At 43.3% G+C, this 288358-nt stretch overlaps 4 protein-coding genes across 31 annotated transcripts; 1 reads left to right on the top strand and 3 right to left on the bottom strand.

Annotated features, from left to right (window-relative positions):
* Positions 1–7495: 7495 nt before the first annotated feature.
* Positions 7496–130564, top strand: CASTOR2 (cytosolic arginine sensor for mTORC1 subunit 2). 3 transcript variants are annotated; one of them, XM_032707846.1, is made up of 9 exons: positions 7496–7909; positions 75011–75081; positions 119067–119260; positions 120039–120171; positions 121469–121592; positions 122139–122249; positions 123629–123711; positions 126216–126310; positions 130337–130564. In XM_032707846.1, the coding sequence occupies exons 1-9, from the start codon at positions 7797–7799 to the stop codon at positions 130400–130402; spliced, it is 990 nt and encodes a 329-aa protein (XP_032563737.1). In that variant the 5' UTR covers positions 7496–7796; the 3' UTR covers positions 130403–130564. The 3 variants fall into 3 exon arrangements, with proteins under 3 accessions (XP_032563737.1, XP_032563735.1, XP_032563738.1); XM_032707844.1 differs by lacking the exon at positions 130337–130564 and adding an exon at positions 127132–127600 and having other exon boundaries at positions 7502–7909; XM_032707847.1 differs by lacking the exon at positions 130337–130564 and adding an exon at positions 127101–127600 and having other exon boundaries at positions 7502–7909.
* A 15891-nt stretch (positions 130565–146455) lies between these two features.
* On the bottom strand, positions 146456–162519 carry RCC1L (RCC1 like). 2 transcript variants are annotated; one of them, XM_032707842.1, is made up of 11 exons: positions 162156–162519; positions 160848–160977; positions 158254–158382; positions 157334–157400; positions 156175–156226; positions 154487–154571; positions 153292–153473; positions 151912–151996; positions 150723–150896; positions 149359–149444; positions 146456–147823 (listed from the first exon to the last, which is right to left on the bottom strand). In XM_032707842.1, the coding sequence occupies exons 1-11, from the start codon at positions 162447–162449 to the stop codon at positions 147746–147748; spliced, it is 1362 nt and encodes a 453-aa protein (XP_032563733.1). In that variant the 5' UTR covers positions 162450–162519; the 3' UTR covers positions 146456–147745. The 2 variants fall into 2 exon arrangements, with proteins under 2 accessions (XP_032563733.1, XP_032563734.1); XM_032707843.1 differs by lacking the exon at positions 150723–150896 and having other exon boundaries at positions 162156–162479.
* A 580-nt stretch (positions 162520–163099) lies between these two features.
* NCF1 (neutrophil cytosolic factor 1) lies at positions 163100–171538 on the bottom strand. 3 transcript variants are annotated; one of them, XM_032707841.1, is made up of 11 exons: positions 171150–171538; positions 170552–170686; positions 170188–170263; positions 168848–169013; positions 168653–168708; positions 168226–168348; positions 167724–167831; positions 166866–166983; positions 166157–166261; positions 164480–164622; positions 163100–163504 (listed from the first exon to the last, which is right to left on the bottom strand). In XM_032707841.1, the coding sequence occupies exons 1-11, from the start codon at positions 171426–171428 to the stop codon at positions 163488–163490; spliced, it is 1326 nt and encodes a 441-aa protein (XP_032563732.1). In that variant the 5' UTR covers positions 171429–171538; the 3' UTR covers positions 163100–163487. The 3 variants fall into 3 exon arrangements, with proteins under 3 accessions (XP_032563732.1, XP_032563730.1, XP_032563731.1); XM_032707839.1 differs by having other exon boundaries at positions 163100–163568; positions 171150–171536; XM_032707840.1 differs by having other exon boundaries at positions 163100–163568; positions 170606–170686; positions 171150–171535.
* Positions 171539–173553: 2015 nt separating this feature from the next.
* GTF2I (general transcription factor IIi) lies at positions 173554–285821 on the bottom strand. 23 transcript variants are annotated; one of them, XM_032707809.1, is made up of 45 exons: positions 285695–285821; positions 274999–275104; positions 273529–273667; positions 261267–261410; positions 260722–260905; positions 260494–260522; positions 259281–259329; positions 258547–258590; positions 257243–257320; positions 255194–255253; positions 253657–253719; positions 251867–251968; positions 247736–247801; positions 245526–245627; positions 236282–236347; positions 235166–235267; positions 233483–233545; positions 231667–231768; positions 222574–222639; positions 218895–218996; positions 214314–214376; positions 211641–211742; positions 208574–208639; positions 206798–206899; positions 202279–202344; positions 199177–199360; positions 197725–197777; positions 195227–195310; positions 194359–194542; positions 193983–194041; positions 191932–192003; positions 191241–191424; positions 190677–190735; positions 189952–190035; positions 189378–189473; positions 187495–187560; positions 186480–186663; positions 185582–185634; positions 183970–184053; positions 182991–183174; positions 182040–182068; positions 181139–181198; positions 179763–179801; positions 177549–177644; positions 173554–176015 (listed from the first exon to the last, which is right to left on the bottom strand). In XM_032707809.1, the coding sequence occupies exons 2-44, from the start codon at positions 275095–275097 to the stop codon at positions 177565–177567; spliced, it is 3897 nt and encodes a 1298-aa protein (XP_032563700.1). In that variant the 5' UTR covers positions 275098–275104; positions 285695–285821; the 3' UTR covers positions 173554–176015; positions 177549–177564. The 23 variants fall into 23 exon arrangements, with proteins under 23 accessions (XP_032563700.1, XP_032563699.1, XP_032563701.1 ...); XM_032707808.1 differs by lacking the exon at positions 285695–285821 and adding an exon at positions 275523–275566 and having other exon boundaries at positions 183970–184050; XM_032707810.1 differs by lacking the exons at positions 231667–231768; positions 285695–285821 and adding an exon at positions 275523–275566.
* Between the last annotated feature and the right edge of the window lie 2537 nt (positions 285822–288358).

The following is a 288358-nucleotide window of genomic DNA, read 5'->3' as shown; positions in this document are numbered from 1 at the left end:
GTCCTCAGATGGCAATGATAAAACCCTGTGGGTTCAACTTAGCTGCATCAGTTGTGAAAGAAGCAGTATGGTCAGAAGTGTACTGCCTTCTGTGCAGGTAAGGTTACTCTATAAATATATGGGCAAATAAGGCCTTCTCACCATTAAGATATGGGATGTAGTTTATTGAGAATGTGAGAGACAACACGCAGGGGATTTTTCCATATGGCATTTCATGTGGAATTAAATCTTGTGAATACCTGAATCCTATGGTCCAACAGAGCATAGAGGATTTTGTTCTGTACAATCAGAACTTTACAGTGTGCAGAAAGATTTTCTGGAGAAAAGATTGGGTTGGTCTTTAGGAGTCCCCAGGCTGCTGTGGAACCCTACCTGGTCACACAGTAGACTGTGAGATATGCACTAGGTTCCTCAGTGGGAGGTACAACAAATGACATTGAACAAGATATTGATCTATGCTTTCTCATGAAATCTTGTCCCCACCAGTGGATGCCTTCTTGCAGAAAATGCTCTGACCACTGCCTCCTGCACTCTGGCCTCTCTTACAGCACTAGGTTTCTATAGAGTAGTGACAGTGTTTGTTTGATTTGGTGCAAAATGGTGCAGTTAAGGGAGGAGCTGTGGATAAATTTCGGATCTTTAATTCGCGGATCATTAGCTCTGCATAGTAACCCTTGAGAAACAAGGTCACCTGCTTCATGGGCTGGGAAGGTGCTTTTGCAAATAAGGGTGTTTGTTCAACATTGCTGATCCCTGCTGATCCGTTATAAAAGCCATGTTAGTTATTGTATTCATGTTATGTACAGTCATGTGATGCTTGAGGCCTGACATACATTTAGCCAGTCAGAAGAGATAAGGCAGGCTACAATCTGGCTTTCTTCCCTGAGGTTTGCAGAATGTGTTTGCAGATGTGATCTTCAGGAGGCTGGGGGGTGGGAGGGAGGGAGTATTTTCTTCAACTGCTTATTTCAGTATTGGAAGTAAATGAGAAGCTGAGGTCATCTTTAGCACCTCCTATTAACTGTGAAGACATTCTTCCCACATCCTGAGCCTGCTGTCTCAGTTTTGTATCAACAATGCTTTTCAGCCTTCATAAAGTGGATATGACTTCAGTCATTTCATCTGGCAGTGTGTAAGAGCTAATGAGCTGGACTGGGCCTGTTTCAATAATGCTTATTGCAGCAAACAGGTTTAAGCAGCTCACCTGATCAGCAAAACAGTGTAATCAGCATCTTGGCTAGGAAACTTTCAGCTTCTGTCTCGTGATGTTTTGGTTCAGCAATGCGTGTATTACTTTTGCTCATTTTACCTCCCAGAGTTTGAATGTTCCCAGTAAAGTCATAGGTTCAGCTTCTTAATGCATCTAGGTGTTAAATGAGAATGAGGGATTCATAGGAGTAGCTGTAGCCATGGAATTTCCAAGGATGAGGAAAGCTTTGGCAGACATTAGCTAAGAAAATGAGGAATTGAATGAAGTTTAGCAAATGTTGCTTGCCTTAAATGGGGACAATACTAACCTGCCACTCTTTGGTATACTGAGTTTTGGCAAGGTTGGTGAGTACTGCAGTTGGAAGTTGCTGTGTCCAGTTACACACGCCAGGTACATGGAATTTCATTCCTTCTATCCAGAGGCTACATAACACTGATTATAAGTGCCAAAACTTCCTTTCCCCAACCCAGTACTGGGAGTTGCATTGTTTTCAGTTCTAGGACAGTAGTTGTTAGGTGTCACCGAAGCATAGAACACAGGTGGGGGAGATGTGAGTTTTTGTCCTCCCGGACCAAGGTGTTTAGTTGGATAATCTCCATTTGCAAGCTGGGCTGTGAATGTTTAATTGGAATTCTCTGCTGCTGTTCAGGTTAGGGGTAACGTAGCTTTGTGCACAGTGGGTGCTGCCTTCGCGCATCCCTTGGCTCCTGTGGCCTCCCCCAGCTCTCCTGCAGGACTTGGCCTCTCCGGAGCTGCTGCACAGCAGTCTCATCTGCACCTCTGCTGACCTGTGAGCATGAGGTGTCTGACCTGCCCAGCCCACTTCATACTTCAACAGCAAATTAAAGATCTTCATTAGTGTATTTGATAGTTGAATAAAATGCTTTGAAACACTGGCACATTAACTGCAATCAAGTTTTGAAAGGTCTCTGGTTGCTAGAAGGAAATTAGCCTGATAAATTGCTCTTTTCAATTAAACAAATGGGTAATTTTTCACAAGCAAGCTCAGAAGCTATCATTTGGGGAGCTTTTTTCCCCCCTTTTTTATTTTTATTTTAGTATATTACACGTGATTGTTCCTCAAGAACTGATTTTTTTTTTTTTCCAAAGAGGCTAATTGTCCCTGAAGTGTAAGCAGCTTGTAAACCCATCCTGTCTGTCTGCCTCCAACAACCCCATAGTAGTCTCGTGATCAAGCAGTGGCCTATGAATTGTACTTCCAAAATGACAGTGACTGATAGTGTGACCTTGGCTCATTGCCTGCCTTTCTGTGCCTTTGTTTACCTGTTTGTCTAAAGAAGCATTAACCTCCCTGGGTCAAAAAGGCCTGTTTAACTTAAGCAAGGAGTTCTAAGGTAATTATAGTTACTCAGTAACTTTCATCTCAGAGTGAACTGATTAAGGAGGTTAAGAAATGTGGTGGCTTCCCTTTTGGTCAAAATCAGTGACTGACCTGAAGGTACCTCTGTCCTCAAACCTTTAAACAGAATCTGCATTCAAAAGCACAGCTTAGGAGCTGAAACAAATTGCTGTATCCCTTAAGTACTGAGTCTAAAAGGGACCCCAGAAACACACACTGACCCTGGTTTCACACCAGAGCTACAGATGTGCTAAGAACTTCATATGCTCCATCTACTAAAGAAAAGCAAATGCTAGTACAAACAACTGCAACACTGGATTCATCTTGCCTTGGGCATATTTACCCAGGGTATTGCCATTACATCATTCACATTAGGTCTTTATTATCTGCTATTTTAGATCTTAGAAGCTGTTACAAGCCCTAGTCAGAGGTCAAGATGCTATTGAACTTCAGATCTTTCTGAAAGAAGAGCATAATTCTGCCAACAGCAGAGCAATGTTAGATTTACAGCAGTGTAATGCCATACAAATCATGAGAAAAAATGTAATCTAAATTATATTTATTTTTAAGAATGAGGTTTTGTTGCCAAAAATATAGACATTGCACGTTAAAATCTACATGGAAAAGACTACTGTACCTTCATCTTTGAGAACTAAATAAGGTATTTGGGGGCTTTTTTATGCTATCAGAAAAGACCACAAATTATTTAAAAACAAACTTCCACCGTCTAAATAAAATAATACCGAAATATCTTGCTGTAGTTTGGAGTAACTGCATAAAACATGACTCACATGTTTAGAAATTCTCCTTTATCTTTCCTCTGTGTGCAGCACTGATCTTCATGAACTGTTTGTCACAGTGCATGATTACATTCCTTTCACCTAAACTGTGTCTACATATTTTAAATTTCTATTTCCAGAAGCTGATTGTTGTTGAGTGTTTCAGTTTGGTTTGGAAGAAATCTGCATGCAGTCACTTGGGTGGTGGACTTCAGTGTGCTTTATGAGAAATTTTGCACTCAGACAAAATGCAGACTCAGAAGAGCAGAGTCTACCAGAAGACTCTTGCTGACCTGTATTTTGATTGTCACTGATAGAAATGTTTGAGGCAAAAATACAGACCATCTCCTTGAACTCAAGTTTTTCATAAAACACTGCATTCCTTCTGAGGACCTCAATTCCAGACAAACAGTGCTCCAGGGCAAGCAGGAGATGGCTCTTGCACTGCTCACCAGTGGGAAGGCCCTTGTGATTGTGAGCAGAAGCCAGGATATCTGACAAGTGCCTGTCAGTCCAAGTACAGTCTGTATTCTTCTGCTGGAGAACCCCCACCACCTCTGGCCTCAAGGCTTCAAAACCCAAATTCTGTTTAGTGTTATGGCTGCTATCTAACCTAGAGCACTTAGAAATCTCATCTACTTATGGCAGCTCATAAGCACTCCGCTTGCCCTCCAGGTAGAAAATGGGTTTTGGTTTAAATGAAAAGGTGCAGTTACATCATCTTGCACAACAGGTCCCTGCTCTGTGTCTGAGCTGGGCCAAGTGAGTCCTCTCGAGCTGGAAGAACATGGAAAACTTGGAATTGTAGTAATAAAAAAATATTATAGCATGTTATGTATAATAACAACACATTCTAGGTTGCTCCCTGCATGGAATCTCCCAGGTATACTTGACAACAAAGGATAGAGAGATCTGAATACTAATAACAGCTGGAGGAGAGGGCCCTTAATAGTATTTTGGCTAATTGCCAGGTTGCCTGCTCTTGAAAAATTTGCCTGTGCTGAGCTACACACATTTTTCATGTGTAGAAAATTAGGTTGTTGGTAGGACTTTATATTTTCCTAATGCTTCCTACAGTCAACTGTGTGAAGGTTCACGATAGCCATGAGATCTGTGTTTCTAGCTCAAAGGCCTTCAGACCTTCTTTGAAAGACTTGGAAAATCATAGCAGCTGAACAGGCACCGGAAAGAAATTGCAATTTTGAAGAGCTTCAGATGTAAACTTAGAAAATGAAGAAGTATTTTTGCATTTTGTGTGTTTGGATTTTGGTGTTTTTTGGGTTTTTTTGCTTGTTTGCTCGATTCTTCTTTTTTTAGTAAATACAGGTGACTAACTCAGGGCCTCTTTTCTCCTACCCTGAAGGAAGAACAAAGTCTCTGATGATTTGCTTGTTCAAATGGTCTGCACTGATTTTACCTTTAGGTCTGTTCTAACATTTCTCGTTGTTTCATTGTAAGCATTTTCTGTGGTAATTAGACTGTAATAACATAATCCCTGGTGGCCTTCCTGGAGTGTCTGGCCTCTCTGGGTTGAGAAAGCTCTGCTTAGTGACAACATATTTTCCTCTAAGTGGGAAGGGGAAGAGTTGATGTTGTGAATGGTGTCCTGATTACGATGGAAAATCTCTTAAAAGAGGGAAGTTTTGCAGCATTTCCTAAAAGTGATTCAGGCTACATTTGTCTGATTTCCTCTGGAAGCTCACAGCAACCAAGATGGTGCATGTTTATTTTGTCTCTGGCTGCTTCCTTCTGGACTCTATGGTCTGCATTGTCCCAGAGGAACACAGATATCTCTGTGATTTGTAGATGCAGATGCAGGCATTTTTTGTAGCTGGACACAGATACATTCAGAGCTTTGAAGTCCAACACCTTGAACTGGTGGTGAAAGTAGATTAAAAATCCTCTTTAGCTTCCTAAAATGTAATGCCTAGAGTCATCTGAGCTGTTGTGTGAGGCAAAGAAAGAAAACTAGCTTTGTAAAGGCTTCTAAAAAATGAAGTAGAGATTTGATATTTTATCGTGATTGCATTTCCTCTGAATGATTTTGACAAACTATTGATGTGAATGACTCTAATTTCAAGGTTTTTTTCTTGGGATATAACAAAATTAAGACAGCCTTTCAAAGTATGGCCACAGGTAGAGGAAGAACAGATGCGTCCAGGGGAGAAATACAGCCATCCCATGGGAATTAACAGAATAGAAAGGCCTTGGAAATCCTAGTTTTGGAAGCTTGTCCCCAGACAAGGGATTTCTGCAACAAGAACTCAGGCCCTAAAAACTTAACTTGCAACAGCAGAAGCTCTTCCTTCTCTATAAGGAAAAGGAATGGCTTGAAGTGGGGCTTGGCTAACTGAGCTTTCATCTTGTGCCCCTGGACACATCCCGTGCCTCAGTTTTCCTCTGTGCAGAATGGAAGGGTTGCTATTAATGATCTTTAGAAAGCTTATTTGAGATCTACTTGTGAAAAGGGCCATAGTGACTGGGGGGTGGTGGTGTGTTCCTGGCAGAATCAGTGTCATCTGAAGTCAGAGGGAGCCTTGCACAGAATCTGAATCAGGTTTACAGCCCAAGTCCTGCTTTACAAATACCCCAAGACTGAATTTAATTGCTGTGTTAGCATGGTGCCAGTGAAGTGCAGTGCTCACAAACAGCATGGCTGCAGTTGGTTGGTGTCATGACACTCCCAGTGCCAGAGGAGCCCCATTTCTGGGGTGCTGGTTTGGAGGGTCATCCCTTCCTACCTCTATTCAGCCTCCTTGTGTTGAGGAGTGAGGCAAGAACTGGGATGAACAAGTCATTCACCCTTCCAGTATTACAACTGTCACACACGCAAGGCTGGTTTTATATTCTTGACAGCTGTGATTTTACCTCTGTAACACTTCCATGCAAAGTGAGGGGTTTTGCCACTTTAGTTTTGCTTCCCAGGGAAATGGACGAGGACTCTCCATCTACCACATGAACGAATGAAAATGGTGACATTTGACTATTTCCCTGCGGTTAGCGAAAACTTCTGAAATTCTCCTTTCTGCTGGTTTTTGGGTTGTGAAAGATTTTTCCCGATAGGTGCAAAGAAAATTAAACAAACAAAACCAACACCCCAACCAGCTGGGCACTTACAAGCGTTGATTCTCGTGTTTGTTTTTCTTTCTTTCTTTCCTTTTTTTTTTTAAGTGACTGATCAAAACTGTCCCTTGAAGGCAGTTGTGGGGTCTGGGGCAGAGCAGGGCAGGGTAGACTGTCCCATCCAAGTTGGGGGGAGTGTCAATCTGCTGGAGGGTAGGAGGGCTCTGCAGAGGGATGTGGACAGGATGGATAGATGGACTGAACCCAATTATATGATGTTTAACAAGACCAAGTGCCGGGTCCTGCACTTTGGCCACAACACTCCACACAGTTCTACAGGCTGGGGACAGAGCGGCTGGAGAGCAGCCAGGCAGAAAGGGACCTGAGAGTTGGGATTGACAGGAAGCTGAACAGGAGCCAGAGTGTGCCCAGGTGGCCAAGAAGGCCAATGGCATCCTGGCCTGGATCAGGAACAGTGTGGCCAACAGGTCCAGGGAAGTGATTCTTGCCCTGGACTCAGCACTGGTGAGGCCACACCTTGAGTGCTGTGTCCAGTTCTGGGCTCCTCAGTTCAGGAAGAACATTGAGGTGCTGCAGCAAGTCCAAAGAAGAGCAACAAGGCTGGTGAAGGGACTGGAGCACAAGTCCTCTGAGGAGAGGCTGAGGGAGCTGGGGCTGTTCAGCCTGGAGAAGAGGAGGCTCAGGAGAGATCTGTCAGGAGGTTGTAGCCAGGTGGGGGTCGGTCTCTTTTCCCAGGCAACCAGCAGTAGGACAAGAGGGCACGGTCTTAAACTGCACCAGGGGAGGTTCAGATTAGACATTAGGAAGAAATTCTTTACACAGTGAGTGATCAGACATTGCAATGGGCTGAAGGTGTTTAAGAAGAGACTGGAGGTGGCAGTCAGTGTCATGGTCTAGTTGACAAGGTGGTGTTGGGTCATAGGTTGTATTTGACGATCTCAGAGGTCTTTTCCAGCCTGGTTGATCCCGTGCTCCCGTCCCGTCCCGCCGGGGCGGCGCGGACTCCAAGGCCCGGCATGCGGCGGGGCGCGGCGCAGGCGCAGGGCTGGGCTTGAGTGGCAAGTTGTTTGTTCCAGCGAGCACCAGCTGCTCGGCGCCCCGGGCTCCGCTGCTCCTGCCCGGCTCCGCTCCGCGCCCCGCCGGCCTCCCCGCGCCCAACTTCGGCACCCTCCGCTCCCTCATCTCCCAGCCCCCGGAGCCGGGAAGGGGCAGAAGGAATCGAGGGGAGGCGGGGGAGGAACAAAAAAAAAAAAAAAAAAGGCAAAAAAAAGGCACCGACAATAACAGCCCCCTCCCCCTCCCCATTCAAAACCACAAAATAAACCCCAGGAATAGATGAACTACAAATGAGAAAGAGGAAAAGATGGAACTGCACATCCTAGAGCACAGGCTCAGAGTGGCCAGCATAGCCAAGGAGAGCATCCAGTTGTTTACCTATGGATTAATCAAACTTGCTTTCCTGTCCTCCAAGACGAGGTAGGTGCTGGGGATGGGGCAGTGCGGGGGCAGGGGCACCCTCCTTGCGAGGGGACGGGGCTTTGGGGGCGTACGCTCCTTGTTGCAAGGGGGCTCGGGTCTGCAGGGTACCCTCCTTCCCGCACAGGGGCTGGGGTGGGGGTGTCTGCCTGGCAAGTGAGCACAGCAGCCTCCTTCTTGCAAAGGAGGTGGGTTGATGGGTGCTCTTAAAAAAAACCAGCAAAAACCAACCAAACAAAAAAGGCATCCCTTCCTGGGATGGAGGACACCCCTCCTTGCAAGGGGGCAGGGTGTTGGGGTAGGGGACACCCTCCTTCCTGCAAGTGGGCACGGTGCTGAAGGGGGGGGGACACCCTCCTTGTAACGGGGCAGGGTGCCGGGGTGGGGGAGGGCACCCTCCTTGAGGAATCAGGGCACTGGGTGAGGGGGGACGCCCCCTCGCCAGAGAGCAGGGGGTCTTGGGCGTGGGGGAACACCTGGGTCTTCCCTCCCTACTCACACCCACCGTCCCAGGACTGGGAGATGGTGATGCGGGTCAGCGCTCGAGTTCGGGGTGTCCCAACCCGGCTTTGGGGCACCCCCGCGGGCAGCCTGGCCGGGCCGGGCCGGGTGAATGGAACAGGTGGGGGCCGAGGGGCCCGGCCGGGCCGGCAACAAAGGCAACAACAGCGGCCCGAGGAGGAGGAGTGGTGGGGTTTTTTCTCGCGCTCTCTGTTTTCTGTGGTTTTTTTGTTTGGTTTGTTTCCCCCCCCCCCCCCCCCCCGGTTGTTGTTCCTTGCAGTACTTAAAACGAAGCCTCCACACGCGGGTTTCTTTAAAAGGTGCTTTTCCAGTACTGCCAAATTGGAGGGAGGACGAGGGGCAGTGCATGCCTTGCACTTGAAAATTATGATATTGAGTAATATGGATTGTTGTAGCTTTCAGGAAAAGGAAGAAAAAGAAAGAAAGAAAAATGTAGTAGAAGGCACTGTGAGAATTTTTTTTTTTTAAGAAGAGGAAACAAAATAGTGTGGACAGTTTATTGAATGTATGTAAGGTGCTAGGCCTGTCACACAAAACAACTTGAATTGTAATCAATCATATATTCTTCTGTCTTCACTTAGCTTGATGACTTTGGTCTATACAGAAAAAGAAATGGGAATGTAAATAACACGACTCAAATTCTTCTTGGTTTTCCGACCTGATAATTAGTATTTCAGTTTTCTCCCCACATTCATCTTGAATAGCATTCTTGTATGAAGGTGGGAAGTTTTCTTTGGCCGCAGGAAAATAATAAATAGATAATAAATTTACTTTTTATTTCTTAAATTGTTTTATTCCAATCTGTAATTCAATCCTCTCTCTGTTATAATGTTTATGGATGAATGGAGCTATTTGTGATGTAATTTGATCACAGTCCCTTATCTTATGCATTGAAATTTCACTCTGATTTGGGGCTCATCCCATTTGGCTCACCACTGACATTGTTTGCAGTATAAAGTGTATCAGCACCTTGTTTACTGCTGTCCCTGAATACTCCACAGGACATTAAAATAGAAATGTATGACTGAAGAGCCTTTAATGCGTTGTTTTATTGTAATTGAAAGTCACTGCTGATTTTTTTGAAGGACTTGTTGCTCCCCCTCCCATCCTTAAAATGTCACTGTTAACGTCAATAGTGAAGTCTCTAAATCTGTCACTCCTAATCCATAGACTGGAGTTTTGGGGGTTGTTTTTCTAGGGTATTATTATTTATATTTTATTTTTCTTTTTTAAACTTCAAGGATGGTCCTGTTGTCTTTTTGTTTCACACTAAATTTCACATCTTCAATGTTAGAGAGCTGTGAAAGGATCAAGGCAGTAAGATAACCCCTTTGGGGTGTGATACCTTGTCCCGCATTTGGGTGCAGCACTTGACAGTTTCATATTGTCTTTGATTGCTGTGGTGTCTGTCCCTTTCCATATACACTGTGAGTATCAATCTTTTCCTTAGCTTTCGTGGAATCTTACTGATCAGGAAGAGTAAATGTTTGTTAAAAGTTTGTTGGCACGGGAAGCCTCTATTTATTTCCCTTTTGTTTGTTTTATTATTTTTGCAGACAGTAGAGATGCAAGGGAGAGAAGGGAAAGTTTGTTTGTGTCATTCTTAAGACAACTGACAGCACTGAAACCTTGCTTTTTCCCTTGTGCTTTTGCCTGCCCTGATGCAAACAAGGCCCCTGCCCCACAGACCTCTCTGATGAACACCATGTGTATGAGGAAGGTGAGGGTCTCCGGGAGATGTAGCTCCATAAATTTATGATCCCACTGTTTCTTTTTCCTCCTCCTTTAAAAAGTGAATATGCCCAGGAGACAACAACTTTTTATGGGGGTGCAAGAGGGATCTCCCTTCCTGACCACCCTATCTGCAAAGGACCCATTAGGGGATGAAAGGGGAAGGTGGCCCACGTCCCTGCTAACCTTTTCTGATGAGATAGCAAACATGCCAGTTACTTACACCACCTGCATTTTTCCCAGTGAGACCTTAAATGGAGTTTTTACCGATGCTGCAAGGCTACCAGTAAGAAAGAATGATTTGAGATCCAAAGGGATGGCAGCGACATCAATATTCTTATGTTGGTTATGCGAGAAACTAGAGTTTTTACATAGCCTCCTGTGAGAAGTGATTTGGAGGGTCTCTTTTATGTTTTTCTTAATCCTCTTGGGAAGAAAAAGTAACAAATCTCCCTCTTCATTTGGCCTTTTGCTACTCTCAGTCTGCCCTTGTTCATGACATGAGTCTTTTAATTTAGCTTCTGTTACAATAACAGTATTTTTTGTAACAAAGAACAGCAGTTTTAAAACTGTTCCAATGGCTGGAAGCAAGACAGCAGTTAACAAGGTGAAGAGGTGAGACCAGTAGTGAATAAAACAGTGAGCTAAACTGAGCTGAAAGAAAAACACTATTAATCATAACTGTGTTAGGCATGACGTTTTTTATGCAAAGTTGCATTAAGAGAGGTGCTTCAGGAATAAATAATAGCGGAACTCCTGAGCAGTTACACTGAGCACTGTGCTCTTGGTGCTCTGCTTGTGTCAGTGCAGACCTGCTGATTCCAACAGGCTCTACCAGGTACCCCAGTGGAGGAACAGATCCATGTCATTTTTAGTTGCATGCTGAAGATTTGCACGTGTCTAATCTTTTTGCTGTTCCTGTCATTGTCATTCTGGTGTTTTACTTTGTGTTGGTTGAAGCGTGTTGCTAATAATGTCAGGGTCGTGGGTTCAATCGCCATACAGGCCATTCGCTTCACGGTTGGACTCTGTGATCCCTGTGGGTCCCTTTCAAGTCAGATTACTCTGGGACTCTGTGTCTGACTTGAGGATTTTTACCTATTCAGAAGGTGTGCAGTGTGTTTAGGTATGTAAATATAACAACTGTGTGTGGCTTCACCGTTGCATCCTTCTCCTTTTGCACATGCCTCTGTAAATGTTAGTTCTCTGGGGCGCAGAACTGTGCTCATCTGGGAACTCCCACCTTCAGCCTGTGTGCTGCAGAGCAAGCGGCTTCCCTCCCATCAAAACTGCCTTTGCTCCCTTGGTCAGAGTTAAACTGTCTTGGGACACGTGACACAAGTAACCTGCTTGAAGACTTGATAGACATACTAATGTGTTCCTATGTTCCTGTCTTGATTTTTTTTTTTTTCCTAATGGCAAAATATTATGTAACTGCATCTCATTTTAGTGCATAGGAATTAAATCTGAATGGAGGGGAAGGACAGCCTGGGATGATGTTTGCACTGAGCCACTAGTGCATGCAATAGGGAGAAGGAAGGTGAGCCTGACCTTGTCTTTTGAGTGTATATAAAAATATATGGAGAGTCCAGGAGGATAAAGTGGGGTCAGGGTTCTTCCAAGCACTGTATTTTATATGATGTAATTAGCCTGATTTCTGGGTAATGCTTTGATAGACCCCTGAACATCTGGAGTCAGTGAGTTAAAAAGTAGCCTTTCCTGTCTATTTCAGTACCTCATTTAAAGATTTGGTGGTAAACAGTGAAATAAAGTAGTTGAGGGAAAAAGGTATATTATTTAAATTGTAATGCTATTCAATTATAACCAGAATGAATTGGAGTGGTTAGTTTGTTCACAGGGCTGGGTGGTTAAAGTAATTGTAGGTCGTTTGTCTGGCATCACAAACTTTAAAAATCTCAGAGGGTTTTTTGTTACTCTTTGGTTTGAGATGATCATTAGGTCAACACACTGAAGAGAAGGAACAAGTTCTGTATGTGTAAAGGATGAGATTTTGGTCACAGAAGTTTCTAAGGCTGCCATTCCAAAAGCATCTGTCACTCTTGGTTCTTTTTCAAGATGCTCTGATCTTCTGAAGGTACAGTTTGTGTATATTGGTGACTTGAAGCAGAATTACAGGCACTTTGCAAGCTTGCAGGTTTGGCACTAAATACAGACAGCTGGCCATGTGAGTGAGATGCTTCCTGGAGAAGCTGGAGGAGCCAGACTGGGCTCTGCCCCAGCCTCAATTCTGCTTGTCACTCACCTCTACCATGGGATGCTCAGAGGCAGGAGGTATTCTTAGTGTGGAGAGGAGCTTAAAAATATTCATTCTACTCAAAATGTAGGAAGAAGTGAAAACTATGATAAACTGTACGGAATAAGTTGAATTTTTTTCTTTAGTTTGTGAACAAAAACATAATTTTGTGGTGGTATGTGTGGTAATCTGTCCGTTTTGCTTAGTAGTAATTGACACCTCTACTTATGAACAGTGTGCTGTTGCTATTAATATAAGTGTTTCTCATTCCCTGATCACTTGTTTACTGTCTAAGTGTCCTGAAATTGGAGATACTGTAATAAAAGGTCTGCTTGGGATTTCAGGAGATAATAGGACAAACAAGTGCTTAAAATGTATCCATGCATCATTTAAAGACACTCAAGAGATCAGCAGCCTGTTTCCTTTGGTATGAACTCAGAAAAACGTGTCTTCTATGCCCTTGCATGAGATACAGATCGGTCTGCAACACTGCATGATTATCTGGCAAAGACAACTCCTGTAGTTAAAACCTTTTTTTTTTTTTTTTCTTGTGGCTTCTGCCATCTTGTGCATCCAAGGAAGACTGAATAAAGACTTTGCCAGTTATAAGACAGTGTCTACTCATCTAAAACAGCTGTTTTCTTTTGGTGTGGCAGACTCTCAGATGTCTTGAATATTTTATTTTCTTTTCTGGGGGTGTATGTGTGTGTGTTATCTGAGGTTTGGGGACTTCTTTTTCAGTCCGATTTGGTGACCGTCTGTTACAGAAGGACTGAGTACTGATGTCCAGACACCACAGGAGGCTGGAGTATGGGAAGCCTCATGGCTTCAAGCCTGCCTGCCCTTCCCCAGAACACTTTGTTGCCTTACTTGTGTCACCATGTGCATGTATGGTGCTGAACTTGATGGTGGATGTTCAGAATGAGTAGAGGTAGTAAGAATCAGCTAACTGAGAAGGAGAGAGAATAGAAGTTACTTGTTTGGGCTAAGGAAAGACATAACTACTTTAATTGTGGATGTCATCAATTTATGTGCAAGGCTGCTGGGTGTTTCAGATGCTGCAGTGTTTTAGAGTGTTAAACCTTGGGAAGAACAGGTTTCCTTCCTGATGGTCTCTTTTCGTTTATCTACAAATGTTGTTATTATTTCCCTTTCTTTTCTGCTTCTGGCACACAAGTGACCAGTGGGGCACTGCCTGATTTTGTCTTTTTTGTCTGACAGTTCTGTTGTGTAGTACTCAACCTACCATGTGGTCCCATCAGGCGGAGGCTGATGCCATGTCAGAAGCTGACAGGAGTGCTTAGAAACTAAATGAAATTCAAAAGGTAGACCATAAGTAGTGGATCAAACCCACACTGTAATGCTGGGGAGCACTAAGTGGTGGAGAAATGTTGATTTAGATATTGTACTTTTAAAATAAATAACTGCCTGTAGTTTGTAGTGGGATGGATGATTGTCCTTATTTACAATGGTAAATGTTTCAGTCCATTGGCAGAGCTGTCACATGGATGAGATGCATGTTCTGTGGATAAGGTACAGCAGCAGTAATGTAAAAGAAACACCAATAGTGCCCATTCATCTTGAGTTGAGAAATAAAAAAGAGGAAAAAAATTATCGTGTAACTCATTAAAGATCCCTTCAGCTGAATATTTGTTTATTACTTTGAGATTAAAGTCAATATTTAAATGAAAAATATGACTTTTATTAGTTATTAGATGGCTCCTCCTGCAAGCTGGGTACTCATGCTTCAGCAGTATAGCCAATGCAGGTCTGCTAAGGGAAAGTATGAGTATTGTGCATTTGTCATTGAGAAGCAACAACTGAGTTGTTCATTAACACAATAGTTTGAATCCACAAGCTACTCCTCCACCGAGTTAAACTTAAATTAGGCACCATTTGATGGCTGAACTGTTTAACAATGCCTTGTTTGTGCTCTATAAATATGTAAATCTTTCCACTTAATTCTCTTTTTTTTTAATCTGTTGAGCACACTACCTCATTTATCCAACACACAACTTCTCAATCGTCCTGCATGTTTCAGAGTTTTAATATATTTGGACAGGGGCTGCAATTTCTTTTTTCAGAGGAAACAGTGCAGATTTGTTCTTTTGTTTACTGCCAGCTCCAAGGTAAACTCCAGCTCTGATCTGCTGGTAGCTGAAGGCTGGTAAAGGAACAATTATACAACAAGAATGTGAGGATATAAGTCCATTCTTTATAGTTCAGAATCAACAGCCTGTAAGCTGCAGCTATCTTTTCAAAGTAAAAAAGATCTCTTCTCCCCCTCGAGCACAGCTTGGTTTTGTGTAGCTAACTGTAAGATATATTTGTTAAGAGCAAAAAACAGACAAAAATGTTTATTATGAGACAAAAGAAATTAAGAGTGATTAAACCAGTTTTGTGGCTATACAACCCCGTGTTAGTTCCAGACATTCCACACAAAGTTTTACTGTGCTGACCATGGAAACAGAGTATCTGATCTGATTTTTGTGGGTTGATGTATAATAAATGTTTTGTACTGGTTGATGAAGTTTTATTTTCACATCCAGAGAATAGCAGCGAATGCCTAAACTTCCTCACCAACCAGAACAACCTTACTTTGGTTTGTTAAATGTGGTTTACTTCAGATTAAAATAAAAAGCCTACTTCTGACCTGCAGCCTGCTTTGGGAAGCTTCCAGCAGTAATGCTGAGGTACCAAAGCTGCTATTTAGCACAGTTGGCACATGGAATAGAGAAGTGGCAAGTTTGCTTGGTGGCAGAAAATCATTTGTTAATCCTTTGGGGGTGATTTTGTGGGGATGCCTGGGTAGGCAGAGTGATTTTTTCAGACTTTTATGGTCCATTTAAATTTTGTTAACGTGGTAGAATAAAAGTTTTTAAGGTATTGTGCTACTTATTGGTCAGTAGTTGTAGGGAGACGTAGGCTGTTATTGGTGGTAAGCTGTTCTTGATCCAAATTCTTTCAATACAAATTGTTTATAAAGTAGGAACCAAACCTTCTAGTAAGTGTGACTCTGTATTTGACCAAGATGTAACTGTAAAGGAAAAGTTCATTTTCTTTGACTGCAAAGTTTTAGTGCCCTTGTTATAGAGCATACTAGAGATGCTATAAGGTGTCGCGGTTTAAGAGTAAATGCAACCTTTAAGTCTTATGCAAAGTATTCAAATAGATGAATTTAAAAAGTTGATGCTGGGGGAATTTCTAAACCTGAGAGAGGAAAATTTACAAGTTTTGACATGGGTGGAACAGTTAAAACATAGGTGTGACTCTCCCTGTCTTTTTCTGTTCAGGCTTTTTAGAACTGTTATGTGCAGAGAATTTGGGTGATGATATGCACTAGTTTTAGTAATGCCTGAATATTTATCCTAGTTCTGTGGTTAAAAGATTGGCATTTGACCCTTTCTTATGCCACACGTGTATCCTGTTTTATAGGGTGAGTTGGTTGAAGTTGACAAGTCTGAGACCTCGATTGAAATGGCCCATGTTAATCTTGTTTAAATCTGTAGCTTTTATTTCTTTTCCTAAAGAAAGATTGACTCTTCTCACTTGATAACCTCTAAGACACTCAACTGCATGTAGATGTAGTCTTGGGAGGAAGAGAAAAAAGGTAGCTCGTAATAACGAGAAGGATATACTGTGTATTCATCTAAGCAACTGCATACATTTACATAGATTTACTTAGTCTTTATTTTTATGCTTTTTTGAAAGTGATGGATGACTTATCACATGATTAGTCTTTGAGTTGTGATGTTTTTCAAGCTGCTTTTGGGTGGAAGCTTGATTATAACATGGAAAACAAACATTTTCATTTGCTCTTTTTAAACTACTACACAATAATAAATGTGCTAAGTATTTAGGAAAAAAAAATCTCTGCCTGTTTTGTGTTTATAACTAAGCAGTGTAATGTGACCTGTACTAAACAAATGAAACTGGTGGTGCCTTGAGACTGTGCTTGGCAAGGCATTGGAGCTGGGACATCTCAGACTCCCACACCTACTTCTTGTTTGCAAACCGGAAGAAGAAAACCTAAGTTTACTTGCTTTTTCAGTTCCTAATTTGTTTCTCCACAGTGGAGCCTTAACCTTTTTGTGCAGTTTGTCCATGCCTGGTACATTGTCACAAAATTAGGAAATAGCAAATCTTCACAGAATGGATGAGGTCGAGAAGGATCTCTGAAGATCATGTAGCCCAACCTTCCAGCTCAAGGCAGAGTCTAGAGCAGGTTGCTCAAAATTTTGTGCAGTGGGATCTTGTGCTTAAAGCCATGCATGGAGCTTTGTTCTCTGCTGTATTAACATTTTGTTGACCTCGTTGACATTTTGATGCTTTGCTCCATTTGGCATTACTTTCCACATAGCATTATAATGTGTAATTTAATGTCTCATTTAAACACGACAACGTGTTTTTTGAACTTGAGTGAAACTGTACAACCTCTCAGTTATGGAGAGAACTGTTGGATGGATGAGAGACTGTTTACTGCAGTAGTTCATTGATCCTTTATGTTGCTCTGTGAGTGTTTTAGATGAAACTGTGTATTGGCTGTAAACTGTGAAAAACTAGCTGAAACAAACTAGAAGCCAAAAAATTCCATAGCTGGGTAAGAGCAAAACTTGCCTTGGGAAAGGGCATGTACTCACTTCTGGGCCAGTGCAGACAGCTTAATTCCAATTTGTGATGGTGTTAGATAGATGTACAAGACTAATGAAGCTACTTCTACCCAAGTCCTCTACACAGAAGCTTTATTCATGTCCTGGACACAAGTAAGGTAAAGTACTAGAATGGCATGAAGTCCAAATGTGACTTGGTTTGACTTTAATGTGCAGTGCTGTGTGGTGCATGCCCTTCAGTAAAAGCTGTGCTCTGGTTATTGTGCAGTTTCTGAAATCCCACTGTAATAGTGGTCATGTGATGAAACCATGCTGTAGGGAAGGGTTTTCTTTGTACTCTTCCTATTGGTATCAGGTTACTGCAAGCATTTCTAAGTGGTTCTTGTAATTCCTGTACGTACAGTCATGTTGTTGGCTTTGTCTTGTCGCATTACCCCTCACAGTGCTGTGTTCTGGGGACTGTTAAGGCTTGACCCCAGGACAGGTGCTCTGTGTCTGTATGTAGGGAGAACCTCGTGTCTGAGGAAGGGTAAGTTTAGAAGGGAAGGGTTTGCATGGAATCGCTGAGCTATGCCCCGGTAACTCTTATGCTGTGACAGGCCAGAAGTATTTCTTGTTTGCACAAGAGTGTTAAATCAGCCCAGAATGACTAATCTAAAACAGCTTTGTGTGTTCTGTACCCATATGAATGGCTTTGTTCATTCAGATGATGGTTGAATTGTAATCTTAGGCAATGATTTAAATATGAAGTAGTCGGGAAACAATATAGTTATCTAGTGGCTTTTAATGATCTTATGAAGCAATGTATTTTGAACGGATATCTCTAAAGGTAATAATGACCTAATTATTGGTGGGGGGAAAAAGGAGGAACAAAGTCAGAAGTAATAAATAGTATGTTCATGTATATGTTATATGCTTCCTATAAAATTTGTGTTCTTTTGAGGTGTATGTGAGCATATGCTTGAAATTAACTTTCTTCCATGTTTATAGTATATCACTGAGGCTTTCAACTGGTGCATCCTTGGCTGTTAGTCTGTGTTTGATAGCCTTCCATGGCAAGGTACTGCTGTTTATCTCTTTTTGAGTTTTTCTGCTGCCATAACCATGTGTTTTTCTTATAGATTTGTGGATGGCCACACTACTTATAACAGTTAATGGTTCTATCTTTAGGTGCAGTCTCCATTTGCTGAATTACTGAGGGGGGTCATAGCAAAGCAGTTGATGAAATTCCTGTCCCCGAGTCAATAGTTCCCATCTCCAGTGTTGTGGAAGTTGCTGTTAACTTGCTGAGTGTGTTTCAAGTTCATGAGAAAAATAAAAAAAAACAAACAAAAACCCTACACTTTGGAGCCAAATCATTTTGTTTATGTTTATGGCACAGGGATGGTTAATTTGGAGTTGGAGTGGAAATGATTGACTTATTAACCTTCCTTTACTGCCCAGGAGAATGAATGTTCAGATGATTAGATCTTTTTGTAGGGAGAGAAATAATTTACTTGTAAAGATATGAAGTGTATGAAGAGCAATGGTGTTAACCTTTATTCAAAACTATAGGGCTGGCTTTTCCTATATGTGTTACTAGTATCACCCTTTGAATATTACATTTTCTTATTGTGTATTTTTACAGTAATGGTTTTTCCCTTTTACTTGGGTTTGAAATAACTCAGTGGCAGGAATAGAACAATTTCTGGATTCAAAATAGAGTGGTAAGTTTTATTTGGCCTGTTTAAACATATTACTGATTATATATTCCTTGCAGGATCAGCACAGAGAGAAGGACAATGAAAGAATTTCATTGTGTTCCTTAAATGAGTCTTATATAAAACGAAGTTTAAAATTAATTAGGACCTACCTTTTAAGCACTTGTCAGATGTTCTCAGTGTCAGGTTTTCTTCACATTGAATGCTCACTTTATATCATGTCTAATGTGAGGTACATGATAATATTTTCAGAATCACCTAAGTCCCATTAAAAAAATCTGACTTAAGCACTTGGGTACCCCAAGGCTCATTGGAAGCCAGTGGGGCTTACACTCCAAAATGGCTGTTTGATGGAAAGACATTTAAGGATCTTAAAAATTTTACCTCCTGGTCAGACTAGTTGGCGATAGTCAGGACAGGAGCAAGGTAAAAATGAAATTGAGGGGAAGGCTTAGTATGGCTGCTCATGCAGGCAAGAGTGAAGATGTATTTCTGAGAATTAGTATAGGGAATCAGAAGGAGGGTCTCTTTGTTCTTCTCTCTCCACATAACCAGGTGGGTTATGGGCTGTCTTGGCTCCATGTCTCCAGCAGTCCCAGGTCCTGTGTGCTCTGGGATCACCTGGTACAGCCTTTGCTGGTTGTGCCTTTGAGAGCTGGACAGATGCTGCTGACTTGATTTGCAGAGGGAGACACTGAGGCATTTAGGAAGGCGAGTGAGTACCTTACCCATCTCACACAGCAGGTCTGCAGTAGGACCTGACTCCTGTTTTCCAGGTCCTGCATAGTGTTCACCACTAGAACTACTACTTTTTGGTAGTTCCACCAGATGAAAGTCATGATTTCAGTCCCTGTGTTTATTAGCCACTTTGAAGTCCTTGTCATTCAGCTGCTGCTTTCTTTTTTTTTACCTTTTTTCTTCCTAGGTTTGGATTCGTTAATGGAGGTGTGCTCTGTTGTCTCTCCTTGTACCTTGAGAGAGCAATGTGAGTTGGAAGATGTCCATTTGAAATTCCAGTAGTAACAGCAGTCTTCCTGAGAGTCATAAAGAAAACCACCAGGAATGTACTCATATGTATGTGTGGCTTTTTAATACACATAAACACACATATATATGTACATATGTGTCACTCCAAATTCAGAGCATTCTTGAAATGGAAATTGCCTCAGCTAGAAATGAGGTAACTCCTGCTACCACATGTTTTTAGAAGTTTTAATAGCTATGCTTCAGAACAGAGAATGTCTCTCTTCCCAGTATCCTTCAGACGACAGCTGCCACAATGAAGGCTGAATATGAAGAATACATTTTCCTGTGGCTGTATCCTGGGCACAAGGAAGACTCTACAGCTCACAACAATAGCGGAATACAGAGCTGCCAGCAGGCAGCCTGAGTGGACAAGTATAATCATGTACTGCTCTGCTTTCAAGGAAATTACAGTTAGTGCACTGACTTGTTCATAATAGCAATGCATTGTTTAGCTTAATAACTTACCAGCTCTCCAGGAACCAGCTAGTGATCACTGTCATCATACACTGCTAATCATTCTGTTCTCAAATTGTCCCAAGATGACCTGTCACATCACCTATTAAACAGGCAAACTGAGTACACTGTAATTTATTTTTTTTAAGCTCCAAGGAACAATATTGGCCACCTTTTTTGTTGTCTTGTTTTGTCATTATCTTTGTCATATGTGACTGTGCCTGTAGTTTTTTTTAAATGTTGAGTTGAAAGGACATTCAACTTGTCAAATTGTGTTGGGATTTTTTTAGATCGATAGAGTTTTTGTTAAATTGCCAGGTTTTCGTGATGACTAGTAGGTAACTGAATCTGAAACCTGCCTTTTAAGGAACATTTGTTTTTCATAAAGCGTTTGGGGCTGGGGGTGATTTTTTTTTGTGGTGCTTCTCTGTAGTACCTGAGCTCCTGTCCATCAGTAGTAAGTGTAGCCTGACAATGGCCCTCTGTAGTCATGAAGAATGATTATCCCTCTTATATAAATGTGGAATTTAGGCACAGAAAGATTGAGTGATTTACCCAGAGGCATGCAGGGACTTGTGGAAGAACAAGATAGAGGAGCAAGCTGAGTCCTGATCCTGGTAGGCTGTATATCCATGCTGAATGCGTTCTGGCTTCTTGTCAAAGGGTTATTTGTGAGCTCTGAGCTGCTGGCACTAAAGGAGCCTTGTAGCATTTTTTCTGATGGAAAGTGGCCACAGCTTCACTTGCAGACATTGAGATGAAAGATCCTAGAACAGTGCAAAGTACCAAACCTGTGAGGACACCTTTTTGTGGTAAGGGGCACACAGACATGCAAGTTATGGATGGAGGCAGATCTCCAACCTGTTCCATGCTTAGGACTGAAATGGTGAGTCAGTTGAAAGGGGAGGGAAAAGATAGATGTGCTCATCTGAAACAGGCCTCCTTGCTGTTCCGAATAGTGCAGGCAACTGAAGGATAGTATCTCCTGATCTCAGGAATTCTGCAAACTGCGGGGTGGGCTATTTTTATTAGACTCGATCAAGTTCACCAGGATTTAAATGAAACCTGGAGTGTTTTTCTGTCTTTTCAGTTGTTTGCTTTGGTTTCATCTCTCCTGTGTCTGTCTTGAGAAAGACAATTGTATCTCTTGATCAGTGACGACCAGAATTAAAATAGGAAGGAGCCTTCTGCTGCAAGATTTATTGCCTGGCACACCTACATTGTCTGATGAAGTGTCATCTTTTGTTATGTTTTGAGAAGATGCTGTCTGACTGTGGTATCTCTGAACCACATGAGAAGACGTTTGACCACACCTGTTCTTGTCGATTATAGCAATCTTGTTCTGGCTCAAATGATATAGATCTTTCTATATTGTATTGAAAAATTTAGGTGCAGCCTCTGCTAATAAACAGAAAAGATCAGGTTGTTATAAAATGGCAGTCTCTACAGAGGCTTGCCTTTGCATATGCTTTAAATGCTACTTCTGTCAGTGAGAAGTGAGAAAAATGCTAAGTATGACTTGTCCTCAGACAACTTCCTACCTGAACTTTACGGTGTGACTTTCTCTTTTCCATGGGAATATTTCCCACTTCTCCAGGAGTTTGCCATCTTTCTTTGAAAACAATTGTTCAGATAGTTCCCTGCTGCAAGTTGTCCTGTTTTATTGGCTCTATTTGTTGTAGGACCAACAAATGATATTCAGCCCAAACTCCAAAGTGTTACCAGTTCATTGTATTTTACATTCTACAAAGTTGAAGGGTATTGCCAGGTGAAAAGATAGAATAGAATTAGAAAGCCTAAAACCTCCTATGCCAATGTGCTCCTTAATACAGCATAACCACTGTGCAATGATTTGCCTTACTGTGTGTTTTGAAATGTGTCTGACTTGGTACTTATGCTTGATCAGAGCTTTTTCTTGCAAGAGGTATGTCTGACTTTACCATGTCTACGGATGCAAGAGGGGAAATGCCAGTATACAAGCCAATGGTTTTGTTGCAAATCTCCATGGGATGCCCTGATAACCCAGTTCTATGCCTGGCAAAGTTAACGAGTTAGTCTCTGTCTTGATGTTGGCGAGTTAAAGCCTGGGCTGAAAAGTTCACGTGAGAGGGAGTGTTTCTGCAAAACCCTGTTCACGCAAACTGGACATAAGTATGCTTGAGGTTTCTGTGAATAACACTATGTGTACAATGCATTAAGATCCTTGGATTAATTCATGTCATCATGTGATTATTTCTGGTGAATTGTGTGAATGCTGAAAGTCCTGTACAAAGGGGACAAAACATCTGGATCTAGATGAGCAGATTGGAAGCAACATGGCATTTTGTTGTTGCTTTCTCAGCTTGGGAAACTCAGCAGATGACAGGATTGCTGATGGTTCTTTCCCTAACATCACATTCTGGACTCATTGGTGTGGTTTCTGCTACTTAAACTTTTATTTTGCCAAGGCTCTCCTGTCCCTTTGTTCTAACTGATGTTTACAGTGTTCCCATCCTGTTGCAGGGCAATTCCACCATGGTTTGAAGCTATTGTATGTTGTGAAGTGTGAGTGTGAAGATGCTGGTACTCAGTGTGATGATTGCTTAAGCCTTGCTCTGTTACCTCTGACCCTTTTATTGCTGCCTCTGTGGCTGTGAGATTCTGTTCAATGCAGGTTTGTTGAAGAAAAAAATCCATGGTGGCTCTGTGCCATTATTTCAAAGAACAGCTATTCACCAGGCTCTTGATGGAGAGGTTTAAGAAGAAATTATTTTGCTCCTTGGGCATGAAAATGCTGGTTAAGAGTGTAACTGGCACAGGACTACCTTTGCCCTGGGAATCTGGCCAGAGAGAATTTTTTTCATTTGCATTTAAGCTGTGGGTCTGCACCCTCAGTAGGCTTTTTCATCGATGTTTTGTTTACAGCTGTCAGTGCCTCACAGGAGCAAGCTGTGATGTCTCGCGCTGAGAATAGCCTGTGATGCCTCAGAACAGCTCTCCAGCTGCTTGGCAGTAGTGGACTGCCATGCTGGGAGAGGGAGGATGCAGGGAAGAAAGGGTGTAAGGCTAAATCAAGGGTCTAGGAAAACTTGCATGTTAATTTTGGGTTTGCGTTGAGTCTTTTTTTTTTAATTGTGAAATTGAGGGAAACATCTTCTCTAGACTTCTTTTCTGTAAGCATAGGTGAAGAGATCGATCCCTTGCGTACAGGTAACAATAGTGCTGACCCCTTTACACTGCCTTTGTTTAGAGCAGGAACGTCTGAAGTTTGCTACTGCTGAAATAATTGTGGTAAAATCATCCAATCACTTTATCTTCAACAAATCTTTGCCTCATTTTGGAGGCAGGGATTTGGTGAAGATAAAGTTATTGGATCTTGGTTCATTTTGGAGCCTAGTTTTGTCCTTTTTTCAGGCACCTTGTATGGTTGTATTACAGCTGGCAGTGGTACAGGCTCATTGCAATCCAGACAATGAGGAACTCTCAGGCGAGGAAGAAGCTAACTGGAGCATGGCCCAGCACTGAATGGTTTTTGATAGACAATGAGCAAGTTAAGCCTGTGTAACAGGAGAAATCTTTATTCAATCACAAGCAGTGGCCATATTGACATTAATGTAATTGGAACGGACAGACATTTTCCCTATCTGTTGATAGACTTGAGTGTTACTTTCTTTTCCCAGTACACTTACATTTAGTTTTTAAAGTAGAAGGTGCACAGCTCCAGAATGAAGCCTCATGCACCAGCTGAAACTTTACAGCAGTTGCAGCCTTCCTTATTGCAGCCTCACATGAAACTGAAGCTTATTTTACAGAAATCCAGTAAACTATGCTTCAGCATTTTTTTGGACAGGTCAGCAGTGACTGGCTTGGAAACCTTAACATAATGTTGTATTTCTGTTATGCTGAAAGCTTGCCTATGATTTAATCTGAAAGATTCTCTTCCTGTCTTCCCATCATTTATTCATCTCAGCGCACAAAAAAAAAAATACCTTGACATTGTGTGAGCTGATTTCCACGAAGGTAGCGCTCTTCCCTGCAGAGAGTGTGTCCTGGCACTGGAACTTCCCAGGAAATTTGTCAAAACTGCTACACCTTGGCCTGCGTACCTTCATTACGTGTAACACTGCTATTAAACTAGTTGTGTACTTCTGTCCAGGCTGGCACACTGACAGATTTGAAGCAACAAGCTCTATAATGTCCTTTTTACTATTTTTACCCATGCATTTGTATGGCCACATGGAGCCTCCTCCCGAAACGTATGCAGCCTCCCCATTCTGCAGATGACAGACTGGGAGCAAGTTTCCTTCTTGATGCCATATAGAAAATCAGTGTTGTATAGTTACATGGCACCAAACTAGTGAATGTAGTGGCTGCATCCAGAATTGAGAAGTGTCTTTGTGGGAGACTGGCTTCAGTGGAATTATCCGATATTCTGGTTAACTGGTTCATTGCTGGCTTCCTCAAAACCCCATAATGTCCCTTAGTTGTTTTCTTTCATAATTAACCTGTTTTCCTTAGTCTGGATTGTTGGTCCTTAAATAAATTACATCCTTCATGAAAACAATTTCTTCTGCTTAGAAAAGATGCACAGACTCTTCTTCTCTGTGGGATCCTAGCAGTATTTCTTTCCTTGGTTTGTCCTTGTGTCCTAAAAAGAATCCAGAGTGCTTGGGCATTCGGAGACTGTGTTTACCCATTTTCAGAGCAGGATTTTGGTCCCTTTGCTGACAGTTTGTCTGTGGCTCAACACCTTTTGAAATAGTCTGCAGATTCTGTGCTGACAGTCCTCAATCTGTTGTCACTCATTTCTTGTCTTGTACTTTACTTGTTTCAACATTATCGGAACTGTTCTGCTCGCTCCCTCAAACCCTTTAGAGTCTTGTTATGTCAGGGTGTGGAGGAGAGGGTTGTATATATTTTTTTTATGGGGAATCTCATATTGAGTCCTTTATCTTTTATATCTCAGGTCTTGGAGGTATTTGGTTCTTCCCAAACTGTGCTGTTTTGAAGAAATGCCTCTTGTGCTCAACTGGCTAAAACCTTTGCTGCTGAAGCACATGGGGTTGTCTGATGCAACTGATTCCTTGGGGCAGATACTGTGCAAGAGACTGGAATTCAGGCTGGAAACTCTTGCAGTATAGGTGGTAGGACAGTGGGCAGGATCAATGCCATGAGAAAACTTGTAACTCTCTCTCAATCTCTCTCTCTTCTCCTGAGAGAAGTCTCTTAAGGGCCCTGTGTCCTCTTGCTACTCCAAGTCCAGTTGTGTGCCCAAGTGCCCTGTTTGGGAGAAGGCAGAGGTTGTGTAGCGACTACAGCACTAGGAACCAGGATTCCCAGCTTCTGTTCTTAGCTCAGCAGCCAATTCATTGGAAAGCCTCTGGCAAATCATTCAGGCCTAATCCTGCACATACAGCAGCCCCCAACAAGATCCTTTCTGTTTTTCACTGGGGACATAGGATCAGCTTCTTAACTGCTGCTTTTCTGTCTGTCCGTGGGACTGGTGGGTTGAGAAACATCTTCATGCAGAAAGTGTGATAATTTGTTCATGTTTGTGAAGCAATAACATGGGCATCACTGGGTGTGTGTGATCTGACATCCATAAAGGCGGGTTGATTGTTTGCTGTTATCAGCTGGATCTTTGGAGCATGGGATTTTTGGCCTCTCTCCTCAGAATACAATTTTACATGATTATAGAGGATAATGCTGGAGATGCCTCTGCGTTGGGCTTGCCACATGCCCAGATGGCAAGGTCAGTGTAGCGTGGACCTTGCTCAATTGCTTTTTGTGCCAGGGTAAGTGCTGCTGCTTCTTTTTCCCTTTATGCCGCTGGCACAGCTAGAAATTGAGGAATTATATGGCTGTCAATAAATTCTGCAAGATGGAAATTAATACCTACAGTGAACCCTGCTTTCATTGACCTTAAATTAATTTCCCACCTTTTTGCAAAGGTGAATGACAGTGCTCATTTTTCTATGGTACTTTTGCTTTAAGATAATCTGAGCTGCAATCTGAAAATTAAATGGTATTAAAAGCATTCTATGCTAGGAGTTAATTTCTGGAGTGCCTTGTAAGATAAAAGGGCATAACAAAAAGGTGCTTTAATCTGCAACCCCCTTACCTTTACATTTGTCTGTGCTGTGGTTTGTAGCATGTGCAGTTCTGGTATCTGCCAAGTGCAGTATCTTGGTCTGCTGATTTGTGTGAGGCTTTATTTGCCTGCCTCAGGCAGGGGCAGAGGTGGATTAATCTACAGAGCTGTTGGCAGAAATCCGTTAGCAGGCTGTTCAGGGGAGATCAGCTCAAAGAAAACACAACTTGATTTTTGTGTCAGTTGAGTTTCTGATAATATTAGAGAAAGTGTGGTCTCTTTGAAAACTTAGTTCTGAAAGCACAGAACCTGGTAGAGGATTTTTTTTGTTTGTTTTAGGAAATGTTTTAGTTAGTGGCACTTCATGCTCTTGCCTATGAAGGGACAGGTCCATTCCAGTGCTTACAGATACTTGATTAACAGGGCTTGAAATTGGGCAGGCCTTGCTGAGTTAATTATTTAGGTAAAATAAGAGACAGAAGAGCAGAATTATTACCTTCTGTGTCCCTCAGGCTGGGACAGCATCCTCTGTTCCGTTCTCTCCAGAGACTGAAAATATTGTCAACAACAGCCTCCTACAACAAGCCATTTCTGGGAGCTGGGGGGCAATGGTGCAAAGAACACAGGTAGCCCATAGTCAGAAGCTTGAAGTTTGTTGGGGGTTACATGCCTGTACCTTTTAAATATACATATCAATTTACTGGTGTCTCTCCAGCTTTACAGTGTATCTGTTGTCTCTGACTGCATATGAGGCAATGGATTGGAGCTGCCACAAGTGCTGAGAACTCCTGGTCCTCATGGAACTTCATCCAGGGATGTACCTGCTGGTGCCCATGTCACACTCCGGTGCTGGGGACACAGTCCAAATCCACAGAGAGTCTCTGAGATTGATGCACTAAATCTGGGTCTGTCCCCCCCAAATAGTAATAAGGATGATGATAAGAATGATATCTGTCATACAGTCGTCTCTCTGTCTGGCAGTCACCTCATGATGGGCTTTGGAGGCTTTGTGCAGCAAGCTCCTGTTCTTTAGAGATTCCTCTCATTTTGATCTAATGCTTGTCTAAATATATTTTTTTCTTCCTGAAAGTACAGGAATCTCTTGCTTTTCTGTCTGCTGTCTCCCTCTATCCCTTGCTAGAGTCCTCCTGCCCTGAAGGGGAAGGCTCTGGAAGGAGCCTGTTTGCTGCAGTTCTGCTTGAGGGCACCAGTACCCCTGTGGGTAAGGCGTGGGATGTTTTGGGGTAAGTTGGCTGGTTTGCTTGTCTCAGGAGGACTTGGAAGTAGTTGTGACCTTCCAGTTTTCTTCTCACCTCCTTGGTAGAGAAGGTGACAGCCCTGAGTACTTCTCACCGCAGAAGAGCAGGGAGGCTCATCCCCAACAAAATGGGCATCAGAAAAAGGCCCAGGAAAATAAACCTTTGCTCTACTTCTCCAACTACTGCACTGGACAAGCACTTTAAGATGCACTTAAATGTAGTCTAGTGTTGACTAAGTTGTGCACTGAATGAGTTCGGTATTTTTATTAAAGCCTGCCCAAAAACTCATGGAGGCTCTTGGACTCCTTTGTATACTGCTATTTTTTTTTCCATTATTTTTACTGGAGTTTCAGCCACAAAGCAGTTTTTTTGGCCATTTTGTGTTAATTTCCTTTTGTTGATACTAGAGCATCGTATGATTTAGGGCTTTGTTTTCAGGCATGATATGAAAGCTAATTACTTCCTTCTTGCATCCTCTGACTAAGAAATCATAGGACTTAATCTTTCAAAAAGAGAAAAGCAAGGAAAAATTTTTAAATGCCTAGAAGTCTTTGATAAGTCCCTAGATTTGAATTTATTTTTCATAGCGCAATGACAACAAAACATTAGAAGCTAAGCTCCAAACTCCATAGCTCTGTGGACAGTTTTCTCTTTGGTTGTTTGTCCTCACTGAGTCTAATTTTGCAATTACAATTCAGTTTGTTCCTGAGTACATTTCGTAATTAGGGGTACAATGTTGATATTTATTGTTAATATGAAAGTGTATATTTGTCTTGTTTCAGCCCTGTGACTTGCTTTGGTTATCCATAGTCTTCTAGCTAATTAACCTGTATGTTTTCTCCCTGTCTCTTTCTTCATATTCTCTCTTGCCTTAACTTGATAAGAGAAGGAGAAACTACATCAGGAAGCTTGGGAGCACTAATTGCAGTGGGAAAGCGTGTGACAGTGTTTTACAGAGATTCCAACCTAAAGGCAGGCTGCTGTCTGGGCAGTTTGGGAAGAAAAAGTTGCTTCCTCATAAAGTGTCACTTTAATACAACCAAGGGAACATCAGCTCTTTGGTTCACTCCTGCAACACTTGACTGACAAAGCTGAGAGGAATCATATTTCAATTCTGAGCAAAGTAGTTGTTGTTAAACTTTTATCTAAAATTCCTGCATGGTCTAGGCAGTAAGGATTGGAGGCATGCATTAGAAAATGCAGTATTCCACAGTGCAGTGTAAACCCCAGATAATTTGGGAATGTCTCTCTGTAAGCAATGATAGGAAGATATGCTTTTATAAAAGCTTGGTTTGCGTTAGATGGTTGGTTTTACTCCAGGGTCAACATGTATCGTTACCAATATCCCTGGTTCATCAGGCTGCCTTGGGCCATGACAAACTTCAAGCACGAGTCACTCCATTTAAATTTTATTAGCTAGGTATGTGATTAAGTAACTTGATAAATTGGGAGTGCAAGTTGTAAGTAGGGACGGGGGAAGTGTTCCCCAAGTCTCTCATCTGGCCATGACTCCTTCTGTGGTGGTGTACTTGCAAGACTTGTTTGTTTCCAAGACTTACTAATGAGGTTTTCTGAAGTTTGGCAGAAGAAAAGTCAGATGATTCTTTTGAAGATGTGCTTGTGGGATTCAGAGGTGATAAACCCAGAAAACTTATTTTATAAGGAACTAAGTTCTGTAGAGTATCATTAAGAATAGCTTGTTGTCCGTGGCTGTCTGAACCATTTTTAACATTTGATATAGAGGGATTACAATTCCTTAAATGTTTTACAGAGATCTTTATTTTTGTAAGTGCTTATGATATTCCTCAAGACTTTTCCAACGAGATCTATAAAGGATATATTAAAAACCAGTAAAATTGATAATGTTGTGTGCTCACAAGCTTTGTAGCAAGGCAGTATTTACAACCTGCACATGCCTATGTCTATTTTTCATGCATTAAAAAAATACAAGATAGATGGTTTTAAACATTTTCACTCAGATTAAATATACATACATTGTCAAAAGAATGCAATTAATTTTAAATTCTTGATATATATTTTTATGTTTAAATCTGAGCTTCTTCAGTTACAGAGGCATCATGTTTATTTTGCGTTTTCTGTTTAGGTGAGCTTCATATGATTTATTTTTATAAGCTTTAAGAAAAGCTCATGTCACAGGATCAGTGACTGTAAAACAGATCATCAATGCTGAATTTTATTCCAAGTGAAATCCCAAACAGTGTCATATATACCTTGACAGACAGAAGTTGGAAATGTAAAGAAAAGATACAGAAATTACTTTTTTTCAAACTTTGTGTGTGTCTAACTTTATCTTCAGCTGAAGAACAGGCTCAGATCTGAGTTAAAGGGATCAAGCCTGTATAGGGCTTCTCAGATGACTCGCAGCCAAGGTTTTGGGTTTGGGTTACACTTCTGATGGGCAAGTCTGTACCTTCATTCCCAGTGAAGGGCTGCTTTGTTCAGCATCTCCTCTGAGCACCCTTTGAACAGCTGCTACTGAGCTCACAAATGTAATTGTATAGTGTCGGTTGTGTTGGAGACAACATTGAAATGTAGGCTTGTGCCTAGGCATCCACATGGGAAACTCCTGGTTTAGCTTCATCCATCTTCAGCCATCAGGTGAACATTCAGGTTGTTAAAACCAGTTAGTACTTTTAAGCAGAAAGGTGGGATAAGTAGAAAAAACAGCACAGCAAAACGTGGACAAGTGCTGATGGCATCTGCTTGAACACTCTAGGAACTTGCCAGGGGCCTAATGGAAGAATATGGTGTAGGGGCTGGTTGGAGTTGCTTCTCCAAGTGTGCAAGGTCAGTGCTGCACAGCAGCCAGGCACAATCAGACAAAACACTGCTCGGAGACTGCTCTTAACTGGCCAGCTGTTTTAGGAGTGCTGTTACCACAAAATCTGAATAGAAATAGCTGTCAAAGGACCAGCAGCATTTTAGGAAGAGTAGTTAAGCTGCAGAACACCTGGATGAAGTTGGCTGGACATTCCATTTTCAGAACTGACATACCCAAATAGACAAAATCGCTATGAAGCTGGGCCCCAAGAAATAGGAAGACTGGTTTTAAAAGTTAAGTTTCTTTCTCTGATTAGTATCCAGGCTTTCAGTTTCTATTTGTCTGCAAACAAACCTAAACCTATTTACTTACTTTTTTTTTGTTTGGTCTTACATAATCAGGTTGTTCAGGGCAGGGATATGGAGAAAAGATACTTGCTTTGTTAACCATGCTGCAATGAATGATAGCTCAGGATTATGCAGGAGGCTAAATGAGGGGAGAGATTTGCTCCAAAGCTGCAGTACCTTAGAGTTCCTGATCTCTCTAGCTTTATGGAAATCATTAATCTGAATGTGACCCCATGCCTTTGCAGAAAGAACTTCTTCCTTTTCTCAAGCTGCATCCCATTCCCTTCCCCACTGCCCAGAAGACCTTGTGGTAAACTCAGGGTGTGAATACGTTTCTAAAGAAAACAGAGAAGCATTAATTAATTGACTTTGAGACAGGAATAATGAACATGTGGCTCTCATTTGATAGAGGTTTAAACTAAATATTCCTGGCTGTATAAATAGTGCTCGGGAGACTTATGTGACATCTGAACATGACAAGCTTTTATTTCTTGTCTCAAGCCAAGTTTTGACAAAGCCTGGAATTTCTTGCATGGGAGACTGGTGCGATGTGACTGCATGGTATGGGTTTACTATGGTGAGCAGTAATTGATTTAGAGATCAAGGGCATCAGCTAGAAACTCTTCATGAAAGAACAGTGCCAGATCCTGCTTGATGGGCAGAAGAAACTAAAACAGGAAGTAAACAATGGACAAAGAAGGTTCCCTTTCTGCCTTTGAAATAGCCATCATTGTGAGTTTTGAGCCTGTGCAGTTAAAGGATTGTAACTGCTCCTGTTTTGGCTGGTACTTGAATGGATAAATGGTTTCACACTATTGGATTACAAAAGTTTGACAGTGCCCTCAGCAAGTAACTTGCATGAAATCCCTGTTTGAAGAGCTCCCAAGCTGAGCCTTGCAGATAATCTTTAAGGATGGTGGGCAGGGCTGCCCAGTGCTCCCCTTCTGCAAGTGCCAGCTGCTGGGCTGGCTCCTCTGGTCTGTTGACAGCGCCAAGATCTTGGCCAACCAGTAGCCATGTATGCATGTGTGATGCATGTGCAGGTTTTATTCAGGGGCCCTTTGGAGCTGCTGGGGGAACCTTCTCCCTTCTGTAACACTTACTTTCTTCTGAGACAGCTTTGTGATGATGCCAGGGCTGAAAGTTCTCGTTTTTTGACATCAGATATTTAAAAAATAGGTACAGAGAGCAGCTTCCCTTTCTCAAAAATGAACAGTTGTGTACATGCACTCTCAGCACTCAGACTCTAGGCAATGAAGCAGGAGCCCTGTGGAAAAGAACTGGGCTGTTTATTGAATTATTACAGTGTTTAATCAACTTTCTATTTCGAGGAGTATCCCATTGGCTCGTAAGAGATCTGTCCAGATCACTTGCACTTGTGGGGTTTTTTGGGTTTGTTCGAGTTTTTTTGGGTTTTTGGTTTGGTGGCAGTTTTTGTATGTAGTTTTAGTTTTTCTTTGTTGTTGTTGTTCTGCCGCACTGAAATGTGATCAGGAACTTCAGACCTGCATTTGGGAGAGATGGTCCCAGCCCTAAGATGCTTACACAGATCACTGAGGGCTGTCTTAGCATGCAGTTTTCACAAGGAGATAAACGTAATTTGGAAAGGTAGTTTCCATGAAAGTTGTCTTTCCCAAAAAGTGTATTTGGAATATTTTTATGATGTAGTGTGCTGGTGTTGACTGAGATAATTTTCTTCACATTAGCTGGTATGGGACTGTGTCTTGGATTTCTGCTGGACACAGTGTTGATAACTCAGGGATGTTTTCATTATCTCTGAGCAGTGTTTGCACAGAGCCTTTTCTGCTCCTTGCCCCACCAGCAAGGAGGCTGGGGGTGCACAAGGAGTTGGGGCGATACATGTGGGCCAGCTGACCCCAACTGACCCGAGGGATATCCCAGACCGGGTGCTGTCATGCTCAGCATCCAGAGCAGGGGGCAGAAGGGAGGGGTGGACGTTCAGAGTGGTGTTTGTCTTCCCAAGTCACCATTCCATGTGCTGGAGCCCTGCTGTCCTGGGGATGGCCGAACACCTGCCTGCAATGGGAAGTGGGAATGAATTCCCTGTTTTGCTTTGCTTGTCTGTGCAGCTTTTCCTTTTCCTATTAAACTGTCTTTGTCTCAGCCTGTGAGTTTTCTCACTTTTGCCCTTCAAGTTCTCTCCCCCATCCCAGTATGGGGGGAGGAAGCAAGCAGGTCTTTGAGGCTGACTTACTGTCTGGGGTTAAGCCATGACACATGGGAAGATTTTGATGAAAAATTGTTATTCTAGAAGCTTGTTCTGAGTTTTCACTTGTTAGCTTATGCAAACAGGCCAGTTCAGACAGAGGAATAAAATCATCATTGTCATTTACCTTGCTGAACTGAGATACAAAACAAAGTTTAAAGAGCCTTTTTGTGTGCAATCATTTCCTCGTTGTTAATGTCTCACATAAGTTAAGCTCCCAGTTCCTGACACAAGGACTTTTGACTTCCTGGGTTTGTTGGAAAAGCTCTTTGGGCCCAGGCAGCACTGTGGGTGCAGGCAGGGACATGTGCCCAGTGAGTCAGGGCAGGGAAGCTGCCCTCTCCTCTTCCATGGCTTCCCAGGAGCTGTCTGCTCCAGCAGCACAGTTTGCAGTTGGAAAAAACTGCGGATAAACAGCCAGCAGTGGTTAAATCCAGCAAAACAGCAGGAAATACACTGGCAAGTGAGCTTCAGCAGAGTTTAACTTCAGTTTGCCTTGAAAGCTATACAGACAGTTTCCTATTGAAGTGCTTCCCAGGGCATGTTGCATACATAGATGTATCAAACAAATCTCCTGAACTTTCTGCATTGTCAATCATGGAACTCTGTTTTCAGTTTTCAGTGAATTTTCTTGGTAGCTGGGATGAGAAGTGAGGTTAACACATAATTCTTCAGGAAAAATATATTTTGGTATCAACTGTAACAGTAACAATGAAATTAATAAAAGCTGTCCAGAGCAGTGGACTTCACCTTCTTACACAGGCACACATTGGTGGGAAAAAAAGATTTGTTTTTATCTCCCTAGACTATTTCTATTATCTGAATGCCAAGAAATGAGTAATTTGTGGTTTTGTTTTTCTTTTTCGTTCTTATAAATAACTTTTGATGTGTTTTCCTAAGGAAGTTGGAACTAAAGCCTAGTTCTGGAAATGTTAAGCTGTACATTGCTTTCTCTTTGAAAGCCTCATGAAGGAGACCAAAAGAAAAAATCAATTAAGTTTAAAAAGTCATAGTGGTGGCTTTTTCTGCCACATTTAACTTTAAATGAAGAACGCTTCCTACAAATTTCCTTCCATATTTTTCTGCCATGCTTTCTTGTGTTGTGGTGGTTTTTTCTTTTCCTTTCAGCTTCTCTTAGCCACCAGTTGGTGTGCCAGACAGATCCTTCTGAATTACCTGTTGGAGAGCCACAGAGCTCACAACAATCTGTGGTCAGGCTTCAGTGGGAAACTGGAGGCTGTTGCTGCTGGCTGGAGGGAGAAAGTGACCTCCGTGACATGGGGAGCTTGCAAGTGAGAGTTCAGGCAAGCTCTGGGTTACATCAATAGTTCACCCACGTTTGGTAAAACACAGTGAATTTGTTCTGTCATGCTCATTCAAGGAGCCATGTATCTACTAAAGGTATTATTTGTAAAGCTGGAAAAGAGACTGGCCCTGGAGGATGGAAGAAATTCGAATTTTTCTGCTTTTTTCTTTTTCATTGAAATTCAAAATATTGGTGATGCATCTTACTAGTTTTTAACTGCGAAAAAAAGGCTTTCTGCACTGACCTTTATGTGTGTCCAGATGCTGTTTTGTTAGTTATTTGCAGGATAAATTGTATGATCAAAAAGCCAATTCAAATAACTTTTTACACTCTTAGTATGATTTAAAAATAAAGCATGCACAGACTGATCTCACAGGCTTCAACTCTGTTTTCAGGGTTTAACCAAAACATTGAATTACTTTTACCTTTGTGATACTGTGAGGATTATTTTTAACTAAGTGAAGTGTTTTAACATGCTTTGATTTGTTTTTCAGCAAATGTGTTTGACACTTGATAGAGAGGGGCTGGTTCTGGGAACCAGATGTGCTGTGTCTTGCCTCACCTGAGAGTTGGGTAAATACTCCTTGAGGATCAGGAAAGGAGAGGTTATTGATGAATTACCTCCTATTATAGACATGTACAGATCCCAGAATACTTGTGCATGAACTGCAGGGAGGAGATGATGTGTACAGGTTAAATGCTCTGATCCTGAGCTGTGCTGTAGGAGCAGATTATTCCCTCAGTAAACACTGCAGAAAGCAGAAGCTGAATCTGAGCAAGTGTAGTGGGTTGACCTTGGCTGGATGCCAGGTGCCCACCAAGCCACTCTATCACTCCCATCCCAGCTGGACAGGGCAAAGAAAATGAGATGGAAAAAGACTTGTAGGTTGAGATAAGGCAGTTCACTAAAGCAAAAGTGAAAGTTTGTGCACACACAAGCAAAGAGAAAAAACAATGATTTTATTCTCTACTTCCCATCAGCAAGCAATGTTCAGCCACTTCCCGGGAAGTGAGGCTTCTGCACATGTGGCAGTTGCTCAGGAAGACAAACATTGTAAATAATGAATGCCCCCCTTCCTCCTTAGCTCCTGTCATTAGCTTTTATGTCTGAACTGACATCCTATGGTATGGGATATCCCTTTGGTTAATTTGGGCCAGCTGGCCCCTCCCAGGATCTTGCCTATCCCCAGCCTATTGATGGGGGCAATGTTGAGAGACAGCGCTGATGCTGTGGGAGCACTGTAGCCAAAATGCTGGTGTGTTATGAACACCTTTCTAGCTACCACTGCAAAGCACAGCACTGGGACAGCTGCTATGGGAAGATGAACTCCATCTCAGACAGACCCAATGCAGCAAGTCATTAGCTCTACTCATTCTTAATCCCTGATGTACTCTCAGTCTACTTTTAAGGTTATACTGAAGCCTAAATATTTATTTTCCTGGAAAAAAAGTCATAAATAAACTATTTCTTCACCAAAACAACATTGCATAAGAAATTTTGTAATTTTTAAAACAAGACAACAGGTGAACTTAAGGGAGGATCAAACCTACTGCAGAACAACCTGTACATGGCTCTTCCTGCCAGGGCTGTGCAGTCTGGCATAGCACAGAAGGCTGGAGTGAGCTGTACAGTGATTGAGCTCCCTTTGTGGGGTATATTCCAGGGTAAGGGGGTTGGACCAGAGAACAGTGCTTGGCCTTTTCATCAGCAGAATGCATGAGACCCCAGAGTGTGGTGAAGAAACCTAAGTTTTCTTACCACAGTGCAGCTTTTTGGGGACTTGAAGGGAAGATCCATGGCTCTTCCCATGGGCTCGGCCTGAGTGTAGAAGATGGGATAAAACTATATTGTGGTTTAGGAATGGTACTCCCCAATTTAGTGCTCCCACTGAGACTCTCCAAACCATGCTGCTGCTCGCTTCCTCACCCCCTCCTTCTTCCCCTATGATGGAATGGAGAGGAGAATTGGAAGCACAAAAGATAAAGATCAGAGATAAGACAAATTTATTGGAACAGCAATGAAATAAGAAAATGAACAGTAACAGCAACAATACTAATGACAAAGAGTACAAGAAAGAGGTGAACGATTCTCATGGACACCCCTCCCCAGCAACAGACAATACCCAACCGCTCCCTCCCCACACTGTGCCGGCCCAGAACAGACTCCCTGTCCCCTGCCAGGGGCAGTGATGTGGTGTGGTGTAGAATAACCTCCGGGTCCTGGCCATGTGCCCTCCTGGCTACTGCAGAAACTGACCCTGTCCTGGTTGGAACCAGGACAAACTGTCTGTGGAGAGGTTTAATCCAAGGATATTTGAAGGTACTGGAGAAAAGACGCTACGCAGCAATGGACAGAAGTGTGACAAAATCTGGGAAACTGAGACATGTTCTCCTAATCTTGCAGTTGTAACGAGATTTCTTCCCTTTCAGAGTGATCATTAAGTTTTGCAGAGAGCCTGAAGGTCTGGGTCAGAGCTGAGTCATAGCAGGCACTTTGGTACTGAAACTTTACTCTTTCTTCATTTCTTCCAGAAGTCAGAGTTGACTTTAGGTTAATCTTACACTTCATCTCTTGCTTACTGCAGGGTTTTCCTTTCCCTCTGTCCTTGTTTTAATCTGTTTTCCAGTCTGATGGCAGTGTAGGGCTGAGGTGTGCCCACTGTTCCTGCATCCCAGGCATCTCGACAGACTGAGAGAGAACTGATGAAATGAAGAATGGGGTTTCTAAAATGGATGCCTTCAATTGTCTGGTTTATAAGCAACATTTCAGGGAAGGAAAAAAAAGGGATGTTTGTGAACAAGAATGTGCCATGTTAGTCGCTCCTATTTTGGTTGCAAGTAGGAACTTTACCCTTATTTGCCTAAGCTGCATTCAGGTGCTTCTGAATATGACTTCTCTCCCTCCATGTCAGCCAAAGGCATTTAAGCAGAGTATACAACTATGTGGTATCTTAATTTCATGCTTGGTAGCTTCCAAAAACTCAAAAGAGGCTAAAGAAAGTTTATGTTTGTAGTTTGTTTTGGAGGTCAGGGTGAAGGGTAGATGAGAGATGTTAGCCTTGTAATATTTAGAGAGGTAGAGTTAGCATTTGTGTTTATAGCTACCTAGTGCCAACTTGCACAATAAAAACCGTGTAAGGTTTCTAAGAGTATCAGGAAACTCAGGGTAGTGTTGGGAAAGGGAAAGGAAGACAGTTGCTCTTTTATAGATCAGATTGCAGGAAAACTTGGGTTACTGTGCTGTTGTATTATTACTGGGGGCAGTGGGGTGGTGTGAAATGTAAGCAGGCAGATGCATCACAGATGATGGCTGGAAGTCTCTTTTGTTATACGGACTAACTGACTGAGTGGCAGCTAGATCATTTTAAGAAGTGATTCCTTCCCTTTGCTATGGTGTTATGTTCTCTGTCTGCCAACCCGAGCAGTCTGTGGCAGTTATACTTAGTGCACGACCCTTCAAAGCAGCTGCACTGCAAGGCCTGAAGGCTCTGCAAGGGAAAGTGGTCTGTGTGCATCCAATCACAGAGTAGTTTATGGTGTCCCTATCAGGACTTTTGGAAGTGCCCCAATAAATACAAATACTGTATTTGAGCCATAATCACTGCACTGTAGCAACATTGCTTAAATGTGTAATAACACATCTGTGGGGGGGGAAGTGAGAATTACATGGTTCATTCAGTACACGGGTAGGAAAAATTGCTCTCCTTAGGTGTCTTCTCTGTGGCTCAGTTGGGATTTATTGTCATAACTAAATAATTTGGTACCAACAAGTAGCCATTTTGTCCCATTGTAACTTTAAATACTGATTGGAGGTGGAAAGGCAGCACTGAAATCCCTGTGGATTGTAGCTGTGTCATGCCCGTGATTTCTTCCAGCACAGCAGGCAGAGTCCCTGGCACAGTCTGGAGTGCAGCATCCCCTCTGCTCCCAGCAGCAGCCTGGGGAGTGGTGGGAATCCCCACCACTGCTCTCCAAGGTCCATCCACCAGCAAAAACTGAGACAGTTCTAGCATTTCCTGGGATGGGAACTTTAACTCCTGGTATCTCCCTGTTTTCTTAATTTTTACTTCCACAATAGTAGATGTCCTTAGTGGAATCAAACCTGTGAGGGGTTGGAGGTGTCTCTCTAACCTTCTCAGAGGCTAGAGCCACGTTGGCACAAGGAGCATGTCAGGACTGAATGGAGGAATGGAGTGGTGGCAGTAGCTGAGCTTTGTCTTTGGGCTACAAACAAGGACTCACAAGTGACTCTGTAGATTGTAAAGGGAGGGCTTGGGTTATTCTTTGAGCTGGGGCTTGATCTCTGCCATTCAGTTTCAGGACTGCTGCAGCTGATTCACAGGTTTCAAGAGCCACAGCCCTTTTTTTGGGCAGTGAAAACCTTTTTGAAGCCAAGTAGAGGTATTTTGGCCTTAATTTTTCTGTCTCCTTTCTCTATCTGCAAAGCAGGATAAATGTGCTTCTATTTTCACCCTTTTCTGCTGAGTCTGTCTAGATAAGGAGGTTGCTAATGGTACAGTCATGGGTTTGTATAAGGGACATGTGGGCCACTTCTCCCAGTTTGCCGGGTTGTGATCCTCCAGCCTTAGGGCACCAACAGCAAGCCAAGAAGGCAGCTGCCTTCAGGATGGGGTTCTTGCAGTGCTGCTGGTGTCGCCTGGTCCATTAGATTTGTGTGTTTTCCCCTTCTTTCTAATTATGCTGATATTTACTGCTCAGCAGCTGTAGTGTGGCAAGGAGAGTGGTGAACGCTGGCTCTGCAGCTGACAGCCGCCTGGTGCCTTGGCTGTGTGTCAGCAAAGGGCTGTTGCTGGCTGGGGTACAGCTGTGTGGGCTTTGCCTTCTGTTGACCGGAAGGTAGTTTGGAGTTATCCACTAGGTAAAAAAATAAAAAAAGTATTTCCCATGTTTCTGTGGTAGGAGCTACCTGGCAAATGACTGAGAATTTTTGAGGAGGGCTTCTCTGAGGAATGGGATCTGCTGTAGTGAAAAGCTCCCCCAAAATGAATGCTTGGACAGTTTTGCGTAGGTGATACTGTCCTGACGCCTGGTCCTAAATTGCCTGTTGTGTACCAGTCTGTGTTTCTTTGTTTTCCCGCATCTGTTTCTGAGGAATTCTGGATCTGCTGATTTCACAAGACCCTTCCTGCTCTGTCCCGAATCTGTGAGAGCATCAGAAAATGGTCCTGGGAACTTTTCTTGTCCAGAGTCCTGCATCCTCCATCCCCTGAGACCCAGCACCAGTGTGATACTGGCACTAAAAAAGAGACCTGGATTGAGTAACAAAATGGTCTTTTGGACCTTAAGCTATAAATTTTAAAGTTCATTTAACAATTTATCACTCTTCCAATTCTGCAGTAAAGCCTGCCTTATCTTTAAGTACAGATCCATGCTCTCATAACTGTTTCCAAGGGTCACTATCGTAATTCAGAACCTCTTGAATTTGCTTGATAGCTGATTCCAATTTCCATTTCCAGTGGTGGGAGTGCAGTGTCGTGATAGGAGCATTGCACTCTCTGTGGAGCAGGTATGAGAGGGAAGGAGTCGAGCTCAGTTGTGGCATCTAGGTTAATGTTAAACTTGACTCTGATCTGGGCTCTGGAAGTAGGTTTTATGCCTGCTTCCATGTGTGAAGATGAAAGTGATGAAGTTAAGGACAATTTACACCTGTTTGCTTCAGGGAGATGTGAAGATGTATTTGTAAAATCCATTTGCAGGCAGTGCATGTCCTGAATTGCTGAGTGCTGGGCAGTGATGGGAAACACACTGATGAAAGGACTGGTGCATGATACTGGATGCTGCGTTGTCCTTGGAGGGGGGGCAGTTTAGGGACGGCCTTCAGAGCCCCATTTTTCCCTGGGAGCATTAGACACCTGCCCTGCTGATTGCAGGCTACTTGCCAGCATAGAGCTTTGTACCAAAATCTTTGGCCTGGCATGCAGTAATTGGTTGGGGTGTAAATTCTTTCCTGTTTTAAACAGGACTTCAAATGCTGCAGCTTTGCCATGGGGTTATAAGTACATAAGCCATAGAAATGTACTTCAGTGACCAGTCAAATGACTTTGTTTTTTCCAGTAGTTTAAGCTTGCCATTTATTAAGTTGCTGAAGAAATATAATTGAAATTCATCAGAGAATTTAATTTTATCAAGCCCTCTATTGCTTATGCTTTTGCTTATGTCTGTGTGTATCTGGACTGCCTATAAATGGCTTGTTTGCTTTCATAAAGGAATTAGCACAACAGTGCAACTGTGTAAGGAGCCAACCCCCAATCCCTGCCCTTGCTGTCTGTATGGACAAGAATTGACATAAACATGTGCAGAAGTGGCCTCTAAGTATTTCAGTTGGTAGAAAAGTTCTGTATTTTTATTAATTTTGCTGCAGTCCTTTATTCTATTTTTGAGCATAAACAGACACCTGAGGTCTAATATATTCAAGAAGGTTTTAATGGCTCCTCTGCGGATGCTCCTGTCACTCTGGCTGGTGCTGGGAGACGGCTGCTGCCCTGCAGCACTGTTAGGCCTTATGGTCAGCAAGAAACTCATTTGCTTTGTCTCCCTTTAGGACTTTTCAGCTCTGTATTGCACAGTTCCCAGATGGAGGGGTTGCCTGTTGGCTGTGTAAGTGTTAGCTTGATTTGGGGTCTGCCCCCAGCTTGGTGTGGGGCACTCAATAAGAAAACAGTGCTTTGCATTGCAGAGTCCTCTGCAAGCAGTTCTTGGTCCTTTGCTACATCCCCTTTTCCTGCACCAACCTAGGTGCTTGTCTGTGTCTGCCGTAAGACCCTACACTTCCCCCCCGCTGTCAGTCCCTGTGTTTTGCCTTTTCTTCCCACATGTAAATTGTGAGGCCTGGCACTCCAAAACTGGGAGGGAGGAGTCATGGCACTTGTGCTTCTTTAGATGGTGGCAGGCTTCCTCCACTGGGATTTCTATAACCAGCAAATCCGGGGAGGAGTTAAAGCATTCCTTTCCGATCTGGAGACATGAACTGGCAGGAGCCTTCTCCACCACCTCCTGCTCTGTGAAAAATACTGCCTCATTACAACCTGAATGGAGATCTGCCATCTGTCATTGTGTGGCTGTCCCAGATTTTAGGTGTGGTGGCTTTGATGCTGTCCAGGACATTGGTGTGCTCCTTGGGCTATCTACTGCCACTCAGTATGTGCTCATCGCCATCCCCATGGAAACACAGCCACTCTTTTTTCAGTGCATGATAGTGTCTAGCCTGGATTTTGATGCTTTTGGCAGTGTTATTCCTTAAACCAGTGACTTTAGCTGTGAAAGGTGAGCATGTGGGCAAAAACCTGCTTACAGAGATCTGGGCTCTTGCTTTGAATTCTTTCATTAAGGGGGTTCAGGTACTCAGTTTTCACTCTGCCCATTGCAAGCAGGGAGGGCAGAATGATGAACACTGTGGATGGGTTCAGTTCTGCTCTACAGTCCAATTCACAGGTTTGGGAGAAGGGTTACTGTGTTACCACGTGACGTTTTTTGTGTAAGTTGGACTTTTAAGTGATTATAAAGATTATTCTCTCTTTGACTTAATTGGTCCTTGCTGTTCTCATTGTCTAGCATCCCCACAACTCCTCGCTTGAAAAAAAACAGGCAGATGGGGGCTGTTAGAATGGTTTGAGCCCAGCAGGACATATGTGCTTCTCTGCAGTGTGATCTCCCTGCTTTTTCTTTTAATTAAACTTCAGTATCTTCTAATTGTTTTCTAGTGATTGTGCTCCAGTTTGTTGAATCCATCCTTGACAAGGCTCAGCCTGCTCAGTTTGTACCAGAGCTTCTGTGCTTTTTGGCAAAGTATTGTAATGCTGGTCCTTCTCAGACTTTTATCTGAGGCAAATGTGAAAGGGGGCTCACAAAACAGAGACTGTCTTAAAATCACACAAGAAAACCTACAATGATAGTACAGGCAGCTTTGAATGCTCAAATTTGATCTGTAAAACATAGGGGGGAAAAAAATCTCTTCCTTCAGCCTTACAAGGGTAAGTGCATCAAGGGCAGTTCAGAGAGTAAGGTATTTCAGTTCTGATGACCATCTGAACACACCGTATTTCAGGCTTGGGGGTTGCTACAAACTGACTCCTCAGGTTATTGTCACCTGGAAAGATCCAACTGTTGTGTGTCAGCTGTAGCTGCAATTGTAGAGTAAGGTTGGGTTTTATGAATGTATTTTGTTTGAGGATGCTGCTCTAAGCACAGTAGCAAAACTGTCTTCTGAGTGCAGAGCAGAGAGGAAATTGGGTGGGGATTATGCTATATCTTGACATTTTCTTCTTGCTTAGTAACTATAGCTTGATTTCCACAACTGGAGATGTTGAAAAAACCTGAAAGAAATACTTGGAGATAGTTGCGGGGGGGAGGGGAGGACTTGCTAAGTAGTCTTTTCCTATCAGTTAGGGGGAGATCTGTTGCACCATTTAGAACAGTGCTACAACTAAATCATGCTTATGATGAGCCCTGGAAGGCCAGGGACATGAGCACTGTATTGCTCCTCTGTGCCCTTCTATGCACAAGGTTATTTGGGAACAATGATAACCGAAGGGATTCCTGGCCACCCATGGCTGGTTTGCAGTAGCCCTCTGCTGTATGCCTTTATCTACTGGAATGTTTAAAATCAGGAATAAAATTTTAATGTGGGAATGTTCAAATTACCACTGAGTTAACAATGAAACACTGAGTAGGTTGCTCTCTACAGAGATGTGGAGCCATTGCAGCTCCAGCTGCTGGCAATGGGAATTACTAGTAGCTCAGCACGTTGGAAGCTGCTGAAGGACTTGCAAGCAGATGTAGTGACTGCCTCTAGGCAGTGAAGTTGAAAACACTGGCCTGAATTTGCATGGCAGAGGAACATAAATAAATACCAAGAAATTAAGCAGGACAGAGAGAGGAAGAAGTTCATGATAACCGCAAATGTTATGGGAAATTAACTCTTTCTCTATAGCTGATTTTAGAGTAGCAAGTTAGCAGCTGTGAACTCCAGTGGCATTAAACCAGTCATGGTTATTTGATGCTCAGGAGTTGAGTGTGGCTGGCTGGTAGCTGAGTATTGCATTGACCTTCTTTGATGGGATTGTTCCAGCCTGGTGAATCACAGGCTTTTCCTTCTGATTTAATCCCATGTTCTGGTTCCATCCAGGACAGGTTTAATTTTTGCGATAGGAAATTTTTGCCCAGGAAGGGGCATGGCCAGGACCTGAGGTTATTCTGTACCACCTCACCTCACTGGCTGGAGGGCTGGGCCCGGAAAGTGGTGCATCCAGTTGGCAGCCGGTCACCAGTGGTGTCCTCCGGGGATCAGTGTTGGGCCCAGTTCTGTTTAATATCTTTATTAATGATTTAGATGAGGGGATTGAGTCCATCATCAGCAAATTTGCAGATGACACCAAGCTGGGGGGGAGTGTCGATCAGCTGGAAGGCAGGAGGGCTCTGCAGAGGGGCCTGGACAGGCTGGAGAGTTGGGCTGATTCCAACGGGATGAGGTTCAACAAGGCCAAGTGCCGGGTCCTGCACTTTGGCCACAACAACCCCCTCCAGCGCTACAGGCTGGGCACAGAGTGCCTGGAGAACAGCCAGGCAGGAAGGGACCTGAGAGTTGGGATTGACAGGAAGCTGAACAGGAGCCAGAGTGTGCCCAGGTGGCCAAGAAGGCCAATGGCATCCTGGCCTGGATCAGGAACAGTGTGGCCAACAGGTCCAGGGAAGTGATTCTTGCCCTGGACTCAGCACTGGTGAGGCCACCCCTGGAGTGCTGTGTCCAGTTCTGGGCCCCTCAGTTCAGGAAGGACATGGAGGGGCTGGAGCAGGTCCAGAGAAGAGCAACAAGGCTGGTGAAGGGACTGGAGCACAAGTCCTGTGAGGAGAGGCTGAGGGAGCTGAGGCTGTTTAGCCTGGAGGAGGCTCAGGGGAGACCTCATCACTCTCTACAACTCCCTGACAGGAGGTTGTAGCCAGGTGGGGCTTGGTCTCTTCTCCCAGGAACCAGCAGTAAGACAGTAAGCTGTGCCAGGGGAGGTTTAGGTTGGATATTAGGAAGAAATTCTTTACAGAGAGGGCAATCAGGCATTGGAATGGGTTGCCCAGGGAAGTGGTGGATTCTCCATCCCTGGAGGTTTTTAAGATGAGACTGGATGTGGCACTCAGTGCCATGGTCTGGGAACCACGGTGGTAGTGATTCAAGGGTTGGACTTGATGATCTCAGAGGTCTTTTCCAACTCAGCTGATTCTGTGATTCTGTGATCATGCGGGGGGCAGTGGGAGGGGACCTTTCAGCTTGATGTTCTGTGGTTGGGTGTTGCCAGGCTCTGTGTGGTGAGCAAATCACATATGAATTGTTCGCCTTCCTTTTACACCCAGTTATTCATATTGTTGTTGTTACTGTTCTTTTCCTTATTAGGTTGCTGTTTCTGGTAAGTTGTTCTTATCTCAAGCTGTGATCTTTACCTTTTGTGCCTCCAGTTCTCCTCTCCAGCCACCACAGGGGGAGAAAGAGGGGGGATTGTGTGAGCAGTACATGGTTTGGAGTGTTTCAATGGGAGCACTAAATTGGGGAATACCATTCCTAAACCATGACACCCATCTCTACAATGGCTTTATCCTCCTCTTTTTTGTAAGCTGGCAATGAAATTCTTGTTCTCCATGTGCACAATAAAGTTCCTACTTTCTTGCCTTTGTATTATCCTACCAGAACTGCCAGATGGAGTTTGTTTCAGCTTTTGGTCCCCTGTGGCAGACAGGACTATCCCTGTTGCATTTACTCAGAGCACAAATCTGCAGAAAACCTGTTGTTAACCAGAAGTGGGATAATTATGGTCTTGCAGGACAGTGAACCTTTCTCACTGTAAAAAGGAGCAAAGGTCCTCACCCTGAGACTGCCTTGATACTGCCCTTCTGGGACTGTCACAAGTGCCAGCACAGTGCCACATACGAGCAAGATGGGGCTAGCTGGAAAGCTGGAGTTTTAGAGAGCACTGCCTGCACTTAGCATATGTGTCTTATCTGAGAGAGAAAGTGTATAGGTGAGCACTTGCTAATATAATAGGCTTTGTTCTGAAGCAGCAGTATCCTCAGAAATGCCATAATATATGCCTTATTTTCCTCCTCCTTTGTAAGCTGAGGTGAACAATTGGATGTATTGGGAGCACAAGACAGTGATTGTCAGTGTGGAGGCTAAGTCTGGCACTACACTGAAATACAATAGAGGATTATTATTTTTATAAAAAATGCAGTAGTTAAATTTTAAAGCTGTGACAGAATATACTTTTAACCCCTTATTCCATCCACTGCCTCTTTCTCTTCTTCCCCTCCTGTTTGTTTTTTTTTTCCATTGCTCTGCTTTATGCACACAAGTGCTTAATTCTCTCTGCAGGCTTTTTTTCAGCACATGCAACTGTGTCTCATCCTGCACATCAGACTTCTCTTACCTAGGGAAATACTTCATCTCACATAGATCTGTTGCTTCCATCCAAGAGTCACCCTCTTCAAAGATCTTCAGGTCATTTAAAAGAAAGAGAGATCTTAAAGCACTTTTCCTAATCTTCACTGCTGAATGAATACTGCCTCAAGGAATTATGTGGTAAATGATGAAAGCGGTGCTGTGGACATGGAAGTGCTCATGGGTGGTCAGACACAGGAATGGGTTAATTGTTCTGTGGAGACATGTTAGGGTTTGCTCTCTTCCCTCCTTGCTCTTTGGTGTGAGACTAGAATTAGGGCTATTGAACTCAAGACTTGATTCTTGTTGAATATAGACAAAAAGCAATTTCTTCTATATTGATACAGAATTTGGCATCCTGTTTTTGGTTTGTGTGGTAATGCTTCAGGACCTTTTTCCACACCTGTGGAGTCTAGCTTAGCTGCTTCATTTTAAAATGGCTTTTTTTTTTTAAATGGCATGTGATTACACAAAAACTTCATCTGTTTTTAAATACAACAGCATCAAGGCAGTCATTTGACAATTAGAACACCACACAAATCTGGTGGCACAACAGCAAATTGCTGCAGCTTCGTAGAAGTGTTGTGGGGAGAGTTGCTTTCGCTGCTGCTCCCTCACTTCTGTGCCAGCAATTTCTGAGTTGATGGGACAGGATGGAAACTGTCTGAACACAAAAGGGACAATAAGGTGCCAGCAGTCTCTGTGATTAGCTGGATTTCTTTGTACTTGGTTCTCGTTTAATAATAATACACCAGGGCTATGCTTCTCTTGCCTCTGTTTTGGTTGAAATTGTCTGATGCTTAAAATATGACCCTTTATTGTGTAATCTTCCTTTTGGGTTTGTAACAGGAGTTAAGTTGGTGACAGTATTTGCTCCGAAGTGTGGGCTTCTGACCTATGTCTCACTTTTTTTTTTTTTTTTTCTAGCAGCCAAGGCAGCTGATAGTATTTAAGTTGGTAATAATATCTGAAGCATGCCTGGAAATATCTGATAAGTTGCTTCATTCTTTTGATAAGAGAGTGAGGCAGAGAAAAGCAGAGCTTAGTGTAAAGTTTATTAAATGGCAGAGCACATTTAATCTTCCCACCTCATACATTGAAGCCAGCATTTCTAATCAACAGTGGCCCTGCAGCATTACTAAAACCAGATTTGTCTTCATGACAGCAGGTTGGTTTTTTTCTTTCTCAGATGGACACAATGGGTTGTTTGTACTTTCTCTTTGGAAGCTGAATAATATGTGCACAAACCTACCTACCTCTGTGCTTCCAAATCACGGAAGTCAGCAAGTTGCACAGCTACCCATTTTGGCAGTATGGTAGCATGCTGTCAGTGCTAATATTCATTAATATGCATTGGCAACTGCTTATGTTTGAAATGAAGTATTCTATAATTCCCAATAAAATGACATGAACATAAAGGAGTTGCATCTTGAGGGACAGGTATGTGAACACAGAGCATGTACATGAGCTGTTACATGCCCACTGTTGAACACTTCTCTCCTTATCACTTCCCTATACCTTGGCACTTCAGTACACTTAATTTTATTGACCTTTAAAGATGATTGCAAACTTCATGAGAGCTGAATTAAAGTCCTGTACAGATAGGTTGTCATAAACCCCTTCTGAAGTTGTTGCATACATTTTATATTTTCTGGTCTTTTCTCCATGATTTTAGTGCTCTACCACTTCTATTGGGGATATCATAAGTTATCATCTGAAAAATGAAATAAATTGACTCATTTACTGATGCTTGGGTGAAAGACTTGCCTATGAACTGCAGTACTTCACCACAGCTGGTAAGCTCAGAGAATACCCAAGATGTTGATGTGCTTTTTTTGTCCTTGGATTTTTCACTGGAAGAAATAGGTGGAAGAGGATTTTCAGCAGCCAGCCCAAAATACTGCACTGAATGCATGTTGAAGCCATGACCTGCATCTAGAAGCCCCGAGTCCCAGTGCTGCCACTTCCATTAGATTTCTTCCATTGCTTGCAGGTAAAGATCCAGGCTCATCCTGGCAGTTTGAAGGACCACGTGCATGTATGTACGCATTTCTACTCCTGTGGCTGTTTCAGTTTTCACTCCAGCTTTCTTGGACATGTTCTTTTTATGTAGGCAGAAATTTAATGTAGTAATTTGCCTGCTCCTGTGCTTGAGACAAAAAAGCCTCTTCAGTCATAGACATAAAGCTGGGAAGGAATGCAGGAGCGAGCACTTTGTTCTTATTTTGTGGGGATGTTTTGTTAAGAGTGGGGGAGCTGGCCTTTTCTCAAGGGAAACAAGGCTGCCCTTTGCATTTACCTCTTGAGAACAAGAGCTCTCTCGCACACTAAAGCATCTTGAAATGGGAAAATGCCTTTTTTGACGTTCTTTTCTTCACTAAAGCCACAGGACTTTGTTTCAGAGAACTTAGCACTTGTATGTGCAGTTGTTTTCCTATCCTCAAGGTTCTACTTGATGTGTAAGTTTTGGACTTGATGTCAAAATCTGTGGGTGTATAGGACCTTTTGGCACTCAAAATCCATCTTTGGAGGACTAGCACTGGCAAAACTGCTGTGAGACTGTGTTTGTCTCTAAGTGAAACCGGAAATAAATCTGCTTTGTTGCATCAGGTAGTAAAAGAAGATGTTGGCCTGTGTTGACAAAGCAGATGAGTCTTGTAGCACCTGTGTGGTCCAAGGGACGAAGCATGTCTCTTGCTAAGCAAAAACATTTTCTCTTATTCCTTTGAGGTTCCTTGTCTCTGATCTCTCCTTTTATTGTGCTTTTTTTTCTATAAAAATACCTTAGAAAGTAGTCTTTGTATGACGTAAGCTCTGTCGTCCCCAAATCCAGCAGAGTAACAGAACAAACCAGCGAGACTGATTTGTGTGATTCCTCGTGATCAGTTGCACATGTAATTTCTAAAGGCTTCCATACTGTCCATGAGTGGTGCAGAGAGTGCACCTTCTTGGGAATGGGGTATTCTGGGTTTTACTAAATGGCTGATTGGATACAAAGATTGTTAGACTAGTAAAAACAGAGGAAGATTCTAAATCATTTCAATGTGTATGACTGATCTGTGTAGTGGTGCAGATGTGAATTTACACAGAAGGCTGTAAATGGTGTTTAGCTAAGACAGAAGTAAATTCTTTTCTTAGGAAGATGAGTGAAATTTCCCTTACCTTTCTTACCTGCTACGGAGTGGAATTGCTTATGATGAACACGGGTCCTGAGGGAAAACTAGCAATACTAGATTGAGTCATGTCTTTAAATAAAAGAAAAAATAAAGCTGTTAGTCAGCTTCATAATTTACATTTAGCATGTCCATTTAAAGATGTGCAGCTTGACTATATATCTGAAACCGATGCAGAGGAATGAATAAGAAACCACAGCACAAATTAGTGCAGGATGACATTGTTCCATGGAAGTGTTTGGCATCATGAACTCGTTTTAATCCCCTTGTTCTGTCTTCTGCCTCCTACTAGCTTGGAAAAGAGCTGTACCTTAGTGAGAATAACTCAACAGGCATGGTCCCTGGTTTACTGATAGTTTATTGAACGTATTTAACTTTCACGAAAGCAAGGATTGCTTAGATGAAGTTTCCCTTGCCTGATACCTCAGTGATTCACTGGGTCTAGAAATGATAACAGCTCCCAGTGAAGTCCCTTCTCATCTTACTGGGGAAGAAACCCCATGGTACAGTAGCACTCAGTAGTACAGAAGTTGCCCACACTTACATGTGCAAAGGAGTTCATTTTGGTTACTCATGGGTTTTCAGAGGTATTGAAGTGCCTGACTCTTTTTCCATTTCTGTTTAAGGGGTAGGTGCTGTGGAAACCTCACAGTGAGCAACCCTGCCTACCTCTGAAAGTCTGGCTGCTGGGTTTTAGTGTGGAAGTTGTCTGGCTGGCAAGTAACTATGGAAAACTCCTGCCATCACTGAGGCAGAAGCATCTCTAAGTTGTTTTCCCCGTTATATCAATGACTAAGATGTGCTGTCCCCCAGTCTGATTTCTGGGAGGTTCTCGTCCAGCCCTGTTTGCTCGGTGCCTTACAGCTAATACGCAGTGCTGAAACCTGCAATTAGCTTTGCCATGTCAGGGCAAACAGATGGACGTTTCCAAGGAGAAGATACTAAGTATTCTGTGCAGGTTTTGCAGTGTGGTGAAAATCCAGGTAATGGAAACAGCCAGAAGTGAGGGCTGAATTACATCGTATTTCTGTGTCGTTCAGCTATTGATGCAGAAGATCCTGCTGCCTATGCTTTTGTGGTGATGCTGCTAAGTAGCATTTCCAGCCCTCTGGGCAATGACATCAAAGGATAGCAAAGATAAAAACAGACCACTGTTGACTTTGAGAAAAAATGTTCTATTTTTACAGGCAGATGTTGAGATAACTGAAAACTTTAGAACTGCTCTAATGAAAGTTTGCCAGTCCTCAGCCTTCAAAAACTCGTACCCAAGCTTGCCTTCTTTCCTTCAAAATCACAGAGCTGGCTTTGAGTGTCCCTGCTTCTTAGCAGAGGAGAGCTTCTTCTAGAATGAATGAGGAGCTCCAGGAGGGAAGCAAGGCCTGCAGTGACCTGGCAGGATGGAAAAGGTGGCCAAGCCCTGTCCTTTGCCAGAGATGCCCCTCAGTCATGCCAGTCTCTTTTTCTCACATGAACATCCGGGTTCCTGATGTATGAGGTGCTGGATTTAGGTCAGGTCTGGTTCCAATCTGGGCTCATGCACAGCTCTCTCCCACCAGCACAGCACTCCGTGTGCTCTTCCGTTGGCTGGTGACACTCACTTCTGGGTTTTCCAGCCTCTTCAGGCAATTAATATAAAGAAACACCACAGCTTTATGTGGGATTTCTAAACCAGCAAAGATTCTGCCTTGCAAAGCCTGCCTGGGCTGCACTTCTCAGTTGAAAACAAGCAACCAAACTAGTAAAGCTGGTTTCCCCTCGCTTTCTCTTGCAGCAAGACTCTCTGCAGTCTAACATAGTGTGAGCTCTGAGGTTTCCTGTGATCAGGACATGCCTCTTATGGATTCTTTGCTGTCTAATAAGGTTTGTGCTTGCATTATGGCCTTTCCCCCAGCGCTGTAGCAGACAGGCTTTCCTCTTCTATCTAGCACCCCTTTTAGTGACCCTTGTTGGAATTTGGTACCTTTAAAATCTGCAGCTCTGATATTTAACAAATTAGGCAATAGGTCAAAAACTTACATGAAAGGAACAGTGGCATAGTGTGTTCACATTAAAGCTGTCTTTCACTTTAGAACTAGGCCCAAAATAGGGGATCTGTCAGCACTTCTTTCTTAAATCTTCCTTGCCCTGTCTTTTGGGAAGACAGTGTTCATCTCTTCCCTGCTTCACTTGTTGCTGAGCACTTGAACAGCAAAAAAACCCCAAGTACTCTTCTCATCTTAATAAGATCTTAGTTCCTTCAGTAGGTCACTGATCCTCTTCCATGCCGGGCAGCTCCAGTGACTCATGAATTGGTCCATCTACCTGCAAACAGCTCCCTGGCTCAGAGCCAGTTCACTGTTCTCGGCGGCTGCCATGTTACTGGAGGAGCACCTTGGGGTGTGACCCTGGATCATGCTTCAGCTAGCTGCTAGAGTGCACACACAATTTCTCCAAATGCCTCCTGAGCATCCAAACCTTCTATTGAGGTTAAACACTGGAATGTAGTTATAGGAAAGACAGCAATTAAAAATTCACATTCCCAAAACATTCACGTCGTTGTGCCAGATCGGCAGGAGACAGCAGTACCTAGACATTCCTACCAGTCTTCTCACTCCTCTGTCACAGACCAGACTCTTGACCCCACACTCACAGAGAACAGCATCTAAATCCATGGGTGAAATTGCAGTTTATGGTGCAAAATGTTTTTTGGGTAATTTGATGTGATACGATTTAACTGCTTGGAACGTCAGAGGATCATTCCGTAATTCATGGAACTGCTGCAGAGGAACAAAAAGGCAAAGAACTTACTGGCAAACAAATGGTGACTTCCCTCTCTTGGATTTATACAGTTCTTTGAGGTATAAATGTATTCTTGATGGCTAGAGAAATCAGTCATTCTGCATTAGAAAGCTTGATTGATTTCTTCAGCAGGCCTTTACGAAGGGTGGTTTTGGAAATAACCCACAGGGAAAAATACTATGTGGTCTGGTTCATTTAATACAGAAGTACTCAATTATGTTTTTGTGCTACTACTTAAGGAAATTTAAATTGTACAGATATGTGAAGATGAATTACTTCATCCCTCCAAAACATCCCTGTGTGACATTCATCACTGCCAAACTACTATGACTTGCACCACATCAGAATTTTAATCATTGTATTGTTACGTTCCAATTTGATATTTCTCTTACTGTGACAAGATCAGATGTGTTTAATTATGGAACAGGATCCTGCTGAGGTTTACAGATAGTGCTTGCCCCAAGGACATTGCATCTGAACTGTGTATCTGCTCACCTTCCTTAGCAGCCTCCATTGCCTGTGCAACTTCCCATCCCCACAGTGAAGGTGGTGGGGAAGGAAGGGCTCCTCAAAGAGCTTAAGCAGTGGAAGAAGGTGCATCAGGGTGGGCTCAGCAAAACAGAAGTTGTCTGTATTGAAAGAACAGATCTATCCTTCCCAGAGTGTCCAGCACTCTCTGTTCCCCTTGACAGTGAAGTCCTGGTTTCAGACAGTTTTCTTATAAATCATCCAGGTGCTCTCTGGGACAGGAGCACAGGCAGCAGATATTTGCAGAAGCTTCCTGGAACTGCTGGAGACTCTGGTTACTGGAGGTCAAATACTGCTGGAGACCTGTGCACCACATCAGACCAAATAAGGTGTAGATCCCTAGTTATGCTGAAAAAGTCTTATTCATATTTGTCCTCTGTACAGGATTGAATCTTATTTTTCAGGTCGTTACTTGCTTTGCCAGCTTTTATGCTATTCCTTGGATTGATCCGTGGATGAAAATGGCAAGGTGCTGGTGGTTTGGGTCAGATCCTGCTGTCCTGTGGGTCTGTGCTGTTTTCTCCTTTCCTCGCTGCTCTGTGACTGCTTAGAGTGTGCAGACAGCAATATCTGGGTGGTTTTGTTCCTGTTTGTTTCTGCTATGAAAAAAGCCGAGTGTTTGCTTGAAAGCAAAGTCTCATATATCGCTGAAGACTGTGCTTCCTTTATCCTCAGCATAGGTTAAAAATGTTCTTTAACTGTTACAAACTGTTTATTCTACCAGAGGACATAGTGGAAGAGCACTAAATGTTCAGGCCTGCCTGGGCTGTGTGAGGCCGGAGCAAATATCTACTTTTGTGCTTTGTCCTGTGAAGCTGAGATGCAGTAAAACCTGATATTGATACTGACTTTGTTTAGAAAGTGCTTTGAGGTCTTCTTGTGAAAAGCAGCGAACAGAAGCCGGGTGCCTTTCAAAGAGTCTTTTCTTCTGTTGTTCTCCCACAATAGTAATTTAGCAGGACCCTGTCAGGTCCACTCACAGCCTAGCAATAACTTGTGTTCTTTAGGTGCTGTTCCACCTGTGATTGTCTTAGTTCAACATTTTACTTAGTTTTGTATGTTTTTCTAGGGTATTCAAGTGTTTTCTGTGACCTAAATATATTTTTAAGAGAACTTTCTGATGGTGGGCCGGGGGGGGGGGAACTCACTGAGAGCAGCCTTGTAGAGAAGGACTTGGGGGGGATGAAAAGCTGGACATGAGCCAGCAGTGTGCAGATGCAGCCCAGAAAGCCAACCATATCCTGGGCTGCATCAGAAGAGGAGTGGCTAACAGGTTGAGGGAGGTGATTCTTCCCCAAATCTTTACAAGAGGAAGATTGTGTAGGTTTGTTGTGGTTTTTTTAATCTCAGCTAGTGATTTCACAACTTTAATTTTCTGTAAATCTTTGATAGCTGTTATTTTGTTGCTTTAAATTTTTTCAATCTATTTTAATACTTGCCCTCCACACCACTTGTGCACAAGTACATGATTATAGCCTGTTGGGCCATCACAAGGTCTGGCCGTTTTGCAGTCCTTGGCTTGTTTCCAGAGAACATGAGTAGGGACTGTTGGTTACTGAAGCATCTCCTTTTCCCCTTATCTCATCTTCCCCTTCTGTGTGAAGAAATAGGTAATGCAGTAAAACATAAAATGAAATGGGGATTAGAATTTCATGTAAAGTCGTATTTTAAATGGTGCTGCACTTGATACACTTACAGTTTAAAGCAAAGGCAAGGAAAAATCTGTTAGTTGAAGTATTAAAATCTGCCAGGGGCACAGCATTTCCTTTCACTTCCAAAATGCCTATCCAGTTGAAGACAACTGGAAATGTAAAGATGATGTCTGTGCCCTCAGGGTCTCACTTCAAACTACCTTAATTTCTTGCTACCTCTGCTGGTGGAAAGGTTTTCCCAGTATGTTAAATGCATTGGATTGGTTTCCATAGACTTTAAATACCTCTTTAAAACATGGACTGACCACTGCCATTTAGGTGCTTTTTAGTTTGGCTGAGATAACAGCCAACACTGTTCTCTGGTAGCTGGAACCTCTCATCATGGCTGGGCTTCGCGAACAAAGATTTGGGAAGGCACTATCCACATTTGCTACAGGCACGCTGGTGGCTTATGAGGCCAATACGTGACAGACATACCCATTTGCAAAAGGCACAGCAGAAAGACTCCTTAGATGGTGTATTCTGCAAGACACGGTTCTTTCTGCGTTGCCTTTTTCCTCGAGAGTGATCCTGCGTGTGTTCTCAAAGGAGACAGCTGCGTTATAGATTGTGTGTCTCCAGGCCTCCCGATTGGAGGCCAGAGTAGACCAGTTATGGTGATCAATATGGCCAAGGCTGAGATGTTGTTTCAGGGAGTCCTTGTATCTTTTCTTCGGGGCTCCTCTCATGCGGCAGCCAGTGGCAAGTTCACCATAGAGCAGGATCTTAGGAAGGCGGTGGTCCTTCATCCTGGAGACGTGCCCTGCCCATCGCAGCTGCGTTCTCAGTAACATGGCCTCAATACTTGTGACAGCTGCTTGCTCTAGTACAGATGTATTGGTCACATAATCTGACCAGCGGATGTTAAGGATTGTACGGAGGCAGCGTTGATGGAAGCGTTCGAGGAGACGCAGGTGGTGGCGGTAGATGACCCATGATTCGGAACCATATAATAGAGTAGACAACACTATGGCTTTGTAAACACTGATCTTGGTGCTTTTCTTCAAGTGTTTATTACACCATACTCTTTTGTGGAGTTTTCCAAAGGCACTATATGCCTTAGCTAACCTGTTGTCTATCTCTCCGTCGATCTTACCATCTGAGGAGATGAGGCTACCAAGGTAATTAAACTGTTGGACTGATTTGAGCTCTGATTGGCCAATGGTGATGTGGGGATGATGGGGGACTTCCTGAGGTGCAGGTTGGTGGAGGACCTCTGTCTTCTTTAAGCTGACTTCCAGCCCAAAGAGCTCAGCAGCATCTGCAAAGCAGGATGTTAAATGCTGCAGGGCTGCTTCTGTGTGGGCAACAAGGGCGGCGTCATCAGCATAAAGTAGCTCCCGGACAAGATGGTTTAAGGTCTTCAGTCGCCTTAGATTGAATAGACTTCCATCAGTACGGTATCGAATGTAGATACCGTCCTGATCATCGAGGTCTGCTGTGGCCCTTTGGAGCATCATGCTAAAGAAGACAGTGAATAGGGTAGGAGCGAGAATGCAACCTTGTTTCACACCATTCTTAATTAAAAAGGGCTCAGAAAGTGTGTTGCCGTATCTGACTTGGCCGTGCTGATCCTCATGGAGTGAGATGATCATTTTAAGGAACTTGGGGGGACAACCTAAACGTTCCAAAATCTGCCACAGACCTTTTCTGCTCACAGTATCAAAAGCCTTGGTGAGGTCGACAAAGGTTACATAGAGACCTTTGTTCTGTTCCCTACACTTCTCTTGCAGTTGTCTGAGGACAAATACCATGTCTGTGGTGCTCCTATTGGCTCTGAAAGCACACTGACTTTCAGGTAGAATTCCTTCTGCTATAGTGGGTATTAGTCTGTTCAAGAGTATTCTTGCCAGGATTTTGCCAGCAATGGAGAGCAGAGTAATACCACGGTAGTTTGAGCAATCTGATTTAATACCTTTCTTCTTATACAAAGTGATGATGACAGCATCACGAAGGTCTGATGGTAGTTCACCGAGCTCCCAACAGCGCACCACAAACTCGTGAAATTTGGTGTGGAGTGCAAGGCCCCCATGTTTCCAGACTTCAGGTGGAATTCCATCAACCCCAGCTGCCTTGCCAATTTTCACCTGCTGTATGGCCTTGAGGGTTTCTCCTAAAGTGGGGGCAGTATCCAATTCATACTTTACTGGTTGTTGTGTGATGGACTGAATTGCTGAATCTTGGACTACACGGTTGGTACTGAAAAGAGTCTGAAAGTGTTCAGACCATCGATTCAGAATGGAGGTTTTATCTGTTAGAAGGGTTTGACCATCAGCGCTGAGTAGAGGGCTTTGGACCTGGTATGTAGGCCCTTATGCTGTTTTCAAGGCCTCATAGAAACCTTTGTGATCACCTGTATCTGCGCATAATTGAGTTTTTTCAGCTAGATAGATCCACCACTTGTTCTGGATGTCACGGAGTTTCTGTTGGAGCTTGCTGCATGCAAGACGAAAGGCTGTTGCTAACACTGTTCTCTGGTAGCTGGAACCTCTAAACCATTACTAAAATGCTGACCTTTTTCCTGATACAATTCTGTTCTGTACCCCTTCCCCAGCACAATTCATCATGTTTGAAAAAACTTTAAAAATTTAGTAGCCATGAGAGCTATGCCAGAAGACGGTGTGTCTTGATAGCAGACTTTACCTGGCTTTTAGCTAACTCTCCTCTTTTACCCATTCTGATATACAGGCTCGGAAGTAGGAATTTGAGAATCAGGATTTGAAGCATGGAATTCTCTGTGGTTGTATCTGAGGCAGCAGGCTCTTAGCCAGACAAATGGCTTAGCTTAGTGCTGGTAATTTTCTCTTCCCCACCCTGGGAAAGGGCTGACAAATTTCTTCCAAGGTGGCAGCTCAGCACGAAGAGTCCATCTAGGATCCATGCCTAAAAGGACCAAGAGGAGGAACTGACATGGAAAGGGCTTTGCTCTGTGACTGAGTGTGTCTGGAGCTGATTGACCCTGAGGCCAGTTACCTGAAAGGTAGAAGATGTCAGAAGTTGCCAGATTGCACAAATACTCCCTAAAGACATCAAAGAAAAAGAAAGGGATTAAGACCACAGGTTTTTATTTCATGCTGTATCTTCCTGTCTTGTCCTTGCTTTGAGCCATGCTGTCCTTTGGAATAGGAGGTTGGTCTGTCCTCTGGAATACAAGGTTGGTCAAAGCCAAGAGCCATCCTGCCCAGCACTGTGTCGCCCATAGCACTGATTGGGCTGCTTAGGGAAGTGAAATGGGGCCAGTGTACATATCCTGGAGCATCCTCCCAGAGCCAGAAGTGCAGGAGGTGTCCTAAAGGGACATCGTGTACAGTGTTGGACTCGTCTTAGAATGGGTTTTGTTGGAAGGGACCTTGAACCCGTCTCTTCCCTCTGCATATTGGCTTTTGTGTTTTTATCTGGCCATCCCTCTCACACAGGTACGTAGTCATGCCAGTTTTTAAATGGAAAAGTTTATCCGATCAGATCAATGTATTGGATGCCCCTCTTTCTCACACTGTGAGACAGTGAATTATTCTTTAATTGCCTTGGCCATAATAACTTTCCCTGTAATCCCAAACTGAGCTATTGCTTCTTGCAGTTGGACGGTTCTCATCTGTTCAGTTTTCCACACCTTGGATCACCATTGGCACTTTCTCTGTGTTTCTTCCAACTGAATTCCAACCCATTTGGTAGCCTTAGGCTGGTTTGATCATGAAGTACTTGGCATCTGGGTATGTGCTGAATTTGTAATTTGTAGTAATGAGATGTGCCTTGCCCCCCTGCCCCCCACCCCTGCCTTCCCCGATTACCTCTGTTCTCTCAGCGTCTTTGGAAGCCTTGACCCTTTTGGGAAACAGCCATGAAGACTCCAGCATCTCCTTCTTGACTGGTAATAGCTCATTTAGAGTCTTGTCATTCTTCATGCAGAACTTAAATTGTTTTCCTCCTTTATGCATTAATTTCCATTTATTGACTTTGTATTTCACCTGCCATCTTATTGCTCAGTCACCAGGCATTATAAGATGTTTAGGTGGAAATTGAGTTCATGAATCCTTGGCTCTAAGCAGCTGTTTTCTCACCACTCGGCAAACTGAACAGCCTTATCAAGCAGTGTTTCTAATGCCTTCTGTGCCACATGCTTTCTAGAAATGTCTGTGCCTTTTTGTGCTGGGTGCTGCTTAGAGGGCACGAGAGTTCTTGTGCTGAAACTCCGAAAGGGTCAAAAGCCAAATAAGAAGGCCTTGCAGGTAAAGTGCAGCCAGTTAAATTAAACAGCAAACATATCCAAAGCCTCAGAACATTAATTTCTGGAGACTTTTGGAGCATTGATTTGAGACCCTGGTTAGAGCTGCTTTTGAGTTTGCTGAGAATCTCTCACATTGGTGGCCCTGCAGAGGTGTGAGGCAGACCCAGCGAGGCTCAGCCCCACACAGGGGCTGTTGGGTTCCTTCAGTGTGACTGAGCAACCAGAAACATTTGTGAAATGGTGCTGGCCATGACACTGTTTTTGACCCAGTGACCCTTACTCTGCAGTATCATTTATGACATACATACTTCTGCAGGAGCTCTAGCTTTTGGGTTGGGTCTTGATCTGGCAGGTGGATTTTAGGAACAATATTCCAAAACTGCAGAATTCATTCTGAGCTGTGTAATGCGGACTTGCTGAATGATCTCTCATGTTTTCCTTGGGTCTAGTAGGCCTGGGAAGAAGTTTGATGCTTCTACCTTTACCATGGGCTCTTCCTTTGCAGCCCAAAGAGACCAATTTAGAAAGAGCATTGTAAAAAATAATACTGTCTGGCATTTTCAAGGCTGAAACTTTATGGCCAGTCAATACTGACTTACTTTAAAAACCTTAAAATTCTCGAAATGCATTTTCTCCTTTGCTTGTGTATGTAGGGAACTTTATCCAAAAAGACAGCATTCGCATGAGAGCAGCTTCCTTTTGCTTCATTAGCAAAGGAAGAAAATGAAGCTTCCTTTCGGTCCTCTGAGTGTTGTAGATTTGGTTAACTACAGGTTTATGGAATGCTGTCTACAGGCACATCTCCAACACTATTTTGCATATAATGTGAGCTAGAATATGCAGAAATACTACTTTTATTGTTCATCACTTGGCTGGATAGTACCCATGTTGAGTAGGACCCAAAAGCAGAGCCTAGGAAAATGAGAGCAGTCAAAGGTCGCTTTTCCTGTAAAAGTGTCCTTTGTTGTACAAGAAGCTAAACCCTCACTTTGAGCTGAAGAGAAAGTTGATGAAACTATTTTTTATTTAGGCTCTTAAATTGTTAATATGCATTAAATTTGGAGTTGACATGCAACCTCACAGAGAGCATTCCCCCTCAAATGGAGTTGTAATGTGGGGGTTTGGACCTGCTTGCAAATGGAAGGTCTTTGAAATCTATGAGGGCTGAAATGTGCTTCTCCTGCCCCTCTGTTCTGATGGAGTATGGCTTGCTCATTCACCTCCCTCCTCCTTAATCCCCCTGCCACACATGTTCTCAATTACTGCCTGCATTGAAGCTGCAAACATTTCTTGTGCATCCAACTTTCTGTATTGAGCACTGGAAATATATTTTAGTAATTTGTGGGAGAACTATTATGTCCCATGCTGGGAAAATTGTGTTTATGGTTCCTGCAGGGAAAAAAGTTCAGCAATTCCAGTCCTCAGTGGATTGTCTGTTCCTTCCTCCTTCTCTTGTATCTTGGAGCAATACTGCAAGAACCTCTTGCCCCCAGAGCATTGAGCCTGGGTTGCTCCCATCTTTGAAATAAAAAGCATATGCTCTGCAGTCTGTGTTTTTCAGTCCATGAAATAATCACTGGTTTTTGGCTGAACACAACAGTAGCTACTATGAACCCCAAATATTTGGGTTTGGATGTACAGCAGCATTGCATTTACGAAAACTCAGTTGTATTTTATTGTTGGTAGGATAGTCAAAGTCAATATTCTGCAGCAGAGGGCATTAAAGGAGTGATATGATAGTGCCTGATCTGGAAGGGAAAAGGAAACAGGACTTTTTCTTTTTCTTAGCATTTACATTGTCCTCATAGGATAATCCTTCAGGATCCAGTTGGTAAAATGTATTCACAAGCTTTTGTTGTACATTAAATCATGCTTTGTTTTCAACTGTAAACCTTAGGTCCCACACCCACATCTGCAACGTGTTTCTCTGTTCAGATTTTGATTTATAGAACAGAATTTATGGTTAAGAAAAATTCTGTGTTGTACTTCGCCTTTGTGCTGAAAACGAGTTCAACTCTGATAGTGATCAGGGGATACTGTTACTGCTGTACTGAGAAAGTTTTTAAAGCACAGTTACCTTCTGCTTAAATAAATGTTGGGCTTTCTCAAATGTAAGGATCTCACATGTGACATAAATTGGCTCACAATAGATGGGCTTCCAAGAGTTCTGGTAGGCTGGGATAGCAAAGAGAGAAGAGGAAAATGTGTGTCTGGACCAGTTAGTTAATTGTTAGATAATAAATGAATCCTTTTTCAATGCACACAAACTAAACTTCCTTTTCAGTTACTGCTCCAACTTCTTCTTCAGAGATTTGATTATAGCATCCTCTCCCAAAGCAAAGAACTCTTGCCATTTTGATGTAAACACTCACTGACACTCTGTGGAGATTTGAAAATTTGCTTTCCTGTCATCAACAATGAAAAAACTGTAAGCAATATTGTTAAAGATGCTTGGGGGGGGGGGGCATCAAACCAAGAGGAACAAATTAAAGGACTTTAAGAAGTCTTCTACTGTTATGCTCTGAGATAGTAGTTTTGTGCAAATTATTTTATGGTTTTTGATGAAGTTTGGGAATTCAGAGTTTTTTGCTATTATTCTGTTGCTTTGTTTCTGATACGTTTCTTAAAAAAAAATAAAGCTGGAGGAACAACAGCAATAAAACATGAGCAAAGTGGTGCCTGAGATGCTCATTTAGTTCCCATTAGCACAATAAATGCAAATATAGTGAGGTTTGGTTTGGTTTTATATCCCCATACTTCTCAATAGGAAGTTTAGATGGTTTAGATCTGTATCACAAATGGAAGCTGAGTCATAGGCTGGCCCATAGGACTGGTATGGAGCAAGGCGTTGGATCTGAGTCTGGATTTAGTAATGTAACTGGCAGTTTTGCTGGGAGGTGGTTTTTGTTGGCAGTTGGTTGGTTTTTTTCAATGGATAAGAGTCTTGTCTCATTTTCCTATTTGTAAATCCAAAGGCAATCTAAATTAGCAGACTGAAATAATTCCTGATGTTATTTATGGGTTTACCTAAAAGGAAGAGAGCTGCAATGTAGGCTTGGGTCAGTAGCAATGGCCACAACCTCCCCTGCTCACCTCCTTGCACAGGGCAGTGTGCCTGCAGCCTTGGGGACTAGATCTGGTAACCCAGGAGATGTGTTACTGCCTGCACTGGGACAAAGCTGTTCCCGTCCCACCAGGCATGGAGGCTGGGAATGGAAGCAGTTGCAGGGTGCTTTCACTGCAGAACCAGGATCTGGCTTAGCCATGACAGCCTGTTCTGACTATTCTCAGGTAGCTGGCTGTAATGACTGGAGGACTGCGTTACCTAAGGTTACTTTATCTTTTGGGTGTTTCTGTTACTGGCTGCTCTCCTGTCTCTTGGGTCTGAGGGCTGTGACACCAATCACACTGTGAAGGTCTTAGTCCCCTCTCACATTTGTTCCTAATAAAAGTTTTTTGAGAGACAGAAGGGTGGAAAAGCTGTGTAAATACAGGTGTTAAGTTCACAGAGGAGAATGTGCAGAGAAGCCCTGTGGGCAGTTTCCTATTTTCCCTCAAGTGCTCTGGGCTGAGAGGAGGTGTCCTTGTCCTTCCTGCATGTTAATGGTTATTATGGTTCCTGCTAATAGTAGGGTTCATAGTAGGTCAATATAGCACAGGCAGGACCTGGGGTCAGAAGTAGGTCAGCATCCACCTCAGCACTGCTTAGGATGGCCATGGCTGGTCTGTGTTCAAGGCTCTTGGTATCACTGATGTTGGCAACACCACACTGCTTTGGCTCCTGGGGAGACCTGTGTGCTGCTGCAATGACATGTAGGTCTGGCATTTTCTCTTGTGCTGTGGCTCACCTTCTGCCCTGGCTTGACTTTCATTCACTTTATCTAGTGCCAAGCCTCCAAGTGTCTTCCTTTGACATGAAGTGCTTTTTTTGCCAGTCTCCTGGCTTTGTGGAGCTGTACAGCACCCTGGTAGTCCTCTGTGACTCTGCACTGCCCTGGCAGGAGCTTGCAGAAATGTGCCCATGGTGAAAAGCTGAACGCAGAGTGAGACAATCCCAACTGGAATATTGTGTGACATAGAGACTCACTACCGCTGTTCTTTCAGATAATAGTGCTAAAGGCAGATTTCTATAAAGAAAATATCATCTGGTTTTACTTTTTGCCTGTATTGCATTTAGTGAACCTAGTGTTGGGTTTAATGGAAGTCAGAAGAGTTGGAAAGAGAATTACATGGACAGAAAGTTTTTTTTTTACCAAACCAAAACACCAAACACAGGTTCCTGTGGCTGGTTTTGGTTATATTTCTGTGAACCTTGCACATTTGTTGTTTTGTTTTGTTTTACTCTCAAATTCAAAATTGAATTTTTCAAGTTGAGTTTCTTTAATATAATATGAATCAACCAGCAGTGGTGGCTAGAGGAAGAATTACTCATCCCTGTTTTCAGTGTTCAGAACAAAAATTTGCTTTCTCTACACACTTTGCCTTTTGGGGAATGTAGTCTTTAGTGACCCAAAATCAACCGTATGCAAGACCCGTTCCTACAGCTTGGTTTTGTTTATGTATCTGCAGATGTATAAAACCATGAACCAGAAAGCCATGATACTCATGAAGATGGAATGCACTAAACTTCTTGACTTAAATTCACTTACATTCCTCCTATATTGCAAGTTGAACTCCTTAAGTTGCAAGCAGGACTGTACTCAAGCTGAGGGAGGTTCCTTCTAGGGAAAGCTGAACATCAGCCCTGTCCCCCTGCTGGGGGAAAAAGTAGATCCTGGGAGCACTTGTGAGCTGGCAGGGTAGCCTGCTAGATCCAGGGATAGCACTGATGTGTTGTACTTGCCTCTGTTGCGAATGTGCTTCTGTGGTTCTCTGGCAGTGCAAACAGCATCACCCTGGCAGTGTTTGCTTAGGGCTGTGTAAGGCCACCTAAATTGGTAGGAATTTATGCACCATTTGGAAAAAGGGTCAGCACAGGATGAATGCTGACTTGGGAAGAGTTGAGTACCTGAGCTGATCCCACACCTTGTGACTCACAGTGCGTGCTCAGTGCGCACGGTGTTGCGCCCTACAAGGCTCCTCAGCTGGGAGGGCTCTCCAGCCGTGTCAACTCCACTGACTCTGGAAGGCCTGTTTCTTTAATGCAGACAGCAAGCCTTTTAAAGCAAGTTTATATGTCAAGGGATAGAGCTGTGCTGTTTGACTTCAACTCTGTAGAACCAGAGCTGCAAAAAGGCTTTTGTCATAATAACCAATGCTGAGCCCAGACAAGTGCCCAATGCTCATCATCCAGATGCTCCACAGTGCTGCATGTACACCTGGATGTTCCTGAGGTGAAGAGCAGGTGTCCCAACCCTCTAGAGTTACTGACTACAGTGGCAGCTGGGCACCCAGTGGCCACCACCTTGTGCCACGCACAGAGAAATCCTAAGGTGCAAGGGTAGCTGTGGCTTTCACTTAGCCTGCTACCTGCCCTTATCAGAGCAGCCTAGTTTTTGACTTCTGGTCAGTAGGCAAAATCAGCTAATAGTTTTTCTTGCAGAACTTGAAGTTGCCAAATTTGTGTTGTAGGAAAAATAGAAAATAATTTCCAGTGAGAAGGGGCACCTTTTACTGACTTCCTGGCTGTTACCCTACAAACAAGCATGCTGATATTTTCCATACAGTCAGCGGACAAAGATATATAGTCCACTCCATCCATGTTCACCCATATGCTGATGAATTCGGGTTCAGAATTACTGTGTGATGACTGGAAGGAAAACTAGTAATCACAGGCAGTATTAGGCAACCGTTTTCAAAGTTTGAGAGAATAACAGAAGATTAATGACTTGGTAATTCTCCTCTGTTTCCTTTCTCCAGCAGCTAGTGCTTTCAAGCACAAATGCAACTAGTTCCATCAGCAGTTTGACACCTGCACTTTTTGCCCATAATGAATCTAGAAAGTTCAAATACTCTTTGGGAAAGTCATACCTAACTGAATGTATTTATTTTCTCTCATTTCTCCCTTCCTCCAGCCTTCTCTGTTGCCTTACTGTGTTCCCTAGTGATGATTGAAATGAGTTTTCCAAGATGGGAACAGACCAGCGCTATACCATGCAACTCATATATAGCAGCAGAAGAGGAAGGTGGGATCTTGTCATGGCTCACCTAAATATCACCTAATGCTCCCACAGCAGTGTCTGTAGTGCATGTGACATGTGCAGGCCACCAAGCCAACCCTGTGCTTCAGCGAGCGTGTAAGCCACGTGTCCAGGGCAGTCACACATGCTGAGAAACACAGTGCAGTCTCAAAGGCCTGAGAAGAGAGTGTGGCGTGGAAGCATGAGCATATACCTGTCTTAAATGCTGATTTATTCTAATATTTTTTTACCTTTAAGATTAGTGGAGGACCTTGTTCCTGTCTGCACCTCTGAGTCATGACTACTGGATTCTTCCAGCTCCTTTGTCTTTTGCTGCACCAAGATAAACATTTCCGAAGCAGAAGGCATTAACCATTGAAAATTCTTTATGGAATTAAATTTTGAGGGGCTCAGTTATGTCAAAATGGAATAGTGCCTTCCACAAAATGTTTGTTGCTGGCATAAAATTTTATATTTCAATTAAAATGAAAAGGAAATGTTTCAGTTTGAAACTACAAGAAAAGATGAATGAGAAGTAGAAGTGAAGTAATTCTCTTGTACTTTTTTTTTTTCAGTTACTTCAGGAAAATTTGAATTTTGTTACTATAACTGATAGTTTTTTAGACCCAGAACTGCCTGTCTCTGAGCACCATATAGGCTTTCAGATGCCTTGTATCCGCCAAATCCTTATGAGCACTAGTATTCAGTACCACTAAATATCCAGTAAGAATGCTAAAACCTATGTCTGTGTGAAGTGCAGTGCAGCATGGGTGCAGGTCTGCTGCAGCCTCCCATCCTTGTGCTCTTTGAGCACCCTTTGAGGATGCTTCCCGGAGTCCCAAAGTGCAGGCGAGCCATTTGGAGGTAGTTGGGTGACTTTGCTCAGTGTGGATGGAAGGGCTCCTGCCAGGCTCCTGACGCTTGCATCAACTGGGCACCAGCCACGGTAGCGGAGTGCGGATCCAGGTTTTTGATTCAACCCCATTCACTAATATAGGTGATGAGTGGTGATGTTCCAAGTAAAAATTACACAGCACAGCTGACTAGAAATAATTTGTGACCCAAGAAGAAAAATCTGTGCTAAGAATAACTTTTAATTACATCAGGACAGTAAATTATTTTACAGATTCATGCCCAGGACAAGTCTTTGCTATAGAATAGATATTAACTTCAGTATATCCACACCTAGAGTCATTTATTTGTGTATTGTTCTCATGGGGTTCACAAAAAAAAGTCTCTGTATTTAGCTCCTTCAGTGGACAAATAACAGATGAGCACAGTAACACTTGCCTGGTTTTAAGCTTCATTTGTATCTCCTGCAGCACCTCTCTGCTGAGCATTCTTGGGTGGACTTGCACCTCTTCATCTCTCTTGTAGTTTCCTTGAGAAAGCTGAGCTTTCTGCTCCATTCCAGCATGTAACATGCCTTAGTTTCTTCATGTAGAGAATTTTCTTACCACTACTTCAGTGTAGTTTTAGCTTGTGTCTTCACATTTGGCAAGAATTTATTTCTACACATAAATAGAGATAAAACAGATTTTCTTAGAGAATCTTCCTAAGTATGATGGTGGAAGTCTGTTGAAGGGGAGAAAGTAAACCAGCCAAGTTGTGTGTTGCCTTCTAATTGGTTCCTGGGAAGTATTAAAAAAATGCTGTCATGACAAATGAAAGAAAGATATGTTTTATCATCTCAAGTAAATTTTAGAAAGCAGTACTACAAACGCTGTGCTTTGACTATTGAAAGCATCATGACTTGGGCTTTGCTAGTCATACAAAATAAACTCCAAGTGTCTCTTTATAGAACCAAAAAAAATACGTCCTGTGGTTATAGTGCAGGATAACTCTTGAATATTGTAGCTTTTTTGAATCTGTAGCCTGGGAAGTCTTGACTGACCAGGTCTGACTACAGAAAAAGAAAAAATTATAACTGAATTACTTATTGGTGTTGTTTCAAGCTACATTCATTTGCAGCAGTAATTTTATTTGCATGGGCTCTCATAGTGCAGACCTTGTGAACTGTCCTGAGGAAGAACTGAACCACAGTTTGATACTGGTTTAATAAAGCCAATACGGTAGATGCCCAGCTGACACTTTTTGAATAATCCTTGTTTATTTTTGCCATGTGTCCTGGCTTTATCAGTGAGCTGTATTTAGGATCTTCTCCAGCATAGCCAAATCTGCTTATTTCTTTGCTTGTCATCCTTTCTGTGTTTTGTCTTGATTTCTGTTCCTCCAGGGTGCCAATCATTTCTCTATTATTCTGCTCCTGGTTGTCTCAAAGTCTAAATAAAGTCTCAGATAACTTGCTCAGTTCCACAAAAGTAGCAAGGAGAGGGCTTGAATAAAGGTCTCCCCTTTTAACTTTACACACTGTAATCTGTAGTTTAAACCGTCATTATTAGTAGTAGTATGGATTAGACACGACCATCATGGGTATTTTGATGGAAGTTTTGGCATAGCACAGGCTGTGACACTTCTGAATTTATGTCTGTTCATGAATACTTGCTTTCCCTAGCCTCAGCTCTGTTAGTTTTGTTCTGTGTTGGTTTTGAGGATTATTAACTTTCTGTAATGAACTAAAGTAATATCACAGTGTCTTTTTAGGCGATCCCTAGTTGTGTTTGCTAACATCTCTGTCCCAGATCTGAGCACAGTTGATGACTGGAAGGAATATTGCCAGTGTCCTTTGGCCATTTCTAACTGCTGTGACATGTTTAATGTTTCCCTTGGTAGGGACAGTAGGATGGGAGAAGGGATTCCTTCTGGTTGAAAAAATATGGTGGCCAGAACAGTCCACTACTGTCTGTTGTTGGGGGCTTTTCTGTGTAAAACCTTTCTTTGTCTTATACCTTTTGTTATTAATATTGTTGCTGTTCCCGTTCATTTTCTTATTGTGAGCTGTTTCTGGTAAATTGTTCTTTTCTCACCCCATAATCTTTACCTTTTGTGCCTCCAACTGGAGGGGGAGAGGGAAGCAAGCGGCAGTGTAGTTTTAGTGGGAGCACTGAATTGGAGAGTACCATTCCTAAACTAGGACAGCCTTAATTGGTGCCCAGTGTAGACCACTAAGGGTTGAGGTAACAACACATCTCCCCAGAGGAGGCTGGAAACAAATTTGATCTAAGCATTTGCTGTGTTAAGTACAGAGCCACTGGTCGCAGTGTTACTTGGTCTGTCCGTATGGGTGTGGTTCCTAATCCTGTATATATTCCCCTGTGTGCTCCTCGTGGTGCTCTTTTTCAGAGGGGGGCGGAGGGGGGAATCAGGATTGTTTTGTTGCTGTACTCTGTGATATCAGTGTATGACATGATGACATCGAGGGCAATGAGGGTCATTTGGGATGTGTCTGTAGTGTTGCTCTCCTGCCCTGGCCTTTGATGCTACCTCAGGGAATTCTTTAATAATCAGACCCAGCCTGTGGGGGGAACAGAGGAGGATGATTTTCCCCAGCTTTTCACACGCTTTTCCTTCGTCGGGCCTGTTACAACAGCTTTTGAGAATTTTGAATTCTGTTTGGATGTTAAGGAAAGCATGTTTTTGTTGCTAAGCCTGCCAGTGCTGTCCACGCTGTGTTTAGAGAGGTCTAAGGAGGTTATTCAGAGATCTGTCCCCGAGGGTGGATAGTCATGAGTGGCGTGGAATGTGGGAGAAAATGAGACAAATTTTTTTGAAATTCTCTGCTCCAGTGGTTTGGAAGTTCACCCCTAAACAACTACAAGATCTTGATAAAGTAACAGAACATTTGCAAGGAGAATGCTGTGGCAGCTCCAGAGAGAAGCAACTTATTGCAGTGTGCTGGATCCTGGCTACTATTTATCAGACACTGTTTGTCACTAGACAGCACCCTCACAGCCTCAGGAGGAGGAAAGCAGACCTACAGGCACTGTGGCCACTCAAACTGCAGCTGAACCAGAGGAACAACCTGTGCCAGTAGCAGTTGCCCCTATACAGAAAAAGAAATCCAAGACAAAATCAGTTCACTTAGTAAGGGATGAAGAGGAAGCAGGGCCCTCAGAACAGGAGGAAGAGGCTGGGCCAGAGATAATCACCTGATCCCTATCCCTGGGTGAGATGCAAGATGCACAGGAGAGCCCCTGGTGACCTGGCTGCTCCAGTGCTGGGATATCACGGCCCAGGATATGGAACTAGATAGTAGTGAAGCCAAGCAACTGGGATCCCTGATCCCTGTCCCAGGATCCCAGGGCACTGACAAGGGGATTGGGAAGAGGACAAAACTCAGCCTCTGGAAGCAACTCCCTGTCAAGCGTGAAGGAAAGGTGTTCTCTCAAGGGTGACCTAATAGTGTGCCCAAGCAGGTGGAACACCATGGAGAAAGGTATACAGTACCTGAGAGAATTAGCTGTGCTGGAGGTAATCTATAGAGATCTACAGTCAAATGGAAAACCCACCCCTGCCCCAGCAGCACGGGTGCATGAGTTGAAAGGTAGGATAACCACCGCACAAAGTTCTTCAAGGATAAATGCTGCTCCAGTTTCCAGAGGGCAAGTCCTCAGACAGAATGGAATGGATGATGTTACGTTCCATCCTCTTGAAGGGACCTCCAGGTCATATTTACAAGAAGTGAGCAATGAGTACCATGACCAGGAGTAAAGGGGCCCTGCCTCCAGCCAGGTGGAGGAAAGGCACAGTCAGAGCTATTGGACTGTGTGGATCCGATGGCCTGGCACACCAGACCCACAAGAGCACAAGGCTTTAGTTGACACCAGTGTACAATGTACCCTGATGCCATCAAGATATGTAGGGACAGAATCCATCTCTATTTCTGGGCTGACAGGGGGATCCCAAGAGCTAATTGTACTGGAAGCTGAAGTGAGCCTGACTGGGAACGAATGGCAAAAACACCTCCTTGTGACTGGCTCAGAGGCCCGGTCTATCCTTGGCATAGATTACCTCAGGAGAGGGTATCTCAAGGACTCAGAATGACATTGTTGGGCTTTTGGGATAGCTACTGTGGAGACAGGAAATTAGGCAGCTGGGTAACTTGCCTGGTCTCTCAGAGGACCCCTCTGTTGTGGGATTGCTGAGGGTCAAAAGAAGAGTTACCGATTGCCACCACAGCAATGCAATGTCGGCAATATTGTGACCCCCATCCATGAGATGATTCATGAATTGGAGAGCCAGAGATTGGTTAGCAGGACTCGCTCACCCTTTAATGGCCCTGTATGGCCAGTGCATAAGTCCAGTGGAGAGTGGAGACTGACAGTGGACTATCGTGGCCTGAAAGAAGTCACAGCACCACTGATGCCGCTGTGCCAGACATGCTGGAACTTCAGTACGAGCTGGAGTCCAAGGCAGCCAAGTGGTGCCACTGTTGACATTGCTGATGGGTTCTTCTCCATTCCTTTGGCAGCAGAGTGCAGGCCACAGTTTGCTTTTACTTGGAGGGCTGTTCAGTACACCTGGAACAGACTGCTCCAGGGCTGGAAACACAACCTCAGCATTTGCCGTGGACTGATCCAGACTGCACTGGAAAAGGGTGAGGCTCCAGAACACCTGCAGTACATTGATGACATTATTGTGGGGGGGAACACAGCAGAGGCAGATTTTGAGAAAGGGAGAAGATAATCCAGATCCTCCTGAAGGCTGATTTTGCCATAAAACAAAGTAAGGTCAAGGGACCTGCCCTGGAAATTCAGGTTTTAAGAGTAAAGTGGAAACTCAGGTTTTAGGAGTAAAGTGGCAACATGGACATCGTCAGATCCCAATGGATGCAGTTAACAAAACAGCAGCTGTGTCCCCACCGACCAGCAATAAGGAAACACAGACTTTCCTGGATACTGTGGGTTTCTGGAGGATGCATATTCCAGATTACAGTCAGATTGTCAGCCCTTTCTATCATTTGACACAGAAGAAGAACAATTTTAAGTGGGGTGCTGAACAACAACAGGCTTTTGAACAAATTAAACAGGAGGTTGCCCATGCAGTAGTCCATGGGCCAGTCAGGACAGGACAGGATGTAAAAATCGTGCTCTACACTACAGCCAGGGAGAATGGTCCTTCCTGGAGTCTCTGGCAAAAAGTACCTGGGGAGACTCGAGGACAAGCCCTAGGGTTCTGGAGTCAGGGATACAAAGGGTCCAAGGCCTGTTACACCCCAACTGAAAAAGAGATCCTGGCAGCTTCTGAGGGGTTGGAACCACTTCAGAAGTGACTGCCACCGAAGCACAGCTCCTTCTGGCACCCTGACTGCCAGTGCTGGGCTGGATGTTCAAAGGGAAAGCCCCTTCCACATGATCCACGTAAAGTGGATCGCTCTGATCACGCAGCGAGCTCAGCTAAGAAACCCCAATTGCCCAGAAATCTTGGAGATCATCACAAACTGGCCCAAAGGTGAAAATTTCAGATTATTACCAGAGGAGGATCAGGTGACATGTGCTGTGAAGGCCCCACCATATAATCAGCTTCCAGAAAATGAAAGGTGACACACACTGTTCACCGTTGGTTCCTGCCGTATTGTAGGGACACACTGAAAATGGAAAGCTGCCGTATGGAGTCCTATGGCGGTGAGTCGCAGAAGCTCCTGATGGACAAGGTGGATCAAGTCAGGTTGCAGAGCTGAAGGCCGTCCAGTTGGCTTTAGATATCACTGAACAAGAGAAATGGCCAGTGCTCTACTTCTGCACTGACTTGTGGATGATGGCAAATGCTCTGTGAGGGTGACTGGACCGATGGGAAAAGGCCAATTGGCAGCACAGACGGAAACCCATCTGGGCTGCTGAACTGTGGCAAGACATCACTGCCCAGGTAGAGAAATTGGCTGTACATCACGTCAGGACAGTTGGAAAAGACCCTTGAGATCCAATCCAGCCATTCCCCCAGCAATGCCAAGGCCACACTAAACCACGTCTCTAAGTGCCACATCTACATGTCTTTTAAATACCTCCAGGGCCAGCGACTCCACCACCTCCCTGGGCAGCCTGTTCCAATGCCTGACAACCCTTTTGGTGAAAAAGTTTTCCCTAATACCCAGTGTAAATCTCCCCTGGTGCTATTTGAGGCTGTTTCCTCTTGTCCTATGGCATTTTACTTGGGATCACATTAACAGCACAAGTGTCCTTTACTGCTTTCCTAAATACATTTCCAAAGATGAGGTACTAGAATCCACCCCTTGTCATTATTTATAAACCGCAAAGATCACCAAGAATTAGATGATTAGCATGAGACTTTTTCTCTACTAAGAATATATATTGTCATAATAACATATCAAAGTGTACAGCCTGGTATAAACCCCAATAAATTACATTTTTCATATTCACACAGATGAACTTGCTGCTCCTTCTTCTTAATTCCCATTCAGTTCAACTGCTTCTTTGCAAACTTCTGTGTTACCTCCAGACATTTGACTGCCTTGAATGACATTTGGGCATGGTTTCCTATGTGTGAGGAGACCAGCCACCCATCTGCTTCTGGAACAGATGTTTTCCACAGTACAGACAGCTTTGCAACACTTTAGCCTCCTGAGACAAGAATTAACTAAGTAGTTTCCATATAAATAAGAAGGTAAGACTTGTGGTCTTCCTTAAAGACCATTGTCTGTGCTGAACTTTCAAATGATGCACAGCAGTATTCCCACAAACTTGTGGTCTGCATGTGACCCAGAACCAATGAAAATCACGTTCATCCCAGTATTGTCACTCTTGTGATCTCACCAAGTCTCGAAGACCGAACGGCTGGAGGAGACACTTCTGGTATGGACCTGCAAGCATGGCCAACAACTCTGCTTTCCTGCTCTCTTCTCCCACAGAGACTGGAGTACTGTTTGCAAACTGACACGATGCTGCTGCTGCATCCTACAGGCGCTTTCCTGCTCCGAGCAAGCATGGGTATTGCTTCCATACACAGTGTAGGCTTTGCAGTTTCAAAGATCTAATCTAATTATAGATTGGTCTACATTTGTGGCATTGCCAGAAAAAGGCATATGTTGTTAGGGAGTTGAAGTCAGCAACAGTGCTGAAGTGGAAATGTACTGAAACTTTAAGGAGGCAGAAATCCAAAATAATCCACCTGAGGTTTGGCTATTAGGAAACTAGAAATACGTCTTCCTGCATATATGCTTTCCACACATACTTAGAGAAATACTGTTTGCCTGATGTCTCAAAATGATTAAAGGGCAGTTCTTTTCCTTTCTTGGCTTTGTTGTGATAATAGAAGATGTTGTTGGCATTCAGCTTATCAAGGACTGGTTTAAGAGGAAAGAGAAATTATTGAAATAACTTGAATGGAAGAGGCATGTGTTATATAAGGAGAGAGATATGACACTGAGTTCCTTCTGTTTTGTCACACAAGATTTACAATTCCAGTTTTTCATGTTTAGATTTCCCTTGGGAAAAAAAACACATCATTGGCTTGAACAAAGTGAATATAAACCCCGAGAACCACTGGTCTTCTCTGTGCTGGTGAAAGACTGCTTTTAAATTCAGATGGCTCTGTGGTACTGACCTTTTACAGAACTGCACAGAGTTGGGGATTGGGCTTTAAGATGGTACATGAAGATAATGAGGTTTTGACATGCGTTCTGAGCCAGCAATTATGGGATTTCATCTGTACATATCCCTTAGATATGTGCTCAGAAACTAGCATCTGTCACAATCATACTTTTTCTGCAGGGGTCAGCGGTGCACACAGACATTTATTACTGTTCTAGTTCAATATTCTTCCGTAAATGCCATCACAGGTCAGGCAAGATTAGGTGTTTTTTATTAATGTTTTCTCCTTTAAGACCACAAGCTTTTCCCTGGTCAGCATGCATGTGGCTCAGGTGGGTAGTAGTAGCAAAGACTTTAATTTCATTGACTTTCCCAGGGAATTCATCCACTAAATAACAAATACTTCTACCTCCTGGGACTCACCTGGAACAGCATCCCAGAAATCCATTTTATCCAGCTGGGATCACCCCTTGCACAGGTAGCAGCCTTGTGCAGTTAAGAAGTGAGAGTAAAAATTTGGGCTGCTGCTATTTTCTGCTTTTCTTGGCACTGTTCCTAGAGAGACTTGAGTTGGTAAATGTGGCCGTCACAGCAGCTATTACCGATGACACAAAATAATTAAGTTGTGGTTTCTCTTGTGGTGGGACCATGTCTGTATTTTATAGTGATATGTCTGTGCTAGGAGGAAGAGTGTCATGCTTGATTGTTGTGATGGATGCTTCCAGGGAAACAGGATGAGTCTCTAAAGGCAGGTTGTCTGATACTTTCCATGTACATGGAATCGTGCTGGTTACATGGCAGATCGCTAATTGAACTGCGTGTTGCTTCTTCTTGGTTTTCTGATGAGATGATGGGGAGGGCAATATCCATCTCATTTTTCTCCCTGTTGCTTTTGGAGGGGATAGCTGCTATGTTTGTTCTTTTCAGCCAGTCAGAAGAATGTTGCAGCCAGGTGTTATTCTGATTCTTTAATCAAGTAAATGCTTTGATCTTTTGATGTCTTGAACCACCAGCATGGGGTTCCAGGCTTTCAAAAGTCCTGAACACTTTAAAACACAGATGCTCAGCAGTGCTGAGAAGCCCTGGTAGTCCCTGGTTGATGAATGCTGCTGAACTGTGCTTCATGCAGAAATTATACTATGAACATACTGTGAAATTTGGGGGTCTTGAGAACAATATTTCTTTTTCAAGTATTTAAAATATTTTCTGTAGGTTGCCTCAGATAAATTGGACAGTGTTATAGTGTAACTGTGAAATCCTGCTCTTTGGTTCTTAGAGACACAGGCTCTTCATGTTGCAGGCAATTTAGCTTCCTAGAGGGAAAAATTTCTCCTGTGGCTTGGGCAGCAAAAACAGTTCTTGTGCTCTGGCATGCTCCTGGGGGGGCTGGGAGCCCTGCGTGGGTTGCTGCCCAGCACAGTGCTGATGCTTTGCTGAAGGTGAACATGAGCTTGAAAAATGCTGTGCTAACCTTCCCACCATTACTGGGGACCAACTGGATAGAAGCTGATTTTTTTTTTTTCAGTAGATGTTGCTGTACATATGTTGGTGTGTCAGGGAAAAAAATCCTTTTTGACTATATGTGATGTTAAACCTTAAGGCTGAGCCTTCTTCTGTTTGTGTCTGCAGTGGAAGAATTCCATGTCATATTTGGTTTTTATCTCCTGTTAGAGGTGACATGGTGCTCAGTGCTGAACAAGCTGGGAATGCTATGCTGCACATGACCTGTAGTGTCAGAAGATGAGCATGGAGCAGAACAGAAGCAATAGGGGATCAAGGTGGGGGAAGCTCAGCCTTGTGTCCATGGACTTGATTGCTGCTGTCATGGCTCAATATGGAGCACCCCAGGGAAGGGACGAGGACCAGCATAGGAAGTTGGGGTGCTATCTGCTTGTGGAAACAGCCTCTGAAGCAATAAGAAGAGATACTGGGGCTTGGTTGAGAGATTGGATGTCAAATCTTGACAAGGCAAGAAATTTTAATGGACAGATAGGAAAAACAGTTGCATGCATGAACCATGGGAAGGCTTTTCGAGGGTGCTGGAGTGATCAATCAATGAGCAAAGCTTTTTGCTCTGTGTCAGTGCAACACAGCAGGTCCTGGCTGTGATGGGAAGCCTTAAGGGATATGGTAATTAGAGAAAAGTAACTAAGAACTAAGTAATAAAAAATAGTAAGAGTTCTACCAGCTCCATTCTGCATAGGCAGGCAGCAGGGAACGTGGGTCACACAGTGTGAGTTAGCCAGGAATAAAATCCAGGTGTGTTAATGCCTCAGGCCTCTCCATAAACACCAGAGCTTGACTCTTTCCTCCACCACAGCTTGGATGGGAAAGGACCTCCATTTTAGGTGAAAGACCAGGCTCTGCTCAGTCTAGCATCTAATCATGTTTGCCTACTGTTTGCCTTTACCAGGTGCAAGTTCTTCAGCCTCACGGAAACCCCCGAGGACTACACCATCATTGTGGATGAAGAGGGCTTCCTAGGTAAGTGTCAGCATGTGCCACTTTGGTATCCAACCTGGGACAGGAGGAGGAAAACATGTCACCTCGCTGAGATTATAAATCAAAGTGTTTGTAAAACAGGTCTGCTTGTCGGTGCTGGTAGTACAGCTCTGAAAGGTGCTTTGATCACTTAAGCACACTGTCTCAGCTGCTGTGCTGTACAAGGTGATTCACACCCGGAATATAAATATTACTGAATGCTGAGAGAGGAGCACACACAGGTCTTAAAGAACAGTTTAAGTGTGTTTGAAACAGCAAAACCATCCACATATCATTGTGTTTAGATTGGACTCGATGATCTCAGAGGTCTTTTCCAACCTGTGATTTTGTGATTTTGATTCTGTGTTAAAATGAGCTGGCCTGTGCCCTCAAGCCTCCACAAGCACACATCTTGCATCTCTAGCTTTTTCTACCAACCTCTCTTTCAAAGGAGCACTTGAAGATGAGTAGTTTGTATCATCCCCATAGCCAGCACAATGCTGTGGAGTTGTGAATCAGCTCCTTTGGCTCATCACCAAAAGCTGGGATTTATCCCCCTTTCTTACACCCAGCTCTCACTGTACTGAATGTGCCATCTTTCTTTGCTTGTGCTGGCTGAAAGGGTCAAAGGTGGAGTTGTCACAGAAGGTGACTGGCATGTGCTAGAGAGCTGCCAATTCTTGGTGCTGGGCAAATGCTGATGGACAGATTGTTTTGGCTTTGTAGATGGAAATAGTTTGTAATAACTTTTATTGTGTGGGGAGGTTTTGTTTGTAGCAGTGTTATTGAGGTGGTGGAATGAGAAAGTGTCGGGCAGCTATTATTACTATTTTTCAGTCACTCCTTTCTGTGGTTGGAATTAAAAGTTTATACAGTTTAGATGTTGGAGAAAATTCATCAAAATATGAAAAAATAGGATTTTATTCCTGAATAGGAATTAGCTGTTGAGAACCTTCTTGTGACTGTAATATTCAGTGGGTTCGTAATATCCAAAACACAAGGAGAAAACTTGAAACTGCATCGTCTTTATTTAGTGCAGAGTCAAAGTTCATGATCAGTAGCCTTGCTGAGTAAGTCCTGTTTCTGTTTCAGGAATACTCATAAACATGTAATAGTACAATAGTAGTACATTTTAGAACAGTACAAAGGTAGATAAATATTTTAATAAATTAATCCCTAGGTTGAGAATAGGTAAATAGATCTTTACAGCTATATCTGTTTCTAATTTGGCAGTTTTGGTGTTTGATGGAAAGTCTATGTCACGTAGTCTTGCTCTCAAAAGAGGAGGTGACATATGATTCTGCTACCAGTGTCACTTGTTGCATTTGTTTGAGGGGGATATGCACAAGAATTTTATGACTGTTGGTAGTATCAGGCTTTTTGTTATCAGTGGCAGCTGGGGAAAATCAATTCAAATTTGGTTTTGCCATAATAGTAGGATACAGAGCCTCCCACTAAGATCTCCATTTAAAGAGAAGGCTCAACAAAGTAGGAGAAAGTTTTTGTTTTTTTTTTCCAAGGGGCACAGCATGTGGCAGAGCAAGAAACCCAGAGATTCCCATTGTCAGGAGGGAGTCTGTGTCACTGAACCGTGCTGTCCCTGCAGATGGGATATGCTAGGGGCACGCTCACCTCCAGCATCGCATCTGTGTCTGACATCCATGGCACTCGTTTCTCTGCCCTGTTGGCACAACACAGATTTCTCAGTTCAATCACTGGTGGCAAGTTTAGATTGCAGCCACCCCTGTACAGTCTCCAGCAGCCACACTGCCATTTTTCTCTCTGGAAATTATTCCAGCTTGAAACAAAGGTGAGCTCAGGCAGTGGCCTTGCCCCTCCATGGTGGGGGATGTTGCACTGTGCACCACTGTCTGTGCTTGGAGCAAATCCCAGGTCAAGCATGACCAGTGTCCTCAAGGACCTGCATTTCCCACTGGTGTCCAAATTATCTCTGTGAACCAGGAAGTGCTGCTGCACTTCAAAGCAGCAGTCTCCTCTGCTTGGACCTTCTGTCACCTTGGCTCTCACTGGCACCTGAACTTACTGCTGATAGTCGTAGTGCCCATGTACATTCTGTTGGGCCATGGTTTTGGCAGCATATAATATCCCTGTTTTTAAAAGTACACCGTGTGTATTTGGTGTGTTAACGCAGGGCTTTGCAGGAGAAAAGGTCATCTTCCAGACAATGCAGGGGAAGGAGGGAACATGCTAAGGCCATCCTCTGCTACAGCATAGCATGGAAGGCAGGTGCAGAACTCAACCTGGGTAGTAGCGTCGCAGAGCTGGCAGCTTCATCCCCTTCTCTGTGCTTTTTCCTAGGAAGTGATGATGTGCTGGCAAGAGCTGTGTGCACTGCTAACTCTCCTGCCACAACCCTCATATCTTTTGGGTTTGTGTACAGCCTATGTTCTTTCTGAATTTTCACCACCACATCCAAAGCTTCATCTCAGGGTTAGCCCTGTCTGCAGTTGTTCTGTCCTTGTTCCTCAGTTCAGTATGGTTTAAGTTTTTCATGGTCTGGAGCAATCCAGGATCTAACATATAGGATGCCCTGTAACAGTGAAAGGGCTCTGCTTCACTCCCTGGTTCCCCTCAGAGTCTATAAACGTCTTGGGAGGAGGAAGCTCACTTTGCCATTGTATAGCCTGTAATCAGCCCATGGGCTTCAACAGAATCAAAATCTCCAAGAGTTCCAGCATCCCACCTTCTCGCAAAACAGCACCAATCATGTCTGCCTCGAGTGCATCAGCTGCTGCTTGTCCTGAGTAGCAAAGTGCCAAGTTCAAGAATTACAGGGTAAATCTTCAGCTTTGATAAGCAGTTCAGATAGCAAGTCCAGCAGTAAGTGACTTTCTTTACCTATCCAGATAACTGTTTTTCTTGCAGTGCCTAACAAACTTGATGTAAGTCTCTGAAGGACAGATTTTCCTGTGTGGAAAATTAGGACCTTTCTTTCTCAGGGACTTGTATGAATTTTTGCCACAGCAGCAGTGAGAAGGTTGTCCTGTTAGCTGACATCTCCCATGGTAGCCATGTTAGCCCTTCTGCACATCACAAACATCCCTGATGGGAAAACACTAGGCTGAAGAAATACTGGCACTTCAGCAATCCTTAACATTAATGCTTCAAACACACTGACATGCAGTAATCATTCTTAACTGTTTTGTTAACAGGTAATCTCTAGGCTTGTTTCCCTGAGAGCAAGTGAGTCGGGCTGCTAAAGAAGTCATTATTTCTTCTCCCCAGAAGATGTCTGCAGTGCAAAGCTGTAACCTGCTTAAGCATTCATTGTGCTGAAAGGGAACAGCTACAGCCTAATTCTGTGCTTTAATTCCCTGGTGGTGAGGTGGGGATTTATATCTGCACAGAACCTTGTTTGTTCCAGTGGCCGTTTCTTGGGCTTTGGCCTGTTAATGAGAAAGAATTTTATTCAGCAAATAACACAGGGGGATGGTGCAGAGAAAGCTCTTTCCTGGCTGATACTGGGATGAATTAGCAGAAGGAGTTTGGCCATGGGCCTCCTGCACGAAGACAAGTGTCTCAGCTGCTGGGGTGCTTGGACAGCCATGTACAATCCTGGCATTTATCCCCTGCTGTGGAGCCAGCACATGGCAGAAAAATGGAGTGCCTGCTGCTCCCTGAAATATAGGAATATTTGTTTGGCTGGTTTGGTTTTTTTCCCAAGGTTTGGCTGAAAGCAGGAGCTGTCTGTGCATGGTGCAGATATGCCATAGCCCCTGTGCTCTCTACATAGTCTCTCCCTTTTTCAAAGGGCAGCAAGGACATTCTCCCTGTCTTTGAGCAGCTGCATGAGCAGAGCTTCTAGCCTGTGGTCTTGCTGTTCCCAATAGTCTCTGCTCACCAAAGGTTTTAGCTGTCGCACACTGAAAGGAAAACATGCCAGCACACCTGGAGATACCCATGCTCTTGGAAAACATGTTTGTGTGTGCTGGGAAGCATTGCAGTCCTATGCTGGAGATGCCATCTGAATAAAATAATAAGGTTTGGGGGTAGCAATGTTCCTCCAGTGGCACTTCCAACAGCTGTTGTGTCGCAGCTCTCTGTATCCAGAGAGCCTTTTATTGTAGGTAAAATGGCAGTTTAAAGGGGGTTGGGCTTGGTTTGATTGTCCTTTTTCTGTTCCTGGTTTTTCCAGCTGGTTTGTCTGCAGTCCATTTTTCTCTTGGAAGTCCACTACTATGTTTAGTGATAGCCCTGCTTGGGTAGCTTTCCGACGAAATGCCATCCCTCCAGCCTCCGATTTTACAGGACTTCTCTAACTGCACAGTACAGTGAGAAATGTAGAACTTACACTCTCTGTCAACCACCATTATTCTCTACAAGCCTAATGAAGAGCCATCTATGGTCCATTTGTGTGGAGGTGAGAGATGGCCACAGTTTACCCTTGGGTATTGATTTGTTTCAGTATCTTTTGAATTCATTGAAATGAAGCTGAACTGTTTGATAATGACCTGCCCAGAGTCATCACCACTGGGGCCTGGCTACTTGCTATGCAAAAATAGGCTCCTCTGTACTATCATCCCTGTGGCAAGATAGTGTCTTTGGACCTAGAGGGCAACAAATTCTACTTTTTGAGTTTGTACCCTATTTATAGTGGAAAGACAAGTCTCCCTTTTGAGACCACTTAGAGGGCAGTGAATGGAGTTTGAAGGCTTCTTTCTCCATTGTGGGGGACAACCCATGCCTGTGGCTGCCCCAGCCTGGTCTCCTCTGTGACCTTGGCAGCTGTTGATTTGCTCCACGAACATCTGCATAAATGGGGTCTGGAACAGTCTGTCACCCAGGGGAAAATGTCCTGAAGATGGAAGATTGTAAAACAACATGTTGCTAACATTTTCAAGGTGAGGTCATTGTCTTCCCAGCCTTGGCACTTGCTTGATGTCCCTTGCGTGCAATCTTTCACATAGGCAGTGAAGTTCAAAGGTATCAGAGAAGGGGAAAAGAAATAAGATCCTGGGGTAAAGGGAGGAGTGAATCACTGTGACTTTCAAGTTGGTAAACATGCATATTCTAGTTTCAGGGAAATTTGTGCTAAGGGAAACACATCACCTTTATGTACTCTGATCTTTGTCCTAGAATTGGCAAGCCCATTTCATGTAGGTCACTGCGGTCAGCAGACCTTAGGTCCTGACTGGTCTCTTCTGGATTGGAACCAGTGAGGAAAGGCCATTTCATTTCAGTACTGAAGCAGCACTGGAAATGTCCTTCTCAGGTGTAGATCCCGCTGGTGAACATGTAGCAAGACTTACTGCCTCCCCACACTGAGGTTCATCTGCAAGATGGACGTGACAGTCCTTCCTTAAACCTTCTTTGGCTGCCTGATATGGCTGGGATCTTCTCTGAGGCCAAAAATCCATTCATTTACACGTTTTCCAGAAGGAGGAGGCTCCTAGTCTCAGTTCATGCTTCACAGTAAATTGCCCAGTACATTAACAATAATGAAACTATTTGAAAAATCTCAGCTAGGTAGAGTGGCAGAGAAATTTTCATTTTAATAAAAAAAGGATAAAAGGAAAAAAGCCATCTTGTTGGCGATGCTTTGTTTTGATAACCATCATCCTCAGACAACCTGTTCCCTGTCTGACCTTGGATTCGGGACCATCATATGCTTTAGTACCACACTGAGTTCCTGTTTCAATAACATCAAAATGGCAAATTGCTTTCAGTGTCCTCTCTCTCATCCTGTATATAAAACGGGCAAGAAATCAGCTTATAAATAACTCCAAGCACATAACCCATCTAGCTGGGAGCAATTTTTAACTTTATGTAAAGATACAGAGGGAAACACGCTAATAGTTGCATGTTGTTTTCTGAATATTGCTTCTATAACTATCTCTGCTTTAATTTTTTATTGCCCAGTGACTAGGCCGTTGTATCTCAGGCACAGTGGCATAATTTGCTTGCTGACATTTATAGTGCTAGTTTCCTCCCCCGGACAGCCAGGAGAGCCTGTGGTTGCTAGGCAGAACATGTTTTTCCCTACTAAACACGTGTACAATCTCTCTCTTTTGAACCTCTGCATTGGCTAGACTATGCTGTGTCTGGGGTTTTCGGGTTTTTTTAAGTAGTGTGGTATTAATGACCTAAATTCAAATTAAAACATGAGAATTTGACTACTGCCTAATTATGAATATGTGCTTGGTTGGGGAGGTTTTCCCTATAATGCATGTCTGTTCTTACAGATCAATAAACATTTTTGGAGTCTGTGATTACATGGGATTTCTGCCCTCTCCCAAGAGGCAGTAGGATTTGGTAGTTAAAGCTTTTGGGGGAAGGGAGGGAAGAATGAGAAACACACAATGTTCCAAGGTCTGGTTTGTGTCACCTGGGGAAAGGAACATTTCAGCTTCTTCTCAGAGCTTGTATGTGAGTGGGTTTGCAAATCTTGACAGGACGTAGTATTCCTTATGTTTGTAGCCTGCCACATAAAGTCGTCTGGTTCAGTTTCTCTGCTTGCTCCTATTTAAAGAAGTACTGCATAAATAATACATATTTTTCACTGTTTCCTCCAGCAGATGGGTGTGTATTGATACCTATTTTTGTTTCACAGCCTGTGGGTGAGAAAGCCCAGACTTCTCTTCCTGAACCACTCGAGTTGCCATGATTTCCTCCTTTAAATTTATTACATCTTGGCTGCTTCCTAGCACTTTCCAAAGTCCGAGATGGATGAGCAGGGCTCGTTCTTATCAACCCCTCTCATAAATGCAGGACCCACAAAGCTTTTCTGGCTGAAATGATGGAACAATTCACTGAAATTTTAGATTGCTCTCTAAGAGAAAGATGCAGCTCAACAGAGAAGTAGCAGCCCTGCTTATTTCATTAGAGAGCATTTGACCATCTGCTTGCTGGTGCATTTCTGGGTTTTTTTCTGAAGGGTGGGCTTAAGCAGAGAGGGTAGCTTGTCTTGTTTGTTCTGGAGCTGGCTGTATTCCACCATGGCTAAGTGCACCCCATGGCAAGGCTGAATGCACTCTGTAAGACCTTTTAAAGCATTTATATATTATAAGTGCTGGTAAGACTGTAATTTGTCATCTTTCCGTGCTTTTGACATGAATTTTATATGGAGCTTCCTGTGAGAGATGGGGAAGTGCAGTTGCCCACCCATGACAGGTTGAGAAGTGAAGCACAGGGAAAACTGTGATACAAGAAATCAGTGATACAAGCAGGAAATGAAACCCCTTTCCCATGGCTGAAAGCACTCAACCACCAAGCTTTGCTAATTGTGAACGTACTTTAAGTTTAAGCCATACTTTTCTCGAGTCCATGACCTGGATGAGGAAGTGGATTTTCTCCACCTTGGCATCTGATAAGTGCTGTGACCGTAGTCTAGAAATGGAGTCTCCAATAACCTTGGAAAAAACCCAATCTGGCATCATCTGCCAACAGAGAAAACATCTCTTTCATGGTAATCCATGGCAAAATGCCAGTGCATGGCACTCCCCAGGGTTGGTCTCTGAGCAGATTTGCCAGATGTTCTTTTATCAGAGCAGGAGATGCCTCAGGTTTCCCAAGGATCAGCAGTCATTCACTGAGGTGAGAACATTTCTGTTCCTGGCAGGCTTGGAGGATTCTCTTAATCAAGTGAGATTGAAAAGCCAAACTTAGATCTGTCTCTACTCAGACAGAGGCTGTCAGGCAGAGGTGGCACATTTTATGCCCAAAAACTTGACCAGCTTTTTCTCCTGGTGCCAGTGATCAGGTTTTCCCAGCTTTCTGCCTGCCTCGGTACAAAGTCTCCAGAGATAATGATGGATAAAAGGTAGTTCTCATAATCCCAGTGCAATGTGCCTGGTTGTTTGGTCAAGGGGGTGTTCTTTCCTTTCCATATAGTATTAAGCTGATGGTGAAACACTGGGCCACCATCATCTTAAGGCTTTTGGCCTGACAGTCATAGTCTGTCTTGAGTTTGTGGAAGGGCTACCCCATGGGCAGGTGAGCCATTCTCAAGTGAGCAGTTTTGCTACTGCAATCACAAGGAGAAGAGAGCCAGAGCACCATGGTGAAGTTCCCAAGACTTCTGCAGGCTTTTCTGCTTGACCTTGGTCAAGTCTCTCAGTGTCCCTCTCAGTTTCCTCATCTGAAAAATCGGGATAATCCTATTAAATCACCTCATAACAGGCCTTGTAAAGATTACTTAGTAAACATGTGGAAATGCTTTGATAATGTAACTGCCAAGGGTCATGATAAATAATAATAATTGAGGTAGATTCTATCCCCCAGGATTCCCTTTTACAGTGGGTGCACTTGCAACCTGCAGACCAAATCCTCTCTATAGTGGAACAGATTGAAGATTGTGGTGGGAAAAAATACCCTTTATGAGAAAAGTTACATAATCTTTTAAAAATCTTCTATTTTAGGATTTAATCTTGCACAGGATTAAGACTCACAACGTCAAGGTTACAATCTTACAGTTAGGAATTTAGTGGCTCCATCTTCAAGTCTTGTTTGAAATGTAATTATTGGCTCTTCTCTGTCAGTCCAGAGAAATGTTGTCTGAAATACTGTCTTCTTTAAAAAAAAAAAAGAAAAAGGATTCCTTGTGCTATTTTGTTTGAAAATACAGAAGGAAATTGAATTGTGAGTCCAACTGCATTGCTTCTTTTTTTGATGTTCTTTCATTTGCGTTTTTGGTTTTTCAGTGGAACACGCTGCCTGCGTCCCCTTGCCAGCAGCAACCAGAGCCGGCAGCTTTGCCTTCGACTGCCTGGGCTACGACCTCCCCACTCCCGCCTTGCAGAGCCTGTGAGCAAAGCCTTTGCCAAGAGTTTTTGAAACACAGGGAAAGTTTTATCAGGAAGTGGGAAATCTGCTGATTTCTGCAGTTCCTGTTACTGGACTGTCAGAGACAAAATACTCAGTTCTTTTGGGCTGTGGATCCCATTTGCTCACGAAGCAGCGAGTGGGTCAGGAGTGGCCATGGCAATGCTTTCTTCCCTGGGAGCAGAAAGCCATGGCTGACAGGTTGGGAATGACCCAACTCTTGATTGTGGCACAGAGAGGGCATCAAAATCTGTGAACTCAGGAGGCAATCCTGCACAGGACAGATGCACCAATACCCCTGCTCTGAACACATCTTGAGCCACACTTTTAATCTTCATTGCTTGCCACCTAAGAAAAAAGCCGATTTCTGCTCCCTTCTTCACCTAACCTGGATTTGTCTTCCTAATCCAGCTCCCCAGTGAGAGTGGACATAATGATTATTTTTGGAATCTACCTTACCATGTTCCACATTTTTAGCCAAACATAATAATGATGCTTTGTTTTTGGAGTGTATTCATACTTCCTGTCTTATGAGACCCCTGTGGAGTAAGAATTAATTTTTTTCTCCCACATATGAGGAAACTGATAAAAAGGAGACCAAATTACTTGGTTCAGGTCACATACATGCTTTGTGGGACAGATGAGGTTTTGCCTTACTTAGAAGCCCAAATTGAGAGCTACTTATATGCACTTCAAAATCAAGCTTTATTTGCGACTGTATTCCAAAGACCTGAATATCTGTTCTAAGACACTACTGTAAAACCAGTCTGTAGTGAGTCCTGCACCCCTCTGTGTCCGTGGCCAGGTGGGAATTGTGCTGTCTCATTACAACAGCCTCTGCATGTTGACTTGACTTTGTTGTGCAGTTCCTTTTATTGCTAGGTCAATGTCTGGCCTGGCAAGAACTTGTCTCTTGCTCTTACACTCAGACTTTGGTATTAGGCTGTGTTTTTTGTTTCCCGCAGCAGAAATCACAAGTAGAAAGCTAAGAAGGGAGGCCACCTGAACCAGATTTTCAAAATGGACATTTTTATGCATTTCACATGACTGCACCAATCTCATTGGAAATGCACTTCTCCTTTTTGTTCAGTTTTTAAAAGTTGGTGTAAAAGTATAACCAGCTTAGTTTTTAGATTGCTGACAAAGTTTCAAGTTACAAGGATTGCAAGAGGAGAAATAGTTGAAAATAAGACAAAAGCAAGGGTTTCTGTATAAGCATTTCCTTTTTTTCCTCTCTTAATGGACACTTGTACTGGAGCTCTTTCCTCAGGAGGTGCTGCTGATTTCAGTGAAGAGAAGGCTGTACTTGTGCATATGTATGGATTTGCAAGTTCTCTGTCTCTAAAGCACTACCGGCTTCAGCTCAAACTTCAAGAAGGACCAGTGTTTGTTATCCTATGGCCTGATTGAAAAGGATAGTTGCATGCCCTAGTTAGATGTTTAGTCCCTTGGAAAGTAGAGGAGATACTTGTCAGAGTCAGGATTTCAAAGCTGAGCTATGTGTTTGTACAGCTTCATTTCATTCCAAGATACCCTTGGGTTATTTAATTTCCTGACAGCTGCAAAAACAGTGTTCTCAGATAACAATGGTCTCTAATTAGGCAATGTGCCTAAAATGGTAGAATGTTTTATTTGACCATGACATTAATATTTTGCATGCAGCTTAGAGACGAGAAAGTTGAGCAAGTTGCATTTCCAGCTTCCTTTGGCAGAGCTGTCTCTCTCTCTTGTGATCTTCAGTGCATAATGCTGAAGGCATGCCCGCTCCTCTGCCCCTGTGCTTCACATGCCTCTCATTGTTTTGCACTGCATCATCAGTAAATCTGCCTTTCAGCTGGAGCCACCTTCCAGAAATATGTTTTATCAGCCCAGCAGCACTGAGAGGAGTTGCATATCTGAGGCTACAGAGCATTTCAGGGACATGCAGGCAAGAAGGAAGCAGATGAGATTTACCTGTGGCTAAGGCTTGTAGCTTCTTGGGGGTTGTATTACACTGCAGAGCTGCCCATATGTTCCTTTTATGGCTCATGCACTTAGTACACAATCAGGCAGTGATAGAAGTAAACATACAAGTCAACTATTCTTCCAAATCGTTTATTCAATTTGAAAAGGGTGTTAGCATCAGGTTATGTTAATTAGATCCTGCAAATGATTTGTGCTTGTGGCAGCTTTATGCATTGGGCTGTACGAATGGATGATCTCTGAATTCCTTCCTGTGACAGCAAAGAGTGGCTGTTGGAGAGACTGTCCCCTCCTTTAATTCTTAAATTTCCCTTGAAGTCTTGAATCTAAAAGAAAATAGGTAATTTTTTTATTCGTGGTTTGGATCCCTATTTTAATTCCTTTCCGGAGCTCAAAATTCTGACAGTTCCCATACCATTCCTCATCATTGCACAGCTGTAAGTTCTTTATTTTAGATCCTGTTCATATAACCATGATGCAAAATTGCACTTCTGATATATCATATGCCTACTTAAAAATTGTGCAACTTTAATTAGATGTTTGCTAACCTGCAGTCAGAGTTTATCACTGTCTTGCAGATGAGCTCTCTGCATCATGTCCTGTACCACTGACCAGGGGACTCTTTGGAAGGTTTCTCTGAGGATTCTGTATAGCCATTTGCTTTTAGGTGACTGATCCTGCTCAGACACCATAATACAATGAAAGAGAGATTACTGCATCAAATGCAGTGTAAATAACAATGAAAATTTATTGCCTGTATTAATCTGGCCTTACCCAGTTCTGTTGAGATGCTGTCTGTTTGAAGGAGCTGTGGATGTTGGCTCAGATTGGCTTGTGGCTATGTGAGCAGTGCCCATAGATCGGCCAGGATAGGAGATGAGCAGGAAGTTTTTATTCTTCCTTCCCCACCACAGTTCCCCATCAGTTGGTAACTGAGGGATTCCTAAATTACAGATTGAATCCACATTATCATATTTAATAGCTGTCAGTATACCAATCCACTGCAAAGTTGTCTAGACCTTCTTATGAAGCCTCTTCATTCTTTCGGTCTCCAAGACATCCTCCATGAGCACTCCTGGTAATTTCATTGGGTTTTGGGTGTTGTCTGTTTGCACTGTAGCATGGTTATGCCTGTGGTCTTGCTCAGTTCCCCTCCCAGCAGTTCTTAAAGGTCTTTGAACATCAACTTGTTGTTTCTGAAAGAACTGTCCACAGTATCTCCAAGACTCTGAGGAAAGAGGATGAACAGAACCTTAATAAAAATATAAAATAACATAGGTCGTGCCAGGTTATCCTGCAAATGTTCCTCCGTTGAGAACTGACTGCTTATTGGTGTTTTTCTTAAAAGTCCGCCATAGGATCTTTGCTTTTTAAGACAAATTCTGCCTTTTGATGAGCTGTTTCACAATATATCATCCCTTAAAATCCCATCTCTGACAACTATATTATAGCTATAGTACTCTTAACAGAAAAATCTGGTTGATTTTCTCATGATAGAGAAGAAAAAAATTCTAAAATAAGAACACTTCATCCCCAGAAGACAAATCAAAAGAGTCACAATATATTTGGGTTCATACCTCCCTGTCTCTTTCCCCCTCCCTCTCTCTCTGAATATGCATATCAGTTTTAGTCCCAAAATACAAAAATCCTAAATCCTGGCACTAGGGACTAAGTTGGGTGTAAGATTCAATGTGCAGTGGTTAACTTCCTTCAGAGCAGCATAAAGACTCAAGTTTATTTTCCACCATAATCCCTCTCTGAGCTTTCTGCAGACCATCTAGGCCCATGGTAAACATGTGCCCAATTTTGCTTGTCCATTTTTCTTCTGGGTTTGCTCTCTCTGAGATTTCCATCACCGTGTTCTACCAAAACAGTATTGTTATTATTTTACAAGATTTACCAACCCCTCTTCAGTTCCAACTTCCCTACTTCCACATTTATTGAATTTTTGCAGTCACAGTCTGCATTTATTGTGTGAGTTGGTTTTGGAGTACATGAAATTCAAGAGTTACATAAGATGTTAGAGGTGACTTCAAGGGCTGGAGGTGTCAGCAGCACTGGCTTTGTGGCTGACAAGCCCCTGGAGGGTCCCCAAAAACCTGATTTCTTTATCTTTGTGTCTTTCACATTGCTGACCAGATTGCAAGCACTAAATAATTTTTACTCTCTGGAGCCCTGCTGAAGTAACTATGTCTGCGAGGTATTTATTTCACAATTGTTCTTCCCTTCTGCTTCTCTGGGCTTGGTTAAGATGTTTATTTCCTGGAACACTTTGAGCTGAACTTGTGTAATTAAGAGTTGCCAATTTAAATGTATATAAGTATATATATATATATATAGCCTGTGTATGTATGTGTATATATCAGTATTTGTATATGTATATATTTATTCAGGGATGTCGAAGAAAACCTGTCTTTAAACTCTAGCTTAAAACTGAAAAGTATATTGGATTTTCAGTGTGTCTACCAAGAGCATCTGCTAGGACTCAGTGGTCCAGGACCAAAACAAGTTTTTTTGTAGTTGGTGAATTAAATAGGTAGCTCACACATGGACACCGACATCCATAACTGAGGGCAGCCCAGCAGAGCAGGGGATCCTCAGGAGCTGGATGGCAGGTCGTGTCCTGACCTCTTGAGTACAGTTGTCCTACAGCTGAAATCCTCAGGGATATGAGATTTCAGTTTTGGTGAATTAGGTGGTTTATTTTATTTCTTTTAAAAATTTAGAATTGAGCCTTTGGAGATGTGAGATGAGGATTTATGTGGGTCATCATGTGGATAAAGCCTCTGGTGTATGTCTGTTCGTGCATTTTAGCCAGTGAACAAAAATAAAATAGCCTCTTGAACAAGCTCTGTGCTGTTTGCAGCAGACAGGAGCGTCTGCTCTGATGGATGTTTACCATGGCTTTTCATGCTCTAAACAGAGCAGATATCATTTTTCCCCAAAACTCATTTTTAGAATTTGTATAAACAAATTCTTGACCTAGATGAGTACTCCCAACATGCCACAATGTGCCTGGTTTAAGTGGCTTGTATGTACCTCTACAAGGAAATGTATTTATGAGTCCAAGACTCGAGGACAATCCATGCCAGCTTCTCAGGTTGCCACCCAGTCGGATGAAAGGAAATCACGAACTGAAAAGAGTTTGTTTTTCAAAGTGCGACCTGTGCATCTCATAAACATGAAGTTCAAAGGAGCTGCACTTCACCAGCCCCAAAGAAAAATGTTCTTGAGAACAGGAGGTTTAGTAGCAATGCTCTTTGTGGAGCAATGGCTGCATCTTTAAGGCATATGCACCTGCTTAATTTTAAGCATATTAAGCTGGGTCTTAGTGAGCCACTCGTGTGCTGAACATGGCTTAAATATCCAAAAGATGAGAACCCCTTCCTGTCCTGCCCCAAAGCAGTGGGGGAAGGCAAGGCAGTTGGATGAGCCCAGCTCTTCACAGTGGGGAGGGAGGAGGAGGAGGGCATCAGCAGAGGTTTTCTTCACATAAAAGCCTTGTTTTGCGGCTGAGTCTGACTTGAGTTCTGTGACAAGGGGCACTGATGTCTGTTAGCAGTGCAGAAGGCTGGATTTTGAGCAGGGCTGTTTCATACAGCAGACAAGGTGTGTGCTGGAGTTCTCGCTGCAGGGTGCCACGGTGTTTCAGAATGTGTCAGTCCTTCCCCAGCTGCTTTAAACAGTCTCTCCAGTTGAAAGTTTCTGAAGGGAAATTTAGTAGGAAAAAAGAGCCTGTTCTATAGAGATTCCCGTGGTTTAGTTTGGTATAGTTTTGATGGGCTCTTCTAAGTGGGGACGCTTTTATTGTCAGTTTTAATTACCTGGGCTCCAGACATAGGGTGCAGCCTGCTTCCTTGTTTGAAAAGGGAAAGATGATGCTGTAAAAGCATTCAGTGGAAAATTGGGAAAAGGAAAAGAGTTAAATACTGCTTTTCATCTGCTGCTTTTCATGTTTTTCAATTTTTCATGTTGTTTTTTTTTTTTCCCCTCCAGTGAGCTCAAGGCAGCTGGTCTCTGGTCCATGACCAGGTCTCCCAGCCTCTGCCACAGTCATGTGGTCCAGGAAGCAAAAATCTGAAAGACTCTTCTGTGTTTACCAAGTACTTTTTTCCAAGCAGCCATTGCAGCTTGAAGGTTCTAGGTGGCAAGAAAGGTTTGAACTAAAATGCAGAAGGTCCTTATTGCCAAAGTGAGCAGAAGGTACCCAGTGTGACCAATTTCCCATATAGAAAAGGTCTCCGTTGCTGAATCATAACAACAATATAATTTCTGCAGTGCATAGATGTGCAGTAACGTATTGGTTTTTTCTCCCTGCTTCTTTCTTCAATTCTTTAACAATTTGGCTCCTCGTGGATTAGAGAGTAAGATTGATTTGGCCTTTTTCCATTGAGGCGAGTGAAACAAGGCAGCCCCTTGTCAATGTAAGTCTAATTTGACCTTATCTTCTCCATTTGGAGAAGAGCTGGAGTCGCTGATGTACTTTGAGTGGGTAATGTGACCACCAAAACACATCGAGCTTAGGAGTGTGGGGAGTACTCTATAAAGAGAAGAACCTTGTACTCAGAAATGCCAGAGAGAAATTGTGTAGAAAATTCTGTCAACTAATGGTTTGAAAAATACTCTGCAAAGGCTATTTTCTATCCTTAGTTCTAATTGCATCCTTAACATTAATAGCCTGAATAACTGGAGAATCACACACACTAATGTCACAGTTCACTTGGAGCAATTTGTTTTGTAGGATAGTGAACTGTGTCAGCAAAAATTTAACATTTGCTGTAGGTGGGGCTGACAGTACAGCCTTCTGGTAACTTTGCCAGCTTTTCCCAGTAAAATGCCCATGGTCTTTGCTTGATTCTCTGTGAGATTTGGTAACCTGAGGGGGAGGTTCTCTATGCCATGACTTTTTTCAGTTATTTTTTATTTTGTTTAGGGCATTCTCTGGAGCAGCTTGGATACTGCAAAATATTGACAACTACTTCTTTGAAGAGCTCTAGTCCTCTCACGTCTTGGCAGGGGAGGTATCTTTGCATGAGAAGGTACCTTCACCATTAAAGCCATTCAGCCCAGGTGTGGGTTTGTGCACCCTGGAGTTTTTCAGCTACAGTGTCAGAAGTGGTGGGGTTTTGCAGTCCATAGGGCAGCTCAAGCTTACAGAGGTGCTGTACCCCTTGGTTGTGGGTAAGGCCCTAGCGGTGCAGTGGGTAGCAGGGACCCCAGGGAGTGTGCAAGAGCAAGGCAGGTTTCTGGCCCTGCTGTTACAAATAAAATGCAGAGGAAGAAGAAGAAGAAAGGTATAAATAGTGAGTCTGAGATTGTAGGGAAGAGATCCTTGAGTGAGAGCAGCAGTGATGGAGATAAGGACAGGCTGGTTGGGTGGGGGAATAGACCTAGTGTCAGGGAAGATGGAGTACAGGACCAGTGGGGAGGACAAGAAGAGTTAAAAAAAAGTAAAGATGGACATAGGAACAAGGAGAATGGGAGAGAAGGATGGGGATTGAGTTGTAGAGGGTGACCAGGGTAGGGAGGTGGGAGAGGGGAAGAGAAGAAGGAGGAGCAGGCTGGTGGGTGTTGGGTTTGTGGAGGAGCAGAAATTGGCCACCCAGAGCACTCTCTCCTCCCACTTCCCAGGAGGACACTCATGGCAGCAAGTACCTGCCAAGCAACAAGGGTTGTCTTTCATTCCACACCAGCTCAGGGCAGTGGAAAAGGCCAGGTACAGTTGCAGTGCAAGGGGCAGCAGGATGGGCTGGCTCCAAAGCAGCAGCACGTGCAGCAGGAGATGAAGCTCTGATACAATTGCTGGTTTTCAGCAGCTTTCAGTGCCCAAGCTGGTAGTCGTACTGGTTTTGTTTCTGAGCATTTTGTTTATTGTTAAAAGTGCCTGGGGTTATTAAAGCCTGATATCAAAACTCAGTTTGCCTGTGATAATTTATCTCCTCTTGTGTGTGCCTCATGCATTCAGTTGCATCTTTACAGGCAGCTGCTTTGAGATCCGTTACCTGAGTGCCCAGAGCTCCCACGATGGGGTGGCAACTAGCTCTATGGTGGGTGTGGCTGAGGCTGCAGACAGCCCCGTCCTTCCTGCTGAGGGAAGCTGGAAACTAAACAAAGCAAATGGCAGGGATAGAAATATTGGTTTCATGGTAAATAGGATTGTCTCCCTGTCTGTGACAACCTCATTTGGCAGCCTCCCACCTCCAGAGCACATTCCTGGCTGTCATGGGATGTGCAGTAAATTGACCCTGTGGAGAAACTGCAGATAATGTCCAGCTATATTGAGAAGGATCACCTTTTTCATTAAGGGCACATGTATTAGGAAGTTATAAAAGCTTAGTAAATGACAAATAAATAGTTAATCAGTTATTAACTCTAGTGCAGATTGGTTTTACCTGTTTGAAGGGCTATCTCTGCCACCCATTGGAGAGATGAGACTGCACAACCCAGCGTTTAGTGTTTTCTTGCTCTCTTTCATCTTCAGGATCAGTTGGGAGTCCTGGGAGTGGAGAGTCATCTCTCACTGTGTCTGGTTCAGAAGTAGTCCAGATTTGTTTACCCTAAGGAAAAGGTCATGTGAGTCCAGCACAGACACAACAGCTTTGTTCAGTGGGATGCTTCTCTTCTATGCTTTCTTTCATACCATGCTGTCCCGTGGCATTTCACAACAACAGTGGGGCACAGCAGAGCTGAAGAAGTTAGCTATCCTTTTATTTTTAGGATCCAAGATTTGTAGGTCCAGTTCTAATTCTTACAAATTAGGAGTTTAGCTGTGTTAGGGCAGCACTTTGGGAACAGAGTTGGGGAGGACAGCCTGCAGGCGAGAGTCAAAGGTGAAGGCATGCTGAGCTGTGAGGTTCCTGGTGGGGCTCTGTGCCTGTCTCTCCACAGGCTGACCAGCTCGGAAGGAGACAGTGAAGCTGGGGAGTAGGATTCTAGTCTGCATCACTTTGTAAGCCTCCTTCTCTGGGACATCCATCATCTCTCTCAGTCAATTCTTTCAGAACTTGTGTTTATCTGAAGATGTCAGTTTTATTTCTTTTCTCAAGAGCTTGTGCTGAGTTTCTGCTAAGCCCTGTCATGGGACTTACTTTTGGTTTTGATTGCCCGTGATGTACAGCAAAGTTCCCCTTCGCACTTCTCAGATTGTGACTGCAGAAATGAATTTAAGCTATTCTTGTCTGTACTTACCTTCTTTGCTCTCCTAACATTTCTCATGCTGTGAAAGCAGCCAGAATGCATTTTTGCTTATGTCTGTTGTCTCTTTGTATTAGATGGAAATGTAAACTTGTGGGGCAAGAAACGTCTTTTGGAAGGAAGTGCAGGGCCCTTTGGAGTACTGCTGTCTGCTCCGTTTGGTGCAAGTGATCAGTAAAAACTTAAGTCATGCAAGCATTTAAAACCAAACTGCACATTAAATCAACTCACTCCGAGTTGGTGAGGCACACTGCAAATCCTGGTGGCTGCTTTTCTGCTTGCTCTCTTGTTCTTCTAATTAGCACCTCAGCTTCCTATGGGAAATGGAAACCTGCTGTGTCCTGCAGGGTGGGCAGGTGGAAGTAAAGCCACAGTGGTGCTACTGGCTCAGGAATCTGTCCTCCTAGCCACCCTCTGGGCTATATCTTGTTCTGCTTAAGGATCTCCATAAGTTGCAGAAGTGAATGCGGGGTTCATCCCCCACCGTCGCTTTCAGGGAGGGAAGTGGTGGCTCTGACCGAACAGAGGAGTGAGTTTGCTGCCTGTTCCCAGCCAAGCAGTTGTTGGTTCACTGGGTTCCAGCTGGATGCAGAGTCCATGGGACCAGCGCTGGGCAGAGCTTGCCCAGAGCCCCAGTGCTGGGGGTTTTTACACCCTTTAAGTGGTTATTGCCTTGGCAGAGTTTGGATGAGCACTGTTTACTCATTTTCTTTCATACAGACCAATCTGAAAAACCTTTTAACTGGCATTATTTTACGTACTCTTATAGAATGTTTTTGGGTTGGAAGGAACAGATCGCCTTGTTCCTTTTTTTCTCCCTATTTTTAAACATTTGCATTTCTGTTGATGAGGATTTGCAGAAATGCAAATATCTCTTGCTGCATCTCAGGAGAGAGTAAACACTGTGGGGGAAGTTCTTTTCTTAAAAATAATCCTTTATTCCCCCTAATTTGAATGGAAAGCAACACTTTACTAATCTTTTAAAACTATCAGCTTAATTCTGTGTTTGTTACCGGTGTAACCTCATGTCCCTGTAGCATTCTAGGCGATTTGCAAGCTGAGAGAAGTTAATACATATTGTGCTCAGCACAAGTAGGCAGGGGCCACTAGACTGATGAAATATCAGCTCTCCTTACCTAGCCCAGGCAGGTTTCAGTATACCTGGAGTTGCAGGTGACATTAGTGCAGTCTGAGAGATGGTTGTAGTAGCTTGTGTCATGGACTGTGCAATACCTGTAATCAATGCACTATTAAAGAGGCAGCAGGCTCTCTATCACTGGGTGATTTCAAATAATGCATTAAATAGAACAGGGAATGATCTACAGACTGGCTGTATTTTGTCTGAAGATCTTTCAACCCTGTTTTTTTATTGTCTTCTTGGTGTACATTACAGATGTACACAGCTCTTATCGCCAAACAAGAACAGTGGTGCATTGCATACTATGTAAGCGTAGGAAGAGATGGTTATGCCCCCAGATCCAGTTGTAAAAGCTAGACAGGAATTAGGAGCAGGGCATATTATTCCAGTCTTAGAGACTGAGAACTGAGATTCAGTGAGATGCTTTTGCAAGATAATCTGTGGTGAGGACTGGTCCCAGCCCCCAAAGCTGGTATTCTGTGCCCCTTGCTGGAGCTTGTTTAAGTATACATGTCAGTAAAACAGAGCTCACAAGCCTCTTTGGCTGAGTGCCCATAGCTAATCAGTAGCAATTTCACTGTGAAGTCCTTCAAAGTGTCTGTTTGATTAATAGTTCATATTTTGCAGATCTGAGGCTTTTTATTTTATTCTTAAATTTATTACATATTACTTATACGAGTTAAATATGTTTTAATTCCATCTTAAATACAGTGGGAAAATCTTTACAGTGAAGTCAGCTTTTTTTTTTCTGTGCAGCAGCAGCGTGTTTGCAGAGGCTCATGTTTGGACATGCAGCTGGTTAGTTAGAATTCTTCACAGTCCTGTTGCACTTCCCTGAATGTCTCTTAAAAGTGAGAAACCAAAGAGGTCTGAAACACCATGGAACTGAACCTTATGCCTCGAGGCTATGAGGGATAACCCTACTGCTCTCACAGGAGAGAGGTTTGGTATGCCAGGCTGTCACAAAGGTATGCTGCAGAGAGGCTTGGTGGGAATGGGAATGCATGTTTAGGTCCATTGAGTTGACCTTGTAGAGTCCAGCTGGTTTCCCTGGGCCAGACTTTGAGGATGTCAGAGTGAAACCTGATTTAAGTTCACACAGTCTGTATGCTGCTCTCTTCCTTTTAAATTAAACATCCTTTTCTTTTCCCCTGGCAGGAAGGCCCCCAGGCACGCTCCCATTGTGGCTGCACTGTTTGGGGACAGGCTGTTTGCTGTGACTCCAGCACAAGTGCTGCAACAGCAACTGCAGTTGGCTGTTGAATAAACAGTGCCCCTCCATCTGTTCAGCTGTGGATTCCTGAGGATGCCTTTTCCCCCCCTTTGCATACATGCATGAGCAAGCTACCACTATCTAAGGAAAGCCATGTCAAAGGGTTCATTAACAAGGGATTTAGCAGTTGTGCCATGTTTTGCCTGCAGAGCTTTGATCGTGAGAAGGGCACTCAGCAGCAGCAGCACTGCTGCCAATATCAAGTGCCTTTATCCTAAGCACCTGGGGCTGGAGGCTCAGCAGGGAGGAGCTTTGAAATGAATTAGGAGCCTTTCTCCTGAGAACCATGAACGCCTGTCTCAGTTAAGTGTGTGTTTGCTATTTTCCAGTGCTGCAAGTGATCAGTTATTGTAAAATCCCTTAGTGTCTTGTATAGTGGAGAAATCCATGACAAATGCAAGTAAACTTACTGCTTTTGACACTTGCTTTTCTTCATATTTTCAGTCCTGAATGACAAATGAGCTGTATTCTTTGTGGTTAGCATGGACCATTTGCAGAGCACTGAGAAGCAGAAGCCTCATGCATCCATGTCTTCAGAGCTCAAATACCTTCTCAAGCCAGCTTCTCCAGCAGATTGCTTCTTTCTGAAGCTCATTGTTGAAGATCATAATAGCTAGGTGGCAGAAGCCCACAGAAGAACAAGGCAGTATTCCACATGTAATGATGTAACTTAGTACATTCAGTAAGTTTTTGTATGCTATTCCATCTCGCCCAACTGCACTACTTTAGTCCAAACCTAGCACTGTTATACCAGCTAATTCGGTTTTATCCCTTCTTCTTCCTCTTTGTCCTGCTTTCCTGGGTTTTTTGCTCATGTTCACAGGAGCAGCCCTGCCAGACTGTCCTTCCACTCTGGGCTGCAGTCGCTGCTTTCAGAGCGTTGCTGCACGAGTAGGATCTTCTGTGTGCCACAACACCTTTTAAAGCCAAGAAGTCTCTCTCTGAGTTGATGTAGTGCTCTCCAAGGGGCTGCATTTGTGTTTTTTTCCTTCTCCATTCTCCCAGGATTGTTTTTGTTCCTGTTTGTGACACCAATGATGGGCTCAGTGCTCTGCCTTGCCATCTAGGCAGCCCAGGGTTTAGTTTATTTATAGACGTGCTGCAAGTCAAGGGAGCATCAGTGGCATTTCCAGGTTTGGGGAGGTGGGAGAGAAACAACAGAAGGAAGCAGCTTGCTAGCAAAGAAGAGATTATTTGTCAGGTTATGTTTTTTGCTCTTTCTGGAATCAGCTTATTTGTTTTAGAGGACCAGTGTGAGAAGGGCAAAAGTCCTGGGGGTGCTGTGTTTGTCAGGGAGGCTCTGTGTTAGGATTACAGAAGAACAGAGAGCCCTTGCCTGAGCCTGTAGGGTGACGTGATGTGGGAACTCGTGATGTGCCACTGCACTGATTTTTATTTCTGCATTCAGAGGCAGAGTGCCTGCTTCAGCTCTCTTTAGGTTCACAGATAGGAAATAAAGGAAAGGAAATATATCTTGCTTTTGGAAACTTTCTTCTTTTTTTCATGTAGTACATAGTTTGGAAGCAAAAGTCTTTGCTGCTCTGCCAGTATGGCTCTTAAGAAGAAAAGATAAAAAATATACCAAGGAGGATTTTAAAGGAGCACCAACGGGCAGTGATCTTGCCAGCATATAAAAAGAATCTTCAGTTTTTCCTCAGCGTCTCTTATGTAGTGTTTCCCCCCCCTCCACCCCCTTATTTTTGTCATCTGAGCTATCATCACTCCAAGACAGAGAAAAAAAAACAGTATTGAGAAATCTAGTGTCTGCACAGAATCTCAGCCTGTCCCTTTAAACTAGAGAAGCCTTAGTGGAATTTCTATTCTGGGAATAGTTAATTCTGTTTGAGGTTGGGCAAGAGAGAAGCATTCACAGGCTTAGTAACAATATTTTTACTCCATTTGGTTTTTCTTCTAAGGATTTGCCTCCCTCATTTGATGAAAAGTACAATTATTGATCAATCCCCCACTAAGGAGAAGCTTTTGAAGAAAAAAAGAGAGAGAGAAAGAAAGAAAAAACAAACAAAAAGCCCGAAACGGAGTATTTGTAGCTCAAGTGCTGTTATATAATAGCCATTATGTAATGCCTGTTGGTGCCAACTAAAAATATACTGGAAGATAACTTCCAATTCATTGAAGCATTTAACTAGATTCGTCCCATGGTTTCTGGTTCTGGATTCAACCTCTTCTGCAGATGTTGAGAAGAGCTTACAAGTCTTGTAAGCACCTGTTCTGTCTCTTACCCCTCTTCTTCTCCACTCTTGTTTTTTTCTTCCAACTGGAGTTTTAGAAATGGTAAATGCCTCTTCACGTCACCTCTCTGCACACTCTGCTGACCATGCCATCAGTCCACACAGCCTCTCTTTTAATGCTTTGTTCAGCTGAGCTTTAAATGTCCATGGCAGACACTGGATTTCAGGAGAAGCTGAGCATAAAGCGTAGCAGGGATTAGATTTTGTACTTGCTCATGCAGCAGCCATTGAAAACCTAACAGCTTCATAGGCAGTGTTTTCTAGGGAGACCTTCTCCTGTAGCTGAGCTGCAGCTAAAAGTGCATTGCCTTTTCCATCCTTAAGCCTCCCCTCGAACTGCCAGCAGAACCTGCCATCGTACCCAAATGCTTAGCCCAGCTACAATTGCAGAAATGGAGCAAACCTCCAAGGTGCCCATACCCAGCCTGGGAGGTGTGATGCAGACTGTGGTTTGACCTTCCTCTCTGTAGCAAAATGTTAGTGTGGCTGTGCAGAGCCTGGAGCACCATTCCCAGGGGGAGCGCGGGCAGCCCATGCTGAGCCGTGCTGCGCGATGGAAGTGTCTTGTCCCAGGCTCAGGGGCAGTGTCAGCCTCTCTGAGGAAGGGGAGGAGACATCAACTGTGGTCCCCTAGACAGGGTGGGTGTGACAGCTGTAGTCCTCTAGAGACGAGGGGACATGACAGGCTGGTGAAAGTGAGGAGCTGCAGGGAGGTGAGAGACAGTAGCAGTGAGCTGCAGTGCTGATAGGGACCCTGCAAAGTTTGTTATTTTGACAAGAGAAGCTCAAATAGTCCTGCTGAACAAACTGTGAGCAATAAACCTCTTTATATCCACATATCCAGAATTCCAGTCTGCATAGAGCCTTACAGCACTGTAAATATCATGGTGTGTTGCAAACTTGTGTAAGTGCTTTAATTAAAGCCTCGTGGTAGTACTGGAAGAGGATGAGTAGACCTGTTTACCAGCAGAGGTGAAGCTGAGCCGTGGCTGAAGCAACTTCACACAGAGGGGTTCAGAAAGCAGGGTTTGGATTCTCATCTTTTGCTGTAATTGATGTAAAGCATTGCCATTTCTGTACTTCATTATTGAGAAGTCGTGGCGCTGTTCTGTACCCAAGCACTAAGACTACGATGTCAATATCATTGGCATAAATCTGTATTCAGGTCTGTTACTATAGTAGATACATCCTGTTAATGAGCAGTGGTCAAGGAGACTAATGCCTTCATTGAAGGAGTTAACAGGTGCCTTTTTAGGTGAGGAGGGATTGACTGTCCCAGCCCTCCAGGATCACTGGTTCAATCCCCAGTGAGATCAGCAAGGGGTTTTGTTTTTCAAAAGAGCAAAGTTTGAGTCTGTCTTCAAGACTTACAGAGCATTTGTTTTGTATGAATTTACCCAAGAAGCATGTTATAATTGCATGCAAGCAGTTATGTACATCATGTGATGCATTTTGCTCTTGAAGGTGCAGAAGTCATTAGTACCCATAGTAGTTATTGTTGTTGCTATTGCTCTATTACAGCAGCAGAATGAAATGTGAATGCAAATAACTCCTGGTTAAATTCGATTGCCTATGCAGGAACAGAAATGTTGACAAACTGAGAAAGGGAACCAATGGTGCTTTGTGCATGCATTGGCTCCCTGTCAGCCATAATGACAACGGCAGTTATGTTGTGTACAGTTTTAATACAGGGGAAATCCTGATAAGTAAGTAGAACTAGGATTTTAGCTGACAAAATTTTTTGTCTGCTTTTAACTAAAGCTACCTGTTTTCTGCCACGAGTATGCTTCATGTCCCGGCTCCTGGTTGGATGAAAGAAGCCTTTCTGCTGGAAGATGCCTGTGTAGGAAGGGCAGTGGGTAGTGGGTTAAGGCAGGGGATCAGGACATGGAAATCATAGCACATATGATCAGATGTCTTAACCCGGTTGTATGTTGATGTTTGTCTCTGGTAGCTGACACTCTAGTCATGTGAATGCTTACTCAAAACCACAGCAAATTAGGTGGGTGATAATAGTTTAGCACTCTGGGATACAGATTTAGGATTCTAGAGCCTCAGGCCAATATGATTTGCTTTCTGTGGGGTAAAATGTTGTCTACTGTGGTTATTGCTTTATTTGTATGAAGAGAGAGAGAGAGAGCCTATGCAAAGGGTTTTTTACTGGTGTGTGTGTGAGCAGAAACCATTTTCCTTTTCCTTGTGCCTGTGTGTCAGATCCTAGGTAGCAGAGAGCTGGAGAGAAGAAATGCAAAAGCTGTGGGAAAAGGCACCAGTGGCTTTAGTGCTGCCTCACTGTCCAGCCGAGCACAGTTGGAACAATACACTGCCTTTGGTGCGCTTCCCTCGGTGATGCCATCAGCATATTAACTGAAGATGTGGCCATAAATATTTTAGTGCCAGGAAAGAGCTGGAAGTCTGAAACATTGAATAGGTAACAAGAGCCCCATGGGAGATGCACAGGAGTGGGCATCATGGGACAGATGCCGGCCCATCAGCTGTCCTTGGGAAGCTGGAAACTATTGCACTGAAGGTCCTCAGTCTGCACCCTCTGTGTGCCTTTAGTGGGGCCAGTCTGGGGAGTTGACTCTGCTGCATACTCATGGGCAACATGTGTTGAGAAAAGCATTCTGGATACGACAAATAAACCAGGCAATACTGTATCAGCGATATTGTTATGTGGGATTGTTATTTAAAACAGTGTTTCATCTGGAAGCTTTGACCAGCTCTTTGACTAGGAATCAGCTGGGTTTGTTACTGTGCTTATGTTTAAATTGTGCTTTCCTTTAAATGTTTTTAGTCTACATCTTGCATTAAAAATGCACTTCATTTTATAGCCAGAAGTTTCCCTGGCTGCTCCTCCTGTACAACTGCTTCACCACCAGATATGCCATAGCCATTAAATTGACCCTGCAGTCACCTGCATGTCTTTAAGCATTTAAATGAGTTCTGTAAATTAAGCTTTTAGAATTAGTCATTGTAGGTTTGCAGCATCATTGGTGCATTGCCAAGGACCCCAGTTTTGTCTCCATGACTACTACCGCAGGGATACTGAGAAACACGAACTGCAGGAAAGTTTATTAAACCAAAAATTCACGTGACAGAATGGGAGTGGGTGAGTGGTGACATGGCACCTGCTGCAGCCAGGGGAGCACCTGGTTGTTGATGCCCAGCACAGCCCAGAGGTAAACCTCCAGAGGGGAGAAGATACTGTTTATCTTCCCAGGGAAAATCACCATCGTATGTATTTCTTGTTCCTGTTCAATAAACAGTGTGCTTTGAGAAGGAGAGGCAGTGGCAGTGTGTGCTTATTCCCCTAAATGCTCTAATCCTGTGGAGGTTGTCCCTTCCTGGGAAAGATTGTCCCCACTGTGGGGTGTGAAGCTGCAGGTGGGCTGATCCTGTGATAAAGTATTTGGAATGATAAAATTCCCTGGTACTGTCTAGTGAGATCAATGGTAATGAACTGTCATGTTTGGGAGATTTTTTTTAAACCCAAGCACTGAAAAACAGGATGCTGTGATTTGTCTCCAATGGGGACTATACAACACAACTCTTCTCTGCATCTTTAAATATGCCTGCCTTGCACAAAGGAAAGCTCCTGTTCCTGTATTCACCCTGTATTCACTTTCTTTTCTAGACCTTCTTCAGGCGTATGGGAATTAAGTCTTATAACTTAACTCCTAAGTGCCATCTCTTCCAGATCTGTGATCTTCTGTCATTTGAAAACCCATGCCTGTAGCTCTCCTCTCTCTCCCCCTAGTGTCTTCTAGGACGTGCAATGTGTATACATGAGTTTGCATGGGAGCTCCTGAAGAGAAAGGGCATTTGGTACCATCATTTGGTGTGTTTTTCACCATACTGTTGATATTTGTGGCTCTGTCTCCTGTCCTCTGGCACATGTCCTGGACTCTCCTACTGAATCTTTCAACAAGACAGTGTCATAAATCATCAGTTCACTGGCACCTAATGGAAGAAGGGTCCAAGTTTTGAAATGTCTTTTACAGTCCTTGGCAGGAGAAGAATTCCAGGCAATGGTTCCTAGTTCCTCATCAGCTCTGCAGGCACTTTCTCCTGCCCAGAGCAGGCATGCTGATAAAGTGGCTTCCCAGCAGTGTGCTTAGTACCAGGCAGGAGCAGAACCCATTCTCAGAGGGCTTTTCTGCTCTGCATGAATCTGCCTTTCCCATCTCACCCCATCCCTCCCCTCTCTGAAGGACCTCCTTGCAGGTCTTGTGGCTGACTGTCTCTATAAGGCTGACTGTCCTCTCGGAACATGGGATCCTCCCTGTGCTATTCCACCAGCTCTGGCCTGCCAGCTTGCCATCTTGGCATGAAGGCCTGAGTGGGTTTTTTGTTTTTGAAAGAGATTCTTTGAATTCAGAACATAGCAAATTCCTGGTGGAGGCAGCTGATGGATTATGTTCTGCAAGGGCTCTGTGTCTGGGACTTGCTCTTCTTGTGGCCCTTCCCTGACCTTCAAGCAACAGTGCCAAAAACCTCTGTTGTGGGTTACGGATCAAAAATACATAAATAGAATGAACCAACGTGCTGGGGTCAAAAAGGGAACAAACACTTCTGATGCCAACTTACACATGTGGCCTGAAGACACACTGGCTGTCCTATAAGCCTGCTACTCCCTAAAATTGGGACTGGTTGGGAGGAGAGAGCATAGCTGGGTGCTTATGTGTTCTATAGAGGAACATGCCTAGCAATGCATGCAAGTACATTACATGTTTGTGTGCTAGTAGGCCAGCATAACCCTACTGCTTCCTCAGTTTGGAGGTTTCCCACTTAAACCGTTACGGTTTCCCTCTTATGTATTGGTTTTACCTTTTATTTCCCACAAATGGGCCATCGGGGAGTTCTCCTACCACTCTCCTAAAGGTTTCCTTCCCCTGAACAAAACTGCTTTTGCAGCAGATTTTCACTTACTTACACACTAAAGTGCTTGTTCAAGGTCTGTGTGGGTGACTAAATGCTATTTGCTTTCCAGTGTCAGTCTCTTTCCATATTTGTATTTGTCCTGACTGTTCTAGAGAAGTAGAGGAAAAATACATTTTCACTTCAGAACCATCTCAATGTAAGTGAATTTTGTGCCTGTTTCTTCCGAGGCTGTTTGCACTGATCCCATGGTTAAGGGAGTGGAAATGAAGTAAAATCCTGAGCTATCATAATCCTGTTTGGGTGAACTGGCTGCCTCCAAAGTACACAGCCTTGTGTGGAAAGCAACTCATTTTTAATTACTACTAATGCTGCTGTTTCAGTAGCGCTGGATTACTCAAGAGCCTGGCTGTCTCAGGAACACCAATGTTATCCATAGGCAAGTGAGATTTGCACACATGCAGAGCATGCTCCTCTCCGCTTGGCTGGTTTCAACCAAGTTTGCTGGAGGCAGAGGAAAAATTCTCAAGGATCTGTTTTCTGCCATTAATTGTGCAGATGGGCAAGTGGAAAATGGGAGAGTTGTTGTGTCCCTGTTCACCCTTTCCTGCTCCAGGAAAAGGGTCCTCTATTATACATCAAGGGGCCTAGGCTTCCTCATGTGCATTGCTTCCATTGCATCATGCTCCAAACAGCAGTTGCCTAGGGAAGGAGAGCCAGCAGTGGGAATGTGGCTATTCCTGCCTCTTCCTGGGTCTCATCTTCCCCTTCACTTCAGCCCATTCATCTCTTGTTTTTTTTCCCACTGGCAGTTATCATGATACTAATGGAATCAAATGCTGAAGAAGAGGTGAAATGTTAGAGCATTTCTTGCAACATGTAGCATTGAACCCGATCCCTCAAGCAGGAATTGCTGGAAGTTTTCGGATGCTCCCTTGTAGTATGATGTTGAAATCTGTTAGTGTGTACTCTTGATCTATCTTGTTCATTGTCACTCAGGGTAATAATTATTCAGACCATTTTACCTTCCAAATTCTTGGCAGCTATTAATCACTCAGCAGCATTCCTGGAATAACAAGGTTTGTATCCCCATTATATAAATAAGGAAAGTGAGATGAAGGCAGTAGCACCAAAACTTCATAGGAGTGTCTGCCACTCTGGGGTGGGTCTGGTTTGGGAGTTGACATGCAGATGCTATTTCCAAGGTGCTGAGTCCCAGAGCACTGCTGGGCTGAGTGCAAAACAAGCTCTGTGTCTCTCAGGGTGAGGAGAGGCTTTTGAAAAATTGTCTCAAAATTAGAAAGCTGATTTTAGAAGTTAGAACTTAGATTAGCTTTCCTCCAACCACAAGGCTTGTTTTTACAGGGGACTCTGCAGGGAGACAGGAGATGAGTTCCCAGCGCAGCATGGTGGGAGAATGGGCAGCAGTTTTCAGCCTTTCTGCATCATCTCCACAAAGCATGAAGCCAAAGTGTTACCAGCAGTGATTCTCTCTGAAACCCTGAGAGAACTCAGATTTTGCCAAACATCATTGTGGTGGGGGGAAACAGTTTTCCCCCTGCAGTTATAAAATGGTAAAACCCCAGGGGGTGGTGACCCTTGAAGTTTTGAAAGTTTTACCCAATGAGCGCTTCTGCAAAATATAAACATATCACACTCAGAACGGAAAAGAAGGTAGTTGTAGGTTGTTGTGGAAGTGGTAGCCATGTTCTGAGACCACGAGGAAGGGGGCTCGGAGCCCCTTGGGGCCTCTGGGGCCCCTCAGCCCCGGCTGGGGGGGGCTGCAGGGACTTGGAACAGTGTAATGCTGGGCTAAGTGCCTGTGGCTGAAAGCTAAAGAAGTTTTCTCCACCGTGAGTGGGCAAACGGAGCAGCGGCAGAGGCAGCAGTGAACAGAGGCTATGGCTAAAAGCCAACAGATAAGAACTGAACTGGAGAAGCAGCAAAACAGCATGCAGCTGAACAAGGAAGACACGGAGTTGTTCGAGAGAGAAAGAGAGCCAGCAGCAGAGAGACAGAGTTTTGGGGGTAAGAACTGAACCAGATCCCCCAAAACCCTTTTGAGACCCCTCTTAAGTTGGAGTGGTGGACTCCTACTGGATTGAAGTCCTAAAATGCAACATGCAGCACCGGAGAGAGAGGAGCTGAGAAGCTCAAAGCGTCCTGGAAAGCTGGACAGGGACAGAGAAGGAATGCAGAGGGGGTGACCTTGCCCCCCACCCCTCGCCACTGCTGCCAAGCTAAGCTAGCAGCCTGAGACAGAGCACAGGAGCTCTGGTAGAACTCTTGAGGCAAAGGCTTTCAACTGAAAGCTGCCCGAAATGTTCTGACTCAGGGGTGAATCCCCTGAGGAAGGGACCTTCATGGGGGTCTTACGCCCCATGATATGACGTAGTGACGCGAGTTTTGTTCCTGCTATGCAGTCCACGGAAGAGAAGACCCTCGCTTGAAGACGACGAGCCGAGGGGCTTGGATACCCCTCGTGTGTACTGGCAGAGATCCAGATCCAGATGCTGCATGAGAGGAAGAGAACCTGCTGCCTTAGAGACTGCTGCTCTGAAAGTGGGAAAGATCATTTCCTTCTTCCCTCCTGGACTTTTATTTGGAGGGGAGAAGCGATTTGATCCATTGTAAATACTTATGTCATGGTAGAGATAATTAAGATTGTATATAATGTATTGTAGTATTTATTTGTACAGTCATTGTAATATATTCCCTTTCCCCCCTTTTGAGTCTAGTGTGGTGTCTGGAAAAAACCATCTCTCACATTGGGTTGAGATGTGGGAGGGGGCTTGGATTAGGGAATTAGATTTTGGAGCTCTCAAACCATGACAATCATCCAACTATGCAGAGGCAAGAAGAAACCCTGCTGTCTGCTGTTTGCTTCATTTGCAGCTAACCGTTCTGTCCTGGCTGGTTTCATCCATGGTTTCTAGTCTGTCCTCCACCTGCATCTTTCTGTATCCTGGCAAAGGAAGTGCTATGATCAAATGTTAATGCTCAGGAAAATCTAGCTGTGAGCAGCAGCAGCGCTCACATCCTGCTATTTAATGTTCCTTGTCATGGGCTGCAGTGATCAGTGACTGGGGCAGGCTGCCTTCTCTCCCCTCCCCATGCCAGCTGCTCTGCGGACTCTGCCACAACTCTGGCACTGGGCTGCTGGGAACTGTGCTGGCCATTGCTCCCTCCCTCCTTCCCAGGGCTAAATATCTAGTGTGCCCCATCTCTGATGCTCCTTAGCAGGTCCAGCTTTGTTTACTTGCATAATTTCCTCAGAGCCCCATCAGCTTAGCATGATTTCGAAGTATTTAGAGCATCAGTGCCTCAAAGAGTTTTGCAGTAGCTTGCCTTGGCCTCAGATTAGATGTAGACATAATAATAATAATAATAATAATTCTATTCTATAGAATATAGAATAATAGAAAACCGTTTGGACAGAGATGGTTTTTTTTTCTTCCTGGGTTAATAATAGAAGTATGGAGACCTGTTGGAAAGGAGCAAGGTTTTCTCATGTAGTTGCTTTAATCTGTGTTACGTCTCCGTTATCTGACTTTTTTGTGGTTGGTGTTGAGGAATGGCAGAGAAAGTCCTGTGTCCCACAGCAAAGACCCTGTGTGCTTCCCCGGGTCACAGGAACGGAAAGGGATTCCTGTTGGTCCCTGCAGCTGGGGAACAAGGCCCATCTGAGCGATGTCTTGTTTCTCCTGGGTAAGTTTGGAGATTTGATTTGTTTGAAGAAGGGTCATGGAAGAGGTTACACTGGAGCCAACCACAATTATCCCTGCTTCCCTCCCTCCTCCTTCTCTGAGAGCAACAGTTGCATGCATGGGAGCGTTATGTCAACACATAGGAAATAATGAGATCTTCCTGTTCCTGATAGTGTCAGGTGTAATCAGACCAATATCTTCCTTTCATCCTGAAGGGTAAAGGTTTTTGGTGCGTGTGCTGGATCGTGGTTGGAGAGGGCCACCTAGGCCCTGTGAGGATGCTCATTCCTCTGAAGGGAGGTGGTCCTGAGCCTTGTCGCAGACCTGGGCAGAGCCCTAACCAAGCTAATGCCTGCCTGAAGAGTTTGCCATGTGGCCAGTTTGCACCTTGTGCCTATCCACATACCTCACACAGGGAGAATCTGTTTCCAAAGTACTTTTGCCTTGCTTGGCGTGCTGGGTACAGTAGAAAATAGGCTTATGGTCTAACTGAGGAGATATCTTTACTCCTAGCCAGAAAAAAATGTGCTCTGCTTTCCACATTCATACCATATACCCGTTCCCATGATGCAGTCTCAGCCCCTCCAGCTCCCTCTGTCCACCTTTTGCCTGATTGCAAAAGCATCCAACAGCCACGTTCATACTTGGACTCAGCTAGTTCCAGGCATTGACTTTTTTGTCGTTGACTTTTCTATCCAGAAAAATTTATTGTTATTCATGCTTGCTCTCACCCTTCCCTCACCATTTCCCCTAAAATTCCCACTCCACATCTTGCTGAATAATTTCAAGGTGCTAATTGCCAGTGCTGCAGCTGATCCATTGATCTGGAACATAAACAGTCTCGAGGTAGTTTCTGTCTGAGCCAGTCTGGGGTTTCCGCAAGTGCTGGTGTTTGTTTCCTTGTTTTTTAATTTCCTGCAAAGAAAAGCTTTTGTGTTGCTCTCAACAAGATGCCTGTGCCTCTGCCTCAGTCAGCAGCTGCTCTGGCAGGCCACGTGAGGCTCGAGGAAAATTGACACTAACAATACCTTATTCTGTGTAATTGAAGTCCGTGGGTCGGAATTGAAAGTCCTGCTCAGTCATGTCATGTCCCTGTATCAAAATTGTTAGTCTGGTCCTTGAGGTATCACGTGGCTTCTTTGCCCATCCTTAGTTCTGCATTTGGGACAGACTGGGAGCAACTCAGATTCTTTGTCCTGTTGGAAAAATACTTGTTCTGTTAGAGAAATACTTGGAGGCAGAAGTTGCTGGGATTGCACATCTCTGAGGATTCAGACATCCCTGTCTGTAACAGCTGACAACAAAACCCTGTACTGGGTCGCTGTTGGCAACTGGGGAGTGCATCCTGCACAACAAAGAGTTAATTTTCCTATGGCTATTGCTTCCAGCAGCCTTAGGAGAAGCTGTGCCTTTGCAGGGTTTGATCCGAGGGGCGGGGGTGTGGGATGATGTAATGTTAGCAACTCCTTGTGCTGGTGGGAGGAGGAGAGCAAAAAATAAACTCATCTGCATTCATTTTTCTTCCCAGCTGGTACGCGCAGGTTCAGTTTACCTGGAGGACTTGCTTTTGTACTTGTTAAATAAAATCAGTGGTTGTTTTGCTCACTAAGGCAAGGCTGATGCAGCAGTGCTGGCAGGGAGCAGGGCATGGAGCCAGAGGGAGAACCCAGCCCGGTGCTGGTGGGGCTGCACCCTGCGTGATGATGAGCAGAATGAGCTTTGCATCCCATTTCTGGAGGCAGTCTTGTCTCCAGGTATTGTGTGCATATGAGTAGAAATGAGTAGTTGTCTACTCCTGAATCATAAGCAGATTTTGAAAAGTGAAATACAACATAACACCTATCTCCCTCCAGTAAAGCAGCTCCTTCTTCACAGGGTCAGATAAGGTGCCCATTGCTCAGCCTCCTTTTGATGATATGCAGCAGCTGGGCTGAGTCAGCTCTAAGGTGGCACTAGCCAGGGAAAGGCAGGGGTGTGGGAGGGAAGGGGGAAACGGTGGCATTAGTTGCAGTCCTGACCCCTTTCTGGGCTGGCTGATAAACCCCATCGCTGTGGCAGAGCCGTTGCTCTGGCAGAAGGAGAAGTTTGCTCCTACCAGCACCCTCTGCCAGGCCTTTGGAGGGGTGCTGACTCAGGCGACTCAGCCCTTGCTTTACGGACTTCATCTATAGAAAAGGAGGATCTGCCTGAGTGAGTGTGTGGAGTCCTCACACCTGTACACTTGGCCTTCCAGAAATGGCAAAGATTGATGACATCTTTGGAATAATTTGGCATGTCCCAACCAAGGAAAGATTTTCCCAGTTCAGACACAGAACTGAATATCCCCTCTGTCCATCCACAAATTCACAGATAGAGTAGGGTGAGGTAGGAACGTCTCACAATTTGGAAACTGAGCTTCTGTGAATCCTTTCCCCAGCACCACCCCATGTCACCCGCATGCTTGGCACTGGCAGGGAATGGGAACAGAGCAGAGCTCAGCTGGTCTTCATGGCTGGCAGCTGGGAAGAGTTTGGGGGTTTTATGATGATGGACTCAGATGACAAGTGGCCAACAGATGTAATCCTTGTGATGATGGGATGAGTAGCCAGCACTCCTAGGTTTCTCTCTGGTTTGCCCACAGATATGCAGGTATGTCTGCACTGCCCTGAAAGCCTCTTTTAAACTGAAGTAATTGTTAGGGCGGTGTTTTGGATCCATTCTGTAGTCTCAGAGCAAGATGATAACACTCAAAAAATGGACCCGTGTGAACATCTGTCACTGGACACTATTGGAACTGCCTCTGGTCTGACTTGGTGTGGTGAGTCGTGTGTATCCAGAACATCTCTAGGAGGGAAGTCTTCCACTCCACTTCCTTTAACTGGAACAAGGGGAGGCAAATATTTAGTAAAATAGCTTTAAAAGTTGGAGAGCTTGATGTTTTCATGTAAAGTTAATGAATGTTAAAAATAGCAGTTCTCATTCATTTCCCTGCCAGAGCCCTGTCTGTTATTCTGGGCGTGAGCCAGGGTGTACATGGGACTGTCGCTGTGGCTAAACACAGGACTGCAGCAGCTATTCCAAGAACAGTGATCTATCTCATGTACCTCCCCAGGACACAGCTTCCCCCAGCTTTTCTGCTTGCCACAACCTTCATGGCAGGCCCAGGCAAAGGACCACAGACAGTCTGGAAGGCTTCCACAAGGCCAGGAGAAAGCTATCATAGCAAAATCTCTGCAAAGCCCAGTGCACACACTCATCAGATGCTAAATACTTGAGCTGGGAAAGGGAGAGGAATAGGACATGAGCTCTTTTGTGTCTTCAGAGATTTGTGCTGGGTGCTCCTGGTGAAGCAGCTTGGGCTGCAGCAGATCTGGTGGATGTGCAAAAGAACATGGCACTGCTTGGTTATGTGGTTGGTGGGGGACAGGCAGAGAATCTACATGGTGTTTCTGGCCTCTGCCTTCAGCTGTGCAGCACTTGATGGTTGTTGAGTTCAGCTCTTTGTCGGGTCGACACAGGGATGCGAATTCTTTGCTTGAAGGTGGGGAAGCTGAGGTTCAGAGGAATATTTGCTGATTTTAAAGGAAATATATTGTGTTTCACGTCTCTCTACTGCAAGGGAAACTTGCATTGCAAACACATTCTTTTCCCCCTGGGAAATTATGTCTTTTCTTTAATGCAAGGGGATCCAGCTGCTCTCCAGATGCAGACCAAAGGAGTCACTTGTTTTGGTGGTAGGTTGGAGCCCAATGGAGGGAGGAAAAGCAACTGCTTGGATTTCTGCAGCTGTTGTATTTCAGAAGGATAGGAGAGGCGTGGAGACCCCTCACCTCAGTGGCACAGGCGCTGCTGGTCCCTCCTGCAGACACAAGAGGCTTTGGGAAAATTACATGAAATGAAAATACCAGCACACAAATAAAAGGGAGCTACATCCTTTAAGTGCACCAGGATGGGTGGCCAGGTGACACCTCCTGAGTTCATTCTTGGTGCTGTTACTGTAACACCCAGGAGCCACAGTGCTCTTTGAAAATATGCCAACATTTCACATACTTATTTAGTGCAAGAGAGAAGGACTTTAGCAACCAAATACTTAATGTGAAAGGGAAACACAGGTATGGGAAGGGATGCTCAAGGTCACCTCACAAGCTAGTGGCAGAGTAAGGCGGGTAAGTCCCATCTGGTGGGGCCAGACCATTGTGAGGACTCACAGCAGCCACCTGCAGCCCTTGCCACTGCCCCAGTATTCCTGCACGTGGACTGTCTCTGTCTGGCAGGGACAGGGCACCTGTGAAACAGCCTGCAGCTCTACTTACCCCCAGGCCAGCAGCCAGCTAGGCAAGGAGTATAGAAAAGTCTGAAAGAGAGACAGGCTGCACAGGAACGGTGCATTTCTGAACACAGCATGCTTCTTGCCTCTGCTTCTTACAGTCAGCAAAAGCAGCAGAGTTTTAACCTGGCTTTGATGTTTTTTTGCATTCACAACAAGCTCCAACAATAATATTCACTTTATTTTATCTCTTCCCCAGAAGTGAACCTTTCAGTTTACTCTGCTTGCTTGTATTCAGGCAGTAGAGAGACCCTGAACAGCTTACACTGGGGAAAACTCTGGTTCGTCTGTTCAGTCCCAGTGGTGTGCCAGGCGCATTTGATTGCTGGAACTACCCCATATTCCTGTCTGCACCCTTAATTGGGAAACAAGGATGGGGATGAGCAGGGAACTCCAGAGGTGTAAATAGATCAGTCAGCCACATGGCGTCATCTGTGCTTTGTACAAATATAGTTGAGGACATGCTGAGCAGAAAGAATAATTATCACATGCTTCTTCCCCAGCTCTGGAACTAGTGTAAATACATTCTCACTTCTGTTTCTTTTAGCAGACTAGCTAGTAAACTTTCCAGGAAGATGCCATACCTCAGCATCTACCTGATCTCATTCCTCAAAATCCACAAAGGCTGTGTCCATGTCAGCAGAGATGAGGAGCCCTTTGGCATCTGTTGAGAAAGTGATGCACATGTTCCTGATAGGTAAAGAGAAGCAGCACCACACTGTCCTCCTTCATTCTCTCAGGGCATGGACGTTGTGCCTAGGAGGTCTTCCTGTAACTGTTCATAGTAAAAATACACACTTCTCGATCTTGGAACATGACACCTGTCAGACTTTCCTGTTTCGTGCAGATATGTGGGCAGATGTATAACAGTGGAGAAGCTGCAAAGCAGTGTAGCCTCCCTTCCTGGAAACTTTTTGTACAGGCCTTGCTTGGGAGCTACTAGATTGTAGTGTCTGCAGAAGTGGTTGTGGTGTGGGGGATAGTGGATGGGGCTGTTTAGGAAAAGTAGTTACTTGCATAAAAAGTTTCTAGCTGTTTCAAAATAGTCATTTGCCCCTGCAGATTGCTTACAGTGAAGGTTCAGTGGAGATGGCTGAGCTGACACAATGTCTGCTGTAGCTCCTGAGATTGCTGGAAATATCCAGTATTAAATCCCTTGTTGTCTCTGGGTAGGAGCCATTTCTCTATCTTTAAGAATAGGGCTTGAAGAAATGCTCCAGGTGACCTCAGTGCTCTTCAAAGCAGATTTTTGAATCTTCTAATTTTTATAAAATAAAGGTGCGATGAATGTGTTTGTCATTTCCCTTGTGTGTGACTAATAACAGTAGTTTCCATCAGATGGACATGAAACCCAGAGTCACTGGGTGTAATTCCCTGTGCATGTAATTTGTCCTATTCGTGTGAATAGTTGGAAATTCAAACTGGTTATTACACCGGATAAAACTTGAATTGTCAGGACAACATGAGAAAATTGCACTGGGTATGTTCTCCGATTCTAATGTAAATAAATAGCCTTTAGAGTTAGTTACTCCATAAACTGAAAGAATATCTGTAACAGACAAGGACTAGTATAAGATGAATGTCATGCAAGAATCAAGGGAAGATGCATTTGCTTGAGGTTGCTTTGGGAACACTCCTGGGAGGCATGGGTTTGGGGAGAGCTGGTCTGTACTGTACTCAGGGAGTGGGACTTTGGCAGGTTCAGGGTGCTTTTTTTTCCCTAGAGAGCATTCTTGTTTACTTACTTCTTGTTTTCTTTCTTTTCCTCTGTCTGTTTTTCTGTCTTTTATGGTCTTGATAGTTGAAAGTGAGAAACCTTTGCCTTTCAAACCTACCTGATTATCCCTGGAATAGCACTAGTACCAACAGCTTCCTCCTTCAGTGATAAGGCAAAGATGTTCAAAGAGGCCAGAACAAAACTTCCCAGTTCCCTGGGAATTCTAACCCTGTTTTTAGACATTCAAATCTTTGCTACACTCCCTCGTAGTGCAGAAATTTTCCATGCTGCTTTGCATTACCTGTAAAGTCCTTCAATTGTCAGATGTATATAAACCTCAGCTGAACAAGTCAGCTGGTTCTTTAGAGCAAGATTTAGAAGAAATAGGGGTTTGTACCCACTTCAGGAAACTGAAGCACAGAAACATTGAGGCTAGATGTCATTTCCTCCCTGCAGAGCGTGAGTTTATGAACCTAACAATGTTCTTTTGACAGTTGTGTGAGTGGGATAATACCTAAATGGGAAAATGAGATGACAGGTTTCACAGCTTCCCTGTTGATGGCACTTGGAATACAAACCCCCAAGTTTTGTATACTCTGCTAGGAGAAAATGTCAGAAACACAGAAGCACACAGTTAGAGATGGCGAGGTTCTCCAGGTGTGGATCCAGTCCTGCAGGTGCCCAGGTTCATCAGGAGCAAATTTGGGATGAAAGAGATGAAAATTGAAGTTCGATGGTCCACTGAGATCCTGGAAAAACTTGCTGCCCCTTTTGCTGGCACCACTTGGTATCTAATAAACATGAAGAGCTCTAAAAACCCCTGCTGTGCCCTGGATGAGATGTCTCACTGCCAGCTTATGCATCTGAGCCTGAGCCTGAGCACGGTGCTGGAGGCACTGCACTCCTCACGTCACAAGTCGTGTTCACAGAGCTCACTTCTGTTCCTGCTTCTGGCACAGCACTTCTGGTTGCCAGAAAGGTGGTGGATACCCCATCCCTGGACACATTCAAGGTTATGGGGCTTGGAGCAGCCTGATCTAGTTGAAGATGTCCCCGCTCATTGCAGGGAGGTTGTACTAGATGGCCTGTAGAGGTCCCTTCCCACCCAAACCATTCTCTGATACAATGATCACCTCTGATATTGCCCTGTGAGGAAGGTGGCAGCTGACCAAACCGTTAGCATAAATGGAGAAAATTGCTAAAGCTGCTTGATCGTGAGCGTGCTGACCTCTTCCCAGGATGAGCTCAAGCTTGTTGCCATGTGAGATGCTTTCAGCTGGTTCGGAGCTGGTGGGGTCCTGTAGAGGAAGCACAGTGCTGGATCACTTCGGCTTGTCCATGCAGCAAAGCAAAGCGAGGAGTAGGACATCCATCGGGAACAACCCTCATGCTTCCAGAGTAGTGAGGACCAGGACACACAAAGCTGGCCACTGGACCAGCTTCAGAGCACACCTTAGAAATTGATAAATAAACACCTTTATCCTGCTTTATCCCCTTTCTGATATTTTCTGGAAGTGAGAGAAACAGAGTACTCCATTTCCCAACATTAAAGGAATATTTACTTTGCCTGATTTCTCAAAAGAAATGGGGTTCAGGTGGTTATCTTCCACCCACTCTTCCCTCAAGATTTTGAGCTCACGTGGCCAGTTTCCACAGTGCCTGAAAGAATAAAAATTCCTAAAATGTTTCCCGAGCAGAGATATCCAGTTCAAACACATGCACTTTATGCAGATGTCAGGAAACCACACCAGTGGGTGCTGGCAATGAGCCCTGTGTGCCCCAGCTCCCCGTGGGCTCGCTGGTGGTTGGGCATTGCACGGTCTGCACGGCAGCACCTCTCCAACCCCTCTGGTGTGGTGAAGCCAACAGAGAAGTCAGACACTAGGCTTTGGCTCAGGCTTTACACCCTGAGATTATAAAATGGGATTTTAAAACTGCAGAGCAATGAAAAGCTTCTTCTGGATAGTGGGAAGAGAACCCCTTAATAAACACAAAAATCCTATTAAATATATATATATATACACATAACTGTGCTGCCACATTGAGGCATCGGTGACAGCTTTCCTGATTTATCATGACTTTTGCACTTGGCAGTGTTTTTATTTCTAGTGACTGACCATTGGAGTCCTGCTATTGTAGGAGCCGTTTTCCCTGTCTTTTTAATATAAGCCAGAGTCTAGCTGCCATTTTTGCAGAGGGAAGCTATAAAAGGTGAAATAAGTACAGTGTAAGGTTTTTAAAACCAGAAGGCTGGTCAAAAAATCCACAGCACTTTTTAATTTCCTTATTTTTTAGTATTTGTCTGAAAACACAAGTCTCGCAATGATGAATCATATGAATAATTGGTTCATTCAGAGTACAAGAACAAACCAGAGAGTAGCACATCACTCAGGGCATTCTGCTATGCAAAAATTTGTGTACTGAGTGAAGGTAAGTGCTTTGGAAATGATCCAAAATGTCACACCAAAGGAACAAACCGAGTGCCTTCATTTCTCTCCAAGCACTATGATAAATCCATCATTTATCTATAATTTCACTTGAAAACATAGGTGTCCTGAAGTGGATGTCTGATTGTCATTAAGTTGGAATAGGCTCCACAGAAAACAGGGTTTTTTTGTGGAGGAAGGGAGTAGGTCACTGGTTGGCAACACATTGCATAGGACTCACCCAGCTATCGGTGTGGGTAGGTGAGATGCATTTCTTCTGTGGAGCTGTGCATCCCCCTTAACTATAACCTTTTTATGAGAAACGTGAACCCGTTTAAATTAGATACAGAAGGGCAAAAAAGTTCTGGTGGTCCTGCCCTTTCTCAGAGCATTTTGCACATTTTCCAGTGTTCTGCTGGAGTGGGAGGTCTGTCTCCTGGTGCTTTGTCTCTTGCTATGCAGGGTGCGTGAGACTGCAGGGTCCCCAGGGTGGAAAATATAGGCAGAAAAAATGTTGTTTTCTCAGTGTTGTGCAGACCCACACTGTCAGGCTGACTCTTTGATCAGGACTGTAAAAACAGCTGATTTTTTCTTTCCTGCTTTCTGTGACCTTCTTGGCTGCTTGCAAAGACCCATGAGCTGGAATCTCATCATCTGCCCAACAACCTTCCAAAGGTATTTTAGGAGTGCCACATGGAGCACCAGCTCACAGTACTTACAGCATTGCATAGTGCTCCAGCGGCAGCAATTCAGTCCTTATTTGGGTTTCAGCCAATGTTTGTTGTCCTCCTTGGAAATGGTGTTGATTATCTTTGCTGAGGAGCCAATTATGGCTGCTATGATACTCACCACTTCTCTTTGCAGGATGATGTGTGCCATGGAGGCTGCTCTACTTCAGCTAGGGCTGCCAAATGGGCCAGTGAGGCTCCAGACAGAGCCCTGACCTTTTAAATAACCCATGATATGAATAAGCAGTTACTCACTCCCTAAACCTTATTGGACGTGTTGGTTGGGTTTGGTTTGTGCAGGGATTGGCATTTGTTTAATACCTGGGAGGTTTAATACTGGGAGGTGCAGTGTCCCACATGGCATCTGTCTGCTTGGTGGCACTGCAGATTGCATGCAGTGGGAAGAATTTTGGATGAGAGAAAACTGCTGTGCCAATGGAGAGCAGTCCCACGGGCTTTTGGAGCCCACCAGCAATTGGTACCCAGTGTTGCACTGCCAGGGAAAATTATCCTGGGCTATCAAATTGTTCACATCTTGCCAAGCCTGGTGGGGTTCCATGCCAATGACCATGGAATGATGGCTGGAGTCTAGGACCCTGCTCTGCCAGTGGTAGTTGTGATGTTGGGCAGAAAACAATGGTTGTGGAGCCTGCAAGCAGCTGACCTGCTTCTGGTGCCTGCTGTTGGCAGCAGCTCTGCAAAGCCTTACACAGCAAAACCGCAAAAATCTTAAGGCTTCACCCCAGTGAAAGTTCAAAACAAACCCCCTGATTATAATAAAGCCTTTGAGAGGTCCTTCTCAGCTAGAGGTGAGATGTCCCCCATGATCAGAAGCGGGAGTGAGTGCACTCTGATAAACCAGTTGCCAGAGAATCTTGATAACCCAGCAGAGAGATTTCTGCCTGATGGGAGGACAGAGGATGTGGCAGTGCTGAAGCTGTGGGGTGTCCAGAGTTCTGCTTTCCCGTAGGCTGAGTGGTGGAGATGGTGGGTTGGTACTGAAACATGGGCGATTCCTCATTTTCCTCTATATTTATTACCTCATTGAGTCTGTGTAAAAAGGTTCTTTGCCTAGATGGTGTTTGGGTGCTGGAACAGGCGCCCCAAGGCAGTGGTCACAGCACCAAGCCTGACAGAGTTCAAGTGCCTGGATGATACTCTTAGGCACATAGTATGACTCTTGGGGATGGTCGTGTGCAGGACCAGGAGTTGCACTTGCTGATCCTTGTGGGTCCCTTCCAACTCAGCATATTCTGTGATTCTGTGTTAATGTTACAACTGGTGTTTTTGGCTCTCCTTGGGTTTACAGCATTTAACAGGATCCTGGGCAAAGCACTGTCCCACGTGATGTATTTGATAATATTTAGATGAATTTGTTGATCCTCCAGCCTGAGTTTGTTTCCTTAAAATTTGGGCTGTATTTTTCCGTCTGGCTGCCTAGTGGAGACAGTGTCCAAAACTGGTATTTCAATCACTTCGTATATATTTTTTGCGAAGTTAATTGAATTGTGAGAAGCAGGTTACTTAAGCAAGTGCAATGGCCCCTGTCACACTTCATAGGACCTGTTAAACACATAAACCCAAATGTGATCAACACTTCCCAGTAATTACAACTGCAATGGGCAAATCAGCCATCCTGCCCCCTGAGGAAGGGGTTGATGAAGTCTTTTTGGGGCAGCTCCTCCAGCACAGCTGCTGCTGGACTGAAACATGATAATGCCTCTGTCCACCATGAAATACTACATCTTCCATCATATCTCTGACCCAAAATAGTATTTAAACTGGTATGTGATGAACTGCATCCAGGCCCATGTCACCTGAACAAAGCAGGAATATCATCTGCTCTGTTTATAGAGAGGGAAATAAGTTGTGTGATCTCTTCTCGCTGCCATTTAGGTGTCATTAGTGAACTTGGGCACACCTGGGACACGCCCACTGGGGATGGGACTTGTTGGTGAGCACAGGACCCTGAGGCAAGCAGAGTTCAGCAGCAGTTGTTTTGAGTCCTAGATTCTCCGTGCCAGATGATGCAGTAAGCTAGGCTTTGGGGGTGCTTTTCTGATGCAAAGGGCTGTCTGATCAGAAAATGGTTATTTTGCTGCAATAATTTGCTGCAAGCAACTTGCACTGGTCTCACCAAGGTAACATCCTATTGATTAATGCACAAACTTACCCCCTCTCACTGTGTCTAGTTTTCATTCCATGTAAACTCTGATTACTCAGTAAAAAACATTGGCTTATGAAGCTAAACATCAAAATGCAGAAGCAGAACCCTCAGTATCTCCACTGTTTGGCAGTGTGTTTGCTCAGGGTTATTTTCATGCCACACACAGTTGGGGTTATTGAAGAGAGCAAAATGAACAGTGTTTGTTATTCAGTTCATTTTGGGTTTTCAGTGCTGTCATTGTCTCAGGGAAGTGGTACCTGAGGATTCGAAGCAGGTGAGGTTAAGAATTTATTACACAGTGTTTGGGGCTGTACAGAAACAGCTCCCAAAGGTCTCACTGAAGGAAAAGGAAAGGATACTGTATGGAGGAGCCAGGAGTGGGTGGACATGAAGACAAGTCTGCAGTGCCAGGGCACTGACTGCAGGAGCAGTGATGCTGGGGTTTATGCTTTTCAGACTTCTGGGCTGTATCTCTCCTCTGAGCTAAGTGTGTAGGTTTCCACTGGGACCTTTGCTATGTCCTTACTGGTTGGATCTGCATCTGAGGTCAGGTTCCTTACACCAAGTAGATTTAACTGAAATTAGTCATTTGTTAGTCTGGATCTGGATCTGAACTGTTTATTTCTATAATTTGTCAAACTAAAATCCAAAGTCCAGAGGATCTTAGTGTATGCCTTCATTCCAGAGTCTGACTCTGGTTTTCTAGGCTGTTAATGCATTAAGGGTTCTTTGAAACAGTTAATAATTTGTATTAAGTGGTTTAGCCGCAGATTTTTAACTACTTAACCACAACAGACTAGAAGCAAATGGAATGGGGTTATTCTTAAAAAGATTTCCATTATCCTAGTATGTGCTTACCTTGTAATCCCTCCATCTCTACAGAATCCGTCCATCTCTACAGAACTGTGTGGCTCTTCTGCTTTAGAGATGGAGGCAGCAGCCCACAGATGCGTAGGGTGCCTGCTCTGCATCTGCAAAGTCTTGGATACTGCCAAGGCTGTTCTGTCAACCTTCATCTCAAGTCCAGGAGAACAAAATTTGGGTTTAGATTAGAGTGGGAAAATGGAAACAAAAGAGACAAGAAAAGCCTGAGTAAAGTGTTCAGAGAAGTTGTGTGATAGAAATTATTCAAGTTAAGTCAAAGACCTTGGGCTGTTTTCACATGGGAAGGTCACCAGGGCCGGACACAGCCATCCAGGTGAATTACTGAGTCTCCTTGTATTGTCCTCAACAATCTGTATGAGTCCTGCCATGGAATTTGATGCAATCACTATGTGTAAAAACCAGCACAATACCATCCTGTGGAGTAGCGTGGGGAAGCCCACGAGGTTGGCTGGATAAGGGGGCTCATCTCATTCCTTGCACTTAGGTCTGTGCTAACCACATACTGACAGATGATGGACCTGGTTCTCCCTGCCTCTCAAACAAACCTCTGTCCTCCCATTCTGTCTCTTTGCAGAGCTTCCTTCCTCGGAACACTTGAGCGTGGCTGATGCGACATGGCTTGCCCTCAACGTGGTGTCTGGTGGAGGTGGCTTTTCCAGCTCCCAGCCCATTGGAGTGACCAAAATTGCCAAGTCAGTAATAGCACCACTAGCTGACCAAAACATCTCAGTGTTTATGCTCTCCACCTATCAGACGGACTTCATCCTGGTAAGAGAATGTGAGAGGAAAAGGCAGAGTTACTGCCACTAGATGAGGGTTCAGTTAGGCATTTCTGGGAACAAGTTGTTTGGGAAGCGGCAGAAGTACCAATGTCTGCTTTCCCCAGAGTTCTGTCCCTTGTAGTTAGGCTCTCTGACATCTCAGGAACTTTTCCCATGGAATGAAGCATTTGTTGTCATGAGTTGTCTGGTTGTCTAAGGAGAGTGCTGAGCCCACACTACAGTCTCTCCCTCAGTGGAAGTTCTGGCAGCATTTCCCACCATCACTCAGACATTGGTTTTCTGAAAGTTAGAGGAACACAGTGTCTGCTGCCTCTTGGCTGGTGATGGCCAAGAGGCTCCAAAGTCGTTTTGGACAGACTGTTTTTCTGTCTCACACACACTTGTGTGTGTGTGTGTGTGCCTGCACACAGGGCCCAACCGTATTTCCTTAGGAAGCAAGGCTGAAGAACAGGCAAGTACTGAGTTCTTGAAGGGATGCTGGAAAAGACATGAGACATCCTCCTCTTAGAAATCTCCACACCCTTTTCACAATCCTAAAAGCACTCTGAGGCTCACACTGGTATCATCAAGTGTGCTTCTCTAAGACACACACAGATGGTAATTATCATTACACACCACAGATGGTAATTATCATTACACATCCACTGGCTCAAGCAGGAGTCATGTGTCCACTTCTCGGTGCCCTGAGAGCATGTACCCTCCACTACAGTGTCTTGTCACTTCTGGAGCACACCATCACCAGATAATCCTGTTGTCACCTCCAGGTGCGTGAGCGAGACCTGCCCTTCGTGATGCACACGCTGGCTGCCGAGTTCACCATCCTCAGAGTAGTGAATGGGGAGACAGTGGCTGCTGATGACTTTGGGATAACAAATGGATTTGTCAAACCAAAACTAGGTAAGGACCAGCACAGGCTCAGCTTGCCAGGGAGTTGGTCTCCATGACACATGAGGTGGAAGTCCTGCCTCCTAGCTTCCTCCAACATTTGGGGGAATGTTTATCCTGTTGTAAGATAGTAATCTTAAAAGGCTATCCCAGTACAACCAAGGATTTGAGTAGGTTCTTAACTTTCTGAGCAGTGCTGATGAGTTTTGCTGAATTTTGGCCTTTTAATGCTTGTTTCACATCTCTGGAGGAGACATGCCTCTTGTAGGATAGAAGGTTAAAGTACAGTTCATTGCAGTTGCAAAAATAACATTGTCTGCAGCCCGTATTTCCATGCTTCAACATTCCAAAGAAAAATGGCTTCTATAAAAGCTTGTTTAAGTATTGCAGTGATGCACAGAGAAGATTGTTGTTCAACTTTCACACTTCAGTGCCAATGAGGATCAAGGCCACAATGAGCTCAGGACTGTACAAAAGCTTAGTATGTTTGCAGTCTAGAGGAACAAGCATCAAGCCAAAGGGCACAATTAGGAAAAGGAACAACTTAAATACATATGTTTAGCTGGAGACCTCTGTGTAACTTCTTGTCCATAACCAAAAAAAAAGAAGAGATCAGTTTTTATGAAGTGCCACTCAGTTTTGTCACTCAGGAGCTATAAATCATCTGATTTAAGAAAATGAGCCTTAAACAAAAAATGCGTTAAGGAAGGGCACAGTGAAACATGTTGATTAGGCACAGGTATGTAGTTTACTGTGTTGCTCTATTTACTAGTTGGTTGCCTAAATACTGGCTGCTTCTCAACCGCTGGCTGCAATGTGTTTGCCAAACTGCTGTGTGGCAGCTGGTTTTTAATTTTTCTAGATATTATCATCCCCAGAAATGAGGAAAAAGAGGATGGACTGCCAACAACCACAGCTGGAGAAATGCCTTCCATAGCCCTGCCTTTTAAATGGTGGAAGCCTGAATTTTTTTCCACTTTTCAGTTTGTCTTGGCACCTCCTTTAGATTGTCCCTCGACTCATGTGGCTACACCTGATGGTGTGAAAGCCCCTAGGAGTAGAGAGCTGGGCTGGGTACTCAGGGTGATACCACCCTATACTCCAGGGAGAGCACCACAAGAGCAAGTTGTGCACAGGTCCCTCAATCCCTGTCTGAGAGCCAACATGTCTTCAGCTATGAAGAACTGCCTTACAAATACCTTGATCTTTCTCTGCGGCTTCTGCCAGTGCATGGATAATACGGCTGCTGGGACAGGAACCTTCTGCAGATGTGGCTTCACAGTTGTATGTGTCCATGTGTCTCTTTCAGTTCAGAGGTCTGTCATTCATCCCCTTTCCAGTCCGAGTAATATGTTCTGCGTCACCAGCCTGGATCCAGATACCCTTCCTACTGTTGCTACACTCCTAATGGATGTCATGTTTTACTCCAATGGGTAGGTCATGCAGGGAAGTGTGCTTCCAGGAGAGGTGTGCCTGTCATCTGGAAGCACAGATTCCCATTGCTCCTCTGGGATGCTCAGGGATCTGCTGTGGCCTTGTGCTGCTCCAGTGCTCTGCACTGGGGGAGGAAGGTTTCACAGACTCAGGAGGGTTGTCCTGATAGGTGGAAGCCCAACGGGCTTGAGGGTGCCCGAAGACACCCGCTGGTTTTGGAAAGCTTGCACCTTTCAGAGTGAAGTTAAGAGCAGCCATGTGATCAGTGTGCTGCATATCTGTACAGCTGGCTGGGCTGCTGCCCTTTGGTGCCTGTGGCTCCTGGCCCACAGCCTCCTGCGAGGGGACCTTGGGGCAGGGATGGGAGAGGTTTGTCAGATGTGGGGATTGCCTTTTTCCCCCCTGCAAAATTAAAAAATTAAAAGCAGTATAGAGTGACAGGACTCTGTGTCACTTCCCTAAGTCAGTGTATGAACATTTCTGGTTTCACAGCCTTCCTGTGTTCTTCTAGCCATAGTTAATGTTCTTCTCTTCTGTTTCTTCAGAGTAAAAGACTCGGTGGTGGGCAACGAAGACTCGGGACATATTCGCTTTTTCTCCTTTTCTCTCATCGAGGGTTATATCTCCTTGGTCATGGATGTGCAGACACAGCAGAGGTGAGCATTAGTCTTAGGGTAACCTGGACCTCAAAAAAGCACCTGGGATGTTTTCAAAGGAACAGGAAGCAGCTTAGACTCCTTCACGTTAATTATTGGGACCTTCATTGCATCAACGTCATGGGTCTGTACATCCTGTCACTTTCCAGAGTGAAATCTGGCATGTGAGTTCCAGTGTCTGAATTTTGGGCTTGTCTGTCCAAGCCCTCAGTGAAATCACAAGTCAGTGTGATGTAGGGTTATCTCACTTTCAGAAGAGGAACACTGGAGTGAAGTGATTTTGGCATTTTTATTCTATTGTTCATTAGCTGTGCTTTTAAAAGCAAAACCCAAAAAGAAAATCTGGTGTAGCTGTTTGAAGTTTTACTGCTAAAGGCCAAAATCAGGATGGGGATGTCAGTGATGCTGTCCTCCTGCTTTTCTTTTACACACGGCTGGTCTTGGTTCGAAATTTTGTTATGATGATTATGTCATGAGTTATCCCTGTGCAGTGGGAGCCCATGACTCATTTGTCTGATAAGGAGGAAGTCAGCTGGGGACTGACTTCCCCAGCAAATATCAACCTCTGTGTGTGTTTGTGCTTCTGCAGCTGCACAGCCCAGAAGGCTCTGAGATATGGAGGCTGGAGAGGATGCTGTACTGAGACTCAATGCTTAGATCTGCTTTTATAACAAAGAGTAGTGTTTGGGTTTGATTCTTGGGGGCAAGTCCCCTGCCCCAGGGACTTGTTTTTCAAACTGTTAATTGCCCTCTTGAAAGTTTCTTTGACCTTACTAGAGTAAACCTTTGTCTTCCTTCAAGACTGGCCAGAGGGCTGGAGCTTCTGCCTGGGGCGTGGGAAACCTGGGAGGACAATTCTTCTGCATCACAGGCCGCCTGACTGATGTTGGGCAAGTCTCTTACCCACTGGTCTCCTTTCCCCTGCTAAGAAATAAGGATCTCTGCAGAGATACCAGGGACCTCTTGGGGATAGTATGGAAAAAAGCACTGATGGTACTCAAACACAAGAACAGTGGTCAACATTTACATTCCTGAGAGCAGGTATGGAAATACATTCCATCCCTAGGTGTGTCCAAATGTGGCTCAAATGAAACCTTCACAGTCTCAATGTTTGTAAAGCTGGGGCACAGCCTGTTTCTTAGAAATCTTTTCCTGTGCCTCTCTCAGCAGCGGATGCTGATTTACCATAGGACACTTGGAGGAGCTGGCAGGTGCATTTGCCCCACTTGCCTTGAGTTTTCCCAGTTTGCCCAAGCTGCTGCCCTGCTATTGTTGACTTCAAATGTTGCAGGGATGCAGGAAGAGCAGATCCCCGCAGGCAGAATCTGACACACTGCTGTGTTTTAATTGCCATGTTTGGTGTTCCTTTGCTTTTACAGATTTCCTAATAATTTGTTGTTTACAAGTGCTTCTGGTGAACTGTGGAAGATGGTGCGGATTGGTGGGCAGCCTCTTGGCTTCGGTAGGTCACATTTGGGGGATCAGTTGGTGTGCAGGCAGTCAGTCGCCTCAGGGCCTTCAAGGAGTATGGAAAAATCCATCTGAGGCTGAGGGTTTTTAAGAGTCAGCAGCTTAACATGACTTTGTGAGCTAAGATTGTCAAACAGGAGGAGTTCGACTCCTACCTATTAAGTCAGACTTCTAAATATACTCCTGAAAGTGCTACGTGCTTGACAGCTCCAGCTAAATTGCATTCGTCTGCCGGACTTTGGAGGTGGCTACTGCTGGGGCTCTGATTAAAGAGAAAAACTGGACAAAAGGTGGCATGGAAACGCATTGTAGATTACTGAAATCAGTGGTCCAAAGGCACTGTCGTGCTCCAGTGCAGAGATCATAGAATCATAGAATCAGCAGGGTTGGAAAAGACCTCTGAGATCATCAGGTCTAACCCTTGATCCTACACTGCTGTGGTTACTAGACCATGGCACTGATGCCACATCCAGTCTCATCTTAAAAACCTCCAGGGACGGAGAATGCACCACTTCCCTGGGCAGCCCATTCTGATTACCCTCTCTGTAAAGAATTTCTTCCTAGTATCCAACCTAAACCTCCCCTGGCAGAGCTTAAGACCAAACCCTCTTGTCTTACTGATAGCTGTCTGAGAGAAGAGACGGACCCCCACCTGGCTACACCCTCCATTCAAGTAGTTGTAGAGAGTGATGAGGTCTCCCCTGAGCCTCATTTTTTCCAGGCTAAACAACCCCAGCTCCTTCAGCCTCTCCTAATTGGACTTGTGTTCAAGTCCCTTCACCAGCCTTGTTGCTCTTCTCTGGACCTGCTCCAGCATCTCGACATTCTTCCTGAACTGAGGGGCCCAGGTCGGGTTATTCTCTGACTTTGGTAGATTTAGTATAGATTTATAGCTGTTCAAGTGGGAGTCCTGTTCTCAGACGTTTCACATTCAGTGCTGCATGTTTTCTCTATTCAAAAAAATATTGGTCTAAAGTAACACAGAGCAAGTGCTTCATGCCTGGAGGCATGTTCTTCTTATTTCTGTGTCCCCTGCAATTTTAAGGGTCTGATCTGAATACTGCAACAAAGGCCTGATCTTCAGGAAACATGAGGGCTCCTTCCCATGGGCTACAAAGTACAAGCTTCAAGAACATTTCTGAAAAATGTTTGGCCAATTTTTATATTTAATTGCAACTTCTACACCAGACAAACAAAAGTAGCAGGAAGGAAATTTTCATGTACTTTCTCTTTAAGCATCTTAGAGGCAAAATATGTAGATATGTCACTGATGGCACATCAGGACACTGACCAGGCCCCTACATATGTGATGTTTAAGTATGTTAACTTAAAATCAAGTTGAAATGTTGAATTTGGATTGGTGAAACTCAAGGTTTCATCTGAAAACAGTGTACCATTTTATCTGCAACGAACAAGACAGATGAACGATTTAAATTCCATTTAAAGCCCAGAAAGCCAACCGAACAGCCCGAACAGCCAACCAGATCTTGAGCTGCATCCAAAGGAGCAGGGCCAGCAGGTCGAAAGGTGGTGATTCTCCCACTCTACTCTGCTCTTGTAAGACCCCACCTGGAGCACTGTGTACAGATCTTGTGTGGACATGGAACTGTTGGAGCAAGTCCAGAGGAGGCCACGAAGTTGATAAGGGAACTGAAGCACCTCTGCTATGAAGACAGGCTGAGAAAGCTGGGGCTGTTGAGCCTGGAGAACAGAAGACTGTGTGGAGACCTCACATCAACCTTCCAGTATCTGAAGGGACCTATAGGGAAGCCAGGGAGAGACCCTTCATCAGAACTGCAGTGACAGGACAAGGAGTAATGGGTTCAAAATGAAAGAGGGAAAATTTAGGTTAGATATTAGGGAGAACTTTTTCTCAGGGTGGTGAGACACTGGCACAAGTTGCCGAGGGGAGTTGCAAATGCCCCAGCCCTGGCAATGTTCAAAGTCAGGTTGGATAAGGCCTTGAGCAACCTGGGCTAGTGGGAGATGTCCCTGCCTGTGACAGGGGGGTTGGGACTAGATGATCCTTAAGGTCCATTCCAACCCATTAATGTTCTGTGATGAAATCCTGTCTCAGGGGCTGTGGTGGGCTGCAGCCTAGGAACCATCTCTCCAGGGTGACGGGTGGGTCAGCATCTCCTCTTTCAAAGGTGCTGGGCAAAGCATTTGATAGCAGAGAAAAATGGAGGGCGTATGAGGCTGGTTGTGATGCTTCCTTCTGAACATCATTCAGTGCCTTTCTTTGAACCTCTGAAAATCGTTTCAGTTCTAATGTTTTGTGCCTTTAGAGATCTGCTCTGTAGCAAAAAGAAGGTAATAAAATTAAATGTGCAAAAAAAAGCCTGATTCTGTGAGAAAGAACACATTTCATTACAGAGATTCCTTCTGGTTGGAGTTTGTAAAGACAAACTACTCCCTCTGTAGCTGTGGAGTTGGTGAGTCCTGGAAGTTCTGCAAGCCCCTCCAGACAATGATTGATTTTTTGTCTCCCCACAGATGAATGTGGAATTGTTGCTCAGATTTCTGAGCCTTTGGCCGCAGCCGACATCCCAGCCTACTATATCAGTACTTTTAAGTTTGATCACGCACTGGTGAGTATGAAGACCGTTTTTTTGCAATAGGGCAGATCTTTTCCCTGGGAGAAAACTCATGATGAAAATGTCATTTCCATCTGGGTAGCTTGTTGGAGTGCCTTTGCTTTGATATAGCCCAGCAGACACCTCTCTCCAGCCTCCTCCTGGCTGTCACTGCCCTGTGTCAGAGGCTCCTGAACCAAGCCCAGTCCTGCCCAAAGGCAAAGCTGTGTTAGTGAGTGTTGTTCTGGAAAAAGGCTGCTCCCAGTCCTTAAAGACCTGCAGCAATGGAGACTTCACAGCCCCTCCGAGCAGTCTTGTTAGCTGCAACCCTATCTTTTATTAGAAAGAGCCACAAACCCTCTCCCATTTTGCTGCAGACATAGTTGCAGGCTCGGGATGGTGCTGTGATGACCCACCCTTAAGGAGAAGGTGCCTCTTTAGGTGCTTCCTTCCGCTTAAGGGTGGGCCATCCCAGGTACCTTTGTGTGTGGGGAGCATTTTAGAGAGTCTCCCAATAGCAGACCCCTGCCTTCATCTCTTGGTGCCTGCATGGCCCTAACCTTTGTGTTTCAAAACCCATCTATTAGCCCTGCTGCCCCTGCATCTTCCTCCTCATGGTGCAGACCTTTGATAAACGAGCAATAATTGCCAGCACAGCAAGGGAAGGCAATTTTGAAGCAATTAAGTTTGTTGCCATGTTTGTTCTGGTGAGTGCCCATAAGCAATTACAGCACAATCATCAACATGAGGGTCTTGCCATCCTTGCAGAGTTCTCTTTTATACTGATGGATATTTTACTTTTTAGGCCTACCATTGCTCTTCCTTTGGCTTTATAGGACGCCCTCAAAAATGAGGAATTTCCCTGGAAAGGGAAAATTGCTGTGCCTGTAGCCAGAAGCAGAATGGCTTGGAGCCCATTTCCCTGGTCCTGAGGAAGGGAGTCAGTAGCCCATGTGCTAACAAGGCTGCAAAACTCAGCTGCGTTATGAGTTTTGTGGTGGTTTTTTAAATGTGCCCTCTATTGCATTATACTTCTCCTTTCATCACTGCAAATTCACTGCTCAGGCCCTACCTTTGACCTGTGAAAGCTCCAGTGAATTCAAAGCAGGTTTTGGGGGGCTCAGGGAGAGCTTTAATTTCACAATTGGTATGAACCATTAGCAGATGATAGGTCATGTGTGTAAAGAGTAAAAGTAAATATTATTTCAGATAACAAAGGTCAAAGTGTTGTATATGTTTGTCTTATTTTCTTGAATTTTAACTGTGCTGATAAGATAAGCTAATAAAACACCATTTAAAAATCAATACTGTTAGCTTTGCCTCACATTCTTGCCATTGTGTGGCCCCAGGTGTCCACTTTCTGTGCAGAGCATAAGGTGCAGAGTGCTTCTAGGTGTCAAGCCATATTTGGAGAACTCAGCCCTGTCAGTTAAAAGAGGTATTTAACCGAAAACTTGTGCCATACAATTGTGATGACTCTGCAGGCAGCTCCACCCTGTTGGAGTGCTTCATCCTGATGCCTCCAGCCCCACAGGAGGGGCCTGATGTTGCCTCCCATCAGCTGGCAGGGCACTGAGGCCATGCACTGAGGTCTGCAGATCTTCCTTACTCAAAGCAGTATTTTAGTGTTTTTCCTTCCTACTTGGCATTTTCTTTATATATGGTTTTAAAAGCCTTTTCACCTGGACAATGCTTTTCTAGCTGTCAAACCCCTCCATCCTTTGGAAGGTGCATTTCAAGCCCTCCTTTGCCTGACTTTGCTCTGGGCACACTGGCCAGGTTTAATACTTTTTGGTTCTAGGGTGGTTGTGTTGGCCAAGACCCTGACCTAGATTTTGTCGTATTTTCCCTAACTTTGCTACCCAGATACCATGACTTCTAGTGACATTTCTCAAGCTCTAAGTGCATCTTGAACCCTTTCTCTAAATCCTCCCTGTCTTTATGCAAGGTTCTGACCTGTTGTCAACAATTTGGACCACTTTATAAAATTTTGTTGTTCCTTTTGATCTGGTTTTTTTTCTACTGTGCATCTTAAGGTGGTTTTTGTCGCTGGGGTGTTAATACTGAGGTCTTCCTACAATGCTGTCACTGTAGATGTTTGCCCTGGAAATCAGGACTTGTGCTTGAGAGGAAATAGAGGCAGTGTTGGAGATGGCCCTGCGTGATTAAAGGGCTGGTGAGAGCCACGGTTTCCAGCTCCCTCTAGAGAGAGCAAGGGAGAAGAGTCCTCTTTCCAGGTGCTTTGCTCTTGGCTGCCTCGTGCTCACAGATGTCTTGCTCTCCTTCACCAGCATTTTCTTTCTGAAGAGACTGAAACTGTGCCTGGAGCTTTACTTCTCCCTTCATGTTTGGTGCTTCATCTGTGCACTGGCTGAGAAGTGAGCACAGTGCACCAGCTGCCCTGGGACAGGGATCATTTCCAAGGGGCAGGGAGGGGTAGAACTCCTCCACTGTTGATAAAAACAGGATGGGTCCTGCAAAGCAAAACCATTTGCATGTCTGTCCTGAAGAAAATCCAGCCCAAACATTTGTGGGGTGATTGATACCATTTCCATGCCATTAAGGGAGTCAGGCATTTTTCAGGGAGTGAAGGACCAGCCCAGCGTGTTTCAGGGAGGAGGTGGGTCTGTGCAGGTCAAAGTCAGTTGGCCAGAACTGGCCAGTGCTGCTTTCTCCTGCTTCTGTCCAGTGCTAATAGAGCATACGGAGAGACCTGTACTGCTGAGCATTGCTGGGGCTGACGAGGAGAGTGTGGTTTGAAAAACTGACTCCTATTTTCTCATCTTCTGGAGAGGCAAGGAGTCAAACAGCTTCCTCCACTGCAGTGTTCAGCATACTGGGAAAAACGATGGAAGGGGAGGTAATGGAAAGTCCCGTTCCCGGTGGTGGAGGTATGCTGGGGTTTTCTTCCTAACCCGGAAGAGTTTTCTGCGTGCTTGTTTTAAGATTATTTTCTTCCTTTCCAAGCTGACTTTTGTTCACACATCATCGGAGATTCTGTCTTCCCATTGGAAAATTGAACATTTTTCTTGTTATTTCTCATGGGTTTTTTCCTCAGTTTTGTTAAAAGCCTTGCAGAAAGTCACAGTCCAGTTGTATTCTGACTGTCTGAGCTCTGGAAATTGTCAGTGAATCCAGGTATTGTGCTCTGGGCCTCCTCCTCTCACAGAGGAGACAGTCCTTCTTTAACTTACTTAACGTGAATTATTTTGGCTTCTTGCAGCAGCTCACAGACAGTTCGTTTTTCCCTCAGTCCTCTTTCCACTTTCCAAGAGCTGCCTGTTCCCTGAGCAGTGTCTAGGAGTTTATGTAACAGTCAGATGCCCCTTTTCTGTCTGATGTAACGTCACTTGCGATGTTCTTTTCTACTGATGACAGTTGCTCTGAAAGCTTTTGCATCTTCTGTTACAAGAGATTTTTCTTGCAGTAAGTGTGAAAAGATACCCACTAATAATTTTGTATATGGACTTCTATGGTTAGGTCTCCTCACAAGACTGGATAAGAAGGTGTAGATGCTACACCACACTATCTGGGAACCCCATCACAAGCAGACTGGTGGTTCTCTTCTTTATTTAATGGGTGTGTTCTCCTGACACCCAGCATGGTCGTCCCAGCTTATGGGTCCCAAACCTGTAGGATACCCCTGAACACCCCATGGAGCCCCTAGGCAGCCCCATAAATCAGTCAGCACAGGCACCTTGCATGAGCAAGCTCCTGGTGTACAAGGCCTTCACCAACAAAAGGAAGGGAAAGGAGGGGAGAGGAACAGGGGAGAGAAAGAGAAACTCCCAAATAGTTTCCCCGCCACGAGCATCCACCATATGACAGCAAACCAGCCGGCTTTCACTTAGCAAGGGGATAACTTAACTCCAGGGATACCATGGGTTAACAGGTGTGTCCTTGCATGTGGAGTCCTTTCTCAGTGGAGTTCAGGTGTCCAACAGCAAAGTACCTGCCTCCTTGGGACTTTGTCTCCTGCCTCTCTTTTCCTTGTCATCCATTTTGCTGGAGGTCATGACCTTTCTTTTTGTTTTCTTGCAGGTACCTGAAGAAAATATAAATGGTGTGGTCAATGCACTCCAAGTCAGTCAAGCTGAAAAGCATTAGAAATGTTCTGAGCTGGTTCCAGATGCTTTTTATTATTATAATAATTATTATTATTATTATTATAATTATTATTATTATTATTCTTTTTTTCTGACAGTATTTCTTGAAAAATCTGATTACAGAGAGTGACATGAAAAGAGACTGTGGAAAGCTGAGCAGAAACAGCTCCAATAAGCCTTTGTTTTAATTATTATTATTATTATTATTGTTATTTTATTAAATTTATGAATGAGGGGAAGGAGGAAAGGGAGTTCAGGTGGTTTCCTGATGTTCGGCTCCAAGGTGAAGTGTACCCTGCCTGTGTTCTCAGTGTAGAAGGAGCTGCCTGGGGTCCCCGTCTCTCCCCGTGGGTGTGCTGGCTGAAAGCAGCAGGACAGGCCGAGAGCAGATGGATGGGCTGCTGGCTCAGAGAGCCCTGAAAACCAGAAACAAAATGAAATGTGGAATTAAACAGAAAAGATGTCACATAGTGCTGGCTTGTCTCCTCGCATCAGACTTTCTGAGGACTGTCCATCACTACCTGTGCTGAGGTAGTGTGGGAATTGGGTTCTGTTTCCCCTAACGGAACTGTTTGGTGTTGGAAAAGGGGAAAATATCCAGTTGTTTGACTTTTCCTCTTTTCCCTTCTCCCTGCAGTCAAAGCCTGGCTGCTCTGAGAAAGCCTGGACGAGGGGAGAGCTGCTCTGGCCAGTTTCTGGCAGGTGGTGTCACCTAGTCTTCTGTCTGCATTGAAGCTTGGCTGATTTTGCCCAGTTTCTCCAAGTCACCCTCTCACTCCTCCCAGCATCCTCCTGCTGAGAGGATGTCTCCTGTCTCCTGCTCCCAGACAGGTACTGTCCCCTTGTCCCATACTGGAGCCATCCTCCAGCCCTTGTCCCCCAGGGCCAGCAGGAGGAGGGAGGTGTCTTTTCTCCTGTCCCCTCAGGCTTTTTCCTATCCACTCTGTACATGGGGACACAGAGGATTGCCTGGGGTCCCTGGAGATCTGCTCTAGCACATCACAGGCCACCTTGGCCAAGAGCCACAGCAGGTTGTACCCACCACGGCCAGAAAGGTACCTGAGCCCTGTGGGGACCCTCCTGTAAGTTTTTCCTCATCTCCTTCATCTCCCAGGTGGAAATCGCTGCTGGCTGGGGTCTTGATCCATGGGATTTTCCACTGGGTTCAGTGTGCAGCCCTTTGAAAGTAGAATGGTGCTGAAAATGCCTAAAGTCTGAGGTGTTTCCATCTGGTCTTGTCACAGGAAGGTGATGGGGGCTTTTCCTGCTCCGGGGCAGCAGGAGTGTGTTTGTACCACAGGATCCGCCCATCAAGGCCTGTAGTGCCACCTGGCTCCGAGTTGTGCCCGCGGCTGCTCCCAGCACCGTGGAGGACAGTGAGGACCAGTGCCAGGAGAGCAAATGTTGCTCAAGACATGGATGCCAACAGTCTCCCCCGTGTGTGACCATGCAGCAAGGAGTGGTGAAAAGAGAAACTGTCTGCAGAGGACCCTTCTTTTGTGGTTAGCAGCCCCAGTATATCTTGCATTTCTCAACTTCTTCCACTCCAGTCTTGACATAAAGAAATTGCAGATCTTGCCTTTTTCCCGAGGGCTTTCCAGCCATGCTTCAGAGACAGCCTCTTGCAGGATTTTCCTGAGGCTGTGTGAGCCAGGATTTTGCGTTAATCAGGAGGCATTAAGTGAGCACCTGAGATAGTGCCATGGACATGGCTTTTACTGTTGTGTAGGACACAGGCTTACAGCTTGCTGATTAGTTCTCCATTCACAGTGCTGGAGGCCTGAACTTAACAGTTATGGTTTCTGATGCTGCTGGACCCAGACAGTTTCGAATCTGATTTTTCATCAGTGGGATGTTGTGTGGCAGCTAGACAAGGAATCAGAGTATCCATGGAAAAAACTGTGAATCACTCTCCTTGGTTGGCCCTACCTGAGCTAAAGCATCCCTGCTGAGAAACAGGGAGGCACATGTTCAGTGCTTTACCAAACAGGGTGCTTTGCTGTTCCTTTACATGGGTTTTCAGAATTGCCCCATGATAAGTTATATTCACTCCAGATTTCTAGAGCAAAGGTTGATCCCAGATGTGGCACTGTGCCTCTCTGGATGTTTGCTTGGAAAGATGCTTAAGTCTCCTGCCACAAGGACGCAGGCACAGGTGGTGCAGTGCAGTGTTTAAAGCACTCGAGGGGGTTTGCTGTGACTGCCCAGCACCCTGGGCACAGAGTTGGGCTCGGGCAGGTGGCAAGGCAGGTGACAGCTTTTCATCACATACGTTGTCAGAAGGTTCCTCCTTGGGATGGCAGACTGGGGAGGAGATGGGACTTTTTTTTTAATTTATGTACAGCTGTTGAGTTGCCAGTCAGGCTTTCTGGTCATCTGAGTTGAGCCCGAGTTTTTCCTGTGTGCATGAATGGTGCCACCATCATAGGATCACTGGGATGGAGTAATTTTTTTGCTCTGGGGTTTTGGCAGCCTTTGGAAAGTGCCAGTTTCATCATCAGAGCCCTGTGCAATGCTCTGCATATGCCAGTGCTGCTTCCAAAGGACCGTGATGTGGATGGGGAGGAATTACTTGAAACAAGCAACAACTTTACTGAGCTTTAAGTGAAAGCAAAAAAAATTGGTTTTAATTTTCTTTTTCTAACATTGCACTCAGGCACTTAGAGGCTGATCTTTTTAATTCAAATTTTTCACTTCTTTCCCCAAGGATGCCAGCCTTAAATTTGTGAAATCTGTAGAAGTCTTTGTGGTGTTTCAAACCTTCCCAAAACAGATCGATGTCCCAACATGGGAAAGTTGGCCTGAAAAATTCACAGGGTATAAAATGCCATTGAGGGACTCTCTGGCTCCACCATCTTCTGGTACCATCCTTGGCTTCACCTTTTTATTTTCTTTTTTTGTTTTTCCTGACATCCAAGAAGATTGTTTTAGACAACTTGGGGTGGTTGATGCTTTCCCCTGTGTATTTTTGCTGGTGGAAACTGAGATACTCCAGATGTGGTCAAAATTAGTGGAACCTTGTCCCTGTGCCCTGGGAAGGGCAGGCCAGCCTGTAGTCAGGGGTGGTGCAAGCTTGCACAGCACTGGATAAGACAGGAAGGGGTCTGTAGGGGCTTTGTAAAAAAATTTCATAGTAATAATACCACTACAGTAATAACACCACAGTGTTCAGTGAGCCCAAAATAGGCAGTCTTAAAGCTGCTCCACAGCTCCCACTCTCCTGGCACAGAGTCTTTGGGGTGAGGAAAAGTGGAAGTCTTTTCCTTTTTTTAAAATGCCTTATGATAATAAGTCTGAGCATCCCTGGGATTGTGGCTGTTCAACACTGTGGATAAAGGAGGAACGTCTCAGGACACCTTTCATCTGGATGCCTGCATTACCTGTCAGCCCCCCACGCTGTCCCCCAGCATCTCTGCTCAGTTCTCTGCAGAGTTCTACCTCTCTGTGGCTGCTGCTGCTGATCACCTCAATGCCACGGGACCCTCCCTATGCCCTCTCTCCTCTCGTTTCACAAAAATTCACCAAACAGCAAAATGCAAAAGTTTTTCCAGCCCTGCAGGGAGAGGTGGGCAAGGGGGGGGGAAGCATAGCCTTCCCACACGCTCTGTCTTTCTCCAAGGCCTTTGTTTTCTTAGAAATCTCAACTTTTCCGAGTTGCGTGTGTTACTATGTAGGGTTTTGTCTTTTTCCCCTGCCCCAATTAGATTTTGGCTGCAAATTCCTTTCTACGCTGTGTGTTCTTATTAATGTATAATGTTTCTATAGAAATCCTTAGTGTGTCTCTGTTGTACACATATAAATACCTGTGTTTGTATCCGTAGGGCTGTATATGGTGTGGGCACTCAAGCAATAGGGGTTCCTATATATGTATATACAGTGTGAGTATGTGTGTGTATACCCGGGGCACACACTCTGTTTGTGTGTGTATCTATGTAGTAAGTGATGTATACACTCATTTATTCACCATATATTTTTAATCCAGTTAATGGGCAATATGAGTATTAGTTCCGCTCTCAGGATTTCTCTACATGTGTTTTGTGCAGAGCAGCAGTGGAACTGACCTAGAGCAAAGCTGGGGCTCCTCTGCTTGCTGTGAGCAGCATCTGATTTTCCTGCCTGCTTCAGAAACTCCCTGTTCCTCTCCATTTTGGTGCCTCCAGCACAGAGACTGTAGGAAAGTTACTCCTTTTTCTTTCTGTGTTTTAGTTGCTGCCCTGAATTGCCCCAGCCTGTAAGTATGGCTGGTTCATTTGCACAGTGCCTGCCCAGATCCTGGGGTTTCCAGTGGGGCTTCCAGCTCCTGCAAGCACCGAGCAGGTGCCGGTGCCTCCCGCCTTCCCCTGGCCAAGATGGGAGCTCCACCTGGGCCTTCTGCGTCTGGGACTTTCGGGTGGCCTGCGTTAGGCACCAGCATTCCCTCTCAGCCAGTTCCCAGCATCTCCACAGGAGGCTGTAGGCAGGTATGAGGTTTCCTGGTGGATGTGTCTGCCAAGTGCTCACCAGGCAGAAGGCAGCCCAAGGCTAGTGTAGGGCTCTGGTATTTATTGAGGGGTTCACATTTGTTGGCCTGTGAAGGACTGAAATCAGTGGGTTATTTTCGAATAGATGGAAATGCTGGAAGGTCTTTTCCTGTTGAAAGCAGGAAAGGCTGCTTGAACCCAGTCATTGGAAGTGCATGGTCTTTGCATCACTGGAGATTTCTGCTGACCAAGAGTGCTGTAAGGGTCTGGGTAGGGAAAAGTTTTAACCCAAAACATCCCCTATTTTGCTGTTTCAGTTACACTGCACAGAAGGCAGTGCTCCATCATCTACCAACAGTCCTGGCTCACTGGGGAGGTCCCAGATGACTGGAAGTTGGCAAATGTCACGCCAATCCACAAAAAGGGCCGGAAGGAGGACCCGGGAAACTACAGGTCCGTCAGTCTGACCTCAGTGCCTGGCAAGGTTATGGAGCAGATCATCCTGGGTGCAATCACACCGCACCTACAGGATGGACAAGGGATCAGACCCAGCCAGCACGGGTTTAGGAGGGGCAGGTCCTGTCTGACCAACCTGATCTCCTTTTATGACCAGGTGACTCGCCTGGTGGATGAAGGGAAGGCTGTGGATGTGGTCTATCTGAACTTCAGCAAAGCCTTGGACACCGTCTCCCACAGCATTCTCCTGGAAAAGCTGCAGCCACGGCTTGGACAGGGGCACTCTGTGCTGGGTCAGGAATTGGCTGGAGGGCCGGGCCCAGAGAGTAGTGGGGATGGAGCTGCATCCAGTTGGGATCCAGTCACCAGTGGTGTCCCCAGGGATCAGTGTTGGGCCCAGTTCTGTTTAATATCTTTATTGATGATTTAGATGAGGGGATTGAGTCCATCATCAGCAAATCTGCAGATGACACCAAGCTGGGGGGGAGTGTCAATCAGCTGGAAGGCAGGAGGGCTCTGCAGAGGGGCCTGGACAGGCTGGAGAGTTGGGCCGATTCCAACAGGATGAGGTTCAACAAGGCCAAGTGCCGGGTCCTGCACTTTGGCCACAACAACCCCCTCCAGCGCTACAGGCCGGGGACAGAGTGCCTGGAGAGCAGCCAGGCAGGAAGGGACCTGAGAGTTGGGATTGACAGGAAGCTGAACAGGAGCCAGAGTGTGCCAAGGTGGCCAAGAAGGCCAATGGTATCCTGGCCTGGATCAGGAACAGTGTGGCCAACAGGTCCAAGGAAGTGATTCTTCCCTTGGACTCAGCACTGGTGAGGCCACCCCTGGAGTGCTGTGTCCAGCTCTGGGCCCCTCAGTTCAGGAAGGATGTCGAGATGCTGGAGCAGGTCCAGAGAAGAACAACAAGGCTGGTGAAGGGACTTGAACACAAGTCCTATGAGGAGAGGCTGAGGGAGCTGGGGCTGTTCAGCCTGGAGAAGAGGAGGCTCAGGGAAGACCTCATCACTCTCTACAACTCCCTGAAAGGAGGTTGTAGCCAGGTGGGGATTGGTCTCTTTTCCGAGGCAACTATCAGCAAGACAAGAGGGCATGGTCTCAAGTTGTGCCAAGGGAGGTTTAGGTTAGATATTAGAAAGAATTTCTTTACAGAGAGGATGGTCAGACATTGGAATGGGCTGCCCAGGGAAGTGTTGGATTCTCCATCCCTGGAGGTTTTTAAGATGAGACTGGATGTTGCATCAGTGCCATGGTCTAGTAACCACGGTGTTAGTGGATCAAGGGTTGGACTTGATGATCTCTGAGGTCCCTTCCAACCCAGCTGATTCTATGATTCTATGATTCTGTGATTCTACTGTCTTGCCGCTGACCTTTCAGCACTTCGAGGTTGCTGGTTTTTCGGACTGCCCCACAAATACATCCTTGCACAGGTTTGTGCAGCCTTCCTTTTCAGGCATTGAAGTCAGTTTGGAGTTTCTGCAATGCTGTGTTGTAGGTGGCATGTATCTGCCTGTTGCATGGGGAGGCCTTAATGGAAATGTTTGGGTTTGCTGGAGCACAGAGATGGTGGCACCTGCAGTGGGTGACGTTAGTATTAAGACTCACTTAACAGCAATGCCGTTTGTAAAGCACATTCGTCATACAAATATTATGCTGATGCTTCCAAATGTTTTTTAAACTCCAAGCTTGGTATTAAAATTCCCAGGTAGGAAACGCTACTAATCAGAGATGAATCATTCTTCATCTCTCATGAGAAGCTTGTGGGTGTCAGACTCTGCTGTGGGCTAGCATATGACGCTCTTTAAGACATGCCATGCAAAGTGAGTGTGGGGACTTTTAGGACTGACACTTGAAGAAAAATGTTACTGGGAGATCATGATTGCTTTAGCCAAGCAAAGCATCCAACAGAAGTGTATCAGGTTTAATTTTTCTGAAGCATGACGTTTTGTCCTGCCAGCACTGGGAGGGAAACAAGGCAGTGGAGCACAGGGAAGTGTGTGGCAGAGGAGGTCACTCAGCCTCCAGCGGAGACCCCTGAGTTTTCCTGGTGTTTCCCAGCTGTTTCCCAGTTGTTCTCCAGGTGCTCTTGATGCTCTCAGCAGTGTGCAGACCCTGAGAGAGGCAGGCTCTGCTCAGAGCTGGCACTGCCATATGCAATGCAGTTGCAGGATTTGCTGTCCCCCCGGCATGAGCTCCCGACACATTCCCCCACCAGCTGACCTGTACAGGCACCTATTGTCTCACAGTGTGTCCATGGGATGAGGGTTTAATAGTCTGACTGACATCCCACGAAGACTGGGAAGCTGTTTGGGACACACATGTGCTTAATCAGAGCCTGGCTCTGAGAGCAGCTGTTTCCTGTCTTTTCTCAGCTCTGTCATACAAAGCTTGAATTTTCTTCTGTTACAAAGGGGGCCCCTCCTTGGTGTGAGGTGATGTTGCTGTCACTGCCCCGCTGCAGAAGGGCCAGGGCTTCAGGCCATGCTGACCCGCAGCAGCCGTGGGGTCAGCCCAGGCTCCTCTGTTCCGAGGGCTTCTGGGTCTGACTTGGCAGTGTCCCACACGTCCGTGCTGTGGCAGTGGAGGTCCCTGTTAGTGACAGGCATGGAAAGGCCAGGGGAAAGGCAGGGATAGCTGGAGTGCCAAGTGATGCAAAGGAATCAGTTTGTTCCTTTTTAGTTTTGCACATATGAATGTATTGCAGTTTTGCTTATTGTTGTGAAGACAAAAGCATTCTCATTCTTTTTCTTCCTCTTTGACTCAAACAGATCTCCCCTCCCTGCCCAGACTCCTAGCTCAGGCCCAGTATCCCAGGGGATGCATTTGTCCAAGTCCCACCATCCCAGCAAGGGTGGGTTGCACAACCCCTCCCAAACCCCAAGTAGTCAAAAAATCATCTGATGCTCAGCCTCCCCGTGTGGGGAAAGCCCTCAAGAATCACCATGCGTTTTGATGTAACTGTGATGTCAGGCACTGTGGCCCATATGGGTTAGTCCCATCTTTATGGTTTTCCTCATCCATGTACCCCCACACAGCGTTCAAGAGCACGGGGCATGCAAACTCTAGAGGTCAGTGACTTGAGTAGCACAGTGACTTCATCGGTACAGTCAGCACTCACTGAGGGCAAACACTCCTGTCTTAGCACTGGAAAATTGGTATTTGCTGATAATGGCAAGGGAGAAATGCTTTGTTCGGCCCCAGGTTGAGCATTGCTGCTGTCTCTCAAGAGAAGGTGTCCCACAGCAGTGATGGACAAGAAGTCATTTTCTGATGAGGATTTCTTCTCTGTCTGTTACTGTGACTGTTGTGGACATCTCTGATAAGCAGCTTAAGGCATCTCACTTACCTGTTCCAGTCCTGCCAGCAAACGTAGGATTGGATTAAACTTTTATTACCTGCAGGAGAGTAAAACCCAGTAATCCTTTGCCAAATAGCATTTACATGTTATAGCGTGTGCTGGGATGTGTTTACACTGGCTGAAATTTGCAGACCTGCCTCCAGATTTCCATGCCTTCTCCCCATCTATCTGCCTGCCTGTGTGTATCCTGTCATGGGCCACATGTCAAGGGCCAGCAATATACCTCAGGCATCCTGGCAGCCCTAAGCCAGTACAGAAACACCCTGTGCACTTGCTCAGCAAGGGCTGCAGGACCTTCTCAGGGCACCTGGGAGGGAAACGCTCAACTGTGAAGATAATCTTGAGTTACTCTGCTGCTCTCGTCCTCCTTTATTTAATCCTCATGAAGCACAGCTGGGTGAACTACCAGCTCCACTTAGCACAGGTGAAGGAAAGGACAGGGTTCTGCAGCGGGGTATGTGGGCAGGAGGCTGATCAGCAAATCTGGTGAGCACAGAGCAATGCACAGCCCCTCTTCTGTGCAGGGGGAAATGGATGAAGTATGTATCAATGTACATGCATTTTAGGGTATTAATTTTAGGGTTCTGTACCTCTTTGGAACATGCCTAAGCCAAAACAGTCTCTTGGTCTCTCTAGACAGCACCACCCATTTTTCTTCAGGTTCAGAGCCTGGGAGTGAATGTTCCCTTGTAATTAGTTGCAGATTGCATGGAATAGCTTCTCCCTGCTCCATAATTCTCTTTCAGTGATGACCTGTGTTGCTGCCTACCCCCATGTTTGGGGAAGGCTCAGCCACGAGGGTAACACAAACCCCAGGCATCTTCTCCCAGCTGAGAGCACCTAAGTTTTGCAGCCAAGGTGCAGGGAGTGGCAGAGGGACGATAGCCACACACCGCCTGCCCTGCCTGCAGAGCTCCAGAGTGGCCATGTGCAGAGCAAGGGAGGTTGCAAAACAGCTACTTAATGTCCTGGGCTCTCTTGAGGTTTTGTTTTCATCAGTTTTTAGCGTTCTGCAGAATTCTGTAAATGAAGCGTCAGTGGATTTTGGAGCAGAGATGGACAGAGATGCCCAACAGGCATCTGGCAGGATTGAAATTTTTGAAATATGTTTGAGAGCGCAGCAGGAACATGTTGCTCTCCTCTGTCCAGCTCTGTCCTCTGCCCGTACCATAGGAGAGCTGACTGGCTGCTGTGTCCCTCTCTAGGCAGACCCAGCTGTTTTACTGGTGTCCTCCCAACCCTAAAAGATTATGCCAAAAATAGGGCTAATTTCATCCTTCACTTTGGGGGGTGGTTTCTTTTTCCTTCCCTGTGGGGCTGTGGCAGAGGCAGTGTCTCTTGCACAGCACGTTTGGGAAGATGCCATCAGAGGCTGCTGTTGTTTGGGGTCCCCGTGCTCTGTCTGGCTTTCTGCTGTTATCTATCTGCTCAGTGTCCTGAGGATTTGAAACCAGCTTTCTGCAGTTACAGTAATAAGCTTTTTCTTTATTCCTACCAGCTCTTTTGTAACTTGAAAAACATAATTTTCTAGGTACTCGATTCCCTGGCCCTTGTGGGAATGCTGCTCAAAGCACCCGACTTGCCAAGATGACTGCTGTGAGCATATACTGCTCCTTTGGGCCCCAAAAGAGGAGTCCAGCCCTGTTTGCCTGCTGAAATGCTGAAGGAGCCCCCAGGCTCAGGCTGGCAGGATGCTGCTCTGGGGACAGGTCACATGGGACAGACAGCCAAAGTAAACAGAACCCTCTTGCCCTCCTTGTCCTTGCTGCCTGCACAGTCATTCCCATCAGCTGGAAGGGAATGTGAAGTGAATTTCCCTTCTGCTGGAGAAAACCAACAGTCTCTTCCATGGGTTTGTGGTGGTTGGGAAGAGCAAAAGAGCATTTGCCAAGTGGGACACTGAAGGAAGGGGCCAGGAAGTTGTACGTGTAGGGCAAAGAAGAAAAAACCCACGGCCTTTGTTGTAGCTGTTTCTTGCAATTATTTCTAATGCCAGCCTTGGGATGGGATTCAATTTTTGAGGTCACTGAAATTACCTGAAGAGCTGGTGTTGCTGCAGACCTGTCTCCAGGCAGGACCAACCTGCACAGGGTGTGGGACCCTGCCATGGTTCAGCCCTGGGACACAGGGTGTTTGGGGCTCTCCCATCCAGCTGTGCTGTTCCCCTGCAGTACATGTAGGCAGGCTATTGAACCACGCCTGCTCTTGCAGAAGTCCCTGAGTTCTAACATCTCCTTCCGAGCAACAAACCTCTGTGTTTTCCCTGGCAGTGTGTGTTTGTATGTTGGTGCAGCATGGGGCTGGGGGGTTCAGGGTACCAAGAGGATGCCACTGCAGGAGGAGCACCCAGTTTCTCCTTCAACCATTAGGAGCAGATGCTGTCTGCACCAGCTCAATGACCTTGGCCTTTTTTTTAGTTGTATCATAGAATTAAAAATGAATCGTGCCCTCATTCTCCTTCAGGCCCTGCCCACCGGGCTTCCCCTACCTGCCCCGTGTCTCAGTGCTCTCTCCCTCCAGGTTTTTGATTTGCTCTGCAATTGTGAACTGCTCCAACATTAGTGTGGTGGAACAGAGGAGCAGATCGGTGACCCAGGGCAGTCTTTTTAGGTGCTTCTGGTTGTGCTGGATCTGGGACTGCTCTCACTTCTCACCCCAAATCCTTCTGCTACTGCTGCTAAAAATAATCCTGCCAGTCCAAAGGTTATTGATCGTAGGGGTGTGAGAATTGCACCTGAGTGCTGTTAGTGCCCAGGTCAGTACCTGGAAATGCAGAGGGTAGGGACACTCACCTGCCTCTTTCCAGCCCAGGACTGTGCTCAGTGTCACAGCCAGCAATGTCCTGTACCCTGTCCCTGCTGCCTGTGGCTGGGTATTCTGTCATCTCTCCCCCATGCATGGGCTCCAGGCTTGGCACTGGGGCTTGTGAGACATGAAGTTAAGGAGCAGGACATTCATTTTAGCACTGTGGCAGTCATGGTTTCTGCCAGTGCATCCTCCTCCTCTGTGCTGTGTCTGCAGCAGCTGAGGACAGCCATGATAGAGAGAGAACACACTCATCCTGGTGACCAGAGCAGTAGGATGACCATGGCTCTTGGGACAGGCAGAGGAGGAGGCTGCCAGGCAGTGATTCATAGTAGGATCCAGTTTTGGATGCTCTGTTTCAGCCTTTGGAAGAGCCTGTCTCGCTCCCTCCCCACAAAGTCCATTTTCCCCTTGTTTTAACTAAAATTAGAGGGGGACGATGACCTCAGTTTGGTTAACATGTTCGCCTGCTCCCACCATGCCAGCAGGTCCTGGTGCTGCTGGGATTTGGGTCACAGTGCCCAGGGAACATGCTCTGGACCTGCAGCCCCTCCTTGCAATGACTCGGGCTGCAGCTCCACAGTGCGGCACTGGCTCACACTGGTCGTCCCCTGCTCTCTGGGCACCATGAGGCAGCCAGGGAGGGTTAGTCCAGGGGGAACATTGCACAGAGGGAGCCTCATCCTCCTCATTAGTGCTTAGGGTAAATTCTTAGTTTGGTTCCTCTGGGCTAAGCTGCAGCAAGCCATCAACCCTGAAGGGTTGAAGAATGCAGAGTTATGCCTCAACTCCACTGCATGGTGCACATTCAGGCCATAGTGCAGCACCACTTTATTAGTGCCTCAAGTGGCTTGAACAAGACTGAGCATTTCTCTCTGTCTCCCCTTTGTCTGGACTCAAGAAGGAGCCCAGATTCCCTCCAGATGGCCACAGCATGAACCCAAATTCTTAGAACTGGGAGAGAGAGAGCAGAGGCTCCTGTGCAGCTCTTGGAACAGCTGTGCTGGACAGCCTGGGGAGGAAACACAAATTTTTACGACTTTATTTAATAAGTTATTTATATAGTATTTGCTTGGTAACTGAAATACCACTTTTGTCCTCAGACACCCACCAAACTGGCTGAAGTGGGGCTGGGAACCCCAGCCTCCTGCAGCCTCTCATCTCTGCTCACCTCTCAGGAACCCCATGGAGGTTTCCACTAGGGGAAGGGGGGAGAGTGTGCAAAAAAAAGTGTATTTATTTTCCTTTAATTACCAGACTAATGCAAACTGACAGGGCAGGTGGGCATCCTCCTAGTGCAGGGACCTGGGCTACACCCCCTGCTCTGGGCTGCAGCTGTGTGGGCAGTGCCTGTGGGCTCAGTGGGGCTGAGCACCGTGTGGGCAGCAGCTCTTGTGAGCTTGAGGTCACAAGACACAGGGGAGCCTGAATGCATCAGGCTCTTTTGTGACCTCTGCATGAGGGGGATGTTACACCATGGGGCAGAGGGAGTGGTGGCGGCAGCTGGGGATCATGTGCTGGGCATAGTGTGGAGCTGAGAAGTGGCTGCTTTGCTTTCCCAGTGAGTGCACACGCTGCTTTTTTTTTGCTGGTCTTATGCTGAAAAGCTGAGATTTATGTACTGTATGAAAAAAACAAACACAACAAAACAGAAAAAAAGAAAAAATCCTAATGTTCCAAAATAAATGACAGTATATTTTGTACTTTGTAAAGTAATTAAAATGAAAAAAGAATAAAAAGTGAAACTTACGCTGTCTGCTTTTGTACTGATCAAACTGATGAAAATAAAGCAGAGCTTGGCATTGTCTATAAGATGTAACTCTAATTTCTTTCGCTTACAGCCACACTGGGCCTCACACCATTTAGGAAGGCCAGCAGCCATCCCCAAGGCTCTCCAGTGTCCAGGACCTATCACCAGGTGTACTGTACCCCTATTGATGGTACCCACCACCATTTCCATCCTTCAGCTCTTCTCTGGGAGCCACAAACATGCCCCATCCTATTTCCTTAAAAGACAAAGTGAGATGCTGCTAGTGTATTTGCCAGACTTAGTTTTACCGGCTCACCGCAGGGTGCAAGATGCCCAGGAGCCTGGAGAGCTCCAGCAGAGATCCCAGTGAAGCATCCCCAGAGCCCTGCAGCCCTTTCATGGCTTACATTAGGGCAGTCACTGCTGGGTCCTGAGTCTCAGGCAGCAGCGTGGCTGCACAGCACCATTGCCACATGATTCTCTGCAAGGAGGAGCTGAAGAACCTGGCTGAAATGTGCAAGAAAAACAGTGAAATCAGGCGTATCATCACCCTCTCACAGTTGTAACCATTTATAGTGGATGTTTAAAGGGAAGCAGCTCAACTGCATAAACTGTGGTCAAGAAAAGTATCTCCTTCTTAGCATAGTGTAACATATTTTTTACTCTTCCAGTCAAGCGTAAGAGCCTTCATGTAAGAAATCAGTGTGGGATTGCTAATCTGGAATGCAGCCTTATTGCAGAGCGCTGCCTTGAGGGTTTAATCCATTAATATGGATCAACACAGGCACTGCCATACAATCTCAGCACTGCCTGCCACTCCCTGCAAAAGCAACTGTCATCTTAGGGTAAATAACAGGATTTAGGCTGTTAAACTGGTGTTCAGACCCTGAAGACACTGCACACACTGAGAGGCTTTTAGCATTTGAGTTACCTCACCTGCCCAGGCTCACACCTTTGAGCAGGAGATGCTGGGCCACTGCGGGATGGGCAAGGCTCCATCCTCTTGCAAAAAATGCTACAAAAATAGATTCTGATGAGTCATGATGAAGTAATATTATTTTAGGAGTTATTATTTTGAATGCTGCAGGCTAATTATTAGTTCTCTGAGTCATTTGTTTTTGAAGGATCCTGCAGAGAAAAGAATCTGCTGTAATGCAACAAATGCCCAAGATAATCTTTGTCTTACAGGCACTCGTGTGTTTTATCCCCAGTTGGGCAGTTTGCTGACAAGATGAGCCCAGCCTTGCTGTGCTCACAAGGTGGCCCAGGGGCCATACTGGGGCCAGCTCTCCAGCAGGAAATTGCCAGCAGGATGGCAGGGTGTGGACAGGGCACTTGGGCTTGAACCTTTCATCCATCTCTCCTGCAGCTCCTTCAGCCCTCAGCCACTGCTGTGCTCGGAGCTGTACATGCACAGGGCTCTGTGCCCTTCTGCGCTATTTTAAGCTAAACATGCCGGCACGGTGCTGTTCAGAGGGTGAATTACTCATGTAATCAATGCCAAATCAAGTAGGTTATTCTAGATCTAATTTGAGCTGCTCCCAATGTGCATCCCTGGCCCCCACCCCCCTCGCTGCAGGTATATTTAGGAATGCAGGTGTATTTTGGGCTACTTTACCATACTTTGAAGGACAAAATTATACAAAGTTGCCTTGCAGTGCACACTGGTGGTGACCTGGGGTCACCCCAGCATGGCAGGGCCCCTCAATCCTGTGGGAGGAGCACAAGCCATGCAGGTTGGGCCTGCCTTCAACAGGTAAGGGGTGGCAGGGCAAAGAGGGTATTTTCATTTTCTGAGCCAAGACCGAGCCTATCAGCAATGCTGGCAGCACCTCTGGGAGAACACACTTTAGAAGGGGGAAAAACTGCTGCACAGCAGCAGCCTGGATAGTGTGAGAATCTGTGAGAGACAACCATGCAGACACCAAGGTCGGTGCAGGAAAGGGAGGAGAGAGAAAAACCAGGATTAAGGATGAGCCTGGGAAGAAAAGAGAGGTATGGGAAAGGCACTTTTAGATTTCTTCTTATTCCTCAGCAATAAAATAGTTTCTCCAACATGAATCTGTTGTGCTTATGATGGTAACGTGTAAGTGATGCCCTGTCCTTATCCCAACCCACATGCTTTCCTTTAGATCTTCTCCCTCTGTCCTGTTGATGCAGGGGAGATGGTAACAGAGCAGCTTGGGCAGCACCTGACCAAGGTCAAATTGCCCCCCTGCCACTGTAACCAAAACAAAGGTGAGTGCTGGTCTTGCTGAACTGCAGACCCAGTGCCACTAACCTGGTTCCCACCAAGCAGGGTCTAAGAATCCCACAGCCACTGTAATGAAAGCGCAAATGCCCCCACTGCATTAAGCCATAAAACACTTCTATTTAGGGCTCAAGACCTCACTGGCATTTCATCAACACGCAGAATTTTCAATTTATTGCACAGCAAGAGTGCTACACAACAAGGTATGACATGGTGCTAACTCATCCCAGCTCTGCAGAAGGTCCAGCCCCAAGGTGCATTGGGAAACAGCTGTGCATGAGAGCAGCCGAGAGCCCAGCACTAACCAGCCCTCCTCAACAGCAACATCCGTGATGGGAATTGTTTGTAACACCTTTCTTACAAGAGGTTTTCAATTTGTTTGCAATGCTTTAATAAGCCTCCTCATATTGAAAGGGCACAGCTACTTCCATGAGGCTAACAAGACATGCTTAGACAGCACAAGTTGCCCAAGTCGCATGTAGAATCAGGTATAAATTAAAGCTAACTAAATGAGAATTCACAGCAGTGAAGGTCTATCAATTTTACAGGAGCTTTCTGCTTGTTCTGCCTCAACCCACCCAGCAATATCTGTTTCACAGGAACGTCAGTAAGAACTGAGAGATGTGTCTCTATTTCTGTGTCCACTAGTTCACCTTTCCTGTATTTTATGAAAAGCCCTTCATCAAGGTAAAGTTTAAACCTTATTTCATCAAGGTAAAGTTTAAACCCTGAGTTTTGGTACAGATTTTCATCTAACGAAGCCAAAATGTGAGTATGTGGTGTCCCTGGGGCCATAGATGCAGTGCCTGACTACAACAGTATCACTTCTGCAGGTGTGAAGGTGGCTCAGCTGACAGAAGTTGTTTCCTCTCACATCACTGTGAACCAAAATGCTGAAGTTTAAATGCAGAGTGCAAGACCGAGAGGCTCATGTGTGAAGTCATGCTCAAGAATATTCCTATTACTACCAATAAAGACTTTATAATCACTTTATTTAAAACATATCAGCTTGGATTTTGACAAAATAATTTGCACAGTAGAAGTATCCCACAGAGAGAAAAGATAATTCTGCCTGATGTTTGGAGTGTTTCACAGGGGACAGTTTCCCATTCTTGGATGTGAAATTGGTAAGTGCCTGCTACAGGTACATACAGATGTTGCATCCTATTTCCATCACCTTACTGCTAAGAAGGTACCAAGGATTGAGGCTCTGCTTCTCACCCATTAAGACTCCTTCCCCTGCTAGGCAATCCTGAAAACCCAGGCTAACTGCAACTGAGAGCTGCCATACCTCTGAAAACAGAAAGAGTACAGGGACTCCCCCCAAAAAAATCAAAGACTGTGTTGTGTGATCAGCACAAGGAGACAAAAAGTACCTGAGGAGTAGTGAGCACTGCTGAGATCCATGCCTGAGCACCAAGTTGGCAGGTAACTGAGCAGGAACTTTGTTTCCAGCCTCCCTCCCATGATAGGCTAGATGGGCTTCTGTCACCATCTATCTGTCCTCCCACAGCCACAGCAGTGCAGACAGCCTGAGACTGATCTTTCCCTGCTGTCTTATTTAACAGTACTTTCCCCTGAAAACAGGTTCTTACTCTTCAGATGTGTTCCTCGGCTGTTCAGCCTTTAGTGCTGACACAGAAAGCCTGCAACAGCCCATGGGCACACCACTGCCTCTAGGCCACCACTCTGTATCCAGCTGTGCATCCAGTTTCCGCATGGGACAGCAGCCCAGGCACAGTGCAGCTGGGGGTGGCCACTCAGGACAGCTGTGATTGGGCTTCAAGAGCCAGCAAAACCTCTCTTCCACATAAAAAACAGCTATAAAAAAACCCCTTCCCCTCAAGAAATAGTTTGGCTCTGCTCAACACTGACACCCCAGAGCTGGTGACAGGGAGTGTCCATAAATCAATGTCCTATGCTGTAGATTTCATGCCATGCCAGCCTTCCTTGAGGGAGATGCTCTTCATCCTCAGGCACAGAGAGGCTCACCAGCTTGGGGCTGGGCCTCAGATTCTCAGGAGCTCATCATGAACCAGCCAGAACACTCTTTGCATTTCCACACTCCTCAAGGAATGTGCTTCCTTCCTGCAGCCAGGGCAGAGTGTTTCAACGATGCAGAGATGACAACACACCCAGGCACTGCTATGGCTGTCTCTGCTCACAATCACTTGGCTTCACAGAATGAGTCTTCCTTTCCAAGAAGCTCATCACCAAGTCCCCCCATCGCCCTGGCATGGTGCTGAGGCCCAGCAGCATTGCTAGGTAAAAGACTTGACCAAGCTTACCATATGATCAACTCCACATGCCACATCCACCACCTCACCGGGTACAGTCACCTGGATGAGATACATGAGAATGGGTTATTTATCAAGCTAGTACTTTGCACCTGATATATCCTATTTCTCAAGCTCTTCTGCTCAATATGCCAGCTAGTTTCACAGGGCCTTGTACCAATGGAAGCGCCAACTTGAAAACCCAGAAAGAACAAGATTCAGCACCAGGCATGCTTGGGCACTGAGCTGTGAAATACTCCTCTTTTTCCTCCACAGAAGCACATAAAGCTTTGGAAGGACAGGAGAGCTGGCTCACTAGCAGACCATGAGACTGTAGCCTCAGCCCATCTGTTCAGCAGCAAAAGCAGCATGACTGAACAGAGAGCAGGAAGAACATCTGCCCAAGCACCACAAGGATTTGCCTCTTCTCTCATCAGCAAGAACTGGAACAAGGCAAAGGCTCAACTCAGCCTAAGGCAGTTTGTGCTTTGACTAAGAGACCAACTCCTTACTCCTGAAATTACAGGCTCCTTCACTTTAAAGCTGACCTCAAACTTGAGGAAAGCAGAGGCTAAAAAAGCAAGTTTTTCCTTAGAGCTAAGAGAGAGGAGAGCTGGCCAATTCTTGGACAAGAGGAGGTCACAGACAAGGATCCCGGCACATTGCCATAGCACTGTGAGACAGGAGTTGGCTGTCTGAAGGAGCACAACCCCCAACATCCACACATAGGGAAACCTGGATGTGCCACGCTTGGAGAATTCAGAAATTCCACTCAGCCACAGCAATGTGATTTTAGGCAAATGTTCCAGAGCTGATCTGATTTTATTCATGTTTACAAGGAGGAAAAAACATATTACAGAAACACATCCACTGCAAGCTCAGACACATGAACAGGAACTCCAGAGTAGTTCCACTGATTGCCTACCTCCTCTCCTACCTGGCCTTCATGGAGACCAGGTACATCAGTTAGGCTGAACTCCAGAGCCAAGGACTCTTCTACATTCACTGAGTCTGGCTCTCAGAGCCATCTGAGGGAAGGGAGTAGAACTGGAAGTGCTATGCAACAGCTATGAAAACAGCTGAATAAGGATCTCCTACTGTAACCTCACAGTCAGTCCAGTGACCCACCATCACAGCTGGGAAGGAAGCCCACCACTATGCAGACCTGTAGCCACGACAGACTGAGCACCATGATCAAAATGTTCACCTAATTTAGATAAGTAATTTCTTCTGGGACAGATGACCAATACTGGCAGTTTTCTCTGCAGCACATACAAAAGTGAAGCACAGGTTAGAAGAGGAGGGAAGAGGCAGTAAGGGCAGCATGTAGATGATGGTGGACAGGAAGGAGATGAGAACTGTTCAGATGTGGTGGCACAGCACCAGATGCTGTTTCGGGATCTGAAATCGTTACTGGCATAGGAGAATAAAAGGATTACTGAATACCTCCATCCCTAAGCAGGCTACACAAGGACCTCTGGAAAACAGCACTTCTACAGTCATCTTAGACTTCCAGTTCTTTCAGAATTACTCAACAAAACCACACAAGAAAAACTAGCCAAAGAATATACTCTTGGCATTAATATCACAATCCTTACCCTCCACGGGAAATACTGGTCTTCCATTCTTCCAGTTCCCAGGCACCCTCTTAGATTCTTGCCCCATACAAACAGTTCTCCTCTGTCTATACAGGAGAAAAAAAAATAATAGAAAAGAACAGAGACATTAAAAAGGACAAATTCTATTTGTGATGTTGGTAAATGTGGCTACAGTGCTTCTGGGAGTATACAGGGTTATACAAGCAGTATGACAGCCACCAATTTACTTCAAGGTACAATAAATGTACTTGTCTTTGGGGAAAATGCCTAATGAGCAGGACAAGCAACAAGTTCTGTACACAAGTCTTTGTTTCCCCCTCTTACAGCTATTGCTTTAGCATTTTATTTGAAGAAAGAGCACAGCAGAAGAAATTCCAGGGAATCATTTGAGAAATGAATCATTTGTGCTGGAAGTCAGACAATTGGAACTGATCCATATCAGCTATAAGCAGAGCAAATCCAGTAAGCAAGACAGTGAGATCTGTCCCAAGCCATCACCTGGGGACTGCTTATTCAGCTGCCTGACAGAAGTGACCTTCTAACGACAGCTGGGGAAAAGCAAAAACTTGTGTTTAACAGAGTTAAAAGTTTTATGATCCTCAGGAAAATATGTAGATCTTGGAAGTGTTTGGATCAGCCCCACTGCAGAGACAACCAAAGCACAATCTATAAAGTATGTATAATTTAATCAAAACATGGTTTCTAATACTTCCTGAACACTAAGGGGAGCCCAGCTACAAGCACCCTGCAACAAGACTGACAGTGTCCCACACGCCGCTTGTCCCAAAGGACACAGCACCGGCACTGCAGTGCCCCTCCACAAACACTCGCTGTGGGTGTCTGTGCTGCTGCCCTCTGCTGCTTGATGTCAAATGACTCTCAAATTCCAAACCCTTCAAAAGCTGGGAACCCACACAGGGTGCACACAGCACAGTGTCATACCCTTTGCATATTAAATGTCCGGGTCTGCCCATATCGGGCTGTTAACTCAATTGTTCAGAAATGCCAAGAAACCCTGACATCCAGCTCCACTTAGACTCAGTTTTAATTTATAAATTCGTGCTGCTCCTAAAGTGCACAAATTCTGCACAGGGAAATGGGAAAACCTTCCAGGTTTCCTGTTTGAGAGAAGTTTTTTTGTTTGCTTTAGACAAATAACACTTTCTTAATTAATGCATAAGTTAGCACAGTATGTATGCCAGAAACCTGCTGCCTGCCCCCCCGCTGCATTCCAGTGTGCTTTCAGTTTCAAGAAAGATGGGTGCTTTTTTTGTGTTTTTCTTTTTTTTTCTTTTGGTTTGTCTTCTTTTCTGCCAATAACACAGCAATCTGACTTCCCCACAACAGGAGGATGAGAAACTTACTTGTAAGTGCTGCAAACTGGCTGAGTCCACAGCGAATATGAGCAACACAGATGTCCGAATTGAAGTCTGACCAGCCAAAAAGGCTGGGTGGGATCATCTCTGGCACTGCTGTCTCTATTAGGTTTGGTCCTTTCCCAAGAATTCCATATCCCCAGACAAAAATATTTCCTTCTTCTGTATTATAATAAGAACACATTCTGTAAGAAAGTCTGTGCTTGTGAAATTCATGCCACGACCAAGAGTTAATCAAAACCAAAGCAATATTTTCCTTTCTCCCAGACCAGTCTAACACCTTTTGATTATTTCAAATCTGCAAACAATGCATTCTCATCCAAATGCCTCAGTTTTTTCCTAAGATGTGTAAGCAGTCAAGCTTCCCAGGCAAAACTTTCATAGGGAAATAATGCCAAGACAGTGTGGGCTGGATAAAATACTTCAGCTTACTGACTGATGGGATAGAGGTTGAGGGTTTATTATCATGGCTTTCTCCTTTGAGGCATGCCCAAACCACCAGTAGGCTCATCACTCTGCCTGGCATTCTGCCTCAAGCTGGGTGCCTGAGAAAGTCAGCAGTTGGACAGTGTAAGACAGAGTAAGTTTCTAAGTCAGCTAGCTCTGTTCCCTTCACGCTAGAAGCTCGAATGTCTGGTCATCACGAGGACTCCATCATAAATATGAACATCTTCCTCAAGATAATCCTTCATAAAAGCAGTACAATCCCCTCCCTCATTCCTTCACTCAGCAACCCTCTAGCTGTGCTCCCCAGCCACTGACAATCCAAGGAACAGTCACTAAGAAACTGCTGCAGACTTTCACTGTTCTCAGAACTCTCTACTTTCTGTCCTAGTTTATCAAGATTTATAAACATGTCAGATTCATATGGAGTCTGAAGTGTGGCCTTACTTCCTCCCTATATCCGCACTCATCAAAGGCCACACACGGCCCATGTGACAGGCAACAGCAGCCATACTCTTGTTCTAGTCTGCAGAAGCTCTCAAAACAGCACACGCTGGAAGCAATGCTCTGTACTAGTGAAAACAACTCCTCTAGTACGTTCTTAAATCACAGCTCTCCTCGTCATGGACAGTACTTACCTATTTCCAGAAAACAACATGCTTGTTCCACGATGTTACAATTCACCTACTGCATGGCCTTGCACTAAAGTGAATGATCCTAGAAGTGAACTCACCTGTTAGCACAGCATTGCCAGTCCCTCCACAGGCAGCCTCCTTTATCTTCCCAATCTTGAATGGCAAATGTCTGGGAACATTCACCTGTATGAGATTGCAGAGGAGTTGTCAGACACAAGGTAAACTGCAAACACATTTTAACTTATTCTCCGGTTCTGGTTACAGCTTACATACACTGGATTCCTGACATAACTTTATTGCCTGAATAACAGAGTAAGTGCAAGTCCAAAAATTTAAAAAAAAACCTACATGAAATTCATTAAGGTGAGGACAAGGTGGAAAAGGTTACCCACTAAAAAGCTTATATGAAAGACAACAAGGCTAGAAATGCCTAATGTCTGCTTCTATCCCTTGGTTCTCCAAGTCAGACACAACAGGGAAGTCAATACGTAAACATTTTTGCAAGTTTTCACGATGGACTAGATCACTAAAATTTGGTTTGCAGTGGCATTTTTGAACATTATGAAGAAAAATCACTAGAAGAAAATTGCACTTATTTGGTACAGTCCAACACAACAGAAACATACACAGCTTGACACATGTAAAGAGCAATCTGATTTCACAGTTCTGCTATTCCACAATTTGGACTTCATCTATACTGTAGCTAAGACTCTCGTTTTTGCCATTCATCCATTTCAGACCCGTCTGACCTCCATCGAGCACCCAGCCAGGAAAACTACTACACAGCATAACTGTTTTCAGGCATTACAGGTCTCAGGATTTAGCCCTACATTAAGGATACATCAGCAGAGGCATGGGAAACAAAGGTTTCTAAAATTTTGCTAAAGCCATTCTAATGCAACTGTCTGCTCTTAGCCTTCTGCCAAGAGTAGCTTGAGTATTAAGTAATTCCCTCACTCCACTTCCTAAACTAACTGTAAGATGAGACCATCTGCCTAATGAGTTCAGTACTACAATGCCTAGTGTGAAGTCAGCGTTGTATTTTTGTCCCATGTAAGTATGCTGCAAAAAAGCTTTTATCTGTGAGACACTGGAATTTGTTTAAGACTCAGTTATAAACCTACTAAGGACGTCCATTCGAAATTCTAGATTAGCCAGCCAAAAGACTAATTCCTGTCCTGAAACTCGCAAAAGCACTTGAGCTGGGTCTCATGGAGTTCTTAGACTAACAAACTGGGGTGAGGAGACAGAAGCCTTTGCCTATTAAAGCTGGGAAACATACTGCCCTAAAACTATACAAACATGTCAGATAAGTTGGTTTTATAAGCATAGGTAAAAGCAGTCTGTTAGTAGTATTAGTTTATATCAATTTACACTGCTGTCAGAAGGACCCAGAGCAGGGATAAGTGCATCATCTTTAACTCTGTGCACAGCAGCTGAATTGAAACATGTAAAAACACACTCCCAGGCCAACTGACCTGTGTGGTTTCTGTGACAGATGCCAACTGCAAGTATTCTGAATTGCCCCAACCAAAGACATCTCCTTCATCTGAAACAGCCAGACAACAGTCCCCATAGGAAGAGACCTGGATAATGTTTACTCCAGCAATGTCACCACGTAGCTTAGTAGGAACACTGGTGATGTTGTAGTGTCCAAGACCTGAAAGAAAAAAAGTTGAGAGATGATGAAGAATTTTTTCCAGATGCACTTTTAACGCCTGCATAGGACCATTTTGTCATGTAACAAAATCAGGCATCCTCCAAAAGACATCTTTCTGTCCATACTGCTTAGCTTCAATGAACAAGCAGCCATAAACACCACTTCCAGTAGCCAAAACTACCTCTCTGGAGTACACAACAACTTTATACGATCACACCTGGAAAACAGTCTCATCTCTCTTGTCTGCATGGACCAAAGTGTTTGAAGAACAGCAACAAAGCCAGGCAGATATCCTGAAAGAGATGAAGTTTCACAAGCTGGCTGCATCCTGTCTTCTGCAAGGAGAGCCATGAGTGACAGCACACTGCAACCAGTTAGATAACAGCAAGGGAAGTGGCAAAAGAGGCTGGGAAGCAAATGCTTTACATGACAAATTGCTGCCTGGAAAAGAGACCAGAATGTAGATGACAGAAAAATGGGCTACAGCATATTGGCACAAAAAAACATGGGAGGAACACAGCTTTGGGAGCAGCAGGACTAAACAGCAGGAATGAATGTGAGGAAGTTCTCTGACAGCAAAAGCCACCAGAAAAAGTGCCTGCCCAAAGATCCCATGCTAAGATATCAGAGGCTGCCAAAGAGCTTAGTCAGTTCAAAAGAGCAAGAAGCAAAACATCCTGAAACGAGAATCAGGAAGGCAAAGCCTGCACAGAACTGGGGAGCTAAGCTGCCCATGTCACTTCCACATCCCCTCAGAAGCTTTCAACAGCACACATTCTCCTCAGACTGCATGCTTGGATTGCCTTGCATGGAACCCTAAAGCTCCTCCAAAAATGAATTGGATTGTCTCAGTTTGGTTATACAAGAGTACCAAGAACATCTGCGCACAGCTGGAAACATACCAGCCCCTTTCTGTCCACACATGCATGACAAATACATATCATAAGCTGTGAATTATGACAACTTGCTATATTCATCAATTCCCTGAAAAGCAAGCTGAGCTGAGCTCCTACCTGTTTGTCCATCAGCTCCCCATCCACATGCATAGACTGAACCTTTCTTGGTTCTAAACAGACTGTGGTCCTGCCCACACACTACCTGCACACAAACAAAAAGTCAGAGCTGGTCAGGAAAGGTCATGTGTTCAGACTCAATGTAATGAAGCATTACTGGCAGATAAACTGAGCCTCTACAATGCTCATCACTTCAGATTTTGACCTTTCTCTCCTGATCAAATGGCTCTACAGATGGGGAAGACCAAGAACAGCAGGACACAACACTGAACAGCAAGATACAACGCCAAAACTAGCAGCATATTTTTGATGCAAAGTGATGTTTCAGTTGATTTGTTCTGAAATCCAACAGGGAAAGAAAGCTCAATTCAGCAGTACAACACAATAAAACAGCAAAGGGTAAATAAGAGCTCTCCTTTCCCAGAGTGCTAACGACATGGCTCTTGATGCCAGCTACAAACTGCTATTGATTCCTTGCCATGTAAGTGCTCTAGGCACACAGCTGTTCTCAAATCTACATTTATGTTGAACTAGCAATCATGTCTGCCACAGGCTTGGCATGAATTAAAGCCAAGCAAAAAGTTCAAAAGCAGACATTAAAAATTAGCCAAAGATTAAAGGGATTTAATCAACAAGATAAGAGAGGCACTAACAATCTCAAGCACATAACTGCTGTTATCAAAGTACAAACAGGTACCAAGTATTCAACCCCCTCGAAAAAATAAAACCATGAAAAGTCCAAACAGAAGTTTACCAGCCTAATTCAAAACATTTTCAGGTTGTACCATGCCACAGTCTCATCAGGTAAACCTAACTGAATGACCCTTCCTTGAAACAAGAGCAATGTTTGCCCACAGAGTATGTCTACAGGGGCACAGATATACTAACAAACTGTTCCTGGGAATACTGCAGCCATGGCAGGCATAGTGGCATTTCTGCTGCTCTGCAGTCCCTTGCTCTCCAGGGCACCTGCCCTAGAGAAATGCTGGCTAGTCTAAGTGATGGTCTCACAGCTCACTTTTGAAAAGGGAAAGACAAAATTCAAACTAAAACAACTCCCAAGCAAGATAAAATTGACAAGGGGAACAAGAAATCAGGACAGGAAGAGATGAGGTGTCAGAATGACCTCCCTATACTGGCAAGCCCAGAAATGGACACTGTACTTCAACAATGCTGAGCAAAAGGGAAGAACCACCTCCCTTGACCTGCAGGTAACACTCCTCCTAAAGCAGCCCAGGGCATCATTTGCCTTCTCTGCACACTGCCAGATCATGGTCAACATGGTGCCCACTAGAACCCCTAGGGCCTTTTCCTCACAGCCAGTCACCCCCAGCACACAGTGATGTCTGGGGCTGCTCCTACCCAGCGGCAGGACCTGGCCCTTCCCCTTGCTGAACTTGATAAGGTTCACATAGGCCCATTTCTCCAGCCTCTGGATGGCAGCACCATCCTCTGGTTTATCAGCCACTCCTCACAGTTTATGCCATCTGTTAACCTGCTAAGTGTATAAGTGTACACTCAGTGATCCAGACCACTAGTGAAAAAGTAAACAGGATGGACCCAGTACTGACCCCTGGGATACAGCACTCCTCACCACCGGTTTCAACTTGGCTTCATGCCAATGACTGCCACCCTCTGAGCTCAGCTTTCAATCCACCTTCAGAACTGAGTTCTGATGATCCTCTTACCTGGACAACTCTGCTGTCAAACTCCTTCAGCTGATGAATGAGATAGCTTTCACTAGACACCAAACAACCACCGAGAAGAAAAAAGACAACATAGAAGACTTCAGAGGACTGCAACTGAAAAAAGCAAAGGTAAACCTGCCTTTACTGAAAGCCACTTTATTATTACAAGAAGAGATTTGTCCACATGTAGTTCCACATGCAAAATAACTGCATGAAGAAGGAACATAATTTTACATTCTCTTCTTTAAGAAATTAAGAACTGTCACTTTTTAAATATAACTTTTCATGAGAATTAGGGGTAGGAGCAATCCTCAAAGATGGTCCCTAGTCTAGAATGAGCACAGACACTACATAATACTGCAGCACCTATATAAACACTACACTTAACTAGGGATTAACCAAATATTCCAGAGCCAGTGTAGTGCTAACATCCCTGTCATTCTTTCACAATACCAGGAATTATGAACAATCCAATGACTGACTTGCAGTATCAAGGTTAACAAAAGCTACCTAATTTTTTTTACAGCTATTTTCTCAAACTCTACACTCCAAGTGCTGTGGATCACAGAGAGAGCAATGAGCAAGATTTCTTGTAGGTCCTGCCAGGGAATCAGAAACTTCCACTTACACATTCCCACTATCCACTTGCTCACTGCTATCTTACAGAGCATTTTGAGCATATGCTTTGGTGTGGTCCACAAAAAACCCTGTGAAGGAAAAGCACTACAGATTCAGAGGCAGTTACAATAGAGATTCAACAAAAGCACATCTCTTTCATAACTAAATGGCATTTCTAACACCCTCAGGAATTGCATGTGGGCTCTGAGCGGTTAAAGGGAGAAAGCTCAACTACTAACACCAATTACTTCAAGCAATTTATGAAGGCTGAGTTTCCTTTCTACGCCCTGTGAGAACTGTCCCATGCTGACCATCCTTTTGTCTTTTGTGAATGTGGTCAGCAGAACATTAGTGTCCAGTCTAAGTTCAAAGCCAGGCCACTTGTATGATGCCTGCAGCACCAAAAGCCTGTTCTCAGCCTCCTTAATCTTAAATGGCATGCCTATACTACCACTTTTCCCACCTTAGGCCTTTCTGCGGAGTTGTTTTCATGCAATTATGTTTTTAACATTAAGAAAGTTCAGGATCTTTAAATTCTCACCTGTAAATTTCATCTTCAATAACCTTCCGGCCACACTGTCCATAAGAATTGTTTCCCATTGTGAAAACTGAAAAACAGTGATAAAATGCATTAGTTTTATTACTGTCCAATCCCCTGAAAGCCTCTTTTCAGGTCCACAAAATATTTTCATGCCATTCTCAGTCTGAAAGGGAGAGCACTGTAACAGAAAAATGGCATAAGCTTTCTTCAAAGCAAGTCCACTTTAATTTAAGTGACCGAATCCATTTTCATCAACAAAATCCAGCAATATTGTTGCAGGCACAGCAGCGGTACCTGGAGCCCATTCATTGGCTGTTTGTCAGGAATTGCCTGGTTCATCCTGCGTTGTCAAGGAGACTCAGAAATAGATCAGCGTTCCCACTGGAGCGGTAAATCAACCAACCAACCAGCTCACCCACTGAGAAGCTGCACTGAATCGCCTGGCGCAGCACTGAAGCCACTGCACCACAGAATTCCCAAAGACATGGAGAGATAATTCGCAAACAGGATCTTCTCTATAAAAGGCTATTAATTAATTAATTGCTTGTATTAATGCAGCACTCCAGAGCTCCAAGGGGAAAGTAACACAGGAGTATTGGCATAGTCACCCAAAGCTGCATTCAAAAAATGTCTGAGTGAACTGACAAACAGGCTGCACTTCAGCCAGGCCTCGGGCAAGATAAACAAACCTCAGAGTGAAAAAGCTCCCAACACATTTACAGTTTGAGCCAAGCAGAGCTCACATTTCTCCCTTGCAGCAGCAATCCCACAAAGGCCAACAGCTGCCTATATTCCATTTACAGTGCAGACAGCCCACCTGGGATCGGTCTAGTTCTAAAGGACAGAAATCAATTTTTTTTTGAGCTCTTAATAAAAGCATAGTCAGGCATCCCTTGTCCACAGTACAAATGACATTATACCTCCTTCACTATCTGTCAGGACCAGGGAATGGGCTCTCCCACAGGACACCTGCAAGACTCGAGTCTGCTGCGGCTTCTCCAGCGGTAGTGGAATTGGAGATGGTTCCAAGACATATTCATAGCCCTTAGCTTAATGAAGACAGAAAAATGTTAAGTCAGTAGCTTCCATAAAGTAAATTTAGCATATATTTGCTGATTCTGTTGTACATTCACATACTCACTTCTCCTTTGTTACAAAAGCAGATACATTTTAGAAAGCCAAGACAGAGGCTGACAGAAATTTATTGCAGAGAAAGAGAGAAGGTAAAAGCCATGGTGAAGGCTCAAGCCAATATCACTGCCTAATCAAAGGTCCACCACACCTAAAGGCTGAATTAAGGCTTCAGGTGGCAGAATTGAGAAACTGAGGCTTTCAGCCGTATGTTCAACCACTTTGATGAATAAGGCTGGATTACCAGAACTTAACACCAGGTACAAACTAAGTACTGTGTGAAAATGGGGATATTGCAAACAAGATAAAAGAGCAAGAATCACAAACAACAAAAAAATCAGGAAAGGTGAACAAAAAAATCTTAGGGCTTTATATTTAAAGAACAGTAGATTAAAGGCTCTTTCAGAAAAAAGGAATGCAGGAAAGACTAGCTAGGCTAGCTCAATAGGGAATAAGAGATCAAACATTTATGAAAGAAAATGACATACTGTACTTGAAAAAGATTTAGTAACTTGAAGAATATGTAATCAGTTATAGTCATTGGGGGGGGAGCAAAAAAGAACAGCAAAACATAAATCAGTACTAGGGAAAAGGTTAAGGGGAGATAAAAAGCTTTGATATCAAAGAAAGTCACTGTAACAAGTGAAATCAAATCCCAGAGGACTCAAAGAAATATTTTGCTCACATGCAGCAGTGCTTTAACTGGTTCTCACTGTCTTCAATAAAAATAATAATTAAAAAAAACCCTAGAAAATCTACACAAGCCCTTTTGCAGTAAGACACTACTGGATGTGAGGACAGGCAGGCACTGGATGTGACAACAGGATGTTTGTGAATGGCGGGTGCCTGCCATGCAATAGAGCAGGAGCTGAAAGGCAGCCAAGTCTCTGTCTAAAGACACGTGGAAGTCACAAAGCAAAAAAATCTTTTCCTCTCTCTCTGTTCCTTCCAGCAGTGCAACACAGGCTATTAGGATCTGTGGTAATCACTGATGGCTGAGGGATTTTGAAGAATAGAGGCAATGAGGTGGCTAAGGAAGAGGAGGATAAGAATGAAATATTAGTAGTTCAGATACAACCATCTAAAAGTCAGACACAAATTCCCCTGGAAATAAAGCATCTACAGAGACAGTGTTGGAACCAGTGGGTAACAAAGTAAGTTTGTAAAACAGTAATGAGCAGCACATCCCAAAAGAAAGCTCGTCGGAGGGAAGTAAGGAGCAGTAGCAATCCCACTGTTGAATTCCCACTTTCAACAGATCCTGCCAAACACTCTTACTTAGCAGGGCTTGAACTGCAAAACTAGTTAACCTATTTCTGGATTCTCTGGCAAAAATAATCTCCAGGTCAGATGACAGGCAAGATAACCACAAGACACACCTGAGACATCAGCACGTGCAGAACGAAGACACAGCAAGAGCTGAAACCCTTAAAAGCAGAAGTCAGGAGAGGCTTTTCCAGCCCCTGCATTTTTCCGCTGCTGTTTAAGCTCACACTTGCTGTGCATACACACTGCTGGGGATCTATCCAGCGGGCCAGCACAAAGCAGCAAACCTCAGCATGCTGCACTGTAGCTGCAATTTACTTTGCTTCTCCAAAGACTTTTAAGATTTTGCCCATATCAGATGCATTACACTCTTATACATTATAAAAACTGCTTTTAACATGATTTTCCTCGACTGTTTATGGAGGAATGTCTTCAGAGACAGCCATTTTATGATGAAAGTTTGTGTTTCTCCTATTTGCCTTTGGTGAAAAGTGTCCATTTTCTGCACAGAAATCATCATCTTAAATGGTTTGAGAGCCTGGAATAAGACAGAATGACTGAATAATGTGGTTTTCCTTCAAAATCCAACTTGCTATTAAAATAATTTAAAAAAACGCCCTACAGCTTCACAAACAAAACAACCGAAAAAAACGCAACCAACCAAATGACTATAAAAAGAGCTCTGTGGGAAAGGAATTTAGTTTAGAAGTGCATAGGCAACAGAAGTGAGCAAACCACCCTGCCAAAATCGATTAATTAACTAGCCCCTAATATTGTCTACTCTCAAACTATAGATTCAAAGCCACACCTTAACCAACATCCACATTTTCCAGAATAAATAGTTCCATTCCCGCCTGGATGTAACTAAACTCTGTAAGTGCAGTATATAGAACAGAGGCACATCTTGACCAAGTACAAAGCACAGAAAAACACAGTTAAGTTCAAGAAAAAGATCTCTTTAAAAAAACCAACAAGCCCAGCCTGGCACTGCATCAAAGCCTCCTGATATTTTTCACACCTTCAAACTGAAGTTTCCTGTACCACAGGTATCCTGCAGTGCCCTCTTGTGCCCCCCCCCTCCCCACCCCGTAAATCTTTAAAACACTTCAATCCTTACTTTGATCTCTTCTGCTCCTCTGGAATCCAAGCTGGGAATCTTTGTTGAGCCCCATACCCCACACTTTGGTGATGTCCGTGGTATTAGAGGCCAGCAGCGTGAATCCATAACCACAGGCAGCAGAGGATATCTTTAAAGACAGACAAAACCCACACCATTCAGTTAGCAATTGTGGCTTAGAAAAGCAAGTTTCACCCCACGCTATTTGTTCATCAGCATTCATCCCTCATTAAGCTACATCCATATACAGCCCAAATTCAAGACAAGTACAATTTTGCAAAAATTATCAGAAACATTCTTGTGTGATAAGCACAATGGCGCAAATTCAAGTCCAATTTTTTTGCCTTTTTGTTTTCATGTGCATACATCTTTATTTTTATATTATTTTGGCCTCATTCAAACACAACAGGAAGACCTGTCTGCTGACCTGCATCAGCAGATTACAAAAAAAACCCAATCAAGCAAAAAGATATTAAAAGAATAACACTGCCATTTTATTCCTTTTGCCAAAAAAAGCCCAGGACAAAAGCCATGTGAGGAGCAACTGAGGTCACTTGGTTTGTTCAGCCTGGAGGAGAATGAGGTCAGACCTCATCGGGGTCTGCAGGTTCCTCATGAGGGGCAGCATGGATCTCTCCTCTGTGTGAGCAGTGACAAGACCCGAGGGAACTGCTGGAGCTGTGTCAGGGCAGGGTTAGGCTGGATATCAGGAAAAGGTTCTTCCCGCAGAGAGTGGTCGGGCACTGAACAGGCTCCTCAGGGCAACGCTCATGGCACCAAGACAGCTCCAGGAGTGTTTGGACAACGCTCTCGGGTGCGTGGTGGGATTGTTGGGATGTCTGTGCAGGACCGGCAGTTGGAGTCGATGATCCATGTGGGTTCCTTCCAGCTCAAGATATTCTATGAATGTTCTGATCTTCTCTGCACTGAACAGCAGAGCACAACGAGTGAAACATGTAGGCAAAAGAGTAATATTTTCAAGACAAGCTTCCTATTTGTCGTGTGGGAGGAGCCACGGAGCCACTGGAGGCGAGGCGCGTTTTCTCTGGCAAATGTTCTTCCCACCCTGGTTCTCTTATGCCTCTGACAAAACTACAGATATATACTTTCCAACCTGTATGCTGCTGCAGTTATACCAATAATCATCCCGAGTAACACTGTTATATCGACAAAAAACTGTGAATCACGGCAAAGCCCTTAAACCCGATCCCGCAGCGCCGTTCTCGCTGGGCAGAGCCCTGACCAGGCTCCGGTGGGAAGGGGGGAGGGGGGGGGGTGGAAACGGCGGCCTCGCCGGGCCGGGCCCACCTTCTCCTCCGTCTCCAGGCGGTACGGCGTGGGTTGGATACGCCGCGGCTTCTTCCAGCCCGCGTCAGGCTTCACAAAGCTGGGGACGCCCAGGGCGCCCGAGTAGCTGAAGCCCCACACGAACACGCGGTCCCTGCGCCTGGCCGCCTTCCCCGTGTACTGGAACACTGGGGCGGCCTCTTCGGCCTCCCGCAACTGGCGGGTGCTCGGCGGCCCCGCTGCCCCGCCCAGGCCCCTGCAGTGGAACGGCCGCGCCGGCCCCGCCGTCCTGAGCGCCCTCAGCACCCCCGCCATGGCCGCGCTCAGAACGCCGCCATTTTTCCGCTCCCCCGCGCGCGGTCACCACCCCTGCGCGCACACGCCCCGCCGCGGTGGCGCGGCGCGCTCGTCTTAAAGGGGCTACCCCGCCATCTGCTGAGGGTGTGTCTCAGAGCTCAGACCCAAATCTAAACCTAAACCTACACCCAAACCTAGTTCTAAATCTAAACATACCCCCAGACCTAAATCCGCACCCTAGTATGGATTAGACCCAGCCCAGACCCAAACCAAGATCAAAACCCAAACTCAGGCCCAAATCTACATGTAGACCCAGACCTCACCCCAAACCCAAATCCAAACCCAGACCCGGACCAACCCCATCTGGCGTGGCGATGGCAGGGCTGGCTCTGGTGGCACCCAAAAACAGCCGTCACACCGCACTCCCTCTGAGAAGCAGCCCCATCCTCACATCCTAGCCCTCGCTTTCCACCTCAGGGAGCAAAGTAGCCGCCTTCCAGGGGGAAGCTGCCGTCCTTTCATCCCCCCCAACTAAATTTCCTCCCTGCCAGCATCTTTTGCAAGAGACTCTTGTCCAATATCCCCCAGGGAGAACACCTTTTCTGTTACGATACCCACTCTGCTCCTCAGGGTCTGCCTGATTCACTGTCTAGGTGGACACTGAGATGTCTATCAAGTGTCTCTCCTTTATTGATGAAAACCACAAAATCATTCAAAACACAAAGAGGTGATAAAAGGGGATCTAGAGATGAGGGGTCCTGGTGGCTGTGAGGTCTCAGCCCCTTGGAGCTGGTGGAGCAGGGCCGGTCCCTCCTCACGATGCCACCAGGACACCTTGGGCTGGCCATGATGGAGGATGAGGGCGGGCACAGGTCTGTGCCGATTTGCCCAGCAGCCCCCTGTGGCCTGTGGTGGCTGCCAGAACCACATGGATCCCTGGTCTGGCTCCAAGCCCTGGCTGTGCAGGGGCTGGAGGAGATGAAGCAGTGGGTGTCTGGTGTGGGGGCTCAGAGGATCCTCACAGGATCTTCCTCCGGGTCCTCTCAGTGCAGCGATTCAAGATGAGATCTTTGCTGGGACGAGGAGGAACAGCAGGTTGAGCCTTGGCCTTGTTGTCCTGTGGCTCATTTTTCTCAACTGCAAGCAAAGCAGATGTACAGATGGGTCAAAATGCTCCACCACCCACTACCCTCATGATCGTTCAGCAGCTTCCTATGTGATGGCCACCAAAGCTTTTGCCTCTCCTCCCTGTTGCCTGTAATGGTCTTCATGTAGGTGAGGGTGGTAGGATGAGCCCACCTGTGCCCAGCTGGGAACTCTTCTCAGGGGAATCCCAGCTTTAGGTCTGCACAAGGAACTGCTCTCCCTTGGGAAGGTCATGGGTACTGCATGGGGACTGTCAGATCTAAAGGGTCTACCTCAACGGCAGCCATCTTTCTCATGGAGAGAGGCTTTTTACAAGGGGCTAGAGTGACAGGACAAGGAGGAATGGCTTCACAATGACAGAGGGAAGGGTTAGATTAAATATTAGGAAAAAAATCTTGCCTGTGAGGGGGGTAAGGCCCTGGCACAGGTTGCTCAGAGAAGCTGTGGCTGTCCCATGCTTGAAAGTGTTCAAGGCCAGGTTGGATGGGTCTTGAAGCAACCTGGGCTAGTGGAAGGTGGGGTTGGAACGAGATAATCATTAAGGTCCCTTCCTACTGAAACCATTCTATGATTCCACGATTCTTCATACAACACTTCCCTCTGGGGGCTCTGCTGACAGCTCACATACGTGGCAATGGCAATGGTAATGGGGAGGTGAGGTGCACAGAGGAAAGCACAGGTCCCAAATGCGGGCTGACCTCCCTTCAGGTCCATATTCCACTCTATCTGACCTATAGCCAGGGTAAGAAACCTCGCTGAAAGAAAGACCTCCCTGCACACACTTTCCCCATAGGAAAAAGGCAGATGGGCAGGGGGTGACCTCAGTGTACCATCCTGCTCCAGCTGCCAGCACTGGGGGTCACAGGCCATGCCTGCAGGATTCCAGTCTCGTTGAGACTTACTGATGACATTGGCCTTGTTCTGGGAATTTCCCTGCATGTTCCACTGGCTCTGGATGTACTTCTTGCTGTTCCTCCTGTAAGTCTCCTGGCTGATCTGCTTTCGGCCCTGCTTATGGATGCTCTTCGCGTTTCGGATGGTGGATCTGCAGGGAGTGAGAAACAAAACTTTCATTTTAATGCTGGCAGCTCTAACACCACATGTTTCTTTCCCCGTGTCTCCTCCTCTGCTTCACCCAAACCCCAATTTCTGCTTTTGAGTTTTGCCTGGTGGATGCCAGCCCTCAAGGAGAGCCACGAGGGACACGATGTATGATGTGTTCAGAGGTAGCTGGATGGTGCTTTAGAAGCAAACGCTGAAGGGTGAACCCTGAGCATGAGTCTGGAAGGTAACAATGGGGATGGTGAGGAAGATTGGGTGTAAGGCTGGGAGGATGAGATGGGCATTAGGTTTATCCAAGAAAGCCCCGTAAGTGATGTATAGCTCTTTGATGAGTGGACATACAGCACCTCTCCTGGCTGCAACACTGAGGTCCCTGCTGTAGGACTTGGCATGGCTCCCCAATGCCCAAGGATTAGATGCAGGGGAATGGAGCGTGGGGCATGTGTCAGCATGCACCTGGATGTGCAGTGTTGAACCCACAGCAGGGAAACTACTGAGAGAAGTTAAAGGCTGAGCAGCATGGTGCTACTACAGGAGAACACACAGCATCAGGACCGCCCCCAGGCACGCAGATGGAGGCCACTGCTTTGCCTCCACTACCATGGCAGCAGTGAGGTGGCTCCTGAACTCCACCTCATGCCACCATCCTCCTGCTCTTCTTGAGCCAATGTGTCTGTCTACCTTCAGCCCCTTCCTGGTCTGAGAACACACCCCATGTCATATCAAAGCTCTTACCCACAATGGCAGGTCACCACTTTTGCAATAGGGCTCAGCCTGGCTGCCCGCGCCAGCACTGCAGGGGCAGTGTCACCATGGTGGGGGGACAAGACACTCACCTTGGAACAGGCCACCTCACCTCCCCCAAGGGTATCAGCAAGCATCCCTGCACTCAAATAAGTGGATCTGGACCACTTTACACTGTCCCACATCCAGTCCATGATCCATCAGAAGTGGATTTGGAGAGATTTTTAGAGCAGGGTTGATGTGTTTTCTTGCAGGGAAGAAAAGACAGCTGCAAGCTCTGTCCTTCTCTCCACACCAGAATTAATGAGTTATTATTGCTTTTTATCTTTTTAATCAAAATAAAATCCCTTCCATTAGCTCAAATCCTCCCATCAGATTAGGCCATTTGGCAGCTCTGTTTAGTCAAATCTCACCTCTTAAAGATTCAGTGCATGCACTTGGGAAAAAAGAAAATGGCCAATTTGAAAATTAAAGGAGATTAGCCCAGAAAATAAACTTTGCAGAAGGACATGGAGAAATGCCCCTGGCTGGAGGACCTGTTGGAGCAAGGATCACGCAGCCTGGCACCAGCAATGCTAGGGTACTTGTGGGAGCTGGGGAGCACAAAGCTGGCTTTGCTGCAGCCTGGTCTGTCTGCTCTGCTCACATCGATCCAAGCAGTTCCTCACTGACAGGGCAAACAGGTGACACCACAACCCACTGTCTGGTTTGATTTCATCTTGCTCAGGGAAGAGCTTTAGTCCAAGCCCCCTCCCACCCAGGGCTTCTCCTACCTCCGTGGAGGAGCACTCCGGTTCCTCAGTTCACTCTTCACAGAGTTTACCTCTCCAGCTTTCTGCAGGTACATGGAGGGGTAATAACCCGTGGTTTCATCCTTCCTGCAGTACAACACAAAGCAACATCACTTGCAGTCGTGGCTCTGCAACTGCCTCCTCAGACCGGGAGAGAGACTTGATGATCCTTGTGGGTGTCAAAGAATCTCAGGATGGTTTGGCTTGGAAGCGACCTTAAAGATCATCTTGTTCCAACTCCCTGCCATGGGCAGGGACACCTTCCATTAGAGCAGGTTGTTCCAAGCCCTATTCAACCTGGCCTTGAACACCTCCTGCTTAGGATATCCCATGATTCATGGTTCATGCCTGTCCCCTGCTGGTGTCCTGTGGGTTACCTTTCACGTTCCTTGCAGATGAGATGAAAGTTGAGATTTTGCAAAACAAAATGTGCCAGACCAATTAGAGGCAAAATAACTAACAACTTTTTTTCCCATCTGCCTCCTTCTTGGATATTTCTGAAGTCCCCAACAGAGGGGACATTTAGTATTTGGCAAAGAACAGACTCTGAGAAGCAGCCCTGCAAAAGGAAGTGCTGGGCAGTGGCACCAAACAGCCCACGGCTTCCACAGCCCTGATGTGGAGAACCATGGGTGCATCCCTTCCCTCTGCCTGAATCCTGCTCACCTGAACTGTTCTTGGCATCTCTCACCTGATGACCCACCAGCCATCAAGGAGCTTGTGGATGACTTCGATCGTATCACCCTCCTTGAGGGTCAGCTCGTCCTCTTCCACAGCTGTGTAGCTTTTCTGGACCACATACGACTCACCTGCACACAAAATGGGGATGGCATATCATATGCTGCCCCCCCTGGGATGGAGCTCAACCTCCTCAGCCACTGAGGAGAGAGGAGGCACCAGAACATTTACCCTACATTTTAGGCAAGACCCAGGGTGCTTCAAGTTTGGATTCAGACTTTCCCCAGCCTTGTCACTGCCCATGGCTCATCCCAGCCCCTCCATTACCTCTCCAGAAGAAAGTTGCTGGGTGCAAGCAGTGGAAGCACAACTATCTCTGCTGGAAAGTGTGTTCAGAATTCAGTTGATGAAATGAGGCAGAAGGAAGTGTTGTGGTAATAAAGCCTGTTGCAGTGTTGTAAAACCCATGAAGCTGAAGCCTGGTGAGCAATCAGCACAAGTCTGTGGGATCCTCCCTCTGCTCTGTGCAATAAGGCCCCATTGTCATGGTAGGGTGACGTGGGGGGCACTGTGCTCCTCTGCTAACCCAGCACTTCAGTATTCACCCAGCCACCTCAGCACGGCCACTGGATCAAGATCTGTGGTCAGCCAAAACATGTCTAATGCTGAGTTGCAGGTCATGGGAAGCTCCCAAGGTTGACATTGAGGCACCAGATCATGAGATTTATCCCTTCTGGCAGTTCCTACAGCAGCATCTCCCTGCCCAGTGATCCTGCTCAGTGCGGATTGCCCAGTCTTGCAGTGAGCCATCCCAGTGGGGAGCTGCACAGGCTGTGCACTGATGCATACCCTGGTCACCCCAGCATTTTACCTGCATAGTTGGGCTCCTGCTCTTCAGACTCATCAGGACCATCCATCGGCTCCAGATAGGCAGCAGGCACCCAGCCCCGTTTATTCTTCAACTGGCAAAACCACCAGCCTGCAAGGAAAGTAGCCATGGACACAAACAGAGAATACTGTGGGGGCACCATGGGGACACTAGCACTGAGTCTGTCCTGGCTGGGGCAGGTGCAGACATCCACATGTCCTGGACTGAAGGGACGGTGCTGGGGCTGGTCTCTGTTGACATGGTGCAACCAGAGGGCTTGACCAGTTCATCATGTTCCTGCTGGGCAGGAAACCTCACAGGCTGAGGCACATCAGGAAGTTGCACTGTTTTCTAGAATTGCCCCTCACCCTTCAGCCTGTGCGCTGTCAAAACTAACTCACATGCTGCATTTGGACTCAAGATGCAAGGGCAGTCCTCATCCCTGCTGAAATGGTGGCAGGGAGGGGGCTGGCCCTCGGGGCTCTTCCAAGGGATGGACACATACCATTCTCGCTCTTCTCCACGACATCCACCATGTCCCCAGCTTTTAGAGCCATCTCGGACGTGGAGCTCTTCTCATAGTCAGCAATGGCTCGATAGGTTTGCAGGATGATGGGGCCTGTGATGTCTGCATGGGAGAAGTGAGAGATGTTCCCTCTCCCAGCACCCACCAGAGAAACACCCTATTTCAGGCAGGCCAGAAGCAGCCCCAGAACAGCCCAAAGTGCCCTCCCAGCCTCTTCCTTCCCCAAAGCAGCTGGATCTCAGGACAGTGACTCATTCCCCCTGAGGCTTTGGCTTCCCCCCAGCTGAAGCTCTGGCACAAAGACCATGCTCTTGATGAGCATATCCGCTGTGGGATGGCAGCCCCTCTCCCAAATGGCCTTTGCTGCTACCAAGGCAGCTGCTTGCACCCCTCTGAGGCCTCTTACCAGTGAGGCTTTGCTTGGAATCCTTTGGCAGGAGGAAGACCTCAGGCTTCTTGATCCTAGACAGGTCAGAGCAAAGGCAGCTCAATGGCAACCACCCCTATCCATCAGCAGCGATGTCCTCCCTGTGGGCTACTGCCAGCACCCAAAGGCCAGGGACACAGGATTTCCCTCAAACTAGCAGGCAGCTGGACTCACTGGCTGTCCGTGACAGGGTTCATGTCATCATGACGGACCTTGAAGAAGCTGACCACATGCAGGCACCGAGAGATCTTGTGGGGCAGGTTGACCAGTGTGTAGCAGTACTCGGCCAGCGTGCCCTGCCTGTTCTCAGTCGAGCGCTGCCCATCAAACCACTTTGGGGCTGAGGGAGAGGGAAAAGGGCTCAGAAAAAGCAGACAGAGAGCCTTGTTTTTAATACGTCCCCAAGCAGGCTGCTCTGAATCATTAATTTTGCCCTGCAAACAAGTGGATTTGGCCCCAGGGTGCTGCATGGTTCCATGGTGTCCATAATGTGAAGCTCTGGGGGAGCACAGCTCATGCAAGCTCAAAGACCCTGTTTGACCCCATTTCAGCTTCAGGATAATTCCCACATGTGTGTTCAAACTAAGCCCAGCTGCTGGCCCACAAATACAGCAGCTGCACCGGGGCACCAAGAGGGGGAGCCTGTGACCAGAGGACACTTATGCTTATGCTTATCCCCCTGTCCCACTGGCCATGGTGCTCTTGACCCCAGAGCTCCAAAATGTCACTGGCAGCTCCAACCCCCAGCAATGCTGAACTGCATAACAGGGGGTGCATGTGTGTGGTTGGTGGCACCCCCATGCCTCCCCCAGCAGTCTGACACCTGCCTAGTCTCCAGTGCTCTCAGTTCCCCAAGCGGAACAAGAACACTTTGAACAGCCCCAGCACGGTGGGGGCGGTGCATGGGAACAAGCCCAGCATGCCAGTGTTAGTCCAGCCCCAATGGAGCCGCCTCCCAAATGTGCCACCCTGCATAGTGCAGGCTTATTCCTCCTTGAGAGGTGTCAACCACAATCTGTACTTCTTTCTCAGGCTCTCTCCTGCCTCCTTTAAAGCAGGAAATTAATTAGAAGGGGGAAGTTTGTTGACCTGCACCTTGCTTGGGGACAAAGCGTCAGCTGTTTGGATCAGGAGTTCATTCCCTGTCATTGAAGAGATATTGCATCGCTTACAAAGTATCTGTATTGCCATACGGGCATTAAACCAACCCCAGTGATGGTGTCACCAAAGGAGGGCTCAGCTCAGCTCAGCTCAGCCTCCCCAAAGCCAGGGGTCACAGCTGATACTTCAGGACATGCCCAGCCTTCAGAAAGGAGTCTGTGGGGCTGCTGAGTGGGGAGGAACCACTGCCACTGCTCAGATCTTTCCAGGGTTTAGATTTCAAGCTTGGTGGGCAGGAATGATCAGACCAAGCACCTGCCTGGGAAGCAGCCAGAACAGCTTGACCCACCAGTGAATTTCCCAACCTGCTGCAATTTCTATTTCACCCTCCAGCCCCGGTGCTTGCCCCTCACCTGGCAAGTGTGGGATGATCCGGTTCTCTGAGTTGATGTCCCCGGATTCAATGGGGAACATCTCCTTCAGGACTTTCTGCAGGTAGAGCCAGGCAAGGCCATGAGGATGGCACCAGGGGAACCCCCTTTAACACCCACCCTCCTGCCCACAGCTTGCCCCCCTTCTTGATGCTCGCCCTGCTGCCACTAGGATGTGCTGGCTGGATCCCACACTTCAGCACTGGGAGAAACCTGCCCAGGGACACAGATGACTCCCACCTTTAAAGGGGCAAAAGAGATTGAAGGACTGGACACAGAAGCTTCTTTGGAGCCAGGTTTGCTTTGGGGCAATTTCAGGTGGAATTCACCCTCCTCTTTTCCCCACCTTGAGCCCTGGTGTGCTGGGCCAGGGGACAGTGCCTGTCCTGCAAGGACTCACGTGGAACTCGTATATCTCAGTAAAGCGGCGGTAGACGACCTTTTCGGATAGGTCATTCCACTTCACCAGGAACATGTAGACCTGAAGGGCAAAGCAGAGGTTGAAGCTCTGCAGGTGAGTGGGACCCCACACTGTGCTGTGCCTGGGGAGCCCCACAGATGTTCCAGTTTCAGATAAACTGCATGTTTTCCTTCCACCACCCCATGCAAATAGCTCTGCCCTGTCATCGAGCAAGCTGGGCACTAAGGAACTCAGCATGGATGGAGAGGGGACAGAAACATGCAGATGGGTGGCAGTCAAAGAGGAAAAAGTGCTTTCCAAGCCTGTGAAGTAACCAACAGCTTGCAAAGGAGGTGCCCAAAATCTTGTGTGTTTAGGACATTTTAGTCTCTGATTGCCTCCAGCTCATGCCATCATCCATGACCCCTCCAAAAAGGATGTTCTTAGGCCCTTGGTCACATTTATCTCAGGAAATTTGCTGGGCAGGCTTTTTACCCCGCCCAGTCCTCGCTCTGCACTTGCTGGAAGGTTGCTGTGTACTCACATAGTGCTGGCTGGGGAAAAACCTTTTCTCGTAGCCCAGTAGCTCGATGTGCCGGATGAAGGCGTCCCCCATTGCTGCTCCTGCCCGCGGCGTCCTGCTCCGGACCCTGCTTCTGCCTCTCTGAGTGTCTGGGCACCCTCTCCTTTCCTCTCCTCCCCTCCCCTCTGCCCTCACACAGCTCTGCTTCACCGTTAAAGCGCTGGGGAAGTGGAACTCGGGCTGCAATCGCACCCGTAATCGTTTACCCACTGTGGTTTGTACTGAGTCGGTGCTTCCCATGGTGAGTTCCCAGCCCAGCCCCCCCTGGTGGCTCCAGGGAGAGGGAGGGGGCGGGGTGGGAGGCCTCGGGGTATCCTGGAAGCACCTCTGGAATCAGAGGACAGTGAAGGGCGAGGGCCAGGTTGGCTGCCCTGATATCCAAGCGACCCTCTGACTGCTGATGCTGCCCTGTGATGGCACAGGGTGCTGCAGCAGAGGGTCAAGGACAGACAGGTGCCTTGGCAATGGCAGCCAGAGGAGCCTTTTTCATCTCTAGCAGAGGTGGAAGGGCTGAACGAAGCGTGTTAAAGCACTCCCTGAGCCCAGGGATGGCAGCACCATTCTCTGTACGGCTGGGAAGGGCAGGTAGGGAAGCTGGGACAGAGCCCAGGCAGGATGGGGCAGCTACGGGCTGTGTGCAAGAGCTCCTGCCCTTGCATCACCATTTCCTTTCAGTTACCTGCAGCTTCCTCAAAATCTGCCACTGAAAGGCTGCCTTGAGCAGCCCTCGAGGACCTAAGCCAGTCCCAGCCCTGCTCACTGCCTTACCTGAGCATAAGGCCGAACAGGAGGGGACCCCAGGCATAGGGAAACACCAGGATGGGCTGGAGACAGACCCCTACCTCCCACTGGGAGAGCAGGAGGGTCCCTTGCTCAGACACTCTGATATGCCAGCACATAATCTGCATCTACCTCCTCCTTCTCCCTCCCCAGACCTGAGCAGAAAGACCTGAATGGATGTGAGATCTTCATGGATCAATCCTACACTGCTTGCAGGCAAAGGTGCACCCAGGATTACAACGGGCGCCAGTGCAAGGCAGTCCCCTGACAGAGGCAGGACCTGCTGTTCACAGGATGCTCAGAGGAGCCCAACTCCAGCCAGCTGTGAGCCCTCGGCCCCATCCCTGACTCCCGGTGCTCCATCTCCTGCGAGAGCCCATGCCTGGGTGCAGCTCTTGTCCCTGGCAAGCCAGCACGTTATCGTGAGCTAAGCATCAAGCAAACCCAGCCCCACTCTCAGCCGGGAGCAGAGATGTTTTTGGGCAATGATGCAACACCCCTGTTGCCTGATCCTGGCAGACAACAGCCCCAAACCATGGTGGAGCTGACAGGGGCTCTCCCCACTGACCAGCCCTGCCACTGGCAAACCCTTGCCACAGGATCAGCCCAGTGCCCTTATTAGCTGTAAAGACAAAAGCTTGCTCTGTCTGCATTAAAAACATCAAATACTAACCATAACTTCCCCCTGGCCCTTGGGTGTGGTGCTTTGCATCTGTGGAGTTCAGAAACATGGTTATTTACATTTGGCTTCTTATTATTTTAACATGGGGACTTCCCTGTATGCAAAGCAAAATTATACAACCACAGATATTAAAAAAGGTCTCTCCAGGGCTGTTTGGATTCTGCTCTGTTAGTCACCAGATAGCTGCTGCTTATGGAGAACACCACAAACTGTCATGAAAGCTTATTTCTAAATTTAAAACTCTGTTACAGACAGTACATTACTGGAAACCACGCAATTCACGTTTCTTCCTGTTTCATCATTCCTTATCTTGTGATGTGAGAAATGAAACAGAGATTGTAAATGCCAGTGATGGGTTAGTTCACAGGAAGACACCACCTGTAACTCAGTGTTCAAAATGTAATTTTTTATTTTTGGTAGTTTAAATTTCAGCGTAATTCAATACAGAGCCAAGGGAGGCCTTGCTTACGTCACTGATGGCAGACAGCTGTTACACAATCACAGAAACGAGAGCCTGCCCTCTTCCTTGACAGTGGGTCTCCGACAGGACAGATACAGAAAGAAACAAAGGAGAAAAGGCTCAAGTTTTGTATGTGGAAAACTTTAATTCCCAAGGGAAAAACACTGGCCAGCAGCTGCACCACAGAGGTGCTGGACTTAAACTGGTTGTTATGCTGTGAGAAAAGCCAGGGTGTCGTAACCGAGAAATGCCCAGTTTCGCCATGGACATCTTGGATACTGCACTACTTGGATCCAAAATTCCCATTTAAAAGAAAGGAGCCAGCCCACTGCACAGGACAGGCTTTTAAAGTTCAGTAAAACATAGGGAATAAATACTTGTCTCCTTCTTTGTCAACACAAACCTTTCATGCTGGAACAAAAACTAGTCGGAGGTCTGGTAAGTGGTTGCAATTTTATTTATTTGTTTGTTTATTAGTACAACCAGGGCTTTTTAGGGCATTATCACTCAACACCTAAAGAGTGACATATCTCATGTGTTTGAAAATGAGTGAGATTTTCACAGTCAACATCTTCAAAGTCTGCTGTTAGGATTAGAGGTAGGTAATTTCTTAATATAAAATTGATATTTGGAAGGTATAAATATTGGTGCAATTATTTTGTCAGTCTAATTTACCTCTACCGGATGTAACTCAAAATGTCTGAGACCAAAATGAGCCTTCAGCGTTGAGTGCCAACACACCCATCAGCATTACTGCATGCCCAGCAGCAGGCCACACGATGCACACCACCACTCCAACTCCCTGCATCACATAAGGACTTTAGTCCTTCCAGTAAAATCACTGCATCCCCTTTCACCTAATTTTTCTTTCATACAAAGTTGTAGGAGGACCACTCTGCTATTATACACTTGACAAGGCAATATCCTGGAATTATTTATTTTCCCGGTTGCTTTGCTGTGATACCTTGCCCTCATTTTGAGTAAACACTTAAACTCCATCAGCAATACACAGCCTTGCTCCACAGGCAGCTGTGCAAAACATGCCTCCTAAAGAGGGCAGTGTGTGAAGAAGGGATGGACTGTCCTTCTGCTTTTTTAGAAGGGGAAGTCAAGACCAGCTGAAACCCAGAGAAAGCTGCATTAGCTCATTTCCTCATTCTGAACATGTCCAGCAGCAAGTGTGAAACTTGATCCTGACCTATTGCTGCAGGTTCATTAACTGAGCCTGTCTGTTTGAGTCATCAGCAGGCAAATGTGTTAGTGGTTACAATGTGGAGAGTACCCATAGGCTGGGTTAGCAGACAAGGTGCACCAAGGGGCTCGTTCCATGGGGCTGGGAGGGGCTGTCTGCTGAGGCAGGAAGGCAGCTCAGCACTAGTCACCACCAGCTGGAGAGCAGGAAGGTCGGACAGGATGTGTGTTTTCAAAATGCCTCAGCACAAAGCCAACCTTGCTCCCCTCTGACATCACCAGCACAAGGTCCCAGAATTGAGTGGGAGCACCTAGATCTGCATGGAGCAATTGTGAAAACACAAGCATGTGCTGCTCTGAATTTATCTGCTGCATTTCAGATTGCTTCCAGGGAATAGACACTCTACTCAAATGAATTTAAGGCTTCAAAATTTTCCTTGAAGATACAACCACCTCACCCACCCAGAGCTGGATTTCTATCTCAAAGGCATGACAGGACCTTACCTCTTTGCTGGAAGGAAGGAACTGTGCTGCAGCATGTTCTACCTGCCTACAGAATTACTGCTAGGACTTGCTGTAAAATACATAAATGTATACTGCATGGACAGTCATGAAAACCATCAGGAAAGTCTTTATTTCTTCATCAGGGAATAAAGTTTACCATTTGTGCATAAAATGCAGTCATCCTAAGTAAAAGAGAAACCTTTAGAATAACTTGCATCTCTAGAGATTATCATATAGCCAGAACTGTACATGTCTTATGGCTTGTGAAACTTTAAAAAAAAAAAAGTACATTAGTCTCTTACATGATGTGGGGCGTAACCGGGACTACAGGGGACTTCAACTGATTGTTGTAGTCACAGAATCACAGAATATCCTGAGTTTTTGACATAGTAGGACTTAACAGCAGCTTGTAGCACGTTTCCATAACTAGTTCTAGATAAACAGAAAGGCATCCCCACAGCCTTCAGAAAAGCTCTCACACAGATCCACAGGACTATTGCCTACAGTAGGACTGCAAGACCAAACCCATCATATATAAACTTGTGATACTCTGATAAAACATACACTTACTACTTTGAATTAATGGAAGAAACTATAACAAGGTTTAACACCGAAATACTGACCATTTCACAGTCCATCTCATTAATGAGGACTAATCATCAAATGAACCAGTTTATCTTTTATTTAGGAAAAACATATAAATTGTGACAGGTATGACAGGAAAAATTAGTTCAAATATGCAGATACTATTGTCCAATCAACCATTAAAATAGTAACTGAAAATGAATGATTTTTTTTTTTCTTCCAAAGTAAAAATAGTGAACTCTTTACAGAAATTTTTCCTCATTAAAAAAGCTGAGATGCATTCAGGTATGGTGAAATTCAGCTGTACTGAGAAATGTAGACAGCCTCAGCTAAGTCTGTAATCATTTTAATCCCTATCATCTCCCCAGCATTGCTGCATCGTATTTAGTCCTTAAAATATATTCCAAAGTAAAACCAGCCATTCCAAATCTACAGTCATTTCTCGCTTTAAGTCAATTCACAGAACTGCTGAAAAAGTACACATTTATATTTAAAAATACAAAAAGGTTTGTATAGAAGGTATTTCTCTTATACAAAAGGGTTTGAATTGAAGATACTTTTCTTATACAGTTATATTACACAGCTCTAGACAGGCCCAGCAGGCTCTTCTCAGAACCGGATGCTTCTGGCAAGGCAAGAAAAGTTACAAAAGTGAGTTAGTTTCATTGCAGCTTTGGATCTTATTACAACTATGAGCAGTCTGTGTTGCACTGTCCAGTACTTTAGGCCTAGATTCCGCAAGCACGCAGAAGCTGAGTACTGCTCTCAATAAATGTGAGATTAAATGTGTGTGAGTGGTCTCTGTAAGAATTTAGAACAAATATTTACTTTAGTACAAATTCAGTGGATGGCCTAAAGCATCTAAAATCCAAACCACTGCAGCATCAAATTGTGTAGCCATTGCTCGGACAATATTTCTGTGACCTTTAATGGACAAGTGGGAGGGTTTTACGTATCTCACTTACTGCAGTGCTTCCCATGACAAATCAGAAGTTTTTCTTTAGTATATTTTCTCCTGCCACATTCAGTTTTATGACAAATACCCACAAAGCAGACTTTACTGATTTAATAAGACCACCACTGCTGTGCCTGAAATGCTCAGGGCACAGACAATTGGGATGCTGAGTTGTCAGTGCCTGCCACTTTCTACCACATCATTTCATTGTCCCAATGCCACCAGCAGCCTTTCATGCCCCAGGCTGTGTTCATGCTGCATGGATGGAGGGCCATGGCCAAGGTTGTCCCTGGTCTCCAAAAAGCTGGATGGTGCCAGGAGTAAAACCCACAGGCTCCAGGCTTCCCCAGCCACTGCTTCATCTAACTTTATGTTAGATGAAATCTAACAAATTGCTGAAGTATCAGCAATCAAATCAAATTGCTGAAGTATCAAATACCACACTATGAGGGAAATATCTGGTTTCAAGTATTATCAAAAAACTGAAATGGGAAGAAGTACTACCATTTTCTCTGAATGAAGCACAGAGACTCAAAAACATGTGGGTCAGCATTTTAAACTCAGTGATGTAACAGCATCACTATCACTGTTCTCCATCGCCACAAAAATGTCATTTTTAGGAATAAGTGACGTTAAAAATAGTGTAAAAGACGGACTTGAACATTTTGGCACTGTAAATTAAACTAAGCTTTTCATAAGTTAATGCAAAAGAAAGAAAACTTCTAAAGGAGATCTGTTTGTCATCAAAGCTAATGGCTTTACTGAGTGTCCTAAGCTCAGACAATACTGCAAAAATAGTGAAGAGCTTTTCTGTTCAATTACAATTTGGAAATATATGGGTGTTACCAAGAAAATAATGCTCTTTCACACAACCATGTCAGAGCTCTTCATAAACACTAATTCCCTGAGCTTTCAGTTGCTCTGCCTCCCAGGTACATAATTATTACACATTTTTATTTTTAGGTCACATTTTCCTAGGACTGACTGTCTCTGAAATTTGAACACAGCGTGCTTTACACTGTATTTGGATAAGAAAGTGAAAACATCCTACACTTTATATGTAAGAACTGAGACAGATAAAATAATTCACAAGAAAAGGACTGGCACCTTCTGACATTGAGTATTGTACCCTCTCCTCCCCAAAAATATAAGAATACTATTCCTTGACAGGCGCTGACTTCACAAAACACTAAATTCTTTTACCTGGTATTGATGATGTCTACGACATTGGGTCTGGTTCTTGCTTTATTGGGTGTGGTTCTTGTTTTATTTGAGAATTTTCTTCTTTTTCTGTATTATCTGTTGAAAAAGCAGTAACGAATGAAGAAAAGGGGAACTTCCCCACCAATTTTGTGGTTGTACTTAATAAGGAAAACTTTATGAAAGCATGAAAAGCATTAATTATCCCTTTAAGCTATTAAGGATAAATAAAAATGTATTCACAGCAATCTGACTCTAGAAATTACCATTTTCACTTCAATGTAAAGCAGCCTAGGATCTTAGAGTACTCTAGTTTTCAAATAACGGAAATAAAATGGCATTAGTAGGACTTCTCTCAATTAGAAACAGACTTATGCATTTTCCTATTTCAATCTGTCCTAAACAAATTCTGGCCCTAGCTAATTTTCTTCTTCAAAGAACAGTATTCCACAGGAAGGTATTGTGATATGTTTAAAAAAAAACCCCAAATTTTATCTTGTTGACTAAAGCATTTATCATCTTTTGATACAGGTTTTTCATTTCAGGGACGCTTGGAAGTAACTCAAAAGAATCCTGTACCTGTATAGCACTGGATATGTGACCTGGAGCCTGATTCTGTTCTTTTTATAAACAGAGAATATGATGTTAGAAGGAAATTGTTTTTTCCCTGAAGTTGTTTGGAAGGTTTGGGGTGAGGATAATTCATCACTACAAAGCCAAGCTGTTTCATCACATAATCATTTTATACCTTCCAGCCTAGTTCTGAAGTGATTTTGGGTTCTTTACCAATCATATGCCTTTTCACAAAAATATTTCTCTAGTTACAGGATCTGAATCCAGTTTTGGGTGACAAATTCAAAAACACCCTTGTCTGTCTCTTCCAAACTCATTTCGAAGGCCCACAGCTAGAATTCCTCCACATGACAGTATTCAGGAATAACTGTCCTTCTCCCTCATCATCTAACTTTGGCGATCCCACAGAGTTTTGGCATTATTAAGTCATCTGATGTTCCAGCTTTCAGTAACTGTGAGCTTAAAATCTGCAGCTCAGCTCTGCTTGCCTTCCTTCTGTCTTGACTGCTGCAACAGGGTTGATCCATACTCCAGCAAAGACTGACTTAAAACTCTCGGAGTGAACCTGTAACTGAGCTTGTAACAGTCATTGTGGTTGAGCATGTTGGCTTGGCTCAGACTTCAGTGACATGACAGGGAAACTGAAGCAATGGAGACTGGAAAGGGCATTTCCATGGAAAAAGGTACAGAAGAACAGGAGTGCTGATGTTTGCTGCTTTCTTTTTTGGGGCCACAGGATTAGGGAATGAATTGAATTTGAGAGTCTTAAAGTGCTGATGCACAGCAGCCTCCGTCCCAGGGCTGTTGGCTATGTTGCCAGACTGGGGTATAGCAAAGGCAGTATTTACAGGAGCAGAGCACACAGCAGACACCAGCATCCCAACTCTCATGTCAATTCAGTATTCCTGAAGACCACATGCAAAAGCACAGGGGGGGATACAAAAATCTACAGCCTTCTTAGTCTCACATATATAAACATATTAGGAAACATCTTTTCACCAAAAGGGTTGTCAAGCTCTCCAACAGGTTGCCCAGGGAAGTGGTGGAGTCACCGTCCCTGGAGGGATTTATAAGCCGTGTGAATGTGGCACTTGGGGAGATGGTTTAGTGGTGGGCTTGGCAGTGCTGGGGGAACAGTTGGATTTGATGTTCTTAGACGGCTTTTCCGACCTAAATGATTCTATGATCCTATCTGAAAAAGAAACAACCCAAGTATATTCTTGGACAGTAGGAAAGCTGGATGTTTTTCAGAGCTTAAGTTCTGGAAGAACAACAGTATTCCCCTCCCTTGCCCTCAACATGGTATATCAATACGGCATTCAGAGTTCCTGATGATGGCAATCACTTGCATCAATTGTGGAAACTACTGCATTGAATAATTAGATGCATCACTCAGGATATGAACAATCACTCAGAGCCTATCTATCGTCATGACTCAAGTGAACAACAGTTCATAAAACTCCTTTGTAAAATTACTTGAATAATAACATTTGCACAGAGTATTTTTCCCATGATGCAGCATGATATTAATACAGATGAAAAAATGTCCTGGAAACCAATAAAAGACCTGACTTCAAAAAAAAAGGTAAACTTTGTTCAACATTACTTAAAAATATTTGTTGATAATAACTTTAGAACACTTACCTCCTAGAGATACTTCTATTCCGCTTGTTTCAGCTGGCTCTTAAATGAAAAAAATACAGTCAAATGAATATGAATATAGTTTCAACATGATGAATCAGATTAGGGAAATTAAGTTTTCCCTGAAAAAAAGCAACTAATTTTTGTTTTAACAATCAGACTTGTATCTTTTTGTCTGAGATAAATTTGTTTAACTTTCTACAGTCTGCAGCAAATTATAAACAATCCCAAACATTTATTACATTCAACTACCTAACACTTTCTCTTCAAAGAATGGTTTACCTTGACAGACATACCACCAAGTTGCAGCACAATGTAATGTGCAGTTGCACAGAATACACCTCGTTCAGAGCAGCTTGAAAAAGAGAGTCATCAGTCCTGATGAACACTGTCTTTGATGGTGAGTATTGGGGGAGAGTGGGAAAATGCAGAATACAGGACAAGAAGTATGTTTTAATTCCATGATGAGTTTTCTATTATCTCTGCATGGTTTATAAATGAACAGGTTCTGGGAAAGCCATTTAACCTTTTTAACACTGCAGCTGAGATAAGGACAGACAGACTACATCAACCTCATAGACCATCAGCAGCTGATTTCCTCCCTCCCACACCTTCACATATAAAAAGATGAGCCAGTATTTTCCTTTATAATAATTTTCATCATACAAGTGTCCCTTACTCTTTAAATATTTACATAATGTTGTCTCTTTGTTTCCCAATTTCTTCCTGTAATGGTTTATTCAGTCAGTCAATTGCAAAAGTTTTTCCCACACTATACCAACTTGGGATACACATTTTTAAAAGGTCTGTGAACATTTAGAAGCTATACTGGATCAAAATGAAGTTGTTCAACCATGTTTACTCCAGTTATTAATAGCACAAAGCTGAGTTATCCCTTCGGACTAAGACAGGTGATATGTGTGCAGTTCAGATACAGTCTAGCAGGAGTTACAGGTCTGCAGCAGACAGAAATTCCATCCAGACCCCACTGCCAGTTATGCAGGCAAACTTCACTTGGCTGAACATCTATTTGGTTCAGACATGCACACATTTGAGTTAAGAAGACATCAATAAATGGATACCGAATTGGCTTTATATATTGCCCCCACTAATCCTTCTTTTCAGCTCACTCATCATCTGCAAAAATCAAATCAAGGAACATACCAATGACAAAGCTCGAAGAAAGCAGAAGCTCTTCCCATTAAATTATTAATATTTAACAGCTACAAAAGTCCCTGTTGCACACAATCTATCAAAATGATATGGCTCATCATGAGCAGTGTATACCCAGGACTTGACTATTAATGTCGTCTGCCAATGAGCTGGAGAACTGCATAACCCACCCCTCCTGCAAAGACATACGTCATGCTCTGCATCACCTGGTAGTCCTGGGGCTGCTGCTGTTGGTGATGCTTCTGCTTCAGCTTTTTCCATCAGATCTAAGATTAGACATGATCACCGTTTAACTTCACAATGAAAATGGTTCACACGTAACACAAGGGCAACCTTTGAATCTGCAAATCCTGAAACTTGTCACATGAACAAGTTACTAACACTTGTGATTGAGCTGCTGTTCAGTATATTCTGTTACAGAAAAAACGTTCCCTATTTCACCTGCAAGCATCAAAAATTTCAAGTTTCCACATGTTCTTCATATGAAGAATAAAGCATCGTACCTATAAGCAGTAGGTTCAGAGCCTTTCATTCACCTTGGTATCCATCAGTATAAGATCATTTTGATCATAATTAGTGGACACAGATAATGCTCAAACCCCACACGGTCAATGACCAGCCTGCTCCCCCAGTCCCAGCACATGCTGACAAATTGGCCATGGCACTTCAGCTAAAAGTACATTTGCCTCTCTAAACAGTTACCATTTCAGCAGAATGCAGAATTTTTCACTGGAACAGCGTTGTGCAGCTACTGTAAAGTTCTTGCTTACTAACAGCTACTGTGATGGATCTAAACGTGTAAGTCTGTTGCTAGGTCAGGATCCTAAATCTCTTTGGTACTCTGCAGCTGAAAAATACAAACTCAGTGTCTTGCATTTTCATATGAAAGTTATGCTGATCTTACGCTGTTTAAATGTGAATTTACCCTCATGCCCTCAAGTTAACTGTATACGCATGATTAGTCAGAAAATCTTAATAAGAAAGACACAGACAGTTATACTGAGACCTTAATGACTATGGAGCCTCTGCCACTAAGCCACAATGTAGAAAATTAATCTTGGTAGGTTACAAAAATACATTTGTCATCAGTGTCTCGTAAATACTTACGATTGTTAATCACAAGTCCTGGAAATGGTCTGAAAAAAAAAAAAACAAATTACTGATTCTAAAAGGCACTGCATGGGGTGTCCTGCCAGTGCAACCTCCCCACACTTTCTGTAACAGAGGTCATGCTAAAAGCAAAAAACAAAGTCAAATAAAACAGATGGAATAGCAGCTCTTGGGCGCTGTGGTTGTTCAAAACTAGTGTTTTGAAAAGTAACATACAAAGGAAGAGCTAAACCCTTCCCTTGGTCACCACTAGTTAACAAGGGATCATCTCTTCTCTAGAGCTCCATTCAACAACACATAACAAAGTACTTTTGGTTAGAACATGTCACGATTAAGGGCTGAGAATTCAGACCCCCAAGTAAAATATATTTAAGAAATTTCTCTCTCTAAAGATAAACTGAAACTTTTAGACTCCTATAAAGTCAACTATGATTTGAGGAGTTACATAAACTGATAAATTTTTATTTTCAACTCCTCCTTAGTACGATTCAAAAGTTTCATCTATTCTGCTTCATGCATACAAATTAACTTTGTATATATGTGTGTTTTATATACATCTGTGGAAATATACACATATAAATGAAATTCTGTTATACTGTAATTGGACAATACTGTATTTTAAAATCTTGTAGATACGCTCATTTTGTAGGGAAAAAATTATCAAAGAATTTACCTGAACTCAAGATTCTTAACACAACTGGAATATTTAAAAATACTAATAGTAATACTAATACAAACATACTATTTACTGTTAAGAGCCAACAAGCTCTGGACTTCATTCATGCTAGAAACATCTGGACTTTATTTGACCCGATATATAGTTACCCAAAAGAACCTCACACTATTTAAAGATGAACTGCTACTTCTATTCTCTCACATTTCAATTTATTCCAGCTACAGGTCTGTGCTCACAGCACCTGCACAATCTAATCAACAGCAACTACATACCGAACGACAGTAAACTTGATAAGTTCTGCTGATTCCAAAATCTTCTCCATCGAGCTGATTTCCAGATAACTGGGCGCTTTAAACGCCACGCCGGGAGGCAACCCCTCCACCACCACACACCCAGGGTTGGTAGTGATTTTTCTGTATGGAACTTTCACAGGAAAATTCATACCAGTGGCTTCACCTAAGTGAGAGAGGTCATGTTTATTTTCAAACCTTATAATATTTATGACTACACTGAAGAAAAAAGTCCTCAGATGATTAACAAACACAACGCAAACCCAAGCTTTCTATCAGATCTGAAATTATGAACGTTCACTTGACAATGAAACCATTACAGCGTTAGAAATAGAGGTGTTGGATTACATTCATGAACATTAGTCACAATTCCAACTCTGACTGCTCACCATATGAAGAACACAGATTCTGCTTTTACTAAAAAAAAGTATAGAACAGAGTATAAAAGGAAATAACTACATGAAGGAAAATAAAGCATTTCCTGCAAGGCCATGAAAAGCAATTCAACACAGCACAAGTGAAGGAATTTCAGATAAAGAAACTCAGGTCATTACTGCTGTACAATGCAAAGTAAAAAATCCAAACACAACTATACACAGCAAAAAGCTTACGCTGCATTTTTAAAATTACTCTATTCCCAAGTATTATGAGTTTGGGATTATGAAGCCCTCAGAAGAACCATGCAAAATAAATACTTCATCCATGTTGACACAGAAAGAAACAGGAAAGGGGAGGGGAACCATGAAGCAATCTAGACTCTTATGATTTTATTGTTTAAAACTACCTACATCACTTACAAAAGATTCTTTTCTAAGTCAAAGCACAACATTCATATACAATTCTCAAATTTGTTCATTTTAATGATCACATATATAATTCACTGTAAGTGAATACTCATTCAGTATCAACAACATTTATTACACCCACACCTACGTAAAAACGGGGAGTAAGAAGCAATTACCAAATTTCTGGCTAAAAAGATCATTTACTTGCTCTCTCAATTGTCTGGTCTTTTCTACTTTTGACGGTCGCTCACTTTCATCATCTGGAAGAAATTGTTAGAATAGCGTGAGAATTAAGCACAAACTTTTTTACCCCTGAAGCTTGTTTATCCCTGCGTATTTACTTAAAGCAGATAAACCTGAAGGCTTCAAAACAGGTGCTGTCTTTGCTCCTCATTTTATCAGTAACACAGAATTGTAGAAATACACAAAAATAGATGGTTATTAAGAAATCACAGAATCCTAGAATGATTTGGTTTAGAAGGTTCCACCCCCCTGCCATGGGAAGGGATACCTCCCACTAGAGCAGGGTGCTCCAAGCCCCGTCCAACCTGGCCTTGGACACTTCTAGGGATAAACCTAGGTTTACTGTCTAGAGATGATTTTGTAAACTTAATCTGAACCAACAAATTGTATTTTATTTTCTTACAGAACATAGAATGGTGGGGAAAGGTAAAAGCAAAGTGACCATTCAATAAGATGGCCATTTCTCATGGTTTCCAGTGAATTCCAATGGATGTACTATATGCCTGAGAAAGCAGTAATCAGTGTTAAGACCAAGCAGTTCAGTCTGAGTGGTTATTCAATTCAGTCTGAGTACTGACCTCTTGAATTTGCCAAGAATTGCAAATCAGTATTTCATTTATTGCATGAGAAAAATGTGGATACTTCTTAACTAGTTGTTGGACCAAGAGTATTCTAAAGATGTGACTGAAGAGATATTAATGAGTGTTAGAAAATATTTAACATCTCAATAAAAACAAAATGCTAAATTATGCTCTTTGTTGACTGTACTTGCATTTCAGTGAACCAGCCGGACTGTAGGAAAAACATCGAACTAAACAAATGTCATGAAGAATATAAGCACAAACGGTATGACATGAAACCAGCCAGTATAGACACTTGGTATAGTTACTTGAATCATGTTCAGGTCTTCAGCACCAGCGGTTGTGTTCACCACTGTGTTTGTTGTGGTTCTTGCTGTATTGGCTATATCAGATGAATTAGTTTTCCGTAAAAGGACTAATTCAGAAAACATTTATAGAGAACTCAAAATTTTCAATCTCTTATATAAAGAAAATATTGCAAAACAACAGATATTGTCAAAGTTTTCAAAGAGAACCCAGTTTCAAAATAGGAGCATTTATTCCACGACCTACCTACCTACCTGACACAATTTTCTACTGGCTATCTGCACGCCCATCTCTTAAGCATTTGTCATTTAGATGACCTACATATTAGGAGCAAATAATTTATCTCTAGACCAGAATTACTCCTGTGAATCATATATTGCTGGCTACATTTTGATAAAAAACAGTAAAGAATTCATCAGACACATGATTATTGTGAATAACTTTAGGAAATTAATACTCCCTTGCTAGAAGTATATTTAAACTGTGATTGGTAAGTGCTTTTCCCATCCTAAAAACAATCAATCAAGCAAACGAACCAAACAACTCCAATGTAGAATGAATCTTTCAGGAATTTGTTAACACCATACAGCTCTTATAATCTGTATTTAATCCTTGAAAGAAACTGTTACATAGAACATGAAGCAGTTGCAAAACTCACTTGAGGGGCTTCTAGCAGAACTTTCTTTAACAGCTGCCTCCAACATCTCAGGCCTGCAAACAGATCCAACATTTCATGTACAACAATAAAATTACATCGTCAATTTTCTAGTATTATTTTATTAAAGACAGGAACTAAGTGATATCCTCTCAGCTAAACCGACAGTCAAGAATGCAATGACTTGAGAGGCTCCATAACTTCTTAGAATCACAGAATGGTTTGAGTTGGAGGAGACCTTAAAGCCCATCCACTTCCACCTCCTGCCATGGGCAGGGACATGTTCCTCTATCCCAGGTTGCTCCAAGCCCCATCCATCTTGGTCTTGGACACTTCCAGGGATGGGGCATCCTCAGCTTCTCTGGGCAACCTGTGCCAGGGCCTCACCACCCTCACAGGGAAAAATTTCTTCCTAATACCCAGTCTAACCCTGCCCTGTCAATTTAAAGCCATTCCTCCTTTTTCTATCACTACATCCCCTTGTAACTTCTCTTGCCACTGTTTTGACACTGGCACATGGCTATCTAAACCTGTTCTAGACAAGAAAATTCTTACACACCCCACTGTATGAATCTCCACTTCTCTTAGTACACAGACAGCAAGCTTTACGAGTAACCTGTAAGTGCTCCCTGCAGTAGGAACTAAACCAGTGATGTGATAATTGTAATGAGCTAAGAAATCTGGACTTGTTCTTCCTCTCACAACAGCCTCTAAGAGTCTTTCAGAACAAAGAGAGTATTGTATCTTGCTCCACCTCTACAAGAGCTTTCTGGCCATTTCCTCAATTACTAAATATATTCCAGTGTGTATTTTATAGAGTAATTCAGCAACTTCCCAACACAATTTCATTTTTTGGTCTACATTTCAATACTCATAGAACAAAGACATATGGGAGTCTTACTTTTTAATAATGAATTTTATTTTAGATTTGTTTCTCAGGATCTTCTCTAGTCTTGGAATTCCAAAAGTTGAAGGTTGGCGGAAAGGTACCCCCTCAGGTAGTCCTTCCACGTAGAAAACATCCGGGAAGGATTCAAACAGTGAAAATGGCACCTTCACTGGTTTACTGAGTCCTAGCGCTTCCCCTGAAATGCAACAGAGCAAATAAGCTACCAGTTAGGTAACTCACGTGTATAGAAACAGAAAACCTCTGGTATAAATGGTATAGCATAGTTGGCACATATATAACTAGATTAGGCAGAACCAGCAGGCTTGCCTTTTTTGGTGACAGCTATGAATAGGCATGAAGAAAATTAAGTTTTAAACATAACTCATTCTGTTGCAGTAAATCTCATCATGATTTACTGAAAATTAGCAATTGGCAGCCAGTTCATGCCACTGGCTTGGTCTGCATACGAGACTATCCCATATGTATCTCACTTTGTTACAAGCCATGCATTCTGTCTCGGCCTCTTCTAGAGAACAGTACTAAGGGCAGTGAGATTAGTGCTCTTGTTCAAAAACCTGCACTCAGAAGAGTAATCAGAAATCATTACTTCCAAAACTCATTAGTTTCCAAACAGCCTGCACTAGAGGAAGTGCTGGAATACGACAGTGCACGTCTCTCCAGATATGATCCGTAACGCATTGAGTCCTGCAGAGTCATACAAAGTCCCATTCATAAGCAGAGTGAAGAAAGCTTAAAAAGATGTGTCAGGATGTGGATCACTGTATCTGTGGGTCATTAAAAAATTCATAATCCAACTACAACTTCTCCATTTCCAAATCCAAATAAAAAAACTAATGGAAATGAGACACAGGACCGCAAGCAAGTACATGAGAATGAACGCAGATGGGAAACTGTGTAGGGCACACAAGAATTGCAGGACCTCTGGAATAAACGTGAACATCTCTCATACATCTAACTGCATGTTCATAAAAAAGGCTTCTCAGTAAAAAAGAATCAATAAACTTACCACATTTTTCATTAAAAAGATCTTCGACTCTCTGCTTTAAGTCACTAATTTTGGCATTCCATGCCTCTGCCAGGAGGAAATTGAAAGAATTAAATCAACGCTCACACTATGAATCAGTCTTCAAAGAATATTTTAAAAAATGCTTAATAAATTATTACGTTTGATAACTGATTTACTATGGCAGTAAAATGTGCAAAATGGCTTTCATTCTGCAAAACTATATTCACATCAATCCTCATTTTCCTGAAGTTTTGCTATGAGATAAAGCAAGGGCTATTAAAATTAATCCAAGAGTGATCTAAATTTACAGTATTAGGTAGTATAAAATTTACTCATCTGAACCACCACCCAAAATAGTGGCAGAAAACTATTCACATGTTCAGTGACACAGCTCTGAAACGCACACCTCTCTCCTGAGATCTATAATCTCTAGCCCAGTTTCTACTTCAGTGGGTGAAATCAGATGCCCATCAAGATAAGCATTTTGTTTCTGACAGCCATCAGAGAAATTACAGTCACAGAATCACAGAATATGCTGAGTTGGAAGGGACTCACAAGGATCATCAAGTCCAAATCCTGGCCCTGCACAGGACTATTCCAAAGAGTCACACAACGTGCCTGAGAGTATCATCCAAATGCTCCTTGAGCTCTGTTGGCCTTGGTGCTGAGAGAGCACTGGGGAGTCTGAAAAGTGCCCAACCATCCTCTGGGGGAAGAAACTTTTTCTAAGATCCAACCTAAATCTCCCCTGACACAACTTCATGCCATTCCCTTGGGTCCTTTTTACTTGTGGCTGCACTAAGTGGTCTATGGCTGGTCTACAAAACTAAAAACTCAGTTTAAAGTTAAAAAAAAAAAAAAAAAAAAGCCTTGGTCTAGCAATAGCAAGCAAGTCCAAAAAAACTGAACACAAACTCTGTATATGAATAACACCCATGTCAAAAGGAGCAGTCATTCCAAATCAGTATCTTATATGCATTCTCAATTGACTCAGTAGGAGTAAAGTATTACTTTCTTTCACATTTTTTGACCTTAACGCTAAAAAGAAAGCATGTGGGACAAAAAAGAAAAAGCAAATAACAACAAACTTATATATATATATATATATATATATATGTATAAAAGTAAGGATGCTGAAAAAAAGGTTTACTGAGACATAGAATTGCTTACAGTTACTCTGAGTGCAGTCACTCACCTTATTTGACTACGAAGAATTTATCTGAGTTGCAAACTGATGCTGCTTTCAGTACAGAGACTCCTGCGCCAGAGCACTGCACAGACAGGCCTGGGCCTTTAAGCCCAAAAAGCTCCAGCCAACACTCAGGAACACAACTAAATGGCTTCCAGTCCTGTCCAGCTTTTCCTTTACTGATTTTACAAACTTGGACTAGGTAATCATGCATAACTAGCTCTGATAGAGCATGGCTTACCAATGTTAGTTCAAATCCTTCCTGGTTCCTACAGGAATGGTATGCCTCCACAGTGATGTCAATATTTCAGATTTGTTGAGTGCTTATGAAATTTATGCACTATATCAGATCTTAGCTGGGTTTATCCACTTTGGTGGTACTTTGCACCAGAAAAGTCCTTTAAGGGTCTGAAGCATCGTGCAGTAAAGACCAGCAAAATCCTAACGGGCCTGACCAAACCCAAAGATCTAATGGACCTGTGCTGCATTTGTACAGCATTCTCCATACATCATTTAGGATTTTTCTAATGCACATTACTCCACAGGATGAAGAACCGAATGTACGTGAAAGCAAGAGCTTCAGTCATTCACTAACTGTACAACAGAACATGAATGCGAAATATCTGATATGTAATCAGAATGTTCCATACCAATATTAAAAGAATGCATCTGTGCGAATTCCCACAATACTTACGAAAAGAGAAGTCTTTTCCTTGTGGCTTGAAACTTATATTGGAGCCATTGGTTTGAGAATTAGTTTGAGTCCTTGTTGTTTGTGTTTTATCAGGACCTGTGAAGAGACATTACATGCAGAGAGCAGAAGCAAGACATCATACAAAAACAACACATCAAAGCTGATTACTAGAGAAATCTTAACTTCTGAATTAAGAGTAGAATAAAAAAAAACCCTTAAGAAGTTCTTGTAGGATTGTATTTAAGCATTTGATACTACTGATCACATCTGTCATTCCTCTGCCCATGGGATACATCAGTTCCCACATCTCTGCTTGCAATAATGGGCCAAGCAAGATGTCAAATTCCAACATTCCACATAAACATCATCTACACAGAATCCAGTATTATTCAGAAACAAAAAATAAAACTGTTTCTACATTAAAGTGTATCTGGAGCCTTGAAATGAAAGAGTTTGCTACATGAGGCAGGTGTACAAGTTATTTATGGACTACAAAAGCTGAGAAGAACAGAAAACATAAGAAAAATAAAATAGAAGAGCATCAGAAGAATGCTTAATGATATTTCTTCCGTACTTCCATCAACAGTAACTTCAATCTCTGGGACATTTGAATTGCGTGCAGGACTTCGCGACCTTTTGGAACTCCCTGGACTCTTTGCTGGAAGCCAAGAGAACACAAGGTGTAAAGCACAAACCCTTTACAACATATATCCTGCACAGCTAACAAAAAAAACCAGCTGTATTCCAAAAATTCCAACAGACTGAACTAAGTACACTGTAAACCCTGAACAATACAGTGATGCTCACAGCCTTAAAAAGTAGGTTTAGTGCTCTTGAAAAAGGCAGGTATTATACCTAAATTTTCATGCCACTAATTCAGAAGAGAAGACTTCATTGTTTCTAAGGGTGAAGGACAGGTTTGGTACTTTTTATTATCTAAATAACAAAAAATTATTAACATCTGAATTTTTTATAGGCAACTTCAAGGACTTTTTTTTTCTTATAAAATATAATTTCTACTTACTGCAGTTCACAGCTCTCAGTTAAATATGGTTTAAGCCATTAAAAGCAAAATAAAAGTAGTCAAAATTGGATAAGTTCCATTTTCCATACTAGGATAGTCAATTTAAAAAAACAGATAAATTTATGGATTATATTTTTCAAATAATAGCATTTGAACAGGCTACTATGCTAGATCATCTTAATGCCCTACCCATATTTTTCAACCACAAAGATCTTTCAGTCTGCTAGGGAAGCAGAAACTAAGTATTTAGGAATTGATGGCAGCAAATTGTTTACCTTTTGTGTATTTTTTATTAGCCAGTTTTCGAGACAAATAGGAATTGAGAAGCTCGGGCCTAGAAGTTGGACAGAACACAACCTGATCAATTACAAGTCAAATAATACAGCAAAATGTTAACATTTCTTGGAATTCAGTTGACTTCCAACACACATAACATCAGCTCTTTACAATAAAATTCTGCTAGAAGTGTAGATGACTCTCCCTCTACTTTAAGCAAAAAAAAAAACCCCAACCATAAAGATACATTTCCTCATCTGTAATTTTATTTTGAGTCTATTTTAAGCAAAAATAATAAGGAAAAAGAAAAAAAAGAAAAAAATCTTCTAGGTACAAGACCATTTCCCCTTCCCTAGATCCTTGATGCATGAAACACCCAATTTATACATCTACAGAAATTTAATGAGGAATGTATATCCTTTTATGAGATAAAACATATGTGCAAAATGGTCTTTCTGTTTCATGGAACCAGAATTTAGGTAGCATTTAAAGCCTAAAGTTGCTGGGAATAAAATCAAATAACTTCAAAATCATGAGTAAAAATAACTGAATTGCAAACATACTTTTTAATAACAAATTTGATTTTGTCACTTGCACGGATAATTCTTTCAAGGCGTGGAATTCCAAACCATGTGGGACTCCGGAAGGGGATTCCATCTGGCAAGCCTTCAACGCACAAATGTGCAGGATTTGACTCAAATATAGCATAGGGAACTTTCACTGTCTCTGAAATCCCCAGAGCTTGGCCTGAAAATAAAGATTAAATGATAGATTACATACTCAAATGGGTGGAATTTTATCTCAAGTGACTTTATTAACCTTGGCTTACAGAAGCTCTGTTACTCAGAGCTAATAAAAACCCCCAAACAACAGAAATATCTAAATAGATTTAAACAGATTTCCTATTATTTTCTGTAGAATAACTGCAAATGGGGACTTGGTCCATCTTGTTACAGGTAATATCTAAGCCTGTGTGTCTAATATTTTCTTTTAAGAACTTTTTTTCATCCAAAAGCTTTTGTGCACATGCCATCATCTCTTGTCACATGACTGGAAAAATTATGGCCTAGGACGCTGCTATAAAAATATTTATGTCAGTTACAGGATAGAGTCAGTAAAACATAGGTAAGAGGAGTCAAGATTTCCATCTGTCCTAGTATATTTCTGATGCTTAAGTAAATACAGTAACGTTTAAACAGAGGAGTTTTAAAATGCAGCAGCATTACAGAACGGTTCATTTAGCATTTAACTTACCAAATTTCGTACTAAATAACTCTTCTACTTGGTTTCTTAGGCTTGTGATCTTGGCATTCCAATCTTCTCTCTCTGAAAACCAGAAATAGATATGTCAGAGAATGACACAGCTCTAGGTACAGAGGTACATTTGAACACATTTCTCCCAACATAAGAACTTGAAAACTATCAACACAATCACATCTGAGGAGACAAGGATACACAATGAATAATGATTACTAATAGCAGATTAATGATACATCCAATTCCTTCTACATAATGGAAAATCTGTTTAAATATAGTTACAAATTTCAAACACTGACCCAAGTGGGAGAACTTGTTTTTCAGAGCCTTTAGATGCAGGAACAAACTATTTTAGTGGCTCTTACAAAGTTGGAATTAATTAATCATAGTGTATAATAAATAACACTCTTTAGAGCAGAAGATGAGGATTTAAAGACTGCTTTGCTAAACATTTTGATTAGCATAAAAAAAATCATCTTCAGTCGTATTCTCTATCGTAAATAAAAGTCAATTACAGGAGTGCTAACTAGCACAGACAATTTGTAGCTTAGATAGAGAAGAAAGCAAAGGGTGTGGTATAAAAAGCACTTATTTTCTAACAAACGGCATCATACTTCACGTTTCATCACAAACCACAAATAACAAATAACTGCTACTGAGTCAAACCCATTCTTTCCAAGCTGTGGAATGCATGCAGGGAGGAAGCTATACAGAAATTTTTTGTTTCCAAATCCTATTTTTGACTCAGAAATTACCTAACTTGCTTAGTTCTAGTGTCTTATACTTCCATGGCAAGATGCATTATTATTTTTTGCAGTCTGGCCTACTTATTTGATAGATTTCACAGGTATTTAAAATCTGCATGTGTGTAGTCTCACTGGCAAAGCAACTAGAGTAATTTACTTTAAAACACTGAAGTGTTATTCATAAACTATCTGTTGAGAGTGCAGGATTAATTTTGCAAAAGAATAATATTTTGCTTAAAAGAAGTCATTCTTCAGCAACATCAAGTTTGCAACTACAGTAGGAAGATCCTTGGTCTTTGTCTGGGAAAGTGGTTTTCACTGGTCTTTAAGCCCAGGAGAACATTTGCTGTGTTTGCCTGTCTGATATCAAACCTTAGACCCTAGAAAGCTTTGTGAGCACTGGTAATTCCAGAATCACTTATTAGTTAGTGAAAGATACAGTGAAATAACCAGTAAAAAAAAAATAAAATTATTCTGAACATTCAATCTGAGGTTTAAGAATCATCATCACTACTTACCTTTCAGAAAGAGAACTTTATTAGCTGGTTTTTTACTGCTGTCATTGGCACCTGCTGTTACTACTTTGAAAAAACCTCAGACTCAATGCTGCCTTTTCCTCTGCTCCACAGTGAACCCCACCTTTTCTACTGAGCTACCCACTTACTAAATATGAGTTTTTTCCTAAAATCCAAATAAAATCCACAATATGTTGTGATGATATAAGACAACTACCACTTACATGATTATTAAATCATATTCCTTTTTTTTCTCCTTCACATGAGCTATGTGTGTGGAAAAACATAGGAAGCCCTGGATATCCATTTGTGTTATTATTACAAGCAGATTCATACTCCTCTAAAACTCAATGAGATCTGGATTGCATATTCCTGCAGCAAGAAAGTCCCAATACACTCCAATTCAGGGCATTCGGAAATAAACCCCAAAATGATTCTCCCCCCCCGTTAAGGCACTTTGAAGAAGCTCCTACAACTCCTTCCCAACAGTGGCCTGAAAAGAGCCCAGGATCAGCTGTGAAATGCCAAGGGCCTTCAGATCTTTCATTCAGGCCAGGACAATAACTCCAGTTACTGGGGCTGTGAAGGTGACCCAGTGTAGTTATTCAAAGGCAGGTGGACTGAACCATGATCCCACAATCCATGTTCATAGTGATCAATTTATTCCTTGCAGCCCCCATGAAGAACATGCCAACACACTCATCACACAAGGGTTACTTGAAAAATGCTGCACTTATCCACCAAACCAAACCCTTCCATTCCCACTTGGAGACAGCACCTGTCTTACCTCTTGGGTTCAACTTGGGCTGAATAATTTCGGTTGAAGTGAGAGTTAGCAGCTCTGGTCTGCAACAAAGACACAAATAATCTGCTTATTCTTGACATAAATTAAATATTACTACCTATCATGACATGAATTGAAGAGTCTGAATTTTTCTATTATGTTTTTCACACTTGTCAACATGCTACAAAGGTATTTTGGAATACTTGTTTGGATTGCAAATACCCACTTTTTAATGTAGAATATTTAATTTGCCTATTTGGTAACTAGAAACCAAATGCTTCATGACTTCATGAAATCAAGTGCTTGACTACACACAGGGTGTTTGCTTAGCCTCTTTTTTAAGAAAACCTCAAGGTTTAGGCATTAAACAAATACTTACTTTTTGATCACAAATTTTATTCTCTTGCCCACTTGAATTATTTGTTCAAGGCAAGGGATTCCATACCAGGAGGGACTCCTAAAAGGGATGTTTTCTGGCAGCCCTTCAACATAGAGGTCAGCTGGATGAGCTTCAAATTTCTTGTATGGAACAACTTTGGGCTCACTGCTCCCCAAGGCCTTGGCTGTTGGAACAAAATACATCCAGTAACTGGACAGCAATCAACCTTCATTAAAAGCTAGCTGATACCAATTACTCAGGCTATTGCAATTGTGATCTTAGAACCTGGGACAATGCAGGACATCTAAATCCAAGTCTCAGCACACCAAAAATGTAAAAAATTTGCCATATTGCATGATGGTCTTGCTGGGCGGTCACAATACCAGACTGAAGATTACTGGATTGCTCACTGAGGCATACTACAGTGGTTTTATCCAGAGTTTTTAGTCTACAACAGAGGATTATGCAACATTTTATTCTAGCTCTTAGGAGTTGACTATTTTTTCATATTGGAGAGGATATAAAAATTCACCCGGAAATGTTCTAATACTAATTTTAATGATACTGCAATGGACATAAATAAGTAAATGGCTAGTTTATTCACCATCAAAGGAAAAATATCCAAATAGGAGGGAATTGAGAGCAATCAGAAGAGCTGTATATATGACTCATAATTATTTTTTAAAACTATGACTTTACCTTGTATAAGCAGTAAACTAAAACATTCTTTTTCACTCAACTGCCAGGATTTTAAATATTTGAAAAAAAAACCTGACAAAGGTCTCATTCACTTAGATGTTCAAAGGAAGGACTGAATCCAACCTTCAAGAAATACAAAGCTATAAAGAAAAGAAAATAGTGTACTCACCAAACTTTTTACAGAAGAGTTGATCTACCATCTTTCTCAGTTTGGTGACTTTGGTATGCCACTCCTCTTTTCCTGTATTTGAGACTGACACAGAACAAAAACAAAACTCCTTAATTATTTTGGTTATATTTTCAGTTGTTCAGTTTACAGCATGCATAATCATCCTGCATTTTCAGGTAACACAGAAAATGCTGTGAGGAAGAAGTATGGATTCAACTGGGAACTACAAAAAAATAATCATTAAAAAATTACATAATATTAAAACTGAACAAAAATCCACTGAACCAGTGACATCATTTCCTACAAAATACACAAGAATTACAATGCTTTCATCAGCCACCTCTGATCTGCAGTCCCACTCAGAGATGGGATTAGATTTTTGCCAGTGTCATTTTCTGAAGAATTATCCTGATATTCAATGCAGAATTAGGCATGCCTATGGAATGAAAACCTGCTTACAAGGGATGAAAGGACATATAATACTAATCACTTTTTTCTTCTGAATATGTCTTTGTGACCAATAAGTCAAACTTATTGTCGAAGCTTTTTGTGAAGCTCGTACAAGACACGGGCAGCTGCCACACTGTGGGTTTAGCCAGCATGCAGAAGCAAAAACCTCCATAACTGCACTGCACCAGGCTGGGCTATCAGCATAAGCACCAGCTCATGCTTCTCCAGCCATTCCTGAGCCAAACCATCACTGCCTGACTGGTTTTGTCTTGCAGTCAGTATCAGTCTATTAAGGGTTTCAGGACTGAAGCCATTCTATAAAACCTTCCTGACTAGACTGTTTCCCACAGGAATGCAAACCCAAATCATCATTTCCTCTGCCAGTCAAAATACAGGTTCCATATTCACGCCATTCCTCTCCTGCTGGGGATACAAGCTAGCAGGTGCTACAGACAGAGCAGGACATTGGACGTGGAGCCAATGTCTTTTAAGATGGCAGTGGACACACGGAGTAGCAGAGGAGACAGTGAACTACTGGGAAAGAGAGAATCCAAACAGGAAGAAAAGAAAACTGAGGGAAAGGAGGCTCAGACATCTGCTGTCTTCTGTGTTCCCTGAGATGTTACTGACAGCTTCCACAGATGCTCTCTTCTCTTAGAAAGGATGCAGAGGTCATGCATGACTATCAGTACAAGTTGGTGATGACAAGAAGTGTAAGAAACTGTTCATAATGCTGTGTCATAAAAATTGCTTACCACTGGTTTTCTTAGCTACAGGGGTTTTATGTACTTCCTTTACCTTTGTAATCAGTACAAACATATTAAATATGACTAAAACAACAGAGAAAAGGGTTAACTTGACCCAGACAAAAGTACACCTAGGGTTAAGGCTCAGTTATTAGCCTACCTACTATTTTTGCAGTCAAATTTGCTGCTTGAAGGAACAGTAGGTTATTAAGACTCAAAACACTAGGTTAACTTATACTTCAGGAAAAGTTTAATTCCTGCACACATGTTAAAGACACATTTTTATAGCATAATTGCTTTGCTTAATTTATATCCTTAATATTCATCTTAGTACAGTCTTTGATATACTTTTTACAACAGAAGATTATGAGTATATAATACAACATAACGGTGCTGCACTAGTGCAAACAGTTCTGTCTATATGCTTGTGTTACTGTCTGAACTAAGGACTTCTCTGGTATTACTAAAATTCACAGTTCAACCAGGTTGAGGGTGCCAGTTAGCATTTTGGGTTTGGGAGCAATTTCTTTGCAACTGTTTTTTCAGACATACAAGCTTTCAACACTTGGTTTAATTGGACATTTAAAAAAATGCTCTGAAGCCCAAGAAACAATAGAATTCAACTGAATGGAAAAACAAGTCGGGGAAAGATATTTACCAACTAGTGTTCGTGCAAAGGTACAGTTCTTTCAAAACTTGATTCTTTTTCAGTGTTAAACTTCTTTCTCTCTGAGAGGAAATGAATTCATGGGTGGAACTGGAAAAAAAAAATCTATTCCTGTAGTCTTAAATTTCCATGGTCATTTTTGCTATCTTTGGATGGGTGCTCAATGGAGACAAGACATGTAAGAGCATGAATCTGCTGAAAAGTATTCCTGATGGGAAAAGTGGCTGGAATGTATTATTTTTGCACCACTATAATCACTATGTTCATCAGTGCATTTCAGTTAATCTGATTTTGGAAAATACCATATATAAGCAATTATTCCACAGTACAGATAGTTCCCAGTAAACTCTTATCAGCTGTGGAAACTGTTGCCTTTTCTCTATATCTCAACAGACTAACACAGCTCAAGGTTTTTCCTTTGAAAACCAGTTGAATCAAATTAATTGACAGAGTGTTAGTACCATTGGCTTGGATAACCAGTGGAAAACTGTTGTCCCTCTGTAGCTAAAGAAAATTCAAATCCAGAGGAATTATTTGCAATGTGTTATTAGTAAAAGCAAATTGTAGCCACCACTAAGACTGACAAATATGAATATCATACTGTACTTGTACAACTCACACATTTGAAAACTTACCTCCTTTAGCTGTTTTGTCCAATGGAACATCTGTTGAATTCAGAAGTTCATCCCTAAAAGATTTAAGATACATGCTTAACAGTAACAGACACTTTGAGAAACCAGCCTCCAGTTACAGCCTCAAGTTACTACTGAAGGATCAGAAAAAAACCAAACAAACAAAAAACGCCTCAGGGGACATCATGATTCCCAGCATTAAATTCCAATTAACACCAAAGTAGCATAAAAGCTAATTGGAACACTACTGACAAAACATTTTTCATGCCTGATATCCATATCCACCTGAGCTATAACATTTCATGGTAACATACAGGTTCCATTAAACTTAACTCTAAGATACATTTCATAAGAAACAAAGATCCAAACCAAAAGTTTAATCTCTAAAAAGGAAAGCCTCAAAGCAGACACTTCAGTTTCTCAAATACATCTAGTTTTATCCACATTTGAACAAACAAGAAATTAAACATTCTGATGTTTCTCACAGAACCAAACTGGTTTTTGAGCTGCTCTGGCTACCACATATTACAAAACCGATAAACAGCATAAATCAATTTCTGTTAACAACTAAGACAAATTTGACAAGAGAAGGTGCCAGCATTGCATGGATACTAAAATCTATGCATAGTGTCTGATTTTAAGTCAGACAAAAGGTAGATCTACACTTCTTCCTCTTTCCTAGTTATCTGCAAGTGTCAGGATGACAGAAACTGGCCATGTACCTCTCAAATAGGAGCAACTAGCACAGGGGCAGGGGCTGTCATTACTCCCAATTCTGAGCCTGACCACTGCAATCAGCAGGTTCCTGTCCATTTCAAAAACTTGGATTAGGCCCTACACCACTAAACCCCAGGAAAACATGAGCTGATACTCACTGAAGCTTCCTTTAAGCTTCGAGCAGTCTCTAGGTGCACCTTAGGTGTCCTTCATGTATGCTACCTGATCTACCTCCAGGCACACACAAGACACACATCCAATTAAACAACAGGAACCAGTAGCTATATCTTGGCCTCAAGCCTGCCCTGGGAGATCCTCTATACAGATACAGCCATAGACACTTTGATACAGTGTTCCAGTAAGAAAAAAAAAAAACAAACACAAGCTGAAACTTAGGCCAAGATCCTCAGATAGCATCAAATATGCCAAAGTCAATGGCTTTCAACAGGTACTGCAGCTGAAGAGATTTGAACAGTACAAAGAGATCTGCTCATGACAAGAAATCCATAATATTGAAGAGATCTGTCCAGAGATCTGTCCACACCACTGTGGTGTTCTGCTGGTCTGATAAGCTGAGTTTATCAGAGTGAACATCAACTAAAAATTCCTCCTTAGTATTGCAAATGAATATGTCAGTAGAAACCAGTCTGGAAGTTCTTGAAGATAAAATGAAGCAGAGAGGAGCCAGCAGAAAACAATGAGTAATGTGCAGACAAAAATGCATGCAAAGTTCCTTACCTTTTAATCACAAATTTAATCCTCTCCTTTGCTAGAAGTATCCTCTCCAGCCTGGGAATGCCGTACGTGGATGGACGCCTGAAGGGGACACCTTCTGGCAGCCCTTCCACTTGTAAGTCATCCGCAGTTGACTGGAAGAGTGAGTATGGGATAGACACTCGACCTTTTGCTTTTATAGCTTCAGCTTTGAGGAAAAAGGAGAATAAAAAGATTTGACTGGCTTGTGGTTCTAATCAAATTACCTGTTTGATATCACTCTGATAAACATTATAATTAGTACACGGGCAATTAGCATATTTAAATATGCAAGCATTCATTGGTTTTGTTTTGTAGCAAAATCACTCTGATTCACAGTAAACAAGCTGCAGATGCAGATCCTCCTCTTTTCCCTTTACTCTGTAAATGTTTCTTAACAGTTAACAGTTCGTAACAATTGCACCTGTTAGAGTGCAACAGAAGTCACACTATTTTCATTTTGTTTAATAGTGCATTTTGAAAGATGAAGTTACCTAGACTTAATTATAAACCAAGCATGTTTCAGTTCACTAGCTCTTACTATTATTATTTGTTACTACTGTTGGCTTACAAGAGTCATTAAAGCCTTGGAGGAGGGGCACACATCCCTTCTTTTTCAGTGAATTCCTAAAGTTGTGGTTTATTTTAGAAATCCAAGGAACCACTACGGAAATAAACAATACACTTCTAACACTACTGAAAAAAGCATGGCCTTACTAATGAGATCTTTGAAGCAAATGGAAAGCAAATAACTGACTCAGCCACAGATGGAAAATAACCATGATTATGAGGACCATAATCATATCAATACATGTATCAGGCTGGCAAATACTGGAGAATGAGACGAGGCTTTGCAAATATGAAGAGGGCTGATTTCTTTATACTCCCAAGGGTATGTTAATTTTGTAAGCCATGCAACAAATAGTTTGGTACATTCTGTTGTTTTGCTATGGAAATTAGATGTAAAAAATTATTTGAGGAGAGAAAAGCCAAGCTAAGGCCAAATTAGAGTACAGTGATGTTGTGGCAGCATTTCTGAAAGCAAAACTACTCCGGGCACCTTTTCAAGCAACTTAATGTCACATCTAAGTGGCCCGTGGTTCAGACATTGTCTATGCAAAATGCTCTCATTTAACTCACAAATTCTTAAATGCAATAAAACAGTTTAAGTTTTAAAGCTATGTGGGTAACACACTCTTTCAACCACTTGGAACCAGAATATTTCTAGGAATGTTTATCACAAAATAGGGAAACTTTGAAAACAAGTACATTTCTTAGGACAGTCTTCTATTAGTCTTGTACATATGTCATCTTAGTCTTCTGTGCTGATTGGAACTATCAAAATTTTAAAAAACTGCAAGAACAGTGTTTCAATTAGACTTGGTTTCAACTGGCAAATACAAGATGGCCAAAACTGGAGACAGAGAATAGAATCATAGAGATGGACACAAATCTGAAGATGAATCTTAGCAAATAGACTAATGAAACCCTACTCAAACACATGCCAAAGGTGCTCCAGAACAATCAAAAGAGCTGTTGTGTATCACCTCAGTCCTTCATTAATGTAGATTTTTATTGCAGCCATATACCTCTTCCAAGAAATTAAAAAAAATTTATTCTCAGCCCTGGGGGCTGTTCTGGCATGTGGTAAAAAGCGCAACAAATCCAGCAGACAAGCCTCAGGGTAACAGATCAACATCACTAAAATCCAGATCACTACCAAGCATCAAGTAAGAACAGCTTCACAGGAACAGAAATCCTCTCTATTTAAATAAGTAACTAATATCAGGTAAGTTTTTACAAGTGAGAGTCTTTATTTCTCTTAAATCAGCAAATTTTTTAGCCAGTACACTTCATAGAGCCTAAAAACACCATCAGCATCACAGTCTGCAGTGAGGCTTCTCAGATTTGGAATCTTAAAATATTTTTGCATAGAAATTCTACTCAATACAGCTTTCATTTTTATAAATTAGTCTGTATATGTAAAGTCACTAACAAGTAAACCCATTTAGTTTTCATCTAGACACAAAACTGTATTTTCAGACACATCAGTTGCAATAGATTACAATGACTGACATTGCTAAAACCCTTTGGAGCTACAAAAGCCAACAAATTTGAAGAGCATTTTGGGAATTCTGGATATCCATAACTCATTTCAGTAAATGGGAGATTGCATGCCCATACAGACGGAAAGAACTAGAGTCTGATAAGGAATTGGTTTGTGAATCAAAGCAATGTTGTCATCCACAGGGAAAAGGGGATAATTTAATATCAGATGCCCTGCTATGGAAAGTCAGGAATAACTCAGTATTCCACAGACTACACCGGAGATTTTTTAGGCTGACTATGTGCAAACACCAAAATCAAAATTAAAGCAATTCACTAAGAATGATGCTCCTTTTTAGAGCAATTAAAATACAGTGAATGAGACCCTGAACTGTTTTAACTTGATGTGAGTTGCTTTCAGTGGGCTGTTTAAATGTCAGATGATAGTCACACCCGAAACATTCTGAAAGCACTTCCACTTTTTGTGGTAGATGAGCACCACCATTTATTTTGAAATCTTTGCTGACACAGTCTTAGTCTGTGATACTGGGACACAAAATATATCTACGTGCAGCATCTGGAAACAAATTCCAAGGTCTAACACGTCTGATGCTTTTTCTTTCCAAGAGCCATTAACATATAATTTTTGCTTGCAAATCAATCATAATTAGACAGAAACAATCAATGAGTGACAACCTCTCCCTAGAACCATTCTTTCATGTAAGAACTCGGTATAATTACAGAAAAAAGGACAGCTCTCTCAAATGTGGTTGCCTAAGACACGAGCATGCTGGAGTTCCAGGAAACTGAACAAAACTAGTACCAAGTTTTGCACTTTGGTGCCAAACGGAGACACTCCATTTTAAAATTACTCTGCTAAACAAAAAAGCTACTTTCCCCGGTTTTACGTCTTCTAGCAGTATTTAACCCTTTGGTGCTGTCAGTTCAGGTGTACTCCTGAGCCAACAAGATGCAAACCAAAGGGCTGTCACAGTAACAAAGAACTAGAGGCAATGGTTTGGAATGGTGTGTAACACATACCGTATTTTTTTTCAAACAGCTCTTCAACTTGCTTTCTCAAGTTTGTAATTCGTGCATTCCATTTCTCTGCAAAGAGAAGGACATGTCAGACTAAAAACAAAACTGAGAATCTCTTGTAAAATCTGCGTTACCAATGAAATATGCAGTGTGCTTTTACTGTTCACTTGCATACAGGTGACTGCAGAGTACAGTACAGGATATACTTGAAGCAAATGGATATGTTCAGGAAAAAAAAAGTACAGAATAAATTTTTTAAGATTACCTCCCAAAGTTGTATATTAAATTGAGTTAAAAAAACCACAACACAAACCAGGGTAAAGTAACTTCCAAAACTGGTTTCTCTTTGACGGATCAGTCAGCAGCTCTCATAGCCATCAGGGGTAAAGGCAGTTTGTAGCTGCTGTTGATAGTTATCCAAATTTGTGTGCTGAAAAGCTTAATTACTGAAGCTTGATAAAGCATACAGTGAGTACATGGAGTTGTTTTGGCGCATATCTGTATAACTCTCTGGGTCAGGAGGCATTGTGCCATCCTCTACCTTAACCCAGCATTTCTCCAAGTCCTGGTGTTGCAAAACATCCTCAGAAATCCTACTTCTGAAAGAAGATACAGACTGCAAGACAGAAGTTATCCAAATCCAGTCCTGTGTTACATGGACAACTGGATTAAATGGCAGAATTTTAACACTTAATTTTCTGCCTGTGACAGAGTACACGTTTTCACTGCTTTTTTGTACTATCTCAATGCTTTTAGGAAAATCCCACAACTCTTTTGTAGATGTTACCAGATGTTGTCTGGCCTTTTAAGAAAGAGTTAAGCAAGTGTACTTACAGCTTATTTCTTACTCCAAAGACTTGAATCTAGTAACTACAGAGGTCAAAAAATTATGCCATTCAAGCTATGACACTTCCAGTTGTCAAAAAATACTTATACAAGATAGAGGACTGAATTTTGAGTCTCTATCAAAAGGGACTTAAATATTCATTCTCAGACCAATGTACACAGCTTTGGTGTCCATATTTAATGTTTGGGGTTTTTTTTAATGTAGTTTCATGGATATCAATAGGACAGAATGCTTCAGATGTAGGCAAGAATTAGACCTTTTTTAACAGGGAAAGGGTATTTTGGCATGCTGCCTTGCATCCACACAGACTCTTCATTCTAGTTACCTGGCAGATTTTGAAATTACATTCTTGTGGATAAATTTATACAATTACTTCTGCCACCCTTCTACTGCTACCCTGTACTGCACAGCTTCTTATGTGATAAACACATTGTGAGTTCAATGTTTTCTATTCCTGTGTTACTTTCTCCTTACAATATTCCCTTCTTTAACTTTAGATATAGACCTAGATGAAGCTCTCTCTGATTTTAGCACAACCACCAACTGCATTTTCTGTTGACCAGTGGAACAATGGATTAACAGCAGCTTTACCAGAAGAGTCAGGAAAATATGAGCCAGAACTGGCTGGTCTAAAGGGGAAACCCTACTTTACTCCACAAAGCTGGTGAACGCACATGGACAGTTGTGGAGCAAGAGTTTTAAAAGGCATCTGTGTGACTCGGGAGTGGAACTCAGAGGAAAGCATCAACAGTTGAGATCCTGTCAGTTCGTCAAGCTCTAAGGCAGACTCGAGAAATGATCTCCTCTAAAACTCAGGCTGGTTTTCGTCAGAGCGATAACAGGCAGAAACAATGTCATACCATATTACAAAACAACCATATAGAAGTATACAAATAATATTGAATATTGGTGGTTGCACAATTTTAGGAGACACTGCTCCTACCCCGACTGGTCTCCTACATAAGCCATTAAGCTATCAAGGCTTCATTTTTCTCAGTTTCCAAATCTCACTATCACTGGTCAAATATACCATGTGGATCTTTTCAATCTCCTACTTTCATGTCCCTCTCCCTCCAATGGAAACACTACAGGGATTCATAATCAAATACACCACATTACAGGCATTTTTTTTTGGAATGGTGAATACACAGAGAACAAGAAACTGGAAAAAAAATCCTAACTGGCTCACATTTTGGTCAGCACACTGTTTTTTTGGCTACTTTTATACTTTATTAGTAAATTGAACAACAGAGATATTTAAAAATTCAGAGGGTAAAATTCAGGTAACCAGTGTGATTTTTCAATCTGATTGTCAGCATTACTAAACCCTTGGATCCTGACCAATTACTGTAAAAACATTCTTTCATCACACACTTTGTGCTCACATAGCAAAGTTGAAGACCTATCACAAAACTAAGCTGATACTCTGTTTTAGTAATCACCACAAAGCAATTTAGTTTTCCTGCAGGCACCAAAATAAATGGTGGCTTCCTTCTATTCCTCCATAAACACCTTCTGATACACCATCCCAGTTAAATAACAATCCTGAAAACTTCCCGCATTTGTCCACAGTCTCCTCAATTTATCCATTCTCTGCTCCTTTGGATATGTTCCAGATAACATCCACTACAGCTGAGGAAACCTGCACAGTGTACATACATTGATGCTCAGGTACTAGGCACTCTACTATTCCCATATCCATGCCGTAGAGTACTCCACGGGGAAATAAAACAGAAAACACACAACTCAGCATGGAAAACACAGAGCAACTCTAAGCATGCTGCAAGCTGGTAAAATCCGTGCTCAACAGTGTGCCAAAATGGTGAAAAACCATACACACTTTCCATCACTGTTGTAGTCAGACAACAGCTAGGGGGACTTTATTCCCCACTAAAATGGTTTAACACAACTGCAAGACACAACTTGAGCCTTCTGACCTTTTTATAAAATTTCTTAAGAAAGCAAAAGAACGTGGAAAGTGATTTTTACTGACAATGTCAGTTCCTTTCAGCAATGATATTTTTTAACCTCAAACAGCTGGTTCAGATTTTTTTTGAAATCCAACCTCCCTTCCCACAGATTATTAAATTCTATCAAACATTTTAATAGACATTTGTTACAATTATTTTGTTTTCCTGTCTCCACAAAACTAAGAGCACAGCTCATTATTCACCCTGTTTCTCAGGTCACTTGGGCTACCTGATCAATCAATCAAGACATCAAGCAAGTCCCTCCAACCCAAACATCTCATTGTTATGTAAAATACTGAAAGTCCTTATCAGATGAGACAGATTTCTCTCTCAAGCATCTATACCCCCTTTCCAGTTTTCTGAGTGCATGTGCCTTTGTCATCTGCAGCTTCTCATGATAGAATTAACCACCTCCTTTCTCCTGTCCCATTAGCTAATATTAGACTTGGTTATCAAAAGTGCCAAGTCTTCTGAAATATCCAAACACCAGCACTGAAACTACCAACAGTTGTTATTTTTTCCATTAGAGAAAATGAAGTATCTTTCTCTGAAGCTTCTCACATTCAATTTGTGTTTTAAACAGACCTGGAAACACTATAGAAAAATGCCACTTTCTGTAGGTGAACCCCAAAGTGAACATGAGGGGCAATAATGCCAATACAAATTAGGAAACCCAGGAGTAAAGATGTCTGAATAACCCGTGAGCTGTAAATCCCTGTAATCTAAGTGCACAGTGGGTGGTTTAGAACAAAATTTTCTTGAGAACAACTCAGAGCAATAAACTACTAAGTCAACTCAGACCAACAGTGAGCAGATAAGCTCTGAGATGCTCTTAAACTGGTGTTTCAACATTGCAAGCTCAACTAAAATTTTTATTGTCCTAAAAGCTAATTACCTTTGCTCTACATCTCTAACCAACATCACTCTTTATTTCTCTTCAAAAGCTGTTGGCACGCAAAGCTTAAATGCTGTTTTCTGCTGAGAGAAAATATATAGGGAAAGCTCTGCAAGAGTAAGTGGTAAGTATTGTACTCACCAATGTTGACATTATGTTCTCCGGTAGCACCCAAAAATAATGTTAAATATGGAAGTGGCTACTAGTAGTAATGACCTTAAAAGATGACAGCTCACAATACTTTATTATTTTGGCTGAAATTAGCATTAAATACATGTTTCACGCAATACAGATATCAGAAGGAGATCCAAGGGGACTTTTCAATTCACCTCAAATTCCAGAATTCCTAAGAAACATCTCAAAAAATGTGCCAAAGGACATATTCCAGACTGCACAGAACCTTATAAAAGTAGACAGATGAATGGGCTACGTGTCCAGAAATGAAAACAAACCAAGGAATAAAGGAGAGGTAAAGGACTTCCAAAAAATCCCAGGGGAAGCATCTTCAACCAGAGTAACCATGGCGTGTGGATGCATTTCTGTGGAGAACTCTACAGAAGGGATCACGAAAGAACACCACCAAAAAGATCCCAACTTTCTGTGTGTCCATTCACGTGCTCACTTTGAAGAACAAAAAGCAACAGAGGTAGCCTATGATGATGATTATGCTCCTGCAATACATCTACAAAGAGCCCTGGGCTCTTAAATGAATGATTGCACGGGTGTGTCTCGCTCCTGTAGCATGACACTGCCTGATACCTCTTAATAAAACCAAGCAGAGAGAAAAATAATTTTAAATTTTTATCTTACCAAAATTGAATTCTCCCACTTTTCTTCTCTCGGAATTGCCAGCTTCATTAGTCGACTTGGTCCTTTTCCGTCTCTTATATGAGGGCATATAGTCATCATCGTCTTAAAGAAACATAAAAATATCATTGGTTCAATGTCCAGACAACTCATGTGCAATGCTGGAACTGCTATGAATTTCAAAGCTCTAATGCAAGTATTGGACTGGGCTTATCAGGGCACCAAACTGTGCAACACATTACTTATGTGAGAAACTTTAGAAAGCTCCTCTTCCTACCCCTGTAGCAATAACCTGTGCAAGACAGCCTCTGTAAGGCACAAGATAGCAAAAAGCACAGCTGCTTCTGTACTTCCTAACGAAAACAACATTGTGTTTTGCAACATGACTGCAAACCTCACAATCATAAAATGACCATGCAACAGCAAAAGGAAATCAGGAAATAAACTGTGCAGATATAGGTGACATTTTTTTTATCTAACTGGAAGTAGTTCCCTTCCACTAGAAAGTCTCACAACAACAGCACCTAAGTTTGGTCTTGAAGAGACCAAAGGTGCTAAAACCAGTTTTGAAACACTGTAAAACTAATGGACACAAATGAAAACTCATGTAACAGGTCAACTCCACCTTAAACACACACACATGGACAGACAGGAAAACTGCAAATGCAGGAATTTTTACGTGAGCTGAACCAGTCACTTCTCAATCCAACCCTATCCTCCTTAGGTTCATGAGCTAGGAAGACTGTCCAATTCCCACCACCTACAACCTTAATGGAAAACGAACCATTTCAACAGACAAAGACAATCAATTTCACATAAAGAATTACAGGTATCCAGGAGTTTGCTTTGCAAGAATAACATATTGACACACCTTGTACCTATGCAGTTGTATTATATTCCGTCAGACAAAACCCCTTCAGACCATTTTTACTTTTGCGTAAAGGCCTTTACGGATACACAGAACTTAACGACTCGTCTCTTATTACCTCTTCTGTTGAGGTAATGTAAGAGTTTTTTATTGCTGGATGAAAAAGAAGGTAATTGTAATGCCAGAAATGTCAGCTTCTGTCCTAAATGCCCCTGCCTATTTCATAAATTGCTAATTGGGTGGTCTCAATCCTAATTGAATTCCAGAAGCAAGCACTGCAAAAGCCACTCTCAAAAGTGTTTTAAAGCAGTCACAGGACATGTAATCCACAAACACAAGAAACAGAGCTGACTCCCAACCAAGATCCTAGACTGAAACCAACAGCAACACTGGGCAGTGGCTTTAGTGCCATTCAGATGAGAAAGGCAAGTGATAATACAAAGGTTTTTCTCCCGTATTTATCGCTATGAGGCAAATAAATTGAGGCTTCACTTATGCCACCTGTAACACAGCCCTTCTGTTCTGGTACAGTTCTTCCCAGAAGTGAGTGTTCACCAGAAATTTTATATAACTACAGTCTGCTTACAAAACAATGTGTTCTTCAGAAGGAATGAAAGTTATAACATCCTGTGTGTTCAATGAGTATTTTTCATTACCAACGCTTGAAATTAATGTGAAAGATGCAAACTGCTGCCAGGCATCATTTCAGAACTAGCCCAGGAAGTCCAATATGCTTCAGCATTATAAAACTTCTGGAGTAGATCTGTTTACCAAGCAGTGCACAATCCAAGTTGCAGTCAACACTGGCACATAAGTCTGTTTATTCAGGGACAAGTAACCCAGGCACTGGAAAGCATTTTTTGAATATAAAAATGCCCAACAGACTGAAATCAATGAACCACTGAACTGACCTTCTTCACTGGAGAACTCAACCTCAGAACCCTCACTTGTTTCTGACAAGTCCTGCTGGGAGGAAGCTGAAAGGGAAAAACAGGGCTGCTGAATGACGGACACAGAAAAGGGTTTTCTAACCAAACACTCCACAATTCTGCATTTAAACTAACATTTGTCAGAGAAACCCCAGGCACTCACTGCAGGCAACAAAAGCAGAAGCAAAGATATTTTACCAAAAGCCTTGAAGCAATTCCAGACAAGGGTAAGGAGGTGAGGATTACACTTGCTAAACCGTGTGTGCAGCAGTGCAGAGTTGGTGGCAAGGACAGTAGGAAATCCCTTGTTCTTGGCTTAGAAGGATTAATGCAATCATAAATATTTTTCCCTTTGTTATCAATGATTACTGAAAATATAAACAAAGGCTGTGTGCCACCACAGATTATGCATTTCTTTACCATTTACACAGCCTCTGGCTGTTGCACTAGAATGACCACCTATAACAGGCTGCAAGGCCAACAGGGAAATTCATGATCACAAAGACTTTTGTTGGGGCCATATGCACCAACAAAACAAACAGGATTAGGCCTATCAACACTCGGTGTGAGAAAGAGCAATTTATATTCAACTGCAGTAAAGTTTAAAAAACTACAGGCAGCTAGATCAGAAACTATACCAACATTAAGTAGCAGGGTATGAAGGAACGTGTTTTACTTATTCTGGCACAGTAATGCTGCACTTGTGCATTTTCAAGAGCATCTTCTTTCAGATCTCTGTAAGATGGAGTATGATATCGCTTGGGGAGCAAGTCGGAAGGAATCTCTGTTTCAAAGGCCCTTCACGTGATGTTGTCTATAGTAGACGTTCAGCAGCATCTACTGACACACCTTAACTGGAGCATATTTGAACTATGTCAAACAGATCATCCTGTCCACGGAAAACAGAGTATGATGTTTTGCTCTAATTCCGAGTGAGTGCTGGGTGGATAACTACCAAATGCAAAGTACAACAAAACGAAAGAATTAGGTGGTCTTTCTTTTAGTAGACAGGAACATAAAGTACGGTCATGTCCTAGTTACAGAGACCCGGACCTGTTTTATCACTATGTGGGTATAACCAAAACTCTGTATTCTACACCCTCTATGTCATTTCTAATGGACTTGTAATAGTGGACTGTTTGCAGCAGCTCCCAGGGCACACCTGACACCGCAGGCTACAAACTGAGTGATGAAGAACCCTGACATTCAGGTGAGTGATTTTTTTGTCTTCACACCAATGACTCAGCTGTCATAACTCCCCTCCAGGGAGGCATTAGCATCTTCACACCCAGCCTGAGAGGGTCATCTCTGCTATTGGGCCATAAGGGATGGGTATAATAGGCAGCTGCAATGACCTAAACCATCAAAGATTCCAAAATTATCCCAGGACTCACAGAGTTAAATCACCCCTTGTGAAACTTCCTGCCCTGGAGGATGTACTAGGCATTCCCACCTGAACCTGAGAATATATAATCCTCCGGCTTTGGGACTTCTGGTACCACTCTTCGGATCCAGAGGAGGACGAGAACTTCAACAGGACTGTGACTGCCACTCTCGACAAGATGGCAATCATTACTTCTGCAGAACTGCGACCATCATCTGGACTAACAGGCTTCCTTTCCTTTTTACTTTGCACCCGGGGGGGCCATGTGGTAACAGCAAATGAACACCGTTCTGTTCTTGTCACAGGGTGCTGGGTTATACAGCTGCCTTTGTGGGTTAAAACCAGTTTTCTCTCTATCACTGAATTTACTGTAATCTTTTTAGTAAATTGTAACTCTGACTTGTAATCTCTCTTGGGTTGGCTTCATTTCTCCTGCCGGTTTACTTTTAAACCAGTACAGGTCACAGAAATAACTGTCACATCAACTGACTGCTTAGAACACTTGGAGAGCATCCGAAAAGTTTAAAAAACAATAATAAAAGATTCTAGCACGCCACAGAGTGGTGTAGTTTGAGAGGTTAAAACAAAACCAAAATCACAAAAGGCAGCTTGTGGAAATACGAAAAGAGGAATGTGGTTGGAGAAGAAGTACAACTCCAACTAAGATGACACCTTTTCAATATTTCAGTAAAAAAACCACAACCGATTACGTTAATTTATTCTCACAAAAAACATTTCACATCTCTAATCTTCTAACGGTGTTTCCACATCTGTTCCTTCACTGCAATCGGAACACTGGTGGCTTCCTTTACACATATCGGGTAAAAAACATATACCTGACTATACTGACTACTATAAAAGTAGACAGATGAATGGGCTACGTGTCCAGAAATGAAAACAAACCAAGGAATAAAGGAGAGGTAAAGGACTTCTAAAAAATCCCAGGAAAAGCATCTTCGACCACAGTAACCACGGTGTGTGGATGCATTTCTGTGGAGAACTCTACAGAAGGGATCATGAAAGAACACCACCAAAAAGATCCCAACTTTCTGTGTGTCCATTCACGTGCTCACTTTGAAGAACAAAAAGCAACAGAGGTAGCCTATGATGATGATTATGCTCCTGCAATACATCTACAAAGAGCCCTGGGCTCTTAAATGAATGCTTGCACTGGTGTGTCTCGCTCCTGCAGCATCATATCTTTTTATAAAACCAAGAAGAGGGACAAAAGATGCTTTATTTTTATCTTACTGTAGGGATAAGAAGAAGAATTTGTAACGAGGAGTTAGAACTTGTTTTCCCTAAGGTAGTCCCTCCTGCCCAAGAGTACCTTTTAAAAAATAATTGGATGTTTTCCCTTCCCTTCACCTTTTGCATTCCAGAGAAAAAGTTGCAGTCTCTCTCTCTGGGCTGGGGAGAGAGAAACCCTCATGGTTGTTACAGGTCATGCTGGTGGTGAGCCTGGGGGGAGGAGGCCAGAGAAGAAAACAAGCCTGGCAGAGATCAGAAGGCAGGAGTTCCCCCGGCCCAGCATTTTCCTCAGCTGGGGCAGATTTTGTTTTTTAAGTTTTTGTGTTCTTGTCTTGGAAATAAACCTTTTTTGGGATCGTTCCAATGCCTTGGCATTTTGGGGGGATACCTGCGTGTATCTTACTCTACACTTACCAACATTGCACTTTTCCACTTTTCTTCTCCCAGAATTGTCAGCTCCATTAGTTGACTGGGCACTTTCTGGTCTCTCATTAGGGGGCAGATAGTCATCGTCATCTTAAAGAAACATAAAAATATCATTGGTTATAAAAACTAATGGACACAAATGAAAACTCATGTAACAGGTCAACTCCACCTTAAACACACACACATGGACAGACAGGAAAACTGCAAATGCAGGAATTTTGTGTGAGCTGCTACTCAGCCAGTCACTTCTCAATCCAACCCTATCCTCCTTAGGTCCATGGGCTAGGAAGACTGTCCAATTCCCAACACCTGCAACCTTAAGAGAAAACGAACCATTTCAACAGACAAAGACAATCAATTTCATATAAAGAATTGCAGGTACCCAGGTCACTAAGGGTATAGTTTACTTCGCAAGAATAACATGACATATTGACACACCTTGTACCTATGCAGTTGTATTATATTCCGCCAGACAAAACCCCTTCAGACCATTTTTACTTTTGTGTAAAGGCCTTTACTGAGATCAGACGGGATCGGGCATTTTCGGGGTGGTATGGCCATAGCGTTTGGCGTAATAAACACTTGAAGAAAAGTACCAAGATCAGTGTTTACAGAGCCATTGTGCTGTCTACTCTTTTATATGGTTCTGAATCATGGGCCATTTACTGCCACCACCTGCGTCTCTTAGAACGCTTCCATCAATGCTGTCTCTGTACAATCCTTAACATCCACTGGTCTGATTATGTGACCAATCCATCTGTTCTAGAACAAGCAGCAGTCACAAGTATTGAGGCCATCTTGCTGAGAACACAGCTGCGCTGGGCAGGACACGTCTCCAGGATGAAGGACCAACCACCGCCTCACTAAGATCCTGCTCTATGGTGAACTGGCCACCGGCTGCCGTAAGAGAGGAGCCCCGAAGAGAAGATACAAGGACTCCCTGAAACAACATCTCATCCCTTGCCATATTGATCACCATAACTGGTCTACTCTGGCCTCCAATCGGGAGGTCTGGATACACACCATCCATAATACTGCTGTTTCCTTTGAGAACTCTCGAGGAGAAAAGACAATGCAGAAAGAATCGTGCCTTGCAGAATACACCATCTAAGGAGTGTTTCTGCTGTGCCTTTTGATATCAGATGTGCCTACTTCGTATTGGCCTTTTTAGCCACCAGTGTGCTTGTAACAAATGTGGATAGAGCCTTTCCCAAATCTTCGTTCACGAAGCCTGGCTATAATGATGATGTTGCCGTGGGATTTATGGTGCTGAAAAAATCTACAGAGCAGTTAATTAGGGGTGAGATAAGAAAGGGTTTATTTTGCCAAGGCAGAAGATGTTACAAGATGTGCCCAGGCCGTGCCTGAGATGTTACATTTTATAATACCATCCATCCAATCCCAGATGTGTCCACCCTGTGGCCTTTACTCTGGACTGCCCCGGGTCCACCCCCTGAAAATGGGTCTGGGGTGCATTTCGGGACCCCCTATTCATCTCACCTTCATCTCCCTCAGAGCACAAAGGGTACATAGTTACCCAGTTTTTGACTGTGTTCTGTGGTTTAGGCCCTGATATGCTGTTCTGCCAACAATCTAGGCCTTGCCTTGACAAAAGACTAAACATTTCTGCTAGATGCAGGGGTAGGACTGATATAGGGAGCATAGAATGGGGTAAGAGGGTTAAGGAATGTGTAAACAAGGGTGCTACAGGGAAAGGGATGCAAGGGATGTTGCTTTTAGAGTCTACTTCCACTACTTATAAAACTTACAAGTATTAGAAAAATAAAAAGAATTAGGGGCTTAAGGCATCAATGATGAAAGGTCTTTACGGATACACAGAACTTAATGACTTATTACCTCTTCTGTTGAGGTAATATAAGAGTTACTTTATTGCTGGAAGACAAAAAGGTAATAGTAATGCCAGAAGTGTCAGCTTCTGTCCTAAATGACCCTGCCTATTTCATAAATTGCTAATTGGGTGGTCTCAATCCTAATCGAATTCCAGAAGCAAGCACTGCAAAAGCCACTCTCAAAAGTGTTTTAAAGCAGTCACAGGACATGTAATCCACAAATACAAAAAACATAGCAGACTTCTAACCAAGATCCCAGACTGAAAACAACAGCAACACTGGGCAGTGGTTTTAGTGCCATTCAGATGAGAAAGGCAAGTGGCAAGTACAAAGGTTTTTCTCCCGTATTTATCGCTATGAGGCAAATAAATTGAGGCTTCACTTATGCCACCTGTAACACAGCCCTTCTGTTCTGGTACAGTTCTTCCCAGAAGTGAGTGTTCACCAGAAATTTTATATAACTACAGTCTGCTTACAAAACAATGTGTTCTTCAGAAGGAATGAAAGTTATAACATCCTGTGTGTTCAATGAGTATTTTTCATTACCAACGCTTGAAATTAATGTGAAAGATGCAAACTGCTGCCAGGCATCATTTCAGAACTAGCCCAGGAAGTCCAATATGTTTCAGCATATTGTGGCTTTATAAAACTTCGGGACTAGACCTGTTTACCAAGCAGTGCACAATCCAAGCTGCAGTCAACACTGGCACATAAGTCTGTTTATTCAGGGACAAGTAACCCAGGCACTGGAAAGTATTTTTTGGATATAAAAATGCCCAACAGACTGAAATCAATGAACCACTGAACTGACCTTCAATAGTGACCTCGACCTCAGGATTCTCACGTGTTTCTGACGAGTCCTGCTGGGAGGAAGCTGAAAGGGAAAAACAGGGCTGCTGAATGATGGACACAGAAAAGGGTTTTCTAACCAAACACTCCACAATTCTGCATTTAAACTAACATTTGTCAGAGAAACCCCTGGCACTCACTGCAGGCAACAAAAGCAGAAGTAAAGATATTTTACCAAAAGCCTTGAAGCAATTCCAGACAAGGGTAAGGAGGTGAGGATTACACTTGCTAAACCGTGTGTGCAGCAGTGCAGAGTTGGTGGCAAGGACAGTAGGAAATCCCTTGTTCTTGGCTTAGAAGGATTAATGCAATCATAAATATTTTTCCCTTTGTTATCAATGATTACTGGAAATATAAACAAAGGCTGTGTGACACCACAGATAATGCATTTCTTTACCATTTACACAGCCTCTGGCTGTTGCACTAGAATGACCACCTATAACAGGCTGCAAGGCCAACAGTGAAACACGGGAGGGAAATTCATGATCACAAAGGCTTTTGTTGGGGCCATATGCACCAACAAAACAAACAGGATTAGGCCTATCAACACTCAAACAGATCATCCTGTCCACGGAAAACAGAGTATGATGTTTTGCTCTAATTCCGAGTGAGTGCTGGGTGGATAACTACCAAATGCAAAGTACAACAAAACGAAAGAATTAGGTGGTCTTTCTTTTAGTAGACAGGAACATAAAGTACGGTCAGAAACTGTCACATCAACTGATCGCTTAGAACCTTCTTGAGACCTTTAGAAAAATTTGAAAAAATAATCAAAGGTACACAATTTTCAGAAATTTAAGAACAGCCATAAGACTAGCAAATGGTCCATCCAGTTCAGTACCAAATCCCTGAGAAACAGTCGTAATTAAGAGACTCACGCAAAAAAAGACAAAGCAGATAGTAACAAAGCTCTGGAAGAAAACTCTCAGATGGGACATTTCTTCTTAAGTCGCTCTAGTGGGTTTGACCCCGGTCGGATGCCAGGTACCCGCTAAAGCCACTCTCTCACTCTCCCTCTGCAACTGGACAGAGGAGAGAGAAAAAAACCAGCTAAGGATTCCTGAGTTGAGATTAACAGCTGGGAGAGGTCACTTACTGATTACCTTCACGGGCAAAACAGACTCAAAGTTGGGATATTACTTAAATTTATTACTAACAGGATAAGAACCAAAGAGTGAGAAATAAAACAGTTGTAAAAACACGTTCCCCCCACCCCTCCTTTCCATGTTCTCCCTCCTCCCCCCCAGCGGTGCAGGGGGACAGGGAATGGGGGTTACAGTCAGTTGTTGTTTTGGCCACTGCTCAGGGAGAGGAGTCCTTTCCCTGCTCCTATGGGGGCCCTCTCATGGGAGACAGTCCTTGACAGACCTCTCCAGTGTGAGCCCACCCCACGGGAGACAGTCCTTGATGGACCTCTCTGGCGTGAGTCCATCCCTCGGACAGTAGTTCTTTCCAAACTGCTGTCCCGTGGGTCACTTCTCCATGGGGTGCAGTTCTTCACAAATGAGCTGCACCGGCGTGGGTCCTCCACAGGGGCCACAAGTCCTACCCAGGAAAAACCTGCTCCAGCGTGGGCTTCCCTCTCCATGGCCTGCACGTCACCGGCAGGACCCTGTTCCATCTTGGGCCTCTCACGGGGTCATAGCCTCCTTCATGAATCCACCTGCACCAGCATGGGAGCCTTCATAGGCTGCAGGGGGGGTGTCTCTGCACCCCAAAGTCCTCCAGGGGGACAGCCTGCTCCATGGTCTGCGCCACGGGCCACAGGGGCCTCAGCTCTGGTGCCTGGAGCACCTCCTCCCCCTCCTTCTGCACTGACCTTGGTGTCTACCTTCTTGTTCCCACATTCTCACTCTGCTCTTCCCTGGTTGGAATTCTCTCTGTGCCACAACCTTCTGTTCTTAAATATCTTATCACAGAGGTGTCACTACTATTCCTAATTGGCTTGGCCTTGGCCAGCGGCAGGAAGTCCGTCCTGGAGCCGGCTGGCATTGGGCTCCATGGGACAGGGGAAGCTTCTAGCAGCTTCTAACAGAAGCCACCCCTGTAGCCCCCCCGCTACCAAAACCCAGCCACAGTAACCCACTACAGTCACATTAAATCAACTGTTTCAAACATTAAAGTAAGGGGGTTTTTAACAACGTATTATCATCCCTAGGTATCCCTTGATCTTGGGTAAATACACACAGCTCCTCAGCAGCAACCTTCTTCACAGTCCTAAATGTCATTCACCAGCACTGGCTCCAGTTTCTCAAACGTGATTTCATTCAGTTTAAAACAATTTCTTCTGATGCACATAACCTTAACTTTCTGATTGCTGAATTTCAATCACACCGTGCTGCCCACTCATCCAATCTCACTAAGACCTCAGACACTTTTATCAGCTACAGCTAGCCTGGGGGATCCCAGGCACACCACAGTTTTGCCACTTCCTCTATCACCATCTTGTCACGGTTACTGGAGGGGAAAAACAGTGAAACGCCCCAGTCATATCTACCAAAATATACATTCATACATGCCTCTGATGTTTTTCTTTACAGAAAACAATTATTTCTGTAACTCTGCATCATTGGCTGTAGCTTTTAGAGAAACTTCTGGAAGAATTTTAAATGCCTATTCTATGTATTTCTTTAATAACAGACAGATGACACCAAAGACTTTATAAAATCCAAACACTGTCACTGATGTTTTTCTTTCTTACTCATTTTTGTGAGGATCAGCAATAAATCATCTCATTTTCTAGAATCCAGACAAGACTGCCTACTCTGTATGCCTATCTAAACCACAAGTGAAATTTAAGTTAGACTGTTACCCGCAATTTTTAGTCACTGTCTCTAGACCTTTTTGTAAATACTAACCTTCATGAACAACAGATTTATTCTGTTCAGCAAAACCAGGTGCAACTTTCAGCATTGCTCTTACAGAAACTTGTAAAGAAGAACAGATTTGAGAAAAGGGCGTGTAACAAAACCTTATTCTGACTCAAAAGGGCCACACTCAGCATCTGTAGCTATAAAATTCTAGTCAAAACCAAGGCAAAGCCAGTGTCTTGGTCATTTCCTATTACACTTCCCTTTCCTCATGCTCTCTCTTCACAGTCAGGCATAAAGCTCATGGCATTATGCTTAGGAAAACAAAGTACCTAGACAATTTCTTCTCAAGTTGGAGTTAACGGTGCAGTCAGCATGAGCAAAGAACTTTATTCTCCTTTATCAAGAGACATGCTTTTTATTCATGTAATGGTACCCTTAACTATGATGATAGCTACCTTCAAAGCAAAACTAACAGGATTTGCAAGAAGGAGCACTGCTGCTAGCATAACCTGGCTTTTAAAAGCACACAACTCGGGCTGGGGAGCCTTAGTGCTTAGAATGAAGCTAGTGGAGGATGATGTACTTTTCACATCATGTCAAAGCACGCAATGCTGGGTGACGAGCACCTTACAAATGCCATTCATGATTTAAAATACAACTCCCATCCCAATTTGTTTATAGCATGCCCCAGAGTGGTGTGATTTGAGAGATTAAAACAAAACCAAAATCACAAAGGATAACCTTGTGGAAATATGAAAAGAGAAATGTGGTTGGAGAAGAAGTACAACTCCAACTAAGATGACGCCTTTTCAAATATTTCAGTACAAAAAACCCCAACCGATTGCCGGGGTTTGGAAGCTGTTAACTCACTTGTCTACCACTGGTTTCTGTGTTGCCATAGTTATTACACTGTCTCCTTGCATTGGCTAGCCAAATGGCCAATCCCCTCTTTGGCCCAGCAGCCCTTATAAGTTGTGGGAAATTTGAATAAAGGTTCTTCTTCTTCATTGCTGGATTCCCTGTGTACTATGTGGTCTCTGTCTCCTGGCTTAAGTACATCCGCCGCCTGTCCCTGCCACGAGGGACGGGCAGCGGGGGAGTGATTCCAGCCCTGAAAGCCTTCGCAGAGCGGCTGGCAGTGACCCCCCAGAAGCCCCTCAAATTGCAACAACCGATTACATTAATTTATTCTCACAAAAAACATTTCACATCTCTAATCTTCTAACGGTGTTTCCACATCTGTTCCTTCACTGCAATCGGAACACTGGTGGCTTCCTTTACACATATCAGGTAAAAAACATATACCTGACTATACTGCCTACTATAAAAGTAGACAGATGAATGGGCTATGTGTCCAGAAACCAAAACAAACCAAGGAATAAAGGAGAGGTAAAGGACTTCTAAAAAATCCCAGGAAAAGCATCTTCGACCACAGTAACCACGGTGTGTGGATGCATTTCTGTGGAGAACTCTACAGAAGGGATCATGAAAGAACACCATCAAAAAGATCCCAACTTTCTGTGTGTCCATTCACGTGCTCACTTTGAAGAACAAAAAGCAACAGAGGTAGCCTATGATGATGATTATACTCCTGCAATATATCTACAAAGAGCCCTGGGCTCTTAAATGAATGCTTGCACTGGTGTGTCTTGCTCCTGTAGCATGACATTGCCTGACACCTCTTCAGAAAACCAAGCAGAGAGACAAAATAATCTTGATTTTTATCTTACCAACATTGCACTCTCTCACTTTTCTTCTCCCAGAATTGTCAGCTCCAGTAGTTGACCTAGTGCGTTTCGGTCTCTCGTTACAGGGCAGGTAGTCGTCATCATCTTAAAGAAACATAAAAATATCACTGGTTCAATGTCTACTTCATATGCAATGTTGGAACTGCTTTTAATTTCAAAGCTCTAATGCAAGTATTGGACTGGGCTTCTCAGAGTATCAAATTGTGCAACCAATTGCTTATGTGAGAAACTTTAGAAAGCTCCTGTTCCTACCACTGTAGGAACAACCTGTGCAAGAGAGCCTCTGCAAGGCACAAGCCAGGAAAAGCAAGCTGGAATCTTCTCATGGAAATAAGGCAAAAAAGGAAGGTGTGCACCCAGTGTAAGCACGGTCAAGTGACATGGGAAGAATTCAGAGATGCTGCTTGCCACTGTAAGGAGAAAATTTATGTGGCAAAAGCTCAGCTGCAGCTGAAGCTGCCAGAAATATGGGGTACAATAAAAAGGGTTTTTTCAAATATACTAACGGCAATTGGTAATACAGAAATATCATCTGCCCAGTATTGGATGAGGATGGTCACCTCACAAACAGGGACAGAGACAAGGAAAGGTGTTTAACGCTTCCTTTGCCTCTGTTTTCAACATGAATGAACAACCAAGAGGGTCTCAATGCCCTGAGCATGAAAACCATGACTGTGAGAATGACAACTCCCAGTCAACCCTGTAAAGCTGGATCCCTACTATAAGGCCTGATTGGATTCATCCCAGAATCCTCAAAGAGCTGCTGATGTCTTCACAAAACCCCTTCCAGTAAGTTTCGAGCGGTCCTGGGAATCCGGAGAGGTCCTGGCTGACTAGGAGCTGGTGAATGTTGTCCCAGTTTTCAAAAAGGGCAAGAAGGAGGACCCTGGAAACCACAGACCTGTCACCCTCACTTCAATGCCTGGTAAAGTTATGGAAAGGATTATTTTTGGAAAAATTGAAAACCACCTTAAAGACAATGCTGTCACTGGTCACAGCCAGCACAGCTTCAGGAGAGGAAAGTCCTGCTTATGAAACCTGATTTCCTTCTATGACAACGTAATCCACCTGGGAAGCCAGCTGATGTAATCCCTTAAGATTTCAATAAAGCCTCTGATACTGTGTTTCTCAGGAACCTTCTGGACAAAACGTCGAGCCCACAGCTGGATAAACACATCATGTGGTGGGTGAGCAATTGGCTTATGGGTTGATCACAGAGGGTGACAGTGACTAGGGTGACATCAGACTGGCAACCTGTCACTAGTGGGACTCCACACGGCTCCATCTTAGGCCCTGTCCCCTTCAATATCTTCATAAGTGACTTGGATACAGGACTAGAAGGGACACTGAGCAAGTTTGCAGGTGACCCAAACCTGGGAGGAGCCGTTGACTCCCTCGAAGGCAGGGAGGCCCTGCAGAGAGACCTCACAAGATCAGAAGGCTGGGCAATCACCAACCGTATGAAGTTCAAGAAGGGAAAGTGATGGATTCTGCACCTGGGATTGGAAACCCTGGATGTCTGGACAGACTAGGGAATGAAAGCGGTGCAAGGAAAGGGACGTGGGCATCCTGGTCAACGGAAAGTTGAATATGAGTCAGCGGTACCGTGGCAGCCAGGAGGGCCAACTGTGTCCTGGAGGGCATCAGGCATGGCATCGTCAGCTGGTTGAGGGAAATGATTGTCCTTCTCTGCTCTGCACTGGGGCAGCCTCACCTTGAATAATGTGTGCAGTTTTGGGCACCGTGACAAAAGAAAGATACTAAGCTATTAGAGAGCATCCAAAGGAGGGCAATAAAAATGGGGAAGGGTCTTGAGGGGAAGTTGTGTGAGGAGCAGCTGAGGGTACTTGGTCTGTTCAGCCTGGAGAAGAGGAGACTGAGGGGAGACCTAATTGCACACTACCACTTCCTTGTGAGGGAAAGAAGACGGACAGGCACTGATCTCTTCTCCATGCTGACCAGTGACGGGGACCCAAGGTAATGGTCTGAAATGGTGCTGCGGGGCTTTAGGTTGCATATTAGAAAAAGGTTCTTCACACAGACGTTGGTTAGGTACTGGAAAAGGCTCCCCAGGGCAGTAGCCCCAGCACCAATGCTGATAGAGTTCAAGGAGTGATTCGACAATAACCTCAGGCACATGGTGTGACTCTTGGGGATGATCCATTGGAGCGCTGAGAGCTGGACTCAGTAATCCCTGTGGGTCCCAGCCAACTCAGCATATTCTGTGATTTTGAAATGCAACTACACATCTCACAATCATAAAATGACCATGCAACAGCAAAAGGAAATCAGGAAATAAACTGTGCAGATATAGGTGACATTTTTTTATCTAACTGGAAGTAGTACCCTTCCACTAGAAAGTCTCACAACAACAGCACCTAAGTTTGAAGAGATCAAAGGTGTTAAAACCAGTTTTGAAACACTGTAAAACTAATGGACACAAATGAAAACTCATGTAACAGGTCAACTCCACCTTAAACACACACACATGGACAGACAGGAAAACTGCAAATGCAGGAATTTTTGCATGAGCTGCTACTCAGCCAGTCACTTCTCAATCCAACCCTATCCTCCTTAGGTCCATGGGCTAGGAAGACTGTCCAATTCCCAACACCTGCAACCTTAAGAGAAAACGAACCATTTCAACAGACAAAGACAATCAATTTCACATAAAGAATTGCAGGTACCCAGGTCACTAAGGGTATAGTTTACTTCGCAAGAATAACATGACATATTGACACACCTTGTACCTATGCAGTTGTATTATATTCCGTCAGACAAAACCCCTTCAGACCATTTTTACTTTTGCGTAAAGGCCTTTACGGATACACAGAACTTAACGACTCGTCTCTTATTACCTCTTCTGTTGAGGTAATGTAAGAGTTTTTTATTGCTGGATGAAAAAGAAGGTAATAGTAATGCCAGAAATGTCAGCTTCTGTCCTAAATGCCCCTGCCTATTTCATAAATTGCTAATTGGGTGGTCTCAATCCTAATCGAATTCCAGAAGCCAGCACTGCAAAAGCCACTCGCAGAAGTGCTTTAAAGCAGTCACAGGACATGTAATCCACAAACACAAGAAACAGAGCTGACTACCAACCAAGATCCTAGATTGAAACCAACAGCAACACTGGGCAGTGGCTTTAGTGCCATTCAGATGAGAAAGGCAAGTGACAATACAAAGGTTTTTCTCCCGTATTTATCGCTATGAGGCAAATAAATTGAGGCTTCACTTATGCCAACTGTAACACAGCCCTTCTGTTCTGGTACAGTTCTTCCCAGAAGCGAGTGTTCACCAGAAATTTTATATAACTACAGTCTGCTTACAAAACAATGTGTTCTTCAGAAGGAATGAAAGTTATAACATCTCGTCTGTTCAATGAGTATTTTTCATTACCAACGCTTGAAACGAACGTGAAAGATGCAAACTGCTGCCAGGCATCATTTCAAAACCAGCCCAGGAAGTCCAATATGTTTCAGCATATTGTGGCTTTATAAAACTTCTGGAGTAGATCTGTTTACCAAGCAGTGCACAATCTAAGCTGCAGTCAACACTGGTACATAAGTCTGTTTATTCAGGGACAAGTAACCCAGGCACTGGAAAGCATTTTTTGGATATAAAAATGCCCAACAGACTGAAATCAATGAACCACTGAACTGACCTTCTTCACTGGAGAACTCAACCTCAGAATCCTCACTTGTTTCTGATGAGTCCTGCTGGGAGGAAGCTGAAAGGGAAAAACAGGGCTGCTGAATGATGGACACAGAAAAGGGTCTTCTAACCAAACACTCCACAATTCTGCATTTAAACTAACATTTGTCAGAGAAACCCCTGGCACTCACTGCAGGCAACAAAAGCAGAAGCAAAGATATTTTACCAAAAGCCTTGAAGCAATTCCAGACAAGGGTAAGGAGGTGAGGATTTGTGGTAGTTTGGTCTAGGCCTTCCTTGGTGACCATTTTGTAGCCAAGGAAGGGCCCAGATTTACCCAGTATTCTCTGCGATTTTTACATAAGCCAGACTATAAGAAGAAAGGAGGATAGGCCTTCGCTCTCTTTCCTTCCGGCGGCTTGGAGGTGCAGGTTCCCTGCTGTTGAGTCTGCCGTGTTGGGGAGCGAGGCCTCGTAAGGCCTTGTCGACCTTGGGAGGCAGAGGTTGCCGGCGATCGTTCCAGAGCAACTCTCACTTGTCCCAAGGAGAGTAGTGGGATATTTCTTTGCTAACTCTTTTAGTTACTAGATATTGGGCTACTAATTGGGATATATATATATATTTTATTTTGGTTTTGTTCGTTTTCCCTTCCCCCTTCCTTTCCCTTGTGAAATTGTATATATTTCAATTGTATTTAATTGTAACATAAGTGTAAATATATTTATATATATCACTTTAGCTGTCTCTCTCTCGTTTCGGGTTTTCTTAGTTGTTTTTTCTCCCTCTTCTCCCTGAGGTTTGGGGGGAGGGGCGACTTCTTGTGGTAAGGTTTGGAGACTTGGCAGGGAGTCAGCTTCAAACCATATCAGGATGACACTTGCTAAACCGTGTGTGCAGCAGTGTAGAGTTGGTGGCAAGGACAGTAGGAAATCCCTCGTTCTTGGCTTAGAAGGATTAATGCAATCATAAATATGTTTCTCTTTGTTATCAAGGATTACTGGAAATATAAATAAAGGCTGTGTGCCACCACAGATTATGCATTTCTTTACCATTTACACAGCCTCTGGCTGTTGCACTAGAATGACCACCATAACAGGCTGCAAGGCCAACAATGAAACAAGGGAGGGAAATTCATGATCACAAAGGCTTTTGTTGGGACCATGTTAACCAACAAAACAAACAGGATTAGGCCTATCAACACTCGGTGTGAGAAAGAGCAATTTATATTCAACTGCAGTAAAGTTTAAAAAACTACAGGCAGCTAGATCAGAAACTATACCAACATTAAATAGCAGGGTATGAAGGAACGTGTTTTACTTATTCTGGCACAGTAATGTTGCACTTGTGCATTTTCAAGAGCATCTTCTTTCAGATGTCTGTAAGATGGAGTATGATATCACTTGGGGAGCAAGTCGGAAGGAATCTCTGTTTCAAAGGCCCTTCACGTGATGTTGTCTATAGTAGACGTTCAGCAGCATCTACTGACACACCTTAACTGGAGCATATTTGAACTATGTCAAACAGATCATCCTGCCCACAGAAAACAGAGTATGATGTTTTGCTCTAATTCCGAGTGAGTGCTGGGTGGATAACTACCAAATGCAAAGTACAACAAAACGAAAGAATTAGGTGGTCTTTCTTTTAGTAGACAGGAACATAAAGTACGGTCAGAAACTGTCACATCAACTGATCGCTTAGAACCTTCTTGAGACCTTTAGAAAAATTTGAAAAAATAATCAAAGGTACACAATTTTCAGAAATTTAAGAACAGCCATAAGACTAGCAAATGGTCCATCCAGTTCAGTACCAAATCCCTGAGAAACAGTCGTAATTAAGAGACTCACGCAAAAAAAGACAAAGCAGATAGTAACAAAGCTCTGGAAGAAAACTCTCAGATGGGACATTTCTTCTTAAGTCGCTCTAGTGGGTTTGACCCCGGTCGGATGCCAGGTACCCGCTAAAGCCACTCTCTCACTCTCCCTCTGCAACTGGACAGAGGAGAGAGAAAAAAAACCAGCTAAGGATTCCTGAGTTGAGATTAACAGCTGGGAGAGGTCACTTACTGATTACCTTCACGGGCAAAACAGACTCAAAGTTGGGATATTACTTAAATTTATTACTAACAGGATAAGAACCAAAGAGTGAGAAATAAAACAGTTGTAAAAACACGTTCCCCCCACCCCTCCTTCTTTCCATGTTCTCCCTCCTCCCCCCCAGCGGTGCAGGGGGACAGGGAATGGGGGTTACAGTCAGTTGTTGTTTTGGCCACTGCTCAGGGAGAGGAGTCCTTTCCCTGCTCCTATGGGGGCCCTCTCATGGGAGACAGTCCTTGACAGACCTCTCCAGTGTGAGCCCACCCCACGGGAGACAGTCCTTGATGGACCTCTCTGGCGTGAGTCCATCCCTCGGACAGTAGTTCTTTCCAAACTGCTGTCCCGTGGGTCACTTCTCCATGGGGTGCAGTTCTTCACAAATGAGCTGCACCGGCGTGGGTCCTCCACAGGGGCCACAAGTCCTACCCAGGAAAAACCTGCTCCAGCGTGGGCTTCCCTCTCCATGGCCTGCACGTCACCGGCAGGACCCTGTTCCATCTTGGGCCTCTCACGGGGTCATAGCCTCCTTCATGAATCCACCTGCACCAGCATGGGAGCCTTCATAGGCTGCAGGGGGGGTGTCTCTGCACCCCAAAGTCCTCCAGGGGGACAGCCTGCTCCATGGTCTGCGCCACGGGCCACAGGGGCCTCAGCTCTGGTGCCTGGAGCACCTCCTCCCCCTCCTTCTGCACTGACCTTGGTGTCTACCTTCTTGTTCCCACATTCTCACTCTGCTCTTCCCTGGTTGGAATTCTCTCTGTGCCACAACCTTCTGTTCTTAAATATCTTATCACAGAGGTGTCACTACTATTCCTAATTGGCTTGGCCTTGGCCAGCGGCAGGAAGTCCGTCCTGGAGCCGGCTGGCATTGGGCTCCATGGGACAGGGGAAGCTTCTAGCAGCTTCTAACAGAAGCCACCCCTGTAGCCCCCCCGCTACCAAAACCCAGCCACAGTAACCCACTACAGTCACATTAAATCAACTGTTTCAAACATTAAAGTAAGGGGGTTTTTAACAACGTATTATCATCCCTAGGTATCCCTTGATCTTGGGTAAATACACACAGCTCCTCAGCAGCAACCTTCTTCACAGTCCTAAATGTCATTCACCAGCACTGGCTCCAGTTTCTCAAACGTGATTTCATTCAGTTTAAAACAATTTCTTCTGATGCACATAACCTTAACTTTCTGATTGCTGAATTTCAATCACACCGTGCTGCCCACTCATCCAATCTCACTAAGACCTCAGACACTTTTATCAGCTACAGCTAGCCTGGGGGATCCCAGGCACACCACAATTTTGCCACTTCCTCTATCACCATCTTGTCACGGTTACTGGAGGGGAAAAACAGACAGATGACACCAAAGACTTTATAAAATCCAAACACTGTCACTGATGTTTTTCTTTCTTACTCATTTTTGTGAGGATCAGCAATAAATCATCTCATTTTCTAGAATCCAGACAAGACTGCCTACTCTGTATGCCTATCTAAACCACAAGTGAAATTTAAGTTAGACTGTTACCCGCAATTTTTAGTCACTGTCTCTAGACCTTTTTGTAAATACTAACCTTCATGAACAACAGATTTATTCTGTTCAGCAAAACCAGGTGCAACTTTCAGCATTGCTCTTACAGAAACTTGTAAAGAAGAACAGATTTGAGAAAAGGGCGTGTAACAAAACCTTATTCTGACTCAAAAGGGCCACACTCAGCATCTGTAGCTATAAAATTCTAGTCAAAACCAAGGCAAAGCCAGTGTCTTGGTCATTTCCTATTACACTTCCCTTTCCTCATGCTCTCTCTTCACAGTCAGGCATAAAGCTCATGGCATTATGCTTAGGAAAACAAAGTACCTAGATAATTTCTTCTCAAATAGTTGGAGTTAACGGTGCAGTCAGCATGAGCAAAGAACTTTATTCTCCTTTATCAAGAGACATGCTTTTTATTCATGTAATGGTACCCTTAAGGTCGTTCCTGGGTATTTTCTCGGGATTGAATATAGATAGGTGGCAGAAAAGCAGGAAGTGAAAGACTTGCACTAATCGTTTTAATAAGAATGAAGCCTGTGTACCCCTATGTGGTTGCAAGCTATGCTGGCGATGGTACATGCCTTTGGTAGGGTCGCCCATGCCAGACAGGTCAAAACCGCAGGGCCAGATACAATACATCCTTGGACAAGGATGAGTTCGTTAGCCTTCTGGCAGTCATCCTAGGAGAAGGACAACTCTAATCCCAAACCCGGGCAGATGGAGCTCGCTTAGCCCTGTAAGGCCATCCATCTAAGAGAAGGTCACTCTAATTAAACCTACATCCTGAGGACCTCGCTGCCACTGTCCAAGCTCGCTCGGCCCTGGCAGATGAACCTCAGGATTAAAGGGTGGGTTCAGATCCGCACATACTGCATCTCACCTAAAAAATCCATTGCACAGGCTCAAAGGCTTTACCCACATTTGCAAAGCCCTGTAGCGATGGGCGAGGGTTGAAACAGCAGGTGAAAGGTGCACTGGGAGCCGCAGACCCAACCCTGCATGCAGGCGGTTCAGGGCATTGGTCATTAGAGACTGACCAGAAATGACAGTCTCTTTGGGCAGCACCCTGAACGACCAAGCAGCCTTTTCAAGGACAGCACTGCTTGCTCCACTCAGAGAGGGGCCTAGAAAAGGTGGCCTAAACAAAGCTCATCTCCCCCTTCACCCGGTTGGTTAACCGCAGGCCAATGGGCATCTTCTTCCAATGCGGTCGCACTAAGATTGACAAAGGCAAAGGCATACACTTGCCTCCAAAGGTGTACCTAAATTAACTCTAGCATGTTGGAACATCAGAACCATGCTCGATTCTGCGGATAGCAGACGTCCTGAGCGTCGTTCTGCCCTAGTTGCCCATGAACTGGCTCATCTCAACATCGACATTGCTGCTCTCAGTGAAGTTCATGTCCCTGAGGAAGGCAGCCTTAAAGAACATGGTGCCGGTTACACACTCTTTTGCTCAGGTAAACCCAGAACCGAAAGGCATCTCTCAGGAGTTGGTTTCTTGACTAAAAACTCTAATGTTCCTAAACTCGAAAATCTGCCGACAGGTCACTCTGACCGCATTATCTCCCTATGCCTTACACTAAACAACAAGCAACACGTTGTCCTCTTTAGTATATATGGACCAACTCTCCAAGCCGACCCTGTTGAAAAAGATAAATTTTACACCGACCTGCGCCGCCTTACCCAAAAGGTTAGCAGAGATGATAAGATCATTATCCTTGGTGATTTCAATGCCAGAGTAGGAAAGAACTCTGAAGCCTGGAAAGGAGTATAAGGCAAGCATGGTGTTGGAAACTGCAATGATAATGGTCGACTTCTGCTAGAATTCTGTGTAGAGCAATAGCTCACCATCACTAATAGTATCTTTCAGCAGAAAAATAGACTGAAGACAACCTGGATGCATCCTAGATCTAAGCATTGGCACCTCATTGATGACATCTTGGTGTGACGGAGAGATGTCTGCGATGTCCACCATATCCGCATGATGCCCAGTGCAGAATGCCAAACAGACCATCGACTTGTGCGCTGTAAACTTAACTTCAATCTTAAATTCAAACCTAAAAGGGGCAGTATCCCAAGGAGGAGACTCCAAGTTAACAATCTCCAATCAGCCACAGTGAGAGACAGATTTCAAGCAAATCTTCAAACTAGGCTTGAAAACCATTCCATAGATTCTACAGATGCCTCTCCTGAAACACTTTGGCACCATATTAAAAACAACATCCTGCAGTCCTCTGAAGAATCCTTAGGGTTCTCCTTTGAGAAGAACAAAAACTGGTTTGATGAAAACAATCAAGAGATCCCGGAATTGCTGAGGAAGAAGAGAACTGCTCACCAAGCACACCTTGCACTGCCATTCCGTCACGCAAGAAAAGCAGCCTTTCGTCTTGCATGCAGCAGGTTCCACCAGAAACTCCGTGACATCCAGAACAAATGGTGGATCGATCTAGCTGAAAAAACTCAATTATGTGCAGATACAGGTGATCACAGAGGATTCTATGAGGCCTTGAAAACAGCCTCAGGCCTACATACCAAGTCCAAAGCCCTCTACTCAGCACAGATGATCAAATGCTTCTGACAGATAAAACCTCCATTCTGAATCGATGGTCTGAACACTTTCAGACCCTTTTCAGTACCAACCGTGTAGTCCAAGACTCAGCTATTCAGTCCATCACACAACAACCGGTGAAGTATGAATTGGATACTGCCTCCACTTTTGGAGAAATCCTTAAGGTCATACAGCAGGTGAAAATTGGCAAGGCAGCTGGGGTTGATGGAATTCCACCTGAAGTCTGGAAACATGGGGGCCATGCACTCCATGCTAAATTTCATGAGTTTGTGGTGCACTGTTGGGAACTAGACCAACCACCATCAGACGTTCGTGATGCAGTCATCATCACCTTGTATAGGAAGAAAGGAATTAAATCAGACTGTTCAAATTACCATGGTATTACTCTGCTCTCCATTGCTGGCAAAATCCTGGCAAGAATACTCTTGAACAGACTAATACCCACTATAGCAGAAGGAATTCTACCTGAAAGCCAATGTGGTTTCAGAGCCAACAGGAATACCACAGACATAGTATTTGTCCTCAGACAACTGCAAGAGAAGTGTAGGGAACAGAACAAAGGTCTCTATGTAACCTTTGTTGACCTCACCAAGGCTTTCGATACTGTGAGCAGAAAAGGTCTGTGGCAGATTTTGGAACGCTTAGGTTGTCCCCCCAAGTTCCTTAAAATGATCATCTCACTCTATGAGGATCAGTACAGCCAAGTCTGATATGGCAATGCAGTTTCTGAGCCCTTTCTAATAACTAATGGTGTGAAACAAGGCTGAGTTCTCGCACCAACTCTATTCACAATCTTTATCAGCAGGATGCTCCAAAGGGCCACAGCAGACCTCGATGATCAGGACGGTATCTACATTCGATATCACACTGAAGGAAGCCTTTTCAACCTAAGGCGACTGAAGGTCCACACTAAGACCTTAAACCATCTTGTCCAGGAGCTGCTTTATGCTGATGACGCTGCCCTTGTCACTCACACAGAAATAGCTCTGCAGCATTTAACATCCTGCTTTGCAGACGTTGCAGAGCTCTTTGAGTTGGAAGTCAGTTTAAAGACAGAAGTTCTCTATCAACCTGCACCTCAGGAAGTCTTTCATCATCCCCATATCACCATTGGCCAATCAGAGCTCAAATCAGTCCAGCAGTTTAATTACCTAGGTAGCCTCATCTCCTCAGATGGTAAGATTGACGGAGAAATAGACAACAGGTTAGCAAAGGCATATAGTGCCTTCGGAAAGCTTCATAAAAGAGTTTGGCGAAATAAACACTTGGAGAAAAGTACTAAGATCAGTGTTTACAAAGCCATAGTGCTGTCTACTCTTTTATATGGTTCTGAATCATGGGCCATTTACTGCCACCACCTGTGTCTCCTAGAACGCTTCCATCAATGCTGTCTCTGTACAATCCTAAACATCCACTGGTCAGATTATGTGACCAATCCATCTGTTCTAGAACAAGCAGCAGTCACAAGTATTGAGGCCATCTTGCTGAGAACACAGCTGCGCTGGGCAGGACACGTCTCCAGGATGAAGGACCAACCACCGCCTCACTAAGATCCTGCTCTATGGTGAACTGGCCACCGGCTGCCGTAAGAGAGGAGCCCCGAAGAGAAGATACAAGGACTCCCTGAAACAACATCTCATCCCTTGCCATATTGATCACCATAACTGATCTACTCTGGCTTCTAATCAGGAGACCTGGAGACACACTATCTTTAACGTTGCTGCTTCCTTTGAGAACGCACGCAGGATCACACTTGAGGAGAAAAGACAATGTAGAAAAATCGTGCCTTGCAGAATATACCACCTAAGGAGTGTTTCTGCTGTGCCTTTTGCAACCGGACGTGCCTACTACATATTGGCCTTTTTGGCCACCAACGCGTGTGTAACAAACATCGGTAGAGCCCTTCCAAAATCTTCATTCGCGAAACCCGGCCATGATGGTACCCTTAATTATGATGATAGCTACCTTCAAAGCAAAACTAACAGGATTTGCAAGAAGGAGCACTGCTGCTAGCATAACCTGGCTTTTAAAAGCACAAAACTCGGGCTGGAGAGCCTTAGTGCTTAGAATGAAGCTAGTGGAGGATGATGTACTTTTCACATCATGTCAAAGCACGCAATGCTGGGTGACGAGCACCTTACAAATGCCATTCATGATTTAAAATAACAACAACTCCCATCCCAATTTCTTTATAGCATGCCCCAGAGTGGTGTGATTTGAGAGATTAAAACAAAACCAAAATCACAAAGGATAACCTTGTGGAAATATGAAAAGAGAAATGTGGTTGGAGAAGAAGTACAACTCCAACTAAGATGACACCTTTTCAAACATTTCAGTAAAAAAACCACAACCGATTACGTTAATTTATTCTCACAAAAAACATTTCACATCTCTAATCTTCTAACGGTGTTTCCACATCTGTTCCTTCACTGCAATCGGAACACTGGTGGCTTCCTTTACACATATCAGGTAAAAAACATATACCTGACTATACTGCCTACTATAAAAGTAGACAGATGAATGGGCTATGTGTCCAGAAACCAAAACAAACCAAGGAATAAAGGAGAGGTAAAGGACTTCCAAAATATCTCAGGGGAAGCATCTTCGACCACAGTAAACACAGCGTGTGGATGCATTTCTGTGGAGAACTCTACAGAAGGGATCATGAAAGAACACCACCAAAAAGATCCCAACTTTCTGTGTGTCCATTCACGTGCTCACTTTGAAGAACAAAAAGCAACAGAGGTAGCCTATGATGATGATTATACTCCTGCAATACATCTACAAAGAGCCCTGGGCTCTTAAATGAATGCTTGCACTGGTGTGTCTCGCTCCTGCAGCATGACATTGCCTGACACCTCTTCAGAAAACCAAGCAGAGAGACAAAATAATCTTGATTTTTATCTTACCAACATTGCACTCTTCCGCTTTTCTTCTACCAGTACTGCCAGCTTCATTAGTTGATCTAGTGCGTTTCGGTCTCTCGTTACAGGGTAGGTAGTCGTCGTCATCTTAAAGAAACAAAAAATTATCACTGGTTCAATGTCCAGACAACTCATGTGCAATGCTGGAACTGCTTTGAATTTCACAGCTCTAATGCAAGTATTGGACTGGGCTTATCAGAGCAGCAAACTGTGCAACACATTACTTATGTGAGAAACTTTAGAAAGCTCCTCTTCCTACCCCTGTAGCAATAACCTGTGCAAGACAGCCTCTGTAAGGCACAAGATAGCAAAAAGTACAGCTGCTTCTGTACTTCCTAACAAAAACAACATTGTGTTTTGCAACATGACTGCAAACCTCATAATCATAAAATGACCATGCAACAGCAAAAGGAAATCAGGAAATAAACTGTGCAGATATAGGTGACATTTTTTTTATCTAACTGGAAGTAGTACCCTTCCACTAGAAAGTCTCGCAACAACAGCACCTAAGTTTGGTCTTGAAGAGATCAAAGGTGCTAAAACCAGTTTTGAAACACTGTAAAACTAATGGACACAAATGAAAACTCATGTAACAGGTCAACTCCACCTTAAACACACACACATGGACAGACAGGAAAACTGCAAATGCAGGAATTTTTGCATGAGCTGCTACTCAGCCAGTCACTTCTCAATCCAACCCTATCCTCTTTAGGTCCATGAGCTAGGAAGACTGTCCAATTCCCAACACCTGCAACCTTAATGGATAATGAACCATTTCAACAGACAAAGACAATCAATTTCACATAAAGAATTGCAGGTACCCAGGTCACTAAGGGTATAGTTTACTTCGCAAGAATAACATGACATATTGACACACCTTGTACCTATGCAGTTGTATTATATTCCGTCAGACAAAACCCCTTCAGACCATTTTTACTTTTGTGTAAAGGCCTTTACGGATACACAGAACTTAATGACTCTTATTACCTCTTCTGCTGAGATAATAAGAACTCTTCTGTAAGAGTTACTTTATTGCTGGATGACAAAAAGGCAATAGTAATGCCAGAAGTGTCAACTTTGTCCTAAATGCCCCTGCCTATTTCATAAATTGCTAATTGGGTGGTCTCAATCCTAATCAAATTCCAGAAGCCAGCACTGCAAAAGCCACTCGCAGAAGTGCTTTAAAGCAGTCACAGGACATGTAATCCACAAACACAAGAAACAGAGCTGACTACCAACCAAGATCCTAGATTGAAACCAACAGCAACACTGGGCAGTGGCTTTAGTGCCATTCAGATGAGAAAGGCAAGTGATAATACAAAGATTTTTCTCCCGTATTTATTGCTATGAGGCAAATAAATTGAGGTTTCACTTATGCCACCTGTAACACAGCCCTTCTGTTCTGGTACAGTTCTTCCCAGAAGCGAGTGTTCACCAGAAATTTTATATAACTACAGTCTGCTTACAAAACAATGTGTTCTTCAGAGGGAATGAAAGTTATAACATCCTGTGCGTTCAATGAGTATTTTTCATTACCAACGCTTGAAACGAACGTGAAAGATGCAAACTGCTGCCAGGCATCATTTCAGAACCAGCCCAGGAAGTCCAACATGCTTCAGCATATTGTGGCTTTATAAAACTTTGGGACTAGACCTGTTTACCAAGCAGTGCACAATCCAAGCTGCAGTCAACACTGGCACATAAGTCTGTTTATTCAGGGACAAGTAATCTAGGCACTGGAAAGCATTTTTTGAATATAAAAATGCCCAACAGACTGAAATCAATGAACCACTGAACTGACCTTCAAGAGTGACCTCAACCTCAGGATCCTCACTTGTTTCTGACGAGTCCTGCTGGGAGGAAGCTGAAAGGGAAAAACAGGGTTGCTGAATGATGGACACAGAAAAGGGTTTTCTAACCAAACACTCCACTCTTCGGATCCAGAGGAGGACGAGAACTTCAACAGGACTGTGACTGCCACTCTTGACAAGACAGCAATCATTACTTCTGCAGAACTGCGACCATCATCTGGACCAACAGGCTTCCCTTCCTTTTACTTTGCACCCGGGGGGGTCACGTGGTAACAGCAAATGAACACCGTTCTGTTCTTGTCACAGGGTGCTGGGTTATACAGCTGCCTTTGTGGGTTAAAACCAGTTTTCTCTCTATCACTGAATTTACTGTAATCTTTTTAGTAAATTGTAACTCTGACTTGTAATCTCTCTTGAGTTGGCTTCATTTCTCCTGTCAGTTTACTTTAAACCAGTACAGGTCACAGAAATAACTGTCACATCAACTGACTGCTTAGAACACTTGGAGAGCATCCAAAAAGTTTAAAAAAAATAATAAAAGATTCTAGCACGCCACAGAGTGGTGTAGTTTGAGAGATTAAAACAAAACTAAAATCACAAAAGGCAGCTTGTGGAAATACGAAAAGAGGAATGTGGTTGGAGAAGAAGTACAACTCCAACTAAGATGACACCTTTTCAATATTTCAGTAAAAAAACCACAACCGATTACGTTAATTTATTCTCACAAAAAACATTTCACATCTCTAATCTTCTAACGGTGTTTCCACATCTGTTCCTTCACTGCAATCGGAACACTGGTGGCTTCCTTTACACATATCAGGTAAAAAACATATACCTGACTATACTGACTACTATAAAAGTAGACAGATGAATGGGCTATGTGTCCAGAAACCAAAACAAACCAAGGAATAAAGGAGAGGTAAAGGACTTCCAAAATATCTCAGGGGAAGCATCTTCGACCACAGTAAACACGGCGTGTGCATGCATTTCTGTGGAGAACTCTACAGAAGGGATCATGAAAGAACACCACCAAAAAGATCCCAACTTTCTGTGTGTCCATTCACGTGCTCACTTTGAAGAACAAAAAGCAACAGAGGTAGCCTATGATGATGATTATGCTCCTGCAATACATCTACAAAGAGCCCTGGGCTCTTAAATGAATGCTTGCACTGGTGTGTCTCGCTCCTGCAGCATCATATCTTTTTATAAAACCAAGCAGAGGGACAAAAGATGCTTTATTTTTGTCTTACTGTAGGGGTGGCACCCTTTCAGAAGAATTTGTAACGAGGAGTTAGAACTTGTTTTCCCTAAGGTAGTCCCTCCTGCCCAAGAGTACCTTTTAAAAAATAATTGGATGTTTTCCCTTCCCTTCACCTTTTGCATTCCAGAGAAAAAGTTGCGGTCTCTCTCTCTCTGGGCTGAGGAGAGAGAAACCCTCATGGGTGTTACAGGTCATGCTGGTGGTGAGCCTGGGGGGAGGAGGCCAGAGAAGAAAACAAGCCTGGCAGAGATCAGAAGGCAGGAGTTCCCCCGGCCCAGCATTTTCCTCAGCTGGGGCAGATTTTGTTTTTTAAGTTTTTGTGTTCTTGCCTTAGAAATAAACCTTTTTTGGGATTGTTCCAATGCCTTGGCATTTTGGGGGGATACCTGCGTGTATCTTACTCTACACTTACCAACATTGCACTTTTCCACTTTTCTTCTCCCAGAATTGCCAACTTCATTAGTTGACCTAGTGCGTTTCGGTCTCTTGTTAGGGGGCAGGTAGTCATCATCATCTTATAGAAATATAAAAATATCACTGGTTCAATGTCCAGACAAGTCACGTGCAATGCTGAAACTGCTTTGAATTTCAAAGCTCTAATGCAAGTATTGGACAACAAACGGACAAAGAGAATCAATTTCACATAAAGAATTGCAGGTACCCAGCAGTTTGCTACACAAGAATAACATGACATATTGACACACCTTATACCTATGCAGTCGTATTATATTCCATCAGACAAAACCCCTTCAGACCATTTTTACTTTTGCATAAAGGCCTTTACGGATACACAGAACTTAATTACTCTTATTACCTCTTCTGCCTATTTCATAAATTGCTAATTGGGTGGTCTCAATCCTAATTGAATTCCAGAAGCCAGCACTGCAAAAGCCACTCTCAAAAGTGTTTTAAAGCAGTCACAGGACATGTAATCCACAAACACAAGAAACAGAGCTGACTACCAACCAAGATCCTAGATTGAAACCAACAGCAACACTGGGCAGTGGCTTTAGTGCCATTCAGATGAGAAAGGCAAGTGATAATACAAAGATTTTTCTCCCGTATTTATCGCTATGAGGCAAATAAATTGAGGCTTCACTTATGCCAACTGTAACACAGCCCTTCTGTTCTGGTAAAGATCTTTCCAGAAGCGAGTGTTCACCAGAAATTTTATATAACTACAGTCTGCTTACAAAACAATGTGTTCTTCAGAAGGAATGAAAGTTATAACATCTCGTCTGTTCAATGAGTATTTTTCATTACCAATGCTTGAAACGAACGTGAAAGATGCAAACTACTGCCAGGCATCATTTCAAAACCAGCCCAGGAAGTCCAATATGCTTCAGCATATTGTGGCTTTATAAAACTTTGGGACTAGACCTGTTTACCAAGCAGTGCACAATCCAAGCTGCAGTCAACACTGGCACATAAGTCTGTTTATTCAGGGACAAGTAACCCAGGCACTGGAAAGCACTTTTTGAATATAAAAATGCCCAACAGACTGAAATCAATGAACCACTGAACTGACCTTCTTCATTGGAGAACTCAACTTCAGAATCCTCACTTGTTTCTGATGAGTCCTGCTGGGAGGAAGCTGAAAGGGAAAAACAGGGCTGCTGAATGATGGACACAGAAAAGGGTTTTCTAACCAAACACTCCACGATTCTGCATTTAAACTAACATTTGTCAGAGAAACCCCTGGCACTCACTGCAGGCAACAAAAGCAGAAGCAAAGATATTTTACCAAAAGCCTTGAAGCAATTCCAGACAAGGGTAAGGAGGGGAGGATTACACTTGTTAAACCGTGTGTGCAGCAGTGTAGAGTTGGTGGCAAGGACAGTAGGAAATCCCTCGTTCTTGGCTTAGAAGGATTAATGCAATCATAAATATTTTTCCCTTTGTTATCAATGATTACTGAAAATATAAACGAAGGTTGTGTGCCACCACAGATTATGCATTTCTTTACCATTTACACAGCCTCTGGCTGTTGCACTAGAATGACCACCTATAACAGGTTGCAAGGCCAACAGTGAAACACGGGAGGGAAATTCATGATAACAAAGGCTTTTGCTGGGGCCATGTGCACCAACAAAACAAACAGGATTAGGCCTATCAACACTCAGTGTGAGAAAGAGCAATTTATATTCAACTGCAGTAAAGTTTAAAAAACTACAGGCAGCTAGATCAGAAACTATACCAACATTAAGTAGCAGGGTATGAAGGAACGTGTTTTACTTATTCTGGCACAGTAATGCTGCACTTGTGCATTTTCAAGAGCATCTTCTTTCAGATCTTTGTAAGATGGAGTATGATATCGCTTGGGGAGCAAGTCGGAAGGAATCTCTGTTTCAAAGGCCCTTCACGTGATGTTGTCTATAGTAGGCGTTCAGCAGCATCTACTGAGACACCTTAACTGGAGCATATTTGAACTATGTCAAACAGATCATCCTGTCCACGGAAAACAGAGTATGATGTTTTGCTCTAATTCCGAGTGAGTGCTGGGTGGATAACTACCAAATGCAAAGTACAACAAAACAAAAGAATTAGGTGGTCTTTCTTTTAGTAGACAGGAACATAAAGTACGGTCATGTCCTAGTTACAGAGGCCTGGACCTGTCGGGGTTGACAGAGAACCTGTCAGCAGCCTGGCAATTAGTGACGCGGAATTTAAATAACTTTTAGGAAATATTTACTGTAATGCCAGACGGAACAAACGTAATGCAGCCCAGATCAAAGGTCACCAATCAAAATGTGTATAGTGTCACCCAACAGCATGTCACAGCATGCACAGTGTCTTCAGTGTCACCAAGAAGAGTGTGTGCAGCGTCTTCTGTAATACCAATTAAAGTATATACAGTGTTTTATGCTTGAGACTTTTGACCAGTTGTGTTGTGGTATGATAGTGTACAAAGAGTATAAAAGAAACACTTGAGAGCAATAAACAGCTTCCTGATCACCTTATACCTGGACTACGTCTGATATCTGTGTTGTTTTGGCCGTTCCGACTTTATCAGTGACATATGGAGACGCCGATGTGATTGCAGCGTTGAAGAAGGATTTATCTCCAACTGCGAGAAAGAGTTTGGAGGGATTCCTCTCTGAGAGAGAGGGGTTGCCGTGACTTCCCTCCTAGAGGGGGAAAGAGCAGAGATTTTCTCTCCTAGAGAGAGAGAGGATCTGTGGGACGAGGCACAGGGGAAATGTAGCCCGGTGAAGCTTGAGAACGGGGATCGTTCCCGCGAAAAGGTCCGGACCTGAACTTTTTCGAACCCTCATTAGGTAAGCTAATGGGGGTGCCACCGGGGACAATATTTTAACGATGGGACAGCATATAATGAAGGAGGAAAGTGTAGTTCTATCTACGTGGAAAGTCCTCCTTAACCGAAAGAATGTCAAGGTTGCTGAATTTAATTTACGATGTGTGCTGTTACAGTACTGAAAATAAGGCTTTGAAGCTACTACGTTAAGTTGCATTTCATGTGTTTGCCTAACACTTGCTCCATGAGACTTTGAAAGATTTAGAAGCGTACGGGAGGTAACAATCTATGCAATAATTCATATAAGAACTAAAACTCTGAAACGCAGTTGCCTAGAAAGATAAGCAGGTTGCCAATGTAACAAATTGTCCTTGAACTACACCTCCAAGCAAAAAAATGCAGAAAAATTTAATAATTCACTCCTGGAGACAGAAAAGAAGTAAGGGCCCCCCCCCCTTGCCACTGCTGCAGAAAAATCTGGTTTTTCCACCAGATAATTCCACTGAGAAAACAACTAAGAAAAGAAATTCAAGTCAAGATATTTAAGCGAATGGAGAGGCACAGAGATAAATTAGAACAGTGGGGGCTGGGCAGAAAACAAGACAGCAAGGTCCATCCTTGTATAAGCCTTCGAACTTAAAAGTCAGCACCTACCTCCTTTTCTTGCTTCTTCGCAGCCTGAGTTACTTATTTTTTGTTCATGTACTAATTGGCTGTTTCAGTCTCACAATGTGTGAAAGATAAAATACAAAAAGTATGCAACAAATCAAGTTTGGTGTCATGGAAGCCTGAAGAAGACGATCTCTGCCGTGGGGGGAAGAAAAGAGGTGGTAAAAACTGCCTTCTGATATTTCTGCTAATTCTCGTGTTAACTGTAGCATCTGTTGAATGTGTTTTTGTGAGCTCACAATATTATTGTTACTGTGTGTGTGTATGTGAAGAAACAAAGTTCTTTGCCAGGAAAAATTCAAAAGCAGGAGTGAAACTCTCCTACTTTGTAAAAATTGCAACTTTGTAACCTTCTGATTGGAGAGAGAAATTGTCTTACAATTTCATAATTAGTCTCACTAATTGTTTTCTGAAGTTGCTCACTAAAATAACCAAAATTGTTTTAAAATACATACATAAATGTAATGGAGAAATAGAGTTTTTAAAGTAACTGTTGACAACTGCCTGTGATAAGAAAATTCCAAGGCATGTGGGGGGAACGATTCTCCAGCAGAGCTGCTAAGCACAGTTGCGCTACCTTCCTTCTCCCCCCCGCTCAAACAGCTCTGTAAACATTCTTTTGTTGTTTCTGTATTTTACAGATAGGTTTTTTGAGATTGTTGAGGAAGCTTTAAGATAGACTTATTTGGTGGAATACCTAGCTCAAAAATATCTTATTTTGACAGGGGCAGTTTTTGCCAGAGAAAAAAGGGAAAAATAAATGAACTGTTTCTAACTGGAAGTTTCCACCTTTGTGGAAAGAGAGATAAAACCTAAAGATATAATACAGGAAATTGCCTAACAACAGACAGCATTTCAAGTTTAAACTGCATGTGTCCTAGTCTCTGTGCTAAGCAGCAGAAGTGTGTCCCTGTTATCAGGTGACAAGTTTAAACCAGAAGTGTTGCTGCTTTGCCAGGTGTGCATCCTGGATCCCCTGGTATACTCTTAGGAGCAAAACCCTAGTTTAAAACAACCTGAGTGAGTTTTACTGTGACTTTATGTAAACTGTTAAAGTTGAAAGCTACTTTACAAGCGTTAACTTCTTAAATACCTCTATGTAAGTTAAACTGTTACACCTATTTTGTTTAAATAAGATGTTTAAAGTTTTAACACATATCCCAGAAAAACACATAAATATCAGCAAAAATTCAGAATTGGCTGTTTATAAATCCTAGCCGATCATATCGTTTCAGAGGCTGGGTGAGACTGCTTAAGTTTTAAAAGGATGTGACTGTTCTCCAGTTTCATTTTTTACATTCAGAGAGGCAAGAATCTGCCCTATGAATTTGTGAATCCTGTCAAAATCCCAAGCCATGTGTGGCTCGATAATAAAAAGTAAAAGATGCAGAACTATATTTAATCCAATTATGCAACTAAAACCCTTATCAAAATCAGTAATCCCATCCTCTAAAGGATTTCCATATGCTGAGATTTTGAACAGCCAATTGTTTCTTCATAATGAAAGCTGCTATTTGCTTTTATTGAAGTTACAGTGACCTTCCTGAAATTCAGTGTGTTTTACTTTACAATAGGAGAGAATTGTTCTGCAGTACAACATGATAAAATGCTGCTCAAAATGATAAAAGCAAAGTAAAAGGAAATACAGAAGTTAGAGACCTAAAAAGATGAGCTAAAACTAAATGTGATTGTTCTAACCAATGTTATTTGAGAAGCAGGATTGAAGAATGCTCCACGAAAAATTCAAAGAACCAAGCCATGGAACCTATCTCCAACAGAGAGAATTACACCACACAGAATCATCACTAGACCTTCAGCTTCAAAGATAAACTGTGAAATTACCCACAATACCCACTTAAAACTGACTGAACTATTAATAACAAATTTGTGAGTTTTTTATTAAAGGTGAAGAACAACTAAAAGAAGCAAATGAACAAGAGCCGAGAGTTAATTACGTCCCAGACATCAGAGACAACTTGGACTGACTTCTCACAGAAGACACTGAATTTCAAGCTGTATTAGCAGACTGTAATAGTGATTTATCTATTCATTTTTCTAGGTATGACTATAGACAGAAATCATGTGTTGCTGCCAATCACACATTACTCATGTAACTCAGACATTGGTTTAACTTCTCCACAATTTAGGAAGTTTTGAAAAACTGTAAGGACAAGTAATGTTGTAATTTGCTGGTTTTCCAGAGCTAAAACAATTCTTACAGACTGGGGTGCATGTCACGCTGCAGACATCCAGCATAAATCTCTAAAAGTTACAACATTATACTCAGTGTGAGGGGGCATGAACCTCTTTAACAGAATTATTTGCAGTGTACTGCATGAATTCTAATAACTGTTTTGTTTTCCTTTAGTGACTACTGCTGTGAAGTTTCTCTTAATATACTTAATGTAAACGTTCAGAAATTCTTTTTCAGTATTAACACTGTTGGGTAGATGATCCCACGATAACGTATTGTACAGGTTAATCCATATTTGATACAATATTCCTTCGGTTCAATCAAGATGCGAATTATGAGTAACTAAATTCAAGAAGTGAAATACCATTTGTATTAATTTACAGTTCTTACAGTATGTTGCTAAAAGATGAACAAAAATACAGAATTAGACGATGTGCTAATAACATAACCCTGAATTTTACACATGAATGGAAATTGCTTTATAGCGCACTTCATTCCATGCAAGATTTCTAATACCCTTTTAAATTAATGTTAAAAGTGAAAGTAATAATAATTCTTCTAATGGAAAAATAGATGTTAGTGCTTTAAAGATTAAATTTCAGTAAGCCACAAACATGTCCCACCTACCTCAGGAAAAATAAGACTTTTAAGTACTGACTTTACATAACACAGAACACATATGACTTGAGCATTGCAATTTCAGAAATTTTCACTAAAATAACTCTCTCTTTTTAACTTTGTTAAGAATGTGATACAATATTCAACTACAGACAGAAGCTTTAACTTATACCTTTTGTTCTAACTTACAGGGACCGGCTGTAAGATTAGTAGTGCAGTACTGTTCGGTGTCTGTGTAAAGGGACAAAACCTTACGTTTATACTTAAATTACTGATGTTTAAAAACTCCTGAGATTTTTATTATTCAAACAGTTCTTTAACTCATTGCAGTTAAATTCAAAGGTTTAAATTGTTGATTTTTTTCCCTTTTTGCCCTTCTATATGTCTGCTTACTAAAAGAATAATTAAGAGTAATTCAGAAAATTTAATCCTAATCCAGGTTACTGTAGTCCAGTGATTGCAAACTAAACCTTCTTTCTTTCCTTTTCCCCCTTCCTGACATCACATTTCTGTCTCCCTGCAGCAAACTCATTGAAGAAGTCTATCAGCCAAATAATAAGGGGTTTTTCTGCATAACTAAGTCAGCTGTGTGGCCTGAGTATCAAGACTACGTTGTCTCCACAGTGAACTGACTTGAACACTTATGCAAATAAGCCCACGGGACAAGTGGAACTAAATATAAGATCAAGTAGCGAATATAACACATGATGTGTAATTTCTCTTGATGTTCCTTAATCATCTCCTTTAAAATGCTCTGTATGTACTACTGTCTTCTTAACTTTGACTTAACTGGCAGTTAGTACCCAAAATGAAATAGCATCAATAACAAATAATGGTTATAGCAGTGGAACTTGGGTTGTGAAACAAAATGGGTGCATTTTGGTTGGAAATTGAAGGCGTACAGGCATTACCTTCTTATATTCTTTTAACTCAAATGACACTGTTTTTATTGTGCTGCGTAGAAAAATCAAATTACCGCAAGATACAGATATGCAGAGATTCCTAACTCACTCATAAGACAAATTGCTGTCAAGAAAACATATTACACATCAAATGAACATTTTAAAATATAAAAAAGGGGAAAAGAGACTATGCAGGTGCATAAACAGATGCTAAATCAGATAAGACCTCATTTAAATTTGTTAAGCCTTATATTCCTTGTATGTATTCCTTTTCAAGCCAGGTACAGTTGTTAGACGTGACTGCCAAAGATGACAAACTGAGAAGTACACGGCCAAAAACTACTAAAAATGTAAACTCTGGCATTAAAATGTAAAAGTATAATAGAAATTCCAGCTATGCGTGAGTGAAGAGTGACTGAGGTGGCCACCAATGAATGACTGAAAGGAGACTGTATGAGAGAGAGAGACTGTGTAGATATATATGTGTTACAATACCTGTGTGTGCAAACTTAACAATGCTTTTGTATTGGAGTGTTGAGACTTTGGAGGAATGTATTACATGGATCTCTCGGACTGTAGTGAATCCTTGTTTTGAATGGTGGACGAGTTCTCTGGATTCTTTCTTGGTGGGATGTTGTTGCTGTATTTCTTTTTAGCTTTGGATCAGGGGTTGCCAATGCTGGTGCCTTGCTTAATCAGCCTGTTGCAAAGGGTCCTGTAACAGACTGTCAAAGCCATCTTTGCGGCATAAAATAAAAAAAGAGGGGGAATTGTCGGGGTTGACAGAGAACCTGTCAGCAGCCTGGCAATAAGTGACGAGGAATTTAAATAACTTTTAGGAAATATTTACTGTAATGCCAGACGGAACAAACGTAATGCAGCCCAGACCAAAGGTCACCAATCAAAATGTGTATATTGTCACTAAGAAGAGTGTGTGCAGTGTCTTCTGTAATACCAATTAAAGTATATACAGTGTTTTATGCTTGAGACTTTTGACCAGTTGTGTTGTGGCATGATAGTGTACAAAGAGTGTAAAAGAAACACCTGAGAGTAATAAACAGCTTCCTGATCACCTTACACCTGGACTATGTCTGATATCTGTGTCGTTTTGGTCCTTCCGACTTTATCAGCAACATGGACCTGTTTATCACTATGTGGGTATAATCAAAACTCTGTATTCTACACCCTCTATATCATTTCTAATGGACTGGTAATAGTGGACCGTTTGCAGCAGCTCCCAGGGCACACCTGACACCGCAGGCTACAAACTGAGTGATGAAGAACCCTGACATTCAGGTGAGTGATTTTTTTGTCTTCACACCAATGACTCAGCTGTCATAACTCCCCTCCAGGGAGGCATTAGCACCTTCACACCCAGCCTGAGAGGGTCATCTCTGCTATTGGGCCATAAGGGATGGGTATAATAGGCAGCTGCAATGACCTAAACCATCAAAGATTCCAAAATTATCCCAGGACTCACAGAGTTAAATCACCCCTTGTGAAACTTCCTGCCCTGGAGGATGTACTAGGCATTCCCACCTGAACCTGAGAATATATAATCCTCCGGCTTTGGGACTTCTGGTACCACTCTTCGGATCCAGAGGAGGACGAGAACTTCAACAGGACTGTGACTGCCACTCTCGACAAGACGGCAATCATTACTTCTGCAGAACTGCGACCATCATCTGGACTAACAGGCTTCCCTTCCTTTTTACTTTGCACCCGGGGGGGCCACGTGGTAACAGCAAATGAACACCGTTCTGTTCTTGTCACAGGGTGCTGGGTTATACAGCTGCCTTTGTGGGTTAAAACCAGTTTTCTCTCTATCACTGAATTTACTGTAATCTTTTTAGTAAATTGTAACTCTGACTTGTAATCTCTCTTGGGTTGGCTTCATTTCTCCTGCCGGTTTACTTTTAAACCAGTACAGGTCACAGAAATAACTGTCACATCAACTGACTGCTTAGAACACTTGGAGAGCATCCGAAAAGTTTAAAAAACAATAATAAAAGATTCTAGCACGCCACAGAGTGGTGTAGTTTGAGAGGTTAAAACAAAACCAAAATCACAAAAGGCAGCTTGTGGAAATACGAAAAGAGGAATGTGGTTGGAGAAGAAGTACAACTCCAACTAAGATGACACCTTTTCAATATTTCAGTAAAAAAACCACAACCGATTACGTTAATTTATTCTCACAAAAAACATTTCACATCTCTAATCTTCTAACAGTGTTTCCACATCTGTTCCTTCACTGCAATCGGAACACTGGTGGCTTCCTTTACACATATCAGGTAAAAAACATATACCTGACTATACTGACTACTATAAAAGTAGACAGATGAATGGGCTATGTGTCCAGAAACCAAAACAAACCAAGGAATAAAGGAGAGGTAAAGGACTTCCAAAATATCTCAGGGGAAGCATCTTCGACCACAGTAAACACGGCGTGTGCATGCATTTCTGTGGAGAACTCTACAGAAGGGATCATGAAAGAACACCACCAAAAAGATCCCAACTTTCTGTGTGTCCATTCACGTGCTCACTTTGAAGAATAAAAAGCAACAGAGGTAGCCTATGATGATGATTATACTCCTGCAATACATCTACAAAGAGCCCTGGGCTCTTAAATGAATGCTTGCACTGGTGTGTCTCGCTCCTGCAGCATCATATCTTTTTATAAAACCAAGCAGAGGGACAAAAGATGCTTTATTTTTATCTTACTGTAGGGGTAAGAAGAAGAATTTGTAACGAGGAGTTAGAACTTGTTTTCCCTAAGGTAGTCCCTCCTGCCCAAGAGTACCTTTTAAAAAATAATTGGATGTTTTCCCTTCCCTTCACCTTTTGCATTCCAGAGAAAAAGTTGCAGTCTCTCTCTCTGGGCTGGGGAGAGAGAAACCCTCATGGTTGTTACAGGTCATGCTGGTGGTGAGCCTGGGGGGAGGAGGCCAGAGAAGAAAACAAGCCTGGCAGAGAACAGAAGGCAGGAGTTCCTCCGGCCCAGCATTTTCCTCAGCTGGGGTAGATTTAGTTTTTTAATTTTTGTGTTCTTCCTTGGAAATAAACCTTTTTTGGGATTGTTCCAATGCCTTGGCATTTTGGGGGGATACCTGCGTGTATCTTACTCTACACTTACCAACATTGCACTCTTCCACTTTTCTTCTCCCAGAATTGTCAGCTCCAGTAGTTGACCTAGTGCGTTTCGGTCTCTCGTTACCGGGTAGGTAGTCGTCATCATCTTAAAGAAACATAAAAATATCACTGGTTCAATGTCCAGACATCTCATGTGTAATGCTGGAACTGCTTTGAATTTCACAGTTCTAATGCAAGTATTGGACTGGGCTTATCAGGGCACCAAACTGTGCAACACATTACTTATGTGAGAAACTTTAGAAAGCTCCTCTTCCTACCCCTGTAGCAATAACCTGTGCAAGACAGCCTCTGTAAGACACAAGATAGCAAAAAGCACAGCTGCTTCTGTACTTCCTAACGAAAACAACATTGTGTTTTGCAACATGACTGCAAACCTCATAATCATAAAATGACCATGCAACAGCAAAAGGAAATCAGGAAATAAACTGTGCAGATATAGGTGACATTTTTTTTATCTAACTGGAAGTAGTTCCCTTCCACTAGAAAGTCTCACAACAACAGCACCTAAGTTTGGTCTTGAAGAGATCAAAGGTGCTAAAACCAGTTTTGAAACACTGTAAAACTAATGGACACAAATGAAAACTCATGTAACAGGTCAACTCCACCTTAAACACACACACATGGACAGACAGGAAAACTGCAAATGCAGGATTTTTTATGTGAGCTGCTACTGAGGCAGTCACTTCTCAATCCAACTCTATCCTCCTTAGGTTCATGAGCTATTAAGTGCAGGGGGAAGCGGCGGGTCCGTTGAGCCCCTAGAAGTTGACGAGCTTATAATATTGGATGGTATATTGCCGTCCCCATGAGAGCAGTGAAGTTAATTAACTGTTCCCATAAACAGAGTAGCCTTGAGAAGCTGGGAGTTGACTGAAAAGTTGATAAGCAGGATGCAATCTGCAAGGACAGAGATGTTGGCTGTGTTCAGAATTGCAGGTGTTAGTACTCTGGTGCTTTCTAGGAATTATGTTTAGAGAAAGTGTGCGGTAAAGTGTGGATTGGCTGTCTAAATAAAGGAGGCTGCTGTGCTAACGCAGCAGACAACGCTTGTCTCAACTCTGTGTGTGTGTGTGTGTGTGTGTGTGTGTGTGTCTGCTTTTTCTACCAAACAAACCTAACAATACGATAGATACCCTGCGACAATGAAGACTGTCCAATTCCCAACACCTGCAACCTTAATGGAAAACGAACCATTTTAACAGACAATCAATTTCACATAAAGAATTGCAGGTACCCAGCAGTTTGCTACACAAGAATAACATGACATACTGACACACCTTGTACCTATGCAGTTGTATTATATTCCGTCAGACAAAACCCCTTCAGACCATTTTTATTTTTGTGTAAAGGCCTTTACGGATACACAGAACTTAATGACTCGTCTCTTATTACCTCTTCTGTTGAGGTAATGTAAGAGTTTTTTATTGCTGGATGACAAAAAGATAATAGTAATGCCAGAAATGTCAGCTTTGTCCTAAATGCCCCTGCCTATTTCATAAATTGCTAATTGGGTGGTCTCAATCCTAATCAAATTCCAGAAGGCAGCACTGCAAAAGCCACTCGCAGAAGTGCTTTAAAGCAGTCACAGGACATGTAATCCACAAACACAAGAAACAGAGCTGACTACCAACCAAGATCCTAGATTGAAACCAACAGCAACACTGGGCAGTGGCTTTAGTGCCATTCAGATGAAAAAGGCAAGTGATAATACAAAGGTTTTTCTCCCGTATTTATCGCTATGAGGCAAATAAATTGAGGCTTCACTTATGCCACCTGTAACACAGTCCTTCTGTTCTGGTAAAGATCTTTCCAGAAGCGAGTGTTCACCAGAAATTTTATATAACTACAGTCTGCTTACAAAACAATGTGTTCTTCAGAAGGAATGAAAGTTATAACATCTCGTCTGTTCAATGAGTATTTTTCATTACCAACGCTTGAAACGAACGTGAAAGATGCAAACTGCTGCCAGGCATCATTTCAAAACCAGCCCAGGAAGTCCAATATGCTTCAGCATATTGTGGCTTTATAAAACTTTGGGACTAGACCTGTTTACCAAGCAGTGCACAATCCAAGCTGCAGTCAACACTGGCACATAAGTCTGTTTATTCAGGGACAAGTAACCCAGGCACTGGAAAGTATTTTTTGGATATAAAAATGCCCAACAGACTGAAATCAATGAACCACTGAACTGACCTTCTTCATTGGAGAACTCAACCTCAGAATCCTCACTTGTTTCTGATGAGTCCTGCTGGGAGGAAGCTGAAAGGGAAAAACAGGGCTGCTGAATGACGGACACAGAAAAGGGTTTTCTAACCAAACACTCCACGATTCTGCATTTAAACTAACATTTGTCAGAGAAACCCCTGGCACTCACTGCAGGCAACAAAAGCAGAAGTAAAGATATTTTACCAAAAGCCTTGAAGCAATTCCAGACAAGGGTAAGGAGGGGAGGATTACACTTGTTAAACCGTGTGTGCAGCAGTGTAGAGTTGGTGGCAAGGACAGCAGGAAATCCCTCGTTCTTGGCTTAGAAGGATTAATGCAATCATAAATATTTTTCCCTTTGTTATCAATGATTACTGAAAATATAAACGAAGGTTGTGTGCCACCACAGATTATGCGTTTCTTTACCATTTACACAGCCTCTGGCTGTTGCACTAGAATGACCACCTATAACAGGCTGCAAGGCCAACAGTGAAACACGGGAGGGAAATTCATGATAACAAAGGCTTTTGCTGGGGCCATGTGCACCAACAAAACAAACAGGATTAGGCCTATCAACACTCGGTGTGAGAAAGAGCAATTTATATTCAACTGCAGTAAAGTTTAAAAAACTACAGGCAGCTAGATCAGAAACTATACCAACATTAAGTAGCAGGGTATGAAGGAACGTGTTTTACTTATTCTGGCACAGTAATGCTGCACTTGTGCATTTTCAAGAGCATCTTCTTTCAGATCTCTGTAAGATGGAGTATGATATCGCTTGGGGAGCAAGTCGGAAGGAATCTCTGTTTCAAAGGCCCTTCACGTGATGTTGTCTATAGTAGACGTTCAGCAGCATCTACTGAGACACCTTAACTGGAGTATATTTGAACTATGTCAAACAGATCATCCCGTCCACGGAAAACACAGTATGATGTTTTGCTCTAATTCCGAGTGAGTGCTGGGTGGATAACTACCAAATGCAAAGTACAACAAAACAAAAGAATTAGGTGGTCTTTCTTTTAGTAGACAGGAACATAAAGTACGGTCATGTCCTAGTTACAGAGGCCTGGACCTGTTTATCATCATCATCATGGTTCAGTTTCACGAACGAAGATTTGGGAAGGGCTCTACCCACGTTTGTTAGAAGCACACTGTTGGCTAATAAGGCCAATACACGATAGACACGTCCAATTGCAAAAGGTACAGCAGAAACACTCCTTAGGTGGTATATTCTGCAAGGTACGATTTTTCTGCATTGTCTTTTCTCCTCAAGAGTGATCCTGTGTGTGTTCTCAAAGGAAACAGCAGCGTTATAGATGGTGTGCATCCAGACCTCCCGATTGGAGGCCAGAGTAGACCAGTTATGGTGATCAATATGGCAAGGGATGAGATGTTGTTTCAGGGAGTCCTTGTATCTTCTCTTCGGGGCTCCTCTCTTACGGCAGCCGGTGGCCAGTTCACCATAGAGCAGGATCTTAGGGAGGCAGTGGTTGGTCCTTCATCCTGGAGACGTGTCCTGCCCAGTGCAGCTGTGTTCTCAGCAAGATGGCCTCAATACTTGTGACTGCTGCTTGTTCTAGAACAGATGGATTGGTCACATAATCTGACCAGTGGATGTTAAGGATTGTACAGAGACAGCATTGATGGAAGCGTTCTAAGAGACACAGGTGGTGGCAGTAAATGGCCCATGATTCAGAACCATATAAGAGAGTAGACAGCACTATGGCTTTGTAAACACTGATCTTGGTACTTTTCTTCAAGTGTGTATTTCGCCAAACTCTTTTATGAAGCTTTCCGAAGGCACTATACCTTTGCTAACCTGTTGTCTATCTCTCCGTCAATCTTACCATCTGAGGAGATGAGGCTACCCAGGTAATTAAACTGCTGGACTGATTTGAGTTCTGAGTGGTCAATGATGACATGGGGATGATGAAAGACTTCCTGAGGTGCAGGTTGATAGGGAATTTCTGTCTTCTTTAAGCTGACTTCCAGCCCAAAGAGCTCAGTAGCGTCTGCAAAGCAGGATGTTAAACGCTGCAGAGCTGCTTCTGTGTGGGCAACAAGGGCGATGTCATCAGCATAAAGCAGCTCCTGGACAAGATAGTTCAAGGTCTTGACCTGTTTTATCACTATGTGGGTATAATCAAAACTCTGTATTCTACACCCTCTATATCATTTCTAATGGACTGGTAATAGTGGACCGTTTGCAGCAGCTCCCAGGGCACACCTGACACCGCAGGCTACAAACTGAGTGATGAAGAACCCTGACATTCAGGTGAGTGATTTTTTTGTCTTCACACCAATGACTCAGCTGTCATAACTCCCCTCCAGGGAGGCATTAGCACCTTCACACCCAGCCTGAGAGGGTCATCTCTGCTATTGGGCCATAAGGGATGGGTATAATAGGCAGCTGCAATGACCTAAACCATCAAAGATTCCAAAATTATCCCAGGACTCACAGAGTTAAATCACCCCTTGTGAAACTTCCTGCCCTGGAGGATGTACTAGGCATTCCCACCTGAACCTGAGAATATATAATCCTCCGGCTTTGGGACTTCTGGTACCACTCTTCGGATCCAGAGGAGGACGAGAACTTCAACAGGACTGTGACTGCCACTCTCGACAAGACGGCAATCATTACTTCTGCAGAACTGCGACCATCATCTGGACTAACAGGCTTCCCTTCCTTTTTACTTTGCACCCGGGGGGGCCACGTGGTAACAGCAAATGAACACCGTTCTGTTCTTGTCACAGGGTGCTGGGTTATACAGCTGCCTTTGTGGGTTAAAACCAGTTTTCTCTCTATCACTGAATTTACTGTAATCTTTTTAGTAAATTGTAACTCTGACTTGTAATCTCTCTTGGGTTGGCTTCATTTCTCCTGCCGGTTTACTTTTAAACCAGTACAGGTCACAGAAATAACTGTCACATCAACTGACTGCTTAGAACACTTGGAGAGCATCCGAAAAGTTTAAAAAACAATAATAAAAGATTCTAGCACGCCACAGAGTGGTGTAGTTTGAGAGGTTAAAACAAAACCAAAATCACAAAAGGCAGCTTGTGGAAATACGAAAAGAGGAATGTGGTTGGAGAAGAAGTACAACTCCAACTAAGATGACACCTTTTCAATATTTCAGTAAAAAAACCACAACCGATTACGTTAATTTATTCTCACAAAAAACATTTCACATCTCTAATCTTCTAACGGTGTTTCCACATCTGTTCCTTCACTGCAATCGGAACACTGGTGGCTTCCTTTACACATATCGGGTAAAAAACATATACCTGACTATACTGACTACTATAAAAGTAGACAGATGAATGGGCTACGTGTCCAGAAATGAAAACAAACCAAGGAATAAAGGAGAGGTAAAGGACTTCTAAAAAATCCCAGGGGAAGCATCTTCGACCACAGTAACCACGGTGTGTGGATGCATTTCTGTGGAGAACTCTACAGAAGGGATCATGAAAGAACACCACCAAAAAGATCCCAACTTTCTGTGTGTCCATTCACGTGCTCACTTTGAAGAACAAAAAGCAACAGAGGTAGCCTATGATGATGATTATGCTCCTGCAATACATCTACAAAGAGCCCTGGGCTCTTAAATGAATGCTTGCACTGGTGTGTCTCGCTCCTGCAGCATCATATCTTTTTATAAAACCAAGCAGAGGGACAAAAGATGCTTTATTTTTATCTTACTGTAGGGGTAAGAAGAAGAATTTGTAACGAGGAGTTAGAACTTGTTTTCCCTAAGGTAGTCCCTCCTGCCCAAGAGTACCTTTTAAAAAATAATTGGATGTTTTCCCTTCCCTTCACCTTTTGCATTCCAGAGAAAAAGTTGCAGTCTCTCTCTCTGGGCTGGGGAGAGAGAAACCCTCATGGTTGTTACAGGTCATGCTGGTGGTGAGCCTGGGGGGAGGAGGCCAGAGAAGAAAACAAGCCTGGCAGAGATCAGAAGGTAGCAGCATTTTCCTCAGGCCCAGCATTTTTCCTCAGCTGGGGTAGATTTTGTTTTTTAAGTTTTTGTGTTCTTGTCTTGGAAATAAACCTTTTTTGGGATCGTTCCAATGCCTTGGTATTTTGGGGGGATACCTGCGTGTATCTTACTCTACACTTACCAACATTGCACTTTTCCACTTTTCTTCTCCCAGAATTGTCAGCTCCATTAGTTGACTGAGCATCTTTTGGTCTCTCGTTAGGGGGCAGATAGTCATCGTCATCTTAAAGAAACATAAAAATATCACTGGTTCAATGTCCAGAGAACTCATGTGCATTGCTGGAACTGCTATGAATTTCACAGTTCTAATGCAAGTATTGGACTGGGCTTATCAGGGCACCAAACTGTGCAACACATTACTTATGTGAGAAACTTTAGAAAGCTCCTCTTCCTACCCCTGTAGCAATAACCTGTGCAAGACAGCCTCTGTAAGGCACAAGACAGAAAAAAGCACAGTTGCTTCTGTACTTCCTAACAAAAACATTGTGTTTTGCAACATGACTGCAAACCTCATAATCATAAAATGACCATGCAACAGCAAAAGGAAATCAGGAAATAAACTGTGCAGATATAGGTGACATTTTTTTTATCTAACTGGAAGTAGTACCCTTCCACCAGAAAGTCTCGCAACAACAGCACCTAAGTTTGGTCTTGAAGAGATCAAAGGTGCTAAAACCAGTTTTGAAACACTGTAAAACTAATGGACACAAATGAAAACTCATGTAACAGGTCAACTCCACCTTAAACACACACACATGGACAGACAGGAAAACTGCAAATGCAGGAATTTTTGTGTGAGCTGCTACTGAGCCAGTCACTTCTCAATCCAACCCTATCCTCCTTAGGTCCATGGGCTAGGAAGACTGTCCAATTCCCAACACCTGCAACCTTAATGGAAAACGAACCATTTCAACAGACAAAGACAATCAATTTCACATAAAGAATAGCAGGTACCCAGTAGCTTGCTACACAAGAATAACATATTGACACACCTTGTACCTATGCAGTTGTATTATATTCCGTCAGACAAAACCCCTTCAGACCATTTTTACTTTTGCGTAAAGGCCTTTACGGATACACAGAACTTAACGACTCGTCTCTTATTACCTCTTCTGTTGAGGTAATGTAAGAGTTTTTTATTGCTGGATGAAAAAGAAGGTAATTGTAATGCCAGAAATGTCAGCTTCTGTCCTAAATGCCCCTGCCTATTTCATAAATTGCTAATTGGGTGGTCTCAATCCGAACCGAATTCCAGAAGGCAGCACTGCAAAAGCCACTCTCAAAAGTGTTTTAAAGCAGTCACAGGACATGTAATCCACAGACACAAAAAACAGAGCTGACTACCAACCAAGATCCTAGATTGAAACCAACAGCAACACTGGGCAGTGGCTTTAGTGCCATTCAGATGAGAAAGGCAAGTGGCAAGTACAAAGGTTTTTCTCCCATATTTATCGCTATGAGGCAAATAAATTGAGGCTTCACTTATGCCACCTGTAACACAGCCCTTCTGTTCTGGTACAGTTCTTTCCAGAAGCGAGTGTTCACCAGAAATTTTATATAACTACAGTCTGCTTACAAAACAATGTGTTCTTCAGAAGGAATGAAAGTTATAACATCTCGTCTGTTCAATGAGTATTTTTCATTACCAACGCTTGAAACGAACGTGAAAGATGCAAACTGCTGCCAGGCATCATTTCAAAACCAGCCCAGGAAGTCCAATATGCTTCAGCATATTGTGGCTTTATAAAACTTTGGGACTAGACCTGTTTACCAAGCAGTGCACAATCCAAGCTGCAGTCAACACTGGCACATAAGTCTGTTTATTCAGGGACAAGTAACCCAGGCACTGGAAAGCATTTTTTGGATATAAAAATGCCCAACAGACTGAAATCAATGAACCACTGAACTGACCTTCAATAGTGACCTCGACCTCAGGATTCTCACGTGTTTCTGACGAGTCCTGCTGGGAGGAAGCTGAAAGGGAAAAACAGGGCTGCTGAATGATGGACACAGAAAAGGGTTTTCTAACCAAACACTCCACGATTCTGCATTTAAACTAACATTTGTCAGAGAAACCCCTGGCACTCACTGCAGGCAACAAAAGCAGAAGTAAAGATATTTTACCAAAAGCCTTGAAGCAATTCCAGACAAGGGTAAGGAGGTGAGGATTACACTTGCTAAACCGTGTGTGCAGCAGTGCAGAGTTGGTGGCAAGGACAGTAGGAAATCCCTCGTTCTTGGCTTAGAAGGATTAATGCAATCATAAATATTTTTCTCTTTGTTATCAATGATTACTGAAAATATAAACAAAGGCTGTGTCCCACCACAGATTATGCATTTCTTTACCATTTACACAGCCTCTGGCTGTTGCACTAGAATGACCACCATAACAGGCTGCAAGGCCAACAGTGAAACATGGGAGGGAAATTCATGATCACAAAGGCTTTTGCTGGGGCCATGTGCACCAACAAAACAAACAGGATTAGGCCTATCAACACTCGGTGTGAGAAAGAGCAATTTATATTCAACTGCAGTAAAGTTTAAAAAACTACAGGCAGCTAGATCAGAAACTATACCAACATTAAGTAGCAGGGTATGAAGGAACGTGTTTTACTTATTCTGGCACAGTAATGTTGCACTTGTGCATTTTCAAGAGCATCTTCTTTCAGATCTCTGTAAGATGGAGTATGGAGATGGAGCCACACTCATGGGTTTCTTTACAAATATAAAGGAAAAAAAGATACTACAGTAAAATGTCAAAAGAAACTTTTAACTCCAACTGTGTAATGTAAGGATTTTCACAAGGTAAAATCTAGAGGTATAATGTTCACATGAACAACACACAGAAGACTCATTTTCTGAATCTTAAAAATTCATGGCCATTGGAGCACTCTGAGCTTATGAAGAAATTAACACGCTGAAATGCAGTTGTGTATTTTCTGGTGTTTGGAAATGGGGAAAGCAGTATCTTTAATACAAACTGTAAGAAGCTGAAAAAAATTGCACAATTTTGGGGTAAATTTATTTCAGCTATTGCTGAGATGCAGTAAGGAATTGCTTCCACTAAACACAGACTTCCCATTCACTTTTTTCTGTTTGTGTCCATTCATCTCACACTCAATGGAGAGAAATGATCAAGTTGGACTCACAATTTATAAGCAGACTTTTATTAAACTTAATAAGCAATTATTAAACAGTTTGAATTTCTTGAGAAACATACCTATTCACACAAATCACTAGTGATAAATCTGATGCTCGGTCCTGAATTTATAAAAGGAAGAAATGAGATTCCCTTCTACACGTTTCTCTTCTTGAACACCTGGAAATTAAAGCAACTGAAATTTTCACTTCTTTTGATGTTTTAGTTCCAATACCCTCACTCTTATTGCAAATCAAGGGTTCACATATTCAATTTCCAAAACAAGAAAAATACAACTAAAAGATCTACCTGTGTAACTTTTTGCAAGACCAGATTTTTCATCCATGTCTGATGTCTTCGAAGGGCCTGCTTGGGAATAAAGAGAAGGGTTTTTAAAGGGTGTCTCACAACAAACACCTATAGAGAAATTTGCCAAGTAGCTCTTAATTTCATATACTATATTCTCATTTCATACTTTCTGTAACGCTGAACTTCGGAAAGACTGTGTTAAATATTAAGTATCTATAAGTCCTTACTTACCTGGTTCAACAGAATAAAAATGTTGAGGGGCTACTGTCAGGTGTGTGCATTTCTTGGACTACCGAACAATCAGACACTCATGCAGAACAGCAGGTTTTCATTTTTTTTGGTGTGAATGAACTAATTTTAAAACAAAAAATGTTGATGTTTCTGCCCTTTTTCAATGAATTTTTAATCAGCTTTATCTCTTTCCTGTTTGTAAAATTTATATTCCTAAGGAGTACTCTTTGCCTTTCAAATTTCTACCTACGTTAAATACATAAATTCAGAGAGATTAAAATAACTTATGACACTGTCCAAGGCTGTTTGCTTTTCATAATAACAGCTCTTTTGAATGCTACAGACAGATTGGTTAAAAGGGGCTGGTGCAGAAACCAGCATACAAATGACACTTAACTGATTAAAGTAACACTCCTAAAATCCTACCATTTAATGCTCTGGTTCTCCTGCAGCTACACTGGAAGGATGAGCTGTAGGCTATTTTTAGCAAAAACTATGACCATTTGCTTTATTTTGTAGCATGTCTCTCTAAAGGCAATACTGGAACACACTTCAGAATAACTGCAGTTTTTGAAGGTTCAGTTCCTGCACAGCACCACCACGCACACACAAACCCCTATATGACTCCAGAGTTTATAGCTCTCTACAGTTTGGACAACCTTTGGCTTGAATCAGAGTGGTACCTGTTCAAAGAATGAAGGGGAAGCTGCTTTACTCCAGGGAAGCTGGCATGACTTGACATGGGAATATCTCTTTTAACTCAGAGCACCCCATCACTTCTACCAATCTACTCAAATCCCCCCCTTCAAATCCACACTGCTTAGACTTCACTATGGAAGTATATTGTATAACTGGGATTTTTCAGCTCAGACAAATATGCTGCAGAACAATGGGTACTATTTTGTAAGGATGCAATTTCAGAGCAGACCCCCTTCAGATGGCATTGGGTTACGCTGGGGGATATTTGCCAAGTTGTGACATAGGTTTTATTCGTGAAATGGAAAACCACAATGGGGATGAAAAGCAGAAAGATGAGAGGACTTGGCTTTGGAGGGAACAATGATTAGGTTGTCCCCAAATCAGTATCTATTTTTATTACATGAAATCACGCCTGTAAACCCCTCCTTCTCCAAGGTTAGGCAATTCTGCATTCGAGGGGCAACACTTTGCTATGCTGTATAGTTGAGACCTCTCTGAACGGTGCTCGTACACTACCTGAGATATGTCAGGATGAGAATATTGATGCCACAATCCTGTAGTTATTTTTAAAGCACATTAGAAAATAATCTCGAGAATCTTTGTATCTAAACATGCACAAAAATGTTAGCCCAGTAATATATAATATTAGAAAATGAAGGGATATGCTGTTTTGCACTTCATTGTTAACATGTAACTATGCTTGAGAGATGTGTGGCAGCTTGCCCTCATTACAGTTACAGTTACAGAAAGTTCAAACTAAAGAAAAGATTCAAGCAGTGCTCTAGAAACATTATTTCCTGTTTAAGGAAGTCACTGAAGTTATAAAGTCTGCACACTGGATCCTCAGAAAAAAACATCAGGCAGTTTGTAAGACTTCTGAAACTTCTCCTTCAGACCAAACACACACATATGGGTTTGGATGAAGTTGTTCTTTAGTTCTTTTGGCACTCTTCAGAATAACTTAAATGATAGGCAGCATGGAAATGCTGTATCCTAACAGAGCTATGTAATTGCGTGTTTAATGACCAAAAATAAGTAAACGGAGAGGCGTGGAGAGAGCAACACTTATGCAACCAACCCTTTCATGAGATAAACACATATGAAAATTACTATCATTACCTGGGATATTAAATCTATGGTAGTCAGGATCATCTGATTCCCCCTTGACTGGTACCGTTGCCATTTCCAAAGAAATTCCTATATTAGCAACAAAGGAATGAAATATGGAAAATAGTAATAAGCGGATTCTTACAAAACCCAAACAACAGCACCCACCAAGATCCTTGTTGGTCTCTGTCAAAAAAAAGAAGAAAGAAAGAAGAAAAGACACTACACATTCCTTGAGCTAAAACAATGGTAAAAAAGTGACCTGCTGGTTTCTTATGTTTCAGTCTGGTCACCCTCCGAAAGGATCCAGGATTAAATGCTTTCCTACAAACTAAATGTGTCCCTGCAGATGCTATTTCAGATCTGAAGATTTTTTTAAAATGGGCTCCTTCCTTTTGCATGCTACCACAGAAAAAGAATATATTTTACCACTCATCGTGCTGAAAATACTCGTAGACCTGCTCCTGCTCATTTCTCTGTGCAGACAAGTTCAGATACAGCCTGCATCAAACTGCACTGCTGATAGAGCAACACATACCCCCTCCATAAGCCTTGACAGCATTCTCTAAAATGTTTTCAAAACTTTCTGACAAAAGAAAATGTGTAGAAAGCAGCATAGGAAAGAGCTGGGACTGACTTGGCAAAAAGTTCAAGTTAACCCTTGGTGTATGTCAGGCTAAATGTTAACCACACAGGGTTCCTAAACCACAAATTAAAAGTTGTGAAGCACAAAGAACTAGATCAAGAAACTGGACTACATACAAAAACTTAATTCTTATAGGAAAGTGAGCAGCGCAGCCCAACCTAAGAAAAAGGAAAGTCACCACCTTATCTTCCAGCACACTTGCTGCCTCACTGGCTTTAACAGGTTATCCATGCCTTTACCTCACAGCAGACTCTTAAGCATTGCTCTGCCACAGATCACAGTGGCTAGGGGAATCATCTGTTATCTTCAAGGCAACTTAGGAATGGGTTGGTAATTTTTTAATAACAAATAACACATCTTGGTATTTATTCACATTTCCATTTTGGCTAGAAAATGGACATTTTGTTATTTTCAATACATTAGTAATATTAACAAATAAACACAGTTTTTTTGTTTCCCATTAGGGACAAAGATATTTTGAATTAGAACAAATCCAAACAAAACAGAAGAATTTCCTCTTTTCTAAACTACTTAAAGATAAATTATTTTAGTCTACAGTATATTACAAATTTCCTCCCTCTTGAGATGGAAGCATTTAGCTAAGGTTCAATATTTGATAAAAACTCCAACCGAAAAGTGGAGAGTTTTAAGGGCAAAATTTTGAACATACCAGAATCTCCGCTTGGCTCCATCTTCACTTTAATAGGAGGACAACTACAAAAATAAACAAATCAAGCAGATTGACATTATAAAATACAAACATCACATTTCTGGGAAGTTCCTCAAGCTTTACAACCCGTCAAGTAAAATCAATCTCCCAGAATTATTTCCAACAAGAACACAAAAGTAAAAAACTGCATATTGGCTTATCTGACTCATATCATGCGAATTGCCAGGAATCTCCTATCCCTACATTGTTTGGGGCATACAAAATATTCAAATCATGTTTAGCATTTAATGAGAAGCAATCACAGAAGCACAGAAAATTAAGGCCTGTTTTTACATTAACCAATTTTTTATGTATTCCAACTATAATATCTTCATTTACTAACCAAAAAAATTACTTTTGGTTTCTTTCAAACTGAGGAGGGGGAAGGAAGCAACTTGACATCTGTTCCCCCTGTTATACCATAAACTGTGGCAAACTTATCCCTGACTGACAAACTGTGAATTAAGAACACTCCGTGGGCCAATTAAACCACAGAGACACTTTGCCATTTGTTTAACTTGTAATGGTTTCTCCATAAATAATGGTCCAAAGAAGGAGAAGATGTTTTTATAATGCCAAGCAAACAAAAGTTATCTAAAGGTCAGCTGGGCAGAAAAAGCACACCAAGAGAAAGATAAACCACATGCAAATGCATAGTTGATACAAAAAAGAAAGCTACATTATTTTAAGTTTACCTTCCACCCAGAGGTATAACTGAATGTGAAGCATCTGTCATATGAGCTCCTGAAAGTCAAAAAACAGTATTTGAATTTCCTGTACTCCATTTACTTTAAATACAAATTGAAAATATAACATTGATTTCACAAAGCAAAAACCTGTTTACATTTTACAAGTACATGTGTGTATTTTCTGTATTCACAGATAATGAGAGAAAGATCTCATTAAACTACCTTAATAATCTATAAAGCAACACCAATATAAAATCTATTTAGATGTGCATGGTAAAATGTACTGCTGTCTTTCATGATGCTAAGTGAAAATCTTGGGAAACAAGGATAAACAAGTCTTTCACCTAAACTCTGTTAAAAGAAAATGATAGTTTCATATAGATTAAGTTTAGTCCTAAATTACAGCTAGACACAAATAACTTATATTTTTAGCATGTCATTAACCACGCTGAAAACCTACATTGCATTTTCAATAGAACTATATTGTTACCAGAATCTTTGTAATTTCCCAATCTCTAATCTTCTAACCGAGCACAAGCAACACATTTTTAATTTTACTAATCAAGCATCAACTTCCATCTGTTTCACCTAAGAAATTAAACTCTTCTTTTTTTACTACATTCCTACAGATTGCTTCATCCTTTTCTTAAATGAATCCTCACATATATTCATTTAGCAAGTAAAGCAACATGATCCCATGAAAGGAACAGAAGGTATTTCTTCTAAGCTAGAATTGAGTCTTTTAGGGTTTTACAAAACTTACTCTAGCTCAGATTTTTTTGATATATAGAGGCTTTCATAGGAACTACAACACTAAGCCACTTCAGAAGATTAAATTAATTTTTAAAATTAAATATAAATGCCAAAATCAGCTCTGTAGTGGAACATAAGCACTGCAAAGTTTTGGTATCTTCTAAAAATGCAATGCAGTCCTTCGCAAGTTCCATTCTCCCTTCCCTAGGATACTATCCAATCCACATTAAACTTAAATTCAATAAACAGATGAAAAATTAAATAGAACGAATTTAATCTCTAATGATTTGCTCCTGGTAGAATGCATAAAGGAAAAGGTTATAGTTTCATAAGTAAGGCAACTCACGGTCTAGAAATTTCTGCACAGTTTGCTGCTTTATGGACATGACCAAATATTCTATCTACATTGCTATCTAAACTCAAATTGCAATCTGTTTCTGTTTAGTCTGAGTAAGCAGTAACTTACCTATGTGTTCCTCTGGTTCTAGGAAAGGCCTGTGTGGAAATATGGAAAGAAAAACTCAGCTTTAGCAAAGACATCATTAATTACTTGGTAGTGTAACATTACAGAGAGCGCATTCCTGTTTAAGAGAAACAGTCTGTAATGTAGCTATTTAAAAATTAAAATTAACTTTACTTAATTTAAGTACAAAACTGAATTGGACAGACTAGTGCAAGAGAGTGAGCAAATAACCTTTTGATAATAAACGAGATCCCTGACTTGTTTTCCAAAATCCATTTCAGGGTTGAAACATCGTAATTTGCTGGATTTTTAAACGCAAGTCCTTTGGGTAGGCCCTGCACTGTCACAGCAGACTGGTCCCTCTGAATCTTCTCATATGGCACAGGTACCATCGTTGACTTTCCTAAAGCTTCACCTAGAAAAAAAAGTAGAAATTGTTTTGAGGTCACGATTGCTCAAGTTAGCAAAAGAATGAGTCTCTCTCCTTGTAACTTTGGAGAGGACTGGAGCAAAAGCAAAGTGCAGATGCAAATCTCCTCAGAAACCAAGTGCTGCTGGTATTAACATGGCACTGGGTAATAATCTGAAATCACATCCCACAAAACACATCAAGAAGCAAATTAACCACTATATGTGTAGTTTTTAGAAACAGCTACTAAAAGTTTCTAAAAATAGCAGTGTAGTTGGAAGGTTAAGATTGTGCAGTTTCTTCCTCCCAGCTGGAATAAAAACTTAGAAACCTAGAACAGCTCTTCAGAAAATTTTAAAGCACTCACCATAGCAAAAGCAGAAAAAGTCCTCCACAGACTTTCTAAGAGTCTCCAGGTCTACAACATCCCCTGTCAGATTGTTTACCCCTGTTTCAGCTGGTGTAGTCTTCGTTTCCTGCAGTTTTGCAGCCCTGTCCTCTTCTGTAACACCTGGTAGTTATTTTAAAAAAATAGGCAAAAATAAAATAATAAAATAGGAAGTTATTCAAACTGCCAGTACCTAGTCCCTCCAGTTTATACTAGAGATGCTCAAGAAGGATTCCTGCCAGAAAATCCTAAGATCTTATTTGCCTTAGAAGTAAATGCACATATCTATGTACATAAGCAATGAGCAAACTTGAATTTACACCAGAATAACTATATTCTCCTTACAACCTTTCTAAATATCACCCTCTGAGGATTAAGAACGATGAATTAAGAGACACGTCCAAGGAGACCTTTTTTTGGCATGAAGAAGTAGAAAACACTATTAGTCTCAGGAGAAGATAACACAGTAAAAATAAAATGCAAAACTGCCAAGAAAAGAAGGACCAACAGAGTCACCAGGGAAAAGGTAAAATGCCAGTATGGAGGGTCCCATAGCTCTCTACTGCTGAGCATGACATCTTATGCAGCAATTCTGTTACATTCTGGTTTGTTTATGCTGTATGTGCTTCGCTGAAGTTTTTATAGAAGGGATCTGAGTTCTGCCACAACAGCTCTTGTCTCCTTCAAAGGATATTTTAAGTACACGTCTCTTACTGCCAAATAGGAGGAGCTGGAAACAAGCCATCATCATGCAGAATAGAGAGGATTTCAGCCCTACATCTGGTTCTAGTCTCTGAGCAAAAGTCATTGCAAAAGGAGTGAGGGAATAACAACACTTTCAATATTAAAAAGCAAATAAAAGGGATGGCTTCAGGTGGCAGCCTTTCTTTCTCGTCGTTCAGTTCTTGCAAAGATTTACTGAGAGTCATCCAGCAAACAACAGAGGTATGCTTGCCTACCTGGAAGGAAAGGCAAGGAAGATCTGTGTTCCTGTGTGCAAGAGCATGATCAATGCTGATGCTGTGTCATGACTTCCCCACGAGCCAGCACAGCAGTAAGCCTGACACACTGCGATGTGCATCACCAGGACTCCTGGCATCAGAATTCTACACTGACACAAGAAAACAAACATCAGTTTGAACAACTGACTACAAATGGGCTGTGCAATGAGCTGAAGCAGCAATGCTTTTAGTAAAACCACATTTATCATCTTAAAAACTCATATCTTCATTTAAAAGAGAATCTTGTCCTTCCTCTTCAGATCACACATCTGGCTTCATGCCCTGGAAACCCACCTCCATGTGACATCGAGCTTTCCAGCTCTTGAGGCCTGAAACTTTTGCTTTCTCTGCAGTATCACAGGGCCTATCAGAACACGAAAAATAACACAGAAGTGGGATATAATTATATACCTGTAACACAGGTGCTTAATTAATGACAGTTTTTAAGACTTGCCTGTGGACTCGGGGATAAGAGACACCAGTTTCCATTTACAGCTCCATGTAATGTTGCTTGTCGAGTGGGGTTTTTTCCATGTAAGAAACTGATTCGCTGAAAATGCCTTTACTGCCATCAGCTTCTCAAAAGTGTACCCACACTTTTTAAAAATAATACACAAACCAAAATTAAAATGACAACACTACCCACTTCACACTAAAATGAAAAGCAGACAGAGAGATAGAGAAATTTTCTTTCTTAACTAGAAGAGAAATCCTTATTGGATTTTTTATTACATGATTTTTATCCATTTTCTTAAGCTTACATTATGCATCTGCCTCCCTAATCTCTCCCACATTCTTTGGCCAATATTAATCAAGTCTGACAAACAAGATTGATTTTCAAGCACAGCAAGATTTGTGAGAGCCTTGCACAATTTATCAAATGTAGCAGCCATTCACTCCTCCTGGCAGCACTGAAGGACACGTGATCACTTAGAGGGTACACAACTTCACAGGTTCTGCTGAACCCTCGCTACAATTACTGGAGCCGGAAGCAGGATTCAGGCTACCTTTGGAAGAGGGAGAGGGTGCCTGGGACATATGCAACAAGATCTAGTGGTAAAGAGGGATGAGGGGGCTGTATTTACAGGGTAAATAGCTCATGAAGGGGGAGGAATGGTTATATGTAAAAGAATAGCATTCTACACAGCTGTGAGCATACTGCAGGAGAAATCCAGTTACTCTGCAAAAACTCTTCTAGATTCAGGAGGATTACAATTCCCCAATTCCCAACAATGCTCATTTTGCACTGAGAGTCCATATATACCTAAGTGTCTCTTATCTTCTTGTACTATCCAGGTGTGTTGGATATTCAGAATATCCTTCTCTCTGGGTCTGACAGTCCAGCATACCACTTGGCTGGAAAAGGAATCTCCCAGCTATCTCCATTCTTATAAAACAGATATAGTATAAAATGAATAGGTTGCTTTACAGGAAAAAAAAAGTCCTCCTACAAGAAAGTTTATGATGGAACAAAAATATTTGAAATGATGAAATTTTAATTTGGTAATTTTTTCTTGTTGCAAGTCAGCAATTGGACAGCTAAACCTTGACCTCTGTATGGGCGGATGCTATAGCTTCCTGCCTGAAGCAGCTGCTTATAATTTGATATAGCTCTCTTCATCACAGAGAACACAGCTCAGCACTTACTCTAAGGTCCACACAGTCTGAGCGCAGCAGACTAAAAGAGGCCATAAGTGTCTGTCTGCCAAGCACCTGACCCAGAGATAAGGGGAGAGCTGTGTTGGGAGAAGGCAGGCTGCATTTCTCCTGTGGAGCAGAGCATGCCTTGCTGGGTCACATTGTAGACAAGTGTCAAACCCAGCACTGTCCACATCTCACCATAGAGTAAGAAACCAAAAAATCAAGCTTCGGCAGAAAAATGAGCTGTCAGTCCCATGGCACATAAGGCATCTTGAAACATCAGATGATTTTTAATCAGGTGGCTTTTAATCCTCCAGGTAGAGAAAGCTAAGAAGTAATCATAAGAGTATGAATGCGACTCCTGCATAAGCACTCTGAGAGGCAACTTAAGGGCAACAATGATTTTGTGACAACGCTCACATAGATATATTTTACTATGTGCTTAAGGAAAATTACTGCATGAACATAACTATGAGCAATGAAAGAGAGAAAGTAAATGTGTATGTGGCTAAAAGCATTTAGGTTCGGTTTAGAATGCATCCACCCAGCTTATCTGTGAGCTTTTTAAGACCACCACTGTAAAGTTCGTGAAATTGGAAAATATCCTCAAAGTAAAGAAAATTAATTTTATAATTATCAAACAATCACCTACTCCACAAGAAAAGCAAATCACCTGAGGCAGAATTTAGGAGCCATAGAATTTCAAAAAGATTGTCTGTCTCCAGTAATTTTCTATTTGTTTTCGACTCCAAGGGATCAAGATGGGTGGCTTCTGGGAAAATGGGACTGAACTTTCCCTGTAAGTTTTTAAACCGGCTGTTAACTTCATACCCCTTAGCTGGCTAGGCAGTGACAGAACATGAAAGCTTTGGGGCAGTCAAGCCAAACAACCCAGCTGTACAAGTTACCCAGCTCTGAAATGACCCCAGAAAAATACCAGGGAGCTCTGAGCTAGGCAGGGCATGGCTAAAGCTAAGGATGTTGGAAAGAAAAGGCATCCGGACTAGCACATGACCCGCAAGAGTCTTTGTTCCTGACATTTCTACAGGGAAGAGAGGTAGATGATGGAAGCAGAGAAAGCACTGCCACGGAAGAGAGGCAAAATAACTTGCATCTAACTATGTAGCAGAATTTTTGAAAATGCATGCTGCTTTTCGAGAACTCGCTAAAAGGGGTGAACTGACTTGTAAAACAAGAGAAACTGCCAGTAATGTAAAACTCAGGAAAAGCAGATCAATTCACTCCTAATACCATGAGAAAGAGCTTGCAAAGGAAACTATAAGAAATGCCTGACTAGCTGGGCTGGCCATCATCCACTTAAGGTAAAGCAGTCCAGGAAGTTGGGGGAAAAAGAAAGGGCAAGTAGTAGAAAGCGGGCAGTAGTAGAAAGCAGAAAATAGCAGGCCACAAGGTCCAGCTAAATGATAGGAAAATTATTTTCATCTAGACTATTAATGCGGAATTCAGATTATGAACACATATTAATATGTGAAAAATATGCAGTACAGAAACTACATTATTTGCATTGCAAACGGTTAGGTAGAAGAGGATTGCAAGCTGAACCATTTAAGTGAGGTTAAATGGAGACAGCGATGGCAAAAAACCCACAGCTCTTACCGTAAGACAGATGGAGATGATTGCTTTGGATTTTATTATTTGCAACTGCAGCTGCTGGGTAAGTGCTACAAATATTATTTTTAAACTAACTGCTAAGCACATGATTTATTAGGAATAACTTGGTCAAATCTTTCATAGCAACATTCTGCAAATGCAAAATAGAAAGTAACTGAAACTTAAATCCAAAAAAAATTAACACAGTACAGTTAATTTATCAAGTGGTTACAACCACAACAGAAAAACTCCCCCAAAAACTAGGGGTCAGGCAAAAACAGATGCAAAATATGAACTAGGCTTCAGCGTACAATGTAAATACTTTAGGAGACTGGAAAAGCAGAATTCCAAAGTGCTGGTGGCAGACACAATGTCCGTAATAAAGTGTCCTAGCTTTCCAGTAGGAACATCTGAAGCATTATGCTTTTTATTAAATAAAGATATTCCATAAGCTGTAGCAATCAGGGCACTCTAGACATCTTTGTACCACCCTTGAGAGATAGGGACCCCCAGAACTAACTCTCAGTGCTAAGGTTTTACAGTCACACAGAGGCCTGAGCACAAGAGCAGAAGCAGGAAAGAAAGCAGGAAAGAAAAAGCCAGCAGTTACCTTGCCCACACCTCTTCCAAGAAAACGGATTAGGAAATGGTTCCCTATTTAATCCCAAGCAGAGACAGGCAGGTTAGCATTAACACATCACTAAACAGGCACGATGCAACCTGGTCATGTAAAAAGGACAAGAGAACAGTAACATAATCCCTTCCACCACCAGAGATGCCAGGTCTCAACTACCAAGTGACAGACATGGCAGGGGTAAATACATCATGTTTGCCAGCACAGTTAGTCGGGACAATGGTGATAAGCTACAGTCAGAGTGGCCAGGAGCAGCCATTTATCTCTGCTGGTCTGAACCTTGACAGAAGTGTAAGTTATTCCAAGTCATTTGCTGCAAAAAGGGAGGTGAAAACTCAGGAACACAACTGAGAGCCACAGCTGAGTAAGTTCCCATTAACAGTGACTGGGAAGAGGCTGTTCCAGCAGATACTCAAACAGAACAAACTCTTCACAGAGGTTTTTTTAAGGGGCCACTTCCAAATAGATGCAAGGAAACTGGGCATGAAAGAAAGGTCAAGAGTTACAGAGGTGTAAACCAGCTCTGGCTTGGCAACAGGAAAGTATCTTGACAGTCACACCTTTAAAAAGCAACTTCAATTATTTCCTTTTCTCCTGCTATGAATTTCATACAGTGTAATATACTTTGAAGTGCACTGGCTGACCAAAGCTAAAATAAGGATCACAGATACAGCCCCCATTTGCATTTAAAGTAGGCTCTTGCTGTTTTTCTTTGATTTACTATTTATGTCTCCTTTTTCTTCCAAAATATTCTGTAGCTTCAGGAGCGTAAAAGCCACAGAAGTCTCAGCTGGCAACAGAAAAGTTTAGGGCCAAAGAAAATGACTGTGGGAAATCATTTTCCACACTGGCACATGATCATCAAAAAGAACTGGTATTTTTGAACTAGCTGCATTAGTATCAAGGGATTAGGCTCTGAGCAATATAAAAAGATGTCAGCTAGTTTCAGAATGGTATTTTCACTATAATACCATAGCACATAATCAAAAATGATAATGAAGACTGCCCTTAAGGTATAATGCAGACAAACACAACTGATAGCAGTTAGACTCACTAATAATCTCTGTTATTAGAGTAATACTTGAAAAGGTATCAGGTTGCTTCCATATAGGTCAGGGGATTCAGTCTATTCAGTTTCAAATCTGAGACATTCTGCTTTAGAGCTGAAAAGCTAAACACTCCATTTAGATACTGCTTCTGAATTACTACAGGCATGACAAGAATACTGTACAATCAGAGGTAATCAAAATAGTAACGAAGAAGCAAATCAATTGTATTAATACTTTATTTACATCATTACTGCAGCATCCAAGTAAAGTATCATGAAAGGACTACATCCAAACTAGCAGAACAGTACCCACACTAACTAGCAAGCTGCAGTGTAGGGGGCTATCTCAGCAGATTTCAAAGACATTTTTAAGCACCAGTCTAAAATTAACACAGAGCTACTGAGTTAATATAAATTTTCTCACTACTGTAGCTTGACTCCCACCTACCATATTCTAAATATCAGATCTGTGCATGATGCTCTCTGGTCTGCAGTACCACAGTCTGTTGAACACTGCTTAGGTGAAAGTACGCAGATAATACATAGACAAGATCAAACATGTAAACATTGAAAAAATGAAAGAAAGCAGCAAGACATGCCAATCAGAGCTGCATCATGGGAAAATTTATATTTATACTTATACCAATGCTATACACTTTACTGAGCTTTGGTTAAAAAATACTGAAGTCACATATTTCTATACCATGCTTTTTAGATATGATCGCCTACAAAGAGAACACAGTTAAAACCAAAAATCCTGATTTATGAGTTATTTAGATGCCTACAAGTGGATGTCACAGAGACTTTCAGAAGCTTTGCTCTGTATTTTTAGGCATATAAGTTGTTTTGTACGTCTGGTCCTATTGCTACCACTGCTTTTATTATTGCCAGTATTAGAACTAATTGCACCCATGGTCATAAAATTTTTTTAAACCTCAATCACAAAAGTATTGACTATTTTATTTGACAAAATACTTCTACTTTGGAAAAAATGTATTAGCTAGGCAACTTGGAGCGCATGCACCTCTCGTCAGTAAGGAACAGCACAAAACAGATAATGACAGGCAAACAAACAGTTGGCCTTTGGGCCGTAGTGTCCATGTGCACTTTTCCACAGAGGATGACTCCTGCCAGTTCCACAAATTTGTCTGCAGGAAAGTTGTCATGGAGACACATGAGCATCACAACCACAACCACAGAGCTTGTACTCACTGCTTGTGAGATCTCCTGAAGTAAGCTGAGCAAAGCCATCACCTCTGACGAAAGCATACCCAGAGAATACAGCTTGCCTTCCGGCTGTCAGGGGCTCAGCACAGCATATGTGCATTTGAAACCTTCTTGGATATTGAACTAAAAAGTTCATCCTCCACAGAGAAGAGATCATACAGCAGCTTCTTTGGAAGCCAAAACCTGAAGTGAGGACAATCACTGCAAAGCTATAATTACAGGTATGGAGTAGGAAGCCAGCATCTACCAACCATAGCAAGACACTAGACATGGTATAACTTCAGTAAGAGATGCTTAGAACTCTCTAGGATACAGGGACAAGCTACTATGAGTCCAAAAATGCCAATTTCAGGTATTCGTATGAAAATTACAGCAGGTCAAAGTAATATCACAAGTAGTGAGACTCTTGAGTAACTACCAATGAGAGACTTGCCAGTTTTAAGTGTGTTTTGGTTTTTAAACCAGCAAGATCTAGTCTTTCAAGGTTCTGGTTTTGTTTGCTTTTTCCATTCCCCTTTAAACTGCAGAACTGTTACGTTAGTTGCAGAGTCACAGACATAAGGGAGCACAATGTCAGAATAAGAATTCCCCAGAAAACCTGATGGTTCTATTTGCTCAAAGGCCAGAAGGATTCAATGACACAGAAGCCTACTGCAGATCTTTAATCAGGTCCACGGTAGCCTAGTTTATGGTAAGAATAATTTTATTTGCCTGCAGATAATGGAGTATATCCAAAAGGAAACAGTAATTCACATACCAAAGATACTGAGGAGCCAAAGCTGAGCAATTTTTCCCATAAGGTCTTTGGAGAATTGTGTTCCATTCATTCATCCTGAGCAGAAGGAATGGCTGTGCTCATTAAAAACATTCAGATTCTGAACATTCCTGAAGTTACAAGGAGTTCTTGCAACCTGTGGCTGAATGGACATGGAGACACAGGTAAGCAGAGCAAAAGACCCTGGGCCAAAGTCTCTAGCAGGGCTTGAAGCCAACTCTGGCCCACACCAGACTGTCCTAGTTAGAACAGCTGGGACCAGTTCATCACTGGATGGGTGTAACCCAAAACTGCGTATTCTATAGCCTTCCATGCCATTTCCCAGAAACTGTTATCAACAGACTATTTGCACCTTCTGCCCAGAGCAGCCTGACTCCTCAGGCTATAAACTAGGTGTTAAGAGGCCTGCGAGATAGGAGGGTGCCTCCTTGTCCTCACACTCTTTTTGTGGAACTCCCCGCCCTGAGGGAAGTACTGAGCATTCCTGCCTGGAGAATATATAACCTTGGAGGCTTGGAACTTTTTTAACCACTCGTGGGATCCAAAGCAGACTGCAACCACCACTCTCGACTGGACTGCAACCACCACTTTTCAACCAGACTGCAACAGCACTCTCACCAACAGGTTTTCCCCTCTCCTTTTACTTTGGACTCAGGGGCCCAAAGGACACCACTCTGTCATGCCCCAGGGTGCTGGGTTATACATTTGGGTTTTGTGGGTTAAAACCAATTGTTTGTCTGTATAATCGTACTTATTGTGTTATTCTATTAAATTGTTATTCTGACTTATAATCTCTCTTTTGAGTTGAGTTCATTTCCCCTGCTGGTTTACCTTCAAACCAGCACACAGACTCATTGTTAAGATCAGTGTGGAAACCCAAGGCCACCAGAAGTAACATGAAGGTTCCAAAAAATAAAGACCTATCATCCAAGATGAACTGTCTACAGATGCAACACTGCCCCACCTCACGCAAGTGAGCTCAGAGCCCTGGCACCAAAGACAAAAAAAGCAGCACAACTGGGAGAGCTGGCTGGAAGCTGTAGAACTAGCAGGAATATGCTTCCCTCAACCCACATATGGATGCTGCAGCAGCCAGTACCAATGCAAATGCTAGCAGAGGCAACCAGGATTCTTGGAGAAGAATCATCTCCTTGGCAGATGAGATGGAACACACAGTGCTGGGTAAATATCTTTATTCCACAGAGCTCAAGGGAAACTGCCAAGATGACAAAGAAGAACACATGAAGGGAACAGCATTCTTCAGACACCCCAGGAATAAGTCACCTGTTCAGGACAGCTGATAACCCACAACTCCACAGCAATCCAGAGAGGACGGAGGCACTTTATCTTGCCAAGGTCATGCAAGAGGAACTGAGGACCACACAATACACTTTAGCAGGGGACAGCAACTAAAACAAAGAGTTACTGCTAGGGTAAGACATGTATGACCTTGACTACTTAACAGCGCACAAGTATCCACACTTGTCCATATGCTGAATATGAGCAGGTGCTTGAAGAACATACTCTTTCTATATACAATACAAATTTACACAGGCTTAGAATATCTGACACTGCAGGTTACCCAAGTCATATGTTCTGCATACAAGCACATACAGTTCTACACCAACTGAAACATTCCATTTCACTGTAACAGGGCTTGCAGCCATCTTCATTAAGCACAGCTCAGAAAAATACATTATCTGACTCAGTTTTAAATAATTAACGCCTGTAGATTGGTTTTTAAACACTCACTACACAACGTATACTGAAATTGAAAAAAGCATTGCTATAATTCATTTCTAACACATTTTCTTAAGGTGAAAAGGTAATGAGACATGGGCAGGGCTCCTCCTTGCCCTGCAGCAAGGCATCAGGGAGCCCATGTGGATGAAAGTCATCATGAATGAAAGCCTGAGGAAACCAAACTCCGGCGCTGCTTTCACTGAACTGCTATTATTTTTATCAGCCCTATACTGCTAAAAAGTGCTACTTCCTTCATAAACCTCATATATATATATTTCAGCAGTTTAGCCCACTAAATTATACTTATTACTAAAAATAAGCAGCATGTTTGAAGCCTGAGCCTTCATACTTCCTTAAATTATACAAACAAGCTGTGGAAAAAGCAGAAGTGAAGACTGGAGATACATGCTGGTTTCCACAGAGTCAGACATAACCAGAGGCATGATTAGTAACCAGACTTCTATATTTAAAGAAAAATGAAGATTCCTACACAAGTGGAGAACTAATTCTCAATATTGTCAGCACCATGTGTTCCAGAGACTGACATCACAGATGAATTTTTAAAGGTTTAGTTCTAACAGCAAGGTAAGAATCACTTGAAAGCTTTTATTAATCATAAAGTTAGGGTTTTAATCATAACGTAACAAAAAGGGCCCAACTCTTAACTTGTTAGAAACACACAGAACTGTGTTCTTCCTGGGTTCCTGAAAAACACTTCAAATTGTGACTAACATTGACAATTGCTCGCTTTCATATTCAACTGAAGAAACAAGGTGCCAGGGGAAAGGAACTGTTCCCTCCAGCATCAAAACTCCCCTAAAAGCATGGGAGATGCACACTTAGTGAAACCATGAAAGCAATGACAGACAATAGTTGGCCTTATTCACACAGATCTACATCATGATGTTCTGCAAGAAGCATAATGAAAACATTGTTTTCAAAGTGGATATTGTTTAATCCTGTCAGCCTGACAGTAAAAAACCACCGCAGGAGAACGAGTAACCTTGTAACTGCAATAAAGCAAAGGATGAGGACCATCACAACTGATGCAGGGTTTAAACACCTGCACGTATCTATAGAAACCACATCTGATACAGCCAAACACAAGGATGGATACAAAGCCAGTGCTTCCCACAGTAAAAAATCTGAAATACAGATCTAGCCAGGAGATCAAACACCAAATCCCCATAATCTCAGACTCCCTACCAATAGATGTGTGCAGTATACAAAGTCTCCAGTATATCAGGGCTCATGATACCACTGTACTGGCAATAAAACACAGTACCTAGGACTTCAGGGAATCCCTTAAAGCAACAAAACCAAAAAAGAAATCAGGTGAAAAACTGAACTCCCTGCCCATTACTCAGTTAGCAGTTTTCATAGACAGCAGTATCAGAAAACTGCTCCTGTAAAAAATAAAAAAAAAAAAAAAAGAAACATTCATCTTATACTTGATTCCACAATCAGGTTGCAATTCTACATTTTGGTATCAGTGACCTGTTACAATGTAACATTGTGGTGACTTCCCTCGGAGTATGTATGCGCACAGAAAGCCACTGTCCATGCCAGTAGGACAGTGGCAAAAAAATCAACTCCTACCACAACCAAATGACCTTGAGACAGAGCCTCCAGGAGAATTTTAGTTAGCACCAAAAGCATCTATAGGAGCAAATGTTTCTGCTACAGACTAAACATAGTTGCTTCCCAAGTATTTAATTAGTCAAGCCAGAACATTTTACAGTTGTTCTCAGACTGATTGTTCTATCATACCCAACCCTTGACCTGCATCTTCTCCCTTTCCCTAGGCAGGTAAATGTACATTTTGCTATTTATTAGGCAGGGTATACCACCAACACTTTCCTAAATGCTCCCCCAAAGAGTCACTGAATCTTTGAAACCTAACTCCTAAAAATACTGTCCCACAGTTGATGGATTAAGTTTTATGAACACAAAAATTCCACTGGTTTACTATAAAAATGAAATCAAACAAAAAACATACCCTAAATGTACTTAAAGGAGTACAAAAGTAATGCAGATGTGAGTTTAGGTCATTAAATTCTGTCTACTAAATAAAATTGATATTAAAAAGCTACATGAAAAAATACTATCTTGTTAAAACTCCGCATCTGCTTTAATAAGACATGAAGTGACCTGAAGAATCAGGACCATCCCAGCTGACAGAAGTACTTCTCTACCTGTTCAATGCACCCACGCCAGCCTTCACAAGTGGAAAAAAAAGGCTTGGAGGAGGGGGTACAAAATAAAATTAATGTGCACTAGGAAATGCAGGTGTTGTGAGGGTGGGCAGTCTAATACTTCCCATTGTACTAGTTTGTCATATTATCTAAGAAAAAAATGAACATTTCCAGCCATTGTTGAAATAAAACTCCAAACAAGATTGTTACTGATCATTTTTATGTTCTTAAATGGCTGGTTTTGCCATAGCCAACGTAATTATAGCAGGCAGTCATAACACACAGAATTTTCCTCCCCAAAGTTTAGTATTATATAATATACATTAAGCAACTTGTGACATATAAAAATACAACATTGGAACTTACAGTATGTAACAAAATCCTTCTGAAAATCTTTCCTAGAGTCGACAAAGGCTCTTCCTTTTTCTGTTCCAACTACAAACACATCTGTTTCATACAGAGCAATACAGGCAACTTCTGCCTTGGACTTGGTAAGTTCTTTACACTATAAAAAGAAAAAGAAAAAGCTTTTATTACTATAGCTAAGACACAGTTAAAAGAAATGTACGTGACATTAGGCTGCCAGCATCCACCTTCAGAAGGTACTAGAAGCAACATAACACCAGCCAGTAGCAAAGCACAATTTACACACCTGGAACGCTTTTCATCAGAAATCTTAAAAACACTGTAGATGCATTAGTGAAATTAAGGCCTCATCTAGAGTCAGACATTGCACTGTTTCTAATTAAAATGATTTATGACATCGATTCATGTGAAATTATCACTTTCATATTAATCATCCTGAGTGTCTTACTCCAACTCCTACTTTCAAGAGAGCATACAGGAGTTTTGGTCATTCACAGCACACTTCTTGCACACCATGTTCTCTTCAGAAAGGTGTGGTTGCAAGCAGGATGGCTGCCTGCATTCTGCCTTGTCCTGACTGCTAGACCCAGGTTTAGGTGAATTCCTCCTGAACTGAAGGTCTCCACCATCCCTGCAGACACCTACATGTGTTCTGCCAGGAGAAATTGTGGCAAGAATTAAGGCAGGAAGCCTATGGAGAAAACAAGGATCCCAAGAAAATTGGTGAGATGATCAAGAAGTGATACCAAAAAGTCAGTCTCTCCTAGTAATTCAATCAGCTTGCTGCGACCTATACTGCAGCATGTGAGGAAAAAGTGACACAAGGACTTTAAGAATCTAATATACCCAATGGGATAAAAGGCTTTCAACCCATTATCTTGTAACTATCCCATTCAAAGTTTCATTGCTAAAAAGAAAATGCTTGGGTTTGCTTATCATTTAAAAAAAACAATTTTAAAGAATCACATCTTTGACAGTGTCTCGACTTCAAGGAAACAGGGTATTTCCACTCACAGTCCTGGCCGACCTTAAACCACACCACATAATAATTAGGTAACTTCTACAAAACAGGTGATATGCCAATTTAAAAAGAAGATTTTCTGAACAAGTTTTGTTGAGTTGGTACAGCAGCTGAGGACAAGGCATTAGCCTCAAAATAATTTATTCACTCCACATAACGGATGACAAAGATCAGAACACACTCTTTCCTTTCAACCACGCTGTACCTGAGCAATCAACAAATATTTCCTATTTATTTGACAAAATAATTTTTAAAACAACCACCACAACAAGAAACAAGATGACTGTTAGCATGATTTACCACAAGCAAGACAGAGGAATGGCTGGTTGGACAGCACACAACAAGATACAATCCACCTTTCCTGCTGCCCAGCAGGAAGCAATATACTGCTGTAGTCCTGCAAATGCTAAGACAGAGTTATGATGCAGCAGATTAATTTCTCTACTAACCATTGACTCAAGTCCTGACATGAGAAATTTAACGACCATTCTGCTTTCTAAGGATTCCTCATCATGGATGGATGCTGCTGGTGCAGTAGCTTGAGCCATTTTCCTCCTATAAAATGAAAGAAAAAACCTTTTCAGATACAACAGTCAAGAAAACCTCTCTTATGCAAGTAGAGGAAAAAATAAATTCAAAACCCCATAGAATACAGCCCACTACACACAAGCAACAAAACAAAGTGGTAAATTAACAGGAGAAAGTGCTTGCTCTTCTATTCTTTCATGCTTCCTGGTGTTTTATAGAAGCAGAAGCTAAAAACTCAAAAGTTACAATGTTGTGTCATGACCAGGCCACAAATCCTTTGTGCCTAGAAAGATGCATATTAATTGATTAGCTAAATTTATATAAATTTTTCTTTTTAAGTATGTTTGCAACTCCAACAGTCTAGATAAACACAGCAACAAACACTGGCAGTAACATACAGAAATGGCAAATCATAATTACGATTCAAGTATCAGAACAATCTTACCTGTAATTATCATGGCCTATTTCAAAACAAACCACCATCACACTGCCCCAAAATCACGGCCTCAGAGACTACAGTATCAGTAACCAGAACATGACATTCTTATTCACATATTCTTCAGTTGTAGGATTAACTCAGAGTTAAGTAGTCCCAATTAAGGTGCTAAAATTACAAACTGAATTTCAGCAGTGACACAAAAAAGAGATTTAAACTGTTTTCCTGTAGGTCATTCAAGAGACTTTCAACTTTTTAAAGACATAAGTAATAATCAAGACTAGTTGACGCTTCTGTTGGCAGTCTCTAACACTGTAATTTCACTATAAGAAAGTAGGCATTTATTCGGCACAGGGTTCATAGGGGATCTCTCCTCCTAACACGCACATCCCCAGCACATCCCCAGCATCCAACACATCAGCTTATATCTATGTAACTAACACACATTCATTACACTTCCTGGAGCTCATACATATATGCTAAACATTCCCATGAATTCTTTCACACATTTAAATCGCTTCTCAGAACTCATTTAAATTAGAGTAGGGGTTTCTTGAGGGTCTCTGGTTGCTGTTCAGGGAACATCTCATTCCTCAAATCATCCTTTTATGATCATCAGCTTCCTAAAAACAGTTTCTTCTCCTTGAATGCATTCCACCTATGTGGTCTGGCCAATGATGCCAATTTTATGCCCCAAAAAGGCACGGAGAGACTGCTCAGAGACAGAGTTTTTAGTCTATAAGCAGGAGGGTATTTATTGCCAATCAACATTGGGGAGCTCCCAGCTCTCACTGGACAAAAGAGCTCCGAAGCAGGCAGTGAACAGCTGGAATATTTATACAATTCTTGTTAGGAGATGACATCATTTTACATGAATATTCATAGTATTGCAACATCTAGTTATAATATTCATAACAGGTGGAGTTAGGGTGGAGTCAGGGGCGCGGTCTTCATTTTGGGGAGTATCTTGGTGGTACATCCGGTTACTTCGGCCTCAAGGGTCTTGATTTTACTCTTTTTACTCAGGTAAACTCTTGAACTCTTTAATTTGGCTGACTTCTACATGTATTTGGCAGGAGTTTCTGATATTCGGCAAGAGTGCCTAGGCTTTGACTCTTCTCCTTTCCCTTATCTCCCTCTGTTTTTCTTCCATATGTCTGTTTTATGTGTATGCTAGCATTTTTGGTTCTCTCTGTTTTCCTGTGTACTTTATGTTCTTTGTGTCAGTGTGTTCAGTATTCCTTAATGAGTTATTATCTCCGTTGTTCTTGAAACTCAGTTCCCTATGCCTTTACTCAGAGCATGCATTCTAAGTTAACTCTCTAGGTCTTGTTTTGCTACACTACATTAGCTTTTCAGGCCTTGCTCTGCTTCACCAAGATACGCCTTTTTATCAGCTGTTGTTCAGGCACAGTCTTAATTCTCAAGGCTAAGATATTCACTTCCACACATGGGGGAATACAGGACTAGGCACTGTCTGTTAAAGGAATTCACAAGACTAAGCACTATTTGCTACAGTTAAAGATTTTTTCCAACACCATTACCAATGCTACACAAAAAGGCCAATTTAAGAGCCATCCTTTCAATAGAGTACCACTTATGATATATCTAATAATCTTAAAACTTCCAGATCAGTTAATATTAGTCATAATTATCTATAAATCCTTTAGTTTAACTTTGCCAAAATGAGCCTTTGCCCAAATAAAGCCTTGTAACAATGAACAAAGCCTTGCAAAATACATTCCTGCCTGTGGTTTAACCCCAGCCACAACTCAGCCCCAAACAGCTGCTTGCTCAGTCCCCCTCTGGTGGGATGGGGAGAGAACTGGAAGGGTGAAAGTGAGAAAACTCGCAGGTTGAACAACGAGTTTAATAGTGAAAGAAAAAGCTGCACAGACAAGCAAAACAAACCAAGGAATTCATTCCCACTTCCCATTGCAGGCAGGTGTTCGGCCATCCCCAGGACAGCAGGGCTCCAGCACATGGAATGGTGACTTGGGAAGACAAACACCACTCTGAACGTCCACCCCTCCCTTCTGCCCCCTGCTCTGGATGCTGAGCATGACAGCACCCGGTCTGGGATATCCCTGGGGTCAGTTGGGGTCAGCTGGCCCACATGTATTGCCCCAACTCCTTGTGCACCCCCAGCCTCCTTGCTGGTGGGGCAAGGAGCAGAAAAGGCTCTGTGCAAACACTGCTCAGAGATAATGAAAACATCCCTGAGTTATCAACACTGTTTCCAGCAGAAATCCAAAACATGGTCCCATACCAGCTACTGTGAAGAAAATTAACTATCTCAGTCAAAACCAGCACACTGCCTGATGAGAAGGTCATGAAAATACAGAGCTAAAAAAAATTCCTATTCCTTCAGCCTCACAGGGTCATATTTTCACTCTTCTTCCTTGGCTGAACTCTTCAACTTTCTTCATTTTCGCTGACTCCATGGTGAATTTTGCAAGACTTTGGACTCAAGCCCCTATTTCACCCCTTATCTATTCGTGTTCTTACCCTATCTTTATTTATGTAGCTGTGTGAGCATTCTTTTGGTGTACGGTACCATCTAATCCCTAAGCCCTGGTTTCTGTCTCTAGCTAAGCATTACATTCTTCTGAGCAGGAGGGTCCCCGGATCAGTATTGAGAGTTAACTCTCTAGGCCCTAGCTCCGTTTCAGTTGGTCAAAGTGATGGTTGCAGTCTTAATCCGTCACAGGTGGGGAAAGCCCATGAAACACAAAGTTCAGTGGGTTAATATACATTCATTTCGAGGGAACACCCAGGTATCTCATCTGAGGCAGGAAGTTTTATGCTTCCTGATGCAACACTGTGGGTCATGCACAGTCCTCTTGGGCAAGGCCCCAGAAATTAGTCTAGGGGTGCTTCAAGGGTCTTTGATGGTTTATAGTCCCTTCTAAGACATGACCACTGTGTCTCACACCATCATATGTAGCAGGATGCTCTGTCTTGTTAAGGCTTATCTGCCTTGGCCTGGAATCTGGTCAGAGGATCCAAACAAACCAAGCTCTCTGTGGTGAGCTACTCCTGGTGCCATGGTGCTGCTTTTACCAGCCTAATTTACCATCTGCAAACACACATCCTGCTTTTTGAGGCGAGATTTGACAGCTAAGCTGCTAGCTGACCTGGAGATACATGACTGGCAGTCAATCACTTCATATGGCAGATTCTTTTACAGACTTTCTTGAAGTGTGTGCAGCTTCTCCTGTAAAGCAGGGGCGCCTCTTCACGGCCACTCCCCATGGGTTAAGTGGTTACAGAAACCAGCCAAACAAGCAAAGGAGATGCGGTTACACAGCAAGGTAAAAGATTGTGCAAACCCTCAAAGGAGTTCATAAAGAGGTCACCTAGAACTTTAGGGGCTCCAGACAACCACCAGAGACCCTCAGTGAAGCCCCTCAGACACCTTATAAGGATATGTATATATGCTAATTAGTGTTCTGAAATGTCATGAATATGTAACAGGATCCCAGGACACAAAAATTAATGCATCTGGCACAGTAACAAAGAATGCCTGCCTTGCAGGTTTCTTTAAGACCCAATTTTTGGCAATTTTTTCACCACAGCACTGAATACTGGGTTTCTAAGCTATCAAACTAGTTAGAGAGTTTATTTCCCGGTTTTTAGTGATAAGAGCAAGAGACCCTAAGAAACAAAGCTCTGAGGGGAAACAGCTGGTGCTCAGCACACTCAGCAGTACCGAGTCACGGGAAACCAGCAGGATTTTGCAGGGGGCAAAGGGTAGGGTAGGGCAGCTGTAAGACACCCCGAAACCCAAGGATAATTAATTCTCTTTTTTCTAGGTAATTTTATGATACTCAGCACCATATGATGACTTTTTAGTCAGCCTAGATGGAAACTACGTCTGCTAATCTTAAGAACCATTATAAGAGTAAAATACAATCCAGCAAATGTTATTTGAAAAGCACCTCCGATGTCACTCAGTCCTAAACTGGCACAATGTTTGCAAAAGATATTTAAATCTGATTTTCACTTTTTCTACAGATTCCAATGTAGACTAACATATAATTAGAAAATTTTAGACAAAATTAAAATGCAGTATCTAACTACACACCTCACAAGGCAACAATAAAAAAGTGAATGTATTACTCAGTTTGGAGTAGTAAAGAAACCATTAGCATAACATTCAGTTTCTGAATTAAAGCCAGACGTTCCTCTCAGGGAAGAATTCACTTGGTTTTTAAGTATGCAGTGTCCTACTGCATCACCTAGGCATTCATAAATTACACTGATATCATGTAAAGAAAATGAAATAATAATGACAGCAGTCCTGACCATCTGATAATTTCTGTCTTTACCAGTGTAATTATATTTACTTAGACAACTACAACAATGATCACATTCAACAACAATTACTTTAGTTCTGTGTGTCTGTGGGATGATGGGTAGGGTAAAATCTAGAGGAGATTCAGAATTCTAGGGTAAAAAGCAGCTGCAACTCCCTGGATGGAATGAGGTCAACATGCTCCCCAATACAACGATAAACATCTGCTCAGTGGAACAGAACGGAGCGTGGAACAAAGTGGAGACTACATGGGCCCCCCCATTCAAATCTCAGCAGAATGGGGGAACATTGTGGTCCTGAGACCTTGGTTCCTTCTGCCAAGGGAGAATCAAGATGTTCTGCTACTGAAGCCAACAACCATGTCAAATCCGCTTCTCAGGTGCCAAGCCACAACCACTCTCTCCATTAGGTACACCAAACAAAAATAAAAGGTATTTATGACTAGAGCCACTCAAATTTCACCCAAACATAAAGAAAATAGTATAAAAGTAAGTTGGAGATAGAAGGAAAGTGGGAGAAGACCTCCACCGAAACTGCTGGGATCAGTTGATGGACTGAGTCCATCTTCTCCCCCCCAGAGGGACACCTTGGGTGAGAAATATACTCTGTGCACATTAAATGCTGCTTTTAGGACTAGAGTTCTTGTTTGTTCTTTTCTCTTAGCATATCACTTAGATTGCTTCGTATCAGAGCTGGTGCTTGCTTAATATATGTATCAGTAGATTGCTTTAAAACAATCACCAACAACCTTCGAATCTTATTAAACTGTCCCAATTTGTATTAATAAAGAGTGTTATTCCATGAACTGTTAAAGCGAGTCCTTGCAGTTGCCAGCAGCGGAAAATGCCTTGGCAGGACGCGCTGAGGGGTCTTCACTCTATTGAGTCCCCCCAACAAGGGCAGTCAAAGCACTTGTGAATCTGTTGGTAAAGGGTCTCATTACAAGTGATGGCAGAGAAAACCACAAAAGGAGTTAAAGACGGCTTAGTTGGTTGTGGTGGTTTGAAAAACCTTTTCTCTGAGGTAGTAATGGTTTGCCCCACTGATAATACTGGACCAATCAATAGTCCACGTGCGCCCTACGGAAATTACATACCCACAGAAACGGAAGAGAAGGTGGTGAAGATAGTTTTAGAAGGTAGGTAGCCATGACCTGAGCCACGAGGAGGCAGGGGGTCAGTGAGCCCCTCTGGGGGGCCAAGGGCCCCCAGCCCCCAGCTGAGGCTACGGGAGACCCAGTATAGTGTCAAAGCTGGACTGGGTCCCGTAATCAAGAGCTGGAAAAGTTTCCTTACTGTCAGCAGCAGCAGAAGACACTGAAAGCGGCAGCGGAGCAGTCCTGAACAGAGACAACGATGGCTAAAAGCCAAAAGATAGCAGTAGCAGCGAGATAACGTGAAGCCGGCTGAAAGATGCAGAGATGTTCCTGCAGGAGGGAGAGCTGGCAACAAAACAGAGCTGGAAAACTCAACAGCGCTGGTTTGGGGTAAGACTGTATTACTTTCCCAGAAAACCCAGAGAATTCCTGAAGAGGGGTGGACTTCCAAACCTTTAGGGAGTCCCGAAATGCAGCAGCAGCTAGAGAGAGAGAGAAAAAGAAGCTGAAAACTCGGAGTCGTCCTGAGAGCTGAGCCAGGATGGACGGAATGCGGAGGAGGTGGCCGTGCCCTCTGCTGCTGCTGCTGCTGCTTTTATCATGCTGGCGAGCTGAGAAAGAGCAAAAGAGCTTTGGTAAGACTGAACTGAAAGCTGCCTTCAATGTTCTAACCCAAGAGGAGTGAAGATCTACAAGGAAATCCCCCGAAGGCTCGGGGTTGGAATTTCCACAAAGAAAGAACCAAAATCCTGACTGCCACACTTAAATCTGCTGCCTCAGGAAAATGAAGGACACTAACCAGTGCCACAAAAAACTGAAATGAAGGAACTGTGGCCTGAGAAGTGACAGAAAGACTTTTCTCTTTTCTTCTTGGACTTTTATTGAAGAAAAGGAGAAATTTAATTTAATGTAAATATATATGTGGGTGTAAATAAACCTCTGTAAATATTTTCCCCTTTCCCCAATAACGAATGTTTGTGTTTTGTCTGAAAACTCTCCACATGAAATGAAAAAGATATCAAGTCCATACCATCACTAAACCCGCTCACAGGGGCAAACTGTGGGAGGGGAGCTTGAATATAAAAATTAGATTCTTGGGAGTTTCAAACCACCACATTGGTAAAACACCTTGCCCTGCTGAGCCAGGAGACGGTATCACCTAATGTTTGTTCTGCCTTCTTGCTAGAAGAACATTGTAGAAACACTGGTTAATATCTTGTTCTGTCCTGCTTACTGGACCAAGGTTTCATTATAGAAAGAATGCTAGGAAATAGTACATAATAGACCACGAGGTAATAAATCAAGTAAACTAAATGTTTAAAGTATATATAGGAGGCCAAGAGCCAGGATTTTGCAAGCTTGAAGAATTTAGGTCACCTAACAAAGAAAGTTGAAAAGTTCAACCCCGAGGAAGACAACCCTGATGACCACTAGAAGGATGAAGGCTTGATGTCCCAGTGAAAGACTGAGCATGCACCAAAGCAGATTCTCGAAAGCTCCGCCTAGACTCCACCTGGACTCTCTCTAGTTATTAATATGCATGTCAGAAGGTGTACCTAAAACATATAAAATGGCTTGTTTTGCACTTTTGGGTGGAGCGAGTCTGTGCAGTGCGAACTGCCTTACTCCCAACGTTTCAATAAACCAATACCTTGCTGCTTGCTTAAAGATGCAAAGTCTCTGAGCAGTTCTTTTATTCCGAAGTTTTTCGGCATCACAAGACGCTGACAGACTGTTGGGCACCAGGGTATCAACTTTCCTGGGGTACTGACCAGCAAAAATCCAAACTCTCACCTTTCACATGACAGTGTCCATCAACACTTACATATAATATTTGACAAATGAATTAGTCTAAACTCTGTTGATATTTATTTAATTATAACAGCATTGGTGCTTGTCTTAGTTTAACAAGATTGTTAACAACTTAGAAATTAAGAAACTTCAGATGGAAGTGTGGAAAAGGAAAAGAAACAGCTTTTTATTAACAAAATCTGAATAAACAACAAATGGTGCAATCAAAAACTTTCAGAAGAAACAAAACAAAGTCCCAATTCCTCAGGTTGGGGGCAGAAACCTCCGGCAACCTGAGGAGGGGTGGGGGGGGAAAGCAGGACTGTCCCGGCGGTTCAACGGCTGCTCTCAGCCACGTGTGCTCACAGCCAGCACTGGAAAAAAAAAGTCCTTTTTCCCACAGGCAGTCGGAAGGCAGAATACCTTGCTCTGAGATGGGTCGGTCTCTCGGTCGTTTTCCGCGAGGTGTCCCGTGGGGAAAAAAAAATTCCTCTCAGGAAAAGAAAAGGAGGCGGCCGAAACCAGGTTCCCCGCTCTGTCCCCAAAAACCCCCGATCAACAGACTCCCAGCCACCCCCGTGGCCACCGCGCTTCCCGAGAGCGCTCGCCCTCCCCCCGCGCTCCCGCACTGCCCAGCGCGTGCGGCTTTGCTTCCCGCATCCTGGAAGAAACAGATGGGGGTGGGGAGGACATTGGGAAAAAATTCCAACACCTCTTTGCAAACCTATGCCAGTGCTGACACATTTTTCACAGTGAGAATTGCTGTCTTTACTAGTGAGAGCTGGTCCTTTGGATTTCTATGTCATACTGCAAAGGTCACAGCAAACAAATGGCTCAGACTGGTTTAAGGGTAAACAAATTCTGGGGCTCTCACAAAGAGCTATTCCAACACTAAGCACCCATTTGAATTCCATCACCTTGAAAACAAAAATCGTTTGATCAGTATGTAGGTCCTATGCGAAGCACACACCTTTGCACACAAAGCGAAGTGCCCTGTGTCTGCTGCTGCCCACCACTGCACACAACAGGGCACCGGGAAACCAATTACCCTGTCATTCTTCAGCAGTAATCAGTCCCCTCCTTTGGTCACTTCATTACCTCAGCAGCTCTCTCCCTTGTTCCTGTTACTGTATTTAACCGAATGAACCAGAACACCAATTTCCATGGAATCAATTCCATGTGTTCTTCCTTGAATTAAAGCATTTATGTCAATTCTATTATGAATCTCTCTCCACCCAGAATCTGGGACCAGAAATAGAAGTCAACTCCATAAATTAGAGTTTGGGAATGCGTCACTAACTTTTTCTCAGAAAATTACAAATTCACAATCTTTCCAGAGAAACATAAGTTTCAACCAAACTTCTATGAAAAGGTTCTCATGTCTTGATGGATAAGACAAAAGGCTGTCAGTAGTGGTACCTCAGCTGTCTGTGAGGCTACCGTATACCAGGCTGTATGGGGACAAATTTTTAATGCCATCTAATTTACCTAATGGAATTACACGTCCTGGTTTTTTTTGGTATGTTTTTTTTTTTTTTAGTTTGTTACTGGTTTTCATTTCTTTAAATGCAGAGTTAAAGTTAGACAAGCAGAAACAAATATAAAGTATATTTTAAAAAGGAATCTAAAAGTTGCTCCTTATTGTGAGATACTGACCCAAAAATTTATACACATTGACAACAACAAAAGTACATTATTAGCTTATAGGGGGTGTCTGCACACATGAAACAGTCATCATGCAGATGTTCCTCTCAAGCAACTCACACACCAAACCTTTGGTAAAAGAAGCCTGCAAACAGAACTGGCAACACAACAGGTGATATCGAAAACACTGTTATGATTAAAAACATTGCTGTGATGCCAAGAGAGCCTGATAAGGTTACATACCCAGACAGGTGTACAATTATATGCCAACCTCTCTCAAACACCAGGCTGACAAGCTTCTGCAGAAATTTTTTGTTGCCAGCTAGATTTGTTCTTTGCTGGTAGCCATGCTTCTGCACACAGGGCCACTAAGACAATCAGAGAGATGAAACACTTCTCCTACAAGGAAATGCTGAGAGAATTGGGATTGTTCAGCCTGAAGAAGACAAGGTTCCAAGGTGATCTAATTGTGGCTTTCCAGTACCTGAAGAGAGCCTACAAGAGAGCTGGAGAGGGACTTTGAACAAGGTCCTGGAGTGACAGAACAAGGGGGAATGGTTTCACATTTGCAGAAAGCAGGAAAAAATTCTTCTTCGCGAGGGTGATAAGGCATTGGTTGCTCTAGTTGCCCAGAAAAGCTGTAGCTGCCTCAGCCCTAGAAATGTCCAAGGTCACGTTGGACGGGGGTTGGAGCAACCTGGGATAGTGGAAGATGTCCCTGCCCATAGCAAGAAGCTGAAACTCGATGGTCTTCAAAGTCCTTTTCAAGGCAAATCATTTGGTGATTCCATTTCTCCCCAGTGGCTTGCCGGCCTGGGTGACAGCGCCTGCCTTGGGTGCGGCCAGAGCCCCTCACTCCGCTGCCGTGGCTGCCCCGGGAGGGCCTCGGGTGCGGCCAGAGCCCCTCACTCCGCTGCCGTGGCTGCCCCGGGAGGGCCTCGGGTGCGGCCAGAGCCCCTCACTCCACTGCCGTGGCTGTCCCGGTAGGGCCTCGGGACTCCCCCAGCCCCGCGCGCTGCCCGCGGCAGCTCCTTTACATGACCCGACCCGCCCTTTCCCGTCCACGCCCAATCGCCGCCGCCGCGCGCGGGGTTTCCGCATGCGCGCGCCGCCCCGACAGCCAATGGCAGGCGGCGGCAGCGCCCCCCCTGCCATGCGGAGAGAGAGCGGCGCGAGCAGCGACCCCACCGACGAGCGCCCTCGGCCCCGCAGCCCCCTCGGCCCCACAGCCCCCTGGCCCTACAGCCCCCCGACCCCGCAGCCCCCATGGCCGCCCGTCATGGTCCGTGCCTCGCCCCGCCCCGGCGGGCCCGGGCCCGCCCTCCCACTCACCCGCCACGGGCACGGGCAGCCCGGTCCCGCCGGCTGGAGACGCCGCAGGGCTGCGGGGGAGACCGGGGCGGCAGCGGCTTCCTCGTGAGCTCTCGGTGCTGTCGGGGCGGCGGGCGCCGCGCGGCCCCGTTTCTCCCGCGGTGTCGGGCCGAGCCCAGCACCGCTCCGGGCGGGGGAGGGTTGCTCGCGCAGCCGCGGCGGCGCAGACGCTCGCGGGGGCCGCTGGGAGCCGCAGTCCCGGGGCCGGAGCTTCCGCCGGGCCCGGCGCGCGGGCCTTGGCGGGGCCCGGCCGGCGCTGCCCTGCCCTGCTTCGGGGGGCTCTGCCCACAGCACACTTCTCCTCGGGGAACGAGGAAGGTCTCGGGGCCTCGCCATCAGCCCCTCTCCACACGGATCGGCCGCGCTGTACACCCAGAGCTGCTCCAAGCTCTGCAGAAAAAACGCTGGCGCTGGCGACAGCCGCCACCACCAGCAGAAAGCCTGATTTTGGTTTAATCAGCAACTTGACAGCAAAGCAGTCTTTTATTTCAATTACAAAGACGTTAAGCATAATGCAGCCCATCTACAAGATGGCTAGAAACAGACAAATATTTTGTCTGACATCACTATTACTTTCCTTTGAATTTAGGTTCAGTGTGGTAAATGTGGATGGAAAGTTTTCTATTCAAAGGAAAATGCTGCATTTCAGAATTTGATCCCAAGGATGCCTCAGAGCTTTTTTTTGATTTTTAAATTTTTATAGATTTTAGAAGTAGATGTGTAGTGAATGTAGATTTTAATGTAGCTGTATTACATCCCTTACCCTGTAACATAATGTTTACACGTACCCAACCCTACTACCCTATTTCATATCAATCCCTCTAAAATTCCGTTAGCATGTTTAGTCTTCTTTTCAAGGTAGAACTGTAGAAAAACACCCTAAGGCCTGGACCAGAAGATATCACACAGAGACAGCGACCTTCAAGCCCAGAACTTTGGAGGGACTCCAAGGACTGTAGGTGTAATGAGTGAGTAATGATGAAATAAACAATTTGCTCATCAAATTATATCTTAAATTAATATACTTTATACCAATATAGTTAAAGCTTCGCTTAGGCTGAAAAATCATAAGTTGCAGAATAGTTAACCATAATGCTGACATGACAAATTGTACTCATTTGCTAAATGAGTACACTATAGTGTTATTCTAAAAGTGTATTGTCCAAGTGTACTTACAAGGCAAGGAGGAGATGGATAAGGAGCAGAGGGTCAAGCACAAGACGATAAAGAAGAGCCAGGACTCCCATATGGAAAGTCCCGCATACCGGACCTCAAGGACAGCGGACTAATCAAACTACTGGTGGGAAGTCCCTAGCAACTAAACTGAGCCCGCGAAAGAAGGACCAAACAGAATGGAGCCTGCGAACCTGAGTCCAATGAAGAGATGACAAGTGACTGTGGGAGGGGAAATTAATAAGGGTATAAATGTTGCTGTTTGCTTGTTGCGCTTGTGGGCCATGAGCGGAGCAGAGGTCTCCCCGGTTGCCCAGCGCGCTGTTTTGCTCATTTGCACTTTCAATAAATCTTATAATAAATTTTTACTACTTTTCAAATTTAAATATTTTGGTTTCATTTAACCATAACAGTAGGTGCTGCGAAGAAGACAAAAATGAGGAAGTAGGGGTCCCAAACACCCCCAGAACCAATTCCCAAAGGGACGTGTCGGGGGGCAGAACGGGGCAGAACCGGGGGTGGACAAATCTGGAATTGGATGGATCTTATAAAATCATAGAGCCACTGTCTGGGCATGCGCACATGGTACGTATTCCTCTAGGCCTACGTGTTGGCCGTAACGAAAACACAAACCAACAGAGTGCCGGTTTATGCGGTGCTTTATTTAGGGCCCGGGAACCTGAGGACTAGCGTCCCAAGTCAGGATTCCGAAGACCCTCATTTTTCATACAGCTTTTATACTCTCACACAAACATGTCTACGTGCAGTTCTTACTTGTAAGCAGTTACACTTAGTTACAAACACAAACTCATATTTCATACTGATAACAATTGGTAATCATCTACTTTTAATCATAAATCTGTTTAAGTTGTCTTACCCATAGAAACCCCATAGAAACTGTTCAGCAGACCCTTACTATATCTAAGGTAACAAATCGTTATATACATGCTTGGTTAAATCCTTTGATTATTGTTCCTACCTCTTCAGTACATTCCATTCTCACGAACAAGTTGCTAACCTACTACTTTGGAGTGCTGCTCTCTAGGCCTACTCTCCTACTAAGCCTTAACCATTCTACTACTAAATTTGAATCATTCTGCAACATGTCCCCCCTTTTGAGCATTCTTCAGGCTTTTCCTGCAAGGATGCTCAAACGTAGCAATCTTCAGGCTGCAGTTTCTTGATAGGCAGAAGGTGATCCATCTTGCGGTGAGATTACTTCTTTTCTTGTTATGGCTTTCATGATGCGTCTTGTATGTTGACCTTCTTTTACAATCATTCCTAAAAGACACTTATAAACAATCATGGCTATGACAATAATTATTACAATCAATATTCCGTACTGGATAACAGAAGATATCCATCCTGACACATGAAGACCTAGGGAGCTGAATAATTCTCCTATCCAATTGTGTTCTGCTTCCTTTTGTAATTCATGAACATTTTCGTCAA

Source organism: Chiroxiphia lanceolata, chromosome 20, assembly GCF_009829145.1.
Source record: "Chiroxiphia lanceolata isolate bChiLan1 chromosome 20, bChiLan1.pri, whole genome shotgun sequence".
NCBI lineage: Eukaryota > Metazoa > Chordata > Aves > Passeriformes > Pipridae > Chiroxiphia > Chiroxiphia lanceolata.
The sequence above is the reverse complement of the archived record's forward strand: the minus strand, read 5'-3'. Positions and strand labels throughout refer to the sequence as shown.

Coding starts and splice junctions, on each gene's coding strand:
- CASTOR2 (XM_032707844.1), top strand. CDS start 7,797: ATGGAACTGCACATCCTAGAGCACAGGCTCAGAGTGGCCAGCATAGCC. Junction 7,910..75,010: donor TTCCTGTCCTCCAAGACGAG/GTAGGTGCTGGG, acceptor TGCCTTTACCAG/GTGCAAGTTCTTCAGCCTCA. Junction 119,261..120,038: donor ATCAGACGGACTTCATCCTG/GTAAGAGAATGT, acceptor TGTCACCTCCAG/GTGCGTGAGCGAGACCTGCC.
- RCC1L (XM_032707842.1), bottom strand. CDS start 162,449: ATGGCGGGGGTGCTGAGGGCGCTCAGGACGGCGGGGCCGGCGCGGCCG. Junction 154,572..156,174: donor TTGACAGCAGAGTTGTCCAG/GTAAGAGGATCA, acceptor GTTTGTGTGCAG/GTAGTGTGTGGGCAGGACCA. Junction 150,897..151,911: donor TGGCAATGCTGTGCTAACAG/GTGAGTTCACTT, acceptor ATTATAATACAG/AAGAAGGAAATATTTTTGTC.
- NCF1 (XM_032707839.1), bottom strand. CDS start 171,428: ATGGGAAGCACCGACTCAGTACAAACCACAGTGGGTAAACGATTACGG. Junction 170,264..170,551: donor CCAGCACACCAGGGCTCAAG/GTGGGGAAAAGA, acceptor CTCTACCTGCAG/AAAGTCCTGAAGGAGATGTT. Junction 164,623..166,156: donor CGGAGTGCTCCTCCACGGAG/GTAGGAGAAGCC, acceptor CACTCCCTGCAG/ATCCACCATCCGAAACGCGA.
- GTF2I (XM_032707808.1), bottom strand. CDS start 275,560: ATGGTGGTTTGTTTTGAAATAGGCCATGATAATTACAG. Junction 260,523..260,721: donor ATCTCGTTTATTATCAAAAG/GTTATTTGCTCA, acceptor ATTTCCACACAG/GCCTTTCCTAGAACCAGAGG. Junction 214,377..218,894: donor AGTGAGAGAGTGCAATGTTG/GTAAGATAAAAA, acceptor TTTCCCTTTCAG/CTTCCTCCCAGCAGGACTCG.